Source organism: Pimephales promelas, chromosome 11 (assembly GCF_988280905.1).
Source record: "Pimephales promelas chromosome 11, fPimPro1.hap1.1, whole genome shotgun sequence".
NCBI classification, from domain to species: domain Eukaryota; kingdom Metazoa; phylum Chordata; class Actinopteri; order Cypriniformes; family Leuciscidae; genus Pimephales; species Pimephales promelas.
The window spans coordinates 9,512,394-9,800,751 of NC_142779.1; the positions used below are offsets into that span (position 1 = coordinate 9,512,394).

The following is a 288,358-nucleotide window of genomic DNA, read 5'->3' on the forward strand; positions in this document are numbered from 1 at the left end:
CATGGTAAATAGATTATTGAGCATGTGAGGCACTGACAGACATTCCAAATTAGATGTTGACTCCTCTCTTCCCTATCGTCTCCTCTTTCAGTGTTTCCTTTTTCTGAAAACCGTTTAAAAACGTTATGCCTCTGTCTTTCCTGTTCACTTGTATCAGCGTAAAGCAAGATGAGAATGAGAAGCAGCAAAAACAATGGCCCTACATACAGTACATCTGGTTTTAACATCTGTCTCAGATTTACAGCTGAAGTGGTCAGCACTAAATACAGGTGGGTCCACAAAGTCTTGTGATCCATTTGATGGTATGTACTGTAATACATTCGTAGGGTAAACTCTAATCCTTTTTGATGCATCCAGTATGGCAGCAAAGGCCCAAATACTCACCTTTTGTTTTATGGAAAATAACCATCTGATCAAAAGAACCACATACCATTTGGCAGCACTGAAAAGTCGGCAGCTTCGGCCTGCTCTGTTTCAGGCAGATCCCCCTAAGGTTTCTGGGAATTTGTTTTGTTTTTGAGAAAGGGCTATGTAACATTTCTGTTGTTCTCTACTCTTATAGCCTTTTCACACACCAAGATGAATGCATTTTTGGTGCAATGAAAGGCTGTTTCGACACGAACATTCACATGTTGTCAATGTAACATTTATTTTATTACCAGAGAGGTGTTCTAATCTCTTTTCCATCACGCTGCAAAGAAAACTGTAAAGTGACGACTTGGTGGTGCTCGCAAACAGACTAGTGTCTATTTTACACTGTTGCTACATGAAAAAAACATCTCAAATGTCTTGTGTATTTGACAAATATTGCAGCTAATCCACTTCATCTGTGACACAACGTATGCAAACCGTGCAAATAACACTACGGGAAGCAGCAAGTGTCCATTTTCAACCCCTCCCCTGCCTGCAATCAGCAAATCTTGTCAATCGGTTAAATCCAGCCACAGTTGAAGTCAAACACACCTACTATTTTGTTAAGCAACAGTTAATAGCACCACATGACCAAAAGCATGGATCGAAATCATCGAACGTTTGGCCAGTTTTCTTCGCAGTGCGATGGAAATGAGAATAACTCCCTGTAAAAATGAACACAAACCGAGAGCATTTGTTCAAATAAAACTGTTTGAATCCGGAACAGACAAATCATACAAAAATTAGATGGAATTTTCCCACTGAACATTTGTGTTAGTGTGAACAGGCTTTCAGTCTGGAAAACACGTGTCCGCTCTCTAATCTGCAAGTTCACGAACAAGTTCAAAACACGGAGCAATACAAATCTGAAAAGTGCTAACGTGATCCCCACCAGCAAAGCCTTCATCGTGGAACATCGTTCCCAATAATAACAGAGGGCAGGTTTTAATAATTGATGGAAAAGGAAGAGTAAGCAAATGTGACTGTAGCAGAAAAACAAGAGGCTTTAGACTACAGCTGGTCTGTGCTGGGCTAAAAGAGTACAGAAGACCTTGAAGCCTTTGTACAAACATGTCCACACTCTAACATTTTCACACCAACTCCTTTACATGAAAAATGCGCATGTTTGCTTTGCTTTTTATTTCCCTTTTCACTTCAGGCCTCACATACATCCGTATGCGATCACATGTACAGAGGAGCTAAGCCGGGCAGCCTCTGTTGTGTTTTGCAATCGATCCTTCCGGCAGGCTTCAGTCCTCCCACGGGCTGCAATGAGCCAGTGATTAGCATCATGGGACGGCAGAGCTCAGAAAAACAAACCCATTGTAGAGCTCTCGGAGCATATGGCGTATCCACCCACAGCAAACAGGGGGGGAAAAAAAGGGTAGAGTATAGTCAGATTTGTAATTGGTCACAAAATGTTGACTGTGTTGGTTTGAGGGCACATGAATCTATGGGGTTTGTGGGAGGAGAGGGGCTGGAACGTTACACTTTATAAATAAATGATGAGCTGTTCTTCAAGCCTGATTACTTCCCCCATCCCCTTTATACCTCAGCCGGCCCTGCGCCCCCATCCCACCATGCCTTAATGGAAAAATGTGACTGATTGCCCCATTGACCCATGAGGAAGAGCTGGAAATTCTGGCATCAGTCCTTAGGCTGCTATATTTAAATGATTTAAAAGTAGTCTTGGCTTTTTTTTTTTTTTGGAAGCCACATATTTCGCTCAAGTTTTCGCTTCGGACTTGCCCATAAGGCTGTTACTATCTTATAAACAATGATTAACTTTACTTCAAATATAACCTCCAAACCTGTTTTAATAATCAACAACAAGGTCTAGGCAAACGATCCAAGTCAAAGACGAATAGGGTCGTGCTTGATTTATGGGATTTTAGTTGGGTCTGCAACACAATAAAATATTTTTAGAGCTTGGCATACGTTTATAAAAAAAAAAAATAACATTTTTAATAGTAAAATAAATAAAAATGTCCACTGTTATAAAATATGGTTAATTAAGATGATGTTTCCAGGTCTAGAAATCACATTTTTTTTTAAATTAGGCTACCTCAAATATCTACGTTTTTCAAGAAAGTGGTAACTGGTTCCTCAAAAAAAAAAAACGTTTAGACGTTTTCTGAGGCTCACTGGTTGAGAACCACTCCATAGTTTAAAGCCATGACTTCTGCCACCAAAAAGAAAACTACATTGAAAAATTACAAAAGATTTTTCACACACATTTGTTTAAACCAGCATTTAATACTCTTTTGAAGCACATTTATTTTGATTTCCAAATGTATGCATCCAGTTTTCTTGTATAAAATATGTGGAAAAAAAGTCAACTGTTCTCTAGTCTCACTCAGTTGAGTCTTTTCTGAGTTCTGAGTGCACATAAAGGCCTTCCTGCATGCCTACAAACACAAACAGGAAGTTTGTCCAGCATGTTCTCAACAATCAGTGTTCACGGTGACTACAGACCCCTTCGGGCTTCAGCGTCACCGATTACAACAGAAGTATATCTACACCGTTATAAGACTCAGAGGTGTGTGTAGGCACCAATCATCCTGAACATGCTTCACATTTGCTTAAATGCAGGAAATAACATTATCTGACAGGAAGCAGAATCCAGAAGTGCTTCAGATGCAATAGCTCATGACATGCTTGGTGGAACCTCTTTGAGTGAAGCCGCCAAAGAACCTGGATTGAGTTTTTGTACTGATCTTTTCCAACCTACTGAAAATTATTAATACATAATTGTAAACATAACAGAAAAAAAAAGAACCTCTGGCCTCTAAGGAATGTAAGTAACACGTCAAACCATAATCGTGGTTACCTGTGGAGCGGTTCAGCAGAAACAAAAGCCCAAAATCTGAAGGTGTGGTAGAGGTGAAATATGATAAATAATAAACAGACTCTATCCCTCTTTTTTAATAACAATATTCCCCATCTACTGATAATAAAACTGTAGAAGATTAATAGCAATGTTAAAAGGAATCTTTAGCACATAATAAAAACCAACCAGATTCCAGATGCCCTAAAGGCAAGAAGAGGGGAGGTGAAAGGAGTTAAAACTAACTCTGTTTACAAGTGATCATTATCTGCTCCGGGTCAAAACCCTCTGCAATTATCCAAAATCTGTTTGTAATTTTAAAAACTCAGCTGGGTCCCGCCTCCACATTTCTCAAAGAAAGATTCCCTTATTATTTTCACACAGGGACAGACAGGGTTTTAATGCTTAAGTTGGAAGAGATCTGAGTTTAAGCCGAGAGGCTTACATTGCATGATAAAAGTGCTGTTTTCCTTGTAATTGTTAAGTTAACAAGCCTGATTTTGAAAAACAGGCGGGAAAAAGGTCTAGGAAGGAAATGAGCGAGATATCGGAGATAAACCGGAGATGCCGTGGAAGGTTAACTGGTGACGTATGGTTTAGTGGAAGATTGCCCATACAATCCATAGAAATCAGGGTGCCTGTGGCTCTGTGAGGCGTCGATCCAGTCGTGCATGGAGAGCCCTTGGAGGGGCTGGGACATTGAGGCCGTGGAGGGCAGGGGGTGCGAGTAATCCTGTGTCCAAGGGAAAGATCCCGAGCGAGGGTAGGGAGGATGGCCACGGTGGTTCGATATGGAGGGGACGCTAGAGCAATAGCAGTTGTCCATCGTGCACATGAGAATCTTACGGCCACCGTACTGGGGCAGCATGGCCTGCTGGGAGGAGCTGGGATTGGGGTAGTCAGCCGGAGTAAAAACTGAGCTGGAATGATGGACCGACTGGGCGCTGCTGCTACTGCTGAGGCCTACAATGTGCTGGGTGGAGCTACAGGGAGCCAAGGGCGGCTGTGACGTCGGCCCGTCTGTGGAGCTGGAACCTTGACCCAGGAACTGCTGTTTGCTCATGGGGCCTGACGAGGAATCCAGCAGGCTTGTGCTGCTTTCAGGGAAGGCTGTGGAGTGTTTGCGTTTCTCACCCCCGGAGGTATTCACACTGGAGGGGTGGACAGATATGCTCTGGAGGAAGTGTGCGGGAGTACTGAATGGTGCTGGAAACAAGGGGATAAGGACAATGAGTTGTGGAAAAAAACAATGTGTTGAACAGAAATGTTTTCACAAGCCAAGAAAGTGGTTCTCAATTGGTTGTGCTTCAAAATTGTTTATCATATAAAAGTTTAAAAAAAGTCCCCAAAACCAAGATTTATTTTTTCTTAGGCTAATACGCATGTGCATGACATCACCATTTTCACAAATTAACGTTTTTGTAGTTTAAGCCTGATCACACGGCAGGATTATTAGGCCGATTTTAGCGCCGATTCACCCCTTCAGACAATCTTAAGGATGCTCCGATTATCGTAAAATAATCTGATCAGATATTCCTGCCATGTGTGGTGTGTTAAGACTGCTCTCGTCTGCTCGGAAGGATGCCGGGACTGCTCCGATCTCAAATCGGGGATATCAATCATGTTGGATTTTTTTGGCCCGATTGCTCCTCGTGTGTGGTGCCCCCCGGGGACAAACGAGCACGTAGCCTGTTAACTGTGGAGTGTAGCCAATCAGAAAGCGAGGTGACGAGGCGCAGAGGAAGCAACGGCGGGAAACGAAATCAGAACAGCCGACGCCCGGCGGTATGGTGCACCAGAAAGTTTGGTGGACGTTTTTTTCCGTTAAAAATAAACTACACACTATCGCCATTGCATCCCTCTTCGTCCGCCATGATTGTTTACTCTGAAGTCACATTTGATCGAGGGATTTTGCGAGATTTTCCGTCTGACCTGGGAATGCTCGGGAGTCAAATCAGTTCGTGTGTGATGTGTTGATTTTGCTGTGTGGCTGCGCACCACACACCGTACGACCAAAACTGTTAGACCCATGATTTTTTTTAAATCGCCGTGTGTGGGGTCTCTCAGGTTTGGAAAATCGGCCGACAATTTGAAAATCGTCCCATGTGAACCAGCCTTTACATGGAGATTATAACATAATAAGTGATAATGTGATGTTTTCAAAAACTTTCACTTTGAAACCAGTTTTCAAAAGTTTGGGTTTTGTCCAAAATGCATAAAAAGTTTTCAGTTTTTAGTTGAAAAAGGTGTTGTGTAAACAGCGCCTTTTTTCGTCAATGTTTTATTGGTTTTGATCTTTTTATTCACGTTGGTTTCATATGAGCAAACCTTTTACACCAGAACTCATGAACCAATTAGAGACCAAGTAAGTTGAGCAAGTTTACTAACCTTCCAGTATTTTTCTCAAGTTCTTTTCCTTTTTTGAGACTTCAGACAGGAATATTTTGGAATTAAGATGACCCACTTTATAAGGAGGCAGAACACTGCCTGTACATGATGCTGATCTGTAAAAAGTCAATTTGATTAGTAGATTCAAAAATATTCAATAAAAGTATTCAAATTCAATCAATTTCTGCACTTTGGTTCATAAATGACATACCTGTCCATGAGTATTTTCACTGGTTTTGTGTTCTACAAAGCAAAACAGAACAGAGCACAATATTAATCTTTCTCTACAAGCTCCTGCTTGACTGCCCCATTGTCTGTAAACATGGAAAAATCTGGAAGTGCAGATCTACTGATAACCACCACACACAGACAGGGGAGCATTTCTCGCAGGTATGGGCACATTCACACGGTGCGTTTATGACAGTCTGAAGCCCGAGACAGCTGCCTTACTGCCCAGTCAGACAGACAGCGCTTTTATATGAAGGAAAGTTTCAGACAGACTTCCAAGAAACCGTGACATCACTTTTAATAATCAAAACGTGAGGAAAAATTTAAAGATTTCCCCATTTTATTCTTGGTAGGCATTTATTAATCCTCCTGCAACATTCAAATTGTGCACACGGGGCTAGGATATCATGGGCAGTTAAGGATGACCAGATGAAGCCATCTGTGAAGGGTGAAAGAGAGAATCGACCTCACCTTCATGATGTTAATATTCTCCGCCTTGTCAAACACAACTTGGACAGAGCTGAGCAGTTTCTTGGCCTCCTGACGGCGTGCATTGAGCTGCAGGGTTTGGGTTGAGTTGTCCTGGCAGTATTTGGAGTGTGCTTTATCCAGCACCTCCAGAGTTCTCCCCAGGTCGTCTTCTAAGAGCTGGTGCATTTTGTGATACTGCACACGCACCTCCTCTTTCAGCTGTTGTACCTTATCCTGCACAACAAACACAAGGTGCACACTGAATTTCTAGTTTCCCTAAATGTGAAAACTTTAACAAATATCACCCTGTAGGATTTAATCACAGATTTTATAGTTTTAATGACTAAGTTATTTTGCTCAGACATCAGTGAAATTAAATGGGGGGGAAAAAAGGACATGAGCTCAAGTTAATACTGTAAAACCAACGCCATCGTAACTGTTCGTATCACCGTGTGTACAAGTGCTGAGGAATCCTGCGGAGCTAAAATTCAGCTATAGTAATGAACGTTTTGTTTCCAACATGGCCTGTAAGTGGTATACCAATCAAAACAAACTGGCCCATCTGACCAATGAGATCAGAGTAGGCTCTCAGAAAGGCGGGGTTTTTGGAGACCGTGTTTGTAGTGCAGCTCTCTGAGGTTTAATAGCCTGTGAGATGCACAAAAGAGTGAAATGTGTACCTGTGCTACTAAATTATTATTAAAAATCTTCATATACTTTCACAAGATCACCTGCAACCACGCGCCACGTTTTGACTTTAGAAAAGCTTATATACAGTCCAAAATTAACTTTTTACTTTCCAAATATGGGATCCAAATATGAGAACAGGGGAATTTGACCAGACCTCCTCCTTGACAGTACTATTTTGTAGTATTAACACTTGTCTAATAGATTTTTCTTGAACACAAACATAAAACTGCAGACAGGGAGAAAAGGTCTACATACAGACAAAACCAGCCTCTTCCATATTCATTAGCTGCAGTAGAGGGTGATAGACAGAGTAAGACAGAAGCATGTGTGCATGTCGTATCGTATGCATTCGTCTTTACCTCCACCAGTACTTTGTCAGACTCCAACTTATACAGCTGCTCCTCGATGTCTTTCACCCGATCGTCAATGCGATCCTGCTGCTTCATTAACATATGCTGAAGGGAAGAACAAAGACAACACAAATCAAACCTCGATCTGCCTTACTTAACAAAATAGAATGACTCCAGGTTCAAGGAACATCTGAACTGCAAACTATTTTTAGCAATATTGGTAACACAATAAAGTCCCATTTACATGAATAAAATAACACTTTATTTTATGGTGTCCTCATTACACTTTAACTACTTACTTTAGAAAACCACTGTAAATTATGCACAGTTATGTTGTTAATTAATATTACTCAGTTCTTTACTACTTTAGTACAGATAAAGTACTAAGGAGAGGTGCAAAATGAACCTTTGAAGATATTATAAAATATCTATTAAACTGTATGTACACTTACAAAGTTCTCAATGCTTCGTTTTGCATGTAGGGACCCTCATTATGTTACTGTGTCAGTGTGGGGCTATTTTGAGCCTTGTTAGTTTTTAGAGATAAAACTCTTTACATTCGATTATCATGAAAACAAATCACAGAGAACGGTTGACTAGGTACCAATGTTTAATTAAACCAAAGGTTCATTTTGTGCCAGAGGTTCTCCTTTAATTACTCTGTAATTAATATACACCATAACAAGGACACCTTAAAATAAAGTGTAACCAAATTATTCTTGTAAAGTACATATTAACCTTAGTTCATGGTAATTTCAACATTTACTAATACTATGGATGAACGATCTATCGGCCACCATATCATTATTGACCGATAGATGATTATTTTTTATTATGTTATCTTTATCAGCCTGATAAGAAAATTTGTCAGATAATATTAAACCCTATAAATAATGGATTATATCCTTCAGCTGAGACACTTCAGATGCGGAATGTTTGTCATGATGGTTTTAACTGGCTGGAAATATGATTGAAATCACTTCATAAAAGGAAAATACAGTTACCAACATATGCAGCACAAGGCAGTCATTTAGGATACATGAAACATTATAATTGTGTGCTTGGGACATGGCTTTTAATGGTGAGTTTGTTTTGTGTAATCAGGCCCTCAATTTCTATAAAAATTTGGATTTGCATTCATCAGCCAATATTTCGGTTATAGGCTTTCAAATATAAAGAATTACAGGTTATCAGTATCGGCAAAAATGTTCATATTGGTGCATCCCTGAGTAATGCATTATTAAAATCAAAACTTGTATCTGTAAATATTATTTAATAGACCTGGCATGAACTAACAATGAACAGTTGCATTTGTATTAACTAACATTAACAAAGATCAATAAATACTGTAACAAATGTATTGCTCATTGTTAGCTACATTTTAGTTAATGCATTTTCTAAAGTAATTTAATTGGACGTTATTGTAAAGTGTTACCAAAATATTTTTAATCAAATAGTCTTAAGGTCAAATTCAAGCTAACAAAAGCAATGCATTCTCCATCCACTACAAAATACAACCCAGAACAAACAGACATCCTTGTAGGCCATCTCAATGAAAAAAAAATGAAAAAAAGAATTTGCTTATTACAGCAAATGAAAGAAACAAAACATTTCGGCAATGAGACTAATTCATCAGAATCACGTTTGCTGTGTGATTGTGCCTTCTATTAGGTGTCTGGACAGGTTTTAAATTGGATTCAGAGGAAGCCACTAACCCCAAAGCTCCCCCATCCCCCAGCCAAATCAAAGCCTGACAGTGTGCTGAAGCTTTTATAATCCCCTTTATACTCAGTTTCACATGCCCACAAGAAGAACTGTACCTCACCACACCAAAGTCCATAGGATGCTGAATAACTAGCCAATTTAGTTGTTTAATCAGACAAACGTCCATGCAACATTCAAAGGGCCGATTGCAAAGGGAAAATGCAGCTGTCATGACAACAATAACGCACATTGTGCATGCACGAGTGTGCGCATTAATAAGTGTGGAAATTTGAAGCAGAGCGAGAGGGGGCAAGGCCGTCTTAGGCTCTCATTTTGCTCGCTATCTCTCCCTTTGTTTGCATGGGCTTCTTTCAGTGTCAGTGACAGATTGTCACGTTATCCCTGCATAGTGAGATGTGTACGAGACCGCTGCAGGATCTATAGGTCACATGAGAAGAGGCACATTCTTGGGGCCTACAGCAACCGGACTCCTGTAAACCCTTGCATGGATGCCAAACAAACAGCATCTCTACAGTTAACAGCTTTAGTGCAATAGTCCAGAAGTAAAAAATATCATTCATTTTCTCTGTACAGATATACCCTGAGTTCACAAGTCAGTGTTAATTTACCTTAAAGGGATACTTCAGGATTTAGCATTAAGCTTTGCTTTGTATTAGTAGAAAACCTGTAGTATTTTTGAATTACCATGCTTTCCACCCTCATGTCCCCCTGAGACGAGAGATTTATCTATTTTTTGTCTGGAAAATATCCTCTGATGATGCAAAAAAATCATCATTTTGCGTCATCGGAGGCTAAAGACTACAGTCAGTAGTAGGAGCTGTCCCACATGTTTTCAACCTGCCCATAGAGGGTGGGATCTCACTCACAGAATGTACACATACACATAGTGTCGGCCATCTTTTTTTTTGCAAGCTAAGCTAGCAGGCTCTTGTTCTGTGGAGAAAGCCGAGTAGTAGGGGTTACCATCCTCTTTTTTCCGGACATGTCCGGCCGTCGATGTCTGCGATTTAGCTTTAGCTTACTGCAGACGTCATTCATTGTTTACATGGACACCTTTAGCTTCAATCTAACTGAATTCATTCCGATTGGTGAATCTGAATGTAGTGTTTACATGAACGCTAAACAAAATAATCGGTTGATGTGCGTTTGCTAAGAAAATTCCGTCATCAGTAATCGCGCAACCGGCCTTGCGCCGTTCTCCCGCGGCCCTCAGTCTCGTCCTGCTCTCCACAGTAAACATAATTAACGCCGACTGTAGAACAAAAGCTGAATCCCGGACAATTTGGGCGATCTCGAAACACATTTTCAGGCAGACTCATCATGGAGACTCACTTGTAGCCTAGACTGTTGTTTAACTGCTGCGCCTGTTACCGGCAGGCGTGGCCTCCTAGGACAGCGAAGCAAGTGCATTCTGGGAGTTGTTGTCTTTCATCCACATAAACCAAAAAATTAATTTTCTAGCTTTTCTCAGTCTAGAAAGCTCCAAATTCAAAACAAATTTCGCATTTCTTCTACATAAATGACCCATGTTAAATACACATTCATCTTTCCAGAGGTGAAGTATCCCTTTAATAATAAAAAAAAGTTTAAATGCCAAATTGACAATGAAATACTACATTACCCACAATTATGAAGTGAGATCCATCAATCAGAGAACTTGCTGTATCAAATTGTTATACTATAAGCTCGGGACACACCAAGCTGACGTCAAAGAACTAGTGGCGAAGAAAGCCGAACATGTTGTCGTCTATCATCGACCGTGGACTATTTTAACAATTTTTTTACTAACTTTTGAGCCGGCGAGTTTCAATTACAATAGAAGCCGGAGGAGTGAGACGGCTCTCAGATTTAATCAAAAATATCTTAATGTGTTTTCCCGAAGATGAATCATGTAGGCTATGCTGTAAATAAATAATTTAAAAATAACAAAATATATATATTTTATTTATTTACCTGCATGTCATGACCATAAACTGACATCAGAGAACTGTTAACATGTGAGAATCTCTGGTCTAGGAGCTGATTAAAGGCTTTATTATTATTATTTTAGAAGTTTTATTAAAGCATTTATGAATTCTATGAAATATCAATGGCACTAAAATATCACTGTTCACTAAAAATGTTACTTTTGCACATGACAATGAAAACTCATTACCTTCTCTGCAAATAAACCATTGTGAACTTTCACAGTGAACCAATCCAAGATGGTGGACAAAGCATGAAACATGTTTGTTTAAGTTTGTCTATTTAATCAAGTACTGATAAAATGTTATGTATTTCTGTGCTCATTATTGCAATCACTTTATTCGCTTAGAAGTATGTTAGTTAACGCCAAATTCATGTCAATTGTAACTTGATCTCTCTTGTGCTTTATGATAGGAGTTCTCTCTGTTTGTTTGTTGAGCAGAGCTGCTGCCCATGTAAAGCATTTCGTTTCAGTTAGTAGGCTGCCATTAAAAGCAGTAGTCTATACGCAGACAGAAAAACAGCTCACTACATTCTGGAACTAATCAATAGTTTTCAACAGATGAGTGTACCACTGTTTTGGTCTTACAGACTGGCATTTTGAGCAGTGGTATCAGACTTAGTCACCGATTACACACACAGTTACATGCACAGGAAACTGTACATCTTCAGCTCAACAATGGCCAAAGCTTCATGCAAGCTAGCAGGAAGTTACAGAAAATTACTGCACTCTTGGTGCATTTAGCTTATCAGCAATTAAAACACATTTAAGGTTTTTAATTTGTTACAACTGTGGGTGTATAGATAAATGTATCCATGTGCTATACATCTGTGGGAGCGCTTCTCGCTTCTAAACGTGCAGATGTGCAGATACGATCTGTCAATCTCTTTTGATTCTGAGCATGGAAGGTAGCATCTAAAGAACCTACAGACAATTAACTCTGTGATAAATGCAAGCCATTAGATTGCAGAGATGCAAAGCCTGATGATAGGCTTGTTGAGGGCTTTTTTAAGATTTTAAGGTGAAGAAGATGCAAGCTCAGACCAAAATAAGCTAGTTTTGTGGGGTAGTGTGAGGGGCGTGTGTGAATTTCACAGCTAAATGCTGGATGGGAGTTGATTTATTTCTGCAGTTTGTAAGTGACTCAAAACAACCTACATACATTCACAGCAAAGACAAAAGGTCAGGCAATCCTGGCAGTTAAATGTGAAATGTGCGAACCGCACTGCTCTGAATGCACTGTGAAGATAACTTATTCACGGTATTTCTGACAATTTTTTAATGAATGGTGCATGATTAGATTTTGTAAAATGGATGAGTACAGATCCGTTCAAAGAAGGGACAGCATACATGTTCAGATCTGGCACGTTCCTTTAATATAGTACCCTTTGTGCTATAACAAATATAGTATTTAGAAATAATTCATAAACTATTATCTAACATAAAACTAACCTATCTTGAAAAGTAGCTGGAAAATGAGAATTTTAGTGGTCTATCCAACATATAAATATCTAAATAAGTTGATGAGAAGAGGCTTGGTCGATTAAATTTTAATCAGTTGGTTAGTCGGAGAAGAAAAAAATAACTCCACAGGAACTGACAAAGCGATGCATTGACATATCACGGACACAGCTGGTCCATGCGTTAATATGAAATCAAGCAGAAAGTCCAATGACCACAGGTAAAGAATGACCACAAAAAGGAGATGTGTGACCTTAAACATGACTTAACATTTAAAACACGCAAGTAGTAGCCTGACATTATCCACTTTATGGCTACTAACTCTATTGTTTACGCAAACCTACATAGGCCTAAATGTGCACTAATTTAATATATCCAAGCGTTTGCACACAGTTTGGAAGCTAAATTTGCTCCGCGCTTACTGCAAAACATCATAGCACATCTTCTCAAATGCCAGTTTCATTGTTAGCAAGACACGGAGACCACTTCTCCCCGGCAACATGGACAAACTCGTGCTCCTGAACACATTGCTTTACTTCAGAAGGCCTTTATTAACCCCCAGAGCCGCGTGGAGCACTTTAATCATGAATAGGCCTAGATGCGCTTTGATGGACTTCCAAAGACAAAGCCATTCACTGCCATTATAAAGCTTGGAAGAGCCAGGACATTTTTAATATAATACCTTGGTTGGCTTCAGGGTGAGTATATCATGGGCTAATTTTAATTTTTGGGTGAACTATCCCTTTAAGGCCACTCAGAAGACATTAATGAATAGCTATATGGTTGGTTCTTGGTTGGTGACTTGGTGTGTATAGTTACATTTCACTTTCAAGAGGTCAATCTAAATATGAAACTATCCCTTTAATGTATAAGGCCTAAATTACCTCAGTGGAGAGGCTCTTGTAAATGAGGATGGATTTAAACTGGATATGTTTCTAAAAGCTTATTTTTAATTGCTGACGGAACTGTATCTTTCACCTAAATGTTCATCCGGAGATTGATTGGTGTATGTATAGAGCATTTTGGATGTGATCAGTATGACTACACCAGAGTTTGTACTGTTTTTCAGAACCACCACAAAATAAATCAAAATAAGTTAATTTGAATAAATATTAAAAAAAAAGAAAAGAACCGCACATCCAATATCCAACTAAAAAATGTGTTCATTTCACTTTTTGTGTGAAATATTTATCAAAAGTGTGTTTTCACTTTAATTGAGCGTGAACAGTGCAGCAAAAATAGACTCTGTGCCGAAACCCTGCGAAACTCCTGCTCGACGCTCAAGCGCTGCTCCTGCTCCCGGTGTGAATGCACTCATTGATTAATATGCATGTCGGAAATAAAACACGCTTGCAGTGTGAAACGGGCATAATTCACGAGGTTTTCTACATGTGCGTTGTTGCGCAATGTTAATCATGTGGCGCCAGAGTGTATTTGACCAGCATAAAATCGGATTGTTAGAATGACCGATCATGGCCGATCACGTAAAAATCGGCCAATTCCAGTCACCAGCCGATCAATAGGGGCATCTCACACATAACATAACACAAATTGATACAGGAAATAACATCAAATCACGCATGAGACTGGATTTCATCCTGTTGCATTTTGCACACAAGAAGCCAATGATCCAAGACGCCTTTAGACAGATCCAGATATTTAGCATGCAAAATATTTAATGCATCAGCGCTTCTCTCAGATTTGTATCTATGATCATACACACTACGCAATTGACACTCACGTGAACATGCACCGATTTGCCTCCAATTTCAACCATTTGTCTGCGAGTTCCACAAAACTGAGTCAGTGAGTGCGGTGTGTACCAGTCATTACTAAATTAAAATCTAAATTTACTAACTGATGTGCCTTTTTGCAAGATTCATTTCAAATTAAGTAGTTGTGTACCACCTCAGTATCATCACCATTACCATTTCCTGGTTGTAGTTACAACAACACAACAAAATGTAGTTAAAAGATAGTAAAAGATGTCTGTTACACTGTTTGTTAAATCTGAGCAGGTTATCTAATATGAAAAAAACAAAACAAAGAAAAATCTGTCCATCTTGGCAGAGGCATGATGACAATCGGAAATGGTATGGCACACAGCATGAAGAAGCAAAGCACCATATTACAGTACAAACTGCTTCCATATAATCACAGTGCACTCATCTACAGCAGCTTTGTCCAGATGAATTGCCATCACAAAGGACATTGCCAGCAACGTGATTAGCTGATAAAACAAGCTTGCTTACTACTTCCTTATTTTCATACTAGCATTTCTCCATTTGCTTTTGCAGTTCACTCCAGAACACCTTCCTGTTAAGCTCTAAGGCTGTATCTGAAAACGCATGAGGTAGGTCAAAATCAGTTTGAATATGCGTGTCCGAATTCACAATACTCATAAAAGAGTAGGCAAAAAGTACCTGGATGACGTACTAGTCATACAAGTGTGGATTCGATGGACATTTTACAATCCCATGAAGCCACAGGAGAGGATTTGAGAATAGCAGTGATGCGACATAATTGACGCTGGTAGGTAAAAGAAAATGACAACATGGCGAATGCATTACGTCCGTATTACACTCATACTATATAGAAGTGAATGTACTTTTTTATTGGTGGTGAATTAATTCTTTATTAAAAATAAGTACTTACTCAAAGAGTATGAGATTTCGGACGCAGCCCAAATGATTAAGCAGTTATGAGATCCTTTGCAGAACCTGCATGTAATGGGTGCAAACAGTGAATCACATTCACAATAATATGGCTGTGATTCCAAACTTCTGAAGTCATCCGACTGTACTGAACGTTTCTCAAGGCCGACTGTGAGAGTCATATAACGCTGTCCGGACTTGCCTGCGTGCTACGGTGTGATAAGAACGGCCTCTCAAATTATTCAGTGACACCACCACAATCAATTTTCAAGTCTTTCTAGAGCAAAATCTGTAGGGCATTTACATTTCGAATTATCCGGCCCAACTGAAAGCATGACTAATTTGCAGAAAACGGTCAAATGTTGGCTGAGCCACATTTATATAATTCCTCTCTGCTTGGGTCCTATATTTAAAAAACGCAGTTCATTTGTGGAAGTTATTCTATGAAGCGTGAATGTCAGCGGGCCATCCAAAAGAGTAAAAGCCTGTCATATTAACCAGTAGAAAAAGGAGCAAAAGAGATAGTAAGGTGATCCTCCATTGGATCTCCCATGATGTCATCCTTGCAAACAGGAGGTGGATTATTGGGAACGGAGCAGAGAGGGAACTGAGGTCACCGTCACTCCCTTCCTGTGTCTGCCGAGAACCCATGTCCTATTCCTGAACAAGAGGCGAGGGAGCAAAGAAGGCCAGGCAGTTTTATTGTGGGACCACTTGAGTCACACTCTCTAAATTTATGCACTTGCGAAAGAAAGAACAGAGGGATGTGTGTGTCTTTCAACAGCAGCTGTGGGTAGAGCAGGCCTTGCGTCCATTTCCTCCCTCTCTTTCCCCCTCCTTTTACAGACACTTGGCTGCTTTAGGAGCCATGACACATTGGCCATCTAAAAAGCATTCCTCCACGCATCCAGAAGTCACCCCTGCCAAGTCCAGCAGCAGCAGCCCAACTCACAACAGTTCATTATTCTTTGGGAGGCAGCTGAAGGAACTGCGTGGTTTTTTTCACTCCTACACTGCAGAATGTCCCGGCTAATTTTCTTATTGGCGTATCCATCAGTTTAACTGATAGCTAAGAGAGCTTTTAATAAGTAGCTTTGAGGATCAAGAGAAATAAATGCAGGAAATAAAAATGGATTTAAGCCTTTACATTACAAATATCACATTATCAGCAGCATCATTTCAGTTAAAAGTTTAACTTTCAATGGAGTAAGATAAATAAATATCACATAATAAATGCCACAAGCTTACTTATTTGATTAGTGACCTAGAAATCTGAAATATTTCTCCATTTACATCAATTTAAGAACACGCTGATATTCAGTGTGGACTTTTGGACCCCACTTTAAGTCTTTGCTAGTATATGATTATCAGACATTTGGTTTTCCAATAGTCAAGAGCTTAATGTTAACATATAAGATGACTTGCATCTATAATATTCCTTGGTGAAGTGCTACCCTGTAAAACTTTTTTTTAATGGATAGGCTCATTATTTCTGCTATTTGGCAATGAATCTGAAAGGAAAGAAGAAAATATGTGTAGATGGAATTTATTATGCAGTGAACATTTCAAATAACTGAGAATAAACCTATTTGGAGCCATTACAAACCCTTTAATAGGATTTACCTTTAAAATAAGAAGATACCAAAGTGTTTATTTTAGGTTGATAAACTGAAACTGATGGAAGATTTTTAGTTGCCCTGCTACTGAACATTACAGATGGCACTAAAGCTAGTTTTTGCACGCGTATCCTGCCTGGCTTTGGGGCAATTATTCACTAATAACTTAATAAAGCAGAAGATCCGATATTTCTTGCTCTAAAGAGTGTTGACAGTCTCATTATACAGGTGTTAACATTCAGCTGGCAGGGTACAGAGATTTAGGATATGACAGAACTATCTAGGTATATATTCATGTTCCAACACAGAACTAGGCCTAATGTTTCAAGAGGAAGTGACTGCTTCAGCCTTTGAAAGGAAGTTTACTCTTTTTCACCCATCCAATAGGTTCATTCATAATGAAGAATTAAAAACAGTAAACCTGAATAGGAAAACAAAGTTCAGTCTTTTCAAGTCCTCAGAAATCTGAATGTTAAATTGCAACATGGCAAGTCAAGTGGCGAGTTTTCTATACGCATTTTGAGCTATCCGCGTGTAGGCCTATGTCCACGCCGAAACGAACAGTCATCTTCTGCGTGTATGTCTACGCCATTAAATGTCCGAGTGATTCTGGGTGTATGTACATGCCGTTAAATGTCTGAGCGAAATGAAGCAAAATGTAGATCTACATCTGGGGAGCGATATTTTTTTTCCTAGGATGGTAGGGGAAGACTAATACATGGTATTAACACAGTGACGGGGTTGGGGTAGGTCATATATTTATATATACAGTAAACGTTAGTCAGCGGCGTTGATGAACACGCTGAAAAGCAATTATAGCACGGCAAAAATGGAATTACGAATTGGCGTGTCATTCATACGCCATTTCATGAGATCAGTCTCTAAATTGAGGCTTTTGGTAGGCTACATTTTGTTCCTCAGAGCGAAGCCATTACATTAGAGTAAAGCTAAATGTTACAGTGTTAGTTAGTATGTACCATGTCAGTGTAGTACTATGCAATACTAACAAAAAGTACTTTGTATTTATCTGTTTATGTAAAGTATGGGCAATAAAACATTTATATACATTACAAATAAAAGTTCCTATAATATAATCATAGTAAATAAATAGTTCTTCAAACAAGCTTTCTGAAGCGTTCCGACATTTTGTTTAAATTAACTAAAATATTCAGCTGAATTGAAATAAAAATTGCGAGCCTTTTTCCCTAAGAACTTTACTTAAACTGGTTGACACAGGTCACATTTTATTCTATGATATAGGAGAGGCACTCCACTAAAGACATTGTACAAAGAGATTGTAACCTAGGCATTGAGAAAGGTCACATGTGACTGAAACGTTTGCCACTTTTTCAGTAAAATTATTGGATTTTTGGTGGAGTGTGCGGACTCTTGAAGTGCCTCTCTAATGAATTCAATGGAATTCTTTGTGTACGCACCTCATATGCACTAATTTTAAGGCACGGTGAGTCCCTAGCTACTCTTCTATTCTATGATATAAAACACACCACTAATACCCTCTTGTGATTTTTTTAAAGCTTTTACTTGTCTTGTAAAAGGCGGTTGCTAACAAGTGTCTAAATGGACTATAGAGGTTGTCGGGGACATTAAATGTCATCGAACTCATCTACTCACTAGTCTGCTTTCACTGCCTCATTGTGTTTCTAGTCCTGCTCCTGCAAGCTATTATATCTAAAAATGCTTTTAAACAAAGACCGAAAGAGTTGACGGAAAATTTGTAATGGTGACATCGAAGTCACAAGACCATGGTGTAGCCGACGTTTAGCTTTTGACCTTTGCCCATTTTATTTATGCTTCGAAATTCTTAAGTTGTGTTCATTTGTGAAGATTATCATGATAAACAAAATGTAAGAATCATAAGCTTTTGTTACTCACAGAACTGGTTTTCTGCTATGATCCAAAAGCCAATGGAAAATACTATTGTGTTTTTGTCAGGGGAACCAGGGTTATGCTAAAATATTTCATCCCAACACCACACTATTGTGCAGCTTCTTTCAGCATGCCTGGTTTTACATTGGGCAACTGCCTTAAAGGGCCACTGATGTGCCCTGGAATGCGCTGCTTTGTATATGTTGACTTCCACTGAAACAGGAAGCTAAGGCAGGGCATGTTGAATTGCTCCTCCCCATTTTCAAATAGCCAACAGCGTTTAGTGTACCTCACAGACTGCAAGTCGTACTTGACAGCACCATGGAAGCGAATCCGAGCGCTGATGATATGTTGGATTCAATTGTAGAGGAGTGAATACATTTTAGCCATTTCATTCTTAACCATCGCACTGTTGGAAAATGGAATAAAACTTGAGCGTTTGAGCAACCGAACACATAGATATCTCCTACCCAAATTGCAACGTGATGTGTTAACAGTCGCTTTGGCCAGGTGGTATTTATATCATAGGGAGCGGGACTTTAGATTCTAGAGAGCATTTGATTGGACAGAAGATGTGATGAGAAGCTGAAGTTCACGGTGATGTCATAAAATTCAATGATCTATTTTAGGGCAAGTGAGAGACTAAGTTTTAGTTAAATTCTTATCCCTCCTAAATGCGAATTTTGTGATTGTTTTGCAACACACCAGCTTATTCATAACCTTAAAGGTATAGCGGAGGATTTTCTTTTTCCGGGTGGGTAGTCTATACTATTGGTCCACCTAAGTGTCAATCATTCTGGTGATATGTTTACGTAAGGCCGTCGTAGGCTACATGCTCATCCCTATGTAGTTTTCACTTTCAGGTGTATTATGTCGGAGTTACGGTTTCAGCCATTCCTTTGAAAATGGCTGAGGGTCGAAAGAGAAAAAATGTTTACGAAGTGTATGATAAGAAGAGAAAGGCCACAGAATATAGAAACAAGACCAGAGAGATTTTGGGTTAATATCACATGCTGGCGTGCGCTAAAAGCACAGGTTGGGCTTCTCACTGATGCCGCAGTCGCGAAGATTCTACCAGACAGGTAAAGTTTGTCACGCTATTTGGAGAAATCCATTTAAAGTCACTAGTAAAAGTTAATGCAAGCTACAATGCTAGCCCTGGCACGAGTCATGCACCGCATAGACACGGTAAACATCTCATTTTGTCTAAAGTAGTCTTTTGACCAAAATGGTAAATGGTATCACGCTGAAATATTCTAAAATCTTGTGTGTTCATATTCTAAAACCTTGTGTGTTTATTATTACACAAATGCATCAAGCTACTTCTCCATATGCAACTATGTATAAAAATAACGTATTAACAATGAGAGATATTAGGACCAACGTAATAGCACTGCTTATATGTTGCCATGTAACGTAATTGCGATTTGCAAAATAGTTTCCTCAGAACGTATTTCGTGTGATACAGGGTTGCACATATCATGTCTTGAGTCATCGGTCACTCAATCGATCAGTATAATAAGTAAATAAAACACGGAAGGGCATTTGACTTTTGTCTTTTTTATGAATATTTTTGAGTTAGTTTAGAATTTGCAACATAATTGTGCAAGGCGTAATAGACGTTCCCTCTCGGGAGCAAGAGTGTTGTGTTTGTGCATGTGCATTTTTTTTTTAAATTGGAGAGGGCGGGTCTTCTCTAAAATTCGGAAAGATCCTCTGCTATACCTTTAAGGCTAACATATTCATCCTAACCGCTAAAAAAAACCCTACATTTTGATTTCAGGGGGGCTTTAAAGTTGGCTGGAAATAAATTTATTTATTTTCTAAATTCATCTCGATAAGCTGTTGTGAAAAATTCATCCATGCATGTTTTTTTTTTAATTTATGTTTTGACCTCGTCATTTTTAATCAAAATGTCATAATTCGATCCTTGGGTGAAAGGACAGATTTCTCAAATCTGCATATTAATCATCCGCCTCCATCCAATCAATATTTATGAACAGAGCCAAGTCCTGTCCTATACATTCTTTCTCTTTTTTAAATAATTTGTTGCCATTTGTTTTTAAACCAGACAGTTGACAGTAGCCATTGACTTCCATAGTATTTTGTTTTCTATATTATGGAAGTCAATTGCATTGCAACCGTCAACTGTTTGGTTAGCAACATTCAAAATATATTCTTTTGTGCTCAGCAGAAGAAAGAAACTCATACATGTGTAGAACAACTTAAGGGTGTGTAAATGATGACAAAATTCTCATTTTAGGTGAACTATCCCTTTAAAGAACCATCATGTTAGCAAAGTTCATTAAGGGTAATATGCCAATTCATTAGGGGTCTTCATGCATTTACCAGGGCTAAACCAGTTCAGGGCCTGGGTTACCAGGTTAATCCATAGTATATCTATCTAATGTAATGTCTAAAATGGACTGGCCTCAATCAGTCCCTGATACAGGCGGAGTCCCTACGTCCCTACAGTAAAGTTCGGACCAAAGCACTTACCCTGATGTCATTGCGTCGTACTTCCACGTCGCGCACCGCATGGCCATGGTTTGGCGCACATCTGGAGAAGCAGCAGTACTGGCAGACCGCCACCTGTTCCACATCGCAGTGATAGAGTCTGTATTCGTCATGGTGCGGGCAGCTCCAGGCCCGGACCTCCTCAGTCGCCACCAGTAGATGTCCAGGAGCAGGACAGGGCTGCTGGAGATGCGTCTGGATGTGAGACTGGCAACACGGTGCATTACAACGTAGACACACTTTCTGCGCTTGAAGAGGAGGCCCTCGCCTGCACAGAATGCAATGCAGAACGGCCGGCGCTTTTTCGACGTTCAGCGCATTGAATTTTTCCACAATATTATTGAGTTTGATGTTTTTCTCCAGGTTTGGTTTCTGGTTGTAAGCGTGGTTGCACTCCGGGCAGCGCACATTGGCCGTGTCTTTGGCCCAGGCCTCGCTGATGCAGTCCCGGCAGAAGTTGTGTTTGCACGGCAGCTGTACGGGCTCCACGAACACATGCAAACAAATGGGGCAAATGAGTTCCTCCTCAAAGCAGTTCCGCCAGCTCTCGGCCATCTCAGCCATTTGATCAGACATCCCGTCTTGACTTGATCCGCTCGTGGAAAGCAAACATCAAGTTCTAGCACCGTCCTAACAACGTTTCGCTCATTCTCGGGACTCCTTCATTTATATCCAGATGTTAGGTCAGTTGATGAAGACCATGCGATTACAGAAGCCCCAGAAAAACAGCTGTTGATCAGACCCTAATATGCCAAGGGAGCGTTTCTGCTCCTGGCAAAGTTAGTCAGCAATCAAATACCACAACCGGGCGTGAGTAAATGACGTTTTTGGAATGAGAGAAACTTGCCCTTCTTTATCGACAAATGTTTATTTGTCAAACAAACTATAACTCGGGTATTATTTTAGAAAGTGCGAAAAAGGACTTCATTTAAAATGAGCCCAAATAGGAAAAATTAATGACTGGTGCTATGTTTAAAAACTTTATAAGTGATTACTTTTTTTGACAGACGAATAACTAATAACTAAGTGAAAGTATGAATAGTTTATTACCACAAACGTAATTATTTAATCTATGCAAAGTTGGTTTGTGGTCCAGATACTGGCACATTTATTTTCATCTTTATTTTGAGCCTTCTCTAATTTTTTAAGCTACATAAATGAACGACGTTTTCAGATACCCCGTAAATGGTATAATTTATCGTTAAAAACGATAACGATGGACGGGCAAAAGTGTTAAAAAAAGAAAGAAAAAGATCAGTCTCTCTTTAATTATGGCAAACGCATGAAACACCAGACGGCTCACTGACAGATGCCTGACTATACGTTGAAGGTTAATAAACTACTAGGTTCAAGGCTTCAACATTGTCTAAAGTCCTATGCCATTTCAAATCCAAGTTAAAATGTCTAATCATCGGACGCATATAGTCTTTAGGTTTAAAACAGGAAAAGGGTGACGCCACAAGTTCTTGAAGCACTGAAAACGTCCTTTCGCACGCATTTACTGAAGCAGTCGATCACGCATTTGATTTGTGCTCGGGGCACATGACATTTGCCCTGCTGGAATTATATTAAAAAAGTAGACCTGAGCCTTTGTGCTGCGCGTGTAATACTATATCGATAGGATTTCTCTCCTCTACAACTATAAGGTAAAGCCAGAAACACCATCTATCTAATGGCGTGACGCGATTTTGAATGAACAAACAATTGACGCGTAACGTAATACTTGCATGCCAACATGCTCTCGTAGCATTAAACCCCAACGAGCAGCGATTTTATCTTTGTCAAATCTATTCTCTCGCTATCTGTGTTGGTTGAGCATTATAGAATGATCCATAACGCGATCCCTGTCCATGTTTCGCCTTATGTTTACCTGCTCGCACTTACCAGAGACGGATTGCATTAATTTCTAGAGCCTAATGTCATGTATTTTATTTTGAAGAAGCTAACTCGCCTAAAATATTCATGTATCAAAGCCTACATCAATACCTTTGTTGCTCTTAAAGGAGACGATATCGTTTGGCCCTTGTTATCGCTTATCAGCCATCTTGTTTTTCTGTTTAACGCGAATTAAAAACGACGTATCTATTTACTTTTCCTCTCATTTGTATGCCCTTTATATAGACGCTTCACGTAAAGCGAAAAGATCCAGTTCAGCGATCATCCAGGGATATCACGTCCTTTAAAATGTTAATCCTGGTGGAAATCAGATGCTTTACCGCCGTATTCCAATCTGCGTCTGTTATTATTTATGATTTTTTTTTCCTTTCAAGCAAATCCTAGATGAGAGGAATGCAGGCACAGGACTGCAACTCAGGATACAGTTCACATACTCCCCCTTCCCCCGGTCACGTGACCAGCGCGGACTTGACACATAAAAATGGGAGGGGTTAATATACGGAGGCGGGGCTTGATTTAAAGGGGCATTCTTCTATTAATCTATTTGATTTATTTATTTTTGTTCATTTTTTGTGATCTGTCCGAAATTCTGTTTCTCTGCGGTAAATTAATCACTTTTTTTATTTAGCAGTTTACCCTTAAAAAAAACCAATGTTTTTGTTAGACATAATAACATAATCAATCCTTAATGTTAGTTAATGTTAACCACAGGCCTTGAGTGCTATCTGTCAGGTATCTATAATTTTAAGCAGCAATAAACCACACGAGGCAGGAATAACGAACTTCATCCATCTTATTTACTCTTTCACTTCTGTCATTACATCATTATACAACACTTCAAAATAGTAGTCACAACATAATTCACTCATAACACCCTATGTTCACCATGAAAATAACACCTTATTTTACTCGAATAATGAAAATAAAATAAACATTTAAACTGGAACCCATGACTTCAACGTATTAATTCTGGGTTTTATGACTGAACAGCTCATAAAACAGGTCATCCAACCAGAGATTGCAGAGTATCCTGAAGTCAAAGATGAAATGTAGGGGTGACCTCGTCTTTTTGGTTGCTGCCCATAGACTCTCGAATGCCCAACGCATTTCTATTAAATCCGCTTCATCTTCGGCCATTTTTAAATCCAAGCTAAAAAAGTATCTTTGATTTGGCATATAATCAGTGATACAATTTCATTGCACTGTATTTTATTGATGTTGTTGTTCTGTTAAGCCTGTTATGTAATGCTTTCTTCTTATTGTGCAGCACATTGGTCAACATTGGTTGTGTTCAGTAGTGCTATACAAATAAAATTGACATTGACATCTCAACAGCCCACTAGAGTGCTGTTTATTATATCACATGCAAAAAGGGCATTTACATGTGCATCTTGAAGGGACAGCATCAAAATACAGGGCATACAATTCTAAAGGTCAGAGACAGGCTTGCCTCTCCATGAGGAATTTTGGTGCCTTGGTCACAAAATGTTTTTACTTAGATGTGAATCATGAGTTGTCATCATAAAAAAGTATATAATTACCGGTAAATGGGAAATAGGTATTCTTTGCACAAACAGTCAGACTTGTGTAATAAAAATGAACGCAAACAGCCCGATTTTCTGTAAGTTTAATGCACTTAAGGGTAACAAAACCACAGGCAGTGTAGTGATTCTCCAGAATATAAAAAACACCAGTACACTCTAATTAAATTCCTCTTTTAAAAAGCACAAATAAAGGTTCTTTTTTTACACCTTTGACCTATATTATTGAGCACATTTCCCAAAATTTAAAAATCACAAAAGCACATTCTAGAAAATTGATTGCCATTCAGGAACCAGTTTGTTTGCTTCCCTATAAAGACATGGAATGCAATCATATAGTCAAAGGAAAAGTAAAATAGTTAAAAATAACAATAAAATAAAACCAAGATCAGGGAACTAATTTATGATTCTCAACTTTACATAAGACAGTTTAAAAACACCCATATTGTGCAGGCTTTGGTATTGTGTAGGTGAACTGACTAACCACTTATGACTACAACTTAATTAAGACCTTAAGATCATCAACCTTAAATAGACACTACTGTATCTTATATATTTAAATTGAGTAAAACCAGATACTCAGACATAACAGAATGTTTTAGATAAACATGGTAAAAAAAGGCCTTTTCCTTAATATGCTTTCCTTCACATTACAAACAGGATTTAGAAGAGCGGACTTTCTCAAAATGACACTTCAGTCCATTCAAAGGTGAATAAAGGCACCAGTGCTTGCACATTGTCTAGTGCTGCAGAATAAGAAATGTAATGTGTCTTTTGAAACAAACCAGAAAAACAATCGCTATTTTTTTTAAGCTTCCTTATGAGTAAATAGGTAGACCAATACAAAGACAAGTGGTATAACGGACAAAATGTACAAAATGTTGTACATTTACAATGCTCTCTGGGAAGGGGGGAAGCATCTGAAAGTCTGTTTCCTTCAGCCGTCTATAGGCACATGCGTCTGGCAAAAGAGTTGGTCTCCTTTCTGGAGATGTGGGTTTGTAATCGGGGACAGTGAGCTCCCAGTCTTATTGCAGTGGGCTGTCAAACGCCGTGTCAGGCAGGACGGAGATCTTTAACTTCTTATCGGGCCAGCTGTACTCCTTCGGCAGCTTAGACTGGGTAAGGGGTAAAGAGATAGACAGCGTGTTAAAATAATCTAAAGTTTACAAAATCACTTAACGTGAGGTGTATGTAGAACCTTACCATTTCACGGGTGCACAAATCCTGAATGTCAGCTAGCATCTGATCTGCAAACTCCTCAGTAAGTAATATCTAAATGAAGGAGATCAGAACAAGGTCACACATAAGGAACAACATTACATTTTGAAGGGGACCTCTTTTTAAGGGTCGACCGATTATCCGCATCGTCATTAAAAACGGAATGTCATAGGATTTGTCAACTTTTTGTAATAATAAAAAGCAGGTCAGTACAAATCAAATCGAACACCAAACCGCAAAAAGACTAACGTTATTTAAATATGAATCCTGCATGTCTCTAAATGAATGGCGCAGACGGGTTTTCAGCCTCAGCTGCATCATTATATGAGGACATGATTAAAACATAAACATCATCTCCAGAGCCGATTAGTCACTTCATGAGCTTTTTAATGCTTCAACTGAGAAAAGTTATCGTCATATCCTAAACACACAGAAACTCAAAGATCTCCAAGGCAATCCGTCAAAATAAAAGTTTGTTTTTTCGTAGGGCCCTAAATATTTTTTTGTTAAACTGTAAATAAATTGAATAGGTTTGATGATTTCAATTAATTAGAAATACTTTTTGATTACTAAAATTTAATATAACCATTAAAAAAGATTCTGTAAGTTTTATAAAATGTGCTCCCTACACATTTTTTTCGGTTATTATTATTAACAGTTCTCAGATTTAAAGATATGTTTAAAATCATTTAAAGAAAGTATTTGTCAAAAACCCTTTGTTATTTTTAATTTTGACACTAACATTTTTACACCAGACATAGGCTATATATCAGTTCAAAATATTGGTTATCGGTCTACTCGATCTGTAATAATCGGTATCGGCCCTGAAAATCACATATCGGTCGACCCCTACCTATTATGCCCTTGATTTTGTTTGTGGAAAATGTGTACACATTTTTCACATATTTTACATTATTGCAGCAACTCTCCTCCCAGTCTGTCAGTAAAGCTCTGTTTAATTCTGCCCCTTTTTCCTGATTGGTCGGCTGGACCACTTCGAGCACATTTTGGAAATGTCACTCCCCTTACCATAAACACAAGTTTTAACACACTACTAACACAACTCAACCAGGCCTCGCCTCTTTTTTCTTTGCGAATACCTTAAATAAGGGATATTGTGACATGTATGTTCCCAAGAAGAAAGACTACAACCAGGGCATTTCAGAATCAGTTCTTACTCCATTTGGAATGGACTTTGTGCTCTGTAACTTTGCAGAACTTTTCTCATTCTCAAACCGCAACATTGCACACTAAAGAATGTTGAAATTGTTAAAGGGATACTCCACTTTTTTTGGAAATAGGCTCATTTTAGAACTCCCCCAGAGTTAAACTGTTGAGTTTTACCTTTTTTGAATCCATTCAGTCGATCTCCGGTTCTGGCATTAGCACTTTTAGCATAGCTTAGCATACATCATTGAAGTGCACTAGACCATTAGCATTTCTCCCAAAAAAATTACCAAAATGTTTCGATATTTTTCCTATTTAAAACTGAACTCTTCTGTAGTTACATCGTGCGGTAAGACAGACGGAAAATATAAAATTGCGATTTTCTAGGCTGATATGACTAGGAACTATACTCTCATTCCTGCGTAATAATCAGGAAACTTCACTGCCGTACCATGAGTGCAGCAGGCGCAATGAATACACAAACTTAGTCCCGGTCACGTTAGAAGCTGGGGACTATTTTCAGGCGCTGCGTCATAACATTACGCCTTTTGCACTCATGCTACGACAGTGAAGTTTCCTGATTATTACGCAGGAATGAGAGTATAGTTCCTAGTCATATCAGCCTAGAAAATCGCAACTTTACATTTTCCGTCGGTTTTAATGCATGATGTAACAACAGAAGAGTCAAGTTTTAAATAGGAAAAATATCGAAACACTTTGGTAATTTTTTTTCTGAGAAATGCTAATGGTCTAGTGCACTTCAATGATGTATGCTAAGCTATGCTAAAAGTGCTACTGCCAGAACCGGAGATCGGCTGAATGGATTCAAAAAAAGGTAAAACTCAACAGTTTAACTCTGGGGGAGTTGTAAAATGAGCATATTTCAAAAAAAAAAGTGGAGTATCCCTTTAAAAAGCATAACAGGGCCCCTTTAAGGGATTTAACAGTAATGTGTGTCTGTTACCTGTAGCCATGGTCCATGTGCCGCATACGGATGCTCTTCTGTGGCAAAAGCCCCTTCCACCCCAGTGGATACAAAGGTGATTGCTGTATCTCCATTAATGCTTTTATATGTGAAATGTCGGCCATGAAGCAGCCGACCTCTACAAGAAAAGGTTATAAAGAAAAAAGCTGAATGAATCATTTACATAACCATTGATAAGCGTTGTATCTCTTAAAGCAAGCGCAAAATATCAAAGGCTAAAACTATAATCAACCTGATGTTCATTTTCTCCCTGCTCTCATTTGGACTTTAAACAAAGGCTTCTCTGTGAGCCTCGTCTCTGTTTCTGTCCAAACAAGGAGATTACATAAAACTCATATCCCACTCTTTTAGAGCCAGCAAAATCAAAGCTGTTATCTTTTCAGCGAGTTTAGTTTGTTCATATTACCAATGTATTAGTTTTACAAACAAAGTGCACATCGGCACACCAGTACATGTGTACTTTTGTTTTTTACTTCGGAGTAAAACCCCTGGCCCCTCTTTAAGTTAAGGCCTCAGCAAATGGATTTTGAGAAAATAAAATGTGGCAAATGGAGCTTCCTACAGTGTATGTCCTACCTGAGGCACAGTGGGAGAAGTGTCCCAGACTCCTGGTTGAACTTCAGGTGCACACTTTCCAGCTGACGTGTTCGCACCAGCTCGTGAGGGACGATAGCAGCCGAACTCTCGCTCTCCAGACTGTCCTTACGACTCCTGGGATATAGATGGGAAAATGTAAATAAAGAAAAAAACGAATTAAGTGTTTAACAAATCAATTCGAAATGTGATGTCGAATTTGTATGTTTGGACACTTAAAGCACAATCAAACGGTCAACGCATTAGTATCATGAAATATCAAACCTCAAATGGCAACTACAAAGATAATTTTTCAATTTCATACAGGTGTCCTAAAAGAATACGTTCATCGCATTAACTATGAACATGATCCACTTATGTTTAACATCCAGAAACTGTACAAATACTGATACTGCAACGATTCATACATTTGTAGATTGTGTGACCAAACACATTTTGAGGCCGCTGTAAAGGAGTGAAAAAAACAGAAATATTGCAGTGCAGAGCTTTGATTTTCCTCATTGTTCTAACAAAAACTAACTTGTAGACACTCTACTGAACACCCATTTTCAAAGTGGAATAAAGAAGAACTGTCCCATTTGCTGAAGAAATTGTTTCAGTTTCACTCGTAGTTGGCTCTTACCTTGATATCTGCTGGGTCTGGAAATGTCCAACTGATTGTCTATGGAGAAATTAGGGGCAGATTTGTACCACAGCGAAGAAAATAAATGCATTTACCACTACTTAATGGCAAATCAATTTTATTGATAATTTTAGCTACTTAGAACAGAAAAAAAGTAAACTCTTCCCTCTTTTAAGAGAATTGAAGAGCTCCTTTAAATAAATCTACATATTTAAAATTTGGTAATTCAGTTGCTACTCTAAAGCAAGTTGATCAACTGATTACATAAGTCACATTAAAGATACAATTAAGGCAGGGTAGGCTATTTTGTAGAGGCTAGCAATAGCAAGCTAGCTTTGAAAGCATAACATCCCACCCTCCATTCAGAGCATCTCCAAAGCCACTCTTCATTAAAATATATGAACGGAACGTACACAGAAGCGTCTGCAAGAGTGAAATTACCTCATTTCTCAAAGCACATAAAAACAATAAAATAATAATGAGGGTAAACATCTTGTAGAGCGCTGACTTGTACCACCTGACTGCTGCAGGTTTATTTCATAAATCCAAGTCTGAGGACGTGAACAGCAAAACTTCACAGGTTGCCATTTCTTAATAACAGTAGTTATGGTGTGAAAGCTTGTTGTTTTGGTTCAGGAAGAACTGTAAAAGGTGGCTGCTGTTTGTGTTGCTCTGCGATAGTCGGTCTAATAACTGATGACGTGTGATGTCTGCAAAGCAGGGTGAGCGGAGGTATGGAAACACATTGGTTGACAGGCAGGAAGGACATCCAATCACTGCATTCAGAAAGCTTATTGAGTGCTATCAGGATGTGAAGAGAGTTTCAACCAGTATAACCAAGAGTTTATGAAAAGTATTGCCTACCCTTGCTGGGCCAGGAGTGGCATAAAGTTGCCCAACAGTGTGTGACCGAATGATAATTAGTCAAGATACATGAAAGCTGTGAGTGGAGATCAGGGTTATTCCACCAAATATTTCTGAACTATAATGTATAACATTAGTGTTTTGTAAAATTTTTAAAATTAATATAAACTTTTTCGCTTTTCTTTGCATTATTCAAGGTCTGAACACATCTTTTTCCGTTATTTTGACCAGTTGTCATTTTCTGCAAATAAATGCTATAAATGACAATTTTTTTTTTAATTTGGTAGAAATGTTTTCAGTAGATAAAGTAGTTATCTAGTTAAAGTGCTAGTTAAAGTAGCATATATATATAAATCCAGAGAAACTGCTAATTATGCAGTGGTCACTTAATATTTTCCAGAACTGTATATAAAATACAGGAATCAAATAATTTACATTTTTCCAGCAGTGTGAACAGAACCTCATTCTAAAATGCTCAATAATACTACAGGGAACATTCATTATTTCATATTCACCACAACACCAATACTGAATCAATTGCATAGAACACATAGCGACATACTGTAATAAAATTCTTTTTAAAGACTACATTATTGGTTTAAAGGACTACAATCAGAGATCTAATTTTTTGAAGAATATCTTTCAAATTCTAAAAAAGGTAAATAGACTAATAAAACAAAATGGTACAAACTGTGCAGCACATGCAATGACTGTGGCAACTTTAACCACTGAAGGGATCCTATGAGAAAGATTTTTCTTTATTAATTTATAAATCAACTGATTTTTTTTAAATCAGAACACTTTCATATACATAGATATTTATGATCACGATCACGCTCATAGGCATGCAAAATGGCTGCAGTGTTAATTTTGTATTCAAAGATCAATAAAATTAAGCAAAAATTTCACATATATTGTCTTTTAATAATCCAAGGACTTTTCAACTACCTTTTCATCAATATGGCTTTTTAAAGGGCTTTCCAGTATTTAAATTTCATAAAGTCAAATTCAAGTATTTCAAGCACTTTAAACACTATGAACCCTGCTTTAAGCTTTATAACTTATTGACAAATACTGCTCAAGGCAGACAAGCAGACAGAATTACTACCACATACTGTATATGGGTGAAAGAATTTCAACAGAATCAATGTTTGCAAAAATTCTTATATTCTTAAAATTCAAAATATTCTTGAATTTAGCATTATGTTTTTCATTCATTATGATTATTTGGATCAGGCAACTGCAGAGGACACTCCAGGATGTATGTTTGAATCTGGCTGGGCTACAACTAGCAGGGGTCCTTGAGCAAAACAAGAGGGTGTAGACAACAGGATAGTGAGATTAACCCAGAAAAAGATGATCTGGATTGCACAGCATTTAATGAGATAAGGATGGAGTGCTTTAAACAGTCACCCCAGGTAATTGCAGTGCTACCATCATGGCCTTAAAAATAAAGTAGCATGCGCTCAATTGCTGATTTGTCGCAAAATTGAAATTATTAGGAGTACAGTAAAATACAGACCTGATTCAGAAGCATATTTATACTGGCAGACTATCGGCACTTGAAGCTAATTTCCTGAGCAAGTAATAGTATGCTGTACAACAGCAGGTCAGCTGGCCAGAGTCAGCACTCGTGAGCACAAAGATCGAAGGGACAGGCTGTGTCTGAATAGTACCTGCAGGTAATTATCCACATCCAAATGGTATATCATATTCAGCTGTTATGCTGGACCAACCAAAGCTCATGAAACTCATTCCTTTAACTCCTTTAAAATTGCATGCCTGCTTAAAAGCCATTTTTAACTGCAGTGTACACCAAATAGGAGTGGGCGGCATGACTAAAATCTTATATAACAGTCCTGTACCACATAATATCATGATCAGTTAACTTTGTAGAGTTCTGTCACACTTCTCTCTCTTGCCGTTTATATTGGCTGTTGAGATGTATCTTTGTTGTATCTTTTTAATGTCAGGTAATTTATGGATTTATTTAATTTTTCCGTGGTAAAACACTGATTAAGCCATTACATGAGACATGATACCTTTCAGTAAGTTTCTTTGACTATACCTTCTAATGTTCATTCATGTTTATTACATGGTATAACTAACAGTACAGTTGAAGATATGATTGGTTCACTTGAGTTCCACTTGTAATTACTGGATAGCAGGCTTGTTACAAATAAAGTTTAGTGCAGTTTTGTTCAAGCATCAACTAAAAAGAACATCGACTAAAAGACTAATCTTGGGATTTAAGAATCAATATTAGTTCATCAAAATGACGCTTGACTTAAATCAAGAAATCAATTGCCCAGTATTGCCCAGCCCTACTAATAATTTACATGTCTGTGATTGGTTACAATGCTCAACGACTGCACTATAATGCAATAGCAGTAGACGTATACGAACTTAAACACTTTTCATGATTCGCAGCACCTATAATCATAATCTCCAAGCCCTGTGTGCTATAAACTATAAACGATATAGCAAAATATTTATCTGGTGACACTTTTCACACCACGTACATAGAGTCACATCACCTAACCCTGGCGCCAAACATCTTTTTTCTCTTATCCACAAACCATAAGGATGCTACCCAGTCCCGAACAGGTGGCATAGCAAACCAGACAGTTTGGTGTCCTGAAACAAACGCCTCAACCTGCTACTTCCAGAATTAAGGTCACAGCTCTGGGTAAACCATACATCTGCTCGACCAGTATAATCACACAGTCCTGAAGCTCTGATTGTCATGAAAGGGCAGGACTTACTGTGGCCGGTCGTGACTGTGCCTCTGACTGCTGATGGGAGGAAGGACTGACTTGCTGTTAATCTCCAGTCCTTTCCTCAGGGCTTCTCTAATCTGTTCAGTGTCTGTATGAACAATACACAAATACTTGACACAACGACAAAGTAATTTGAGCAAATACAACAATCTCTGAAGAATACTGGGTTCGGTGTCTTGTTTTTGAATTGGTCTGAGTCTGTCCTTAGAACTCCTCACCTTTGTCGGACAGCCTGCGTGGCTGTGACCCGATGCAAATGCTCCTGCTGTCGTCCTCGTCCTCGGGAGGTCGGCTCAAGTCATCCCAGGCACACTTGGCACTGACACCGCTCAGGTTCGAGCCGTCCGTCTCTATGCCCTTATCCACTCGTTCCTGCTTGGAATGAGCAATCAACACACGCACAAATCAGCAGGGGCGCAGCATGGCTGGACATGTGTCCGTCTCGGAACAGAGAGCGAAAGGGGCGAAGGACTAACAGCAGGTGGAGGTGTTGAGTTTAACAGCCAAAGACTTAATTACACTCCAGACTCCACCTTTCCCATGCTGCATCACTCCTGAAACATCACAGTGTGCGCTTTTTAAGATGACCTTAATCACCAGGAATGATAATCATTCATTACTTGAGAGAGTTAAAATTAATATATTGCACCTCTGCCCTCTTTTTTTTTTTTTTTACACAATAGGAAATTACAATTTTAGTTTGGGTAAACTTCACAAAGTCAAGTATCTAAAAAGGCTACATTGTTAACAAAACCCTTTGTTTTAAAGAATAATTCACAGAAAAAAACAGTTCCACCAATATTAAAGGTGCAGTCTGTAATTGTGCTTGCTTTTCCACTGCTGGTACGGCTCAATACGGTTCGGCACGGCACAGTTCGGCTCACTACGCTTTTCCACTGCGCGGTTCGCTTTAGCGCGGTTTGCTTTTCCACTGCAGTTAGTACCGCTTCAAAGTGGGTGGGATTTTAATCCGTTTATAGATTATAGCCAAGACTGGAGTAATGGCTGCTGAAAACTCAGCTTTGGAATAAATTACATTTTGAAATATATATATATTTATTTATTATCATATAAATGCAGCTATTGTGACTCCAAAACAGTGTAAAATGAGCATAAACAAATATATATCCTGGAGCACTAAGCAGAATCGTGGGTGAACAAGCACACAACAGAAAACCTTACTTGCAAGTGTGGATCAATTTCAAATATGGTTTCCCCTCTTCTCATATCAGTGATTAACCATGGACCCCCAGCACTGCAAACAAAACAGCAAAAATGACAAAAATCATTTCAGAATTAATAAAAAACAAGAACAGCACAAAGCATCTCAGAACAAACGAAAGTTCCTCACTCACTTACTAGAGTTACAGCATTCAAAGTACAGTACTCTTATCTACAATGCCCAAAATGCCTCAGCAAGAGTAGAAAAGAAACAGCATTAAAGGGTTGAAAATTCTATCATCATTTACTCACCCTCATGTTGTTCCAAACCTCTATGTGTTTATCTGTTCTGCTGAACACAAAGGAAGATATTTGGAAGAATGTTTTAATCAAACAGATCTCAATCCCCATTGACTTTCATAGTATGTATTTTTTCCTACTATGGAAGTCAATGGGGATTGAGATCTGTTTGATTAAAACATTCTTCCAAATATCTTCCTTTGTGTTCAGCAGAACAAATAAACACATAGAGGGTTGGAACAACTTGAGGGTGAGAAAATGATGAAAGAATTTTCATTTTTGGGTGAACTATCCCTTTAAGTAACACAACAAACATATTTTCACATTTGCTTGTAGGAAAATATCCAGACACCCATCTATATTTTCAGCAAGAAAAAAGAGACAAAGTAATACATCAAAAAAAATAATTTAGCTTCTCAGCTGGTTAAATCCATCATGCAGATTCTTTAACAGTTTCCCCATCAATGAAGCAGGAGTGTGTCCTTGGGCTGTCTCGTGGCTGGCTGTGGGATTACTCACATGTGCACTCCTCTCAGCAGGTCCAGAATGCCTTGACCGTTCCACTGCTGTGCTGCCTGCAGTTCCTCTGTGCAAACACCCACAATCTGATGAGCACAGAAGGAAAAACTTAATTTACACCAATCACAAGGAGATATATGCAAAGGAGGACAAGGTTAATGAATGTGGCATACAAAACTGAATTTAGAAGACTTTATGAACATATCATGAACCAATCACAAGGGCTAAAGAAAAAAAGAAAGAAAATAAATTACTGTAGAAATTATGTTAGCCTACAGTCAACAATCTTGTTGAAACTGCTAGCATGTTGTGCCTGACCTGAAGGAAGCTGACGAGACCAAAGGGGGTCTGAACTGGCAACATCTGCGGGTCCTCCGTCAGAAGCATATGCTGGATTCTAGACTCACTGTTGTCCAACGGACTGTGCCACGAAATGTGATCACCGCTGCAGAATGTGTTTTCTGTTACAGAGAAAACAACTTGTATGAAGACTATTTTAATTTCTGGTAAACTAAAACTTTTAAATCTGTTAAAGCTGGAAACGACATGAAAACTACAGCTTTTAAATTGTTTTGCTGTTATAAAGGAAAGGCTTCCATGAATTGCAAAACTTCATACTCCAACCCCTTCAGATGGGGTTCAGGTACAGTACCTGATTGAAACACATATCGAGCCAGGCCTTGCATGAGCTCAGCTGGCCAGGTAGGGGGTGCTGTCTCTCCTGCTTCTCGTCTCAGGCGAAAGGTGAGCTCAAAACCAAAACCACTTGGGCCCTCTAGACCTGTGAATCTATAAAGAAGCAGAATACAGCTGTAAACCTACGTCTACACAACTCTTCACGTATAACTAAACATCAGACTCTTCAGTTTCAAATCAACCGAATATCAGAAGCTTGCCAGACTCTAATTTTCTATTTTGTTCATATTTTTTTTTCTGAAGAAAGACAAATATAAATACAAATAGTGATGAAACCCCAAATATTAAATGCCATGTGGGAATATTTAGAGAGTAATCCACTATTTTGTGGAGCAGCAGGGTTACAAATGATTCTGTAATTTGGCTCTTGAGATTTGGAGCCAAATTACAGAGTGGTAAAAATGACTTTAGAAAGACGGCACCATCATTATTTTATTTTTACACAGAGATTGGTTGGTCTATTAGTAAAATCTATTGACTTTACCAATCTTTGTTGACTAATATGCCAACGGTGATGGTTCAAAAACGACAAAGCCACTTTTGCCCAAAGTTAGAATACTTGTAACTCAAAAAAGTTAACATAAAATCCTTTTAGATTCTGGGGCCATATTCAATAAATATTCTTAACCGCTATTTAAAAAAAAAACTTAACTAAAATGATATTAAGCAAGATATCTTTGATACTTCTTGAGTTACAGACATGCAAACTTTGGTAATGTTTTTTTTTTGGTACTCAGAGAGATGTGTTGTATGAAAATGTTTCGATAGAGATACATAAGACATAACAAGATGCATTTCTAGTTTCAGTATTACTTGTTTTTCAGACATTCTTCTTCAAACACATTAAGTATCAGCTGTCAACCCACATTTGGTTTCCGACTATTGTAAATGGGTAAAAAAAAAAATTTGGACATGGAGCAGCATTGAGACCCCCATGTCTGTGGGGTTAAACCATATAGGGCTTTAAATATTACGAAAGAAAAGTCTGAGAATTAAAATTTAGAATGATATTAATACATCTTTAATACTTTGAGTTACAGGCATGCAAACAAGCAAAACACAAGTGCTTTTTTTTTTTTTTGAATGGTCACATAGGCAAATAATACAACATAGATTGCTAAGTCAAAAGATTTTACTAATAAACCTACCAATTAAAAAAAATGTAAATGATTCTGTCATCTTTCTAAAGCCATTTTTACCTCCCTGAAATTTGGTTCCAAATCTCAGGTAAAAATTATAATTTTAACCCCTTCCTAAAAATTAGTGGATTACTCATAAATCATCCATGACATCTAATATTTTGGCTTTCTTCTTTATACATTTCCTTAACCACATTTTTTTAAATCAAAAATCACAATTTAGCCGAGGACCCCCTGCTTGAGTTGATGTGGAAAACCACGAAACTTTATGACCATAATAAGTTTCTGGTCTGCTGTAATATTATCATGTCATGAAACAGTTGTAAACATCTCATAATCTGTCATTCTTACTCATGAACTCTGTTGTCCCCATACAAGTCACTGAGACCCAGGCTGACATAGTGCCAATGCTCCGGTACATCTTGTCCAGGGCATCCCATGTTTCTGTACATACTAATGTAGTCCAGAGGATCTGGACCCCCTAACCTGAAAAGAGGATTATGAGAGGAAAGTGTGAAACACTAAGATGAAGAAGTCCACTTGAAAGTTTGTTATTTGCCTAATAGTAATGCTTCTGCTTACTAAAACTTAGTTATTACTGAAACTTGTGTATCCTAGTATCATTCAGTATAAAGTTAAAACTATTCGTCAAGCAAAATTCTGTTTTGTTTTATTGTTTTAATGTTTGCGTATCAAGCAACAACATAAAACTGTAATGCTTCAGACGTCTCACCAATACTTCACAATGGCTGTGACTTGCAGCGGGTTCGCCTGATCGGGATACAGGCGCCTGCATTCCCCATAAATGGCCTGCAATCCCGGGGGAAAGAGCGAGGCGAGGCCGAGGTGCGCTGCTGCTCCGCTGCTAGGCCGCATCTCATCCATCCCCACACGGCCGCACCAAACAGTGGGAAAAAGTTGTCGAAAGTCAAGAAAATTAGGTGTTCTTTTTAACTTCCGATTCAAAAAGGCGATTCGATCACTAATATTGGAAATATGATTTCTATCACTTTTCACCCTCTGTTTTGCCCCTGTTGCAGTTTTCCTCTGTGGTTTGATGTCCAGAAAGGGGACGTGGCCAACACCTTGACTGACCCTTGATCGAGCCAATCAGAACAGCTGTTAGAAAGACGAGATATGAGAGCCGTGATGCGTTTGGACGAATCTATTGTGATCCATTAAGAGGTGGGGCTCAGAGGCATCCATAAGAAACATGCCATTAGATCACAACTGTTTCTTTTATTCTTATTTCTGTATTAGCTTTGCGACATTTAAAGACAAATTTGTCTATTTTTATAATGTAGGCCTATTATGAACTGTATAAATATGAATAATTATAAATATATTATGTCTTCCAATTCAATACATTTTATCACAGTCTGTTAACTTTCCAATAAACATAAACAAATAATATAATGCATTTATAAATTATAAATTTATAATTTTGATTTCATTTATACTTGGATTTTGTTTCTCTGTCATTTAGTTTACTGTTTCAGTCATTTACTGCTAGTGGCTACTTATTTGTGTTTCGCGAATTAGTATTTTTTCACATGACAATGATTTAAGCATTTTACTTTCCATAAATATTTTTAATTTAGTTTATGTATGCTACTATTAATTTCTAATGCCTAAATATGTTTGTTAATCATATATGTTCCAAAGTGGGAACCGACCACTTGCTGGACAAACTATTGACATGATGCTGGAAGTTGGCTTATTATCTGAATCACCTAAGTCATTTTTTCAGACGAGATATGTATTGACTATTAAGACTTTTAGTAGGCTAGGCTATCGTTTGAAAATGCACATCACAATTAACAATGAGCTTATCAAAATCAAAGGATGAATTGTAACTCATTCTTTTATGAATGCTCTGTTTTTTTAGATTTAGATCTTGTCCTTTGTTTGATCTACGATAAGCTCAAGATGTCATAAGTTCTGGAAAGTGATGTAATGACATACTAAAACTTCCACAAATGCAACAACTACAGCCGCCTGACTGCCTCATGTCGTAAATGAGTAATTTCTGATGTTACACACATTTTATCCTTATAATATAATGCATATTGTTAAAAAATATGATCTCTCTGTTTGTTAGTGAACATATTATCATATTTTGTAACTAAATAAGTTATCATGGCAGTATCCGTCTGTGTGGATAAAGGGCATATACTTCTCTATTATATGCTTATAAAGGGAATTTAGAATGCATTTGAAGATTACCAATATATCCAGAAAATCACTTACACTCCAGCTTGTAAAAACTGATTATTTATGCTCATACCAGTCCTGTTTATGGCATGTCTGATAAGACGACGGCTACAACATCTTGTCGATGTTATGTGGTGCTTGGCTACCAAAACTCTTTGTTATACCATTTGTGCAGGTAATGTGTTGTAGTTCTCCACAGAAAAGCAATGGCTTTATTTTCCATTTTCATGGCGAGTAATTAACATTGCATTGCTTAATCAGATGCAGTAGCTAGTACTTGGTTTTCAATGTGTCACTTTGACTTAAATTCTTGTATGGATATTAATTAATTTCATGCAGGTATTCTTTTTAATATGTACAATGTAAAAAACATGTCTGTACAAAATGGGTGCATTATCAAATGATTTATTTAAACTTAAGTAGTAATTAATATGAAGTGGAACCCATTTTTCGGTAACACTTTACAATAAGGTTCATTAGTGATATGTTAATATGTTAATGTACATGAACTAAAAATCAGCAATACATTTGTTACAGTGTTTATTAATCTTTGTTAATGTTAATAAAATACAAATACGGCTGTTCGTTGTTTGTTCATATTAGTTCGCAGTGGGTTAACTAATGTTACCAAATAAAACTTTTGATTTTAATAATGATTAGTAAATGTTAACTAATATTAACTAAGATTAATAAATGCTGTAGAAGAAATGGTAATGTATGTTAATTGAGGTAGATAACTGTTAACTAATTAACCTTATTGTAAAGTGTTACCAATTTAGCCGTTTTAATGAAATTTCCGTTTCAATGAGTCTTCCAAAATTATATAATCAGAACTATAACACTGCTTTCTTACCAATTATGTGTGTTTTTCAATGTTTACTTTGTTTGTTTATTTTGTAAGATTGTATGTTCGACATATCCTGAATTTATTTATTTTTTTCATCCAAACAAGCTTCCATGTTGACGGTGGCTCCTCATTGGATGACCCATGGCCAGTGCCTCTTTACACACAAAGCATCAGGAGCTATAAGGATACAGCTGAACATAGAGTACCACCTTCTATATGAACCAAACCAAACAATTTCTTTTAGTCCTATTTGGTATTACCAGCAATCATGGGCTTTCTCTGCCAAATGTCCTTGGATTCAGTCACCATGATGTCCAGTGAAGCATGGTCAGGAGGGTTCACCAGCCTGAAGGGTAAGCTGCACTGGGGGAAACTCCAAGAGTGTTCGCTGTGTACTGAGAGCTACCATACTTTGTGAAAAAGGATCTAAGGCAGGCGTAGGGCACTCACCCCAGCACAGCTGTGAGGATCAGCTCAGAACGGGAAGATTTTAGTGCGAGGGAACCCTCAGGAATAATGTATATATCATCTATAATCACTCAGAATGTTTTTAATTCTCACCCTTAAATATGTGGTTACATTTATAGATGATGTAAGTGTAGTATGTAAACAGGAACATTCACAGCTAAGTCCCAGACTAAAATGCATGTTTGAGCTGTTTTAACGGAAAGCAACTGAAAGCGTGTTATTGTTTTTTCCCCCCGCATGTTTATAAAAGCTACTTGTCCTAATTGAACAAAGGCCTAATCCAGGTTAAACTAAGCCCTGAAACCAGGCCTTAAAGTTTGGGAAATGAAACTAGATGTATAGAATGTGATATTTGCAATTACTTGTACAAAATCCACTCTAAGAATAACAAAAATGTCATTATACAATATCAATATAATTTATATATATATATTTGTATTGGATCTGTTCTGGATCTGATTCTTTATTTAACCACAATTTAATTTGACACTCTACAGTTTTTCTTATTTACACACCACTGTATAAAAAATGAAGTTTTTTTCAAAGATTATTGGAGTTTTACTTAAAAAAAATACTAGTTATTGTACTTCAAAATTTCACATTTAATTCAATCCGAGTGAAAAAAAAAATCCCAGTGAAACATATACCGTACATACTGTATACTGTTATCATATTCCCATCTTCAAAGTGTCCATGAGACTGTACTTTGTGATACAAATATAATGTATTTGTTTTCGATATGTAAAAAAACAAACTTCTTTACACTTTTACACATAAACTTTTTATAACAATGTTTGTTATTGCTAACAAGGAAAACATAACATAACTAAATAAATACATTTGCAAATAACCCTTCAATAACACAATTTTGAAACGACAATGAGCTATTATCATAAAGATTCTAGGAGAAGCCACTAATACCACTCCAAGACTGGGTCATTGATATTTGAACAGGTTTTAGTTGTTTTGGGAAAGTCTACATTACTCCAGATTTCCAAGGAATTGATCCTGAGTCATTTGCTAGGAATAAGAGATAAGGCATGCCTTTGGTTAAAGCGTGGGAGTCAGTGCATCGTTTGCATATGATACGTCAGCTCACTGGCTTTTTTTGAAAAAATCTGACCATGTATAACCAAACCTAGAGATATAAGATGAAAACATATAATGAACCATCTAAAAGGCACTGCTGAACATTTGACCTATATGTTATTGTTAACTAGTTCACCAGAACTTGAAAAAGGACATCCATGGATCCCGGAAGCAGTGGACAGACTTTGTTCATTTGATAAGCACACCCAGAGTGTCTGTATATACTAAAACTTAAAAATTATGAATAAACAAATATATAAAAAGCAAAGAACACAGGAAGGTGCTTTGAATGATTTGTAAACATTTATTGGAGCACAACATCTAAACAATTTATCTCACTAAATATATCAAAATCATTGTAACTTAGTGTACGGTAAGAAGTAACTTGTGACAAACAAGGTTTTATTTACCTTTTCTTGTTTATACACAAGAAATATATACGCAAAAAAGAAAAGAACAAGTAAAGAATTAAACTAATTTTTCACAAGTTACTTCTTACAGTAATAGAATGAAATGGAAATTTGGTAACACTTTACAATAAGGTTCATTAGTTAACATTAGTAACCACATTAGTTAACATGAACTAAGAATGAACAATACTTCTTCAGCATTTATTAATCTTAGTTAATATTAATTCCAACATTTACTAATACGTTATAAAATCAAAGGTTGTATTAGTTAACATTAGTAAATGCACTGTGAACTAACATGAACACACAATGAACAGCTGTATTTGTATTAACTAACAGTAACAAAGATTAACAAACACTGTAACTAATGCATTGCTCATCGTTAGTTCATGTTAGTTAATGCATTTACTAATGTTAACTAATGAACCTTATTGTAAAGTGTTAGCTTAAATTTAAAGTTTACGTATTTAATGTTTTCTTGGTGTATTTTTAATACTTTTGTTGTTGTTGTTGCAGATATTAAACACAATGCCAGAAGAACTGAGCCCATAGATGAACTCTTTATGAACATCATCTATGGAATTCAGTTCTCAGGGCTAAGTGCTCAAAACATACTTTGTCAGCATTTACTAAACTTTTTTTTTTTAAATAAGATAAATAAATGCTGTTGCCCATCAAGTGTACTAAAATGGTTAAATTCCTCTCAGAAACCCAAACCGAAAGCTTCTAAAAACTTTTTTTTTTTAAACACACATACAAAAAAAAATATATATGAATACACAAACAAGAAGCTCTGATCTTTTGACCATTTCAGAGCTCAAGACTTTTGGGTTGTTGCAGCTTCATCCATCTCTAGGGTTAGTGATGTAATCCAACTCAGGTTTTTGTCTCAATGTTATCTCCATCACATATTTGTTTAATGTTTGATCATTACTAAACTGCTGCGAAAAAGCACTGAACTTTATGTCCTTAACTGAGTACCTGCCACACCTGAGGACTTTCAGGAAACTGTCTCTTCCCAATAAACGGCACTGAACCAGTCGAACTGCCCTGGTGGGTGCACAGTTGGAAACCCCCTCTGAAGAACCAAAAATATCTATTATTTTTTCCTGTTCTCTCATGAAAGATGCATTTAAAGTTGAAAAAAAAACTACATGCGTGTAAGTGTACAACTCATAATGACAACATTATTAGAAATCACATAACACAATAATCTTTTTGTATTTTATATAGCCAGTAAAAAAAGTGTACACACCACACATCTCTCATATACATGTCAAACTAAACATCAAATACTTATCTGATAAAGAAAGACACGCTTATCCCAGTTTGTCAGGAGCAACATCATAGCTATCTCTCATTCTGGTTCTATCATGGATCAAACTGTTGCTTTAAAATCCACAATCCTTATTTGCCATTGGAGTCTCCAGTAACTCACATGTAAAGCCAGAGATGAGTGCTGGTCTTGTGACTTCTGAATATATGACTTCTGATGAGTTCTCTCAGCTTAAATATCTCTCCCTCTCACACTCACTCACTCACTCACTCCCTCATGCTCTTTCAGTACCGTAAGCCTGCAATCACTTCCCAGTAAGAAGGAAGCAGTGGGAGGGAATCTCCCACCCCCTCATAATGAATCAACACAAAGCGCTTCTGAGGAAAAACATCTCACTGGTTCAGCCCTCGGTTCCCATAAAACAAAAAAAGGGAAAAAGGGAGACGGAGAGAGAGAGAGAGAGAGAGAGAGAGAGAGAAAAAGGCTTGTCAGCGAAGGAACTAGGAATTCCCCTTATTGCAAAAGAGCAGTTTCATGACAAGAGCCGTGACTGGCAGAGACTGAGTGCGATGTGTTTCCATAAAGGAAATGGAAATGGCACATGTTGAACCTATTTGCAAAGTCATGTTTACATATACTGAAATCTCTGACAAAAATAGTTTAAAAATGGTCAAATGGAATTTTCTGCTGATTGATACATGTATATTGCATCATAATGAGGTGTGGTGTCAAAACCATGAATACAGTTGTTCCACTCCCCACACTACTTCCATCTATCGCTTACTGTAAAATGAAGTCATTGAGCATTTCACACCCTCCTTCCTGAAACAGATAGTTTCATTGATGGCTCGCTATTTAAACTACCTGCTTGTGCGGATATGATGGTTGTTTTTCATTAGCCCTCATTTTGTATCTGAAGGAAACATCAGCTCAGTTACTAATATTATGATGGAAATAGTTTATTTGTGATGGAATGAGAACAATTGGCACACAGCGGTAACCTGCAATTGTTACCTTAAATGGTTAGTTTAATTTGTCATTTGCTCACCCTCATGTTCTTCCAACGCTGTATGACTTTCTTTTTTTCTGTGGAACATTAAAGAAGATATATATTTTTTTCTGCTTCATATACACTGTAAAACATTTCAAGTCTGTTAAACTTAGAAACGAAAGTTCACCTGCTGCCTTATAAACGCGAGTTAACTCAACTTAGAAATATTCTTTGTTTCAACTCACAATGTTGTGTTTTACAAGTTATCTAGCTAGTGAACATTCGTTGTTTCAACTTGACTCTCTGAGTTTAAACAACTTTGTCAACTGTTGTTTCAACTTGATTCTCCAAGTTAAGACAACTTACTAGGTTACATTATTGAAAACTCATAATCAACTTAAATTGTCTGCTCAAAAATATTTTTATTGTAAAAATGTTCAATGCTGCATAAACTTAACATTGGTTTTATGATAGTACATGATAATACATGTTAGGAAAACAGATTCTACAGTAAGGGATTATTATTAAAAAGTTTCACTATGTTACCTATTTGACAACCATTTCATCTTTCACATACTTTCTTATAGGAACAAAATAGTCTTTACAGTTGTAAATGACAACACCAGCAGTTGTTTTACAGTTTAAAACACTTTTAAAATCAGCTAAACTTAGCTAAAAAATTCCATGTTGTTTCTACCCTTGCAGAGCAACTGTGTTGATGACAATTTAAAGAACAGAATGCAAAGTAACAATAAGTGTCCCCTCAGCAAAAGCTTCAAAATTCTCAAAATTAATAACTTTGTATTAAAGAACTCCAGTCAATTTTAACATTGAGCTATTTTTTTGTACATTTGGAGTGCTGTCAGTACAGACAAAAACGACAAAAATTGTTGTCGCCTACACAGTGTTATCCTCTTTTTAAAATTCGTACCCTGTTGACTTCAATAGGACACGTTCTAAACCTGCTTTTAGTCTCTTAACATCCTTTATTTGTCATTACGAGTGCACAGCCATGTGAGTGGTTTTATTAAGAGTGACCACGGTCAATCTGACTGGAGTAGATGTGAAAGATATTAATATAAATTATGTTAATTCAGCCAGCGCACATACCTGTATTTACTTCCTGTTTTCGGTCGAAGTCCACATTAGTCGATTGTCGAGTTTGTGCGCATGATCATTGGTATCCAAGCAATAACGTGCGAACTCGACAATCAACTACTTTGGACTTCGACCAAAAACAGGAAGTAAATACAGGTATGTGCGCTGGCTGAATTAACATCATTTATATTAATATCTTTCACATCTACTGCAGCCAGATTGACCGTGGTCACTCTTAATAACACTACTCACATGGCTGTGAACTTGTCAAGAGGCTAAAAGCAGGTTTAGGACATGTCCCACTGAAGTCAACAGAGTACGAATTTTAAAAGGAGGATAACACTGTGTAGGCAACAACAATTTTTGTCATTTTTGTCTGTACTGACAGCACTCCAAATGTACAAAAAAATTAGCTCAATGTTTAAATTGACCAGAGTTCTCCTTTAAAAACACATCTAAACATTTATGCTTCTGTTAATTTTCAGCAGTACTTGGGTTTTACTTGAAATAGTCTGTAATATCAATTTTGAACAGTGTCAAATAACTCAAGTGTCAAGTGTCCTCCAAAGACTGCAAACATAACATGTTACCTCCGATATATGGTTTGAGACCAGTCTATAAATTATATCTCAGCAGTTTGTTTCGAAGTCCATGTATATTGGCAGAACAGTGGTCAGTTTTAATCTTCATGATCACTTTCTGCAGGAATTCGAAGGAGTACCTCATACTACAGGGATATTCAAGGTTAAGGCAGTAGATTGTCCCCATTAACAGAGCAAAGCCAGTGGGTATGTCTCTGAGATTATGGAGAACAATTGTCTCTTCTACCACCACAGCCACATTGGAGACATCAAGAGGAAATGCATCATTCAGGACACCTTCGTGTCCAATCAGTAGACCAACACGCATTCCCTTCATAATGACATCCAGGGTTTCACCATGAACCTAAAACAAATGGACAATATCAATCCTTATTTAAAAGTCGTGTGATAGATTTGGTCTATAAAATTATAGAAATGGTCCAATAAAAGTATGACAATTGCCATATCATGATTTTACTTCATTTCAATATATGCTCTACAGGGCTGGGATGACAGTCAAAACAAGCCACTGGAGAAGCACTAATTAGGCTAAAAGCCACTGTATGGTCAATCATTTATTATAAACAAAGACTAAAATGAAGCTAATTAATTAATTAATTATTATTGACTCTGGAATGCAAAGAAATGTTAAAATCACAAAAACTAAATCATGACAGTAAAGAGAATACATTTTTCTTCATCCCTACTGCTCTGAATTCAGTATCATTAGTATGTTAACAACAATGTGTAAATATATTTTCTTACATCACACATCTTGGTTATATCCGAAGTATCCTCTGAAAAGAAGTGTGGAAGACCAAGTAAGGCAGCTGTTCTTCTGTTCTGATTTGTGTCCTACGAACAATTATAAACAAGACTAAGTGACTGGCATTATACAAATTAGAATCCCAATGTTAGTAAATATTGAGTATGGTATCAATTTAGATGTCTCGATTCAATTTCGATTCACAAGATCTCAATTACCACAACAAAGTAATAAATTAATAAAATAGTTATTGTTTTTGATCCATGTATCCTTATAAATGTTGAAACCCCAAATTTTAGATACCACTGAAATTTAAAGTGATAGTTCACTTTGAAATTAAATTTTGGTGTGTTTTATCTTACCTCAAGGGCATCCAAGATGTAGGTGTCTTTGTTTCCACAATATTTTCAATTTTGATATTTTTCGGTCAAACTGTTCTTGTCTGTCTGTCATATAATGGAGGTCTATGGTCACCACCTCAAAGAGCATGCACAGAGAAGTCCAAATTAAACATGCTTGAATGACTCGTAAATGTAAGTACTCATTGATGGCCTATGACACGAAACGAGCGGTTTGTGTGAGAAAACGAACAGTATTTATATCGTTTTTAGGAAGTTTTACCTTTCACTAAACATATTTAGATATATTGAAATCGTCTTCCATTGTGATTTCCTGTATATCTAAATATGTTTAGTGAAAGGTAAAACTTCCGAAATCTCTGTATAAACAATGAGTGACGTAGACGCGCAAGCGATCGCTTCCGGGGCTTTTGCAGACCGAAGCGACCGTGCCGTCAGATCAGTTGGACGTGGCTGTGGTTACAAGAGGTAAAAACGATACCGTAAATACTGTTCGTTTTCTCACACAAACCGCTCGTTTCGTGTCTTAGGCCATCAATATGTACTTACCTTTACGAGTCATTAAATCATGTTGAATTTGGACTTCTCTGTGAATGCTCTTTGAGGTGGTGACCATAGACCTGCATTATATGACTGATAGACAACAACGGTTTGACCTAAAAAATATCAAAATTGAAAATACTGTGGAAACAAAGACGCCTACATCTTGGATGCCCTTGAGGTAAGCTAAAACATACCAAAAATTAATTTCAAAGTGAACTCCCTTTAACAATTCTCTATTCCATATGATACCACAGCTAAAACTATTAACATCAATTTCAAAGATCATTAAACAAGTAAACAGTTATAAAAAACAACAACAACAAATAATTACATAATAATAATAATAATAATAATGAAGTAATCAGTGCTTTTCAGGTGGGCCTATCTGTATTTTTTAGAAACCAAAATTGAATTAAGTAATCAAATGTAAAATAATTAGTTCATTGTTATTCATACCTCCTTATCAAGGCACTGCATAACTCTGCTAATGCTCAACCTCCTGCTTGACGATACTTTGTACAGCTCTAAAAGAATTGGCACCAAGGCATCTAGTCCATTTATCACTTATCTGAAACAAACACATAAGACAGCAAAGACTGAGAGAGGGAAAATATGAAAATGATTTCACAGGCATATGTGAACCTCAAATTCATTTAAATCAGCCACGTCACTACTATCCATTTAAGCAAATACATAATTTCCTTGAAATTTAACTTGCTGTGAATGTCTGGGTTGGCACTAGTTACCTGTCTCTCATTGAAGAGTGCAGCAATGATTTCCTTTCTTCGCTGTGAGAATGTTGCAGTCATCAGTTCATCAAGAAGCTGCAGGTCTGGATCACACTTTTGGACCTCTAAAAGCATGCTCTTCCGATACTCCTCTGGTTTAAAGCATTTGCGTAAAAAAAAAAAGAGCATGATCATATAACCTTAGATGATGACAGAAAAACGGATGCATTAAATATTTTACCTAGCTAAAGATAGACAAAAATTACCGCATGCATTAACGTTGACACGGACAAGCACTGCTTGTCATCATACATTGCTGACAGAAAATGCTGCGTTACAAACTCGTTTTGATGGTAACGTTAGGCCTACACAACTTACCTAGCAGCAGTTAACGCACCCTGTCCGTATAGGAAATTATGCCCGTGGGATAATCATCCTCGGGTTTCTTGAATTTGCGCTTCACGCTTTCACAGACGACGCAACGCGTTGGATCTCAATCACACTGTGACAGGACCCGCCCTGTTCTACTTCTGATAACGTTAGTCTTGCAACGAGAGCTGCATTCATCTCACACTGTATGATCGGTAAAGTTAGGTGAAAATCCATTGACTCGAAAATATTAGATCGCATTCAAGTCCACAATTTTTTTCCTCACGGCCGCACGCCGGAGATCACTTATAAGCCCTGACCCAGTTTTATTATATCACGTTAGATGGAGGGTGATATTTTAAGCGCCTTTCAATGCATTACTAATCTCTACAAACTAAAACCAGTAGCTAACATTTTCAAAATCAAGCGAGAGAGAGCAAAGACAGTTTGAAGACGGTGAAACGGTGCGCGGCCGGGGCTCTCTCTCTCTCTCGCGCTCGTTCTTCAGAAGCAGCGACAGGCCTAAGTTAATCTTGGGAGTTTTGTCGACAGTCGGAGGCAACACGAAATGTGACGGAGGCGACCACCTCGTAATTTTCCAGGCAGGAAAAACCCTGCAGTATTTTCGGATTAATGAATTAATATTAATTTAGCTGTCCTACACTACACAGAACACCTCAAACACGATCGATTTCCACTTAACGTTAATGAGCTGTGTAATGTTGGCTAATTCTATGGCAACAGACATTTGTTCATGCTTTTCCGCTCCAGTAAGTAACGTTATGAGTTACGCGTTTACTACACACCCACCAACTAACAAAAAAACGGTATAAGCTATGAACCAAAGTGATATATTAAATTATTTTACCATTTGTGTTCTGGTAAAAGGTGAACTGGTGGGAGAAAACACCATGGCGTCGTTAAATTCGCAAAGCACGGTCAATGTGCTACTTATAACAATTAAAACGTAATGTCCTTATTCATTTAACGTTATAATTAGAAATTAAAAAGAAAAACTCACCTTCCAGGGATATTTTGTGTTTTTCAGCATGAATTCCCGTATGACTCCTGCTTGCAGCTGCGCTGGCACAAAATGGCGACAACTCCTCTCTGTATTTCGCGGTATTTGCTCTGTATCACCCCTCCCCCAACGTTAACTTACAGCCACGAGTTAAATGAACATTTACAAGCCAGACAAAAATCACAATTAGTCAACATAACGCATACCTTTAAGTTTAATTTTCTAAAACTTGTACACTTAAGTTCAATTTCCACAACTTAGCATTGCAATTGGAGTTAAAGACAAGAAGTAAGTTTATTTAACTTAATGGGGCTATAATGTTTTACAGTGTATGTTGTTTTGGACATTCTTCTTTTGCGTTCCGCAGAGGAAAAAACAGTGTTTCATCACCTCAAATGATGAATAATGAAATTATTCAGTAAGCCTATTTTTAAATAAATAAATAAATAAATAAAATGTATAAAAATGCGATACGTCGGGTCAGAGGTTACTCTTCAGCTGGACCTCGACTTGTGTACGGGCGCTATACCGAAAGTCAACGATTGATAAAATTATAAATATGGATATTGGTATATGCCCTTTATTAACCCCTTGGAGCCACATATGGATTAGGCTACTTTTATTATGGATGGATGCGCTTTTTTGGGCTTCGAAATCTCAGGTGACTCTCTATATATTATTATTATAAAGATTAGAAGAGCCAGGATTATTTTTAATATCACTCCGATTGTGTTTGGCAGAAAGAAGGAAGCCACATAGGATGGCTTGAGGGGGCAGTATAGTGTAGTAGTAGTAGTAGTATTTTTGGGTGATCTAACCCTTTAATGATTTTTATGGCTGGCCTAATTGAAGACTCTGATGTATGCTATGGATGAAATCAGTTACGGCTCATTATATGAAGGATATATCGACCAACAGATAAAGTTAGGATGGGGGATGTTGCAAAGTGTTTTTATCTGATTTATTTTTAAATCATTTTAAAAATCTGTAAATCGTTTGTATGTCCTTTCTATAAGGAGTGAGGATAGGGTCAAACCATCCATGTGCAATGACTTGAAAGCTGACGGCCACAATAAGGGAATCTACTTTCAGAGCAAATTCTTTCTGCTGGTGGGATAAGTTGCAATTGACATTTTGCACCGACTTCAGAAACAGACCTGGCTTTCATGCTGCTGTTTGAACACAGGGGAAATTGGCTGCAAAGGTCACTGAGCCCATTTCCTCTCCCCCTTGCTCACAGAGACTCAGACCTTTACAGCACCCACTGCTTTTCACCTGCACTGTATTTTAATAGTTACCATTCTAAAACGCTCAATGTGTGTGTTCTCCTTATAGGACAAGGTTAGTGGTGTGATGATGCCTTCCCAAAAACTGATGTCACAGTTGAGACGCATGACTAAGAAGAAAGCGAAGACAAAGAGTACTGAAATTAGCAGAAGTGGACCTTGGCTTTATTTCCTGTAAACTGCTTGTGCAAAATCAGCTAGGTTAATGCGGTAGCGTAAATTCTGGTTATTGCTCTCCTTTTTAATCTTATACATGGTCAGCCAATAAATTATATTAGCATCCTCTTTTAAAATTCTTTCATGAATTCTTACAATTTCTAATGTCATTTACAACCAGAATGATGGATGATGTTCAATAGTTCAGTTTACTTTATTGGCCCATTCAATATTTTATTCTAATTCTTAATTTTATATATGAAGAGTTCAGATGCAATATAGCCTCTAAATGCCATTTGAAATTTTCTTCTAAAATGAGCATTTTTATCAAGCTTGTATATTTAAGTTCAGTAATTTCACTTAAATGACAATTAATAGGTACTCTTCATTGCCATTTAAGTGAAATTACTGAACTTAAATATACAAACTTGATAAAAATGCTCATTTTAGAAGAAAATTTCAAATGGCATTTAGAGGCTTTTGCATCTGAACTCTTCATATATTTTCACTATACTTATTTTAGACAAATTTCCAATTACACAGCATGCTTTTAAAATGCCAGTGTGCTGTCTTAATTAAAAAAAAAAAAACAACTGAGATTCAATGTTTAGGTGACAATAAGGACAACTTGAGCAAATTATTAGATATAAATTAAATGCTGTCTTCAGTTGTTACTTGAAAGAAGAATAAAAGTGATGTGTAAATAGGTGACTGAATGCTCTTTTAAGACTTTAAATATTTGCTTGGTTATGAATATAGCTCTCATGAATTTGTTCTAGAATCTAGACCATTACACATGGCGCTATAGTGCCTTGGAAGTCTGACTTAAACTTGTTCTAGTTTCTTTCAGGCTATTAAAAAATGCAGGCCATGCCGTCAATGTTACAGCAGTCGTACACGCAGACTCCAGTTCTACCAGACAGTCAGAAACAAATGAGGATATGCTGTTGAAAATTCTTAAATAGGCCAAATTATATTTAAATATAGCCTGTATTACATCAAGGAAATGTAGAGGTGTGGATGTTTTTTGTGCTTTACATTTCATGTGAGTGGAGGGGAATGAGGAAGCAAACATTGTTGCAAAACAAGTATAGTTGACATTTCATATTTGATATTTAAATATCACATAGCAGATCAGATATTACATCAATAATGAAAAAAAAAACATTAGAATCAGAGCATTATTGGAACAAAGAAAAAAAGGTATATTTATATTCAATAAACAATCAAAAGTTAATAAATAAAGGTTTTGTGATGGGAGCAGGAGAGATTAAATGAAATATTACACTTAACATATTCGGATTCTTCTGCTTTTAACAGTTGCAGAACCCTTTTCACGCCAAATAGAACCCTTAGAAAGTTCTAAAGTGCTTTATAGAATAGTGTTATATTTATGTTCATTAATATTGTTATTTATGCACTGTCTTGTATAGGGCTTTTATTTGAACTGTAGCAAAATTCACAGTGTGAATAAATTATATAACATTGAACTTTAATAACTGCATAAAATAACACACACAAAACATGTAAAGTATATTCACAATCCTGATGTATACTTTCATTGTTATGTGTGTATTTTGATGTAATTACTGTAAGTAGCAATTTCTCTCTGCGGATTAGGAGCATTTTCAAACAGTAATTTAAAAGTAGCCTAATTGTATGAAGGCTAAAATGGAGAGCAATTCACAATGCTAAAAAGAAAAAGTGAAAAAGTCACGGGACTTTAATGTTTTGTGGCTGGCTTAATAGGCTAATTAAAGACTGATATAATATGATTTGGATCATTATGAAATCAGTTACAATTTGAAAGTTAAATTTATAGGCATTTTAAGAAGGATATTGTAGGCCTATTGTGAGTGTGACGGTCTGTGGAGTTAGATGGCCTCAGAAAATAGGCTAAATAGGATGAGGTGGCTTTGGATTTTTTGACAGTTAAAAAAAAAGATATGAGTATGAGAATATGACATATATGGAGAATGAAGCATATATAAATGTAGATTTTGTAGTTAATAAATGTAGATTTTGTAGTTATTTAGCTAGCTCACTAGCCTGGGCTGTGACGGACTCAAAGTGGATGCTAGCGAAGCTGAAGCTAAAGACAGGGACAGTCTCATGGTCGCCGGTCTTGTAAACAGTAGATGGCGGTAACGGACTAGTGTAGTTTTTCATCTACTGTTAAAAAATAAAGAAGAAGGGAAAGGAGGAAAGGAAGTCGTTTATTTGCAGAATATATTTGCAGTTGACGGTACAACCAGAGTGTGGTCGTGACAGGTGTGAGAACTGTTTATTTTTCGAGGATGAATTGTGTCGAAGCTCTTTTGTTTTGAGACGAAAGACCGCGAGCTGCCATGCTGCTACAACCCTACAACACACACACTGGAGGTGGGAGGCAACCGTCTTTAAAATACATTGAAATATTAAAAAAAGTGACAGTTTAAGTTATTTTCCCATCAGGTAACTTTAAAGCAGTATTGAATTACATCACGTATTAAGAAGTTTTGCTAGTTTAAGATGGTGTCCTGGCTGCTAGTGCTGTTCTAGTCTCCTTGCCTGGCTGTTAGCTGTAAAGTTCCCAATACCCATTTAAACCCGTCCAAGTAGGCCGGGAGAGCAGCTAAAGCTGGTTTAAGATGTGTTCATAGCAGCACTTTGCATGAAGTCTATGCTAAACGTCTGAAAATAACCCGGAAGGATTGTTTTGGCTTGCATTTAAAGACGCATGTTGATATCTTGAAAAACTAAGCTATGTCATCGTTTTCTTCCCACAGTTTTCACATTGGATCTACTGATTAACCACACTGAGAAATGACTAACGAATTCAAGAGTTCAGCCAAACTGGAGCAGAACACAAGATCTGGACCTTATGAAAATGTCATAATGTGACAGTCTTCCTACATTGTGCAGGTAGTTATTTTGTCGGTGTCAAGATGCCACGACTAGAAGAGGTAGCTAACGTTGTCCTTAGGGTGCCCAGTATCTTGGTGTTGGACATGCTGTATAAATGTGACATTGACAGCTTCACGGATCATCTCAAAGCAAGGACTGAAGACATGCTCTTCAAGTACAAATATGTCATCTGGAACATATATTACTTGGGTAAATATTATATGATCATTATGAGTCGATGTTATATTGCAGTATTAGCTCAGTATGCAATGCAATACATTACATTGTTGTTGGGTCTGTCTTGCAGGTCACATAGTAAGTGCTGTGGTGCTGCTGTTGCCACTTGGACATATTATCCAGCTTTACCTGCATGTTCTCTGTGCCCTGCTGCTTTACATGGGTCATCAGATTGTCAGGTAAAAATATAAACAGGATTTTGGTCATTGCACATTTATGAAGGGTGGAACTAAATATGGTAGATTTATTTGTTTGACGATTTTTAAAGGGTTTTTATTTTGTTGACAGAGATTATGTTAGAGGTGAAGCTCAGTATGGGTATGATGGGGCAATCTTTCTGGACTCTCCAGCATTGAACCGGTTCGTGACTGCACTCACCAGTAAGTTACGAGTATTACAACCCTTACGGTGATGCCTTAAAGCAATTGGACCTTTAAACTACTCTTAAATATGTATTAGTTCAATTGCATTAGATTACACAATGTAATACAATGGGCCCCAATAAAGTTTGAATTATTATGCTTGATACCCACTCGAAAAAAATTTTTCATGGCTGTGTAAAGTCAGTTAATAAACATATTCAACAAAGTTTGACAACCAGAAATCGTCTTTCTGTTTTAGTCTTCATTTTGAACAGTTTTTCTATTTCTTAATATGGAACCTTGAAACATGCCAAACATTATTTTTTGAAATATTTTGTTGCAAAAGTGTGTGCTGCCTATATATAATAAATGCCCTTGATTTTCTAACATTCTTAATTGTGGCTTAAAAGTGTCCAAAAACAATTTTGTGTATAGCCACTACATATAACCATTTTTCAAATGACTTGCTGTAGTAACCAACCAGACCACAAATCGACCATGACATCTAACATAAACGTTTGTGTGTGTGTGTGTGTATATATATATATATATATAGATTAATGTTAGATGCGATTAATTGTGATTAATCAATTTGACTGCACTAATATGTATTTAATTGTATTTCAATATGGTTTGTGCAATGGCCCAGTTATCTTTGAAATTTTTGTGGATATCATATTTTTGTCTTTTACTGTATGCATCTTTGTGTGATCATCTGCAGGTCAGATAATTATCAGTACTCTGTGCGCGTTCCTTATGCGGACTCGACGTGTGTGGCTGTTCTCAGCACACTTGCTCCCTCTTCTGGCACGTGTGGTTTCTGTCCCTCTGTACTGGCTCCTCTCGCTCTCCTCTGTGTCCATGATGATCACTGGGGGCGAGGTTGCCGTCTTTCTCCTCGCCAACATCTTCGTGCCATACAGACTGGCCAGAGCCACTTACAGAGAAATAATGGAAATAGAGGTAGAACACTAACACACCTGCATCTCTGCACATACATTGTCTCGGCTTTTCTTTTCTCAAACTCTGTTGTTTCTGTAGGTGACTGAGTTATACAGACTGATGGCAGTCGGAGTGTCTCTCTGGCATGGATTTGCTGTGCCAGTATTGTTTAGCGTCTTTTGGTTTGTGCTGTTCGGAGTGCAACTTATCACCAATTTTGGCACTCTCGCTACTGTCCAACAGGGGCCGCTCCTCTACCTCCTGACCAGGTAAACTGCAGGGTGCTCAATCTGCCATATGAAATATGAATTAAATCTGACGTGTATGTGTGTGTGTTTTACAGTGTATCTGAATGCTGTGCTAGCCCATACTCCCTGCTTGGCCTAACATTTGTGGTGTCTTATGCGGCTCTGGGACTCCTGAGTCTCTGTAAGTTCTACCTCGGAGGATTCAACGCTCTCCAGAACCATAATGTCATGCACAGGTAAGAGAAGATAGTGTATTTTTATTGTGTGTATGTGTTTGCTCAGTTCAAATGTTTATGTTTCTATATATTGTAGGGGTGTGACGGAGGGGGTGACTCTGCTGCTGCTGGCCTTGCAGACTGGGTTGTTGGACATGGCGGCTCTACAGCGCTGCTTTCTGCTCTTCATCATCCTCTTCATCGTTCTCACATCTACTCTACAAAGCATGAGTGAGATCACAGAGCCTGTTGTGTTGGGGCTTGGAGCCAGTAGAAACAGGTGTGTAATTAGGGTGGTAAAAAAAAAAATCTACCTTTCGGACACCCAAAAATAAAAATTCTGTCAGTAATTACTCGCCCTCATGTTGTTCCAACCCCGTAAGACTTTTGGATCTTCCGAACACAAATTAAGATATTTTTGATTAAATCTGAGAGCTGTCTCACTCCTCCATATGCTTCTATGTAATTTAACAGCGCATATGTAACAGCGCAGTGCTATGTCAGAACGTGAGCCTACGTTCAGATGTAGAGCTGCGCAGTTATCATACGTGAACTCACTGTGAGGCCCACATAGAAGAAAACGAATAGTTGAATAAAGTCGTTATTTTTGTTTTATTTGCGCACAAAAAGTATTCTCGTCACTTGATAAACATAAAGCAACACCTATTCACGATACAGCACAGCCTCTTGTACCTTATTGCTTATGCATATTATTTATGTATGGTTTCATTTAGTTATTTTAATACTATTCTGTGTTTATTTTGAGTGTATGTTTAATTTGAGAATTTAACATTGTTTTTTGTGATTTCAATTTTTCAATGCTTGATCAAATTTAAATCATTTAATATGATTTTTCTCTCTTCACAGGAGTGTGTGGAAGCACTTGCGTGGTTTATCTATGTGTGGGTTTCTGCTGCTGTTTCCAGGATTCATGGCCTATAAGATCTCCCAGTTTTTCAACATGGATTTCTGGCTGCTGATTTTGGTCTCTAGCTGTATGCTCACATCACTGCAGGTATGCTCTGTTTGAATTTGTGTTCAATTTGTATTTTAATTTTTAATTAATTTTATTTTAGTGAGATCCCAGCATACTTTTCTGGATAGTGATTTTTTTTTTTTTGTATGTCTCTTAGGTGACAGGCACTCTGCTGATCTACAGCCTGTTCATGGTGGAAGTGTGGCGCGGTTCAGCCCTGCCTGGTTTGGATGAGATTGTTTATTATGTGAACGGAGTGTGTCGAGTGCTGGAGTTTGTGGTGGCTGTGTGTGTGGTGGCTTATGGGGCGTGGGAGTCACTGTGGGGAGAATGGAGCTGGATGGGAGCGTCGGTCATTATCATCCACTCCTACTGCAATGTGTGGCTACGTGCCCAGGCTGGCTGGAAAAGCTTCTTGCTTAGACAGGAAGCCGCTCGCAAAATCAATGTATTGCCAAGGGCCAGCGCAGAGCAGCTACGGGACCACAATGATGTCTGTGCCATCTGCTTCCAGGTCAGAACAAGCATAAGGCAGGCTTTCTGCATGCATCCAGTTTTGTCCTCATGGTTGACTTGGAACATATTCAAATATACTTGTAGAAGTGCGAATGTTTTTGTTAGGGGTGTAACAATATATCGCAATACAAAAATCCAACATTGTGTATTGTGGATAGCGACAATATGTATCATTTAGACAATTTATTTAGCATCAGATGCAATACAATGCAAACCATATTCTGGTGTCACCATTGCCCTTTGCTTGGTGTTGAAGGACCAAATCTAAGCTTAAGTCCATTTCTGATGTGATGCCTTCCTGATGAAATACCAAATTTAGCGTTTTAATAAACAGTACTTTTTAAGTGCCCCTATTTTTCTATTTTAAAGTTCTTTATGTTGTTATGTAGGTCACCTATAATAGGTTTACATTCATCCAAGGTCAAGAAACACTTTAATTTTCTTCATAATATACATGACATCACCTTATTTCTCACAGTGTCTAAAACGAATCGATCAAGTATTCGGTCTCTCTAAACCCCTTCTTTCAAAAGATCTGTTTACACCTGGTATTAAGATGTATCTTAGTCGATCGGATCACAAGTGGACAAGGCTTCCAGAGGTAGTCAAAAACCAAATGCTTTCGAATAACCACAAAAGGCGCCTACTCACCACCTTCTGACCTAAAGCATAAACATTATTGGAAGCACTGAAGACCTAAGTTAGAAAATTATGTGAGCTTTTTTTGGCCATTGGATCGCTAGATCTGAAAAAGCATGCGCATTTTCCTGCCCATAGATCCTCCCCTTGAAGAAATCAGGACAGAAGTGGTTGAAAGTGGACAAAAGAGACTGATTAAAACACCAGGTGTAATTGGAATGCGTCTCCCTCGTCTACTTGTGATCCCATTGACCAAAACACATTTTAATACCAGGTTTAAACGGCCTAAGAGCCTACTTTGCTCTAATTGGTCAGATGGCCCAGTTTGTTGTGATTGGTCTACCATTTACAGTGCATGTCTGAAACGAAACACCCATTTACCATATCTGAATTTCAGCTCTGGAGGCTTCCTCCACGCTTGTAAACACAGTGATATGAACAGTAAACATGGCATCGAACAGTGAAGACCATAGGCTGTCATTATTCAAATTTGTCACAAACTTAAGTAGGTTCGAGCAGAAAGTAAGACTGGAATTACTGACGACTCGTTTCAGGCAGTTAAGAATCGCTTCTTTCTTTTGGGAGTCACTAACTCCATTTGTCTTACATTGATATTTAAACCTATCAGAACTTTAACACTGAAATAGCCAAATAACACTCTACATGAAAGGTAACATCCGAAAAAGCATAATAGGGGCTCTTTAATGGCTTACCATATGTGTTAGAAGTAATCATTTTAAAAACCAACCATTTTAACTTTATTTTGGGTCTGTTTAAAGTACTGTGAGAGTGTTGGACTGTGAGAACTGTAGCGTGTATGAAACTGAATCGTGACATGAGTGTATTGTTGCATACTTAGTTTCTATACTCTAAAGGTGGCATAACATAAATGATGACAAAATGGGATCCTAGGGAAGATCTGAGTAAATTTTGCATCACAATGATGATAAAATCCGTTTTAACCTTATTTTCCCTAACCTGCAGGACATGACATCAGCCGTGATAACATACTGTGGTCATTTCTTCCATGGCAACTGTTTGAGAAAATGGCTTTATGTGCAAGAGACATGCCCCATGTGCCATGCCTCCATCAAACCCTCCTCGGCCAAACCAACGGCTATGGCAGGTGAAGCTCAGCCGACACCCCAAAACCCACCTTCATCAGAGCAACACCCTCGTCCTGAGTCCCATGAGGAGGAGGAGGAGGAGGAGGAGGAGCAGGGATCACAGGGTAATGATGGTTGCTCTCCAGAGAGGAACTGTGACGAGTCTGACAGAAAAAACCCAAACTTTGAGAGGAATTATAGCACAGAGAGTCTCCAACACTTGCACTGTGGTGCTAATGGTGATTCCCAAAGTGTGGAAAATCCTGTACCAAGCTGCTCATCAGATGGGGATCCCAAAGTGGCTTCGCAGGAGCTTAGGGAAGGTGACTGAAACATAAGCTCAGCCGGAGAAGCATAACACAGAAAAACTGCCTTTGCAACAAGACAGACTGACTGACAGTGGCAGAAAACATCTTTGGATGGAAAGCTCAGAGAAAGTGGGACATAGCAAAAGGAAGCCATAACAGCAGAGGGTTACAAATAACTGACAGAAATGGAGGGAAACACTGCAGGTATATGATTTACTCAGAAGATGTCCTGCTGATTGTGTGCTTGGACTGATCTGATCACTGCACCTCAGCAGTGTTAGTTTCATAGATACCAAATGATATTCATTTTGAAAAATCTTTTCTTGACAGTTGTTAAGATGTGTAATGTTCGAATATTCAATGATGATTGTCCAATCAGGGGAAGACATGAAAGATGTTACACACACAAACAAATCCAAGTTGGCAGTTAACCAAGTCTATGGCTTGTATGTGTTGTTTGGGCATCTAAGGGACATTTCTGTTTGAGTTATTTCAGATACTGATTATGGTATGTGAGTGAATAGCATTAAGTAATGCAGAACTGTTCATATCTGTGCCTCTGACTTTTCTGAATCACTCAATGGTGTGCTTTTAATTAAACTGAAATGATGTGGTTGTGATGGTGTCCAAGTCATGGTGACTATTCTCAATTACAATATTGTTTGTGGATGAGTTCTGCCAGAATGAAGGGAGACAGTAGTAGACGAAAATATAAGACTGTCAATAAAGTTGTGTTCAGTCCACAAAGCGAAGGTCAGGAGATTCCAGTTGAGACTACATTTCACAGAGAAGAGAATAAAGTTGAAATGCTTATACAATCACACTCATTAAAAAAATATTCTTGTCAGTGTGATTTGGAGACTGTTCGATGTCCAGTTTAGTGTTTCTTCAATTGCCTTAATGGTTATGATGATTAAACAGCTGAAGTTATTGCTACAGTAGATGTTTTCTTTGTGGATTTTATTGCAGACTCCTGAAAGCTCATATATTGCATTGCCTTCTTTTATGGAAGCTCGTTTCTGCTGCAGAATAAAAAATAAATAAAAAAATCCTCACAATTCAAGCTTTAAAACACAATTGCGTGTTTATATCTCACATTTTTGAGAAGTAATCTCAGAATTGCGAGTTGTGAGAATTAAAGTCAGAAGTGTAAGATTATTTTTAATTCTGTGGAGTAAACGAGCATCAGTATGCTTTACACTTCACAATATTGGGAATAATTGATCAATCTGGCAAACATGGTGTTTAAAATCAGGTAATCTGTCAATATTTTGCGTAAATTCATCATTGTAATACTATACTTTTTTGTACCTTGAGGTAGCATCATGTGAGTACCATGAATTTGGTGTTCGTTGAATACCACTATATCAACAAGAAATCCCATAGAGCAGTGGTTCTCAGCCAAAGGGCCCCAAGATGATTTAAAACCAGCACTAAAAAGCCAAAACAACTATAAATTAAGACTTCTTATTGTAATTTTAAATTCCTTAATCTAAATTATTTTAATAATAAAGGCTGAGCCTAATTCGGTTGTAAATTAATCATAAAATCATAAAACTACATGGACATTTTTAGGTGCTAAAATAGGGTAGAAATTGTAAATATTGTTTTTTTTTTTTTTATCCTCATCCTTAATCCTTATCCAGTTAATCAAGAACAACTAGAAAATGTGTTTAAAATGCCATGGAGAACCTTAGTGATCTCAAATGACCACAGCAGGCATTCCATGACATCACAAGTAAAATGTAATTATCATTTAATATCACACCACAGTTGTAATTTAGTGTTTTTTCTTCAAAACTAAGTATTTTTTTCTTCAAAACTCAATGGTGAAGTTACCTCCCTTTCACAAATTTCCTCTCAGTGTGTTGAAACCATAGGCTATACTGTAAAAAAAAAAAAAAAAAAAAAAAAAGAAGAAGAGGGTTTAAACCTATAATTGCATGTCTGTATACATCTTTAATTTCCAAGGAATAACATACACATGATTCACGATAATCCCTTTACAATTCTCCTTGACAATAACAATTTGACAGCGTTAAAAACTGTATGCCAAGTTTTTCATCCAGCACTCACGGTGGCGCTCGGCTCATAATTGCGCCTTGATTCGCCATTTAAATCGCACGATTAGAAGAAGCAGCTAGAAGTGCTAACAACAAGCTCACGGACATCTTGTGTCAGCACTGACAAACTGAAAGAGAAGTGTACACACATCAGCATTACAGTCACCGACAGGGATCAGGGCCTGTCTGTATTCACACGTTTGATAGCCACATGATTTTTAGACACTGAATGTAAGCTAGATTTTGACGTCCTGATAAATATTAATGTTAGTTTTTATCTAGTTAGCTGGCTAGCTCTCGGGTTAGCTCACATATTGAGAAAGAGAGCGAGATTTAGGGCGCTAATTATTAAGGAGCCACTAACTTACACCCAGTTGGAAGATGGCGCTTAAACGAATCCAAAAGGTAAGTGATAAATGATATATGCCAGATATATCATAAACCTGTGTATCTTTATTTATTTTAGTCATCTAGCAGCGTGCTGGCGTACTGCTTATAAAGCGAGTGTGTGCTTATTCTTAGTACACTACAAACGACGAACGATACTTGTAACGTTATGTGTATTTATAAGGATATCAAACCTGTCGTTATCTATTATCCCCCCGTAACGTTACATATTTTGTATGTTCTGTACATATACAATTATTACATGCCACTATCAGGGAGTGTGAATACAGGGCTTGACAGCTAATTTACTGAAGACAAGTCTCGAAGTCGTACGTCCTATTATAAAATATTTAATTAATAGAACAGATGACAAATCTCACACATTATTGATATTGAAACAAATAATAATTATTCAAATTATTACTGGATTTTTCGCGCTTTTCTAGTAATGTGGATATTAAATTCTTACCATAGCTTGTCTAACGTTATACGAAACAAAAATTAAACGTCAGGTCTCCTTAAAACTGCGCCTTTTTATTTGACCTTTAGGGACTGCAAGCTTTCATTTGGGATCCTAAACAGTTTTTTTTAATCCATATTATGAAATAAACCTATCAAACCATATATTTTTTTTTATGTTTCAGTGTATTGGGAAATTCAAACCTGTTTGTGGTTGTGCAATTGAAAAGCTGTTGATGCATTTGATGACCGTTAGATACCCCCCTGTAACTACTCTTATAAGGGGGACATGTCCAACTCTTAGGTGTCTTCCCACCCAACAGACACGTTGAAATAAAAATAAACGTAGTGCTCTTAAAGTGGAGGGCGCAGACGGACATGCCTGTGGGCTCGTTCAGGTTGTGTTCCAGCTCTTCTCCCTCATGACCCCTCTCTAGAACTATAAATACTCTGTGCTGCTAAACATTCTATCTGCTGGTTTCATCTTGCTGTCACTATAGTGATAAAAGAGGCCAGCGCCATTATTAACCCTTCATTATGGAGAGTCTGCTGCTTTTCAGCAGTTCTGCATGCTTGTGTTTCATAAAACTCATTCCGACTATTTCCTTTAGGAATTGACTGATTTGGCACGTGATCCTCCCGCACAGTGTTCAGCAGGTCCAGTGGGCGATGATGGTGAGATCCTGGACTTTACACATATTGTGGTGTTTATGGTTGTATGCATTTACTGTAAACTGATGTTGTACACGTGATCTCTTCTGTAGTGTTCCACTGGCAGGCAACAATCATGGGACCGGTGAGTACAATAAAAAGCATTGCTATAAAAGCATTTTACTAAATAGCAGAACACTGGCAGAAAAATGTACACTACCATTCAAAGGTTTGGGGTTTGTAAGAATTTTTTTAATGTTTTTTAGAGTCTTTCATGCTCGCCAATCTTACCAGTTAGTTGATCAAGAATACAGGGGAAATAAAAATAATAAATAATTTTCTGTTTTTAATATATTTTAAAATGTAATTTATTTGCAGTGTCGCATGATCCTTCAGAAATCATTCTAATATGATGATTTGGTGCTCAAGAAACTTTGTTGAAAACAGTTGTTCTGTTTAATATTTTCTGAGTAAACCATGATACATTTTTATTCAGGATTCTATAATGGCTAGAAAGTTCAAGAGTTCAGCATTCATTTTAAAAATTGAATCTTTTATAACATTTAAATATGTTCACTGTCAATTTTTTGTTATCAATTTAATGTGTCCTTTGTCATTTATGTGGGAAAAAAACTCACCCCAAACTTTAACAGAATTGTAATTTTTTCCCCCTTTTTTCTATAAATACAGAATGAAAGTCCATATCAGGGTGGCGTTTTTTTCCTAACCATACACTTCCCAACAGATTACCCCTTTAAACCACCTAAGGTGAGGACTTTGATTAGAAATGTTTTTTACACCTTTGTGTGTTTGTTTGTAGGAGTGTATAACCTTGTTTTCTCTGTGTTAGGTTGCTTTTACTACAAGAATCTACCATCCTAACATAAACAGTAATGGCAGCATCTGTCTGGATATCCTCAGGTCCCAGTGGTCACCTGCACTTACTATTTCTAAAGGTACATGCACCATAATAGATGTTTCTTTTTTAGAAAAATGGTCAGACTGCGGTGTGTGTGTATATATGCATACATACAAAAACATATATTGTTAGTGCAGTTCATTTGATTAAGTGTGGACGTTGCCATCTGTACCCTGGTGCGCTCCAAACAAGTGGACCGAGACCCCTGAAAAGAGATCTTAGTCTGCTTCCAAATTAACTCTAGTGCGGTTAGAATGAAATATTAATGCAACACGGACTAAAGGCATGTAAACGAACCAAAAACAGGACATGATTTCACATGATCCGACCCTAAAAAGGATATGCTTCGTCCAAGCATACCTGTTTTATCTCATCATAGTTGCGATGTTGCCGATCACAGTTCGCTACAGACATCAGAACCGTCTCCTTGCTGGAGATCCTCGTTTGTGTGTGTGACGGAGGGATTCCTGCCACCGTTTTGCTTACTTTACACATTTTATAAGTTGAGTTGACAGTTGCATCATTTATCTGTCCAACAGCATTTTTCTACTTTACCACAGTAAAGGATGCAATTAAAGTAATTAAAAGTGAACAAAAGGAAGAAACTTTATAATCTCCTGCTAAAGTCACTTGAGTGAAGATTTGGGAAAAGAAACAAGATTCCATGTCAAGTGGAGTAACTCATGAAATATTGTGTTGTATGTGTCCTCTCTGTAGTTCTCCTGTCCATCTGCTCACTCTTATGTGACCCCAATCCAGACGACCCTCTTGTGCCAGAGATTGCCAGAATCTATAAAACAGACACAGAGAAGTACGTACAGACTGAAGCACACAAGTATTTTTTACACTCATGCATGTATGCGCATATCGGATATGTTGTTTTTAAATTGTACAGTATTTTCTATTTTTAACATTTTGTTCTTAAATATTTTGAATAATTTTTCTTAACTTTTTAAAATTGTTTTTATCATTTTTTTACTGTTTATTTTTCTCCCATCTCCCATTATTTCATTTCATTTCAACTGAAAACTGATTTTACTGTCAGAAAAACAAATGTTGTAGTCAGCACCAAATAGAATCAGATGAGCTTGCTACACAGATTACAGCAGTTTATCACATTTAATATCAGCATCAAACCTTCATTTAACAACATGTTGCAGTTGTAAAAAATATGTAAAAGGAAAAAAGGGCACCTTATGTTAGTCTTTTCTTCTGAAGTGACATCACTGTGGGTATCATTTTAAAATAAAAGGCTGTAGAACAATAAGGACTACAGTCATTCGTAAATATAATAGAAGTGAATAGACATCCTTCTCTAACACACCATGCTCTATCAGGTATAATAGAATGGCAAAGGAATGGACAGAGAAATATGCCATGCTGTAGGTGAAGGGCAACTCTGCACTGTGAACATTAGAGGTACTGTAGAGAGAGTGAAGCACTCCGCTTCCGGTGTGGTGCAGCATGAGCGTGTGGCTACAGCAGGTGTGCATCACTAATACATGCTATCACGTCTCTTCTGAAATGACTGAAAAATGCACAGGAAAGTCAGATTTGCTTGTATCTTTCTCAAATGCAGCAGTGTCTGCTGATTTGTTAGGATTTATTCAGTCCTGCATTAAACCTTACTGTAAGCATGGCTTTTTTATCAGCCATAAAGTCTTACAGTAGCATGATGGTTGTGTTAGGTATGTAAAAAAAATTTAGCTGTAAATTTTAGTGGCTGAGCATTTTTGTTTTGTGTAAGCCAGTTGTACTGCATGCGAAGCATTAGAATATACATTTAAACTATAAGCATCTGAAAAATAAGATTTTGTTGTTAATGAATTTGGGCAAGTAAAAAAGTGATCAATTGAAATACATAATTATTAAAGGTACAGTAAGCAATTTCTGAGAAATGCTGTTGAAAATGTCAATCAACGCCTAAACAAACATTTTTGCCAATATTTTCTAGATGTCTGTTCTGTGTGTACTGAAAAAAATATTGTTTTTTTTTTACAATTTTTTTTTCTTCCTTACAATTTAACGCACTAAAAATATTTAGCGCAGTTAGCACAACCATTTTTTTCTGTCATCCTTTGGCTGCACTAGATTCAAGTGCTATTAAAACATTGAAGTACGATGAACAAACACCGGAAATGCATGCACAGAATTTCTGCTGCTGTTTGATATTAAAGGTGTAGTTCACTTTAAAAAAAACGTTTACTGATAATTTACTCACCCCCATGTCATCCAAGATGTCCATGTCTTACCTTTCTTCAGTCGAAAAGAAATTAAGGTTTTTGATGAAAACATTCCAGGATTTTCTCCATATAATGGACTTCAATGGGAACCAAACGTTTCAAGGTCCAAATGAGAGTTTCAGTGCAGCTTTAAAGGGCTTTAAACGACACCAGACAATGAATAAGGGTCTTATCTAGCGAAATGATCACACATTTAAAAAATAAATAACAAAGTTTAAGTTTTATAAGAACAAATGCTCGCCTTGCTCTAGTCTGTTCTGTGATGGGCGTTCGTGACTCTCCTCTTCAAACCCGTTCATCAAAATGAACAAATCTTTTTTTCGAGTCATGACTCGAAGGGTCCTAGATAAGAACCTTATTCAACGTTTGGTGTCGTTAAAGCACTGTTTACAAGGTCGCATGGGTCAAAAAGAGCAAAAACCCATCCATTTATCCATTATATAGAATCCTTAGTATCAGTACTGATATCAAAGATTCTGGCCTTCATTCATAGTGCATAGTAAAAGATGGCATTAAACGAGCATTTAAAATATACCCTCTTTAATATATTGTTTCTTCATTATTTTCCAGGTTCAATATGCAAGTATTACAAAACTTTAATGTTAGTTGGGATTAATCACGATTAATTGCAGAAAAAAATTAGATTAATTAATTTTTATGTTGATTAACAACATTTAGTTTGTACATACCTGTGGTCCTGTCTGTAAATAGGAGGAAAAAGTGGATTGCACTGATTCATCTATACTTGCATGAGCAGTGTGATGTGCCAGTTGTTAGTGATTGCCTTTGTTGTGTAGCGTGTTCGTTATTTTGTGTCGACAGTCTTTCTAAAGAAATCGCTTATTGCACCTTTAAAGGAGCAATTACACGCTTACCACAGTCATCAGAAAACTGCTTTTTGGAAGCAATGGCTGCATGAAGGATCACTGGATTTCAAATCCTTAAAGTTGTTATTTTTTCCTCTTTGCAGATACAACAGAATAGCACGGGAATGGACTCAGAAATATGCCATGTGATGTTGGCTGGACACATTAACAAACTGTTTGTTCTCTCATGTTTTGGACACTGTTGCAAGACCATATTTCTCCATCTGTCTCTTATGGAGGCATAACCCCAGTTTTATGCTCAAACAGGAATGCAGGTCTGCTTTTGGCCTTTCCACACTACAAAGTCTCGATGGACCTCGTCAATCTGACGGAAACTCATCCACTCTCAGCTCTGCCTATCTTTGGTCTCTACCAATCAACCCGTCACTTCACAACACGTCATGCCTGTATGACCACGGTGTGCTTTCTCTGAGCCGCTCGGGGAGAGAATGTCTTTAGGTTGTTCTGCTTTTTTTGGGGCCTTACTCCTGGAGTGCATGCAATCACAGGAGAAAAGGTCAGATGTTGTACATCAGTGGGAGATTGGGACCGATTCCTGTATTGTGCTTAATTGTAAAGATTTGCAACATTTGGATCAGCTCTTGGCCCAACTTTACACAGCTGTGACACTGAAATACAACTCACTCGATTGGCTTAAATATCTATTTAAAGTCCCGCTACTTTTTCCCTTCAATAAAGATTAATAACTCGTTATACTGTGTGGTTCTGTTTTTCTGTTAGAATTTTTACTTTTCACTATTTGTATATAAATTAATGTAGATGAATGTGTTTTTCCACATAAAATTGGTTTATCACTTGAAGGATCATGAATCATTCAGAATTAAAAGCAACCCCTGATTTAGTGTTATTGATAAGGTTTGGTATGGACAAAAATAATTTCTATATTTATCTTGGATGCCAAGAAATTTAATATTGTAAGATATAAAAAGTGATTTAATCCTTTCACTTTCTCTGACTGACTTGTAAAGCGTTTTGTGAATGCTTTCCCACCTTTAAATACATAAAAAAGCCACTTACTGGTGTAATGATGTAAGCAGCAACAAGAACACCAGAACCAATCATTGAATTAATCTTGTGAAAAGATTTAAGGTTCTTGTTATATAAAGAGAAACCAAAATCCAAACCACGTAGCAGTGCAGGCATAATAAAAGCCCTCATTTCATTTCGAAGATGTATAATATGTGTATGTATTTTTGTAAACACTTTACCTTTAACTTAAATGTATAGTTCACCAAAAAAAAGAAAAATTCTGTCATTAATTAATTACTCGCCTTTATGTCTTTCGAGACCCGCAAAACTTTCGTTCATCATCGGAACACAAAAAATATTTTTGATTAAACATGATAACTTTGTCCATTCATTGGAGAGATGCAAACTACCACTTTGATGTAGGCCTAAGTATGATGATGACCACTGCACACCAAACCAACCATTTTGGCTTGGTATGCGAGAACCAATGAGGTTCATTCTCATGTTACGCAGCACGTTTGAGCTTCCGCGAGAACCAATGAGGTTTGTTGAGCCAATTGAGCTTCTGTTTATGTTCGCTGGTCAATGTTTAAATGTGAATTCATATCACATCTTATAAATGATGTGATCCAAAATCAAATAAAGCGATCGTGTGTCCTCAGAAAGTTTGGACTAAACCACTCAAGTCATATGGATTAGTTTTACAAACACTTTATGAACTTTTTGAAGCGTCAAATTGGTAGTTGCGGAGCTGCCAATAGAGGGAAAGAAAGCTCTCAGATTTCACGAAAAAGATCTTCATTTGTGTTAAGATGATAAACGAATATGGGTTTGAAACGACATGAGGGTGAGTACTTAATTACGGAATGTTCACTTTTGGGTGAACTATCCCTTTAAGCGCTACCGGATGTTTTTGCCTCCACGTGAGAGAGCAGCTGATCTTCCTTGTGCTTTTGATTTCAACCGGGAAGTGCAGCAGAAAGTACCAAGAGGGTGGTGTGTTTATGACTTTACGTCCCGTGGTTCAACAACGTAATATAGAGATGACTTTGGTAGTGTACCTTTTGCCATGAGCAATAGACATGAATCATGCGGTATGGTCTTTTGCGTGCTTTTACCTTTTAGAGGCCCCTTTTCTTGACAGCGTATTTGCGTCTGAAGTGAAAAGTCCCAGTCTGGGAGCTAGCATCTCTCTGAACGGGAAATGGCAGCTGCTGAACTCAAACTCATCTGTTTCTCTCAGTGCCGAGGTACCAGGATGTGTTCATACTGCTTTGCTGCGTCATGGATTCATCTCGGTACATTCAGACACATTTACATTGTTTCATTCAAAGTCAATATTACGATTCCAAACACTTTGACATTAATCTTCATAAAACCTTTATTCTGTCAACAGGATCCATATTATAGGTTTAATGACCTGGCCTACAGATGGATTTCACTTGACAACTGGACTTACATTACATCATTCTCAGTACCTACTCATGTGAGGTAAACCTGCCCTCTGATATGTACCATACACCTAGAGCTAGAATGCCAAGAATACTATAATTATAGTTCTATGTATACAAGACCACAGACAGATCAAATACTACATGCTCTTCACAGAGAGAAAGAGAAAGCCATCCTGGTGTTTGAAGGAGTCGACACAATCTCTACCATTTCACTCAATGGAGTCACCATCGGAAAGACAGACAACATGTTTCGCAGATATGTAAATGAATAACTATTTTGTGTTGCAAGCACTATTGTTCTTTGTATGTATGTTTATAGACTCTAATAATAATGGTTCACCTTAAAAAAGGCTTTATAATAAATAAATCAATCATATTTTGTCTTCAGGATTTTGAAGTTACTGGATTGCTCAAGGATCAAGAGAATATTCTTCAAGTGTGGATTATGTCAGCTGTGACATATGCATCTCAGAAGAGTCATGCCCACACTGAATACAGGGTACCACCTGATTGTCCTCCTCCTGTACAGAAAGGAGAGTGTCATGTTAACTTTATCCGAAAGGTATGTCACATTCACAAACACAAATGGATCATTAGAGTAGGCCATGATTCTTTTTTGTTCTTGTTTGTTTTATTTCACCGCAAAGAAAAAACATTAAATGGAGTAATTGAGGAATCAAAAATGTATTTAAAAAATGGTATCAAAAATGGTTAAAATGTATTCTTCACATTATTCACACAACCTTTTGTTGAGTTATTACCATTTTTTCTAATGACAGCTTCATGAATTGTGCTGTTTTATGCAGGTCAGGTATATGGACATATAGTTTTTGCCGTGATGTAGAGAAATGACACAGCAGTTATAACATCGCATCTGAAATGTGAGATTTGTTATAACTTTTTTTGTCATTGATTTCCTGGTTGTGATTAAGTTTTTGGTCTCTTGGTGTTTTGAGGCTCAAAGCTCATTTAGCTGGGACTGGGGTCCATCTTTCCCCACTCTGGGCATCTGGAAGGGAGTTCTGCTGGAAGTCTTCAACACTTTAAGGGTTCTAAGTTTTACCACAGTTCCAAAATATGGTACACACATATTTGCATATAAATGAGAAGGGGTTCATATTAATATAATAGCAAAACAAATCAACATAGAAAATAAATTCCCTATTTTCCCTATATTCTTCTCCATATGTCTTTCTGTCTTTCCCTGTATCCAGACTCTACACATTCAAGCTGGAATATTGAAGTGGAATTGTTCCTCGATGTTGTTGTTGCATCTAAGGGTCGTGTCCTTTTTTCCATACCGTTATTACATTCAGAGGAATTTCAACTGTCTCTTACACCTGGACAGAGTAGAAAGTCCTTTGTCCTCCAGGTCAACCAGGTAAAATCAGCTCTAGTTTGCTATGTGTCATATCATCCCTTATTCTTCAATTCAGAGGTAATATCACACTATAATACTGTATATATGATGATGATAAACAATGTTCACTTCAAGAGTGTCAGTTTGTGGTGGCCATTTGGACATGGAGAGCAGCCTCTCTATGACCTGAAGATGGAAATCAACTTGGAGGGTGGAGAGACATTTAATGCACAGAGAAAGGTAACATATTTCACTGTTCTTCTTATTTTATAAGTCTTGCTTTAGTCTGCATCTTTTCACTCTTATGTTGTGGTGTTCTGTTTCAGATTGCTTTCCGCACAGTGGAGTTGATCCAGGAGCCCATACCCTCCTCCCCTGGCCTCAGCTTCTACTTCCGGATTAATGGGAAACCGATTTTCCTGAAAGGTTCAAACTGGATTCCTGTACATGCATTTCAGGACCAGGTTACCACTGACATGTGAGACGATTAAAAGGCCACCTACAGTAAAACAAACTGGTTCAGTGACCAGATTAATTCTATTTAATGTGAAATCACTTTCAAACTTTAACCGTCTTGTCATGGCATTTCAGGATCACAGTCCTGCTCCAGTCTGCACAGAAGGCAAATATGAATACTTTAAGAGTCTGGGGTGGTGGAGTTTATGAGCAAGACATCTTCTATAGCCTGTGTGATATGTATGGAATCATGGTAAGCTTGTCATATGATATCCTCCACCTGTGACATGATTTAAATTTTGCAATTGATTTGGTTATTTGTTCGCTCTTATGTTAGATTTGGCAGGACTTCATGTTTGCCTGTGCGCTGTACCCTACAGAGAAGGAATTTATACAGACAGTGAGGGAGGAGGTCACGCAGCAGGTTTGTATACACAGTACTCTCATAAATTCTGTGTTCATCTCAAATAAATGACAAGTAAAAGGGTCAATGACCTATAAGAGTGTTTGGAAAATCTTTAATTACATTTTTTTTTTAAAGAAAAGTTCAAATGGAATGATTCTCAAATATCATAATACAATATATTTTCCGGACATTTGAGTGCACACACCTTAATATTTCTTTTTTTATTATTAATATGTATTATTACTTTATAAATATCATGCCGTTTCTGCTGTGTCGCACCACATGACATTTTACAACCTGAGGTGACCTTGCATTGTCAAAAAGTTTTGACATAGTCATGAAGGTCTGAACTAAAACTAAAGTAATTAAAAATTGTTTATTAACATTTAAAAATGTCAAATAAAAATAAATCTGAAACTATATAAAATATGAACATTTATTTATTATATAACTTAAAAATAAAATTTGAATTAGAAATTAAAGTTACTGAAATAAAATAACTTATAATGTAATAATTTGAAGTGTTAAAATGACTGACTAAAACTGAAATAAATATAAATTAAAGGTAAATAGAAATATCTATTCATTATGATAGCATGTCAGTTTGATTGTTATTACCTTCAAAAAATTACAAAAATGAAATTTAGTTCAGAGTTTAAAAGAAGCTCATTGTAGAAGAGGTTTATCATAGAAGTTATTGGCAATTTTATGTATTCCCACAAAAATTTGCCTTATGTCACTGACTATAACATTTATTTTTGTTCAGGTGCGACGGTTGAAATCTCACCCCTCTGTGGTCATCTGGAGTGGGAACAATGAGAATGAAGCTGCCATAGCAACTGACTGGTTCAACATACCTGTTGCTGAGCGCCCACTGTACGTGAAAGACTATGTCAAACTGTATGTTGAGAACATCAGAGACATTGTGCTGCAGGTGAGACACAGCGAGAGATACATGCACACAGACTTACATCAAAGTACTGCCTGAAGTCTTATCAATAGATGATGTGCTTTAATTCAGGAGGACAGCACTCGTCCTTTTCTAGTGTCCAGCCCAACCAATGGGGTTGAGTCTGAGAAGGAAGGCTGGGTGGCTCAGGACCCCTATGACCCCCACTATGGAGACACTCACTATTATAGCTATTACAACGATTGCTGGGACTGGACTGCTTTCCCTCGCACACGCTTTGCTTCAGAGTATGGCTTCCAGTCCTGGCCTTCATTGTCCACGCTTAGTAAGGTACTACACTTAATACAAGTCTGCTTTTGAGATTTTTACAAATTTTAGTTTGCCAAATTTAACAATTCACCAGAGCACATTCATAAGTGCAGTAAAAAATGTCCTTCGTAATCTTTCATTGAAACCTTTGTGAAAAAGTAGTACACTTTAGAATATTTTTTAAAAAGTATACTTATGGAAATAATATACTTTGCAAGTGTACCTTACAGTGCAAACTGAATATAATGTTCTCAGATAATTGCTTGTTAATTGGAATTAAATGTAAATATAACTTAAATTTATATCAAATGACAGTAGCTGAACTTTAGAGTGTTTCCCCCCAGTTAAGTAGGATGTAATGACATCTTTATATGTCATTTCAGTAATTACTTGTAATTACAATTAATTACAATTGCCTTTTGTAATTCTATTGTCTTTGAAATATGATTATATAATTATAATCTAATTATACATTAATGCAATTTCTATTGACACTTGTGTCATGTATTTAACATGTATTTGTATGTGTATGTGAATTGAAGTTGCAATGTAGTAAATTTAAAATATGTTAACTTTTAAATGTCATATTTCCCAATATGGTTAAAATTATAATGAAGTTATTGTACATGTGTTTTAGTATGTTAGTCAACACGTTTCTTTGACACACAACAAAAGGTTACTAAACATGATGGTTTAAAATGTACTGTACAGTAAAACTTTTAATTTGACATTATTACAAAGTGCACTTTTTAAAAGTGTAATTGTGTTAAGAAACACAGTCAGACAAATATACTCTTTAAGTACACGTAAATTGCCCTTTATTTCATTAATATATTATCTGCAAGTACAGGTTTTTTTTAATTTTTTATGTTTACTTATTTGATTACACTAGAAGTGCCATTCAATACAATTAAGCACACTTAATTTTTACAAAGAGGCATTTATAAGCCCTCTTATTTTTCAACCTCTCCTCTCCAACCAGGTTTCAGTGTCTTCAGATTGGGATTTCAGCAGCAATTTCTCATCTCATCGGCAGCATCATGAAGATGGAAACCAGCAAATGCTAAAGCAAGCAGAACTACATTACATTCTCCCCAACAGCACAGACTCAGTGCAGAAATACAGAGACACTATTTACATCACTCAGGTGAACATTCTGTAAATGCACTACAAGTTTTGCCATCTAGGCAATAAATGACATTTTAAAATTCAATAAAATAGCAAACGGTTATTTAAAATTGTAATAACATTTCACAATATTACTGTTTCACTGTATTTTTGATCAAATGGTGAGAGACATTTAAAAAAATTTTTTTTTTTTTTAATTTTTTTGTATTTTCGTATTTTTTTGGACATGTGCCTGATATCACACTCTTTGGTTTGAACAGGTAATGCAGGCACAGTGTGTGAAGATTCAAACCGAATTCTACCGCCGCAGCCGCGGTGACATTATCGAGGGCAAAGGTCATACGATGGGCACTCTTTACTGGCAGCTCAATGATATCTGGCAGGGGCCATCCTGGTCCTCTGTAGGTAAATGAATAATGAATAACGACTATTGCTGTTCATCACTATATAGAGGAAAGCCTTCTTGTTTATTAAATGTAATTTATTTGTTAATGTGAGCGTATGAAGTTAAAGTATGCTTCTTAACTGGGAAATCTCACACATTCAGAGTTTGGTGGTAAATGGAAAATGCTGCACTACTGGGCTACAAATTTTTATGCTCCTATACTGTCAATGGGGGTTGAGGATAAGGGAGAGCTCCTGATGTATGCCGTCTCTGACAGTCACTCTGAGCAGCACAATGTCAAAGCCAAGGTAGGAGGACAGTGCTTAGTAACACCTTTTTTGTGATTATTTTACAATATAATTGAAAAAAAATTGTGACATATTAAATTATACTTGTAATATAGAAGCTGGGTTAGCACCACTGTTTACCCGGACTTATGAAACCCTGCTCTGGAGCAGAGTTGGCACTGCTTTTTTTTTTATATATAAATGATCCAGTTTTAAGGGGCATTCACACTACACTTTTCTTTCTATTGACTTCCATTTATACGCATGTGAATGCGTCAGACCAGCTGCAATATATAATATAAGGTTGTGCAATGCCCTTATGTAAACATATTGCATTCAGATTTCATCCAGTCAATGACTTTGACAAGATATCAATGAATAAGAATGTTAACCCAGGATGTAGGAATGTACATTATAACATTAATACATTATTAAATGTATGAATTTTGATTAGTATGTGCACTGTATGTTTATGTTTACACAGGTGAAATTATACAGCTGGAGCAGTTTTGATGCTGTGTGTTCTTTAGAGTCTAATGTGACTACAATAAAAGCAGGAGGGAGCACCCTTGTGTTTCAGCATCCTATATCTGCTCTCCTGACGCAATGTGGGAACTGCACACGGCGCTCCTGCATAGTCACCTTTCATCTCAGTAGCCCGGAAGGTCAAATGATCAGCCCTCACAATCACATCTTCCTTAGCTCTCCACGACACGCAGAAGGTTTGCAGAAACCCAACATCACGGTGAGAGAGACACATTCTCAACACGCACCGTTTACTAATGCACTCACTTCGGCTAATTCACTTCTGCCAATTTGCTTAAATGGGCTTTTTCACAAACAGAGGCGTTACTGAATGTAAATGACATCTGGGGCTTTTTTTCGTAGGGAATGAATCCCTGAAATGACTGACAGGTTGTTGTTTTTGTGTGTGTGTTTGTGTATTGCAGTTTACTGTAAAGGATGCTGGAATTATGCAGAACTTTGCCGTGACTTTGTACTGCTCCTTTCCTGCTGTGTATGTTTGGCTGGATGTAGATGACATTCCTGGTAACTTTAATATTAATGGTTTCCTGATGCTGTCTAAAAACTCCACAGTTACTTTTGAAGCATGGAGACCCACCACTGCCAAAGAAATCACTGCAAATCTTCATATCACGTCTCTCAGAGATGTCTACTGATTTTATGATGCATAGTTGTCTGACTGATAGCTTATTTACAATCTTTTAAACAAATATTAATTCCTAAAATATTGCGGGGCCCTTTGTTCTCTACTCAGGATGGGCATGTTAATTACTACTTACATTTTTTTGGTAACAATTTACAAGAAGATTCTATTTGTTGACATTAATGATTAATTGTAGTTAATGTGAATTTCAACATTTACATTATTAAAATCAAAAGTTGTATCTGTTATAAATATTATTTCATTGATTTGAGCTTACATGAATAGTTAATGAATGAATGCAGCATACAATGAATAGTTATTGTTATTAACTAAGTTTTAAAAGGGATTAGTGAATACTATAACAAATGTATTACGCATTAGTTAATTCATTAACATTAATTAACAATGTTAACTAATGGAACCTTATTATAATTGTTTCCTTCTTTACTTTTAACATCATATTGTTTCTATAAAACCAAAGTGCATAGTTCATTTTTGTGGCCAATACTTGAATCAATTGAATAAAAGGGTTGCAGTAATATAAAGTGTGAAAAAATGTTTGAACTTTTTTTTAATTTTTACTTAATGTGACTATTTTTGAAAACACAAAGTCATGGTTGATCAGCTTCATTGGGAAATATGTGCAAATATTGGGATTCTTTTTAATGGATGTAACTTCCTTCTACCATGAGATTGCAGACCTGAACACGTTGCAAGAGAGTCTGGAAAATGGTAAACAAAGACTTCATTGACTTAGCGAGCGAGTGAGGGCCGCTCGCAGGCTGGTATACCAGTGTTTCGGGAGCAGTTGCTGTTCTTTGACCCTCCGTCGGTGCAGAAGAGCTCGGACGAGGAATGAAAGAAGGCGCGTCAGATGTGTATTCCACTATCACTGACAGCCTCTGATTAGTAAATTGTTACTCCCACGTCCACGAAATTGCAAATCATTTCTGAAAAGGAAATGAAAGAATTGGGTTTCTCATTTATTAACCTGCTGCTTCTGTTATTAGCTATTGTCTTGTTTTCCTCCGTCTTGACCGTCGACTGCATTAAACTTGCTCTCGGTAATATTATTCATATCGAAAGGACAGAAATATGAAGGAAAGTTTTCTTCGAAATGTTTTGCGCTTCTACAGTGAAGAAGACTCCCTGTCCACGGGGAACCTGGAGAACTTGCTGCACCTCATTACCAGCCGCCGCGCGGCATCTGTCGATGATGACGCCAATCCGCTGAAGAACACAGAGGTGAGAATGTGTCATATCTCAGACATTTATCTCTTAATTTCACTGTTTCTGCTACGTTTCCCCCCATTATAATATAGCCTAATAAGACGACCGCAATTAGCGCCATACAACAACACAAGTGAAAAGGAGTAAATGGAATACTTTAGATGAATCAAAACGCGTTTAGTTGTCAACTGTTTGATCTTCTTCTTCCATTGTAATTTAGTACCTGAAAGTTGGGGTTCACTGTTTTTATAGAGGCTGAAAACCCTCAATAAATGATCTGAAACTCCATGATTGTTTTTTCTAATGATTTTCAGAAAAGGAATTGTCACCAAATAATTTATTAAACTTTGCATTTCAGACTTTATATTTGTTTATCTAGTGTTGCTATAGCTATATAATACCCTGATAGCACACGTATATCACAGAGACGTCTATTTGACGTGTGTGTTTACATCTGGAAGAGTGTTTGCTCATCCGCAATAGATTTATTGGACGTTTCCTGTCAAATATTTAGAGGATGTCTTTAAGATGTAATGATTTAGAATGTCATCATGAAGATGTCTATCAGATGTTAGTAAACAGCAGATGCTTTCCAGATTAAGTGATCTTTAAAAGATATCTTGCAGACGTAGCCTAGGCCTACGTGTAGGAGATACTTAGAATGAGACCTGTTTTGTTTTATGTCCTTTTGCTCTTTTCTTTGTAGTGCTCATCTTTGTCAGAGCTGTTGTCTGTCTTTGGATTGGGTAATGCTTCTGTGGTCAGTCTCAATGATCTGAAGATGATGTGTCCAGCTATTCTCAATCAGGTCCTGATCCCTGCCTGTCCTTATACCTTCCCCTCAAACCTTAATGAATCTGCTTCTTTACCTGATCATAAAGGTGAGTCTGGTTACCACAAAGCCCTTCAGTTTAGTGACAGTGGCAAACATATTGTATGGAGCCTGGAAAATATGTTTTGAGGAATGAGGAAATATGTCTGATATCATCAGTTGGGAGTTATTGTGTGTGTGTGATGTTTATTGTGGGATTAAAGTGTATTTATAGTACAGTATGTTTTCTTGTCTGTGGTTTGAAACTACAGTACCAAGTATTACACACTTGTGTTATCTTGGTCTTTAACTTTTTTGTTTATGAATCATGATGTTAAATTTAATATTCTTATCGCATGCAGAGATTCTTTTAGATAATTTACTCAATGTGAATCAGACCTTATTTTGTTAAAGGATCTGAACTTTACAGCATCAGTTTCACATTTCACGTTCAGGGAAAAAAAAAAACCTTTGTCTAATCCCATTTCATATGGTAATGATGTCTTACTAGATTGTAAAAGAGATAGTATTTTACCAACAGAGAAATAATTCACTTCCCATGTTAGGTTTCTGTATTGGAATGCAGTAAATTAGAACAAGTTTAATCTTAAACTAAATACTACTATTGTTTTGTTTTTTTCTCACTTCTTGAATTGACCTGATGAAAATGTTTCCAGTATGCCTTTAATATGTTAATAAATTCATTCCTCAATTTTTTTCCTCCTTCCTGTAGTTTGGGGTTATGGGTTCCTGGCTGTGACTGTGATAAACTTGGCAGCTCTGATGGGTTTATTTCTGGTGCCTTTGACGAAAAAAACATATTTTCCAAAAGTCTTGACGTACTTCATTGGACTGGCCATTGGGACACTGTTTTCAAATGCTGTACTGCAACTTATCCCAGAGGTAAGTATGAGTTACAGAGAGATTATTAGATGATGTATAACCTATAAAATGGCTTACAAAGGTTACAAAAACAGTCATAAAACAATTACTCATAATCTTCATGCATGCTGTCCTAATTCACTACTTTTTTTTGCCAGGCCCTTGGCTTAGATCCCAGAGATGATAACTATGTGCTCGACGTAGTTGGTATTTTTGGCGGATTTTACATTTTGTTCTTCACTGAACGAGTTTTAAAGATAGTACTGAAAGCAGATACAGAGGTAAGAGCTTAGATGTGTTTGGACGTTGTTCACTGGAACAGATTGAGCTGGTTTCTGACCTAACCCAATGGTTCCACCCTGCAGATCGGACACAGTCATTTCACTCCTCTGCAGTCATCTGATGTCACCATCTCCACCTTCAGCAATGACATAGTCATAAGCAACATCAGCGGTGACATCATTACAAACAACACTAATCTTGAAATGAACTCTATCAATGAAAAGTCCAACAATCCATGTGAGAGTCCAGCTGTTGAACAGGTAACACAAAATTAATTCATTTATAACTATAATACATAATTAATTTGTGCTGTGCTGAAAATCTTTTACCTAATTGTGGGTTTCTGGCCAGAATTATCAGCCTTTCTAATTGCTTGTAAATCATCATGCTATATTATCACCAAATATTGGATTCAATCTTTTGTTAGCTTGTTTAATTTCAGGTGTTGCATTTTCAGTTTTTGTATTTCTTTTTTGGTTGGTCATTTCATTTAGTCCAATGCGATAACATTAACTAGCATTTTCAGGAAAAAGAAAATCCTCTCCAGGTCAAAATTACTGGAACACAACATGAGGGTTAAACTAAAATAAACATGCAGACTTATAAATCATTATTGCTACACGAGTATTTCCCTGTTAGTACATGTTTACCAGATTCTCCAGATAAAAAAGTACAATAAATATTAGACTATAAAGATTATTGATTTACAGAAGCACATTATTGATCTGACATGCAGGCATGCTCACTTAGAGATTTTGCTTTTAAAAAAAGAGGACAGTGGAATGAAAAACCAACACTGGCCAAATATGCCCGTATAGCGCATGTTTACATAGAAAAACTATGAAAAAGCAGCTCTCACGTCTCACGCATGACACTGCGTTCCAAAATGCGTATAAGAACGTATTTTGTGTGAACGGCCTCTAACAAAGTCTATTTTGTGTTCAATTTGTTCAGAATGCTTGCGCTTTACTAGCTTGTCGCTGGCTTAAAGGCGATGGAATGTCTAATATAAAGACTGTGGCGTGGATGATCACTGTCAGTGACGCCGTACATAACTTCATCGACGGTCTGGCCATCGGAGCGTCCTTCACGGTCTCTCTACTCACCGGCTTCAGCACCTCTATTGCCATCTTCTGTGAAGAGTTCCCTCATGAACTGGGTAAAACACAGGATCAACCAAAAGATCATTTCAAATTGAATTTTTAAGTCTCTCTTATTTTTCTTTCTGTCTCTCTGTAGGTGATTTCGTGATTCTGTTGAACTCGGGCATGAGTGTTGGCCAGGCTCTGTGTTTTAACTTGCTGTCATCGATGAGCTGTTATCTGGGTCTTGCATTAGGGATCCTGCTGGGCAGCAGTTTTGCTCCAAATGCTATCTTTGCCATTGCTGGAGGAATGTTCCTCTACATCTCCCTTGCAGACATGGTGAGACATCTTACGTCTAACTGTGGAAAAATGAATTACAATAATGACTGCCTGACTGTACATCATCCCACTTATTAAAACTCAGCATAAAACATGAGCATGAAATATGATTTGAATTTAAATAATTTTGATAATCTTAACCACAACTACAATGTACAAAACAGCTCGGCTGCATCTGAAATAGCATCTGACAAAATAAGTAGGTACTTACTTTGAAACCTTGATTACTTCACATTAACCACTAAAAGAAAGTATGTTGTATATAGTATACATGTGTGTATTCTGGACGTAATTTGGACGTACTATATTCGTCATGTGCCTTACACTTGATGTTCACTGCCATTCACAAATCCTCTCCCCGTGGCCTCATGGAATAGTAAAGTGTTCATCAAGCGCACACTTCAGAATCTTGCTGGAAGTAGTAGGTCATCCGGGTACTTTTTGCTTCCTGTTTGATGAGTACTGTGAATTCAGACACGCACTGCTTTTTTTACTATATAGGGAAGTATATACGATTTCGGAAGCAGCCCTGGAGTCAGGACAAATTGGGTCCTCCCTTAAAATCAAGGGCACATTCAAGTTCAAAACATTTTGCTACGGTTTCCAGGTTGAACATGACGTTCAACCTGGTGTTTGAGATACATTTTCTCTTGTTAGGTGGGTGTGTCAGACCTGCAGTCCAATCAGCAGCAATATGTATATAAAGTACGCGGTGTTAAAGTGAACTCGCACAATGGCTTCAAAGAAAGTATTTTATCAATGTGTTCGATGCAGCTCGGTATAGGCAACAACTGAGGATATTATAGACATTTTTGTTGTAAAAATATAGGATATCAACATAATGACGTAGTTTTTTTTATATTTTTTAGCTTATGACATTTGGTATAGAAATAAACAATGGTAATTAAGTGCTTTTCCTAAAAATGAGAAAGAAAATACAGGGTATTAAAACTGTAATTTTTCTCAGGTGCCAAAGTTGCAACTCTTGCATCATCAGAACAGTGCATTCAACGCATCACTGTTTCTGTTGTGCAACGTTTTGTTGGGGCTGAACGCAGCCCAGGTTTCCACCAATGGTTTCCACTAGGGTTCCCACTGACTCAAAGAACTTTTAATGGGTACACTCTTTAGTGGCTGATTACAATTCTTACAAAAATCCTGTTATGATATATTGTTTGAACTATTTATAATGACCATTAAATGTCAGCTTAGCTTATATACCACGCAGTTGCATCTATTTGCATTATTTGACATCAGCCTAGAAATATAACAAATACTGCAACAATATTATGGTGATATCTTATTAATGCTGAAGTATTTTGAGATAATTTCCACTAGAAACAATAAGTGAAATGCATGGTGCCAAGAGTGGGCAAGTCTGTGTTGTGAAACAAGAGACATGCAAGTTACCCAGATGAACAGTATTCTTGTGGATGACAGTAAAATTTGCCCCAAAATGCCATGATTGATCAGAATCAAGTATTCCAGAAAGTCTAATCACAGTGTGGTTTTTCCAGTTCCCAGAGATGAACAGTATCATGGCAGCACATACCAAAGGCTATCGAGGAAGGGTCGTGTTCTTCCTGATCCAAAATGCTGGGCTGCTCACCGGATTCACTATAATTCTGCTTATTACCCTGTTTGCTGGTGATATCAATCTGGGGTAGAAAGAAAGAATCGAATGAAAACGAAGCAAAACAAAGAACAATTGTTTTGAGCGCCAGAAACCAAAAACTTGAGACAGACACTGTTGGTTGTTTTGTTTGTATATTAGACTTATATGCTGTTGGGATAAATATAACACAATCGTTTTTTGTAATATGGTTTAGAGATGTTTTTGTCGATGTGAGTGTTAGTGTCTGATGTGAGCTGGCAACAATAACCGCTGTGTGTGGAGGAATTCCTCAGTGGCAGTGGTAGCCTAGCACAGGGAATCTGAGCAGCTTTGTAGTCCAAATGCCAATGCTGCAGCACCTTTTGAGTGAGATCATGTTCATCACAGTCCTTAACCAAAGGATATGTTTCAGTATGGGAAAAAAAAGTGTTTATCTGTGTATTTAAACCTTGTTTCCATCTACTGTATGAGTTACAATAGGGGCTTTCAAACTAGGTTATGCATTTTGCAAAACATATTTCAACTATAAAAGTTAAAAGCCACATTTTTTTTGAAAAAAGTATTTACTTATAAAAATATTTCTCTTAAATTGTAATATTTTGTCAAAAAAAAAAATTTAGCTGTTATCACAAAGGGCATGTTTTTCTAGATAATTTTTTAACCCTCTGGGGTTGTTCGTTTCAGAGTCACACTCGGGGTGTTCGTGTCCAAATGGACCCAAAGGGCGAGATTCATATTTAAAAAAAAAAAATCATATTTTTTTATATAGTCATATAATACTGGTTATATAATATGTGAGTACACACACACAAATATGTATATGTATATATGCTGTATAAGTGTGTGTCTATCAAAGGGTTTGGGAATCATTTAAACAGAACATTAGTGTGCTGTAAGTAAAACTAAATGATACAGATCACATTATCAATAATTAATTCGCCACTCACGACTAAAGACCAAATGTGATGGGGCTTTTTCTGTTTATGCCCCCGCATTGTGGAATGACTTTCCATTATATATGAGATATTACTATTTTTAATCTATTCTGAGACCCATTCTCATTATTTGGCTTTTGGTATTATTTGAGAGATAAAGTGATATTGTATATTACTATTATATTTTCTTAATATTGTACAGTATGTATGTATATCAACAGTTTACATCAATCAGTTATGACAACTTTGAAAGAAATAGTTCAACCAATTAATTATATTGAGTTAGAGGAACTTAGTTAAGGAACTTAGAGTTAATTGCTTTAAAGAAAGCCCTGGAACTAATTAATCTCATCTATTTCAGTTGTAATCCACAACTATCATAGCACACTTATTTAGCATGTATGTTCAATGGAGAAATAAGTTAACTGCAGCTGTCACTGTTATATCGTTGCTTATTGAAAGCAGTGTTTAAATTATCTTCATGAAGTATCCTCAGCACAATGGTAAAAAAAAAATTGGATACTTTTTTTTAATCTAATCTATTACATCATATCTCTCATATTTCTTTGTGTCCAATAATGGCGCTAGAATTAATATCAGAGATTGGAGACTTTCGACACTGCCATCTAGTGAATTTGTGACTGTATGAAGACATTTAGAAAATGGATAAGGTGTTTTATTTGACAGGCTTACACAATCGGGTTTTGATTACAAAACGAATTAAGATGTGCTATATCACACTGACTGAGCACTGACTCGAAAACTTTTAATTAATTGGACTTTAAATAAAAACCTATCGGCTATAAGAAAGAAAAAAGAGAGTAATTAATTATTGGAAGGGTAATTACAGGGATAGTTCACCCACAAAGTAAAAATTCAGTCAAAAAGATATTCTGAAGAATATGGGTAACCAAACAAAAGATGGACCCTAATGATTGTATGGGAGAAAGGAAAAAAAATATCCTTCTCTCCAAAAGATGGCGGTAGTGTTCCCTCTCAAGTTGCCAGGTTGTCATCCAAAGAGAAGAAGAACCGTTAGGACAAAGTAAAGCATTAATTTCAGTAGGATCATTTACAGCACAGGTAACGTTTGGTCTATGTTACTTATTTTTATAAAAAGTACAAAAATCCAGAAGGAACGTCATTTTCGAATTGCATGTTGTAACAGTTAACATTCAGTGCAACTGACTATGTAAATCTCTCTGAACATTTCCGTAAACACACACACGCCTTATATATTTCTTCGCTCGCTGCCGACAGTCATCGAGTAAAGGTCAATAACCTGGAAATCTCATCTTATCAGGATCAAGGCATTCTTGTGATCGAGTATTTTGTGAGTATCAGTGACACTATATTATGCTGTGTCTTATGATTTTGATACATATACAAACACTAAAGGCTGGAAAAGTGAGATGTAATGCTGTTTTTTTTTATTAAGTTTTTCAATAAAAAAATCTTGAATTATTGATCAATTATCGATATCTAGATGACATGTAGATGTGAAATGTTGTTCACTTACAAGACAAGATTATAATAAGACAGGTGTAATAGGATTTGATATACTGGCACACTCTTAAGCTTTCTGTGTTATTATTTCTGGCGTCATGCTTGATTTGAAGGTCATGGCTGAGGTGCAGTTTCGTCACTACCGAGAAGAAGATCTTGAAGAAGTAAAGGAGGTTTTTACTGTTGGTATGAGTGAACACATCCCATCTTCCTGCATGCACGTTCTCAAACAGCCCCTAGCGCAGATGATTCTGGGATGTGTGTTTTGCGCTTTACTGACCAGCTCAAAGTCCATTCTTTTGCCTGTACTAGCAGTCACGCTGCTTTTGGCCGGAGGCCGTCAGGCTGTAAGTTTCATGTTCACCAAGTACATTCAGACTTCCCTTGATCAAGATCTCAACCACATTCAGCAGACCTACATGGATCCACCTAAAGCCTGCTTCTGGGTAGCTGAGAGCCAAGGTCGTGTTGTGGGTACAGTTGGGTGTTTACCTTCAGAGAAAGATGAGAACTTCCTAGAACTGAAGCGGATGTCGGTTAAAAAGAGTCACCGTGGACAAGGCATTGCCAAGACGCTGTGCCGTATGGTGGCAGAGTTCGCTCGTGAACGAGGTTATCTCGGAGTGATGCTCCACACCTCGGTGGTCCAGACAGATGCACAGAAGCTCTATGAGCACATGGGCTTCCAGAAGGTCAGCGAATTTAATGCTCCAGATGTGATTGCCAAGCTGATTAATTTCACATTGATTGAGTACCATCTCATCGTAAAACACCATCACAACTGAGACTGAATTTGGAATTTCTCTAAGACCAGGATGTTATTGATGAACAGGCTTTTTAACACTGATTCAGACCACTAAAAGAAGCACACCACAATCATCATTGGTCTATTTCTTAATCATTAAAAGGGGAACTCTTCTTTTATAAGAAACTGTTGTTCATATAGGGGAAAATCTTCAAGAGTTCAAATTATTGTTTTAAAAATCAGATTTTTTTTTACCTTAAAAACCCTGAATAGAAGCAAAACACGGTGTCCAGATCTTGTCTAAGCATCATTAATGTACCTTTTTCAATGAATGAGAATGAATATTTGAACATTCGGATGTGTACTTGAGTCCTTGAGATAGCATGTGTTGCTTAAGATCATTTCAATTTATACTGTACATTAGCCTGTTCTCTTCTATGTAATAAGAAAACAGTGCCGTTTTCTGTATTCGGTCAGTGAGAGGCATGAAATGTGAGTGCCTTGAACTGAAAGATGCTGTTCAACAGAAATTGTGTGCGATGCGAATGATGTCACATTTCCACCTCCGTAGCATTGATGTTGATTATGGCAGCAAGAATGTGACAATTACACACCTGTATTCAGAGTTAATGCTTATTAACAAAATAACATAATCATCTCTCCAATATTATCAGATGACCTATTTATCTTTTACTGTTTTGTATTTTTAATTTACGAAGGAATGAAAAAACTGTGATTGTCCTGTGACTGAATGATTAAATGACTCTAAACATGCAATGCAACATTCGTGTGGATAAAGTGGTTTGTTCTAATGAGACCAAATGTAATTTGTTATAACAACATAAATCAATAAAAACTTTTTGAAATGTACTGTGTTTTAACATTTTAATTTGAAATGTCAGTAATAAATAGAATAGCTATTTTGAGTAGAATTTATCATCCTGACCTGATTTCTATCTAGGTTTGATTAGCTCTGTGAGCAACATCAGTGGTCTGAAGTTGCAAAGATCATGTGATTTCTTAGAGGAAGTTTTACTCCCGATCGTCTGAAATAAAATAAAAAATGCACAGAGCTCAAATGTTTAATTGTACAACTTATGTAATACTAAAATAACTGTTTTAATCCAATCAGCAGCATGTTTGGAGAGTATTTTGCTTAGATGCCATCTATTTGTAATTAGACCAGTAATAAAGCACGTTTGGTCTCTTTTATGTCTGATAGGTCAGATCTGAATGGAGAAGCCTGTGTAATGCCATGTTTAACTACTCATGACATGTACACACTATTGGACAAAATGTTGAACTTTGTCATGCATTTAGGGTGATTTAAAGAAAACTAATATCTTTTTAAAACCTTCACAGGCCGAGAAGGCGCATGCTTTTATTGTAATATTTTGTCTTCCCTTTTTTCACTCTGATCTCAGTCCTAAAGTTTAGATGTTGTGGAATCAGATCCGTGAGTTTTGGGAGGTGAGGAACTTCTACTCCATGGGTTCAGAGAGCATGTTGGAACTGTGTATCTTCTGTCCCGGAAGCAGCCATGGACTCAAGCTTCCGTCTCATCTATATCAAAGTCCTTTTTAGTGGCATATTCTATATCCTCTCCAACTCATTTCTGACCTGCATCATGGGTGTCTGTTTTGCTTGCTGGTCAGTACAGTATATTTTTGTGCAGGTTATTCTTCTTGGGCTCAGTGAGGATCTGTTGGACATCACATCAGGAACTCCTACATGCAGACTGGGGGTGGCTGAACTAAAAGGGTCTATTGTCGGGACTGTGGGCATTTTGCCCTGTGTGGAGGAGACAGGTGCTTGGGAATTGAAAAGGATCTCTTTAAAAAGGGGGTTTTGGGGTTGTGGCCTTGCGAAAGCTCTTTGTAAAACAGCTCTGGAATATATTGCCAGACATGAGGTGAAGTGGGTGGTGCTTTTCACCTCTATGGTCCAAACTGATGCACATAAGCTGTATGACAGCATTGGGTTTAACAATGAGGAGTTTGTGTGGCCATCACTTCCTGCCAGGTTAATCAAATTCATGGTGTTTAAATGCACACAGCAGGACTGGTGGTTTCATGTCATGCTAAAATAAGAAAAGTTGTATTTATATCTGTCAAAATCTATTGGGTGGAAAAAAATGCTTAATTTGATATTAAATAAGCATTTTGAAATAAAAGATTCACAAAACAGCAGAATTTGTTTAATTATAAAGATACATTTCATTGCACATTAGTATCCCATTATTTATCTAATTTAAGAATTAGAGGCACAAATCCCTCGTGTCTGATAAATGTAACATAAACAAAGGCTCATTTAACCCTGTTACACATGATATCAATAACTAGCTTTATACTCCCAGATTTATTTAGACTAAATTAATTTAAAACCAATATTAACTTAATATATACGGTAAATTTAATAAATTGAAACCCTGTTATTACCCTCCCTGTTCTAGCGTTTTTATATATGTTTATTTAATCAGGATTTTAAACTGTATTTACATATGTCCTCGCGTCCAAGCCTGTCATTAGAATGGATTTTGACCATTTGAATGAGCTTCAGACTCTGTTTTGTATCTTTTGTCGAGGTAAGGTCCGTGGAGCTCCTCTCTCCCGCTGTGTGTGACGTAGCGCTCCTCAGGAAGTAGCTGTCACATCCACATTGTATGGGAATAGACAGAACACGCTGAGTAAGAACAGCACCAAAAAACATCACGGTAAGTTCAAATGCATGGTTTGAAATAAAGAACATGAAAGAACCGTTGAACGGCCACACGTCCTCCATCTGTTTCTGCGATTGTAACTAATAATCATTCTCCGTTGAGGGATGTAGTGGCTGTGTATAAATAGGCGGTGGCTGATCAATGGAAGAATTGATGGTGCTGGTGGCGATATAACCTACCATCCAATTTACTGTTGCTACTTTTCACTGCAGCTTTTATGTAAATTGCAATTAAGATTGTAGTATTCTGTAGTAGGCCTATTTGTTTGTTTGTTTATTCATGAGGGAGGGAATCAGACTAACCAGGCAGGTTCTTGATCTGTTTATCATCACTGCACAGCACATACGCAAGTGTACGCAAACACACTGTTTTTATGCTTATTTTATACAATAGTTTCATTTTTCTTTCATTCATGCTCCAAATAGTCATTAGCCTATTATATCTTCAGAGAATGGAAATTTATCTACCTTTATTTAAGTAATGATATAATAATCTCTCTCTCTCTCTCTCTCTCTCTCTCTCTCTCTCTCTCTCTCTCTCTCTCTCTCTCTCTCTCTCTCTCTCTCTCTCTCTCTCTCTCTCATTACATGACATTTATGTTCTTATCAGACACATTCTTAAAATAAAGTTTGTTAGCATTAAAGCATTATAAGCAATGAACCAACCAGCTACGTTGTGAATCACAACATTACAAACTTTTAGGCTCTTTGAAGGAAAAATATTTGAAAACTGGACAAAAAAGAAAAGGTACGAGACTGTGTACTTAACGGGAGGGGAAGAACTACAATCCCATAAAGCATTGCAAATGGCATACTCAGATTAAAAACGCTGATGGAATATAATTTTTTTGATCATATATATATAATTAGAACTTATGATTAACTCGAGTATCTAATTTAGAGTTTTTACTTCATGAGAGTGCAGCATTTTTAGTGCGATTTGTTTCCCACGATTTTCTGTACAGCATCATGGGTAGTTTTTCATCACTGTTAAACCATTTTTTTAAACAATTTGAAATAATGAGAACAGATGGCTTTAACAAAAGCATATACCATTGGCTGACTCACAGACAGTAGTCTTTAAGTTACGTTTTTGTTATCCCGGTAATCAATTTCCTATTGAGAAACAAATCATTTTTACGTGTTTTTACTTCCAGAACTTGACTGTTGAACTCAATTCCTATAGCCTGATAGAGCACTGTCTGTCAGTGATAGAGATGAGAGGCACTGTTTCATAGAGTGGTCAGAGAAGAGAAGCTCTCATTGTGTGATTTATGCATTGCTTGCATGTTTGCTCAGATTGACTCACAATTGCTTACTGGTTTTTGTGAGCACAATGTTTTCAGCATGTGCACCTGTCCTGTCCCTTCTAACAGTATAACATGTTGCAAACATCAGCATTTGCTTTCATTGCAGAATCTGTAATAGAGATATAAGCCCTCAGGGATTCAGTCGTTTATAAAGAGCATTAATCCTGTCAGTGTGTTTGTGTTTGTGTGTCAGTCTGCTGAGGTTGTGCACACCTCTCCTGACTGAACTCACTCTTCTGTGTTTGGCTTTATATCGGATGCTGCCTGCGTCACATTTGAATAGGGCTGGAGAGGAAAAGAGAGGCTGAATAGAGAGAGCCAGTCTTAAAGAGACCTGCTGCCTTAAACAGTCTTATTTACTAAGTGTGTGAACAGTTGTGTGTCAATGGATTCTATATAGGGAACCATAGTAGATAAGAGTGCCGTTAAAGCCACTGATCACCTCCGTACAAAGTCGTACATGACCTTTAGTAATCCAGTGATTAATATGTAAAGGATAATGTACCGTCAGCTAGTCATTATCACAAAATAAATCCCAATAGAGTCATTAGGACTCTTGTATCACCCTAATGGAGCTTATTTTGCATGAATGATGTACATTATCCTAGGTTTTACATTGTTACTTACCAAATAAATAAACTGACAAATATTTATTTAAGTTTAAATTATTCAGTCTGTCGTATTGCTCACGATGTGACTCTGATATGGCGGCCATGATGACTTGAGACTCTGGCATGGCGGCCATGATGGCCGGGTCCCAATCGAGCAAGTGGCTGAGTGAAGGAGGAACCACCATGATGAATCTCCCTCGAGGATCATAAAAGGAAAAGGGAATCTTGGTTTTAAAGGGTTATATTCTGACATTAATTACTCCCACTCGTGTCGTTCCAAACCCGTAAGACTTTCGTTCGATGAAATCTGGGAGCTTTATGTACCTCTATTGAAAGCCGACGCAACTTCCGCTTTCAAGGCTCAGAAAAGTAGTTAAGACATCAGAAAAGTAATCCATGTGACTCATTTACATTTTATATTTACATTTGGCAGAATCTTTTATCCAAAGCTTCATAGAATTGGGGTTAAACCACTGGAATCACACGAGTTACTTTCATGATTGGGGCTTAGAAGTGGTAGTTGCATAGGTTGTCGATAGAGCGACAGGAAATTCTCCGATTTCATTAAAATATCTTCATTTAAGTTCCAAAGATGTACAATTATCTTACGGGTTTGGAACGACATGAGGGTAGGTAATTAATGACAGAATTTGAAAATTTAGGTGAACTATCCCTTTAACTGGCCATTTAGTGTAGCATAATAAAAAGAAATCAAAGCACTGTCATAGTGAGTCTGATGAGAAAGGTCCAAAACCTCGCTAGTATGGTCCTCGAGGGAACAATCATCCTGAGTAAGGAGGAGGAGGTATTTTGCTGCTAGATCGATACTAATGGTTGGTTGGTCATTCTGTTACGGGTGGAGCAGGGACAAGGAGAGGTGAGGATATTTAGCAAGCAGTATTTTTTCAATGAACGCATAACACAAAGAAAATCCAACAAGGAGCCGATGGCAATAATCTGAACAAGATGACATAGTCAACACAGGAGAATCATCAGCTTTACATTGAGGTAGCCTATAAAGACAACAACCGACAACTACATACTGAAACACAAGGGTAGCCTATATTACAAGATAATGAGGAACAGGTGTGTGTTATGAGTAACCATAGAGACTGACTAGGCCCAGGGTAACTATAGAAACAAGGTAGGCTACTACAGAAATTAAACACAGGATATTAAAACCAGACTCAGTACGACACTGTTCTTTTTAGTTTGCATTTTACAACACTTTTTAAGTAACTGTGTTATTTTATCATTTTTTCAGTGTTATTTTAGTTAAATATTATAGTATTTAATAATATTTTGAATTAGCATTTATTCAGTTGTCATTTTAATTTTAGTTTGTCTTTTTAAAAATATTTTACTTGTATTTTTTATTTCAGATTTAGTTTTAGTTATCAATAATAACATTACTCTGTAAATCATATATTATAAATAATAACATTTGCTCTTTTATTAGGCCTTATTGTAAAGAATGTTAATGTGAGAAGACAGGGGGAATGGGTTATCTGTCTTTTAATCACTCAAAGGGAGTAAATTTACATATTAAAAATGCAAGTTTGATCATTATTGGGTGAGGAGGGCTTTAGGACCCAGTTCTGCCTCTTTTGCTCTCCTGCAGAAGGCAGCACAGACATTAGCGCAGTTGCACTGCTCTCACACACTCACCTAGCAGCACAGATCAGTCAGCCAGACTTACACACACACACCTCACATTCTAACTCAATTTAATGCTAGGATCATTCTGACAATTCACATGCTAGCTGGTTCATCTGAGCTCAGGCATCCAGCAGGACCTCCACTGGTGTCTCTCCTGTGTTCTCTCTGGGGTTCAGTCTGTGCCTCTGCTGGAGATGAGGATGAGGTGGAGATAGAAAGGCAGACAGGGAGACAGTGGGTTTGGGGATTGAATAGACTGCGCTGGTTGCTGAAGCAAGGCAAGGAACCGTTGTCAACAGCGACGCAGGAGCAGCATGTCTCAGATGAAAAGATATACTTACAGCAGGGTGAGTGACATACAGTGGACACTCTTTTTGTCAAACACACGTACTGTCTGTCTACCACCCTCAAAAACCTACAGTGAACACATGCTTGTTTTTTTATTGTATTAAAGTAGAATTAGTATGTGCTGGGCAGTGATGAGCAGGTGTACAGTATACTGTATGCTCTCAATGTAGACATGCAGGTGTTGTAGCATGTGTCAGACAAGAGCATGCGTGGGCTCAGTCAGTCTTCTGGAATTTGTAAGGCTCAGCTTTTTCGCTAAAATGCATTTGCTTGTGTACAAAATGCTATACAATCAATTGCATTTAATGTATGAGGCAGTTTTTACTGCAGGCCAGTAAAGGAGCAGTGCAATTTGTGGCACAGTTTCTGAGTAACACGGCAACAATAACAAAATGACTATCTTTGAATAAATCATATTTAATTTAGCCCAAATCCTAATATTAAAACTGAACCAAAGCCTTTACTGTTGCTCAACTTCATTCTCACAAGCTGAGATGGTTAAATGTAGTAATAACTTCCTGTCTATATCTCCAGACATAAATCGTATGCCCCTTTCCGGTATAAAATATTAGACTGCAGCACTATGAACATAAAACCCCGGTTTAAATGGACTGTTAGGGAATAGTAATGCATCCCCACAAAGGTAGTAAAACCTGAAATCATTTACATTATAGGAAACAGTGAGTGAACACATTAATAAACTTACCAGACATGCCTTGATTACAACCTAAAAATGCTAAAAGGTTTGTGTGAGGATTGGTTTAGGGTTAGAAGATAGAAAATCTTATTAGTTATCGATAAGTCCCCACCATGATAGAAATGCAAATGTGTGTATTTATTTTTTCCTGTAACTTACTCTCTAAAAACCTTGTTGTGGATTATTAGAGGTTCTATAATAGAAGATGTTAGTTACTCAAATATAGGCTTATATTTAATATTTACACACTTTCACATTTTAATAAATGCATGTGGAGAAAGATTTGATGGACAACATATTACTGATTCAGAAACAGAAAAAATGACACTTATCTTAAACACTTATATGGAAAAGCTCCACTCCTTAAGCTTCATAAGGAACTAAAAAATTCAATTATTTGGCTTTTACGTAAACAAGCTTCACAAGATTTATCCCAAAAAATACATTCCTTTACCCATAGTTTTCAACCCTTACTGACACAGTTGACTTATTTCTGCTGAGTCATAAGTCAGTTTTCCGTGCTCACAACAGTATTATTCTGCTTAATCTTTCAACGTTAGTCAGCAACATCATTACAGTATATTGCATCTGTCTGTGTAATGAATGAATAAGTCACCTTGCAGTGAGTTGCAGTCTTTGCAGAGGTCTGAGTTTTCGAGTTGCGAAGAGGTCACATCTATCATTTGTGTTCTCTTTCTATTGTTACATTGTAACCTAATGTTCCCACCTCTTTAGAGTTCACAATTAGAGTCAGCAAGAATAACAAAACACTGCAAGTATTGTGCCTGCTTGTTACCTTTATGTGTCTGGTGCTTATTTTTAGTTTCTGAAATAAAACTCATTTTGGACCCCAGCCTCTGTGATTAGAGAGTTTAAATGACTTAATAGAAGTGAAATGGAGCAGGTCTCTTAGGATCAGCTGGTGTGTGTGTCTCTGCACACTGTGACTGCAGGTAACAATGCTTCTGCTTGATCTTGAGTCTTCTGCAGTAATGATAAAGGCTGCGTCACAAACTTTTTTAGCCATGAGCTCGGGTATGAGTGTTCCTATAACCCCCAATTGTCCTCTCAGACATGCAATCTGAAGGGCATGAGAGACTAGTTCAGATGCATAATGAGGAGTCTGCAAATGGTCTCAACTCCCCAGATCATCAATTCAGTTTGAATCTGATTGGCTGAGCTGCCAATCTAGAAATCTGATTGGCTGGAGGAGTGCCAATATACGTTCCAACAGCACTGAGACTTTTCACTGTGTGTGTCACTCCACTTTTCAGTGTTTGTGTATTCCAGAATCCAGACAGACTGTCAAGAGTTTTAGTGATGGAGATTTTTTTTTTTGACTGCATGTTACATTGTAACGCCAGTAATTAATTCGTTCATTCAAATAATTCATTCAAAAATGCTTATTCATTCTAAAACGAAACGTATAAAATGCCTTTATTAGTCATTAAATGATTAATTCAACTAATACGTATAAACACTATCAAACACAATCAGGATTCGTTTGGAACTATTTTCATTGGCACAGCAAAAAGAGTCAAATAAACTGAACTGACAGTGTTGTGTATTAAAGATATTGTAGGCAATGTTTTACTTTAACACTTTATGTTATACTGGTTGAAACTCTCTTCACATCCTGATAGCAATCAATAATAGAATTGGTCTAAATGTTATTAAAATTACATATCTTCTATGGAAGTCTCAGGACCAAAAATGTTTTTCCAATCAATGCATTCGGTCCAAATGCAGTAATAGGATGTCCTATACGTATATATGTATTTCCAACGCATTCTCATCCCAAGGCGTCATATATGACACTTTTGCCAAAGCATAGCCATCCAACATAGGTATGGGGTAGGGTTAGGGTTAGACCACTAGGAGGCGCCTTCTGCCCCATATATATCTGCGTAGGGTGCCATGTGCGTTGGATAACGTTGTAACGTTCCTATAAAGTTCTTGTTTGGTTCCCAAAAAATTAACCTCATGGGACCATTCGGGAACGTTCTGTGTTTGCTGGGATGTTTCCTTCTACTCTAACAACTTCGCAGAAATTTTGTGACGTTTAGTAACAGAATTAGTAATGGAAGCTTGGATACATCTTATCAACAATATGACGTCACAAAATTTCTGCGAAGTTGTTAGATTTAGATTTAGGTATGATTTAATATTACACTAAAATCATACAAAGTGACAAAAATTATGTAAGAGATATTCTAATGTCCTTTTCCCTAGCCATTTTTTTGCACTGGTTTTTAACTGGGTGGTCTCAAATGGGATTTTTTTGTGGATGTACAGAGTGAACATGATAGTCCGACTAACATTTGACAACCAGAAAGAGTCCAAGTTCTTATAAATCAAATAGGTTTAATTGACTAAAGTGTTCAAATATTGGGTAACACTTTATTTCAGTAGTCCAGTTTAGACATTTTAGCTATAACTTACTTTGTAACTATATGTCAGCTAGCGGTCATTAGAGTATTAGTAAATTGCTTACTTAATATCTGTTAACACTTTTGATGCTTCCCCAACAGACATAAAACTACAAGTGACTTTGTGAGTATGTCAACTTATTCTTAACCCTAACCCCCTAACCTAACAGTCCAGTATTACTCTACTGAGAGTTAGTTGACATGAAGTTGCAAATAAATGAGAGTTAGGTGACATGTAGCCACAAAGTTATGTAGCCACAAAGTTATGTAAGAATGTAAGAAAATGCAAATGTATAGAACATTAAATGTCTTCCACATTTGCATAGCATAATGGGTCTATCAAAATAAAGTATAACCAAATATTTTAGGGGCACTGTAAGCAAGATCATCTGGTCTACCAATTTTTTTTTATTTAATCAAAAGCTATTTTTTTAATTGAAGGTTTTTTCTCTCTCATCCTCAGACCACCAGCAGCGGCAGCAGCAGAATGAGTTCAGATGGAGGTGGGCGGCCTGTTAAGGTGGGCTCTTTAGTTGAGGTCATCGGTAAAGGTCATCGAGGTACCGTGGCATATATTGGAAACACCCTCTTTGCCTCTGGAAAATGGGTGGGAGTCATTCTAGAAGAACCTAAAGGGAAGAATGATGGGACTGTGCAGGGCAAACGATATTTCACCTGTCAGGAGAACCATGGTATATTTGTACGCCAATCACAGGTACTCCCACGCATGCTTGCTGCTTATAAACACTAACGGATGTGACGGGTGCAAACATATACAGTAAATCTTCTTGGAAACTGCTGTGACCTCTTTCAGATTCAGTTAGTTGAAGATTTGGCTGACACATCTCCTGACACGCCAGAAGCTGCCACCTCCAAAATGCTGAAACGAGGTAGGAAATCAGTTTCATGCACATCTGCTTGCAACCTTTTTTTTACAATGAAATTTTAATCATCTCATTTTATCTTTTCTTCTCAGAGATAATTGATGGTCCAAGGTCAAACAAAGTGGTGAGTGAGGAAAGGGATCTAATTATGTTCGTAAATTGTTTCTCTCGCAAACTCCAGTGGTCTTTTGAACAGGTGTTTAGTCTTGCTTAGCCAGACTTTCAGTTTATTCTGGCCAAGAACTGCCCACTCAGACAGGAAAGGACTATCGGACCCATCTCAAAAATTATAGTCTGACTTTTTAAATGCTAGGCGAGTTCATCTGAAATTGTTGATTCCACAATAATATTATGGTATGTCACTGGCTCTACCAAAAATAAATCAGCAGAAATGTGTGTAGACCCACCGCTGATGACCTTGAAAGTTGAATATAGTGCAAACCAACCAATCAGATTAAAGCTCACCATTTCAGGTAGCTCTTGCCATGTTTATGTCTAATATGCATTAGATGGTCTGTGAATAGCCTGTGGTGTGTCATCTGAGGCGGACTACTTTACGTTAAAAGCATTGTGAATTACCTCTTCTTTCCAGCAGAGGGAGATATAATAACACTCTCTAGCTACAAACTACTGCTCATCCTGTATTTGTCTGTAGAAGTGAACCATGTTTCTGAATCCCTTCTTATTTTCACTAGCCACGGCTAACATTTATTCAACGAGCATGCCTTTGCACAAGTAATTATTCCCAGTCCCAACCAAAAAGTACACAAACACACATATAGTCCTTCTCTTTATCTCGTCTCTTGTGAAAAAGAAGTATGCTTATAATTCGACTGAATGTAGTTTATTTCAAATCTTGCTAAGACATACTACAGCACAAGTGTTGTACTTGATTTCATTTTATTTTAACTGTGGTATTCGATATTGCATTTAAAATGAAAATATTTAAAATGTAACAAACTGCAACTTAATCGCTACAAATTTGTGATTGCGAATATATCTAAATACATGACATGCAAGTTTCAACAGAAATTACATAAAGTACATTTTAGTTTACCATAAATTTTTGTCACTACATTCGGCAGTACACTAATAATAGTTCATTACTAAATACTTCTTTTTCACAAAGGTTCCTAAACCTGCCCTCACTAATACAAACACGCATGAACCTGTCTGTTTTTTTTCATAGACTTTTTATAAGGTTTCTGTCTAAGATACAAAAAGATGATTGCACTGTTTGTGTTGAATTCTTGGTGTGTTTGTATGTGAGAGACATTCATCCTCATTACAAACACACTGACTAATCAAACTTTAATCTGTCACCTCTTCCTCCTCCATCTGAGTGTGCAGAGAGGAACCAAACCAAAAAAGGTGCTGCATGTTTCTCTAACCTCTGTTTTAACAATAATAATAATACAGCTCATCAGTGTGTGTGTATGCGTATGTGTATATGTATATGTACGCGTGAATGCGTGTTTGTTTCTACATTGTTTATATTCAATTTATGTACATTTATTCATGTGTGCAAGTGCTTTGCTAGATGGATGGCAGTGTTCTTTGGCAAATGGATGCTTTAAATGGGTTATATGAATGCATGCTGAGTACAATGTGTTTATGTGTGTGAGACAGATCTAGTGACCATGTCAGTGAACTAATTTAAAAAATAGTCTAAGACCTCATGGAAAATCTGAGATTCAAAATGTAGTTTACACCTAGAAATAAACAGAAATTTTGAGGATTTTGAATAATTTAAGCAAACTACAACTGCAGGTTTTATTTTACTATGCAAATAAAATGCATAAAAAACAAAAAGCACACAGGAAAAGGCATATATTTACTACAACATAGTCATTTGTTCTTTCTCGTTTATTGCATTGAATTTATTTCTATGGCCAAAACTTGTGTCCACACAATTTGGCATGTTTCATTGCGTCATCATAAATGAAATAATTGACTTCAAGCACAACTACGCAATATGCTTACTAAATAAAAAATAATAAAAAATAAAAAATGAATAAAGGGTGAATATTTCAATTGTTTTAGGCTTTATACCACCTCTGGCCACTACTGTATTTCTACATCACTTAGAAATTATGCTAAAATATATATAATTTTAATCTATTTTTATTTTATTTGTTTATTTTTTTTACTGTATTTTTTAAGGATTGTGTTCTTTGTAGAAGAATCATTTTGATTCATTCATTTAGATTCTTCATGGAACCATCAATTCCAAAAAGAAGCTTTATTTTTTAAGAGTGTAGATATAAACTATGTTTGTTTAAAGACCGAGAGATTGATTCCCCCTGAGCCAAATCCTGTACGGCATCCTGACTTGGCATTACCTGTCTTGTCATTAGGCCACCAATGAAACATTGAACTTGAAAGTGCGCATCCCTGCATTTTCTTCTAAATGTCAGTGTTTGAGGGTAATGATATTTAGAAGGGATATCTGGTTCAGGCTGTCAGGATTGTTTGGAGCTATTGCTATGAGGACATTAATAGAGAAAAGGGCCTATTTAACTGGCTTACAGTGGTAACATCAATGAATTCAGCATAACTTTGGTAATAGAAACAGCGCTTGTTCAATATGCATGAGGTTTATTTGTTTATTTTCTTAATTAAAGCTAAACCAAAGTGTTAACCTTTTACTAGTAATTTTCTTTACCAATTTTACCACAACAACCAAAGTTACTTGATCTTAAGGAGTCAGTGATAGTGAAATGGTCATCTTGGTAGAATTATGAATGAATGACTAAAGAAACTTTTCGACTGAAAGAAGCTCTGTAAGTGTTTTGAAACCCTATATCCAAAAGCATACAACCGTGCAGAAGTTGGCATCGTAATTTTAAAACAGTTACATTATATTGTCTTAACATTATATTTAAAATTATTATATCATATTATTATATTGTTATATCATTATAATATATTATTATCATTATTTTTAAATATATTGTAGTTATGTAAAATTATAAATAAATGTATAATTTTATATATACAAGAATATCTTGAGTACGGTGAATAAACATATGAACTACACACTGTAAGCAACAATTGCATTGTTAGAGGAAATCTGGAATGTAGTTATGTGTTTTTAGTTTTAGTTAGTACTAACTTACAACTGTATCTTGTAAGTAAAGCCCTTAGATATGACGTGGCAAATTAATGGAATAGGATGCAGAGAGGAGAGAGTGAAAGGCCTATTATTCAATTTTGTTCATCACCATCTCTGTTTTCTACTACACATCACTTTTCTCTCTTGCAGAGCTGTAATGTGATACATCAATCTGTCTCCATCCTTCTCTACTCTGCTCTTTAACGGGTCTGCAAATCATGCTCTAGCAAACCACAGTAATGCATTTTTAAACATACATACCACATTTCAAATCTTAGAATGTTTTATATTGAATTAGGGGTAACACTTTGGTAAGACTTTACAATAAGGTTTCATTTTTTAACAGTTAACTACGGTATATTAGTTAACATGAACTAACAATGAACAATATTTTTACTGCATTTATTAAACTTAGTAAAATGTAAACAAATAGAGCTTTGGATTTTAAAAATGTATAGTAAATGTTGAAATTGCCATTTACTAAATATACAAAACAATGTAGAAGTGTTTCATTAGTTCATGCTATGTAACCAAAACCAACACAGACCTCAGCTGACGATTTTTCTTTTTCTGGCTAACCAAACTCAAGCTGGGAACAAAAAGATGCCTTTTAGATTTTTGTTTCTTTTTGTTGGCCAGACAAAACCTAGAGCTCAGACTAATTCTGTTGTACACAAGACACTAATTCTGTTTGACACTAGAATCAAGCCAGAAGTGCAGAATGTAAGCCAGATTTGGCACAGATTCTGTTGCTATACAGGTACCTGGTTACCTGTAGTTAACTAATGGGTGGCTGGGGACTTGTATTAAACAAATGGTTACCTGTAGTTAACTAACGGGTGGCTGGTCACTTGTTGTAAACTAATGGGTACCTGTAGTTAACTTATGGGTGGCTGGGTACCTGTATTAAACTAATGGTTTCCTGTAGTCAACTAATGGGTGGCTGGGTAACTGTAGTAAACCTATGGTTACCCAACGCATTCTCACCCCAAGGCGTCACCTTTGACCATGCTTTAATATTTGACGTTTTAGGCGCCCTTTAGCGTCACTTACATGACGCGATCCTACGGCGTCATCTAACTGACGCTAAAGGAAAGCGTCAGTTAGAGGACGCGGTTAGGTTTAGGTGTGGGGTGGGGGTAGGGTACACGCGATCCTAGGTTGTCATCTAACTGACGCTAAAGGGCGCCTAAAGCGTCAGATATTGAAGCATGTCCAAATGCTTCCCAAGGCGTCAGTTAAGTGACACCTTGGGGGTGAGAATGGGCTGGGTTACCTGTAGTTAACTAATGGGTGGCTGGTCACTTGTAGGAAACTAATGGGTATCTGTAGTTAACTAGTGATTGGCTGGGTACCTGTAGTAAACTAATGATTACCTGTAGTTAACTAATAGGTGGATGGGCACTTGTAGTAAACTAATGGGTACCTATAGTTAACTAATGGATGGCTAGATACATGTAGTTAACTAATGGGTGAATGAGTACCTGTAGTTAACTAATGGGTGAATGAGTACCTGTAGTTAACTAATGGGTACCTGTAGTAGTTAACTAATGGGTGGCTGGGTACCTGTAGTTAACTAATGGATGGCTAGATACATGTAGTTAACTAATGGGTGAATGAGTACCTGTAGTTAACTAATGGGTACCTGTAGTAGTTAACTAATGGGTGGCTGGGTACCTGTAGTTAATTAATGGATGGATGTGTTCCTGTAGTTAACTAATGGGTGGCTGGTTACCTGTATTTAACTAATGGAGGCTGGGTATCTGTAGTTAGTAATGGGTGTCTGGGTACCTGTAGTTAACTAATAGGGATCTGTATTTAAATAATGGAGGTTGGGTACCTGTAGTTAAATAATTGAGGTCTGGGTACCTGTAGTTAACCAATAGGTATCTGTATTTAACTAATGTAGGCTGGGTACCTGTAGTTAAATAATGGGTGTCTGGGTACCTGTAGTTAACTAATAGGTGGCTCAGTACCTGTTAACAAATAGATCCTTATTGTACAGTGTTACTGAATTAGGATTAGACAATGTTTTTGGGTGTGCTTAACTTTGGAACTTGTGTAGATATATCATCAATTTAAACCACAAACTGGTAAAACAGGTAGAGTAAAACATGGTCAGCCTGCACTCATACTCAGACGTATTCCTGCCGCTACACTGGCCTGAAGAGCCCATAGAGATACTAATGGAGCGTTGCTAGGATACAGGCTAGACTCCCATCAGTCCCTTCCTTTCTCCCTCTTTCCCCTTTTGTTACAGCCTGTCTCTCTCTCTCTGTCTGTCTGGAGGGAGGGGTGTATGTGTAGTGATGTAATGTACTTGCTAAGCAGCCATTGGCACAGCAGAGCGGCACTGAGAGCTTATGAGTGGAAAGAGCAGGAGAGCGAGAGATGGATGCAGACAGAGAGAGGCGGCTACTGTTTAGCAGAACCTCAAGGACAGCATTATAATCAGAGAAGTGTTTAGAAAAGGGCTCGGTTCTGTTCTTGTTGGAGAAAAAGGATTAAAATTGCTGCAGTGCAAGAGAGGAGAGTCATTTCAGCTGCAGCAGAGACAACCTGCAACACCGTCGCTGTGTGTGTGTGTGTGTGTGTCTAGCACTTGCCAACTGCTGTATGAGTGTTTGTGGCTTTGCTGTGGGCTTGGCCTGCTCTCATCTCGATCTTCTGCTAATGTGACTCAATCCCTTTTCCTGCTCTTTTTCTGCACCTGGTGTGTGTGTGTGTGTGTGTGTGTGTGTGCACCTGTTTGTTCCTTTTTTCCCTTCAATCATCAATATGAGACAGGCACCTACGACTCGTAAGGTACAGATTGTTTACTACTTCTGTGGCATGCAAAACTCTCAGTGGTTTATTGCGTTAGGGTGTTTGTGATTCTGGAGACAATTTTCCTTTTGTTTTTCTCTGATCGTTGGTATGTCAGTGCAGGTTCTTATTCTAATCGTTGCTAAAAAGTTTATTTTAATTAATTTGTTTGATTAGTACATTTTGTTCTCTTAATAGACAACCATAACTAAAAAGATCTGATGAAATACAGTGGCCACTAAAAGTATTTAACTTGAAAATGTATGAATGTTTTTTGCATTTTAATACAAAACAACAAAATTTGTGGTATTCATTTAAATGAATAAAGCACTTTACTAGCAAAACAATTCTTTAAAATAAGTTTGTTCTGGTTTCAGGATAAAACAATAAATATATTGTATATAAATTATTCTGGTTAGTGGATCACATTCATAGTTGTTTCAAGTATGACGTTTGGGGCTACTGTTTATACATTACAGTTTGGGGTCAGTAAGATGTTTTTTTAAGAAATTAATCTTTTTTTCAAGAATGCATTGAATTGATTAAAATTGACAGTCGACATGCATAATGTTGAAACAAACAAATTATTTCTATTTCAAATAGATGTGGCTATATTGATCTTTTCATTAATCAAAGAATGCTAAAAAGTATCAGTTTCCAGAAAAATATTAAGCAGCACAACTGATACTAAAAAGAAATGTTTCTTCAGCATCAAATCAGCATATTGGAATGATTTCTAAAGGATCATGTGACACTGGATGTGACACTGGACACAAGGATGCTGAAAATTCAGCTTTGCCATGAATAAATTACATTTTTAAATAAAATGTTAAAAGTAGTAAACAGGTATTTTAAATTGTAATAATACTTCATAATATTAACATCTTCACTTTGTATTTGATCAAATAAATGTAGCCTTGGTGAGCATAAGCGACCCCAAATATGTGTACGGTAGTGTAAACCCATGTAACTGGCATATAGATTTAGAATATTTCACTATTATGCCATTATGTGTATGTACAAAAGGTGTATCTGATTTGTAACTAGCAGATGATCTGTGTAACAATACAAACATGTGCTGACCGTCTGTGTGTGCATGCTTGTATGTAAACGAGTGTACTTGTTTGACGCAGTTGGTGCCAGGCACTTTGTGGGCAGACAGACAGCCTCATAGAGTGGGTCAGTGTTTGACTCTTTAAGTGCTAAAAGAGTGTTTTTGATGTTAGGGACATGAGACAGACAGCAGAGCTTGTCAACATGTGATGAGATAAACGTGTGAAGGTTACTGAGGCTCATACAGACACTTTTAGAGCTCTTGTTTAATGCATGTGCCTTACTAATCTTTACTATATGTGTGTTTTCTCCTGTTATTTTCTGTTTTCCACTAACCCGTGGTGGTCATAAATCTGTGTCCGTTTGTCCTCTCCTCAGACCACGGCCAGAAGGCCCAAGGTGAGCTCAGTCCTGCAGGTCACATGCATAATTTGAGAGTTATTGTTAGAAGTTGAGCGTCAGTGATCTCCGCGTCTCTTTTTCAGCAAACGCGGGCTGGAGTGGGTGTGAAGGTGGGCTCTGGATCAGCGTCTGCTGGAGAGATGAGCAGCAGTGAACCCAGCACACCTGCCCAAACACCACTGGCTGCTCCAGTTATACCTTCACCTGTGGGAAAACTGCCCTCTCCTGGGGCTCCTCTCTTCCCAGGCCCCAGCAAGGTCAGATGCTTTTAGTCACACATGGTTACAGACACAAATGAACCACTGTTTTTTTTTTTTTTTTTACTAGAATTTGCCAGTGTGTCATGTATTGTATAATGTAAAATGTTGTCATGTATTCACTTTTGCATCATTTGCAATGTTAAAATGTCTGTAAAGGTTTTCATTTGTCAAGGTCACAGATGTTGTGAAAGATGTTGCGTCACACAAAGGCTACTGATCGGTTGTCACACTTTGCTGCAATGAAGAGCACGACTCAGGAGAATATGACAAAAACATAGACAGTCTTTAATCCAATAAACCAAAACAAGAATACTCAGATGATGAATAATGAACAGAGAGAAATCAAAGCTTAAATGCCGGGATGTAATCAACTCAACAGAAATAGGTGCATGAAACTATTTAACAATAAATTAAACTAACTAAGGAACACAGACAGGCAAAACAGGGTCAGAAGAAGGGTTTCATTTTCAATGTGTTCTGTCTCTTTTTTGCCTGCCTGTGAGACATGTGATGTGTGAGAAACAAATGAGGGGGAAATACTTGTAAAACAAAATATGACATGTTAGCAAAATACTTTTATTGTGTGATTTCCAATCAAGCTGTAATTTTACATTTTTAAAACGTTGGGTAACACTTTACTTGAAGGGGTGTGCATAAGACTGATATTACACCTTCATAATCATGACATGACATATGTCTTGAATATGAAGTAGGGTTTATGCATAGTAGTGTCATTAAGTGTCTTTCGCTCAATTATGACATTTTGAATGCAAATATGACATTGTTTGAGATGTCTTTGTTATAATATCTTGACATAAACCATAACATCATAACCTGTCAGTGTCTTTATCATGACAACTTGACATATGGTTCGCTTTGACATTGGCTGTCATGAGGCCATTATAACTGTGTCATGAATATTTTTCGTGACCTCAACTACAGTGATACAAATTGAATTGGTCATTAAAAAGTAATAATGGCTTCATGACAGCCAATGTCAAAACCAACCACCTAAAAGTTTAATGTAATGTTAACCAATAAAGTTAGGTGGTTTCTTAAGTTTGATAATTAATCTGCTATGTCATGTTTATGACAGGTTGTGTTGTCTTAGTAATGTCAAGTTGTCATGATAAAGACACTGACAGGTTATGATGTTATGGTTTATTTCAAGGTGTCATAACAATGACATCTCAAACGATGTCATATTTGCATTCAAAATGTCATAACATGCATACAACTTCCTTCATATTCATAACACATGTCTTGATTATGAAGGTGTCATGTTAGTCTTATGCACACCCCTTCAAGTGAAGTGTTACCAAACATTGGCTATATATGGAATTTTCCAAATGCTATTAAACATAATACATATTTTGAGATGTGATGGAAATTAATTAATTCTCCTGTGATGTATCGGTAACACTTTACAATAAGGTTCATTAGTTAACATTAGTAAACGCATTAACTAACATGAACTAACGATGAGCAATGCATTAGTTACAGTGTTTGTTAATCTTTGTTAATGTTAGTTAATACAAATACAGATGTTCATTGTGTGTTCATGTTAGTTCACAATGTTAACTAATACAACCTTTGATTTTAATAACGTATTAGTAAATGTTGGAATTAATATAAACTAAGATTAATAAATGCTGAAGAAGTATTGTTCATTCTTAGTACATGTTAAGTAATGTAGTTAACTAATGAACCTTATTGTAAAGTGTTACCGATGTATCATGTATGTACTGTGTGTACAAATCAAGTGAAAAAAGTGTGTTGTAGGAGATTTATTTTCTAAAAGCCCACAGTGCCAGTAGTTGAAGAAACATCTAAATCATTTAGCTATTGCACAACAAAATACAGAACATAACATTTCTCTGCCATTCATGTAAATGCGACAGTTCGTCTTATTTCTCTCACAATCTCTGCACTCTGCTTGCAGGAAGAGGAGTCACTGCGTGCCCAGGTGAAGGATCTGGAGGAGAAGTTGGAGACACTGAAGATGAAGAGGATGGAGGACAAGATTAAGCTGAAGGAGCTCGAGAAGCACAAGATTCAGCTGGAGCAGCTGCAGGAGTGGAAGAGTAAGATGCAGGAACAACAAAGCGAATTGCAGAAACAACTCAAAGAGGCCAAGAAGGTATTGACACAGTAACAGTCCTGTATATCGTGATAAGTGTCATTGTGTGGATAATGAAGCTGACTCATATTAATGTAGGAAGCTAAGGAAGCTCTTGAAGCTAAAGAGCACTACATGGAAGAGATGGCAGATACAGCAGATGCCATTGAGATGGCCACCCTGGATAAGGAAATGGCTGAAGAACGGGCCGAATCACTGCAACTGGAGGCTGACGCTCTAAAAGAGAGAGTTGAAGAGCTGACCATGGACTTGGAGATACTCAAACATGAGATAGAGGAAAAAGGTACAAATAAATTGTGAAATAGGATTACAATTTAAAATAACGGTTTATCATCTTAATATATTTTAAAGTGCAATTTATTCCTCTGATCCAGAGTTGAATTTTCAGCATCATTACTTCAGTCTTCAATCTTTCTTGAATGCTGATTTGGTGCTTTAAGAAACTATTTTAATAACAAAATGGTGCGATTTCATATTTTTATAGAAACGGTTTCATATTTGAGAATTTATTTTCATAATTCTTTGATGAATAAATAGGAAGTTCAAAAGAACAGCATCTATTTAGAATAGAAATCATGTAAATAATACATGTCTGTACTTTCTGTATTGCTCAATACTGTATTGATCAAGTATTAATTTCATTCCCCCAAAAAAACCATCTTACATTTTAATGGTAGTGCCCATTTCAGTACATAAATAACCAGAATTTTTAATTCAGGTTCGGATGGAGCAGCGTCTAGTTACCATGTGAAGCAGTTAGAGGAGCAGAATGCTCGACTGAAGGAGGCTTTGGTGAGGTGAGTCTGTGTTCAGTCCCATTGTTCAATCGATGTTGCTTGATTTAATGATGCTCTGTGAAGATTATAATATCAATTTCTCTGTGCATTAGGATGCGTGACTTGTCGGCATCAGAGAAACAAGAGTATGGAAAGCAACAGAAACAAATGGAGAAGAAAAATGTTGAGCTGGATACACTTAGATGCCATAAAGAAAAACAACAGGAGGAAATGAAGATGGCTGAGAAAACTATCGATGAGCTCAAAGAGCAAGTGAGTTGTGCCAAAGATCTTCAACGTTGACCTCCCAACTTTGCTATATTTACCATCTTACTTAATTAATATCATATTACCTTATAAACCTTGGTACCATCTCCAAATATGTATGGCAATACCATAAGGTATTTCAAGTTTAACCTGTCCTATTCTGAGTGGGATTCGAAGCATAGTGTTCGGCGCGGGGGGCAGGCGCTAACAAGGATACTGAAGCGCAACTCTTAAGGCCAGGGGATTGAGGTTTACACGCACAGCTCTTACTGGCCTGTATTACACTCATCCCCCTAAACCTCACTCACACCTGGGTCACGGCACCAAATTAAACCAGTCCTATTTGACCGGCTCCGAACAGGGATTTCAAACCGTGGCCTCTGACGTGAGAGGTGTCCGCGCTAACAAGAACACTAAAGCTAACGCTAAACCACGGCTGTGGTTGCTAGCGTGCCTCTTGAGCCCAGGGGAGTGAGGTTTACACACAAATTTCTTACTTCAAATACTATGGTACATGTCCAAAAATGATGCTAATTTACTTAACTTTATATTGTTTTTGCCATATCCAAAAATCAACTTTGCTTTATTTACCGTGGTACAGAATGAATATCATATTAATGTACCACCATGGTACCATATACAATAAAATGTGGTAATATCATATGGTACTTCATGCCATTTCAAAGAATACTATGGGACAAGTTTTTTTTTCATTGCATGTTCAAAGGAAAATAATAAAATGTAATTATTATTATTTAATTATTATTGAAATCTAATATATTTATATTTAATATAAAAAAGTGTATAAAGTTATTGTCAGCGTAGTACCATAGTATATTTTTGGTGCTTTTCCTTATTGTTGGAATATGGTAATGGTCACTATAATATGTACGTTCTCGTGTGTGTGAGGTGGATGCGGCTCTCGGGGCAGAGGAGATGGTGGAGATGTTGACGGAGCGTAATCTGGACCTGGAGGAGAAAGTACGGGAGCTCAAAGAAACTGTCGCAGATCTGGTGGGTGATCGAAGAGAGTGTGATGTACAGTATTTTGAGGATGGGATGTGCGTGTGGTTCAGTTGAGTATGTTGAGCGGTATTTGTGTGTATGTTCTAATGTAGGAAGCCATAAATGAGATGAATGACGAGCTGCAGGAGAACGCCAGAGAGACGGAGCTGGAGTTGAGAGAGCAGCTGGATCTGGGTGCTGCCAGTGTCCGGGAGGCGGAGAAGCGTGTGGAAGCGGCACAAGAAACAGTGGCAGACTACCAGCAGACCATCCAGAAATACAGAGAACTCACTGCACACCTACAGGTTCTGCTCTACTTCACAATATACAAACCAGACCACATTAATGCTGCTCAAAATGCCCACCTTAATGTATGTCACATAATTGGTGTGTGTGTGTGTGGAGCAGGACGTGAACAGGGAGCTGATGAGCCAACAGGAAGCCAACGCTGAGCAGCAGCAACAGCCTGCGGAGATCTTCGATTTCAAGATAAAATTTGCTGAAACCAAAGCCTATGCCAAGGTCAATCCAGAGAACACATATGCAGTATTTTTAACCCTGCTATTCAGAGTCCAATTCACGAATTAATGAATTAGTCAAACTGATTGGTGAATCAGAATCAGAATTGAACACTGAAGTCATTGGTTTGAATTATGAACTGAATTGTCAGATGATTCATTTCTTCACTGAACTTCAAAAATGAGCCATGCGTTTTCTCATATAAAAAATGTATGTCTATTTGTATTTGTAGACCATAGAAATGGAGCTACGTAAAATGGAGGTCACTCAGGCTAACAGACAGGTGTCACTGTTGATTTCCTTCATGCCCGACTCCTTCCTGAAACACGGAGGAGACCATGACTGCATCCTGGCTCTGCTGCTCATCCCACGACTCATCTGCAAGGTGAATGTTCTGAATGTATGTGTGTGTTTTCGATTTCCAGGAAGCGTACAAAGCATTAGCAAATGACTAATGTGTGTCATATCAATAGCTTTTTATATTTTCATAACATGTTATTGCATTGCTGTTGGCGAATAGTAGAGGGGAGTAAGGGGTCAATGGTAGATGTCATAACTGCACCATTCTGCTGTCAAAACACGCATATCGTTTTCATTGTTTTGTTCAAGTTGTCACGTTTATGGCTCAGGTGAGTGACTCAAATGTTAACACCAAAGCTTAACCCAGGTTTTTTCAGACTCCCAAATATGATGTGTGAGGAACACATATATAACTCAATTTAAACTGTACAGATAATATTTTAGACATTTATAATAATAATTTTTCAGTTACATTATTAAATTTGGTACTCATTATAGTACTGTACTGCTATTTATTTAAGGATTTAAAAAAAATCTTTATTTTAGATTTATGTATTTATTTACTCATTTACTTATATATTTTAATTTTTTTAATTAATAATTAATTTTTTTAATATATTTTTTAAAATTTTAATATTATTTTTATTTATTGTTTATTTTTATATATGTAAACATATATAAATATTTATTTTATATATATATTTACATATTTACACATGTTTTGTTTTTTTAACTGAAAAAATATGGCTTAACTTGTTTTCAACATGTGCACTGACCACTAAGCCACAATTCCCATCCAAGATCACTTTTTGCGAGTTTTGGTTGAATGTGTTTGTATGTGTATACGTCGCAGGCAGAGCTGATCAGTAAGCAGGCTCAGGAGAAGTTTGAGTTGACTGAGTCGTGCTCTCAGAGGGCCGGGATGAGAGGAGCCGTCGGAGAACAGCTGAGCTTTGCTGCTGGACTCGTCTATTCTCTCACACTGCTACAGGCAGCACTGCACAAATATGAACAGTAGGTCTACCTGAACTTACACTTTCTGAAGCGTTAACATCCTCAAGACCACATGAAATATGTCAAAAAGTCCCATTATTTTTTTATGGTGCCATTATTTCCTGTTGAAGCAGGAAGTTAGGGTACAGCACCTCAAAAGGCTTGTTGTTTTTTCAAAATGTCTCCCTCTATCTCTCTCATGCAGTGCTCTGAGTCAGTGCAATGTGGACGTGTACAAGCGTGTGGGTTCACTTTACTCTGAGATGAGCGTCCATGAGCGTTCTCTGGATTTCCTCATAGACCTCTTGTACAAAGACCTGCTGGATGAAACTGTCAATGTGGAACCCCTAACCAAAGCTATTAAATACTATCAGGTAGCAAAGCATAATGTCATTTTTTAACATGTGAATAACACACACACACATTTATATATATATATATATATATATATATATATATATACAGTATATATATATGTGTTTGTTTGTTTGATTTTGTGTGTGTGTGTGTGTATATTCGCATATTATATTGCAGTTGATCTCTTTTTTCTGCGTTATTTCGTACATGAATGTTCTAGCTGTTATGTTATGTTATGTGTTGATTTTCATTTCCAACTGAAGCATATCATGATAGCAGCAAAGCATCTCCAATGCCACATTTACAAACCTAAACCTGAAGCCTAAACTTACCTAAGACACTACTATTGTTCACCTGGTGTTTTCTCCAGGAAGTGCTAGTCTATTATCTATTGACATGCATTCTTTTTATTGCAGCAACTTTACAGTATTCATCTCACTGAACAGCCTGAGGACTGTACCGTGCAGCTAGCGGACCACATCAAAGTAAGAACATCACTTATACACACACGCCGGGTCTGTTGCACACATCTATATAACACATCTTCATGTGTGTCTGTAGTTTACCCAGAGTGCCCTGGACTGTATGGCAGTGGAGGTGGGGCGTCTGAGGGCCTTCATGCAAACGGGACAGGATGAGGAAGGGTTTTGTGTGCTGCTGAAGGATCTGGACACTTCCTGTAGTGACATACGACAGTTCTGCAAGAAGATCCGCCGTCGTATGCCAGGCACAGATGCACCGGGCATCCCAGCTGCCCTCAGCTTCGGGCCACAGGTGATCTTACTCATGTACACGATACATTCATTTCTATACATATCTCCGATATCTCAGCCTTCCATTGATGGGGTTTATGTGTGTGTGTGTGTAGGTGTGTGAGACGCTGGCAGAGAGCAGAAGGCAGCTGGCCTGGGTGAATGCTGTGCTCCAGGAAGTGGCAGCAGCAGCCGCTCAGCTCATCGCCCCTCTCAGCGAACACGAGGGACTTCCAGCCCTCAAACTGGAAGACATGGCCTTTAAAGCCGCTGAACAGGTATGTTTGGGTGAATCCTGACATGTCTGGGTCATGTGGGAATGTTATTTAATCTCTTTGGATCTTTTTTTCAGATCTATGGGTCACAGGGCATAAACGCCCAAGAGTGTCTGCGGCAGTCATGCAGTGTTGTCATAGCAACCATGAACAAGATGGCTACCGCTATGCAGGAGGGAGAATATGACTCTGACAGACCACAGAATGGAGTGAGTCCGGGCCCTCGTTTAGTGTGTCCTTCTGCCTGTATGACAATGGCTATGAATGTTTGTTGTGTATCTATCGTGTAGATATCTCCTGCTGAAGTCCGAGCAGCGGCTCTAAGGGCAGAAATCACTGATGCTGAAGGACTCGGCCTCAAACTTGAGGACAGAGAAACTGTCATTAAAGAGCTTAAGAAATCCCTTAAAATAAAGGTAGAAACACTCACACTCAACAAGACATACTATTATTTGCACAAGATAACAAAAATGATGTGAAAATGTTGAGTGAAAACTGGTCTCGTTCATAGGGAGAGGAACTGAGTGAGGCCAGTGTGCGTCTCAGTTTGCTGGAGAAAAAGCTGGACAGTTCGTCTAAAGATGCGGATGAGCGAGTGGAAAAGATTCAGACCATCCTAGACGAGACTCATTCACTGCTGAAAAAGAAAGAGAAGTAAGAGAGGATGGGGGTTCTTGCACATATTTAGGCTGCAGCTTGTCACCCTAACTCCTAATGTGGGTCTCAATGTCCCAGGATAGTGGTAGGGATACTATATTGTAAAAAAGGCAATTAATATGGCTATTATAATCCGTAGGGAGTTTGAGGAGACCATGGATGCTCTCCAGGCTGACATAGACCAACTAGAGGCAGAGAAAGCAGAGCTTAAGCAGAGAATCAACAGCCAATCAAAGATGACCATCGAAGGCCTGAGAGGAAGTCAAGCTTCTGGCATCGCCTCCATTGTGACTTGTGGCATCACTGCTGGTAAGATAAGGGAATCAGTTTAGCTTAAACTAGTTCAAATGTCTTTCTCAAATCTTATTTTTAAACTGTCTAATATGTCTTCCATTGTTTGTATACCTTGTAGAAGAACAAAAAGGTAAATTTGTTGTCAGTATGACATTTAAATATCTCCATTTCTCCACTCATGGTCTTTCTGTTCACTGCATGTGTGCATGCAAGTTAATGTTACTAGATATAATATGTAGTTTTACAAATATTTCATCATGCTTCTATTTCATAATTTGCATGTGCTGTAATTTAGGCGTACTTAGTGCACGTCTCTTGATTACTGTCCTTTATTGCACAGAATGCTTGATTCTGATTGGTCAATTGTGACATTCTGCTCAAATAGTTTTAAAAATGCTAAACTGTTTGATTGACTGATTTCCCACACAGCAGTTTAGTTTCCTTCCTTATAGCTTTCTGTATGGTATTTCATGTCTCCCATAAACTCTGGTCTCTTTCTTCTCATCTAATATTTTTAGTCAATGAAACATTATGACAAAAATAAACTTTTTAGGTAAAGAAAAATCATAATGACTTAATTTGAGTTTATTTTTGTGCTAATGTGCATTATCACTTACATATATGCTTTGTAAGCCTATCTAATATTTAAATTATAATATTTGAAATCTCAAATATTATAATCTTCAATGTGGATTTTATAAAATCCACCTTGAAGATCCTCCCTTTGAGATGTCACTGTTTTATTATAATAGTTTAATAAACACTGGTAATAAACTGTAATATTGTGTAATAGAATTCAAATTTAAAATAACTATTTATTATTTTAGAATATATTTTTAAATATTTTATATTTGAAAATTTATTTTAAAAAGATTTCTTAATAAACGTAATAAACATTTATTCTCTTTATTAGTGTTGAAAACAGTTGTGCTGCTTAATATATTTTTGTGTGATACATTTTTTGAGGATGCTTTGATGAACAGAAAGTTCAAAAGATTTATTTGTAATATAATCTTTTGTAACATTAGACATGTCTTTACTTTCACTTTTTAATTGTAATGAATCACAATGTAATGAGTCCTTGCATTCATTTCTCATAAAAAAATCGTACTGACCCAAATGTTTTAATAGTAGTCTATATAATTTTTTATGTATATTTTAGAGGAATATATCAGTTGTCTCTGTCTTTGTTAAAGTGATAGTTCACCCAAAAATTCTGTCATTATTTACCCACCCTCAAGTTGATGAGTTTCATTGTTCTGTTGAACACAAAAGAAGATATTTTGAAGAATGTTTTGGTGGTAGCCATTGACTTCCATAGTATTTTTCCTACTGTCTTGTAGAACAACATAAGGGTGAGTAAATGATGGCAGAATTTAAATTTTTTTGGGTGAACTAAGCCTTTAACGTGTAATTCAATAGGTGTGTGTGCAGCTGCAGGAGTGCAAGTGATGGATTCTCCCCTGCTGACTCAGCAGATTGAAGCTCAGCGACTCAGCATAAAGCACTTGAAGAACGAGAACAACAGACTGAAGGTCTCTCCTACTTCCCCACAAGCACATTTCCCCAAATGAAGGCATTTAGTCTCACATTTGTTTTTGTGCCTGTGTATGTGTGTGTGGACTGCAGGCAGAAAAGATGCGTGCTCAGCTGGCGTCTCTCACTCCTCTGAACGTGCCAAAGCTGGGCTGGAGAGAGGGCTGCAGGCCGGAGGTGTTGTCTAGCGCCCTCTACCGAAAAACAGACCAACTACTGGACACCCTGCTCCAGATGAGTGCCAATGTGAAAGTGGTGGACATCACAGGGAAATCTCCAGGTTTGTCATAAATAGACTTAACTACACAGATTTCTGTTGTTTTTTACATTAATTATTTAAGCGCGTATGTGTTTTGGTTAACAGTGAGTCCCAGTGCGCAGCTTCTAGAGCAAACTGCAAGACTGCAGTCGCTCAGTGACACCCTCGATAGGCTTAAGGTAAAACAAAAATGCTTCAAAACCATAGACATCATTTGCATGTCTCTTGTATTTACTTAAGCAATGTATTTCTTTGAAGGATGAGGTTGCTGAACATGTAGTGACTCATAGGCCTGGTGCCCAAGCCTCGTCCGATTTTGCCACTTTTCCCTGCACTTCCTTTGTGAAGGTAAGACAGATGCATAAAATGACACTGATCCACATCGTTTTGGTCTGTATAAATCTCTCATTCTTTCTCTTTCCGCTGTCAGGCAAAGGAGGAGAAGAAAGGAGATGCTGTGTTAGTCGGCCGTGTGATGATGCCTTGCGCCCAAGGGCAGGAACAGGTGCATCGTCTGGTACTTTCACAGACACAGTTACAGAGAGTTCATCGCCTTCTCCAGACTTAAAATGAACCGTCGCTTCTTTACAAAATATGAAACTTATTCAGTCAAACTCCCAAACCCCCAAATTTTAAACAACAGATATCCCAGCTAACATGGAACATTCTCAGAACTTTGGTTAATGTTTTTGTCTGAAACGTTTTAGCTGGATGTTTGTCTAAAATTATTAATAGAATGTTTATTCAAAGTTATCTGGTCTTTAAAAATGATCGCACAAAATCGTTATTCAAACATTGTTCATGGAACTTTTTTTTCCTGAAATGTTTTATTTGAACATTTGTATTATGTTTGTAAATGTTATTCTTGTTTCAGAACATTCAGAGAAGATTTAATATTTATTAACTTTCGCATAATGTTTGCAAAATTATAAAGTGGAAACATTCCAGACGTTTTGAATATTCAGGGAATGATCAGAAATAACGCTTTCACAACTTAAAGGGGACGTTAGCAAAATGTTCTTAGAATATTTTGTTTGTTAGCTGGGATTATGGAGAATGCATATATGGCCACAAACCAGTGCTTCATTTGGTGAAGCACACACAAGTCAAGCATCTGCAAAGCTTTGAGTGTGTTTATATCTACCGCACCAAAATTTGTGAAAATGTTACAAAAAGGTTACAGATTTTAAACATGAGACATGCTGAGGATGTTTTATTAACAAGGCATGAAATAGATGATTCAGCATGACCCCCCCAGCATGAATACCTTTCCTGATTTGGATTTCCAATGACCCATGTTTACAAGTATTTAGCTAACAGGATTTCAATTTCAACCATGTATGTGTTTAATTAGTGGTGTTTTCCAAGTGATTAGACTTATGATTTTCAACTGACGTACGATAAAACGGGGAAAAATCCAATAATATAGGGGGAGAGACCAGAGCCACGTGATTCGACCAGTAAACAACCACCAAAACCCCGGTAACCACCTAGCAATTGCATTAACCAATGAAAAGCAACACTCTGGCAACTACCTAAAACAAGCACTGCTTACATTTTCTTCGGAAAAATTAAAAATAGGATAAAAATCTAGTTGACCAATGAATGGTCTGGTCTCATTTGTTTTGTTTGGTGAATTTTCATAGTCGATTTCAATTGGGAAAGCCCATGCAAATTTGCCGGATTCTCCACATTGATCGAGAGAAAGCTGCTTGATTGAAAGTGATTCTGTGTTCACTAATTAATTCAAATTTCACTAATGAAAAGTAGGGTTGGCATTTCTTTTTTTCATAAACAATTTTTTTTGTTATTCTGGTCAAAACACTCTTCACATCGTGATAGCAATCAATAAAAGAAGTGGTCTAAATATAAAAAATGTACATCTTCCGTGGAAGTCTCAGGACCGAAAATGTTCATCCAATCATTGCATTCGGTCAGCGTATGTGTTTCCATACCTTCGTACATTCTGCTCGCGCAGACATCGCACGTAATCAGCGTGTTTCGTAAGGATAAAGACAGTCACAGAGCGCCGCAAACGAACAGCATCCACCTTTTGCCCTTCCTCCTGACCCAAAACAACAAGCTTATGCTGCATTCATGCCATGTCGTAACTGTAATTACAAGATGGCAACCCATTATGACCCAACACTATCAATGCCAAAATTAATCTGCAGCAGTCAGGTGGTAAAAGTCAGAGCTCCTTCGATGCTAATGTTCATTATTATTGTAATGTTATGTGCTTTAAGACATGAGCTAATTTAATGCCATCTAAGGCATGGCTTTGGAGATGCTCTGAAGGGAGGGTGGGATCTAATGCTTTCAAAGCTAGCTTGCTTTTATTAGCCGCTCTGAAATTGCCTACCCTACCTTTAATAATTAGGTTTTTCAGATATAAAGGTGAGTATCAAACATTTCAGATATGTAGTGTATTCAGAACATTCTGAATCGGGAGGCCAAAGATGGACAAATTCCCAGTTTTAGGGCTCTATTTATTCAGCACGTCAAATAATGCAACTTAGAACCGGTACGTTAATCTCTTTATAACACATCAGATGCAGTGATCGCCTGACACAGCCCTCTTAATACTCAGTTATCTAGGTGTCAGAAAGACAGGAAAGAGAGTATGCTTTTTCAAATAAATATTAAGTCAAAGATTTAACAGCTCTGTGTGCTCGACTGTGATGCCTGAATGTGCCATGCCAATGTGCTTCTGTAAAGAAAATACTATTGTCCTTTTGAGTGAATGATCCGATTTAGTGCCAAGCAAGGGCGAGATAAAAACATCAAGTGAATGAAGCTGTGGGCTCAAATAAAAGAGGACATTAGACAACAATATTTATTAACTGTTGTATATTTGCTCCAAGAGCTTGTCAGTATTCAAGTGGTCTTAAGTTAGCAATGGTTTGCTTTGTTACTATTAATTTATTAACCTATTAACTGTATAAAATGAATACTGTTGCTTACAGTATTGTTGAATGTGTTTGCATCTTGTGAATTAATTTAAATAAATTATTATGCCATTAATCACATGTCGTTTGGCTTTATCTTTTTATACAAATATTGCCTCATTAGTATAGCATTAGTCGTGTTCATTGGAAGGGTTCGCTTCATCAGAATTATTCACACACACATTGGATTTGGCCCCTCCTGACACATCATAGCTTTCATAGATAAAGCTAATGTGAATACATAAGACATACAGTATTTGCATTGACGCAATGAAAGAGCTTATTAAAAACTGTTTGCATAAGAACCATAAAAAGGGTGATAGCTAAAACTTTTGAACAAACTGATCTGTTTAACACAGTAAAGAGCAGCACACAACTCTGCATCACTTGGAACTGAAGAATATGTTCTTAACATGGCATCAGATGGGATATATTAATCACAACTAAATTACAAACTACCAGAGTGATTTTGCAACGTATGGATCCCACCACAATATTGGACGGTAATAACACGGCTCCTCACAGCAATGGCACCAGCAGAGAATACCAGATCCAAGAGATCATCAGATGGATCACATTTGCTGTTGGGCTTCCAGGAATCGGCGTCTCTATCTACCTCATGGGCATGCTGGCAAAAACTGGAAAGGCTGCTCCTGTCTACCTCATCAGCCTGCTCGCATCCGACATCTTTAACATCCTTGGACGGCCGAAGGCATCTGCGGATGACACCAAGAATACCAGTTTGCAGAATATGGATATATCCTCCTTGATTTTCTACTTCGGCATTATTTCCAACATTGTGTTCATGGTCTGCGTTGCTCAGGAGCGATATCTGTTGGTAACCTGTCCACAATATAATGCATTCTGCATGAAAATCAAGCAGTCGAGCATGATTTCATTGGCTGTGTGGGCAGCTCCAGCTGCAATACTCTTCCTTGCTTACCAAGGATATTTCGTCTTGTTTTCCATAGCACTTCTTCTCCCACTACCACTCCTAGTGTTTTTCTTTCTGGATTCTTTCAGAGTCATATGGTGTACAAAATGGCGAGCACCTGTGACTGACAGAAACAAGATTCTGGGTATGCAGGTGGCCATCTTGAGTAATTACAGCATGATTTACCTCCCCTTTGTCCTAAATACACTGTTCAAGGCATTGTCTCTAAGCTCCTATGTTTACTACTTGGGACTTGTAGCTGATCTTCTTCTCCATTTTGGCCCACTTGTGGACCCATTCCTCTCAATCCTTCTTACCAATGGAATTGGTGACATTTTGAAAGCCTTTCCCTGCTGTGCGAGGATGAAGACACAGGAGGATGTGGAGATCGTGAATACAGACACTGTAGAAACAGTTTCTGGTACGTTAACTATGCTCTGAGAATAATGTTGGTAAAATTGATAATCCAAATATTTTACTAATAATTTTGATTACATTTTTTATAGCTTAATTAGTTTAAAGGGATTGTTCACTTTGAAATTAATTTTGATAAGTTTTAGATTACCTCAAGGACATCCAAGATGTAGGTGTCTTTGTTTCCACAGCATTTTTAATTTTGATATTTTTTGGTCAAACCGTTGTTGTCTGAACCGAACTGAAGTCTCCAACGTGACGCCGGAAGTGATCGCGTGCGTATGAATGTCACGCATTGTTTACACGGAGATTTCGGAAGTTTTACCTTTTAGATATATCCATTGCGATTTCCCGCATATCTAAATATGTTTAGTGAAAGGTAAAACTTCCGAAATACATACGACGTACATACGCACGTGATCACTTCCGGCGTCACGTTGGGAGACGTTCAGTTCGGTTCAGTTGGACATCTGATTCAGTTCGACGGCTGTTAACAAGAGGTAAAAACTATATAAATACTGTTCGTTTTCTCACACAAACCGCTCTTTTCGTGTCTTAGTCCATCAGTGTGTACTTACATTCACGAGTCATTAAATCATGTTTAATTTGGACTTCTCTGTGCATGCTCTTTGAGGTGGGCTCCATAGACCTGCATTATATGACTGACAGACAACGACGGTTTGACCAAAAAATGTCAAAATTGAAAATGCTGTGGAAACAAAGACACCTACATCTTGGGTGCCCTTGAGGTAAGCTAAAACATATCAAAAATTAATTTCAAAGTGAACCATCCCTTAAAAGGGTTGTCACCCAAAAATGTATATTTTGTCACATTTACTTACTCTAATGTTTCAAACCTTACAAAAGGAGATATTTTGAGAAATGTCTCAATGTTTTTTGTCCATGCAATGATAGTCAATGGTCATACAGAAAGTTATACAGGTTTGAAACAACATGAGGGTGAGTAAATTTTCATTTTTGTTTGATCTATCCTTTTACGATGATTCAATGCCAGAAATATGTTCAATGTTATGCCAAAAATACTGCATAAGAAGACAAGCAAACAGCTAAAATTGTTCAAATTTGCCATTATAATAAACTTCATTGATATTGGTAAGTCTTGAGTTTTGGTAACAGGTTCTCTCATTTGAAAAAATATTCGGCTTGACACAAAGGTTGAAATAATGTTTTATGACACAGATGTGCTACTGAATGCCCTTTAGCTGTAATGTGTAAAATATTGATGATATACAGTAATTTAGTGCACTGTAATCACCTGTTTTGATATTTAAAGAACAGTTCACCCCCAAAAAAGATTGTCCTATATCCTATATACATTTAACAGCATTCTTGTATGTTATCGAGTTGTCAAAATTAACTCTTGTTCGAGAACTTGTATACTTTCTTTAATATTCATAAAATGGAATACAAATGTTGTCCCAAGTACATAGAAGACTCTAAAAACTAAAAAGGTGTAAAACATCGGAGGAAGGAAGGACTCATTAGATATTAAGTCTGCCACTAAAACCGAACCGGTAGAGAAAGAGTGCAGAGCTCTCGGAGCATGTAACGGTAAAAATCTTCAGGCACAGTCACCATAGTGTGGGAGTCATTACAAAAGTGAGGAGATTTGGCTTTTGTAATCCGCACACAACAACACAATCATATACGGATTGGAACACAAGAAATCTGTAAACAAATGTTCTCCATAAAAAAGGTCTCTGACTAGGCGCTTTCTTTCGGAATAAGGGGGAAAAGGCTTGCGAGCATCTCCAGCGTAAGAAAAGCATTAAAAAAAATAAAAACGGTGATTGAACAGAGCCATTGTATTCAAGTCCTGAGTTTTTTTAAAACAAAACATAAAAGGCCAAAAAAATGGAAAATTTTAAAACACTGACGAACCCAAGGAAAGTTTAACAGTAAACAAGATTGATAGTTTCCAGGCCCGTGACGGTCACTTGAGTGAGCTGAAATAAATCAGTGAAATCAGAAGGTGGGCTTCATCCAGTCCGCTGGTGGATTGCTAGTCTCTCAGGAGAAGGGGAGAGGGGTCTATTGGCAGCAGAAGCTGTGGTCCAGCTCTAACCAGAGGTGGCCTGTCAGTCAAGGCAGCGGGGTTCATCGGCGCGGTTGGTGTCGGGTAGGTCTGGGAGCGGGTGCCACGGCACAGGAAGGCGTTGAGGCAGAAGCCGCAGCATCCTCGGCCTCCTCCAGCTCTCCCTGGAGCTCCTGACTAACACTGGACTGCAGTGCCGCCGGCGTCAACCACTCCTTTGGCAGACAGCTCTGAAGGAAGGGCACACAAGAGCTGAAGTAGGCCAGTCGGTTCACCCAGCGTGGGATTTCTCGACCACAGAGGATCTGGGGCAGATGTGAGGAGGATATGGTGAGATTTTTGGCTCTTTATGGCACTAGATTAATGTACATACTTCCCTCGGCTTACCTCTGATAGTGCTGAGGAAAAGTGATTGCAATTCTTGTGCATGAGGTGGTAGGCGTTCCCCTTATATTCCTTCCCCATTTCCTCCACAATTCTCTCCACATCCTCTTCTGCGAAGTCTGTGCTCCCTAAAACAATGGCCTCTCTGAGAAAGCAAGTAGAAAGTTAAGAGAGAGGCTGAGAGAGGAAGAAGTTCTCACAAATATATCCTTTCAGTCTGATCGCTGTGGAGGTAAATATTCTGACTCACTTGAATTTGAATGTATCTCCGAGCTCTGTGGCTTCACCAGGTGTTATCTCAAATATACCTGAAAAAGGATAAGGATGTCCTCCATAGGCAAACTCTGCAACACAAGAGAAAGTACGAGTTAGAACCATTAAAATGTCTTCATAATCTGCCTTTACAGAGAGATCATTTGTATTGTGCTACAGTGCACATTTTTATGATTTGCAAGCATTTTAACGGCTTGCCACTTTCAAATCATTTTACACGCACACTGTTCTGATATACAGTTTTCAGAGCGCACACACCCGAAGTGTGTAAACAGGAAGCCAGCTGTCACAGCACATGAGTACTGGACCAAGTTCTTTTTTTCTGTCTTGTTGTCTCTGTCAAATACATGCAAGGTTATGTCAAAACACACAAGGTTCACATAAAAGTAGTCAGTTATACTGTATCTTAAGTGAATGTAATTTGTTTGAGATTACATTAGATCTTTAGATTCGATCTTAAAGTGACAGCAGCCCAATACACCTGCTGCTGTCAGTGTCAATGTTAATCAAACAAAGGAAAAAACCATTAACTCACTGCTCTTGACTTAAGAAATTTCATTTCATTCGCTTTAATAAGAATCAGTGAATATTTAAGTCATACAGTGAAGACTATGCAGTGTGGTTTATTTTGATTATTAAATTACTTGAATGCTGCTATAAAATAGACCTATTGTTCATGAAAATGTTTAAGCACTGTTTATTTCATTTGTATTTATCGTATAATGTATATCTTTTAGTAGTTTGTATCCTTGTACTTATTTTAACTTAACTATTTTAACTTATTTTAAAAAACTTAAATAAAGATTAAAATAAATTAAATAAAGTGAAATAACCACCCCTAGTTTGGCCTAAATGGTCCAATAGGTTCTGTTTTTTTCTTTTATGTTTTGTTTCCTTGTAGGGCTTATTTATATATTTAATTATTTTAATTTGTTTTATATATGTTTTAGTTTTATTACTTAGTAATTTAGTAACTTATTTTATTTCAGTGAATTGCCAAGGAAACATTTTAATTTTAATTCAGTTTAAGATTTTATGATTTAATCACTCGTGAATGTAAGTACACACTGATAGCTTAAGACATGAAACAAGGGGTTTGTGTGAGAAAACAAACAGTATTTATATAGTTTTTACCTCTTGTTAACAGCCGTCAAACTGATCTGAATCAGATGTCCAATTGAACCGAACTGAACCGTCTCCAGACGTAACACCGAAAGTGATCTCTCGCGCGTCTACGTCACGCATTGTTTACACAGGGATTTCGGAAGTTTTACCTTTCAATAAACATATTTATATATATCGAAATCGTCTTCCATTGCGATTTGCCGTATATCTAAATATGTTTGCAAAATAAATGCCAAACAAAACAACTTTTCTTCTTATTGAACTGGAAGCCTTTGGAGGCAGAAACCATACAAAATGTCAAGGTCTTTTCCTGTTGCATCAACAGATCATCTATGATGCGAGGTTTAGTCATGCTTAGACATCTTTCTTTGAAGCAGTCATGATGCAAGTTAACTGGCGTTCTGAGTAGCTTGACTCATTTGTGTCTGAGTCATAATATGAACCTTACCTCTGCCATAGATCTCAATTCCTGAGTGAAAGACTCCAATTCCCAGAGAGGTAGTGAACTCATTGATCCAGTACTATAAGGAAACATAACAAGTCTGAGCGACATACTGCCACATGGTAAACGTTTTTCAAGGACAACTAGAATGATTTGCAATCTTAAATCCAAAAAGCACAATACAAATGTGTCTTTATACTCAATACAATAGATTCTCAATTTCCATAATAAACCATTCTAAATTATGGAATACTACGGAGATTTGTGGAACTAAATGAGCTTTATGATTTTGTGGAATTTTGTGGGTGGCCTAAATATATGAAATGTTTATTCAAGAGCTAGCTATAAACATCAAAAATATATTCAAAATATTGAATAAACACACAGGGGATGGGGGATGCGTAGAACTGAATGAGCGTTACAATTCTGTGGAAACCTCTTCATCTTTTTGAAATTTTCTGTGGGTGGCCCAAATATTTGAAGTGAATATTCATAAGACAGCTATAAACATATCAAAAAAAGATTAACAATATATATTTGGACAAGGTTTTAAATGAATTGTTTTCTTATGCACATTACAGTATCTCTACAACTACTCTACTAATCCATAATGAACTGCTGTGCAAACATTAAAGTATGCATGGATATGTACAGACAGGCAAAGTGACTGAGCACTTGACAAACCCTTACATCCAAATCCATCCCATTAACAAGTCTGTCAAGTTGTAAATTGCAAGGAAGTACCTGACAGCTGCTCTCAATTGATTACGTGTCACCAGAAAATAAGATGAACAATGCTTTTCAGCATTAAGTGTGCAGCAGTAAATTATCTAGCCTAATACATTCATACCTAAAAGTAGCCAAGATGCATATTGCTCCAAAATATAAACTTAAGGATTTTGGCACAGTGTAAATGTATTTGTTTTGTTGAAACAATTTAAAATAATAATAAGAAAAATAAGAGTAAGGGATGAGAGAAGTTACACTTCTAACTACACATTCAGTGTTGTGAATTAAGATACTTATCCTCATGGCCTCAATTATGTCAAAGCCTATTATATATATCCTTCATCACAAAACTGGGGATTAGTCTTTCTGTGATCAGCAACTAGCTTCTAAGTGTGATTTTCAGCAAGAGTACTCCCATGGCAATAGAGAAAATCAAATCTACAAGTTCAAACTTGGACTATGTGGGAGATCTCACCCTGATAAGTTTCTATGGGAACTGCTGTAGGCTAGGCGGACCTTTAATTTCAATTAAAAAAACCTTATAGTCATGCAATGTTCAAAAGGGATACTCCACCCAAAGATGCAAGTTGTTTGGCACCATTGACTTCCATAGTAAAAAGAAAAAAAACTATGGAAGTAAATGATGCCCCACAACTGTTTGGTTCCAATCGTTCTTCAAAATATCTTCCTTTGTGTTCAGCAGAAGATAGAAACTCATACTGGTTTGCAACAATTTGAGGGTGAGTAAATGATGACAGAATTTTCATTTTTGGGTGGAGTTTCCCTTTAAGGGATCATGGGTTTATGATACTTTAACATTTACAGTTATTCACCCCCGAAATTACAAACTACACATTAGAAATCACAGCCCACTAGTCTGCCAAAAACATTAGCACTGACAATTTTCCCATCTCTAGCTAAATGGACTGTGTAATGTGTAAATCTCCTATATTGTTTATATGCTTAAGTTAACAGCTTGTAAAGCGATTCCCATCCAAATTACAATTACTTGACAATTTCTAAAAAACCCTGGGACAGCTCAAATTTCTAGTCTTAATCTTTATGTGAGAACATAAGCTTAAAATAGCCCAACATAAGTGAGGAGGCCTAAGGAAAGTATACATTTCCATGACCCTGTTTCAAGGGGTCAATGAGACACATGAGACAGACTAAATCTTTAAATGGACACTATTCACGTTACTTAGAGATCAATGACACTGTAGAAGGTACTGTCAATATTACCAGTCAATTTTCTGTAGTCTCCTTTCAGCCCACAATGCATTTGGTGTAAAATGAATGTGTTATTATGATGTATATGAATAATACGCCTTCCACAACACAAAGTGACTACCGCTATTTTAATTGCTACATATAATATTTGACATAATGTAAAGTAAACCACTATTAGATAAATAGATTTTAAAAACATGTAAATCAATAAAAACCTCTTTCAATATAGATAGATAGATAGAATTCCACTGCTGAATATGGTTTTAAAAAGTTATTGAAATAATGTGGACTGATGGGTTTAACAAAAACGTATCGGTTATGTACCGGTGCCATTCTCTATATTCCCTATGAGCGCTTATGTACAGTGCTGGCCCGCGTTGCTGGCCACCTATTTACCCACTTATCTGGGTACCCCGGGAAACCCTGGGTGGTGTTGAAAAAGGGTTCCTGTAGCGTAAGCTAATTTACGCAATACTAGAGAATCTCTCGTAATAAGAGATGTCAGTTACCAAACAAAAACCTTGGTTCTCTAGAAGAGGGAACGAGTATTGAGTAACCAGCCGTGCTCGCGCCAAGAGCGATATTCGCTTCAATATATGCTACACCACGCCCATTCTGGCGGGCTATGACGCTGTGAAGGCGCCAGCGCCCTTAATTGGACGTGATGTCACATCTGGCTCACGGTCGGCTGTGCAGTTCCAGCAGGGCAGCCTATGAGCATGCTAGACAGCCTGCTCTATGTCTGCTAGCTGCTGCACTGTGTTCACAATGAATGACAAATGTATATACCAGGATAATTTTTTGGCTTCAATATCTCGAAAAGATTAATCTTTCCCCGTAGCGTAAGCTAACTTACGCAATACGAGAGAACGTCTCGTAAGAGAACATATACCATATCATTTAACAACCTCGTAACTCGCACTCACAGCAAGTCTGTCTTTAATAGTTTATAATTGTAACAGACTGTTTGATTATTTCCGCTGACTCGCTCTGAAACTCGGGCTTGGCTGAGAATGGAAAACTTGAAGCGGAGTTGTACGCGAGTGATTACATTATCTGTCGCTCTTCTCCACTTGTATCCGATATTACAGTCCGGAATTTATTATTTTCCGTGCTCGTTGACACCATAGATTGACACACGCAAAGCTTGACGCTTGCAAGATATTTTAAAACGTTCTGAAACACAAGTTACTTGATATGAATTATTTATTATTGGACTATAAAATAAATGTTACTCGCAATTTTTATTTTGCTGAAGTATTTTTTAGAGACCAGAAGCTCTCTTATTCGCGTGATACTGATTAATTAAGCATTTTTCGAAAGCAGGGAGAATACAGAGTTTAGCATGACTTTTTAACAGCAGTCTCAGATCACACAGGTGGATTCGAATGACAGTTGAATTAACTGGGTCACAGCTTTCAGATAGATTGTCGTATACAGCTGATACACTTGATGAACTTTTAATGCAGATATTTGCATATAATGTTAGACTTAAATGTTGTTAAATGAAATAAAGGATGAATCCTCGGATATGCTGCCAATGAAATGTTCTCAGCTTAGACCAGGGCCGGCACTAGCCATTTGGGTGCCCTAAGCACAAATGCTTGGTGGTGCCCCCATACCCCCCACCCCACCCCACCCCCCAACCACCCATACCCATGTATTTTAGCATTGACCCTGCATTCAGAAATACAAGACAAAATATTCATGGATTCTACTGAATCATTAACCATCATACAAAAATATTGCACACATTAGTCTTTTATATAATATAGGCCTATGTGTCACTGGAACATTTAAAACTCAAAACTCTATTCTACCTTTAAAAGAGGTCTGATGAGGCACAATATAATAATTCTGTACAAAATTTGTAGGGCTGGGAAAAGATTAATCGTGATTAATCGCATCCAAAATAATGTTTGTGTCTACATTAATGATATAGGCCTATGTGTGTGTGTACTGTGTATAGTTATTTTGTATATATATATAAATGCACATTTGCATGTATGTATTTAAGAAATATTTGTTATTTATATATAAAATATTTTAATTTATATATAATATAAATTATCTATAAATATATACAGTATATACATGCAAATATTTCTTAAATATATATGTGCATATGTGTGTATATTACAAAATAATTATATACAGTACACTCACAGATCATGTAGAAACTTTTATTTTGGATGTGATTAAGCTTTTCCCAGCACTAATAATCTAATCTAATAATAATTCTAATTGCAGTTTCACCAACAGATGTCGCCCTTGGGCCTTTGACCGCATTATCCGCATAGAACAACAACGAAAAAACGTATCTAAGCGGTCTTCCTTTTCTTCTCAAACAAACTAACTGCATCTTAAACAGCCCAAGTTTAAAAATTTCCCGGAGAAACCCCCGGACCCCCGTTAAAATAAAAGATTCTACATGCTGAGCAAAGCCCGGGATCATTTGCACAACTACTAGCGACGCCCCCCTGGACATGCATACACGAAGCAAGGGCGCCTACAAAACTAACACTTTTATTTAAAACATTGTCTTAACTGCAAGCGAGTATTATCCCGCTGTCTCTTCTTTTCCCCTTTTTCCGCCCCCGACTCTTTGTGCCTTTTCGAGGCCATGTCTGATGTCGATCAGGTGTCTGCCAAATTTGACACTGATTGAGGAACAGACCACTGCAAGGTGGGGAAGGGGGGGCACCAGAGGGAGACTGGCACAGGAGATTCACCTTTTTCTCCAATTTGGTCTAGCCTAGGCATATTACTTTTGTATTGCTTTTGTATATTAACATGCTTTAGACATATTTTATTTGTTATTTATACTAGTAGCCTATTGTGATGATTTTTCACGACCCAGATTTTTTGGTGCCCCCCCAAGCACTTGGTGCCCTACGCGCAGTGCGTGATGTGCGTGTGCGGAGCGCCGGCCCTGGCTTAGACTAATATAAAGCATTATCTCTATCTCAAAGCATGCTGACATGGCTGTGCCTCAAACCCTAGTAAACTGACCTACGCGTTCAAACGTGTCCAAAATGCTCCCTAAGTAGGCATCATCTCGTTTTTTAGGACACAGCCATTGGATGTGTTGGACTAATGCCAACACTAGACACCTCGTCCCAGGGGTGAGTTATAAGTATTTGTTTAAAGGCACCTACCATATCATAAACGTTCAGAATAACCGGCTCGTTTGCCATCACAGGTTGGTATCGTAATGTGTTTTTCTTTCACTTTAGCTACTGCTGCTGCGGTTCTCCTCCTCCGTTTTTCTTTCAACTCTATTTCTTAGCACCCGGAATTATGTTTTCCCCCTTGTAAGCACCGCTGCTGCGTCCTCTTGACTTTTGCTGGATTAAAACAGTTTAGAGACATCTATGAGCTGGTCCTGAAAGGGGTTTTCATTGATTGAATTTTTAGGCCACTTCTATTTAGTCCAGCTACAGGGAGTAGCGACGCTGCTAGGCTAACTGCCATTTAGCTTCTTGACCAGCGGAGGCAAAAATGAACGGCACACAAAAGATAAAAATATCCGTAAAGTCTCAGCCATTCAGACGACGAAGTGATATTTACAGTGAACGGAAATGAAAGCAGATCTACTTAAGATAAAAAGGAAGACGTTAGCACCAGCGATGTGAGCAGCCTCCCCCGTTTTATGTCTGATGATAGTGCGGGTGAACTGAGTGCGCGTGCCTGATGATGCTGCCCAGCCTCACAGCAGTGCATTACTGCCACTCTGATGCTTTTATAGAACAAAACACCCTCCACACCATTACATTAATGTATCCTATCGATATACACCCTTACAGTGTTAAAACCAAATATGTCAACATTTTACTAATACATATTTATTGATAACGTTTTTTTGTGGAATAGAGAAAAACTGTATGTGCTTTGCTTTGTGTTTGGGGAAGGAATGAGAATGACAATTAACACTTGATTATAAAATAAATGTATGAGAGTTTCAGATTACTTGCAAACCAGATTGTATCAGAAGAGTGTAGGCTGTAGACGAAAAAAAATGTTTCCATTTCAGAATTGCTTAACTGATATCTTGATGACACTTTCTGATGTAAGAGTTATTACAATTCATATCCAAAATATTAACACCTCCAATAACAAGTTTAGGAGTCTGCCACAACACTGACTTGTAACTGAGATATGCTTTCACAAGCTGAAGCAATTTAATGGTAATGTTTTTAACAATCATATGGTAATCTCTACATGTAGATTCAATCCCTGAGAGAGCAAAAAATTGTTGATAATTATAAATCTCAGCATTACAATTTAAGTCGGAAATAAAAATAATTCCCTTATCAAACCATTATTTTTTTACATAATACTTTTGCTTTTAGATAATACATATTTATATTACATGTGTGAGGGGAGAAATTGTTTAAAGGCTATTTCCCATACATCTAGTGATTGCTTGTGAAAATTAGATAATTTTACGGGAAGTTTACTAAATTTAAAGTCACATGATAATAAAAAGTTTAACCACATGCACTTTTCAAAAAAACAAATTGGGCCAGGCAATGTTTTATTCAGTTGGTTTTAAAAATGGTGTTAAGAGTACTGAAATCAAGAACATTGAGCCTGCCATTTTATTGATTATTAAATATCTGTTATTTTCAGGAATAAAATAGCATGAAATAGAAATGAATAGCTTACCTTTGGATTCCATTTGGGCTGCAAATACAGCATGAAGATCACAAAAGCTGAGTGAAAAAAAACACACAAAAAAACACAAACAGCATGTTAAGTTTCTGCCATCAAGTGGTCAAGATCATCAACTACAAATAATAAACTGTAAACTATCTACGAATTATTAGCATCCAAAAATAAGCTTCAGTACGACAGACCTATTATTAATGAGTAACATAATTCTTGGAACTCCTATTCATAATTTCGTAGGCTTGGTCAAGGTTACCCAGTTTTTAAGAGTTGTGAACAAAACAGGTCCTGTAATTCTAATATAAATGTTATGAATATAAATACATTCCATTTTCTTTCATTGCTAATAAACCACATGACTACTCATATCGCCTGAATTAATGATCTGAAAAGATAAAATTGCACTGAGATCCCCAGGCCTCTTCATGATGCTTCTCATCAACTATTTCCATGTTTGGGCCTCATGAAGGCAAGCTACAGACCCAAAGGAAGGTTTTGTTTCAACAACACACTTCCAAAAATCTGATGCATGGTTGCATTGAAGTAGTCTTTTCGATGAAAGTTCTCTTACACTATAAGTTTGCATCAACACTGCGCACATATTTGTCTCCATCAAAGAAAATAAAAATATCAAAACAGTTGGACAGTACATCCACTGTACACTGTAAAAAATGTTTTAGATATTTGTTATCACAACATTTTTTTCTTTTGTCAAATCAAATAATTGATTTAGTTCAGATAACTTATTATTTTGAGTTTCTGATGATTCAATAAATCTCCTTCATTGAATTAACTCACTTTTTTCTAGTTCAATCAACATAAAATTTGAAGGCAACCAAGGTTACTTAATTTTTTAAGTTAAACCCACAATATTTTTTTTTCCAGTGTATAACAATCTTCTTCCTCAAAACAGTATGTGTGGCTCATATTGCTAATTGTTTCTTGTGAGCTGTGAGACTTTAAGAGAACTCATGACTATCATCAGTTACCTCACATGTATTTCACTGGGAGAAAAACTGACCTGTCATGGCATGCAGTCCTCATAACTGCCTTGTAGTTGTTGTTTTCAAAAATATGTTAATAACTCCATGACAAAAACAACACAGTGCTTCTCATTTATCTCAATTGCTGATCAAAATTACAGCATCCATATCTAAAAAATACACAGGCCTATGACAGATTCTCACCAGATCCTTTGATGAATTTCTAAGCACAAACCTGCAAACGACATATTGAGAAAATGATTAAGCAATGCGTGGTTATGTGGTTGAATTTGTCTGTACAAGAATCTTTAAATGGTATGCCATTTAAAGTACTCACAACAGATCAGTGTTGTTTGTCCTTTCTCTGTAGTCTGCATCCTCATAAATGCTAAAGGTCTGAAAGAAAAGATGCTCTCAATAAATATGACACTGCATTTTATATATATATATATATATATATATATATATGTATGTGTAAATACATGGCTTATGATGAGCAAATGTAAGAGAATATTTAATTATGTGAAAATAGCATTACTGTATATACGGAAAAAGCTGCTACACATTTAAATAGAGACTAAATTATATTTATTTAATATGTCAAATGTTTGTAAAGTCGTGTAGCCTACAGCCATGAACCTTTTATGCTGAAAGATTTAACTGAATGATTTTTTTTTCTTTTTTTTTGTCCGTGGGATACCATGGAAATGAGTATTAGTTCAATAACTTACCTTTCTGTCAGTTTTAACCTGCTAATAACAGTGATGAGGAATGATACAGTCTATATATGGTATTTTGTTTTTTTACAGTGCTTGAAACCAATACGGAAGTAAATTAAACTGTAATTCATCGACTGGCCGTTTGAGGCTGGGTGCAAAAGTAAATCAAATCTGTATCTCCCCCATGTTAAGGTTAAAATGTTAAAGGTGATTTTAGTCTATATAGCTTTTGCCCTTCATGACAACTGTGAGGGGGGTGATTTTTTTTACAACTGTAAACATACGTTTAAATTATATTAAGCTTTAAAGTTCTGCACAATTAATTAAGGGCGTTTGCCTCATTTCAGGGTTAACATTAACATACTCGGAGTTTTCACTTAACTTCTTTTCTGAAACAGGCCCCAGAGCAAGTGGTTTTGCCATAACTCTATCCCTCCACCCATTAGATCCATAGAGGTGGAGCTAGATTAGATCGTGAACGTCTAGAGAGGGGGAACTGGACGTCATTTGGCTCTGCAGTGAGAGAACCGTGGAGACGCTGGTACGCAAGCGGTGCTCCGCCCTTGGTGTCTCACTCAGGTGCGCGGCTGTACTTGTGTCGGAGAAGCATTGCGGAGCTGCAGGGAGAGCAGAGGGGATACAGTCATGTCAGACAGCGGGAATGCTCAGTCACAGGACGAAGTATCCCACGGCGAGGATAGTACGAGCCGGGTGACGAGCCCAAGTGTGGGCAACAGAGTGACCGTGGTGCTCGGAGCGCAGTGGGGCGATGAAGGGAAAGGAAAGGTGGTGGACCTGCTGGCTCAGGACGCTGACATGGTCTGCAGATGTCAGGTTAGTTTATGATCAATATAATTCAGTAACTTACTTAACGTTACTCAGAATATGCGAATATATCTCCGGTGGGTTGTGTAGTTGTGATGCGCTGTGTAACTTACATCATCAACAAGCTTGTACGGAAATATGCATGGCATCAGTGAGCAGCCTATGTAGTATGGAAATGAATGTTCAGTGCTGTGAGTGTTCGTGTAGCATGTGATTACAGAACTTGTTTGATGGCCAATTCTTGGGAAGCAGTTAGCTGCTGTTTTATTATAGCGGAAATGGAAATTACAGCGCGCTTCCATTATTATCGACTACGCTAGTCATGTGCACGCGAGCGACGTAAAATAAAATGCAGCGCTTCCTGCGTACTGTTTTAGCTACGCTAGCAGTGCACTATGTAGGGTGTTTGCTAATGTCACCTTGACTGAATTATGTGATATCGAAGCGTTGTTTGCCCATTGGAGGCCTGAAATTAGATGTTATTTTCTTGTAGGGTTAATATTGGATTATCTGGGGTGTTCTGGACAGATGTAAACACAGACTCAATTGTCAATGACGTTCGAATGTGTGGTATTTATGAGTATTACAGTCAAACCATATGTTGTTTATATGCTAATTGTTAATAATTAAAGTAATGGTTACTCAACATTAACCTCCAGCTATTTGATTTTCTCCCGTTGTCTCGTGTTATGTTTACACATCCTGCGGCTCACTAATTGTTCAGACATGATGTTCTACAACTTTGGTCTGCCTTTAGTAACATTTAGCTATACTTTCAATCATTAGAATAGATTTGTGTTTAAAAATAACAATTAAATTGGGTTTATATTTTATACAAAATGTAACATCAAACAACCACCTGTAAAACCTCCTGTTCTCATAAGTCAATAGCCTACTTCATATAGCCTAGCCTACATTAAACAGAATTATTAATAGCATGTACACACTTGAAGGAAACATTTATTTGTCTTTAGAGAGGGAAGAGGTAAAAAATGTAACAGTAGACTTTTGATTTCATCACTGTAGAAACACTTGACAGTTGTTTTTGGCCATCTGATGGTGTTGTTGACCCATATCATGACTACTCAAGAATCAGTGACCTCTTAATACAAGGTTTCCATGCTCATGAAAAACATGGTAATATAATTTTAAAATGGTTGTTTCCATCAATTAAAAATATCTATTGTTAAACAGCTCAGGTAATAAATTATAGTTTACATAGCATATTGCTCCATAATGTGTCAACAGATCTCCTATTGCACATCAGAAAGTAACAGCCGGTGTCACTATAATAGCCTTATGAAATTTGGACTGCTGTGCTCTCACTTAACCAAGAAACACACACGTATGCATCTGTTCTATTATTTGATTATTATTTTTTATTATTTGCATACAGTTTTTGATAAAAAATAGATTTGTGAAGAAAGGACTTTTAGGGACAACTGGGCAAATTGTTGTGGTATTCTTGCCCCATTGGTTGTGTCGTGTTATGTGTTATGCTTGAGAGCACACATTGGTAGCAGGCCGATTAACGCCACTCCCGTCGCTATGCTTGGAATTGATAACAGGCTCACATTGCAAGGATTCTCTCCTAAGAAGTTAGTATTCAGACACTCAATGGCACACTATGCAAACTGTCATGTGTGTGCTGTGCAAACGGATGGAACAGAAATCAGATAGTGTTCGTCTTTTTATAAAAACACTGCACTCAGCAGTATGACTGGTTTTCCTTACGGGCAGATGCAATGGAAGAAAGGCCGTCATGCTGTTCCGTGTCACACCAATTTTGTATGTCGGTCCAGAAACTAGAGGATCAAATATGAAGCAGTGTCAACAGCCATTGCAGGCTGTACCTCTTTTTGTGATATCCAATTTATTTGCAGATTAAACTCTTTTTTTATGTAAACCTAATTTGTGTGGTTAAATCTGTTTTACTAGAACAATATTGGGAAAAACAAATCAAGTTGGTTTTTGTGGCTCTCTTCTTTATGGTTTTCCGGGCATGTGGGCTTGTTAAATGTTTTAGATTAGGTTCTAGCTGCTATCTTTAGCCGAGCCAGGTATACAGGAATGTACTGAAATCTTTGTGAGCTTGGCCTGCTGTATAACCGTCTATAGAAGTGTTTATGAATATCTTTTAGTCAAGCTACACTTTTGGTATCACATTTCTTTCTTGATCAGCCACTGTAAGACCAAGTCTGACGAGAATGAACGCTCTGACAGATAAGATATATCGATACAATTTGCTGTATTGACTCTGTAATTGACACAATTTGTTTCAGACAATATATCGCTCACTTATTATTTTAACTTCAAAGTCTTAACTTATTTTAAACATAAATCACAGGCATGTCTGAATTATCTGCTTGATAATTCAGTCTCTGTGGAGATCTCTTGACTGCAGTGAGTGTTGTGGTGGTCAAGCATGCTAACTGTGTAATGTGCAGCTGTTTTTATCAGTGAGTTCAAGTATGCTGGCCTGCTGATAATTATGCTGCCGATTTAAACCTAGTGTTAATCAATTAGACCTTAATGGAGAACTCCGGCGCAAAATGAACCTTTGGTCTAATAAAACATTGGTACCTAGTCATCCGTGCTCTGAGATTTGTTTTCATGATAATCGAATGTAAAGAGTTTCATCTCTAAAAACTGTTTAGCGTATAATGCTATACTGGGGGTATTACTCTTACTAAGTAAAAGAAATCGCTAGTTTATACCACTAACAAGGCTCAAAATAGCCCCACACTAACACAGTAACATAATGAGGGTCCATACATGCAAAACGAAGCATTGAGAACTTTGTAACTGTACAGACCGTTTTATAAGAAGATATTTTATAAAGACAGTCCACTTCGTGTATACAGACAGGAGCTATCTTTGGAAAACAGCCTCGACAAGTCAAACCACGAACATCGTGCTGAGTGAGCTGAACTGTATGAAGTTCGGCGAACTTCTGAACTGTATGAACGGCGTTTGGGGATCGACTTATCAAGACTATTTTCTAAGATGATAAAAATGTAATCATACATACTCTCTGACTCTGTATACTCCCACACAAAACAAACCAAGCCAGATAGAGCGCAATATTATAATCTCACCAGAGTCAACATACAAGACTATATTCAATCAAACTAGTTTTTGGTTCCGTACTTTTAATGCTGATGGAATGCCTGGTGCACTGTGTCATTGTGCGTGATAAAGTGATAACTCTGCTAGTAATCCCTGTCAGTTTACTCAACCTCTTGTTCCTCTTTAAACAGACATTGGAGCAGATCACTCACTGTTAGTCTGCTAGGTTTGGAACACTGGATGTCATCCAACACAGCCTAAAAGAGTGTCATGAGAACAAATGTGACAAACATCATATGAAAGTAATTTTCTCTGAAACAAACTATACTGGAAGTAATTTCCCTAGAAGCCACATCTAATAATATGGTGTAGTGTGGTTACAAATTTGCATTAAAGTCAAGATGAAATCAGAATTGATCCTATTTATTTACTTTATACAATGTGTCGTGCACTGTTTTTTGGTGCTGAACATTCCAAAGGAAAAAATAAAAATATATTTGCTGAAGTAACTCTATTGGGATCAGTTTTCACAATTCCTTCTCTTCCCAATGGAGTCAATATAGAACAGATGAATACTTTAGTACTATGCTGTGAGTATTTTGCTCACAGAAACATCACATTCCTTACATGAATCCAATGCTTCTCAAGTTTCTAAAGTGTCAGCATGCTGCTATTAACAATATGATGGATCGGGTCAATCTGTGCTTAAATCTCCTTGATTTAAAAGCAACCTTGTAATAGGAGTCCATAATAGTAATGCTAAAGCAAGCAACGCTTTTGGTCACCATGGGTATGAGAACATCGTAAATGGATCTAAAAAAGGAGAGGCATCCACACGCATGCACTACTAAACTGGTCAAACGAGACCTGCCTGGAAATAGCTCTGCACTTTTCCTTGTTGGATTTATTGAGCACACTTTATGGGAACTCCCTCAGACTTGGCATGAGGTCAGAGCTGATCGACACCATGTTGAAAACCGACACATGTGATGATTCTTAAGGATGTGAACAGCAGTTGACGTACCAAGTGTGCGTTGTAATCTATGGTTTCCCTGCTCTTTAGTCATGTGTCAAGTTCAACAAGTATGGAATCTTGTAATGGCTGTTCAATTGAAAGTGAAATAATTGAAACCTTGCAGATCTGGAATGTGTCTGAAGTCCTTCCTTATGTTGTCTAATGGAGCAGTAGAGCTATTCTCACATTAAATCCACACCTAACAACCAAAATCAGTGTTTTCATGCTTCAAATTTCCATTTCACAACTGCTTGTCTAAGCATGTCTGTACCATACCATAGGAATGCTTGATGTTAGGTATGAACAAAATAACTTCCATTGTATGGAAAAAAAATTGAGGCATTTCTTAAAATATATTTTATGTTCCACAGAAGAAATAAAGTCACAATATTCTGGAATGACATGAGGGTACTACATGATGACAGAACTTCCCAAATTTGTATTATTTCTTCTCAAGGATTGAAAAGTCGTTGTGTTCTTCTCTCCTGTAGGGGGGCAACAATGCAGGACACACGGTTGTGGTTGATTCAGTGGAATATGATTTCCACCTTCTACCCAGCGGGATTATCAACCCTAAGGTCACTGCCTTCATTGGTGAGTATGTTAAATTACCCCACTCTTTTTGAGTAGTGTGGCTTGTATGCAACCAGTACAGCATAAAGGTCTGCATTGGTGGTCCCTACTTTGAGGATGCCACCCTCTCCTGTTAGAGTGTCTGGATGCGGGCCAGCTTATCCAGACTAATATAGCTGAGTGCATTCAATGCAGTTTATTTGCAAAAATCCAATTTTGCTAATGGCCACCATTGTGTTCTGGCCTTCTGATTCATATGTCAGCGCTGTATATTAGTATGATCTATAGGAAATGCTTGATGTTGGTAGTACAAAGCACTTTACCACTTAATGTAAGCATACTCAGCTTGTACAGGTTTAATATTTCTTACCTCTTGTTCCATGTTTTAAGATTTCACACTGTACAATTTTAAAGCCTGCTAATGTTTTATTAAATTCATTTTCTATATTATACAGTGTAATAACAAAACCAAGAGAGCAACATTACAACAGGTAACATTTGTACTAGTGGCTAAAGGCTGAACATTCAATTTTTAAAACACTAATTCGACACAGCCAGGAGACAGGTAAACTGTTTCACCTTTTTTTAAGGGTGAAATTTTTTTTTGCATATATGCAAAGTTAATAATGTTCATTGGACAATAATTGCATGTCCATCTGTGGAAGTTTTGCCACTGAAACTGAACACAGCATGACACAAGAAACAAGTTTCTGTGCATGAATATTAATGAGGTAAGTTGTCTGTTGCTAAACGACTCATTGTAACGTTCTAGCGCCGCATTATTTAACACTCCAGGGTTAAAATTGGCCTTTTTCCCAGGGAAAAAGATGCTGTTAAACTCATGGTTAAAGGAGTAAAACTTTAAAAAAAACTTTTGCTGATAATTTACTCACCCCCATGTCATCCAAGATGTCCACGTCTTTCTTTCTTCAGTCGAAAAGAAATTAAGGTTTTTGATGAAAACATTCCAGGATTTTCTCCATATAATGGACTTCAATGGGAACCAAACGGTTCAAGGTCCAAATGAGAGTTTCAGTGCAGATTCAAAGGGCTTCAAACGACACCAGACGATGAATAAGGGTTTTATCTAGGATCCTTCGAGTCATGACTCGAAAAAAGATTTGTTCATTTTGATGAATGAGTTTTAACAAGAGAGTCACGAACGCTCATCACAGAACTGAGCAAGGCGAGCATTTGAGCTTATAAAACTTAAACTTTTTTATTTATGTTTGAAATGATTGATGGTTTCGCTAGATAAGACCCTTATTCATCATCTGGTGTCGTTTAAAGCCCTTTGAAGCTGCACTGAAACTCTCATTTGGACCTTGAACTGTTTGGTTCCCATTGAAGTCCATTATATGGAGAAAATCCTGGAATGTTTTCATCAAAAACCTTAATTTCTTTTCGACTGAAGAAAGAAAGACATGGACATCTTGGATGACATGGGAGTGAGTAAATTATCAGCAAAAGTTTTTTTTTTTTTAAAGTGAGCTACTCCTTTAAGTGTAGTTTGAAAGCCCTGATATTGGACCGTGTGACTGACAGCTGCTCATTTAATTACAGGTAATGGTGTAGTCATTCACCTGCCGGGTCTATTCGAGGAGGCTGAGAAGAATTTGCGGAAAGGAAAAGGTTTGTGTTTATCTGTTTGTGCCCTTGTGCTTTATATTTGAGTTTCAATGAGTATTGACTAACAGTGATTTTGCTTGCAGGTCTGGAAGGCTGGGAGAAAAGGCTCATCATCTCTGATCGTGCACACATCGGTAGGCTGATGGCTCTCATGATATATAAACACTATCAGATCCCTGAATTACATTCAGAGCTACAGGCAAAATGTGGCTTTGTAGGGTTGTAAACAATTTGATTTGATTACAGTGTCATTGCTAAATAATGTGATCTGGTCAAAATATGATTTGATTATTTTGTATTTGTAGTTATTTTTAAAAATGTGCTGAATACACTTGCACTATCATTCAAAAGTTTGTTTTTGAAAGAATTATCTTGTGTACAGAGCCCTTAAAGGGACATGGTGATGGAAACTATGAGATGGGAGGGGAAAAAATTACAATGCTCTTGCATTCCCCCAACAAACTTTGGGTTCCCTCAAACCCAAAATGTTTTGCTTTTCTTTGGGAAGCGCAAACATTTGCGAGAAAACACAAAAGCATTGACTTATCTGATTTCCCCGCTCCACCACCATGTTCCTTTAGGGGCTCCATATTTATGTTCATTGGCTGCCTTTATTTGCTCAAAAAACAGTGAAAACTGTAATATTGTGAAATTGATTGCAATTTAAAATAACGGCTTTCTATTTCAAATGTTTCTGAGTCTACTTTGATGAACAGATCAATCTGAATGGTAGTGTTTCTGTAGTTTGTAAGTATATGAAGTACATTGGGGATTTTGGATTTTGACATTTTTCTTACAACAAATACTTGATTGTGAAATTTAAGACTACATTTTGAAAGCCACCGTTTATCTACACATCCAACGTGTATAAATGATGTCCATGAGATTGTCATAATATTTGTCTTCTTTACATATACAACCATTTATAGCACACTTTGCATTGTGGAATATTTCTGATGTAATGAAAGCCTAAAGCTAAGCCCAAACTTTAACACTGTTCTTTTGATGCCTTGCAAACACGGGCATTTCCTTCTGGAACAGCAAATCTAGCTAGCTAGCTAAAATTCTCCAATTAATGCGTTGAAATTGTATTTGATTCTTCAATACTTTTTTATGTTTGTTATTTTGTTTTTAGTTTTTGGGTTTGAAGTGGGCAGATACCGCTCTCAAATGTCACATAATCAAAGAGTCCTTAACAACTTAATGGAATAGCATATCCAGTGAAATGAATGGTGTTTGAATTGCTATGCCTTTAGTGTATTGTTCTGAGACTCTTAGCAGGAGCTGTTGTAATGAAAGGACACTGGGATCCATTGTAGTCAACACAAGTGTTGTTATGGTGACCTGCTTTGGCATGTTGGGTTCAGAGCTCCGAGAGATGAGTTCCAGCACAGTAGTGCTCTGTCTCACTGTAATGTATACACTCTCCTGCCTCTAGTGTTTGATTTCCATCAAGCTGTGGATGGAGTCCAGGAACAGGAGAGGCAACAGCAAGCTGGCAAAAAGTAAAAACCCTGCTTTATGCACACGCATACAACACATGTTATGACAAGAGATCATAACAAAAGAAAAACTGCTTTGAGACGTAGTAGAGGCTTTTCTAACTTCTCTGCTTGATCTTAGTAGCTGACTGGTTTATCTGTATTTTTGCATTTTTTTTATAATGGACAAATGAGATGATGTTCTAGACTTGGATAAAACAAGCACGTTCCTATCTTCGAGGTGTTTTTTTTAAATGTGAAATAAATGATATATAGTTATAAATAATTATGTCTTGCAAAGTTAAAAGAAAATATTTTTTAATCTTAATACCTAATATTTATAATATTTAATACCTAATTTTTATCTAATATTAAATATAATATTGGCTAATGTGGATTTTCCCTGACAAAGTAACACAAGTTAACTTTAATCAAAGCTAAGTAAAGAAGCTGAATATTTCATAGTCCCTCTTATATTAAAACAATGTAATGTACAAATAAATGATACATCAATAATAATTCACTCAGTGTGTTCTAATGTAAGAATCATAAGAAGAAAATAGTCTATTATTCTTACATTCAATTTGTTAACATAAAGAGAACCCTTTAGAAAAGCTGTTACCTTTTGAAATAAAAATAGTAATATTGTGAAATTTTATGACATTAGTAATGTATTTCTGTGATGCAAAGCTGGATTTTCAGCATCAGTACTCCTGTTTTCAGTGTCACATGATCCTTCATAAATCATTCTAATATACTGATTTTCTGCTCAAGAAACATTTCTTCTTATCAATGTTGAAAACTTTATCATTAATATATTAAAGTTGTAAAAATTGTGCTTAATATTTTTCTGGAGAAAGTTCAAAAGAACATTTATCAGTCATAGAAACGTAAGAAAATGATTTTGAAAACTGTCACTTTTTTATCAATTTAATGCATTCTTGTTCAATAAGAATACATTTCTACCCCAAATATTTGAATTGTAATGTATGTAATTAAAATATAGTCACTTTTGTAAATATCAGTGTTTCTGTGGGTCCTAAAAAGTCTTAATTTGCCCTTACACAAAGTAAGACCTTAAAAAGATCTTGAATGAGAGCAGAAAGTCTTAAATTCATAAATTATGGCATTAAATGCTGTATGCATTGCAAAAAATGTATATCTTTTCCTGTTTTCCCATATAAATATTTTAACGTCCTTAAATTAAAATGCATTCACTTGAGATGCAAATGAAAAAGTCTTAAAAAAAATTGAAAAAGTCTTAAAAAATTTAACAAAATTAAGTCATGCTTAAAACAAGAACAAATATCTTTCATTTTGTTGAAAACGAATGAATTAGAATTAAGTTGATTTTTTTTTTCTCAGCGCAATGGCAGATATTTGTTCTTGTTTTAATCTCAATTTAAAATTAACATTAATTAAACTCAAAATTAAAATGATTTAAGACTTTTTTTTTGTCAAATGAATTAAAAAGAAATCGATATCTGATGGAAGTCGTATTTTCAAACTCTGAAGTTTTGCTAATACCTCTCATTGTGTTTCTCCCTAGACATTTACTCTTAGAGAACATATGTACGTATTGTGTACCCTTCAATTTAGCCTTTCTTTTTATTTGGTCTTAAATTTACCTTCATAAAACCTGCAGAAACTCTGAATGTCACAGAGTGTCCCTGCTCTGTGTATCTATCTACTTAGGGGTCCCTGAAAAGGTCACAGACCCCTGTTTTAAAGCATTCACATACACCCAACATGGAAAGAGTCTTATCTGTTTAATGCACATGAATATCACTCATGAGTCTCACCTTGTTTTTGTTTCACCATCTAGTTTGGGAACAACTAAGAAGGGAATCGGCCCCGTGTATTCAGCAAAAGCAGCTCGCAGTGGCCTGAGGATATGTGACCTTCTGGCTGACTTTAAGGATTTCTCAGAGAGGTAAGGGTGTGCTTGTTACCTGTCAACTGAATTTAACTCAACTATTTTACCCATTCATGTCACATTCTATAGATGGTGTAACCTCACCCTCTGTAAAAACACTTAATCCAGTTCTTAATCCATAGAAACAATGGAAGAGCAATTGATCATGCTACCAGCCTATCACAGTGTAAACTGAGCAGTCTCATGTCTCTTTGCACAGATTTAAAAATTTGGCCTCGCAGTATAAGTCTATGTACCCTTCACTGGAGATCGATGTGGATGGGGAACTTGCGAAACTCAAGGTGAGAAGCTTGGATGTTCAGGTTATTGTAAAGGAGGTAGAGATGCACAACATATGAGTATCATATCGGTTATTATGGCACTCTTTCTGACATTGATTTTTTTCCAGACATATGTAGATAGGATAAAGCACATGGTGAGAGATGGAGTCTTCTTCATGTATGAGGCACTACATGGACCTCCAAAAAAGATCCTGGTGGAAGGCGCCAATGCTGCCTTGCTGGACATTGACTTTGGTGAGTAATGGATACACCGAAACACACAGCCATGTGTAACGTAAGATTATGCAATTTGCTAACCAGCGGATTTCCTGTTGTAAGCTTCACTCCTAGTATTATTGTAATAATTTATTTTAATACATTTAACTTATATTTGCTTATATTTATTCTTCACCTTATCAAAAAAAAATTGTATTATAGTTCTTAATGTTTTTATTTTTATGGTTACTTTATTGCACCTAATTAAAAAAAAATAATTTAGACATTGACAGAATGTTAGATGCCTGTTTCTGTACAGTACATACAGTAATGAAGATAATTGTCTAAAGCTTTACAAACACATTTTATTTAAATTTGTTTTTAATTTAATTGTTTAGTTTTTATTTTATCAAAATAGATTATACTTAGCTTGTATTTATTCTTCACTATATACAATATAATCAATATAATTGATTATTATATTGTCCCTTCACAATATAATTGTCCCTTCACGTTTACACTTTATTTCTATGGTCCACTTTAGGCATTCTGCTAACTATGAGTAACTTTGCAACTATTGTTAACTAGGTCTCATTAGAGTATTAGTAGACTGTTAGGGTTAGGGTTCAGGTTTGTAGATATATTTGACAAGTAGTTGCAAAGTTACTTATCGTCAGTTGAATGTATGTTGGCGGAGCATCAAAATAAAGTTTTACCGGATATTAAGCAGACAGTCTACAATCACTCTGAGATCTAGTTGACATGTAGTTGTACAGTTACTTATAGTTAGTAGAATGTTTAAATAAAGTGTTACCCATTTCACTGACACACAGCATTGATGTGATGCTCTTTTTTTAGGGACATATCCTTTCGTGACTTCCTCAAACTGCACTGTGGGAGGGGTGTGTACGGGTCTGGGCATGCCACCCCAGAACGTTGGTGAAGTCTATGGAGTAGTCAAAGCCTACACCACGAGAGTTGGGATTGGGGCTTTCCCTACTGAACAGAGCAACGTAAGCAGCTCTTTTATTTCTTGCAGTGTTTGGATACGTAATGAGCTCTCACTACTGTTCATATCCCCTTGCATTCAAATGTTTTTCTGACTTTCTGACTTTTTTCTGAGTCCGGAGGAACAGCAGTCAGTAATCTATAATGCTACATGACAATGAATATATTATGTATGAGAAATTTAGGCAACACCTTAGTTTGTTACACATTGTTTACACATTGGCTGTTTATTAGTACTTATAAAGGACCTATTAATGCATTATTCTGCATGACCATATTCTACATCTCTTCATTCTACTTCATATCTAAACTTAACCATTACAATAACTAAATAAGGAGTTGGGGGAAAACTCGTACAGTAGTTAATAATGAATGTGTTCCCCAAACTAAAGTGTGACTGACATTTATGATATCCTGTTCCTTATTACATTTCATTGCAATGGTTTAATATGTGCTTATAAATAATAGCAGGGTTCATGAGGTCATTGAAAACCCAGAAATATTAGGATTCTACAATGGAAATTAAGAAAATCATAAAGCCATGGGATAGACTTGGAAAAGTCTAAAATTGTCTTGTTTTTAGTTACTCTCTAATGAAATATACGAGGAAAATAAAAGGAAAATTAACTGTTGGGTACAATGCACTTATTTTGCATTGCAAATCACTTTAGCTGCCATTGAGGTGGATTATAGGTGAGGTTAGGGACATGACTGGTTGTATGGTTAGGCTTAAGCGTGGGTTAAGGGGTAAGAGAAGGGTCAACAGTTTTGTAGACTTCATAATTCAAACTGTCAAATATTTCTGTCAATACAGTAGATCAATTTAGCATTTTAAAATTTTTTAGCTGAGACAGTGCACATTGATAAATATGACTTTAAATACATTTTTCTTCTGTAGTCACTGAAAAGAATGTTACAGGGTCACCCTAACAACAAAATATGAAATTGAAATGACAAAATTATTAAAATAACACCTTAAAATAAGGTTCCATTTGTTAACATAATTTAACATTGAAAGAAAACTTCTATAACATTTACTTAATCTCAGTTATTTTTAATTTCAACATTTACTAATACATTATTAAAATCAAATTGTATCTTTTAACATTATTTAATGCACCTAAGCTAACACAAACTAACAATGAACAGTTGTATTTTTATTTATTAATGCTAACAAAGATAAATAAATACTGTAAAAAAAAATTTATTGCTCGTTATTTGTTAGTATTAGTTAATACAAATATTAGCGTAAACTAATGGAACCCATAAAAAGCTTGACTGTTTTCAGATATCTGTACAGACAAATACACAAAAAAATGAAATGTTGCACTTTATTCATACTATGCTTGTTCGTAGGAAACCGGAGAGCTCTTGCAGACGAGAGGCAAGGAAGTGGGCGTGACCACAGGTCGCAAAAGGAGATGTGGTTGGCTGGATCTGGTGCTTGTTAAATATGCCCACATGATTAATGGCTTCACTGCGTGAGTGTTCACTGATGGTGTTGTTTTTTATTTGTGTTCTATAAAATATAGTTTTCTTATATGCATCCCTTTATGTGCCCTTCTAGCATAGCCCTCACCAAACTAGACATCTTAGATATTCTTCCTGAGATCAAAGTGTGTGTGGCATACAAATTAGATGGTGAAACCATCCCACATTTCCCAGGTAAGCAGCACATTTTTCACGTCACATATAGATTTGATCATATCTAGTGTAGTTAAATATCATACATTTTCCCCAGCAAACCAAGAAGTGCTGCAGAAGGTCGAAGTGCAGTATGAGACTCTGCCAGGCTGGAATACAGATACGTCTGCTGTCCGGACCTTTGATGAGCTTCCAGAAAATGCAAAAAAATACGTCAGCTACATCGAAGATCAGTTGGGTGTGCCTGGTAAGACTTACCATCACTAGCACACATTTCTCAGGACTTGAGACATTCACACATTCTCCTTAATGAGTTAATTTCACATTCAAAATGCACTAAAACTACCAAAACACTTGATATACAGTGCCTCAAATCAAGTAATTTTTCCATAACTCTAGCAAAGATTGTCACCCAACGAACACACTCACTGATCTAAGGGGGTTTTCACACCTGGCTCATTCGAAGCATTTGTTTTGGAACATGATGCGTTTTTCGGTTCGTTCAGGCATACAGTATTTGAACATGGCAATCGCGCTCTCAGCATTATTGCAAACGAACTCTGGAGCGGTTCACTTGTGGTGAGAAAGCAATCCGACCCAACGGACCAACAAACCAGGCTGTATCACAATACATGATTGGATATATGTCGCATGAAAAGCAGCAATGTTTGTTTTTCTAATGCCTCTCAAAATGAATCGTGGGTTAACCTGGAGCAAAGACGATGTGAAATGCCTTATTGAAATTTGGTCGACGAACATATTTCAGAACAACAGTCCAAAACATATAAAAAAAAACCAGATGAAGCCTTGATTCTTGCTAAAAATGATAAAGTAATATAATGACCGCTAAAAAGAAAGCCAGTCAACTGTTGTCTATCCATCCTGACTCATGACCACTATGAGCCGAATCCTGGACCATAAGTGGGTCAAAGCTGACCAATGAGACGACTCATACTTGACTCGTGTTAACTTATGCCATGTTGCCTTGTGAAAGCAAACCAAACCAAGAAGAAATGAACAATTTTAATCCTTGTTTCAGAACAAAGTAAATGATGTGAAAACACCCTAAAACACTATCAACAAGTTGATTCACCATTATATATAGTTATGAGCACAAAACAGATTGATCAATAAAACCGATATAAAAAATAAAACTAATAATGATCACTGATGCAAATTTGGAATATACTGGTTTTCAGTATGGTATTACTATAGAAATGTTGCACATTTTTGTCTTATTCAGTTTTGCATTATGTTAGGTTTTGATCTTTGGTTTAACTATTTTGAAAAGAGAATGTAAACGTGTAAATTGGACTGTAGTTTTGCTGATGGTTCAATGTAATTGCAAAACAGTTCATTTCATTTGAAAGATGTGGTCACTTAAAGCATTTTGTGCCAAAGCAATGATAAATAATCTACAGTTTAGCTCACATAGACTGCTGTTATGCTCTCTGTGTGAAGAATTTCAAAAAAGTGACCAATTTATGAAAAAAAAAGGTTTCTAGAAAAGTTTGTACAACAGTTTTCAACTATAAACCACTTTTTTGTGTGCTTTTTGGCCATTATATGTGGGGCATGTTTTTGAAAACTATACCGATATCGTGTTCGTGTTAACTACAAAAATGCGAATTTGTGAAAACGATGCGGATTACGCGTTCAGGCTATAGGTATGTGTGAGTACTTGACAACCAAAACAACAAAATGGCCTGGCTTGCATAATACAGCGTTTTAGAAGTTTTTGCAATCCGTGTCAAGCTTTTTTGACAGCTTTGTGGTCTGTATGTGAAACTTTTCAAAAAAGGAAAGGAACTTTTTTTTTTCCATTTTTGGCACAGTGTCGTCATGTAAAATTACTGTAAAGTGTGAATGTGTACAATGCAATGGGCTTGTTTTACTGCAGTAATCCATATGACTTCCTCCATGTTTTCTTCAGTGAAGTGGATTGGTGTTGGGAAGTCAAGGGAATCAATGATCCAGCTCTTTTAAGAGGCTGCTTGGCCTGCATGTAGCACTGGCTGGATTATGCCCTGGACTCGGTGCCGGAGACGGGAAGTTGCCTTACAGCCCGTTTAAATAGAGTATTTCTCTATATTTTGGCATCATGTAACTGTTTCTCATCTGTTCTCTGGTATTTCAAGCTCTCGTAAGCTCAGTATCTCCATATTAAGTTCATACGCTGTACATGTGCTACTACTTCAAAGTCAGGCATCAGACGTTGTTATATATACATTTTTCACACAGCTAAAAGAAGTACTTTAACATTTTTAATGTTTTTGTTTCTTTTATCATACAAAAATGGTTCTGCGGTGTGTGTTGCCACATTTTGTCTTCGTTTTAAATGAACTGTATGGTAGACTTGTTCTAGTCGACTTTATTTAAACGTACAGTTTTTAAAAGACAGTTTAAATGTTTCTTTACCAGAATGATTACAATTCACAATTCAGAAATAAGTAGAAAAGCAGTAGAAGTGAAACGTTTTATTGGGACGTTTTCAAATTTGAATCTGTTTTAATCTGCTCCAAAAATAGTATAGAACAAAAAAATAATTATAATTTGCCTCAAGATACAGAAACATGCAAGAGTTTAAGAATACTATTATGCAGGCTAGGGTCTCGATTCTATTGAATGTATGTAAATGTTTGCACAGTCCTCAGATGTTTATTGTTCAACTGTACAACTTTATGCCACAAGCATATTAAAGCCACTTTAATTATCAGTACTGAGATATCGGGATACTGATGCCTTTCATTATAGATTGTCAAATTATAGACATTTATGTGCGTTGAGACGCCACCTCAGGACGTATAATTCTGTTTAGCCAGTAAAACGCACTGATGATTAAACTTCTTCTATGGTTGCTAGCTGCTGCAGGAGGTCATCTGGTGTTCTGACCTCCAGTAGTACATTTATAGAACCTTGTTAAATGTTACAGGTGTTCCAAACAGTCGAATGTAAGAGTCACTAGAGCTTGTCTGTTTAAATATGACTGGGTTGTTTCATAAACCCAGATTTGCTTCTTTATTCTGTTTCGTCTCACCTTCAGTACTGCACCTTCCAATAAACAAGTAATATAGGAAAAAGTGTGCCTTGTTAATACAGATGAACAATGAAACTTGAAAACTACTTCGATTGAGCTTTTATGGATTTTAATTAACTTCAATATTTCAGCTTTTCGATGGCATTAGTGTTATTGCCATTTGCCAAAAGTGTACATGCATCCAAAGAAGTATCTGGATAAATGAATGCTGTGATATAAAGAGCCTTTGTAAATAACCCAGAATGATAACGCTTTTTTTTTCAGATTGATGATGGTTTGATCCTTTGCGTTTTCTGTTGCTGAATAAATGATATAACCGGTTTATTGTTCACTAGCGTCACATTTCACATCTTGTATTATCACAACATTTCCTCTGAATCAACCAAATCTAGTCGGTGCGAGGATAGGACAGCTGAAACATTCAACAACTGCATGTTTGCACATAAACATGTTTTTCTGTGTTTGAAACCCTTGAATTCTGTGTTGTATTGCTGCTGATTGGATTTTCGTGTATGTATATAACTTACAGAACACAAAGCCATATTTTCTTGAATTTACTGTTACTGTACACTTTGCTGGTGATGGATACTGATGGACGTGCATGTTCATAGTGGGATTTGCTCAAAAACTCACTCACTTTGTAATTTATCAGACAATTGATGACACTTCAGTTAATAAAGTAATCTAGTCAGAAACATTTTCCCGTTTTGTGTTTGCTTATTTTTAGCGGTATTTTGTCGAGTCGAGTCACCTTTAAATAGCATTTTATACAACATACAGATTGTTTCAAAGCAGCTTACATTGATTACAGGAAAAGTATGCCTTTTAGCCGAGGAAGATTTGTTGAACTTGAGGTAGATTTGTAGGTGTTGCCATTTCCAGTGCCATGGAAATTTACGGCTCAAAATCTCGCCACTAGAGGGAGACATTTACCTTGAAATAGGCGTTGAAAGGTGACAATTTCAGTCCAATCATCTGTTTTAACGAAAAACAGCTCCGTAATTACGTTTGACAGACAATAACGTGTGATTTATAAAGAAGAAGTAGAAGAAGACTGTTCTTAGACTTTATTGAAGATAATTGAAGGTGATCATATGCAAGGCCTAGCTGAGATTAAATTTAGCTGTAAGCTGTTTGTTGATTAAAACTTTAATTTAAACGTTTTTATTAGCACAAAAAATTAGGTTGCACTGCACATTAGACATGGGAAAGTACATTTTTAGGTGCTCGTTTTTAGGCCATTTTATTTTCGTCACCACTTTTCGCTTTTCAACTTTTTTTTTAAAGCAATTTGTTTTCATATATCTCTTCATGTTAGTGCTCTTTATTGGCTATCCCAGGTGAAAAAGACGTACAATTAAGTGTATTAAAAATGCATTACATTATATTTGTATTGTACTAAAAACATATTTAGCAAGTACATTTTTAATACACTTAATTGTACGTCTTTTTTACCTGAGAAAGGCCTGCACGAAAAATAAAGCGTGCTGTATGGATGATTAAAGTAGGTTATCTTCAAGTAGCTACTGAAGATATTGGAACAGAAATGTTTTGTTTTCACATCCAGATCTATATGTTAGAGGTAGCCTATGTGTGTTGGCTTGTTTGGCTGGTGAAGGTGTCTGGATATAAATGTACACATATGTGCGATGTAGTAGGAGGTGACGACTATGGTGAGAATGATGAGATCTCGTACTGTACACTCTGGAGATCCTGCACTCATTAGATATTCACTGCACTCATTTCTATTAACCATATCAGCCTAACCGGATTATCGTTTAGATCTTATTATTGATGCTGATTATATATTAAGGCTGTTGACTTTTCATACAATAATTTAAAAAACATTTCGATTTAGTGTTTAGTGTCTTTTAATTTGATTTATTTAATCACAACGGTGTCGCAAAAATCCAGTAAAGTATTAAGTTAAAATATGCATTATACTTTTTTCGTATTTTATTTCCAAATTTTTGGAAATATGACAAATTTGATGTTCAAAGAATGCTCGTTTTTATTTTTTATTTGATTTGACTGATTTATTAAGTCAACAACAAGTCTTTCACACAAAACAATCTTTAAAAACTATTGTTAATTGCATTAAAAGCTAGGCCTATTTTGTGTACAGAAAAACACTGCATTTCTTATAGTTTGCAGGGTCTTCACGTTAACACTAGTTTATGTATTAACTAAAATAACAATGAGCGATACATTTGTTGCTGTTTGTTCATCATTGTAAACGATAGTTAATAGAAAATACAGCATTTCATTGTTTATATGTATAAATATAACAAATATCAAAAATACAAATAAAAATATTTTATTTTTATTTATATTGATTTAATTATAGGCATATATATATATATATATATATATATATATATATATATATAAATTAATCAATGGATATGTGCTATATTTTTTCTGTTATCATAAAAGAAAGAAAGAAAGTAAGAAAGAAATGTATTTGTGGTTCTTCCTCTTGTCACAGCTGACTCATTACACAACTCATCTCTGAACCTTGCACACAAACACACCGTCACACAAAGGGTTCCATTCTGGTCTGATGGTGTGTTGAGTGTGTAAAGAGAAGGTCAGGGGAGGGCCAGATCTGTGTGTGTGTCTGTGTGTCAGTGCATTAGTGGCTTTGACACACTCATTAGAGCAGATGTGCTGCTGCTGCAGTGGCGGCTGCCACTTCCTCCTCCTGGCTTGTGAAGACGGGCAGCTGTTGAGCAAAGGGCCAACGTCTGCCTGATCCCTGACCCCAGCTCCACCCCGGCGGGGGCAGGGCCAGGGGACCGCCAGATGGGGGCTGCCTGGCTGTGTGTGCAGGGGGGTGTTTATGAGTTTAGAGTACTGGCTTTTGCTTTTTGGGGGGAAACTTGTGGAGTTTGTGTTTGTATGTGGGGCATAAGGGCTGGGGGTTGGGTTATGGAGGGAGGTTATAGACGCAACACATGGCTCAGAAAAACAGTAGCCCGAGAGAGGGGTGTCAGAACAGTGCTTCGAAAAAGTGGCGTGCAGCCGTTTGTTGACTTCGCTTTAGCCAGGAAGTACTTTGTCTAATAAAATTATAGTGCTGTGCGGTTCAATAGAAGTGAACACTTTCATTGACAGCACTTGTGGCATAATGGTGATTGCTACAAAAATGATAACATCCTTTTCTTAAAAAAGCAAACAAAAAGACACTTATTGGAAGTGAATGGGGCCAATTACATTAAAATACTCACGTTTTCAATAGTTCTGTCAGGTGACCTAAACAAAATTTGCATTAACGTGATTTTAACGTGAAAAAATAAATCGCAGTAACGCTTTACAATAAGGTTTCATTTGTTAACATTAATGTATTATCTAACATGAACTAAAACATTTGTTACTGTATTTGTTCATCTTTGTTAATGTTAGATTATAAAAATCCAGCTGTTCAATGTTTGTTCATGTTAGTTCACAGTGCATTAAGTAATGTTAACAAACACAACTTTTTTTTAAATAATGTATTAGTAAATGTTGAAATTAACATGAACTACGATTAATACATGCTGTAGAAGTGCAGTTCATTATTAGTTCATGGTAAGTAGTAAGTAATGTGCAGTGGTTAATAAGTTTTACCAATATTCCTTAAATGACACAATAATGCACAAGTTTTAATAGAAGAACTAATTTTACAAAATGATTTGCTTCACATTTCAGCATTCAAATGTTCAAAAAAAAAAATTTGGCCCAATTTATGTGCCTCACCGTAACCTCATTATTTGGTAACACTTTATTTTACAGTGTCCTCATTACATGTTACATGTACTTATCATAGTAATAACTGTAAATGATGCATAATTACATGCAACTAACCCTCAAACAAATCCTAATCCTACCCTAACCCTATAGTAAGTACATGTAGTTGTTTAATATTACTCTTTACTTTAATATATAATTACAGTGGAACAACATCACTTTAAAATAAAGTGTTACACTTTATTTTTAGGGTGCCATTATGACAGTGTAATTACACAAATAAGTATCAGGTAATATTAATTACCTACATGCACTTAGTGTACGGTTAACGATTGGGTTAGAGCTTGGATTTATGGTTAGTTACTTGTAATTATGTATAATTTGCTGTTACTGCTATAGTAACTACATGTGTAACTACTTGACATTAAAATAAAGTGTTACAGTCAAAGCTTTTTTGTAACACTTTCTAAAAGTCATATTGAACTGTGAATATTCCTTTAAATTGTATCCATTGTTAAAGTAAAAATGACTGTAACTTAATATTTGTTGGCAGACGAGCCGCACATATGCACAATGGTGATCATTGCTGTAAAAGGCATCACTTTGAAGCCTCTTTAAGTTCATCCTACACCCTGTGGTTGGACAGCAGTGGGAGTCAGCGGCCAGCTCTGCCCGGACATTTGCTTCTCCATGTCTCCAGAGCGGACAGGTGTTGGCGTCAGCAGCGTCCAGACTCGTTTCAGCAGCTGCTGCGCTTGTCCACACACACGCACGCCCTCTCGTACACACCTCCCCCAAATGACAGATGTAGACACACCACCCATCTAGCTTTATGGAGCCAGTGCTGTTTTGACTTTAAATATTTGCCCAGGAGGGATTGCCCTGTTTGGGTAAGGCTGCACGGCTGGGTGTAATAGGACGAGAACAACACGGACTGGCCAACAAAGAGCCTGTACAAACACATAAACCTGCTGACAGAACTGGAAGTCTGGAGGAGTGTGAAGTCTTTAAGTTGCGTTCAGATGTTCACCGATTGTTATACAGTGGCTCCGAAATGGATTTGGACACTGTTGGAGACATAAGTATAGCGCTTGAAAATGCCGGATGTTATTGCATTAGAAACACAATTATAAAGCAAGTTGCAACTGCAAACAAGTTATTCACTTTAAGATAATCTCTAAACCATAATGTAAGTAATGTTAACCAACTGTTGTCATGGTGATTTTAGAAGTTGTATAAAGTCAGTTCACACAGGTGTCCTATGAATGTGTCCCACTAACATTTGATAACCACAATATCTATCTATCTGAAAACCATAGATCTTACAGTATACATGTCTGTCTGTCCGTCCATCAATCCATCCATCCATCCCTCCATCTGTCCGTCCGTCCATCCATCGCTCAATCCATCCATCCGTCCGTCCATCTATCCCTCAATCCATCCGTCTGTCCATCCATCCGTCCGTCCATCCATCCCTCACTCCATCCATCCATCCATCCCTCCATCTGTCCATCCGTCCGTCCGTCCATCCATCCATCCCTCAATCCATCCATCCGTCCGTCCGTCCATCCATCCCTCAATCCATCCATCTGTCCGTCCAATCATCCGTCTGTCCATCCATCCGTCCGTCCATCCATCCCTCACTCCATCCATCCATCCATCCCTCCATCTGTCCATCCGTCCGTCCGTCCATCCCTCAATCCATCCATCTGTCCGTCCAATCATCCGTCCGTCCATCCATCCGTCCGTCCATCCATCCCTCAATCCATCCATCCGTCTGTCCATCCATCCATCCCTCAATCCATCCATCCGTCCGTCCGTCCATCCATCCGTCCGTCCGTCCAACCATCCGTCTGTCCATCCGTCCGTCCATCCATCCATCCATCCATTCATCCATCCTTCCATCCGTCCAACATCGGTCCATCCATCCATCCATCTGTTTTTAATATTTCACATATTATATTAAATATAGCACATATCTATTGATTTTGTATATATATATATATATATATATATATACAGTATATATATATATATATATATATATATATATATATATAAATTCACAATATATAGTTTTATATTATGTATTTATATTTATATTTTTTATATTTTCTATATTTATACATATAACATTATATATGTATGTGTGAATATAATTTTTTATTCATGGAAATTTATGTATATAATATTTGTATGTTTTTCTTTATATCAAATGTTTTGCCTGTTTGTTTGCATTTGATTTTATGCAAATATTCGATTTTTAAGTGTGATTAAACTGTTCAGACACTGAATATGAAAAAGTCCCTCTATCAGTAACGGTACTCACTTTTTGCAACTTTTAACAAGCTGGAGAAAATTTGATATCTAAAAAATGTTAAGCATGCTAAAGGAATGCTGTTCGATTTATTTGATTTGATAAAATCCAAGTGTGAGAAATTTCAAAGCTTGTGCCGAAAGAGAAAGGTAATCCAGCAAGATGCACCGCCTCATAAGCCTGGAAGAAAAGCACTTTGTCTCACCATCTGGGTTTGCACTCGCCCATCCCATTAGGACGCCACATTAAAGAGCAGGTACAGTAATTGCAAGAGCCGGCCGACAGGAGGGCAACCTGCAATACTTTCCCTTGTCCAAAGAGAGAGGTAGGCAGAGGGAAAAAACTTTCCTCACACAGCAGATTCATCTTGAAACAGCTTCTAAGGACTGCCAAACAGATGCCAGTACAATTGCTTGTCTTTTTTCCTCTTCCCCTGCAATCTAAGTATGGCGCCCATATGGCTGCAGCTGAAGGGAGTGATTGTTGGTATTGTTCATTTTGTCAGTGATCCTGGGAGATGCGGGAGAACTAATGATAATGCTGTGTGCAGATGTGCGCTGGGCGACTCTTTTACTCGTTCACTGTCTGCGGCCCGCTGGATCTCAGGCTGGGACGGGGATGTACGCCACACAGATGAAGCTAATAATGTCGAGAAGAACAAAACTAGTCACTAGTAATTCAGAAAGAGGAAGTCAAATGCAGACATGAAGCTGAAATCAGAACCTTCTGGATTTGATTTTTATTAACTTTTAGTCAGTTCTGGGCCCCAGATTTCTAACCAAGTGGATTTTAATTGCAACTTCCAAAAAAAGTGTCTTTATTAATTAAGTTGAATGATTATCACAAGGGTAAAACGTATATAAAACACTGTGGAAGTTTTTTATCGCATGCAACTCAACAAATAATTTGCTTTAAACAGAATATTCTGTCATTGTCATCTCAGTAATGATTGCTTATGTCACCTAACATATGCTAGCAAGCAGAATAATGTTTGCCATATGAGGTTAACATATTATGTGCAATTTTGCCAAGTAAGACATGTTCCTGAATCACTTTTGTTGATCCTGGAACAACAATGTAATCCTAACCCTATACTGCCCTACAAAGGTAAAAAACCTTAACTCACCAGTGTGTGAAACTGAGAAAAATGACTTTAAAGTTTTTTTTTGTTGTCCAGACAAATGTATGATAGGTAGGACTCTGAAAATTTGCCAAGTTGTTGTCATAATGAATATATTTATCTATATACATTTTTTTAGCTCAAACTTGACCTTTGACCTTTATTCGGAAGTTAATGTATTCTGCATTTGCATTATCTGCAAAACAATAATGGGTCATACAAAGGCAAAATACCATAACTTCTAATTTATTGACCATTTCGACTTTTATCACTCTATACAAACATTTCTATGATAACAATGAAAGGATTAAAATAATATTTAGTGAGTTCTGTCTAGTAAGGGTTAATTTTACATCAATAGAATATTTAATAAAATAACGAGAAGGCTATTATCTGTATTGGATCATAAAACTTTATTGTTGTACTTTAAGTAAAATAACACTTTAAGAGGTAGGAAAGTAACCTTCCAAAAATATTTCTTATGTGATTTGGCTATGCCAGTAATATGTATGCCCTTTCTCAAATACCATTTACCTTTTCTGACAAAACGTATTGGAATATGCTTAAATCTGATGACGTGTGTATGTTTTCTCTTAATAAAAACTGTTTTAATAATTTTTTTCTGGACAGAATGGAAATTTATTTAGTACCATGTGCATGTACAGACTACAGTTTTCACTCACAAATTTTATGTGATTCGGATTGATTGTCTTCATATCAGTTTATGACAGTTTACAAAGAAGGGAGTCTAACAACAAACTGATTTTAAGAAATGTATTAAATTAACGTTTGTTAACTAGTTAATGCATTGTGAACTAACATGAACTAACAATAAAGAGATGGATTTTTTTAACAACATTAACAAAGATTAATAAATACTGTAATGTTTTGTTCATTGTTAGTTCATGTTAGTTAATACATTAACTAATGAACCTTATTGTAAAGTGTTAGTGTAGGCTTAATAATAAAAAACAATTTGTACCCCCTGTTCATAGTCTTTCTTTTTAGTAAAATGTAATACTGGTGAAATTTGTACATTAAATGTAAGTTTGACTTATAAATCATTTATTTAAAATAATTTATATGAAATAATTCTCACTATTTTTTTTAAAGCTATGAATATATATTTAACGACAAATACAGATGAGATATTTTACAACAACTATGAATGCACCACGAGTTTTAACAGCTTTAAGTAAACGTAACCTTTAATTCACGTCTGTTGTTTTTCCGACAACAGCAGTGAGTGACCAAGTGCTAGCTAGTTTGTGTGTTTATCTCATAGTTTTTAGCTTTACTGTTTAGCCGGGACAATTTCATAGTGGTTGGTATAAACGGGACTTCGGGTCATTAGCTACCCACAGCGACACTTAAAATTGAATGTCAACTTGAACTTCCGGACAACTTTGCACTTTGATAGATTAGCTGCTAGGCTAATTAACGTTAGCCAACCGGCACACGACACGATGGATTTAAACAATGGATGTGTCTTCTCAGTGGATGTTGTTTTCCATGGATTTTGACCATGTTTTAAAAAAAAAAAGGTAAGCTGCAATCTTTTATATTTGCTGGGTTGGTTTGTGTGTGTGGTAATGTTTTCTCCTCGCCAGGGGAGGTCTGTCGTGATGCGTGTTGTGAGCATAGTAGTTGTGAGGCGTCCCCAACCTACTCGCGTTGTTTTCTGTCAGTGTCAGTGAGTGGACTGTCAGATTGGAGATTGCCACCCTGTATGGCACGAGAAAACTTGTAGGCCTACTAGTACTAGTTAATAGTATCACTGCAACAGCGGTACAATTTTGTTTTCACTTTATTTGATACATGTGGCAAAAGTGCTTCAATTACATATAGGCATAACACCGTAACTTCAGCGCTGGAACGCGTTGCTGGTGGGTAAAACCAAGGCAGAGTGCCTTAACTTCACCGTAACGTAATATAATAATGGCGTTCTAGATCGAGTGCAGCGGTACAAAGCCAAAAGACCGTAACTGGTGTTAAGGGCTTCTGCCTTTAATCTCCCGTCTGCTTTTGGAATTTATGGCAAAAACATGCAGCATCTTATTTTTTAGCAAAAAACAACAAAATTGACGCAAGAGATTTGTCCACATGATAAAACTAATGTCCATTGTTCCATTGGTCCATTGAAGTTAAGGTCTTTTGCCTTTGCACGGCAGTATATCCATATAACTTATCCCTAAAATTAGAGGGAAATAATTGAATAAAACACTGATGTAGAAGCACCTAACCCTGGTTGTAAGCATAAACTTGACATAAACTGTAAACATAAACTCAAATCTGATTGGTTGATTGGAATGTTGTTCCAGGATCAACAAAGATGTTGTACTTGATGAAATCGCATTCACTGTGGTGACTCGAACTCGTTCATCAAAATGAACAAATCTTTTTCCCGAGTCAATTCGTTCATTTCGTTCGTTGAATGAACCAAACGACGTGAAAAAAGATTAATTCATTTTGATGAACGAGTTCGAACAGGAGAGTCACGGTTGTGCGCATCACAGAACAGAGCAAGGCGAGCATTTGTGCTTATAAAACTTACACTTTTTTTTTTTAATGACTGATCATTTCGCTTGATAAGACCCTTATTCATCGTCTGAAATCGTTTAAAGCCCTTTCAACAGTTTGCACTGAAACTGTCTTTTGGAACTTGAACCGTTTGGTTACCAGTAAAGTCCATTATATGGAGAAAAATCCTGGAATGTTTTCACCAAAAACTTTAATTTCTTTTTGACTAAAGAAAGAAAGACATGGATATCTTGGATGACATGGGGGTCAGTACATTATCAGCAAAAGTTTTTTTTTAAAAAGTGAACTACTCCTTTAAGTACAAACTAAGTGAGCCAAAACCGCCACTTATGCCCCCTGCCAAGTGCCTGTAGTGTTTACTTGGTTGTACATTACATCTAGCTTGTCAAAGTTTACATACAGTGTCATCAGCAAGAGATCAGACACTCAGAAGCCATGTCTCATGTCTCACGTCACAAACGCATAACCTGTGAACACAGAAGCAGCTACTGCAAAAACCCATGGATACAAAATGCAACAAATAGGCCTTTTTGGAGGACGCATCAATGTCAAAAGTACCAGTATCGCATCCGTCCTCCTTCAGGTTTTCTTTTCAGCTCCCTGCCAAGGTTGCTGTGCGGTGGTGGATAATGCAGCATTGTGAGAGGGAATGTGGCACGTTGGCTGTGCCAGGTCCCACAGGCTGAGCCCACGTTCCCTCTCCCTAACCCAGTTCAGGATGTGCGCATTAATCCTGCGAGTCGGCCTCGGGCCACTCTGGGTTGCTGCAGGTTGGTGGAGGCGACAGATGGGACCCGCGCTGCCGGACCTCGCAGTGAGTGGAGAGGATGGCATCTCCGGATGAAACGACAATTCTTCTCTGTGTACGCAAACTAGCTTATGATTGGAAATGATGAGGCATAAGAGGTTTCTGCACTCTTGATTCGTAATGTTTTATGTTGAACTGTGAGCAAAAGGTATTTCATATAATTTATGTTGATTTACGCACACAATATGCGTCAGTATTTCGCTGTAAGTTAACGTCAAAAATGTATTGATGCTAACATATACAACTTTATTGTAAGGTGCTACTCAGTGATTATGTCTATGAATGCGAGGTCTGTATTGGCATGCATGGCCATTTCTGTAAGGTGTTGGAGTGTGATATTCTGCTCTAACAGCGTGTGTGATCTTCACGTGGAGTTCCTGCCACATGTGTAAAGAGTGTGTGAGCCCTGCTGAGTCACACGTTCGGGGTGGACAGGTGTTGGGTCTCTTTAGTGATGACTATTGCAGGCTCTGTGCTGCAGACAACACACACACACCACTGAAAGTGTCTTTTGTAGAGCATTCATTGACCTTATTAAGGCAACCACACACTACAAGATAATCAGGCCGATTTTGGACCCAATTCTCCCCTTCCGACAAATAAAGTCCTGATTATCTTGATGGTTCTACAGATTATTTTATCAGATTTTCCTGTGGTGTGATGTGTGTTGAGACTAACTGAATCTGCTCGGAAGAACATCAGGTTCGCAGTGATCTCAAAATATTTATGATCAGAAATCTTGTTGTGTGGGGGGAACCCTGGCCATGTTTGTTTACTCTAAAGTCACGTTTGACCGCAAGAGATTTTGCAAGATTTCACGTGTTCACAGTCGGGACTCTGGTTGTTCGTGAATTGATTTTGTTAGTGTGTGGTGTGCTGTCTTGGTCATATCATGACACTTCACTCATTATAGGAACAAACTATTAAGTCTATGATTTTTTTTATCGTCATGTTTGTGATCTTTCAATATTTAAAATCTTTTGGCCTGGGCCAGATAAATAGTTCAGCCAAGAAACCCATGTTCAGGGGTGTGTTTCCCCAAAGGATTGTTAGCCAATATAGTCCCAAGTTCCATTGAACTCTATTGGTAGTGACAGAACTTGCGATCATAGTTAATTTTCGGGAAACGCACCCCTGATTTGGTTGTTTTAATGTAACATCTACATCCAATCGATTTCATATATCCATTACTACTTCCCTTTATAACCATGATGCATCCAAACGAACACACTAACTCATGCTCAAAATGCAAATTCTTATTCTAGCCCTCTATCTCCGGTAATGACAGAATGACAGTAATGACAGAACTTGCAACCATAGTTCATTTTTGGGAAATGTTGTTTTAATGTAACATCTACAGCCAATCGATTTCACATATCTATTGCTACTTCCCTTTTATAATATGGTCCCAAGTTCCATTGAACTCTATTGGTAATGACAGGACTTGAGACCACATTGTAAAACAAATATTTTCAAGATTTGTTATCACAACATTTTTTCTTTTGTCAAATCAACTTAAATTATTAATTTAGTTCAGATAACTTATTAGTTTCTGGTGATTAAATCAATCTCCTTGATTGTATTAACTCACTTTTTCCAGTTCAATTAACTTAAAATTTTAAGGCAACCAGGTTACTTCATTTTTTTAAGTTAAACCAACAATATTTTTTTACAGTGTAGTTCATTTTCGGGAAACACACCCGTGATTGTGTTGTTTTAATGTAACTTCAGCCAATCGATTTCATATATCCATAACTACTTCCCTTGAAAACCATGACGGGTCCAAACGAACACACTAACTCATGCTCACAATGCAAATTCTTATTCTAGCCCTCTACCTCCCCAGCACCACCTGCCTAGATCTGCTATGGGACATTTCCTGAATTTTCAGCATCATTACTCCATTTTTTAGTGTCACATGATCCTTCAGAAATCATATTGTATTTTGATTTGGTTCTCAAGAAACATTTCTGATTATTATCAATGTTGAAAACAGTTGAAACCATGATACATTTCTTTCATGATTTTTAAATGTCAACACAATGTCAATACTTTCACTTTTGCTAAATTTAATGCAACCTTGCTCAATACAAGTATTCATTTCTTTAAAAAAAAAAAATCTTACTGACCCCACACTTTTGAACAGCAGTGTATGTTTATATATACTTTTTTCCCCCCTGCGAGATATGGACACCTTTGTTATAAACAGATGCATATATGCAGTGCCTACCTGACCCCCATAAGGTCACAGCACTGCACCCAGGAAAAGTGCTGACTTGCTGCTGACTAAATCCTGCCAAGAAGCCCTATCAACATCCCACACCCTGCTGCCCACTTATCTACAGTGGGCAGAAGTGTGACCAACAGCTGGTTCAGAGAGAAAGAAACAGCCGACCAAACAAGTCGCATTAAAAGGTTTTGCTATTCCTTCAACATAAATCGCATAAGACAGGGAAATGTAGGAGTCCTGACTTATTTTAATATCATTTCTGATTTAAGTGCTAAATAGTATGGGCTAGGAATAATGTAAAGTCAACTGTAATTATTGCACAATAAGTCTCAGATGTATGGTGCTGTACATTATAGCACCAATTAAATAGACACGAAATATTGATTTGAGTAGAAATTATTTTTTTTTATTTGAGTAGAAAAAGCGAAAAGTGATAGTAGAGACACATGACAGAAACCCAACTATGTAGAAATCTGTGGTTTGGGATAGTGATCAGTTACACAATGTCATTAGTGGTCACTAATCACAATACTATACCGTTTAAAAATTTATTTGTTTAATGATAAAAACAAATGAATCTGCAAAGTGGGATTAAATTGACCAAAAGTTACAGTAAAGAAATGTATAATGATACAAAAAATATCTATTTTAAATAAATGCTGTTCTTTTGAACATTCTTGAACTTTTATCAAAGGATCCTGATTTTTTTTTACCATGGTTACCACAAAAATATTAAGCTTTCAAAATTGATGATAATAGGAAAGATTTCCTGAGCAGCAAACCAGAATGATTCTTGAAGGATCAGGAATCCTGAATCTGACAATGAAGACTGAAGTAAAACATTGCCTTCACTGGAATAAAAAAATACATTTTAAAACTGTGTATAATTATTTTGTATATATATATATATATATATATATATATATATACACATACACACACATGCATGTATATTTAAGATAAAATATTATTTATAATATAAAATATTCATATTTATATATAATATATAAATTATATATAAATCTATATGCAGTATATACACGAAAATATTTCTTGTGTGATGGTCAATAAGTGTGTGTGTATTTATATATATAAAATAATTATACACAGTGCACCCACATATATTATGTAAACACAAACTTTTATTTTGGATGCAATTAATCGCGATTAATCATTTGACAGCCTTAAATATGATATAATATTTTAGAATAAAGTTTTCAAAAACAATTGCAATTAATTGGACTTCTTCCATATATTAAGCAGTGAAAGCGTTGTAGTGTTTTACCAGGAAATGAACATGTCTCCTTCAAACTTTTCAGTGTCAGTTAAATTCTAGATTTGCAAATGTTCATATAACAACTGCCACCCTCTAAGCTCTAAAAGTTTTGTGCACTCAATTCAGACATCCACTCCCTTTTCTATGGAAAAATCACACACAAAAGAGATGTTGTGTTTTATCAGTGCTCAAGAGAGCTCCACAGACCCCCCGAGTGGGCTTGTGTGGATGGAGTGGAGAACCTGGTCTGCGCCGCTCACTCCTCAGCAGACAGTACCACAACTGACACACACTGGCATTTAAGTTGGGGTTGCGTCTTCTTTTGTTGGGGGACGCAGGGTGCATGGCGCACCCCTCCCTAAAGCAAAAATATGCCCCCACGCAGACACCTCTCCCCCACCCCTGACAGGCTGTAGCACCACTGCATTGTCTGAAGGGCCAAGACAGGCCGCTTGTTGCTTGCCTTCTGTCTGTGCACAGGACGCTTGACAATGGCTGCCTTTTAAATGAGGCAGACAACTGAAAGAAAGAAGACGTCGTCCCTACTGCCTGCTTTTCTCACCTTTTATCTGCTGAGCCCTTGTACTTTTTTTCCTCTTTTCCTTCCTCTTTCATGTAGGACTTAATGCTTCTTTCATTCGCTCAAATTCTTTACATCTTAACTGCTGGCCGCCACTGAATTTTAAGCACATTTTGACTTATTGAGTGGAAATGTACTGAATTTTTGGTTATAAAATGATGGTGTCTTAAAGCCTAAATGAAATGAAATATGATCTTATACTATTATAGATGAAATATTAGTGCTGGGCAGCCTCCAAAATCAAAGTTTTTGTTTACATGATATGTGTGTGTAGTGTGTATAATTATTTTGTATATATAAAAACACAAATATGCATGTATATATTTAGGAAAAAATGTGTAAAAATAAGTAAAATATTTATATTTATTGTATATATAATATAAAGTTTGTATAAATATATATGCAGTTTATACACTGTAAAAAATATTGTTGGTTTAAATTAAAATTTAAAATGTAAAAAACAGTTGCCTTAAAATTTTAAGTTCTTTGAAATTGAAAAAAAATAGTTAATACAATGAAGGAGATTTATTTAATCATCAGAAACTCAAAATATTATGTTATCTGAACTACATAAATTATTTAAGTTGATTTGAAAAATAAAAATGTTGTGATTACAAATCATGAAAATATGCAAATATTTCTTAATATTATACATGCATATGTGTGTATTTATATATACAAAATAATTATACTTCCATATTATGTACAGATGTTTTTCAAAATTTGCCAGCAAATTATTTCAATATTTTCCTCCGGCTAAATCAAAACACTCTTAAAAATAATGGCTCCATTGTAAATTTGACATGAGCACAAAACGCATTGTAGGGAAAAAAAGTTTGAGAGAAATCAAAATAACTGGCATCTGTAGAGTATCATAGCATACGATTTTTTTTTTTTTTTTTTGAGGGTCTAAACATAATGTAACATGTAGTGCAAAAGTGAAAAGTCATAAAGAATCAATCTGGATACTTCACTGCTATATATGTTTTTAATAAGCCATTAAAATGGCCAAACTGAATAACTTTCGATAACTTCAATAACTTGTCGCATGCGAACAAACAGAAAGGCCTCTTCCTGTCTGCGCCGCTCTACATTATATTTGGAGCTGGTCACAGAGAGTGGTGAAGCTCTGAACAGCTACAGTATCTGTGTGGGCAGAACCAGTCATACCTCAGTGCAACGGCTGCCCTATCGATGCCATGCATGTGCGCCGCTCTCCCCCAGTACACTGGCACGCAGCTCCCTCCAACTTCTGTGGTGGAGCTACATGTAGAAGACCCAAGCTGGTAATACACTCGTCACGTCGAGCCCACTACCCTTCGGCACAGCCAAATGTTTCCACAGCTGCCCCTTTGTCTCTGCTCCTTGAGTAAACAAAGGACAGATACAAATTAATGACCTAAATTCATAGTAAAAAAGCAAAGAGAGAAAACCATTATGCCTCGGCGAAGCATCAACTGTCCGTTCCAACCAGATGTTGTGTGTGAATGTAGCCACAAATCAAATTTCATCTCTCAGAAAAAACTAGTGAACGTGTGAGCAATATTGTCTAGAAATAACCTTTATACACTGGAAAGATTTAAAAAATGTACATAAAATTTACATAAAACTATTCGGTTTTGTACTTTTATAATACACTGACAACCACCAGTATAGTGAAAAATCCACATGATGAATCAAACTCTCTAGTAGCTTTTAATATTTTGAATTTGCACAATATCACATAAAACACCGTCATGGTAATGCATGACCCTAAAATGTGATTTTAATAAAAATTCATTTTAACAACATTAGATGTGAAATAAAAAACCCAAGGAGCATAGTTATTTTAGTGAACAACCATCAAATGTGAAGTGTCACAGTGAACCCTGGGAATGTCAATTTACAGTTTTTCACTGTAAATTATAAGATAACTTGTTCTTTATCACTTCCAAAAACTATAACTTTAATAAAGGTGCAAATGGATCTTAAATCCAAAACGTGATCAAAAACTAAATCACGTACCAATAAGGTGGAAGTATGTAAGAGGAAGGGGGTGGGCAGAGGCTTACAGCACGGGACCATCTGTGGCAGTGGCCTGTTGAGTAACGCTCGCTGACTTAAAAGTGGTCAGCCTTAAGTGCATCTGTAGGCCAGGTTTGCCGAACAGCGAGACATTAGATAAAGCTGATTTGTTTTCTGGAAAACTGTACTTGAGGAGCTTTGGAAGCAGCCTGTGACTGACTGACTGAGTGTGTGTGTGTGTGTGTGTGTGTGTGTGTGTGTGTGTGTGTGTGTGGCAGGGGGAGGGGATGGTCTTCGTACAAGCTGCTGCACATTTTCCCAGGTCCAACCCACGCCTTTACTGGAGCACCAACCAGACATTAAATACACAGGAGCCATGTAAGACCACATACACTCACACACACTCGGACAGTATACTCAATCCACAGACCTCACGCACTGGAAAACATGTTTCCGCCCACACTAGCATCTACAGTAAATAAGATTATTGAACTGAATGCAAAAACACAAACACCATCACACCAATCTGCACATCGTTTTTGCACTGGTAATCCCGCCAGAAGTTTCTGACAGAAAAATGGCACGGAGAGGTTAAGGTTCTTATAATTTATTGCAGTTTGCACACAATTTAAAAATTTCACCAACAGCACACCAAAAGTACAAAACTAAACAGCCTCATAATTTACTTCCCTTGAGAAAATGAAACATACTATGATTGTCAAAGCTAAATGTCTAAATCCATAAAAAGAACAATGTCAACATAGCAAAAAATCTCAGAAGGGAAGCAATTACATGTGAAGTCGAATCTTCTTCTTTTTTTTTTGTTAACCAGACAGCGATTGTCTTTTCAACAGATATTTATTTTTCTTTCCCATTCTCATTAGCCACCAAGTTTGAAATTTGACATAGTTGTTCTTCACACTGGGTTTCCGGGTTTCAAGTAAACTAAAGGGGTGTCCAATTTATGGATATGCTTCATAGGCCATTTCACAGCTTCATTTCCATTGAACAAAAGTCAAAGAAAGACATCCAGTATTCCAGCAACAGTTTCCAGTTTTCAACCTCTGAGTATAAGCTGATAACAGTAGTTTAAGGCGGTCAAGTACAATAGAAGCAAACAAAAAACGTAAAGAAAAAGAAAGCATAGAAAAATCAACCCCACAGTTGATATTTTTTTTTTCGGTCACATTTTAGAGTGCAAAAGGTAAAAGTACCACCGTGCAAAACGCTATGAGGAGCGTGCGCTGTTGGCAAAGCTCAACCTTTTCACTAGCCGTTACACCAGCCAAATATATGGAAGGACCGTTCGTTCCTAAGGCCTGCAAAGGCCCGAGTGACCCGCTCGAAACATGTGCCCTGGCCCTCTCTAACTAAAGTAGTTCAAGCATTTCAGCCCTGTGTGAGTGACTGATCTATGTCTACAGCGCTAAGCAATATGTTTCTCATTTTTCTTTGCTTTGTATTTCTCTGGATTTGACAATGAAAGTTTTTTTTTGTTAAACAAACCAACCAACAAACAAACAAACAAAAAATTACAGAATTTTCACAATCAAAAAACAAAAAGAAACCTTAATATAATTTTGCAAATTAAAATAAACCTTTTTAGAATAAACATTTTTCCAAAAAAAAAAAAAAATCACAAATGCTGTAAAAGTTAACAATTTTTTTGAAAATTACAAATTTATAGATCTTTTCTTCAGTGTAACAAAGTCAATTCAATTAGGTTAATAATTAGGTGTATACATTTCATAAAGACCTCTTTTGCACATTCTAATTTCATTAAGCTTCAAAAGGTGCAGCCAACCTTGCCAAACATCTTCAAGTGGCGAAAAAAAAAAAGACTTACGAATTGAACACAAACACACGCACACAAACCACTCAGATCAGAGTGTGCCGAGCTTTACGCTGATTAAAGATCCTTCAGCTTTCTCCAAATAGATGTGCGCTGCTGAGGACACCCATAAAGAAGAGCTGTACCATCAGCCACGCAAATGTGTCTTCATGGCAATCGAATCTGAAGCAAGTGCCAATTGAAAAGATAAATAAATAAATTACAAACAGATCTGACATGATTCAAATGACAACAGCCAGTAAACAGGACACTGAGACAAACAGCAGTTGAGGACCCAGCACTGGGAAGAGCAGCGCATGAGGAGACGCTAGCAGGAGCAACGCTAGCCTTCTGAACAATAAACGTAGCGATTCAGCTTCTGCTGACACCTGGCCCCTCGTTAACCTCCGAATTCTACAGCGAGCCCAGACCGAATCGCTTCCCATGTGTAGATACTGCAGCCTAACGTCAGTGCATTTCCACAATCTTCACAGCCCAGAATAAACATCTCACCAAAAACCCCCGATTCATTCTCTAATGAGAGGGGAAAAAAAAACTCAATCTACCAAGGAATCAATGAGTTAATTAAAAAATACACTCTCTGATGCAAAACAACAACAAAACAAACAAAAAAAAGTTAAATAAAATTCATGCAATTTCTACAGCGGTAATATTAAAGGTACTTTTTTTTTCTCAACAGACAGGTGCCCTGACTGTAATCAATCAGTCAATTACAGTGTACAGCAATACAGCAAGTCACATCTTTTTCAATATACAGGTCAGACATCATGCAACAACAGATTCCGTTTTAAAAACGAAAAATCTTAATAAAACACTACAGAAATCTCTAGAAATGCAGCCGATGTAAAAACCAACTTCAGTAGCAAACGAGTGATGTAGAGAGACTGCAACTAAAATGTGAAAATGACTTCAAATCATATTAAGAAAGGATAGAGGAAATGCAGCAACTGATATGAAAAAGGAAACTGTACATTGCATGAGTGCCTTGTTTGTCTTCCATCAGTCAAGTTTCCTATAACGAGTCAAAAATGTACAAGAGCTTAAGTAACGCGAGCTTAGAGCTTCCTTGTGGGATTTAAAGGACTGACCTGCTCACACACTACGTGTGTAAATGTGCGTGCATGAATACACATGCACCGTAGTAACCACAGTCAAACATCAGGTATGCTATCTGCAAATTTTAGTAGTGCACTCTATATATATATATATATATACATATATATATAGAGGCAAGTGTGTGAAAAGGTAAATATGACCATTGTACCCGTTTAGTGTCCTTAGTTTTAAAATCCTCCGTCTATTACCTGAAATCTTCATATGCTTTTCATGGCAGATGTTCCTTGAAATTTAGGAGCGTATACAAATACTGTAAATTATATACAGTTGAAAATCCCAATGAATATATTTTCTGTCAAAGTTGGTTACTGAGACCAGCACCCATGTTTTATAAAAACCCAAGGAGAACAGGAAAAAAAGACCCTAAACAAACCAGAAAATATAATAAAAGAAAAAAAAAATCAGTAGTAACATTTTCATGTGCTAGTAAAGTGCAATTCAACAAGATTTGCAATGTACATACAAGAAAAATGACTGATTCGGACCCTTCGGCCGTCACTCTGCCCCACTCTTACCTTCACCACTCTGCCCCAAAAAATGTCACTCAGATCTCTCTCATCAATTTAACAAGCAGTTCAAACAGTCTGCTATCATTTTAGCATTCATTTCCACAGTTCTTGAGAACTATCTTCCAGTGCCCAGTCTCTGACCGTGGGTAGATTGAGCGCCTCGCTCTTGACCGAGAGCGAGTTGACCAGTTCGCAGTGGAACTTGCGGATGTGTCGGTACAGGTCCCCTGACTGCGTGAAGCGCCGCTCGCACCACTTACAAGCGTGTGGCTTCTCGCGCGTGTGCACGACGGCATGTCGACTCAGGTTGTGCGAGTATTGGAAGCTCTTGCCGCAAGTAGTGCATGTGTAGGGCTTCTCGCCCGAGTGTGTCCGCTCGTGGCGCTTTAACGTGTACATGCAGGAGAAGGTTTTGCCGCAGATGGAGCAGGTGGGGACATTAACGTCACTGGCCGGCTTGGCCCGTACGCCTTCCTGCTCTCGAAAATGCGTGCTGAGATGGATCTGCAGGATGTGGGGGCTGGGGAAGACCTTGTTGCATAAGGGGCACATGAAGATCTGAGTATGTGGGGCCCCCAGCATGCTGGAGACGTAAGGCAACAGGGCGCTTTCGACCCCTGCCACCTCCTGAGCTCGCTCACTGTCCCCTCCTAGGACGTCCGTGTCATCTCCTTTGTCGTCCCGCTCCAGCTCGCTGGCCAGTGAGGCCTCACGCAAGGCCGAAAGGTGTGCCTCCAGGCCCAGCCTCCGTTGCGCAACGAGGCTGATGTGAGTCCCGTTGGTGCTGGGCGGCTCCTTCACACCGCTGTGCTCCATCTCGTAGTCGCCGCTCACCAGCTCATCGTCGTCTGAGCCCGTGTCCTTCTCCACCTTGACTTGAACCAGGGCACTCTGAAGGCTGTCTGGGGTGACAGAGCTGCAGAAGTAATGGTTGCCTGCCAGGGTCTCCCCAGGTCCTCCGCCCAGGCTGGACTTCACCGAGAGATCGAGCACGCAATCTGTGTCTGCGGAGACCCTCCGAGACGCTGCAGAGCGACGGGACCGGGAGCCGGTGGAGCTGCTGGGGCTGCCGGCAGGGGATTTGCCAGTGTCGGGGCCGTGCGTTTCTGCTTCCCTGGGGCTGGTGGTGGGAGACGTGGTCCGGTCAGAAGGCAGTCTCATCCACATGCTCCCCGGCTCCTGAGGGCTGTCCCGTTTGTTCTCCATGTCCTCGTCGTCACTCTGCAGCAGGTCAGCGGTGGCCGGCCGGCCCGTGCTTCCACCTTCCGAGAAGCTCTCCACCTTATCCGAGCAGCTGGACGCATCCTCCTCCCGCTTGGTGCTGTCGGCCTCAGTCGTGGCCTTCTGCTTGAGCTTCTTCTTGCACACCTTGACAATGTCGTACATGTGGAGGTAACTGGCAGCAGCCAGCACATCCTCCACTGGAAGCGATTTAAACTGGAGCTTTCCCTCGTACATGAACTCAAGCAGGAGAGCGAAGGCCGGAGCCGTGACAATGTCGCTGTTCAGATGAACAATGTCCCTTTTGTCTAGCTGGTCCTTGTAAAAGAGGTGGAAGTACATGCTGCATGAAGCCAGCACTGCACGATGGGCTCGGAACTGGGCATCACCGACCAGCACAGTGGAGTCACAAAGGAATCCCTGATGTCTCTGCTCGCTCAGACACTGTAGCAAATGTCTGCTGTGGTCTGGAAACTCCATGCTGTCTTCATAACCTGCAAAAGACCACAGATGTTAGTGAGGCTCTCTAGAACAACAATTGTTTTGTCTGTGCTCTGTGTGGAACTTCTCTTTCCCACCCGCTCCGTCCCTCTCTCTCGCTCCATGCACACAGACATACTCTCACACTCTAATTCTCTCTCCCTCCCTCCTCCCCTGTGGGAACACTGGAAAAATGTTCACCACAGTCTTGGCATAAAAGGATTACAAAAAAGCACATGCAAAAAGTATAACATCACATTAACCTAACTGTATTTTTCTCACTTTTGCACTTTAAAGTAAGCAGCGACGTGTTCATGTGTTCAAACTAACCCCTTTAATTAAATGTTTAAAAGCACAACCTGGGAAATTAACACTTAAATGTAAATAATAAAAAATATTTACTGCAAGTTACATTAAAAGGAATATATCCGTGAGCATCCCATCAAAATCATTTGAGGTTAATCAGAAGCCGTGATGCAAGAAGCTGAAGTCCTGATTCTACAGATGCCTGCGCGAGAGAATCTTTCCTGTTTTTACTCTCTGCGCTCCTGGAGCAGTTATTTATAATAACCCACTTTGGCCAGGATGCCAAGTATAGGTAACAGGCTTACAGGTACACAAACAGCTCACCATCATAGGCATTCTGCAAGTATACTAAGTACCATGATCTCAAAGGTTGCAACAACTGAGGTAGCAGAACATCAGTATGACGTGCGTAATCAAAAACGGATATTGTGCAAATAAAATACGAAATATAAACGGTATTAAAAAATATTACACAAACTATTTACTAATTAAAAAGGGCTAATTAGAAAAACTCCATAAAAATATGAAATCACACCTGTTACCCGCGGAGATCGTTCCCGTCTAAAAAAATGCACCAGCGTCATGTTCAACCAGCGGACTTAAATGAACTCATTTGAATCTTCATTTAAATCTGATTGGGATAGCAAGCCAAAGCCCCCCACCCCAAACAGCGTTCAGACCTTCATTAATGAGGGGCTTATAGGGGGACAGGGGGATAACAAACCTCTCGCCAACCCTCTCCTCCCCTTTTCCCCCTCCCCAAATCTTTGGAGAAATGGAACATCCTCCCCAAAGAGGCGGTCCACAGCAGATTTACAATACAATCACTTTAAGTGCCCCGTAGTCCACATCAATCCTAATCCTTAAGATGGCTAAAAATAAAGATTGCAGGACAGCTCACAAGGTAGCAGCGATCAAATTAGGAGACTGGGAGGACAGAGAGGGACGGAGAAGGAGGCTTATGAACATCTGATCCAGCTGACTGAGACCATATGGCAGCTGCTGCCCAGATAAAGAGATTAAGACTAGGAGGAGTGCGATTACAGCTGTCTAGCCAATTCAGGCAGCTCAAATCTGCAAGTTCTAAATTAGTCCTTACAAACAGAAAAAAAAAAAAAAGATAGAAAGAGATGAGCAAAAGCCTAAAGACGGGACATTTTGATTATTTAAAGTTGCAGATTTAGCTCCCTAAAAGCATTTGTGTCTTTTCGGCCGCTTTAGCAGATTAGGAATTTTGTTCAACTGGACTGAAAATCTCGTTATTTAAAAGAAACACAGATTTTGACAGCTTAACGGCATATAAACACATAAGAGTTTCTTGTTTTAATTCAATAATACTATAATAAACTAACCTACCAACCACACCACTGTATGCCGTCACAACAGAGCAACAATTTGCCATTGAGAACAAAGTGGCTGAACAGAAGACTTGTAAACAAACAGAATAATGAAACGCTTGCCTGGAAACCGCTTCATGGCAACAAAAAGTGTCACTTGTCCCCAGCCTGGTTACGCTACACCAGCTCAAAATCCTTCACTTCCCATTTCCCACACACTGATAGCTGATGGCAGACGAGCAAAAAAAAAGACTTAACGGGAGCTCCCTATTCAAAGCACATCCCTGTTGCCCGGACCCCCCGGTACAGTACCTGCAGTACGCATCAACTTGATTAAGTCCACTGTTGTGGTAGCGCCGGCTGTAACTCCCTCCGCTGAATCAATGAAAGGGTAGAGACGCGAGAGAAAGAGAGAGAAAATCAAACTGTGAGGGACAGATGCAAAGTGGAGGAGATGTTGGAGGGGAATGCGATGCCTCCTCCTGCACACAGATCCGCACACACACTAACTCCCAGTCTGTGCGTTAGAAGAAAAGACTGGGGGATGGCAGCCTGTCAGCTGCTCTGACATCATGTTCAGATGGAAATGCTACCTCCAGCTGTGCTCCTTTTAGTGCCATATGCTACTCCTCTACACTCTTGCCACCAGCCTCTCCTTTATACAACTTTGTTTCTCTTTCCCCCCTTTAAAAACGGGAGGAAGGGAAGTGTTGTGAGGTGATTCTGTAGAAAACTAGCCAATTCCCCCCTTTAGTTGTAATCTCTCAGCAAAGAAGAACTTGGAACTGGGTCCGTCTGAAAGCCGACACTTTTTTCTAACCTAGTTTCCTGCACTGAGAATTTAAATACCCTCAAGTTTTTTTTCCCCCTCTCCTCCCAGTAACCATAAACAAAGGCCAGCACAGCACATTTGCAACTGACAGATCCACGCAGCTGATATTGTTTTCGACTTCTTTATGGTTCACTGGCTGCGCCATTACCGTCATTCATTTTACTAACCCTTTGGACAACTGACAGAGAAGGAGGGGGGGAAGAAATAAGAAACAATGGGAACAATCGTACAGGCTTTATAAGTACGGTTCAAACAAAAGACACTGTATTCTGCATTAGGTTGTACATACCTCCTTTCTTCTGAAGTATCTCCCTTATAATTGTGTTCATTTTCAGAAACTTCTTTGGTACAAGCCAAACAACAGTTTCCTGTTTACCACTAAAATCATCAAAACAAAGATACCTAACTGTAATCTGAAGGTCTCTTCTGAAGGATGTCATGAATATGAACAGAATAGTTAGTTTTTATTTTTAAAACTCATTGACATAAAACAATATTTTTAAATGCACAAAAAAGCGCAAGAATGAAGAGTTTGAGCTGCATCTGTCACATTACACTTGATCTCAGGGGCGTTTAAACAACTAATAGGGGCTTTTAATGCGTACGAATAGCCTTGCTTATGAATAATGTTATTTTGGTTTACAAAGCAACTGGTCAGCATGAAGATAAAAGAAAAAAAAAACTAAGCCAACACAATGTTTTATACTGTGACATTTCAAAGTAAACTTGTTTTCAAACCTGGCAAGTTCTTCAGAACGACGGAATTGTGCCAAGTTAGCCCTTGTTGAACTTAAAAGCTACGCTACAAAATAAATATACAGTGAAATAAAATAAACTACGAGTCCACCTAGGTAGGAAATGGTATTATAGCAGGCTACTCCTACACAAACACACACACAGCACTGCCGACGGTCTTTCTCTGGATCCTGACCCCGTACGTTCAGGAAAAGCTAGCTAGTGTGGCTAACAAATAAAAAGTAAGCATTCAACCTGCAGTGTTACAGTTTAGCGACAGGCCCCGATGCCACGCGCTCGAGCAACTCGTTCTGCGCGTAAAGACCAACAGTCGCGTGAAAAAGATCGTTACTTTTCCCCATAACAATCCAGCCCGTGCCTCCAACCCCCCTTTCATCTCCTTAAAGAGCACCTAGTATCACAGGCACTTACAGACAACCAGGTCCAACGTCTTCCTGCTTCCTCCGTCTAATCCTCTCAGCGAGAAAAACAACTCGATTGACTTTCAACAGCTTTCCATAACAACCTGCAGTGGCAGGAAAGACAGAGCAGGCGAGCGGAGCGACGAGAGCTGCGGCAGCCAGATGTTTCCGAGCTGTTGCTACTCAACTCTCCTGTAAAGAGGAAGCGCTTGACTGGCAGCGCGCAAGCCAATGGAAGAGGCGAAAAGAAAAGCGAAGGCAAATTGGAAGCTGCCGCTGAGGGGGGAAGAGGGAGGGATGTTTCTTTCTCGGCGTAGGTTGACACCAGGCAACAGTGAGAAAGCAGAAAAAAAAGGCCGAGCGAGCGAGCGAACGGACGGACTGGTTCCTCGAGCAGACTGGCGCAGCGCGCGGATCGAGGGACATTGCGCAATGTTACGTGGGAACTGTAGTCACTGGTCGAGCAGCGGTGAAGAACAGGTGCACTGCAACTTCCTCCAACGCTGCGGAGAGACTGCGAGAGAGAGAGAGAGAGAGAGAGAGAGAGAGAGAGTCACAGGGTTAGTGGACATTAATATGGCCACTTAAAAATAGTGAGCTGAGAGTCTGATGAAACGCTAAAATTATTATATTATACAATAAAATGAAAAGTAACATGGTGCAAAATGTAACCATTACATTTGAGAAAGGCTTCTAATTTCCAAATATTTAGTGTACAACATTTCTTTCTGTTATTATTGGTCAATGGTCATTATTATTATTATTGGTGTTGTCATCGTCATCATCATCTGAAATACTACCAAAGGGTTTCCTTTGGTGGCAGCTTCAATTCCGAGATTAGGTTTTATAATAAATGTATTTATATTTCATCCGGAATTAGCTATTGAAGTTACGAGAGCAATGGGACCATTCTAAAATCTTATTGATTTATTCAATTACATGTTAAATTCATGCAATATGCAGTGTACAGAAATTGTGCTGTCGTTATGACGATAACATTTTGTCCACAAACTGCAATTTCTTTCCTTGGTTGAATGAATGGGAACTGTTTAAATGGATTAGTTGATAAGTAATTATACTAAATAAAAACAAAGTTAGCAGTATGAAATTGTATAAAATGTGAAGAAAAGATCATTATGTTCAGCAATTAACTGAAAGGGATAGTTCACCAAAAAAAAAATTAGAATTATGTCATTAATTAGGCTACTCACCTCAAGATGTTCCAAACCTGTATGAGTTTCTTTCTTCTGTTGAACACAAAAGAAGATATTTTAAATAATGTCGGTAACCAGACAATTGATGGAACCCGTTGACTTCCATAGTATGGAAGTTAATTGTCTGAATATCAACATTTTTTAAAATATCTTCTTTTGTGTGCAACAGAAGAAAGAAACTCATACAGGTTTGGAACAACATGATGATGAGTAGCCTAAATGATGACACAATTTTCCCTTTTTGGATGAACCATCCCTTGAAAGGCTAGAGATACCTGTGCTTCCACTCCATACATGTAAGCCACAGTTTATGAGTGAGATCGTCAACAGGTAAACGGTTGCAGTGCTAAGTACCGCATGTGCAATGGTCCAGAGATGCGCTAAGTTCACTCAGGACCTTGTGAACACAGTCACGTGTTTGTCATATTTGGCTGCTGAACGCACCCGCCCATAATCATCCACGCTCCCACACTCATGCGTCCCAGTAAACTAATTGGCGTTACTAATGCATTTCAAAACAAACCACTGTCCTACTGGTACTGGAATCTTGACATAATAACATTATAATTTAATGCAAATAATGGCCTCATTAAGCTGATGTGGCAAATGAGTCCAGGCATGTGATGTGTTGGTGTTTTCCATGCCGTCACCCAACAAGCTATTCCTTGTTCTGTACAAGAGTTATCCAGGATTATTATCGTTCACAGCAGATCACATCAATAATATGAAATTAAATGAAATGTTTCGCTTCCAAGTTTTCATTTCACTGAGCTTTTCATTCATTTAAGGTTCGGTCACTAAAAACACAAGTGTAATTTAGTTTTAGATTTTAGTCAATATACTAATGTTTCAGTTTAGAACAAAAGATAACTTTTGTCCAAACAATCTCCACACCCCCCAAAAAAGTGTGCTTCACGTATAGTTCCAACTATTAGCATAACTGCTGTTAGTTCTCTCTGCTCCAGTATGATAATCAACAAGCCTTTTTGATCCCAAATGTTTTTTGGAGATGACAGTCCCTTGAATACGGCTGTGCCATCAGCAAAGCACGGCTGATGTTTGAAATGATATTTACTGGAGTTCTCTCCATCTGTTCAGACTGAAGTCAAAGATGTGAGGCCTCGCTTCTGTGCAACTAAGAGCAATGTTCACAAGAGCGATAGAGGACTAGTAAAAGTCATTTTATTTTACTATTACTATGAGAGTTATAGTTTAACCAATGAGTATTGTTACATGGATCTTTTACAGTAGTTGATTATTGAAATTTGGCATATTATAGCTGCTCCCTCCAGTCCAGATAAAGGTTTATTTGCCATACAACAGTTCTATGAAAACACAAAAGCAGAATTTGCAAGAGGTCTTTCCTGTTTTTGTGTATTCTTATGCTTGAAAATTCAATGTTTGCATAAACAAAATAACACTATGTTCTGTAATCCTGTGTATATATAGAGAGGCTATAATGCTGGTAGAACCACTGAATAGACATTTGACAGTTTAGGGGCCGTTCACATATCGCGCCTAAAAACGCGTAGAAAACGCTAGGCGCACGCGTTCTCCTTTTTCCAAAGAAGCGCTAGGGCGGTTGCACTCCGGAGGCGTCTGTCGTTGCTAAGCAACCATCAGCTGCGCTTTCCATTACATTAAGGGAATTTCAGCAATGGATTTCCACCACCGAAAAACCCTTGCTGTAACTCTGTTACAAGATTTATTTACTCAGAAAAGTAAAAAAAAAAAACTCTGCAGTGTTTGGGTGCACCCCATACTACAAAAACGCAAGAACCATGGGGAATTTCACCAGCTGATTCAGGAACTCCGCCTGGACAATGGGAGGTTCAAAGCCTATTTCAGAGTGGACAAGGACCAGTTTGATTATATTATAACAAAAATGGCGAGGAAGCTGATTGGTTGGTTCGTGTCACGTGACCTACGGTGCGCTTGCGGCATTCTGAAAAGTTGAGATGTTTTTATCTCGATGCGGCGCGGACGCGCCTGGAAAAAACGAGCGCGTCGCACCGCGACCGCGTCGCTTCCATTATGAGCGCGCATACCGCGCGCCTACATTTGAAATAACGAACTTGAGCGCGCAAAAGACGCGATATGTGAACCGGCCCTAATTCTAATCAGGTACTTCTGCATTCCCACCTCTTGAGGTCACTGTGGAATCCATGTTTGTGGATGGCTAATGGATTCACTCAACTTGCACCAACATAACTAGCTAACGTTTCTTATACACTCGTACATGCACAAGATTATACATACAGTACTTTACACATTAAGAGTATATGATATGTGTTAATTATAAGTAAAATTGGAATACAAATAAGTCACATGCTCATTCAAATTGTGAGGAATTTCATGTTGACATGAGCTATTAGACAGACATAAGCAGATGTTTATAGACCATTTTACAAGATGTAAACAACACTGGTCCAGAAACACTTCCTGTTTCAGTTTGCAACTGTTTTCTTTATTTCACATGTAAAGAAAACATCTTAAAGATATTTGTTGAACTTCTTGATTCAGTTTTATATGTTCTGTTGGTTTATCCCAGCTTTTATGTAGTGTTAAAAAACTGAAACAGGAAGTGCTTCTGGACCAGTGTTGTTTACATCTTGCAAAATGGTCTATACAGTACTCTGACCTTTTTGATAGGATTAAACATGCAACACAGCGAGTTAAATCACCTCTCACAGCAGTTAAATTATCCGATGATGGGACACAGTAATGTCATCCAAACCGTGAACCCTGTATGAATTAAATTAAATGTAGAAGACAACGAAGTAATGAATGATAGACAACTTCATAATGTCACACAGTTTTAAAAAGTCCTAGATCACATAATTTTCACAACTCTTCAATTTTAAAACTCTTTTTAAAAACTCTTTTGTCAAGACATTTCATCAGCTGAACTATATCAGTATGTTTGAACAGACTGTATTCTATCCCTCGCAGCCTCGTTTTTATTCCTGTCAACAAATCAAATATGTCCCTGCCCCCTGACTAAGCCCCTGGCTTCTGGTACTTAACATCTGGACTGGAGTGCTTTCTCTGTTTTAAAGTACTTTATTGGGATGATTATTGAAATATAATATTGCAAAGCATCAACTCATTGGCAAAACTAACACTGATGCCATGCTAAAATAATTATTAACAATTTACAATTAAATATTTAACAAAATATTTGTAGTTTAACATTGCAATATTTTATTGTTTTTACATTAAATGTTCCATTTTCCATAATATAACATTATCTTTTAAGAATAACAATCTATTTTCCATTTTGTGCATTATAATGTTGTGATGCCTAAATTTGTGTCACTTAAAATAACTGCATGTTTTATTTTTATTTAGACTTTTTCTATTCAAGATATAATATAAAAAGTCTAAATAAAAATAAAACATGCAGTTACTTTAAGTGAAAAAAATTATTCCCAAAAAATTAAGCCCATGACTATGATCATTCACAACAGATTGCATCAATATAATATGAAATAAGAATGAAATGTTTTGCTTCCAAGCCAAGTGTTCATTTGAACTTTTCTTTAAAGTATTTTGTTGTTACAGCACTGTAAAAAAGTTGTTACAGAACTGTAAATAAACCATGCATAATTGAAAAAAATAAGTTATGTGAACTTGACAATCCACATATTTCCTTATTTTTTAAATTATGCTTGAACTAAGTTCTTAGTTCTAAGTTAAGCCAACAGATCACTTTTTGTTGTGCATTCAGAATGAGTTTTTCTCATGCAGTTACCAATTTCCCATGGAAATAGCAGATGTTTGAGAGAGGCTTACGATGATCAAGAGCTGGACAGCAACAACATCATTTGATCCACCTATTCAGTACTATTCACAACAACACTTCCTACATGTAGGTGTCCGACCTAGACTGGTAGAAGGCCTGCCCAACTACAGTATATATCAACTGAGGACTTCTTTGATTACCTTCATCAAACTCAACCAAGAGAGGCCAACTTTAAAATAACTGCGTAATAATCTTGTATCACAGTAAACCAAGCTCTCAGCACCAGATTCATAGAAACAAGTATGTACAAAATCAGAAAAGACCCAATGTGGCCAACAAGAAACCCACTGAATCAACACACCAAATAACAGTAAGCATAATACAGGCAAGAACAGCATATATTATCTGAGGCAGTACAGAGACTATAAGAAAATGTTTCTTACAAATCGAGGTTTGGGAGTATAAATAAACACATACAAATATAAATATGAAATCTGCTGTGCTGACACAATGAAACATCAGCAGGGCAATGTCACCCTTACTTCACACCTCAGCACAGACAGGCAACAGAGAGACAGGCTCCCAGGAGAGAGGACGAGCTGGAGAGATGCGGCCATATCATCAGATGGGCGATCACACAGTCTCGGGAGAACAGTAGGATTGTTTATCTGGATCTCAGTCTATTTCCTCCTCTTGGGACACTGCAGCAGCACGTCACCCAGTGCACACAGCAGCCTCACAATTATTATACCTCATAATAATTAGCATTTAATGAAGCACCCAGCCATATGGAGGAATCTGACTTTAACTGGTGAAGGCATGCTGATAAATGAAGGTTAATGCTGGGTGATAAATAACACAGCTGGAAAAATGACTAAATGGATTTGTGCGGAAATATGTATGTGGGGCAAAATGTATTATTATATGCATTTAGATATCAATTTCCATTTAAAACAACACTTGTAAAGCAACATGACACAAGGAAGGAAAGAAATTCATAAATACACAAAAATGTTTTAAGGACAAGCAATATACTGTACTCGTACATCCAAGAATGATGTTGTATAAAAAGGTTTTTTATATTAATGATTGTATTATTTATTTAACAAAAGCTTTATATCATATAAGCTTTGAAGTAAAAAAAATTAGCAAATGGCAAAATTAGCAAAAAAAGTTAAAAGTTTAGCAGATTATGTACAGTCTTTCAATCTTTTCTCAACCGTAGACTTAATTTTTGAACCAAACTGATATCTGCACTGTAAAAAAAAATGTGTTCAATTTACGGTAAAATACCGGTTGCCAGAAATTTACCGTAAAATACGGTAGCAGGACTTTACGGTACAGACTTAACTTAAAATTTACATAAATAAACCATATTTATTATATAATATGATGTTAAATTATACACCAGTAGAGCGCCGAAGTTATGACGTCAATCTGTAGGCCAAAACGCGGAAGTGAGTTAGCATTTTAGCACTACCGGTTCCCTCGCTCTAAAGTCTATGAGATTTTTTAATGGGTTTTTACTAAATCGCCTGAAATAAAGTCTGTGGTGAACAAAGCCTCTAAATATTTTCACGTTTTGATCTATGACATAGAACACACAGCTATAACCTGTTTATGGTTTTTTAAACTTACTGTGTCTTCTTGTGTTTTTAAAAAACTTTATATAGGCTTCAAAATGTATACATTTTGGATTAACTGGTAAAGATTATCTTGTTAACAAAACATGTAAGGGTCACAACTCTTTGTTAAATACAGATCTTATTTTTTGCGATTTTCCAAAAGTCTATGCTTTTCGAGGGAACCCATGCACCGCTAGCTTCCGAGTTGAACAAAGCGACATCATCACTTCACATCACACATCACATCATCGGCACATATTGAAGTATTAATGTCTGTTTTGTACTGTTTTGTTCACGCAGGGAATTGTGGGAATTTGTGCGGTTTTTCACTGTAAATTATACAATCAGTTGTTCATTTTCACTTTAAAAACTGTAAATTTAACGGTATTTTACAATAAAATTACATTTACCATTAGATCTATCACAGTTATTTACCGTATATAGTAAGGAAACTTTCTGTTAACCAATTAACAGTTTTTCACTGTAGCATTGTGACGGTAGTCTTTTACCGTTAAAATCACGACAATCACGTTCATGGTTGTGTCATACTAAGGCTCACTGGCTATTTCAAAAATATATATATTATGAATTAAAAAGAGAAGAGAACATGGTGAGATGAACCCGTTGAAATGTCCTGGCCTAACTTCACATTGCGTTTATGCATTTGCCAATGGCTTATATTCAAAGTAATTCACATTACAGCAAAGATATATCAAGAGAATGTATGTCTTGACAGTGTATGATTAAGTCTAGTGAACACACCCTAAAAATCACTTCCTGTGGTTCAGAGGACATGGTGACATTTTTAACAGAAGCTAAAAACAATAACATTTCAAGTAAATAATTCATGACCTACCTGTCTCACTTGCAGACCTCTTATTAGGCAAGATAACAGATGTTCCTTCCCTGAGCACACCCAAAGCCTCTGGAGGTGCTGCATCTGTTTGGGGGTAGGGCACATCCTCTAGGGTTCAGGCGTCAGGGGAAACTGCTGTGTGTTTAACTTGTTTATCCACAGATGGTGGAGATCAGGCCAAAAAAGAGAGGAAGCTTTAGTTTAATTTCACAATGCTTCTTCTTTTGTCTGTCAAGCAATTACGTGAACATACAAGTTGTGATTGTAATGCTCTTTGAATGGATCATTTGTGAAATCAGTGCTGCAAATATCACTGTAGGTCCAGGATATTAATGTGTTGTGTTATGATTTCAAGGTCTAATACACATTCACATCTGCTTGCCTAATCACATCTGCCTATAATTGAATCTGGAGCAGTGTGGGGTGCGATGTGCCATCGGTACTCCAGCACTTCCAGCAACCCTGAAAAACTGTTAAAATTCTAATGTTCAGTATAGCTGACTATTGTTATATTATAATGGTGACAAGGATTCATTTGCATAAGGTAACTTGGTCAATATGTTTTTACCTGTTACTGTAATAAATACAAATCTTTGAACTTCTAAACTTGAAATTCTAAAAATGTATTAATAGTTGTATAAATGAACAATTTCATGTAGAAATTATCAATTCAAATTTATGTTAACTAATGTACTTATGTGATAATAAATAATGATTACAACCGAAACCTTACAGTGTTAATATGATGATTTATTGTTCTGATATTCAGAACAATAGCATGATTGCGAGTTTTATGTTACTTTTATTCAACATTTAAATAAATTAGAAGTTGATATTGAGTTACTTACATTTTTAGCCACCAAAAATTATTATTATTTTTTTTTTGGTCCTTAATAAGAAATTAGGACTTTTGAATAAATCACTACCTACTGGTGTAACAATGTAACAGAAGTCACTGCAATATATATATATTGCATATAATATAAATATAGACTATATTATATTTTAGGCTAATATATATATATATATATTTGCAGTGACTATACAGTATATACAGTATATATACAAAACAAATGCTGCAATTCTTTTAACTTTATAGCATACACAGTGGTCTCAAAACCCACATCATGACATGTTTCCCTCCAGACAGAGACCTGGTTTGGACTAAGCACTACTCCTCTCTTCTTTTCCAGTCTTTCCTCAGGCCAGTAGGGGGATGTTTTCCTGGGGTAGGTGGAACACAGATGCGCGGCAGTCCTTGCATCGCTGGGAGAGGAGATGGCTGACTACCTTTTGGCTTGGAGGCACCATTAACCAATTTGCTATCCAGATGTCCATCAGTGAGCAGTGGCCAGCTTTGTGCCAGTATGAGCAGTCCAGACACCTACATCTGGGCAAGACCATTCTATTCACAGTCTCAGACTCAACCCCCACACACAATCTGTTATTTTCCGTCTGTAAATCCAAAAGCATGCCTGGGTATGACTGAGGGATTTTTTTTTTTGTGCATGTGTATAAGTGTTACCTATAGTGTGAAATTTGTTTTTTTTTTTTTTTAATTTCTTTGCTTTAGAAGTGTAGAAATCTTCATAGAATGGAGAATCTTTCCCAACCATCATACTGTATATGTTTTCATATAAACTTTTTTGTTTTTCGATTCTGATTGGCTGAGCAGCACTCCAGGAGCTCTCAAGGGGCAGTACACTGCATCTTTCGTTTCATTCAAGTTTCATATAGTGCTTTTCACAATATAGATTGCTATTGCATTGGTACAAATGCAGTCGGGCAAGGCTGTCTCAATCACAAAATCCTTCCGGTGCCCTGGACATTGCTCCCTACAACAAAAAAGAAAATTCACCGCAAAAAAGGAAGCATTGATAATATGTCACATTTGCTATTGCAGCTTTGCTGTTGTTGATAACCGTTTGTGACGTGAGTATGCGGTCATGGTGCCAGAAATGGAGTCATCAGTGTGTAGTGAGCCAGGGTTCTTACCAGTGCCCGAATTCGTCATGATATACAGGTTAAATTGTAGGATGCCAACTTTCTTAATGATGGGAATCACTGAATCATTCACTCAACCAATTTGTTCAAAAAAGTGACCACATTTATTCAGTCAATGAATCATGTATTTACCGAATTGTTAAAAAACTTCATTCAGGAACATAACCTCAGTGGTTTATTCAGCTTTGGCTTTATTTGAAACTATTTTCATTGCCGGAGCAAAAAATTGACAGTATCGTGTTTGTAAAGCAGTAAAGTCTCTCAATATCACATTCTTGTTTGTTAAACTGTAAGCTAAGGCTTTTAGCTTCTTTAAATACAACAATGATTATACATTATTTACCCTGTTGATTGGTTTACTATAAATAGATTGGATGAAATAAATCACATCAACAGAAGCAAAGATGAACAATTTTCACATTGTCATTCAGTCCCACAGTCCGCCTGATTGATGATACCTGTACGAACACTGTGTGCATGTCCCACAACCACAACCTCTGCCAGTGCGAACATTTGCCTTGTGGCACCAATTCCCAGGAATGCCTAACCTGTGCCAGCTGTTGGAGACAAGCTACCTGTGCCAACGGTGGCGGGAGCTGCCCACCACATCATCTGTTCCAGTGTTTCCATCTGTAGCATTTGTACGGATCCTCCTCTCTCTGCATCTGGACCCTCTAAAGAAAGCTTTCCAATAGTGCTGGCCTTGACTATGACTGCCAACCAGGCCAGATGTTCGAGCTGTAAGCCCCGGGCTAAATCAATGTAGCTCTCCGCTCATTATTCCGGGCCTGATGAATTGCAAGTGGCTGATTTTTTTTCAGCATACACTACAACAAACCATCCATCAGAGAGTGCGAGATGTGAAGAGATGCAGTGGCGAGGCTGTCTAAGGAGGGGCTTGCAGATGTGTCTTTCAAGACATTTGGCAGATTATGGGAAAGCTTTTTGAAAAGATAGCCTCTTTAAACAGTCAAATAGACCACAAAACAGTTGACATGGATGTCTATTTTTTTACTTGAATAAAAAAATATGTATTTGATTCTGAATCAGTTTCATTCAGAATCAAATCATCAAGGGCATCCAAGATGTAGGTGTCTTTGTTTCCACAGTATTTTTAATTTGGATATTTAAACATATTTACATATATCGAAATTGTCTTCCATTGCAATTTCCTGTGTGTCTAAATATGTTTAGATCTTCACAGTGAAAGGTAAAACTTCCGAAACTGCTCGTTTCGTGTCTTAGGCCATCAATGTGTACTTACATTTACGAGTCCTTATATCATGTTTAATTTGGACTGTGTGTATGTTTTTTTCAGGTGGACCCCATATACCTCCATTGTATGACTGATACAACGGTTTGACCTAAAAATATCAAAATTGAAAATACTGTGGAAACAAAGACACCTACATCTTGGATTCCCTTGAGGTAAGCTAAAACATATCAAAAATTAATTTCAAAGTGAACTATCCCTTTAATGTTTTAAACATAAAAGCTCATTTGTAGCATTCATATAGGTTACATAAGGGGTGTCAACCCAGACTGTTTTCGGGTGATTTCGGGTGTAAGTGACAACCATACAAACACTCATTGAGAAATGTGTTAGACTGTGTTTTTTAGGTGTTTTAAAATTCGATCTGATTTGACTTTGATTAATCCTTGGTTTTAGGCACTCATGTTGTTGTTGTAAAGAGCAGCTATCACAAAGGATTAATCCATCCATAATGTCTAAAATATTATATGAATACATTATAAAAAGTATAACCATGCAGTTTAAAAGTACAATTTTTATTATTTAAAGGGGGAATCGTGCAGTGATAAATATATATTCAGACTGAGTTCCCTTAATCATGGCTAATCAATATGAAAACATACAGTATATTCATACTGGATACGTATAATTAGTAAAATGAGCAAAACACACACACACACACACACACACACACACATACTCTTTAATGACATACTCTGACTGTAAATACAGACATAAACAAATATGTTTGAATGAAGATCTGGAGAGACACTTGATCATGTAACATTATTAACATTTTAATTGCGCTATACACTCTAGTCAACAGTTTACGCACTGGTGACTATTATCATTAAAATAAAAATAAAAACATTAACTATGTAGTGCATCAAAGAGTTAAAGATCTTACTGAAACTAATGATGCTAACTGATGCTAATTTGCACATTTTTCTCTGTAAAAAATGCATTGCATTACAGTTGGCTGAGTTATGGAACATTTGCAACAATCCCAATGCTGAACAAATATTTAAATATTTCATTATACTGCGAGAAAGCACCTGTGATTAACTTCCTGTGTGAAAATGCACTTGATATCTCACCAAGATTCAGCTGAAGAATCTTTGCAGAGAAGATTCTCTGCATCCTGGGAGGCTCCATGCGATTATCCCTGCCTTGAAGGTGAGCCAAAACAAACATTCTTCAAGATGTGGAGAAAAGAAAAGAGGGAAGCTATGTCATCCAGTTGTTGTTATGCAAATACAGTCTGCGCTTCCAGATGTGTATTTTTCAGCCCCTTGTCCCCTGTGAAGGCATATTGGGCCCTCAGGGAATGTAAACCAATATAATCGTGAAACTTATTTGAGTCCAGCTGTTCCCAGTTGTGCTCATCCTGAGGAAGAACTTAGCACAGTGAGTAAAACAAATTTAATATGACAAACAGTCCATGCAAGAGAGATAGCATCGCTATTTAAACAGATACTCTTTTGAATCACTATATTAAATACTTGTATTAAAATTAAAAGTCTTCATTTTCATTTTGCAGAGTACACCTTTAAAATGGTCTATGCAGAATCTTGAAGAACTTCCATTAACAATTGATTAAGTACCATTAAACAATACATATTTGAAAGTCAGTAATATAACAAAGAAATACAAGTGCCAAATTCTGAGAGACTTTTGATAAATACATTTTAAACAACAAATAGTAACCAGTGTTGGCTAAGTTACTCTAAAAAAGTAATTGGATCTTGAGGAGCTATAGTCTCAGCCTCAGTCGACAGACCGTTGGCTGAATGTCTTTCTGATACATATGGCTCACAAATTTGGAATCACTTCAGGAGTTTCGAAGTCATAATCTGATGGGTGAATTCAGGATTTCCCAGAGAGAACGTACAATATAGTTCTCTCTCATACAGATATGACCTTGACATATGGCTTGGCTGCCAGTCTGAGAGCCTTGGCTGTGAGGCGGTGAGGTTGGATGGCACACTGTGGTACCCTAGCATGCATCTGGAAAAGTAGGATGTGCGGGGGGTGTGGCATGGATGTAGTGTGTGGCACCTAGGGGTGTTTAGGGCACCGCTGGCATCATGACTATTTATCAAGCCCAGATGTCACACCCAAGTAACAGCTGCACTGGCTGGGGGCAGTGAGAGACTGCCTTCCTCATCCAGCAGACCTGCCAGAGGCCACCACATCCAACACAGAGCACAGCAGAAGAGCCACTGCTTAACAAAATCAACACATTTAAAGCTCTGTTAGAAAAATGAATGAGTCTTCCAGGCGTGGATATGTGCAGACATGGCTCTGTCATACACAGGAAACCGGCTCACATAAAAAAATCAATCAACACAAAAATATCAATCAACCAATCAATCAATCAATCAATCAATCAATCAATCAATCAATCAATCAATCAATCAATCAATCAATCAATCAATGACAGAAGGAAAAGCTCAGTAGCACCTCAGTGCAGTACATGAGATCCACGGGGAGGAGATGGATAGGATTCGGGTTGGGTTTACGGATCAGGGGGCGGAGTTGGGTAGGTTTAGGTGTATGTAAGGTGGGAGGGGTTGGATCTGGATCTGACTCCTCCCAGTGGATTTCATGTTCCGCAGTGAGAACCATCTCGAAAAGCCAGATGATTATAAGCTAAATTTTATTAAAGCCAAAATGATATTCATCATCTCATTCATGCTTGGGATTTTGCATCCCATTCCCATCCCATTGGGATTTATCAACCCATTCATTCATTCATTCATAGTCTGCCTTGTCTTGTCTTTAAAGTGGTGTCCATTTAAGCATTTGAAGCGTATTGAATGCTTTGTACACAGTGAAAATAGCCTGTATTTGACTGAAATTCAAGCAAGCTGACTATCTAGATAGTGTGGTGAATGATTGATTGTCAATGAATTTGATGCTACATATAATTTCGGCTTTAATAAGATTTTCTTAATAAATAGGCAAGAATAAACCTCATTCACAACAACTTTTTTATTCACTATGGCATATACACTGGAATTTGTCTTGGGCACATTTGAAATCTGCTCAGTGTACATAAATTATATTCAATTATAAAGCCTATCACATACAATAGCCTTCACCTTCACAATATACAGCCTCTATTTAAAATTGATTAATTGCTATTTTCCCATCACTATAAGACTCAATAATAACATTTCTCATCTAGATGCTTTAATTTAAATGTTTGTGGACTGTAATGAAAATACTGTATGTAAAGGACAATTGACCTCAAGATAGGGGACGATTGACCCTATTTTACATAAAGATGCTGTGTTTGTCAGAAGTTAAGTGACTTGACCTGATTGATCCTGAGATTCAACGGCCTTTCTTTTTAATTGTTTCCTAAGAAATAATTGTTCCTCCCAGTCCCCACAGACTCTCAAAGATGCTCCGGGATAAGGGCTAAGACTGACCATTAATCATTCTTTCACAAAATTAACATCTGAGAACATAATAAATGTTTTAACACATACATAAACACAATTGTCCCATACGGCTCCACCTGATCAGGGGAAGGTAATATGGGGATTTCATATGCAATCCTCTTTTCTCACATGCACATATACACATTCGCATTCACCCCTTTCCCGACGGGCAGCACAGACGTACATCCCCCTCCCCCGTCCTGAGGTATAAGACCTCCGCCTGCACTTTTACCTCACCTAATCGCTCCCCCTTCCCAGGCCCACTCAGTCCCCACCTCACACTGACCCTTCCCAATGGACGAAAGGGCACTTTGCCAGCTGAACCCTGAGAAGGTTCTAGGACGACAGGGAAGCTCAGGAGATTTGTCCATAGCCACTTTCATGTGTGTCCACGTCAGTGGTCGCTGGAGCCTCCCGTATGTGGGCCTGGATGGAGTGAGAGGCAGCTGTAGGCAGAGATGACACATGAGATCAGGCAGAGCAGCTGTAGCCACAGTCAAAGGTGTGCAGGACAGCTTTATCTGTTTCCGATGGGGAAACATACGGCCAGAAATGTCCATTCTGGTTCACCTAACAGCATTCAAGTGACTAATGTGGTCCCAGATTGATGGATGACAAGAAAAGCAAGATACACCTACATTAAAGTGTTGACCTACAAACGGCTATCTATCTATCTATCTATCTATCTATCTATCTATCTATCTATCTATCTATCTATCTATCTATCTATCTATCTATCTATCTATCTATCTATCTATCTATCTATCTATCTATCTATCTATCTATCTATCTATCTATCTATCTATCTATCATCAGAATGTGAAATAATAATACGACAAGAATTAAATATGACAAAAAGGAATGTTTATGAGCATTTCCAGGCATGCTGACACAGTGACACGAAATGTTTATCATCATTAAATATCAGCTTTTCTCTGTAACTTCACAAGTTTCTCACCTAGTTTCTTGGTGTAACAGACTTTTTCAAGCAAACCCATGTGTATGCAGTGTCCCAAGTGTATAGTGTGGAAACTATGGTCTCCCTCTGTAAGTATGGACAGCTGATGGAGGTATGGGGAGGGGGTGACTGCCAGGCCTGCTTTCCTGTGGGTTTAAACAGGCCTTTCCCCACCTGTGTCACAGCACAGGACTGTGGCCTTACCTCCGTCCACCATCTGGAACAGTCATCGTGGGCATGGGGCTGAACTGAGGCCAGAGCCTAGGGCCGACGACTCACAAAACAGCTTTATACGGAAATGCTGTGCACTTTGTCCAGTGGGATCAAGAAATAATCCATTTCAGCGATGCCCAGGTGATACCTGGCCAAACACTGTGGGCCACAGCAGCTGTGGTTAACATGTTATGCTTTGAAAAGTGCAGAGTTCTAATGTGAGAATTACCCTGGGTCCTTATGTATTTAATGAAGAGAAAAGTAAATGAGACGGAAAACCAAAAAATAAGATTTTTTCCCCCCACAAGTTAGGTGTACACTTTCAAAAATCTTTGTGGTTATATCACAACAGATCATCAAAAGCACCTTTTTCAAACATTTGAGATATTTTCAATAGTGACAGTACAGTACATAAAATCACAAAGTATCCCTTTCACAGCACAAAATATCCCAGCACAAAATAAAAGTGTTTTATATCTTATGAATCATTCACAGTAACATACCTTTCATAAAGCTCTCACTATCAAACTTTTGACTTCTTGTTCAGTTTAATACATTTGTCTATTATTTAGTCCAACTTATCTGAATGGAATAATTTAGTACACCCATATATTTCTAATATTGATTCTATAGATAGTTTCTATAGAACTTGTTTGTAAATTTCCGATATGTATAACCAAATTTAATAAAAAAATGACAAGTGATTTATAGATAATAACCACTATGTTCAAAGTGTGTGCACATATACTGTATGTGTGTGTGTGTGTGTGTGTGTGTGTGTGTGTGTGTGTGTGTGTGTGTGTGTGTGTGTGTGTGTGTGTGTGTGTGTGTGTGTGTGTGTGTGTGTGTGTGTGTGTGTGTGTGTGTGTGTGTGTGTGTGTGTGTGTGTGTGTGTGTGTGTGTGTGTGTGTGTGTGTGTGAGAGAGAAAGTAATTTGTGAACGTAAAAGCAGGATAGTGTACAAAGGAAAGGAAACAGTCAATGACTTTATAACTTCAGATTGATCAGAGATGCATCAGAAGGGAGACAGATGGCATCAAACACAGCATTTTGCATTACAGTATGTATGCCATGTGATACCGTAAACAGATTACCATGGTTAGAGAATGCTAATTTACCCTTCAACTGTAAAGGTCAATTTACATTATAGATTCAGTCATATGGTATACAGTGAGAACATTTACTGTATTGCCAGCAAACTCTGTTCTAGCACAAAACCTCATGGCATAACACACAAGATAGATACAAGATTGGATTTTTGTACTAAGAGTTTTGAAAATGTACCTTTCTTGTGAAAACAGTACCAAAGCGAATAATGTTTTATTTTTTTTTAATAAGAAAGTCATGCATTTGCTATTTGACAGATATTTACATGATTTGCACTCACTTTATCCTTGAGGGCAGTACTAAATAATACTACTACTAATAAAATATATTAAATATACTATACACAGTATTGGGGTTAATCACCTTTAAAATCTTGAATTGTCATTTAGTGTTATGAATTATTTTCTACATACATACAAACATATAAGGAAAATAACTAAATAGATAAGAAACTTATCTTCATAGCAACAAATAATTTCAATATTCAGAGTTTATGTGTTGCAGTTCCAACTCTGACCACAAGGCCGTAGTGGGAAGTGTTTTATGGAAAAGGGACATTTGTTTCAGCAGGTCCAGAGTCTAGACAAATGCAACTGTATGTATCAGATTATAGCTCTAATTGTTTCAGCACAATAATAAAAGGCAGTTTATAGTTCTTATTGAAATAACTGATATCATTTTCCTTGGTATCAGATTTATGGCTCAACCTGTTCACAAAAAAATAGCATAAAATACAAAAACAAGTATTACCTGATTTGTCAATACAATTCATATAGTCATAACAAGGATCTTTTTTGTGCACCATAGAAATCTTAAGAACTATATTATTTTATCTTAACATTAGGCCTACGTTTCCTTGCACATGGACCTCATGGACCAATGATATTTTAGTATTATTTATATAGCCTATAGCCTACTATTATATTATTTGTCATGTAACATTTAGAATGTTCAGTTTTTATTTTAAATTTCAGTTTACGTTTTAGCAATTTAGCTTTACATTTATGTTTAGAGGCCTATTTTACTTTTGGTAAATTATTTTATTTCAGGTAGCTGCCAAGGCAACATTTATCATTTTATTTTTCATTTGATTCAGCTTTATTTCAATAAACTAAACGATTTTTATTAGTTTTAGTTTCCTTAACAATAACATCGATAATATATCTGCACAAGTTCAGTATAGCACATTAATTAAATAGGCTATTTGACATATTATATCGAGAAATGTATATTCAGAAAAGCCCTTTCTTTTATAATCTGATTGCTTGTATTAATTCTCACGATTTTTACCAAATAAATTCCTGTTATTTACTGGTTTCCCCTGACTGGGAATCTTGTTAATTCCAAAAGAATTCCCCTCCACGCAGAGCGCTACAGAAGAGGCGCATCTCCTGTAAACACAGCGGCTCTCGCGAGATTTCCTGGCGCCGCGCATCACACGCAGGAGCGTCTATGGAGCAGAGAGAGCGGGCGGGAGACGAACCAAACGAACCTGGCGCGGACTGTAGCAGGAGACACGGGGTGAGAGAGGGTAACCTGCATGTGTCGTCTTTGCGGTGTGTCTGAGCGCGGTTCCCGGGGTAAGGAACTATCGCAGCCTGTCCATCATACAACTCCTCTTTTCGAGACAACTCTAGTAGTGACCACTTGAGTCTGTGCTCTCTCTGTAGGCGTGCTTCTCCGATTATCCCATCCATCCATGCTCCATTCGAGCATTTAAGGAGGACGCGCACGTACTCAGGGAGGGGAGGGAAGCCCACTGGTCTCCCTACAGACTCCAGCGCCAGGTAAAAACCCCGCTATGACTGTAATACGAATGTTAAATGCCACATTTGACGGGGCGCGTGGCTGCCTGTGACGCAGCGTCGGTTCATTACAGCCTGGGAACATTCAGTTCATAAACAGTTGATGCTGCGGTGTGGAGGCTGTGAAGCAGGGGAATAAGCTCTGCTCTTGGCCTAGTGTGTTTTACGCAAAATTCCCACTTTTATCTATCGAGACAGTCCCACATGCCATGGGCAAATTAATTTTAGTAACTGAAAATAACAGAATCTCTTTATGAGTCACGATTGACGAGCACTGCTATTCTTTTTAGCCAGCTTATTCATTGCTTTTGAGGTAACAGATTCTCAACTGACAGATCAAGCCACTGACAAGCAACTGGCCAGAAGGTTGTAGCTGAGGTCGTGGGTATTACACGAAATCCAATTTCCCTCATTGGCTTTAATGTTGATGTTTGTAGGCTAGACGTCACGCCCTCTTGTTTACATTATATTGACACCTCCCTCAGACTCCAGCATATCTGTGAAGGACCATCTGAATGTGGGATTGTGCTGCTGATGCTGTTCATTACTGATTATTCCAAACACATTGGAGCACTGCATCATGCTGCTAATTTACTCATTAAGATGACCTGTCTTTTAGTGTTCGTTTTGTGTCTGTCTCTGTTAAATTTGTGGTCAGTTGTCACATCAGCAGTGTTATTTGGCCTTATTTATCCTATTTAGGTGTACATGAATGCACCATCATATGCCATTTAGATCTGAAACGTTCATGAACAGATGAAATCTCTGTTGGTGCAAGTTGAGATGAAATTACTGGTTTACAAACACAGCTTAGCGGCAACACTTCCGGATTCTTCAAACACCCTGAAAAGAGCTGTTTTAGATTAGTGCTTTACTCAGATTGAGTTTAAAATGAACAAGAGTGCTGTGTGTGGTGTTGCACATTGCACATCTGCTGGCTGTTTTTATCTTCCACTTTTATATGAAACATTTTTCAGGTTTTAAAAGAGTTGTGTTACACATTTAAGGGTGTGTATTCAACAACCTGTTACATATCCGACAGATTCAAATGCTGAATAAAGTGAAAACTGATCATATTTCCTTACTTTAACCTCAAGTATTGTTTTATAATTTAATTCCGAAAAGGTATTTAGAAAATCTGCTTGTCTGAAGAACCCAAAAGCATTGCTTGTTGTGCGGCATGACATTTCCATTTATACGTGCTTTGACTGAATCTTTGAATGTCCTGTAAGCCTTATTAATGGAAGAATTATATTTAAGAAAGTCTTTAAGTAGATTATATAAAACAAGAGCAAAAGACATTATTAAATTGACCTCGCATTAAGTGCTCTCCAGCTCTATAGAGAGAACGAGTAAAAGCACTCCTGAATAATGGCTGCACTAGATTAGCAAAGGTCCTCAGAGTCCTCAGACATCCACATCCGCCAGTGTTCATTCACAAATGTCTCGTTTCCTCTTCTTAGGTTTTAGATAGACCACAGCGTCTTCTCAGTTTCTGTTACAGTGTTTGCGGCTGCAGCATTGGTGTGTGTGACTGGAGAGAAATCTTTCATTATTCATGTCTCTCTCGTGGCAACATACAACGTTTTCATTTTACACACACAGAATCCTTAACAGCGGTGATATACAGTACTGAGTGTCCACATCGATGTGATAATATTCCTGTGAATGGGGTGGCATGCTGCTAGTTTTAAATACATGTTCAGATTAGCATATTTGACGTGCTTGCTAATTCTTGTGGTCCATCACAATCTTTGCACGTTAAAGTGCAGATGGTGCAAACCAAAGCCACGTTAAGAATTTGCTCTTTACTTGCAGCCAAAAGAAGATTCATGAAAAATAATATTAGAAGGGCTTGTAAACAACTTATTTTGAACAACACTTTTGTTGGGGACTTGTGATGGGAGCTCACAGATTTCCTTTGCTTCAGGGTAACATTAGCACCGATTACTGAAATTGAAAGTGTCGCTTGGAAAGAGCTGGATTTCACCTTCAGCGGTTCTTCTCTGATTACTTGAAGAGACAATATCCATCAGTTGCAAACTCTTTCAGGGGACGTTAGAAACTTTGGAGGGTGTCACTTTGTGTTCCTAGTAGATATCTATCATTTCATCAGAATAATTTATAGACACAGTGCCTGGAGTTTTCATGCACATTTTCATAACATCATGAAATGTAGTTTGTCATCTGTAAGATTTTTAAAACGTTTTTGAAAGAGAGTTCTTCTCACCAAGGCTGAATTTATTTGATCAAAAATACTGTAAAACAGTAGTATTGTGAAATATTAGTACAATTTTAAATAGCTCTTCTGTTTTATTATAATTTTTACTTTTGATGGCAAAAAGTAATTTTCAGTTTCATTATTTATTATATATATAGGGCGGTGTAACGATGTGCCACTGCCACGTTACGTAGGCAGTTACGTTCTAACAGTTTAGGATGGTTTTACCATGAAAATGTGGGATTACTTTCCTTTTCCTTCATTTAAGCAATGGGTATTGTGACAATGCACTCGAGAATAGTTGCATGTATGTAAATGTAGATTCTGCATTGAAAGCGGATGTTTAGATGTTGCTCCGTGCCGTGGCACGCTGAGAATGATTGATGCTCCATGTCATGAGTTTGTCTGGGCTCACCAGGAGAGCCCCTCCTTCCCAGGCCTGCTCAGGAATTAAATGATTATCTCAAGGGTGCTCCCCTCATTTGTATGGAAAAATTGTATTTGGTGTGGCAGCTTCGGGACATCCCCAGATATTGCTGCGGCGATAGGCTTGCAGATGCTTGGCTGCGACAGTGACGCAGTGGAATTGTGTGTCCTGTCACTCAAAGGGAGCAAAAGGAAAAGAGAGTTTGTGCTGCTGCCAGAATAAACGATGTTGAGGATTGGTTTGTAAAGTAGAATATCCCAACAGACCCATTGAAAATGACTATGGTCCTCACGCTTAGTGTCTTTTTCTGTATATCTGGACATTTTATAGTCCATTTTGAGTTTGTGGATGGTTCTGGATTTCCCAGATGCATTGTATTTTTTAGGTTAAAGGGTTAGTTCACCCTAAAATGAAAATGCTGTCATTAATTACCCTCATGTCGTTCCAAACCCGTAAGACTTTAGTTCATCTTCGGACATACATGTCGATATTTTTAATAAAACCTGAGCCAGTTCTTTACTCTCCATTGACAGCAACACAACTTCCACTTTGACGCTTCAAAGTTCATAAAGAGTTTGTATAACTAATCCATATGAATTGAGTGGTTTAGTCCAGATTTTCTAAAGAGACATGAGCGTATAATGAACAGATTGACTTTAGCCTTTTATTCACATATAAACTCAGTGAAAGTCGTGAACAGAAGCTCAACCCAACTTGAGTGTGTGTGTTTTGAGTGTGTGTGTTTATAAATAACAAATATGGGAAATGAAACTAGACTAAGTCTAAACGCGTTGTCAACATAACTCGGAAATCCAACGTCCACATCTGCCACTTCAATGAAAGAGGAGGGGGTTCAAGTTCTGTCGATGGGTCTCCACATCTGCAGTGGCTATGCTATCTTTTGAATGGCTGTAGCTAAGTTAGAGGAGGTTGACCATAGACTCGCAGCACTTCAACACGCATGTTTTTTTTTTTTTCCGGCACACTGACCACATGACATGGGGCGTGGCAGGATCGATGATTCCATTTTTTTTTAATTCGAAGTTCTGTGAATCTGAGGTTGTGAATTAATTTCGGTCGATTTCGATTTAAAATAGAAAACGTGACACCCTTATTTTCAGGTGTCAATCTAAGTCAGGTGCGAAGGGGAAAAATCTACCACAACGCGCAAGAACAAACCACTTGTGAAAGCTCAAACGTTCTGTTAAACACGAGAATGAACCTCATTGGCTCTCGCATGTCAAGCGAATATGCTTGAGTTTCCATTCATTATAACTGATGTGTGCACACTGTGTTGATGAATGATTATATGTGAATAAAAGCCTAAATTAAATTGTTCAGCGTATTAAGCGACTATGTCTTTTCATAAAATTTGAACTAAACCGCTCAATTCATATGTAGGCACTCTTTATTTAAGCGTTAAAGTGGTTTGCGTAGCTGTCAATGGGGGGGGGGGGATTGTTCATATTTTATCACAAATATCTTCATTTTTGTTCTGAAGATGAATGAAAGTCTTACGGGTTGGGAATTGATTGCTGATATGTATGAGTGAGGATGCTCGACGTGTGAGTTTAATCATTTTTAGTGAAGGTTTTTAAATCGAGAAACAATTGTCAAATAATTGAGAGACGTGTGTTGTACTTTAACAACACACTCCATTATCTCATTTAGTCTCTTAATTAGTTTGATTTATAGCACCACCACTACAATCATCAAGGATGTGCTTGCTTGTGTACATATTCACCGGCACCGCCTTCAAAAGTGTATTCTAAAACATTTGCTGTCTCACTTCAGGTTAACTGCTGTTAGCTTTGTTATGCATAACCCACAGGTTTATTGGTAAGCTATGAGGTGAGATTAAAGCACAGTATTTTCTGAAGTCAGTGACAGGTTCTTTATGGATTGGTTTCTTTCTCGAGTGTCTTGTAGGAAAACTAATCAGACAGATGATTGCAAAATAGTTGCCGTAGAAAAAGACTCAAACTGCAGAACACCATGAACTAAATATTGCGATTGTTATTAAAGTTGTAGTCGTAAGGACAATGACTCAGGGCTTCTTCTATACAGTAGTATATCATTGCTTAATCTTCTCAGTTCTCAAGGTAGGTTTGATGGAAAGGTTTAAACATTAACGTTAAAAAAATCTATTTCTCTAAAGAGAAAATGAATGGGATTTGTACTTACGAAATTGCAATGTTGTGGCAAGTGGTGTCTGCCAGGGTTGTTTGACTCAAGTACAGGGTTTCTCTGACATATCTTTGGACCTTGAATCACGTACTCTCCTTTCAATGGTAACAGCAGATTAAGGTTGCAGCTAAATGCACGCAACCAGAATTATCAGTTGGTACTGTCAGTTGGCCGCAATAAGCCAAATATTCCTAAATATTCTAGAATAAAAATGCTAAATATTCCTTGCCTGGCCCACATTTCTTTTGCTGTAAAGTATATTATAAGTTAGCCCTGCAGGCGTTGTTTTTCGTTGGCCCTGTGACATTAAGGACACTGTCATGGTCTCCATATCTTTAGGGGCTGCAGTGTTTCTAGTAGCTGTGATGCCCTCTGTCATTATATCCAAAAGTCTGGAAAACATGATTTGTTAATTATATCCAAAGGGAATATAAGAACCTTTCTGTCATTTGTCTTTCTGTTATAGACTACTCAATACTGCATCCCAATTGTGTATTCAGATGTCTGTTTATCAGTATCACGCTTCACACTCAGTGGTGACAAACGTGTTCAGTGATTTCTTACATTCTGTTTTCTTAGTTAGTGTCATGTGTTTCCCTGAGTTCAGTTGAAGGCTCATGGTTGGTTTTCCTCTTTAAATTCACTCTGTCTGAGCTTATCTGTTTAGCTGTTGGAGGTTTACTCTGTTTGTTCTCCTAAAAGGCTGACTTACCTTTTCTCTACTCGCACATATTTGAATACTTGGATTTGACACGTATGATTGCTTCTGAAAAATCAAAAAAAAATTGATTAACTAATGTACCTTTACCATTTTAAAGGAATGGAAATATGGACATATCCACTCAGAAATCCCATATCTCATGTGTTAGATTTATGAACTTCTATCAGAGGGACATATTTAGCTTGGTTGTACTTGTATTTTTGTAAAACGCACATGTGCATAAAACTATTGAATGTGTTTGAGACTGTGTTTGGACATTTAAGACTAATTTGTGGTTTTCACATAATTGTAGTTTTCTGTTTTAAGCATAAAATGCATCTATGGATGTGTCCTTATCTTGGATGATAGTAATCTCGTATTTTGAATCTTTGTATCTCCTCATTCTAAAAATTAAGCTATCACGTTTTTTTTTTCAATCTGATATCAGATCTGATAAAAATTTCAGTTGTAACTCATTTACACTTATTTAGTTGCAACTTTCTAACACTTTCCCTGCCAGTATATTTTTATAATATTTTCGCCAAATTTCATGGTCCCCAGAATATGGGGCCCATGCAATACATCAAAATTATTTCATATTATTTATATATTCTTTTAACCAATTTACTTGGCAAGGCAAATAAAAATAAGCACCACTGGCCCGACCGAGCCAGTTAAAGAAGTCCTCAGTGTTGAGCCCTGTATTTGATAAATGAATCCGCACCCTTGTTTTTCATAGTGCTTAATTCACTCCTTGGCAGCAACTGCGTTTACCATGGGACTTCCTGTTTGCTTATTTATTCACACAGTTCAGTTGTCCTCATCAGACTTTGTTGCAAGTGACTGTGTTGCTCGTAAGTGTTAAACAGTTGTGCATGTTGAGAGTAAGAATGAGAGAGAAAAAAACAGACAGACAGACAGACAGGGAAATCAGAGAGGCAACAGGGGGCTTGTACGTCTGCTTTTACAATGACTGTCTGTCAGATTGTGTAAGAAGAGGGGAGTTAGGAGGAAAAATGAGTGAAAAATCCACACGCTTCTTTTTTTATGTTTCTTCCAGGCTGAGTCACTATCTAGGAGTGGGAAGATCTAGAGAGACAGAGGGAGACGGCATCACCGAGAGCACAAGAGAGAAAAGCAACGGGAGGAGGGGAAAACCGCTACACAACGCCTTTGAGAGCGAAGCGAGAGAGAGAGGCAGCCAACGAGAACAACGTAAAGAGAGAGAGACAGAGCGCAGCAGTGAGGGAGGGAGAGAGACGCTGAGGCTGGGAGAGCTGACCCCCCTCCCTTCTCCTCTCCTCTCCTCCTTCCCCCCCCTCCTCACTCCTTCAGGAGCTGGTGTGTAGGAGCGGCGAGTACAGTGTGACTGAGGCAACATGAGCGATGTCACCATCGTTAAGGAAGGCTGGGTCCAGAAGAGAGGTAAGTAGCTTGTCTCTGCCTGCGTCTTGGTCAACTAGCCGGGTCAAGAAAGACCTTGCGTACGCGCGTGCCTCAGTAGACGGCATGGGCGGGCCGCGGCGTGGCTTTAGTCTGTGTCTGTGGAAGCCGGTGTGTGGGTGTGCCTCTTTGCACGCGTGTCCGAGAGCTGTGTTTAGTGCTAGTGTGGTGCTTCAGGGAACGTGCATTTGTGTTTTAGTATGTCTGCCGGAGGAGCAACTGCATTCAGACTGGTATCCATCATTTCTCACTGCACTGCTCTGACGTGTCAGGCTGCTACCTTTGATGGGTTTTCTACAAATGCTCTCATTCTGATGCATAATTCTCTGTTTTGAATAGATTATGGTTTGATGATTTTATTTGATCATTTATGTCTGGAAAGCAAGCGATATTTTAGTCTTTTTTTGGTTACTATGGACTGCAAGGGCTGTTGTGTACAATTAAGCACACTCAAAGTTATTATAAGTCAAAGTTATTTGACATCCATATGGGAAGCCGCTCTAGGTGTCCTTATGAGACGTCGTGATTAGGGTACTTCATTCAGGTTGTCTTGCTTTTCCTTTCTGTGTCATTGTCACTTGTTGAGGCATTCAAGTGCCTCTATGCTTGTACCTTCCCTATATGTGCATCCATAAGTGTGCATACTTAGTAAAGAGGCTTTAATGCTGACAGAAATGTGCACCGACCAAAAGTCACTCGTTTTCAAGGAAAGTTTGTAATTTGGCGAAACAAGTGATTGTGAAAATGTAACTTTATGCAATGGGAGTGTAGTTTGTTTACATGCACTTTAAAAGTTTTATTTCAGTCAGACTAAAGTGAAAATTCTCCATATGACAATGTCATGTAAATGCTTTAAGTCTAAGCATTCAAGTGGAAAGAAGTTGCATATGCGCAGGTGAGATTGTCTGATCCCCCCCAATACTGTAGAAAATGTGCATGATATGATAATGATAACGATATGATGTCCATACGTATGGGATATATCGTCATATCGGTATACTTTTACAAGTTCAAATTTTTGATTACTAATTTATTACGTCATGATAGCAGGCTATATCACACAAAATTGACTACACAAAATCGCTCTTGATTATAACTAAATAAATGCAAAGTTCATGGGATCCAACACTTGATACAGCAGGAGAGCCTACTAGTACAACAATTTAACCAATGTCATTGTTAAATGCCCTTAACTCTGAATGTGTATACTACAGTGGACCTGAATTCCCGCGCCCCTGATTGGTTGAGTGGCCATTGGTCTGACATGCTTGAGCTTATTAGGATGTGTTAATGTATGGGCGGACTCAGTTACTTTAGTCACCAATTTAGTGAATAGGTTATTATTAGGGCTGTGAATAATTAATCGCACCCTTTGGACCGATTAATCGCACACTCATCGTGAAATTATCAAGAAAGCCACCAGATTGAAAGACTACTCTCACAAAAGAATAGTAAATGTAGCTATCTTTCCAAAAAAGGACACTTGGAGACTCCAAAAGAACACCAAATAACCCAATGTTATAAGTAGTCCATATTATTGATAAATACATGCATGAAAAAACAACAAACAATGATAAAAAAAAAAAACATTACAGAACTTTTCAGAATTCACAGTGTATACTAGTATGTGTACAATGCAACAATGCAAGAGCTTGTTTACATTTTAGACAATTCAAGTTGTAACAGGACACACATGGAAATGTCAAAAAAAACCTTAACCAACTGCCTCGACCTGCATATACTTCTTACAGTTCTTGCACGGATCCAATCAGAATGATTAAACACAGCAAATACACATGACAAATCAAAACATTATCCTGAATGTGTGTGGAAACAATGCGAATGTACTGAAATGGGTCTGTGCATAAATAAAATGTATAATCAGTGCGTTCAGAGCACACATACATGGTCTGTTTGCGAATCAATTATAACATGCTTACTCTACGACTCCTGTACATCGTCACATCATCTTTACCTTATTGCAATCTTCATCTATCAAAACGTCACTAGCAAGTCGCTGGTTTGCTTAATCAAGCCGAGAACCGTATCTTGCCTATCATCTGGCCATACAGCACTGAGATGTTGTGACGTTGCGTTCAGTCTGTATTTCTCACAGCGATGCGTAAGGGCTCACGCTTTTCAGAAGCAATCACAGAATATGACAGCTCTTGTTTTAAAAGATAAACGCACAGTGGAATGAATAATTCACTGAAAATGCAACATGAGTCTCTATCCTCTCTGCCATCTCTGATGTGATCAGGCTGGTTGGTTTTCTTTACATTAGCGCTGGTTTGGACTGATTGTTTGATTGAATTCGCTTACTGGATCATTGCACTGAAACTTTTCTGGAGTGTAACGGCTTTGTAGAAGCTCTCGACTAAAGTGATCTAACTCAGTCATTTATTTTTGTTGAATTAATTTAACAAAATCCTCAACAAGTTAAAATAATTTCATACATTATATATATTAAAAAATTGCCCCCAAACCAACAGCAAAACAGTGACCTGTTTTGTTGAGGATATTATTGAGGACATTTGTAAGATAAAAAGTATGACTTTTGACTTCAGCACTACCCTGTTTACAGTCAGCCATGGATCATTTATTTTGTGAACTAAGTGTCTAATGACCCATATCTATCTCAGTTACATGTAATTGTTAATTTCAATCTCATTTCAAATTAGCTATTATTTTTATATTTTCAGTTTTTATTTTAATGTTAGTTTTAGTAATATTGTAATGTGCTGTCATTTGTATTAGTTTTTATTTAAATAAAAGTATTTACCTTTAATGGAATTTATGGGATTTTAGTTCATCAACTTATTTTATTTCAGTTAGTTATCTAGGCAACAGTTTCTAATTTTCATTTAAAGGGAATATGACATGAACAATTACATTTTCCTTCATCTTTAATCATGTAAGAGGACATTAAAAACGTTTAAAACGCTGTACCATTAAAAACGCCCTGCAAGTTTAATAGCCTAATTATGTACAAAGCTTCTATTTAAGTTTCAAAAAATGTGTAGTTTTTTCATATTGTGGGATCTGTGATGTCACACGGGCAAATATATTTGACCAATAATTGCACCATAGGCCCCGCCTACTGACTTAGTCACTTAACGTCTGACATAAGCACTGTTTAATAGAACCTATTATAATCACTGACGCTGTCTACACTGGATGAAGATGCGCGTTCAGTTTCTGACATACTCCACACAGAACAAGCGGATCATATTGGAGCATTTTGTTTTATAAACAAGGCACAGTATTATGTAGAGTTTGCAAAGACACTTTTGTTGAAAGATAAAGCAGACAACTGTTTTGAATGAACCAGCATCACAAACATGTAAGTAAATTATTTCACATGCTTTTTCTGTAAATTATGGGTTTATATGGATAATGGTTTCAAAACAGTAATTCAAATGCAATGGCGATTGTTGATACTTTTATGACGTTAGCCAATCATAACAGTGGCTGTTCACTGACAAGCCTATGTATGTATATATATGTGTGTATGTTTGTTTGTGTACAAAAAAATATTAACATTAGAAGTGAACCTCAAGGAATATAGTAAAATAATTTAAAAAAAAATCATGTCATGGCCCCTTTAAGATTTTTAAGCTTACATTTTTTATTTAAGATTTTAGCTTTATTATAATTAATGTAAGGGTTTTTAAAAGTTTTTTGTTTTAGGTAACATTAACAACACTGAATTCAAAAGGCCGTTACCTGGCATTTATTTGGAAATTCATCCCAACAGTTTCTTTTCTTTTCCACTTTAAAGGTCAATGGTCAAAAATGAACCAGTCAAAAACTGTGGGAACCCTTTTAATTGATATTGTGTGTTTTTGTAGTCATGTGCTGTAGCCACGTTGAGTCAGATTTGAAATTCCCTCTAGTGTGTGCAGCCTGGGCTGGGCTTGAGGATGGAGAGGTTAGTGTTTATTAGCAATTGTGTGTGTGAAGTGCATGGGAGAGTTCGGTGTAGCCCTGGGCTGGGAAACTGGCTTCATTCTGTTTGTCTTGGCTGGCGACCAGGATGACCCCAATCACCCTCCTCTCTTCCTCTCCTTTTTACACTTTGTCTCTGCCACTTTCTGTTTCCATAATAGCTTTTACTGTCTTCCCCCCTCTGTCTGTGTCCTGTTGTACTTTTACTTTTCCATTTTGCTGCTGTCTCTCTCAGTCTCATCATCTCTCTCTCTCTCTCTTTCCCCCTCTAGAGAACCGTGTCGCAGTAAAAGTTTTGCATCCCCCCGCACCAGTCTTCCGAGCTGTGACTTCTTAAAAAAAAAAGGGCTGTGTGTGAGGCGAGGATAACTAAAAGGGTGACATCATATCCTGTTTACTCCACTAATGAATGGATCACAAAGAAAAGGGCCAGCTTCTGACATCGCCCCCCTCTCAAAGCACATTGTCTAAACATTCCCCTCATCACTGACCACAGCCTGTTTAATGCGTCTGCCAAAGTTTGCTTGTTCTGAGGTTACTAGCAAAATCAAGCAAAACGCAACATGCTGGAATGTCGTGGAACTAAATAGCATGAAGTTTTATTTCCGTGTATTTAATTTGATGCAGTTTTGTTTTCCAGATCGCTGGTCTGCGGTAAATTAGCACTGATTGCAAGCAGACCTGTTGATAAAAATGCTTTGGCTGTCTGCACAGTGTGTGTATGTGTCTGTGTGTTTGTGGTGGAGGTTAGCTGTCAGGCTCCATAGCCGAAGAGCAGCGCAGAGGAGTCACATGGTGCGCTGCTCTGTCCCGCAGGATCGCTGGAACACTCTGTTCTGAGGAAAGGATACAGGCGGCACATGAATGAAGCTCGTTCGCTCTCTCTCCGGCATGCTCACATGACCAGTGATGCACTCGTTCATTCACTCTCTCATACAAGCATGTGCATTATACAAACACGAAAACTCTGACCTTGCTGACTGCTATATCCTTCACTTCCAGCAATCTCCTGCTCTCATATGACCACTGCGGCCATTCCTCATTATCTCCTTCCTGTCCCATCTCTCTCTCTCTCTCTTTCTCTCAGTATGTAAAGTGCATCTCAGTGCACCCCAGATCATCTCAGACTGCAGTGGAAGTACATATCAGCTGGTACAGGAGCATCCTCATTCAGGTCAACATGAACAAACAGAACAATTACATACTGTATATTTCATATTAAACATTACATATAAACATGACATATATTCTGCTGTACTTGTTTCATTACTCAGAATCCCCAATTTTAAAGGTAATTGTGCAACTCGACCCTCCCTTTTGAATGGTGTGTAATCATTGCTTTAATCAGTGTGATTAGATTAGCCAATCATAATAAGGATAATTTGATATATTATAGACTTACTACAGTATAGTACAGTAGAAAACATGTCCTGTTTCATTCACAGGGTCAGTAATTTGTAAGTAGTTTGGAAAATGGCCATGTAAACAAAATCATGATTTGTGAGATGACTAATGTTGCAGTTGGAGATCAGGAAAAATAAATGTTTTAGATAGTGAGTTTGTTGCTACTTCAGTAAGAAAGGTGCATCAACGAATTGGTAAATTCAGCAACACTTGTTAAAGGGAGTATTAATTTAATATCAAAACTATTTCGGCACTCAGGCTTTTCATCAGGGATAAAGTCACTATGAAATAAAAAAACTCTTATTGCAATATATGGAAATTATATGGCAATTTTTTTTATATATTATTGAATGATTTATCTATTATCAATTATAATGTCATTGTTATTTATTTTTTAAATGTGTGCCCTCAAAATTGTTAATAGTAAGCATTAACCCTCCCCCTGGTTAAGACGATTCTGATGTCTAGACCGGTTCAAGGTGGTTCAATGTCAATGAGTTCCAACCAATCAATCATTTCCTGATAGACAGAATCAAGTCTCTGCTATCATTTTTTTTTCTCATTCTAGAAGTCTTTTCACTTGTGTATATATAGTATTTTACATTAGGGAAAAGAAGTTGCAATTTTCACTTCATGACCAGAAAGTTTGAGAGCAAGTTCAAGAGCAACTATTTAAAACGACAACAACAAAAAACAATCATAAAATTCAGCAAATAAAATAGAGAAGATTATATAACACCCACCAATTGCGATCCAACCAATTACAAAGCATAGAGAACAGGTCCGTCAGTTTTAGTCAATGAATTAGTCTTGCTGAACCCAAAAAGAGAACAGAAAATATTTCAATTCAATTCCAAACAATCCAAAAATTGGGAGATCAACCATAACAATAAAAAGTTGGTGGTTGGATGAGTTTACTCTGTAATCTATTCAGCTTTAAATGGTAAATGGAATTTATATAGCGCTTTCATTGACACAATGGCCACCAAAGCGCTTTACATATTGCCTCACATTCACCCATTGACGGTGGTGTCAGCCATGCAAGGCGCCATCCAGTTTATCGGGAGCAGCTGGGGTTAGGTGTCTTGCTCATGGACACCTCGACACTTGGTCAGGTGGAACTGGGGATTGAACCACCAACCTTCTGGTTTGTAGACAACCCACATGAACCACTGAGCTAGTTGCACAGTTGAGGGTTATTTTGATTAAATGTGCCTCCCTTCAAGCGTTGTTTTCTAACAAGTGCCGTTTTCAAATGAGCAGCTCCTGTATCATCTTGATGCTTTTTAATTTCACATTAGCTTTTCACAGTCATCCGTCTTAAGTCCTCCCACTTCCCTCTTAGCGGTGAGGGGAAAAGCCTCCTCATACCCAAACAGATCCTCCTTCTCCTTTAAATGAGGCGCACCTGCACAGTCTCCAACATACACTCTCACATCTGCCTTTTCCACTCTCCTGCCAGTGTGCCTTTCAGACTATGAAGAAAATACTGCAGCCCCCTCAGTCACGACTCAGTGGCTTTTGTATGTGGTTGTTTTTCTGGTTATAATTGTGTGTGTGTGTGTTTGAGAACAAGGACAGGGTGACGTGCTCAGAGAGGGGATGATGACTCTGGGGGGTCAGGCGGTGTTGTAGCAGCAGGCTGGGGGTCACAGGCTGACTCACTGCTTGCCTTCAACTGACTGTCTGACTGCAGAGTTAGTCATCTTTCTGAATCGTGTAGAGACCCAGCCTAGAGAGAGAGAATGAGACCTTGAGGTAAGGAACAAACAAAAAAAAAAATACGAGAAAAGGATGAAGTGGTCTAGGCTGTCAGTGCTATGTTTTCTTTAAAAAAGTTAGAGGTTTAAAGAGATGATTCACCCAAAAGTTTTTACTCTGTTCCTTCCATACAATGAAAGTGAATGGTGATCAAGGGCCGTCAGAAAATGAGTTTTTTGTCAACTCAGAAAATGACAAAAAAAAAACAAAACAATAAAAGTATTCTTCAGGGCTATATTTTCCAAGTCTTCTAAGTTTATAACTTTTTGTGAGGAAAAAAAGATTTTTAAAAAAATTGTATTTATATGGATGACTAAGTCTTCTCACCAAGGTTGCACTTTTTTGATACTTTTATTTACTTTTCACTTTTTTTTGTGGTACTCTTACAATCTTCTTTTTATTATTATTATTTATATTTATTTACCTTTATTTTCCCAGGAATTCTCATTGAGATTAAAATCTCTTTTACAGGAGAGACCTGGTCAAAGTATCAACAGTTGAGTTAACTGTTTTTGAATCCATTCAGCCGATTTTCTGATATTTTTCGAAGAATATCAGGAACCAGACAGTTTCTGGTCTCATTGACTTCCATAGTAGGAAAAAAATAAAGACTATGGAAGTCAATGAGACCAGAAACGGTCTTGTTACTGATATTCTTCTAAATATCAGAAAATCGGCTGAATGGATTCGAAAACGGTAAAACTCAACTGTTTAACTCTAGGGGAGTGCTAAAATGAGCCTATTTCCCCCAAAAAATTGGAGTATCCCTTTAAGAGCTTTAGCAGAGGGGAAGATTTTCAGTGAGTAATGAATTAAAATTTGTGTTTGTTTTCTGATGCCATTGTCAGTCTTCAGGAAACATAGAATGTTTAAATCATATGAACTACTTTTATGTTTTTGTCCTTTCTGGAGCTTGACAGTCCCTTGTAGTCATTCACGTTCATTCTATGGAGAAGAGCATGCATAAAGATCCTGCCTTCAGTTTTCCACATCACACTTTGTTCTCTACGAAGGAACGAAAGTCAGGTTTGGAACAACATGAAGGCAGAATTTTTATTTTTTAGGTAAACCGTGGCTTTGAAGCACTAACTGAGGGTGCTAGAGGACTCTATTTCTGGTCCAGATATGGTTGTTCTAAAGCAAAGAGAGAAGGAGAGGGGAGATAAAATTGCGAACTGTGTTTGGTAACGTTTTTCCAAGCCCCACGGTGATCTATCTGACTGTATCACATCTCGCATGTTTTAGTGATGAGGCAGCGATGCACGGGGCGTGTGAACGTGTGCATGCCTCCGAGAATTTAGGAGTGCCTGTGGTGCATGCGTATGTTTAGGCTGGAGGAATCCGGACCGATCACAGATATTCCAGGGGCACATCTGCATTCCAAGAATGTGTGATGGATGGAGTTATTACTTGACTGTCTCTAAACCTTGGATCCAAGTGTTGTTGTGTCATAATGGAAATTAGCTGGATTGAGATTTAGACCTGGGGCCAGATTTATTAACAGCTTGCACCATGCAAACCTTCTTTTGGCATAAAAAACTACTGTCAGGATTTACCAACGGCAAGCAGTGAAAATGTGCACTGAAAAGACAGTTATTTTCGCGGCTGACCATATTGCATATGTATTTGTAGGAGTTTCCCTTTTAGTTTTTAAATGAATCATGCGAGGTGATTTACCAAGGTTGGCGCTTGGCACTACCTGGTAGATTGCGTTGTGGCAACACCTTATCCATTAAAACTAAAACTTTATCTACTCTATTCTATATCTATTATCTAAAAAAAATAATTTAAAAATTACATGCTTTAGATTAAACTGGGGAGGGTCATAGCACTAGTTTCACTGCTTCTATTGTTTTCATTTGTTAGTCGCACTCGCTTAGGATAAAAGCTTTAATTTGCGTGTCGTCAGTAAATCACGCGCAGAACTTTTATTGTTGAATTTCTGCGATTAAGTTCTTTAGTAAATCTGGACAGTTCATTCGATGACTATAAACACTATTTATATTTTCAGTTAATTCCACTTAGTTATTTATTGCTTATTGTTAAGTTTTCATCAAGATCAAACCTGTACATTTATGTCTACGCTTTGGATTAAGTACTGATGCTAATGCCCCTGTCCAAGGTGGGCTCAATTAGCCTGTGACTTCTCCCAGAAAACATGTGGAGCGACAGCTCCTCCTCAGGGGCAGGACATTTCTGTCAGGGTGATGTTCGGTGATGATGTCAACCAAAGGCCAAGAGGCGTTGAACTTCTTCATTGGAGATTTGGTCATGAATGTACATTTCTAAGATTTGCATCATTGTTGGAACACGTTCATCCGTTTAGTGATCACTGTGGATGACTTCCACGACTCAGTAGCGTAGATGGCCATCAGGGTGAAAATCAAGTTTAGGAGGCATATCTTTGCTTGCAAAGCGATGGTTGCTGACTTTCAGATAGGTATTAGCTGTCCCTTGGTTGCAGATTTCAGACATCAATAGTATTCAACAACGATTCTCAGAAATTGCTAACTGCGTTTTAAACTTAAAACAAACAAAAATGAGAACCTGTTGCCTTGGCAACTAAGTGAAATAAGTTGAATTACTAAAACTGAAATAGAAAACAAATATAAAAGCTTTATAGAAATATAAATAAAAAACAAAAGCTTCAATTAAAATGAAATTTTAAATGTAAAATATAAAACTAAATGCAAAATATACAAAATATTAATTTATGCTATAATAGTATTTAAATAATACTAAAATAAGACCAATTTACATGAGATGCACAACTGAGGGTTAAAACAAGTTAAAATCGAGTTTTAAGGATATTTTTAATGGAAACCGGGAGAAATTCAGATAAAAAAAAATCTTTTGCAGAGCATAATTTCCTGTCATCTTTGTACTCTGATCTCAAAAGTGACAGAAGAAACTGAAAATAACAAGACGAAGAATCTTTGAAGTAAGACGAGCAGATGCATGACTGTCAAATAAACATTGATTGTTGGATGCATTGGCATCCATCTCAAGTTTGATGCAATGAATGTTTGCAGGGATCAGGAAATGTGTATTTGTGTGCACTGTTCACGTAAGTGGGTGTTTGTCTTAAATTTCCTCTGTCCACTTGTGTGGGGCTTTCTCCTGTGCTTTTAATCGGAGGGTTGTGTTTCTCCTAACTCCGTAATGAGCCCAAGCCCATTAGGAAAATTGGGAAAGCATGACAGAGCTGCTCATTGGTGATGCCAGTCGCATACACTCACACACATCCCTCTGACTGCTAGTGATCATCTTACCCCCTGCAACGGATCCCCAGCCAGACGGCCAGTGACCTCAGTGTTGACGCTCTGGAGCATCTTCCTAGCTTCCCTTTTCTTTATTTAGAGTCGGATTAATCTTTTATGTGAAACTGCACCACGAGTCAGACTGAGGCGGTTTTGAGGGTTGACAAGATCATATTTGGGATTCAGATTTGACTCAAGGTTTCCTCAAGTGCATCAACATGAATTGGGAATTTAACTATTAAGGTCCTTAAACCTGTTTCTCATTCATAAAAAATTGTTCTGTTACGACAGGCAATAATCTGGACTTAATAAATAATGCATTTATAGTGGAGGCCTGTGTGCCAAGAAATCTGTCTGATTCTGCTTTGTATTGAATTGATTTATATTAAAAGGTATGTCATTTGAGCAGTAAAATTTTAAAGTCTTGTGGCCATTCACATTAGCCTGGCTCCGTGCCTACATAGTACATACTTCCGCTCAATTTTCATTTTCCTTCAGTACTACATCTGGGTTTGCTGTATATTCTTGGGTTTTCTCCGATCAATTTTTTACCGGTCCAATCAGCAAACGGAGGGAGTGGCTGGGAACGATGACGTTGAGGTGTGCTAGTTTGAGTTGTAGACATGCGTCACGACCAAAGATTAGCGATTTGGTAATGGCAGATCCAGAGTGACTCTGGGCAGATCCAATAGTTTTAAACTTAAACAGAGTACCCACCTTCAAGGAAGTTAACGATTGTCAATGTAGCGTGGCCAGACTCTCTGTACAAATGAAAGTGTATGAGACTTTGGCAGGATCAGGCTATATTTACAGTGTGTCTAGTTTGTATTTTAAAACTTACCCCCAAAAAACCAGCCTTGCTGGTATGGATGCTGTTATCATGGAAATGGAAATTCGAATTTCGAATGGAAATTCGAAAAATGGAAATTCTGTTATCATTTACTCACCCTCATGTCGTTTTGAAACCGTAAGACTTTTGTTCATCTTCAAAAGAACACATTAATCCATATGAATCGAGCGGTTTAATCTAAGTCTTCAAGAGACTTGATCACTTTATATGATAAAAAGATGTAATTTAGGCTTTTAATCACACATTGATAACCTAGAGCTCATTGAATAGGATAAATGGAATATCAAATGTGGTTGCTTGACGAGAACCAGTGAGTTCTCGGGCACCAAGAGGAAGTTTCAGCCTCTGAATGAACTATTTAGGTTTGTTCTCGCGCATCAAGCAAGTGCATATACAGTAAGTGTGTTGGTCAATGTTTAAATAACATTGTAATGAAAGAAAATTAATTTCACAAATGCTTTAAAGAACATGCATGTCAGATTTCACCTCAACATAACAAAAAAAAATATATATAAAAAATAAGAGTTTTGATGTTATTTTCATTATAAGTAAGCACATTTCCTCATAAAATTCTTATAAATGTATTGTAAAAATAAAATAAAAAATAAAATAATTATTACAATTTTAAAATTTTACTTTTAAAATTGCATTTTGCACTTTAAACATCTGCATTTACTGTATTATGCAATTGAGAATTAAAAATTTGAAATTATTTTTAATTGTCACAAAAAAATCTTCATTTATATTCATAATTACTTAATTTTCTTTATGCTAACTACTATAATTTCTTATTTTTTGGTTAAAATGCGATCTGGACAGGTTCTTGACAGGTATGATGACATTAAGCATTCCTGTTATCATCAAGAGTGTATCATATCTCCACATGATTTATAAAAACATGCAAAAGATATTTGGCAAGCGTTTTTTACACTGCCTCAATATAAACAGACAAACCCCCTAAAACTGGAGGTTGGGACTTTTTTTGCGCATAATTACACGTATCAGTGGTTGCTTGTGAATGGTGCTCTGTGTGTGTTTGTGTGTGTGTTTCAGAGTGAAGGGGAGTGAGTGCAGGCAGCCACTGACTCCAGTCTGGGCCGCAGAGAGTTCAATGGGTTCAGTTCTGCTGCCGGAGCCGGCGCCGAACACTGCGATATCAATCACCCCTCCACTGTCTCCGTGTCACTCTCTCCTCTCAGCAGCATCACCTGTCAAAGCACATCTTCTTTCTTCTTTCCTCTTTGCATTCCCCCCCCCCCCTCCCCCCCTCCGCATTATCATTGCTATTCCTCCTCATGTGTGGCTGCTGCTAGCTTGCAATCACATTGATACATGAAGTCTTGCTTGCACATACGCGGAGACATGTGAGCCCACCGGCCACCGCACACACACAGCTTGTGCCAAGGCTGCAGACACTGGGGGTTTTGTAGTCAATAGCACACACACATAGTATAGCTATACACACTCACATCCGGAGGAAAGGATTCAGTGCAGTGTTTTACTAACTACAGCCATTGTTGAAAGGGTGACTCATTTTCAACTGTGGAGACAGTCACCACTTCTTCAATACTTTTCTTTTCTTTCTTTTGTGAATGATACAGTGAAAAGCATGGCCTAAAGATTACAGCTGGTTACCTTTACATTTAAAAGACCTTGATTTAACTGTTTGGATGCTGATCTGTGCTCAGTCGTCACATGTTAACAGGATTTGGGTGTGCCTTGCAGATCCAGCGTGTTGTGGAAAAACAGCAGTGATGTCAATCATAAGACATTTTTACATAGCTAAGTTATCGCTTCTCTGCTACATTCTGCATGGATGCGCAGGGAGTTCAGAACCACACAGCCAATCCTAACTATGCAATTGCAAATCGTATTTGACAATAGTGGTCCTGACAGAATTATTGGTTAACAAAATTCTCATATCATCCCGTAAATCCACATGTGGCTTAAAACTTTATTACGTGTGGACGAGCAAATGGTTTTGGACATACAGTAGTATATGGATAAATGTGTAAATAGTAGTGCATCTGACACTTGTGTGTTTGCATTAAGATGCAGATATACCAGACATTGACCCCACTGTCTGAACAGATCCGATTTCTTGCACAATGACAGTGTGGGCTGATTGCAGTTAGGAATAGTGAAAACACATATCCTTTCCATTGCGAAGCATTCACTGGCTGAACTGGCCCTTCAGAAGCAGCAGGCAAGCCTCTTAGCCTGATCCCTTTGTTTTTTTACACACCTCTCCAAGGGTTCGTGCTCCGCTTGTGATGATGTCTGTGTCCTGAAAGAGGAGGAATCCCTCATTACCTTGTAAGAACCGCAGAGGTCTCAGAGAGCAAAAGGCTAATGGTGTTAGGAGCTCACGACTAGTAAGCAGATGACAGATTCTCAGAGCTCTTGACCACTGTTTGTCTTACTGAATACTTCAGTCTTCATATGCTCATCATGACTGTCCAGGTGTGCTAAGATGGCTGCTGACTCTTTTCTCCACATAACAATTCTTCACACGTTTTTATTATTAGTCATCCAGCACACATATGATTGAGTTTGAATTTTTTACTGTGCTCTTCTGATAGATGGTCAGAGTAGCTGTCACATGTAAAGAATAGATGCAGTGTTGAATTTCCAGTGGTATTATTTGGCCTCTAAATAGGAAAGTCTAGCTTTAATCTGGACTGAACCATTGTTGATAAATCAGCTTTTTTTGTGTGTCCGGTCTGGTAGGGGCCGCAGACAATATCTGCATACTCGTGGTTTGCGTTAATTTTTGGTTAATAACTCATCATTCACTCTTTGTACTATATTTATTTGGTAACACTTTATTTCGATAGTTCACTTTAGAAATTCTACTAACTATAAGTAACTTTTCAACTACATGTCAACTAACTGTCATTAGAGTATTAATAGGCTGTCAGCTTAATATCGGCTAACACTTTATTTTGTTGGTCCCCCAGCAGACATTCAACTGACTATAAGTAACTTGGCGACTACAAGTCAACTTATTCTCCTAACCCGAACCCTATCATCTAACCATAATCTAACAGTCTACTGACTGTCTACTATAATATACTAATACTCTAATGACAGTTAGTTGACATGTAGTTGAAAAGTTACTTATAATTAGTAGAATGTCTAAAGTGACTATCGAAAAAAAGTGTAACCCTTTATTTTTTTAACAATTATAAATAAAGGAATTAATACATGCATGCATGCACAAATATTGTTGGTTAGCAGTCATAATATAAAAAAAACTATTAGCTATCAATATTGGCAATATATGAAGAGTTCAGATGCAAAAGCCTCTAAATGCCATTTGAAATTTTCTTCTTTAATGATGATTTTTATCAAACTTGTATATTTAAGTTCAGTAATTTCACTTAAATAACAATTAATAGGTAATTATCATTGCCATTTAAGTGAAATTACTGAACGTAAATATACAAGTTTGATAAAAATCATCATTGAAGAAGAAAATTTCAAATGGCATTTAGAGGCTTTTGCATCTGAACTCTTCATATATTTCTATATCATGAAATGTTTATAAAAGATTTTTTTTTTAATATTTTTAGTATATCAATGTGTTAACTGACCCTTTGACATATGAGACATTAAAATATATATATATATATATATATATATATATATATATATACCTCATCTCAGCCGCAGCCTTCAGTTGCCTGGGTGGCTGCTGTGACCATCACCATTACCCTCACATTACATTACCTTCACATTAAATTACCTTCATCTCCTCTCACCCACAGTGCAATTTCTATTCCAGTCCTGGCCAGCAAATAGAATTTAGATAGCACAAGAAGAGCTGGAAGCATCTGGTATAAAATTTGCAGGGGAGGACGATCTGCTCTCCATCCCTCCTTACTTTGCCGACTCTCGCCCTTATGAAAGAATACGCTTTAAAATTAAATCGCCAGAGCACTAAAAGTTTTCTGGCCCATTTCTGTGGCTGGAAGATTTCCTCTGTAAAGAGCGACGCAGGGACATGCCGGTCCTCATATCAGCATGCAGACAACATGGAGCTCATCTATCGATGGGGCTGATGCTGCCATCCGGAAGGACGGAATCAGCTGCTGTTCATGTTTGTGTGTTTCAGCAGGCCATGGGTGTCCAGCCAGGCCCACTGGCCATGCCTGTCAACTTGTTTACGCACCAGCTAAAGTGATGACTAGAGGTACAAGGACAGGCCCTGCTAGCAGGCTTTAGCCACTGCAGGCAGCCCGACTGAAAACAAGAGCTCAGGCCGCACACACATCCATCACGGCGTTGGCCTGGTGGCTGCTGTTCGGGAGCACTCATACAGGGTCATTAGAGATTGAGGGACCTGTCATATTTACGACACTTGCTGGTCTGCAGATACATGTTACAAGTTGATAACCTTAGCACTGATCTAGAGGGACATGTTTGGCCAGGTGGCCAGGTTTCTCTCTGTCTCTTGGAGGCTGTTGCACATTGCAATTGGCTTGATTGGTCTTCTTTAAGATGCAGGAAGAAAACATCTGAGGCATTTTATGTATGTATTCCTGGCCTTTTTGGCATTTTATTGACAGAAATAGGGGAAAGAGTAGGAAGTGGGATCTTGAAATGAGGGTGAATTGTGGCAGCATGCACACTACTCGTCTGGCTAGTCAGAGCCAGACATCAGACATCTCTGACAACATTTTGGTTGTTAAATATACTTTATATTCAAATTTAAACCTATTTTGTTTGAATACATTTTATTATTTTTGTTATTATTAGTATTAGTAGTATAGTAGTAGTATTTAACTAATTATTTATTTATTTGCGGAATTTCAGTGAATTTTAGTAAGTCGCGGTTTGCAATTTTACAAACATTCCCACAGTAAAGGATGAATTAGATTTAAAAAGAAAGCAAAATGAATTAAAATGGTGAACTTTACAAGTCAGTCTGTCAAAGTAGCATTTATAGATTATTTATCTATAGGCCCTATGAAATCCGTTTGATTTTTTTTTTTTTTCCAAATTCCATTTTTTCCCGTTTAAATATTTATGGAATTGTTTTTCAGTTTTAATTTCTCTTGGACTCCATTTTAAAGATTAAAATAAATTTTAGTAATCAAAAAGCATGTTTAATTAATTTAAATCATGAAAATTATACAATTTTAATACCAATTTGTTAAAAGTTTGACAAAAAAAAAATATGAAATGCATTTGATTTTTTTCCTCAAATTTACCAAATACTGTATTTTCTGTTTTAAGTTTTCTGGATTCCATTCTAACGTTTTAATTCTATTTTAATAACCAAAGAAATATCTAATTAATCAAATTCCTAAAAACAACATTTATTTATAGATTTTAATTAAATGTTTTATTTTTGTTTGTTTTTTTTCCCCAAAAAAATTCTATGATGTGTATTTAAAATTTTCTGGCAATCAAATGAAAGCATAAAACATGAATTTAATTTATCTTTTAATCATATGAAATTGAACTTTTTTGTCAAACAAACGGCTGCACAACAGCGCTTTACTGTTAAAATTAAAACATGGAAGAAAGACTGATTGTTTTGAACACTCAACTTATTAAAATTAAAAGGCTATTTGGCCTATTTATGGAGGATGTCAACTGTATATTTTATTTAAAAAAAAATCTGTTACGGTTGATATCTACCGTGGTAACAATATATCGTCATAGCACCCTGCCCTAATATATATATATATATATATATATATATATATATATATATACTTTCTCTCCCATCCCCACCGCAACTATACAAACATAAATAAGCCTGTAGGTTTCTGAATAACCAAAGTGTGCCATATATTATTCAGCTTTGTATTAAGTCAGGGGGCTCCAGTGTTATCTGGTTAATGAGCAGTGGAGTTCTGTAGTGTCTGGTCTTACACAAACACTCAACTACATGCTATTGTCTTAACGCTGCAGTCACTGAAAAGCCTTGTTTCGGTACTATGAACTCAAGCTAATGCTGAATTCCCTGTGCCCAACCATTTACGTCAGTAGCTGTCCTGCGCTGATTTAGAAGGCAGCGAATGTTCAGCCTGTTCCTTATTGACCCCTGGCAACCGTGGCTCCACACGCTCAATATAGAGCATTGGGACTCTACTCTTACTAAGCTAGCACTTCCACAGATTTTCTTTTCCATGTAGTCACTAATATTTTACCGCTATACAACATAAATATTAGTGTCCGACTTTAATGTACAATTGTTTGTCCACTATCGTTAAAAAGTTTGGGGTCAATAATATTTTTAAATGTTTTTGACTGAAGTCCCTTATGTTTACCTAGTATTGTGAAATATTATAACTGTTTTCTATTTTAATGTAATTTATTACAGTGATGACAAAACTGAATGGCAGATGGGAAGCTCTTAGCACAGCTCATGTTGTGGTATTTGAGAGTGGTTGAAGGCAATCCTTCACTTGGATAAATTCTCATGTGAGTGAGTGTTGAGGCATGTGATGGAGGAGAAGTGTTGACCCGGGCTAACCTGCGGCCCAGGATCTGCTTACCTGCTCCACTCACCTTACCTGCTTGAGCTCTTGAGTGTTTCCCAACCTGAACTCACAGCTATCATCTGCCAGCTTCATTTGTGCAGCTCTAAGTCTTCAGTAAGACGATAGACTATCAAAACAGTACACACTTCATTTACTCATTGGCTACAGTTCCACAGTAAGTGACAGCTGTACATACTGACGTATGATGTTCAAATTGTAGTAACTTAATGTCATTTTATAACCAAACACACTGCTGTGTGAAACATAGCCTCACCATGCTTTGAACATCTGAAATAATGACCACTTATTTGCATTCATCCTTAAGCAAGTTTCTTGAATGATGATTTAAACACCTGGCACATTGTGATTCGAAGTTCTGAACATCCCTCAACCTTTTTCACACCGTTTTTTTTTTTTTTTTGCATTTAGGAAGATTAAAACTGCTGACAGGTTGCAAGACATCTCGTGTCCTTTCGTCCTGTCTTCACATTCTCAATGATCCAGCAGACGTAGTCTCTCTTGGAAAGCTTTCCTGGGAAATCCCTCTTTCCAGAAATGTGCAGTCATTTGAGGTTAGGCTGGAGGAAGAGACTCCATTAAGCTGTGAAACCTCAGAGTCCCATGGGGCAATGCCTGAGGGAGCCACGCCACGCCTCCTTCGCTGATCTAATTGCTTGGCAGGAAGGAAAACGCGCAAGAGAGAGTGAGATGATGAAGAGAGAGGGCAGAGGAAATGCACTCATTGTGAAAGCCATCAGGAAGCTGTTTTCCTCCTGTACCGGAGATGAAACAGAAATGCTTTCAAGCTGAATTTTGTTACTATTTTATTTTAATTTCTCCTTTTCCCCTGGTAAGTAATATGGTAAGTGTGTCTGGTTAACGTTTAAAAACACGTCAATTATATTCTTCTGAGTACTAACCCTTCATACAGAGTACTAGCCCTAACTAGAGTGCCTAGAGTAATCTAATGATCAATAAGTTGACTTATATTATCAAAATAATTTTTTACTTTTTTATAAGTCATACAAGATTCAACTCTTTTTTCTTAAAGTCAGTTTAAGTTGAAATGTACTTAAAAATTTAAGACAGCAACGTTTTTTACTGTGAACTCCACTAGGGTTATCCTTGTTTGGCATGCTTCTGTTGCGAGCAACGATGCTGGTGACAATAGAATATAGAGTTAAAGTGACTAGCATAGTTTATGTCTAGACGCTGGAGGTTGTTGGCATGATCTTGAGCTTTTCCTCTGTATAGATCAGCCCTCCATTTAGCTTGGTTTTGCGCACCTGGGTCCAAGAGTTACATGGTATGCTAAAAAATCTATCGGATCTCTTTTCAGGACATCTTTATACCTCAGTTTGGGTCTACCAGCAGTGTGTGCACCCTCCTTGAGCACACTGTGCAGAATTGCATGGACTTCAGAAATGAATTCCTGTTAATGGAACAAGAAAAGCTGCTGGAGGGGGTCATTCTGGTGACACGTCCAGCCCATCTGTGGTGAATGAATTTTAGGTGCGAGAAAAGTGGTTCACTTTTGGTCACTTTAAACAGATCCTAATTCAACGTTTATTTTCCCTCCATGTTTTAACATTTGTAAACCTGAGGCATCTATGAAAGGCACTTAGCTGACTCTCTTGATGCCTGTAGGTAGTCCAGTATTCAGCATCAACAGGATGAGGATCACTCTTACTTTAGTGCAGACAAAGTAACACAGTAAATTAAATAATAAAATAGTATTAAAACATTTATGATTGATGTTTTTAATGCATTGATCCTCTGAAAGCCATTGATATTTTCTATGTAAGCCTTTTTAAAGTGTTTGATTTCTACTTTTACTTTTTTCTCGTGGCAGTTTTAATGGTATGTGATAAATAATTTTGTATGTATGTGTTGCTTTATTGTACTGCTGAATGAGTATATTAACTCAAAATAAACATATTTATCTCATAATAAATAAGATACCATTTTGATTTATGGGCAGATTGTAACAGTAAAACTATATTTCCCTGATTTGCTGATTAAAAAACTGTGTATCTCAGTATTTTCCCATAGAATTTTCTGCTAATGCTTGAAGTATTAGCTGTTGGGGCTTTTAGGTCACTTGACCCTACAACACGTGTCCATCCCAGCGGGCTGCAGGGGCCGTGCTCGGTGATGTGTCACTCCTCTCACAGTCACAGCGTGGTACTATCCACTGTCACTTTCTATCACGCGTCTTGTGCCGCTGAAGGTTATTCACCAGATGTGCCTTTATTCTGACTTTGTTTCAGCCATGTTCATTACTTCCCTGCTAGCATCACACTGTCATCAAGGTTATTATTACCGGTATTTAAACCAAAAAGTAAGGCCACGTTCACACAGCAACGGCATACAGTTGTCAGTCCTGTATTTACAGTACGTTCTTACATTCATACTTGACTGGACAACTAGTTTTTTGTCATCATATACAGTGTAAGAGAGCCACTCTGTAGTGCACAGATGCGTATCACCATGTGTTGCTGGTTTTCGTGTGTGGTTTTATCTGAGGTTTTTAGATCCATACGCCATGTTGATGCACACGTCATTATGCGACTGGAAGCTTGTGCTCCAGACTCTCAAAGTGACGGTAGCTATTAACTTGCATTATATGAATCATCAAGGACCACGGTTTCAGCTAATAATAATAATAATAATAATATTTCATTACATTTATATAGTGCTTTTTCTCTGCACTCAACGCGCTTTACATAGAAGGGGGGAATTGCCTTAATTACTACCAATGTGCAGCATCCACCTGGATGATGTGACGGCGGCCATATTGCACCAGAATTCTTGGACCACCACAAACCAGCTTATTGGTGGAGGGGAGACAGAGTGATGAAGCGAATGAGGGGAGGCCATGATGGACCGATGCCACTTGGCAAATTTGGCCAGACTGCCGGGGTTACACCCCTATTCTTTCGAAGGACTGAAGGGATTTTTAATGTCCACAGAGAGTCAGGACTTCAGTCCTGGACCTCGGCCCTTTTAGAAGCTAAAAATCTTATTTACTGTACAAGTGAAGAAAAAAAGACTTTGTGGATTGCCTGAGAGTAAGTAAATTAACAGCAAATACAAATTTGGGGGTGAACTATCTCTTTAATGAACTCGTGACACGATTGGACTCTTGTCGTATCAATAGGGTTAGTTCACCCAAAAATGAAATTTCTGTCATTAATTAAATTACTCACCCTTATGTCATTCCAAACCCATAAGACCTTTCGAAGATTTTTTTTATGAAATCTGAGCTTTCTGACCCCCCATAGAATTCATTATTAGCACTTTCTAGGCCTAGAAAGGCAGTAAAGACATTGTTAAAATAGTCCATGTGACTACAGTGCATCAACCTGAATGTGCAAGCCACGAGAATCCCTTTTGTGTGCAATAAGAACAAAAATAACGGCTTTCTTCTGCGTGTGATGCTGACGCAGGAGCCGGCAAATACTGTGCCGGTGTTCTGAAGTAAATCCTGGAAGCGCTGCACTGGGGTGAAGCTCTTGGATTTCATCCTAAATATCTTCATTTGTGTTCCGAAGATGAGTTTGGAATGACATGAGGGCGTGACATTCTTTTTATGGACGTCACCAACTTTGATATTGCTATGGTTACTGGTAAAATAATATAGGCTTGACTCCTGTTGCACTTTCATGCAGACAGATTTAGATGCTACTTTAAATTGCTGTTTGAACGTGACATTTTGAGACTCGAACCTGCAGGTAAATTCGGTTGTCAGTCCCAAAAACTGGCAGTGTGAACATAGCCTAGATGGTTCTAGTAAATAGGTCATGCCACATATTAATTGTCATGTTCTTTGACTGCTTTTCTTTTCTTAAGCAGACTCATTATTTTGTCCCAGCATTTTCAGACTTATTCCTGTCGTTTCCATTGGCCGGGAGGCTTTCTGAATACTTCAGGCTCTGCTGTAGACTTAAAAGTCTAGAGTGCTCCGAGAGAGGCCCGCAGGGTCCCTTAAGGGTTTGTGTATATTTGAGATGCATCACAGTATATCGGAACATCGAGCTCAGCGTTCTTAGACATCAGGTAGTATTTTGAGGAGCGCTCATGAAATATTAACCAATATAGGGCATTGCTGTTCTTCTAGATGGGCTTGAATGGCAAAATAAAGTTACAGCCTGTCTCTTCAGAAAAGTGTTTTTTTTTTTTTCATTGTGTTTTCAGAATTCCACTTTAAGATGAGGCACACTTGCAACCACGAATTAAGGTAAAAGTCATGATGAAATTTAAGTTGCGAAAGATCTTTTCTTGTATTGTGAAGTACATTCACGTGAAAAGGTTTGGTGAAAAAGGAAGAAAAGTTGTGTGGGATCTCTCTATCAGTTAATGATTGGATGGAGGCAGATCTAAACACGAGCTTGGCTGTTTATTGTAAAAGGGGGGTTTTAAGCAGACAAAATAATTGGAGAAATCCAGTATACGTCATCAGAGAAGACAGAATTGTGACATTTTGATTAAACATTACGGTAAGGTAATGTTACACTTTCATGGATTTATTGTTCACATCACAATAAGATATATAGCATGAACATGGAACAATTTAGAACATATAGGGTGAATTTTTGTTTGATGCTGATTTATGAAAATTAAGAACAATAAAACATACAGTACCCAGTTGTACAACGTTACTAAATCCAGTTTGTATACTTAATCATATTCGTATTAAGTTTTAAGATAAAATTTTGGGACATTGCATTTTTTTGCAATTTTTAACTCTATAATATATTCTATAATTTCTATTTTCCATGCTCACTCCCTCCCTCCATATTTAGATTGATATTACCGTTGCTGTTATTAAACTCTTTAAGTTAGTCTTCAAAAACAATATCAGTAAATATAATATTTTTTATATATTATAAATTAGTTTAATATTCAGATGCCAAAATTTACTTGGAACTTAAACTATTGTTTATCATTTTTAGTGTTTTATTTAGACAAAATAATATATAATACTGGCCATTTATTGGTTATCAGCTGTGACATGAAAATAATTATTACCTTATCAGTATTGAACTGAATTTGAACAATTTTCTATAACAGCAACTTTACATTCAGTGCATTTAAGGTATACATTTTTATCGGTGGCCCTTGGAGTAATCCCAGCAACTTTGCATATTGTTGTACTAGTTGGGATACAGGAACTCACCTTAAGAGTGGAGGAAAAACTGAAGTTAGCATGTATGTGTGGGGGTTTCCCACATTGTACACCAGTGTTCACTTTGCACTAGGTGATGCTTTCGAAGAAACCAGATTACACACGGTGTGCTGTCAGTCTGTAGTCATAGAGAAGGGCTCACTCTCATTTTTAAATTTTTTTTTTACCCTTGCAGCCTGAACTGACAGAATTAAACTACAGAGCACTATGTAGTGAATTGAACATAATAGAGTAGCAAAGGATTTTAACATGATGTGTTCATCAAGCGCTCTAGGCTAGCTCTTTTGATATGAGCCTCTGTCTGTGGGGGGCTATTTTTAGCCCAGATTATTATTGCTGTATACACTACTTCAGTGCTCACTCCGCACTGGAAGATTGAAGTCTTCCCATACGATTCGCTCCAAAAGTTTGGTGTCTTGAATCAGGAGATCGTGACAGGAATATGCTGAACTTCAGCTGACGACTTTTGAGTCGTTTTGTTCCTTTTAAAATACTTCCTTGGTCGCTCTTCCACAATACCATATTCATTTTTTGCAATGCAAATCAGATTTGGGCTGTTCCCTGGGGATAAGGAATCAGCATTAACTGCACAGGATGCTCAGTTTAACCCTGCTGTTCTATTCAGTAGCGCAACTTCATTTACACAGTTGTTTATTCAACTGCTCCATCGCAAATCCTATTGCATGGATAAACAGGCACAGGCTCTAACATCCACTACCCCATGAGGAGCACCATGCCTCTAATGGCTGACCCAGCTGCATCATTTAGGCAGGTTGGGCCCCCCTGTCACATCACCTTGTCCTGGGCCTGGCTTTGGAGCAGCGTGGCAGCTGCCGGGCTGTTGTGGCCTCGCGACGAGGTCTTGAGAGGGTGGGTAGGCCCCCAGAGAGACGAGATGGGACAGCTCCCCTTAGCGCCGAAGGGGCCGACCTGTTTCTTGCACACGGACCCCTTTTGAATAACAGCTCCTCCAGGAACAAAGCGGGCAGCCGGATGTATAAAGCCCACAGATGGCACTAAGCGAAGGGGCCATATCAATAATAATGGACAGCAGACAAAAAGCTGGGCCTCTGTAAGGATTAAGCCCACTTGGGCCTCCTTCACTCCTGTACAGTGTGTCTGGGATGGGGTTAACCCCTTTCCAAGGGCGCTGCGACGCATCTGCTCTCAGCCAACTCATGTGCCAAAAGTGTGCGTTAAGTGCCCGGAATTCTGCTGCATTATGCGCCACATGACGTTGCCAAGGAGATGCTTAGTCTTCCAGAGTTCAACTCTATTGTTCCCTTCAAGTGTCTGAATTCACAACACAAACAGTTTCACTTGTGCATTGTTTGGTGTTGCTTGACGTACCACGTTTCTCTCAAGATCCCGAGAGGGTTTGACATTGATGTCTAAATATTCCTTCATTTTTGTAAATACGAATTCTTCGGCCTCGCTTTTCTGAACTTTTGTTGTTGTAGACTTGACCAAGTCCTCTAAAGGTCCTGTGGGCTTTAAATCACCAGAGCTATTAGCTAAAGTGAGTGTTGCCGCTGAAAAAACAGATGCATTGAAATGAGCAGTCTTTGTCGTTTCCTAGTGTCCCTTGTAGGGGTGCCAGACGCCTCTTTCGCCAGCACACTACAGAGGAAAGCACAAAAGCAGTTTTAAGGGAGGAATGCTGGCCAGGTGGCAGCTGGGGATCTCTGGAGAAATAAAGTTGGTGTACTTTATTTTTTTAAACTTATTTTTAACTGTGGTCATTAAAGGTGTCATGGTTATAACGCAAAGAGTGAGCATGTTTACGGTATTGTTTGTTTTTACAACTGCTAATAACCCTTTAGACTAGTATGTTTCCTGGAAGTCACAATTCCCACTTCAATCCAGGTGCTAGAAGATTATCATTTACAATGCACATGCAATGCACATCCTCACCTATTGTTTCCATGCAGCATCAAGGAAACGTAATGTGTTTGAGGTACACTGGCTTCCACTGATTAACCTGTATCTCACAAGTGTCCTAATATCACATGACTCGCTTGAATACAATGATGTTTGGAGTGTTTTCCAGGTCGTCTATTAGGTTCCTGAAAAGCTGTTCAACAAACTATAGCATGTTTAAATCCATTGTGTCAGTGTTGCTTCATAAACAGTCTCTTCACCTCTTTGTTTCTCACTTCCTGTTTGTCGGGCTGCTCTGTTTTGGACTAGCTGTTGTCCTACTCTCAGAAACCACAAGAACTCACTGTTTCAGTGTCAGGAAGTGTAACTGACATCAGACAGCTTTCAGGATTTCAATGAAAGAAGTCTGCCCTGTCTCTCCTTAGCATGATGTGCCTAATACCATAAACATATTTTTACAAAAAAAGTTTACTAAAATATTGATCTTAGCTTAAAAATAAATATAATTGCAATTTTTTGGTTAATTTAGTCTAAAGGTGCTATCAAACCAATGGTTTATTGTTCTGTATCATTGTATCTTTGGCTCGACCAAAGCCATGAGTTTGGGGTGGATCTGTTTAGCTGACCAATGGAAGACAAGAGGTGTGCTCTTGAAATAGTTAAAAAAGAAAAATATTTTTGCTTATTTTGTTAATGTTAGTTCCCCAGAAATTGTAAACTTTTAAGTAGCCTACTTGGGAAACTGACTTGCCACTTGATACTAGTTTTATTAACTACACTATCTTTCAAAGGTTTGGGGTTGATGAGACTTTTAATATATATATATATATATATATATATATAGGGATGCACCGAAATGAAAATTCTTGACCGAAACCGAAAAAGAGAAAACCAAGGCCGAAAACCGAAACACCGAGAGAAATTATGCCAATTATTAGTATCATTGCATTGGGGTTGATGAGACTTTTAATATATATATATATAGAAGTTAAGCTCACCAAGGCTGCTTTTATTTAATCCAAAAATTGTAAAAACAATATGTTGCATGCACAAAGACAGCGCAGACATCTCGATATACACAGAATTACAGTATTATATATATACACTGTACCGTATACTCATATTATAGTGTAATATCTTAAATGAACATTTGATTAACTTAACTTGGTGATGTGTAAAACATATGTGTAACATTAACCTTCAGAAAACCTTCACCTGAATTTTCTCAAAATTTACTTTGCTGACTCTATTGACTCTGTGTATATTTAAATATTTTAAAATGTAATTTGTTCCTGTGATAGCATACATTATTACAGAATTTTAGTGTCAGTAGTACTACATTAAACTACTATATGTTGGATATAATGTATAATAATGCAATGGGGGATTATTTATGGGTCCTGATAATGCCAAATGTCTTATGCTACCAGTAAAAAGTATTATTTTTAATATATCTAGTGACAGAGTGCAAGCATATTTGTCTAAAATAATTATATTTTCAGCTTCAGAATTATGAATATTTTTATTCTGGTGTCACTTTTGTTCTGTGCTTTGGGTTACCAGCACCAAGTTTTAGCCTTAATTAATTTTCACCCACAAAGTAATACCAAATTAAGCATTTTAATCAGCAGTACATTGTTAACCTTTTACCATATGTCTTGGAGTATCACAATAATATTGTATCGTCATAAGCTCAGTATTGTGATATGTGTCGAATCGTGACACCCCTAATAGATATTATGCCTATGTTCAGCTCAGTGCATTCAGATATAGCGGTTTTGAAAACTCTACACCATACAATTAGTTTTTTGTTGTTACAAGTTTATCTCAGGTAAAGAAACCTGTTTTCAGAAATATGATAATGCCATCTAAATATAGATTGCACCTGCGCTGACAAGATTCTCCTAAGACTCTGTCTATACTAAAATGTCCTATATGGAGAGTTGCATAAGCTACGCCAGGGAGTGTAATGCCATATAACAACAATTATCAAAACTATCAACAAAACAGACTCAGACTCCGTAACCTTACTATATATTTTGATGATTTCTAGGTAAGGACCAATTTTATGATTCTTGTGTAAAGCTGAGTAAAATATTGTGGTTATGCTGCTGATTATTCTGAATGACATGCAGCGAGCAGCAAAGAGGAAACAGGCATTTCAGTGCTGAAGCATCTGAATGAGAAGTGGTTATTTTGGACATTGCTCAGTTGAAAGTTTCAGTCTGAAAAGTGGATGTTTGGGCTCGAATATGTTGTTCCCTGATACATCGCAGAGCGATCGATAAGGATGAAGCAGAGTAGACAAAGAGTTAGTTTGTTAGTTCATTCTTGCAGGAAGCCCCCCACTTCCTCCCATTTCAAATATACATTTAAACCACACCCCCATAAAAAATACAACTGTCTTTGTGTTCACAAGGTTTTTTTATTTTGATGCAAATGAGGAAGTCTATGGTGCCAGTCTAAACAAACATTTCTTTTATACACTTCTATCACAATTTCCCTTTTCAATGGGATTCCACTAACTTACTATAATGAAGGGGACAACAGAGAAACACCAAGAACAATAAACCAGTGTTTCATTGTTGTGGTCACTGGGTACTCCACACTTTTTATGTCTCAGTTCAGTATGGCCCCCAAAAGCAGGCTGAACAGGCTCCTTGGCTATGAAGAGATCCTTCTTATCTGCATCTCATATTACAAGAGTGAGGATTGATGTGTGTAAGTTGCTCAAACAGAAGGTTCTTGTTTGCTCGTGACCTTGAGTGAGCACCAACTTCAAACCTCAGTCTCAAACTTAAAGAGGACACTGCAATTTGCTTCAATGGATAGTTATTAAATCAGCCCCCATTGAGTGTCAAAGAAATAAAAAAAATGTTTATTTACTACACATAATGAGACACACATACACACACACACCTTTCAAAATTCTACAAAAACAAATTTCTAAACATCTTTTATGTTCTACAGAAGAAAGTCATACAAGTTTGAAACGTCTGAGGGTGAGTAAATGATGATTGAGATTTACATTATTACATGAATTATCCCTTAACGTTCTTAACATTCAGTATCATATGAATACATGCATGTACAATATCTGGTCCTAATCATTTAGCAAAAGATGACAGTTTATGACACAATACTCTTATCATAAGTAACCCTATATTATTAATTTGTTTGCTGGTATAACAGTCCTGTATGTAAATTCCATAAAAAGAGGTTGACCTCTGTGTGACCGCACATCCACAAGTAAAAAGAGTTTGAGTCATCATGATAGCCAACCAAGTAAGAGTAATATACGGCGCCACCGTCAGCCCAAGAAGGGAAACAGATGCCCACTTTGAGTGTGCAAGAGTAACTACAGCAATAAGTGATCTTTAATAAGGCAAACATCACTATCATTGCTCACTCCATTTCAATATAAATAAATTCATATCAAATATACTATACCTTTAGTCAGTTCGCATCAAATATGTGTAATTTGTCCCACATGTTTTTGCCCGAAGACACAAATGTTTGCTCAAATTGATTGGATTTGCACCTTTTTCAATTGAAGAATTAGTTAACTCTCTGTAATCTTTTACTCACCATCATGCCATTCCAAAACTGTAGGACTAAATGGAAAACCAACATTTTTGGTTCCATTAAGTTCAGGGCTTAGATATAATAGATATACAGTAGTATATAGTCTGACTTCAGATAGACATCTAAATCAGACCGTTGCACAAAGCACTTAAGACTCTGATATCTTAAGTAGGACTACACTGTAATGCATTCTGGGTAAGACACCTTTCAAAACAAAAAACATGGTGGATCGAGTAAGCGCATTCAACTGCTGCAGTTTAACCCAGCAGAAAATATGTGTTTGTTGAAGGAGTAGAACTGTCACAAGGGCATTTTACTTGGGAAATTTAGCAGAAAATGTAACAAAGAAATGTTTCATTTGGAAAAAGATTGCTACGACCGTTCACAGTGTAAATCCGTCCATTGAGCGGAGCTTAAAGACGTACAGAAAAGATACAAAAACATGGTAGAAGTAGGTTACTGCGATCCCTAAAAACGCTTTCCCTTCTTCTCAAAGCTCTCTCCATAACTGATTGTTACTGCTGGTTGCCAAGGCTCATTGTCAAGAGTCTTAGACCTAAGTTAGCCTATGTCTAGGTGTCAGTTTTTTTTGGTCTAAATTAAGTTAGTCTTTATCTTTGTGAAACAGTCTAACTTGCATTAGACTAGTCAATGAGCAAATTTTAGACTTGCCTAACACTATAAACTGGTCTTAAATAGCTTTGTGAAACCAGCCCCAGTACTCTTGCGTTTTTACTGCTCATTTCTTTTGACTTTTCACCATAACCAACTGAATCACTTGGACTATTTTTGCTGACACTCTTGGATGCTTTTTATTGTATTGTATTGTATTGTATTGAATTGAATTGAACTGTATGTTCATTAAATTATCTTCTTTATTTGTTCAGCAGAACAATGAAAATCATGCAGATTTGGAATGACTTAATGACTTAAAAGAAAATTACAAAAATATAAATTGAAAGGGTTACTTGAGCTACACATAGAGACCATTGACTTGTTTGTTGACAGTTTGCAAACATCTAGTGACACAGTAAAACAATATTTAGAAGACCTTAGTAACCCAGCAATGTATTGGCCAGCACCCAGAACACCTTAGCATTGTGACTTTTCTGTAGATAAAACAGAAGTTTTTATGAATCAATCAGAAGACATCAAGAGAAAGAATGGGAACTATACTGACAAACATAATTTTGCCATAATGCTAGTCATGTAGATTAGCATTTCCGTAGGATTTTTGTAAAATATTGGTGGCGCTGTTTGTAGTCAGGAGTATATTTTCAGCTTGATTTACAACATATTTCAAGGTCTGTTTGACAGCTTGTGGAGGAATGTTGAGGCCTTTTCATTGAGTGGTGGTGTGGGTAAACACCCTTCCTGGCTTCAGCCCTGGCCCACGCCTGCTCGGGCAGCCATTGATGCTGCACGCGTGCCTCCGTCCACACACAGGGGTCAATGTGATTTTAATGGCGGTTAAGTGTGCAGAGACAAGCAAGCTTTTGTAGAGGGGGGTGAAACAACAGACCTCTTTTATCACCCTTGCTTTGTCCAAGCTGTTGAAAGAACAGTGAGTGGGACACGGCGTGTTTCGCTTTACTACTGAGAATCAAGTGTGCAAGCTTGTCGGATGCTTGGAGAAATTTCTTGCCAGTTGTTTATATTGTTCAAATATTCTGTCATGGTTCTTATACCAACTTGAGCTCTACACTTTGAATAATGCAAAATGTTCTTGTTCTTCTCTCATACGTATGTCATTAAAACTGACTTTATTAATAAATGCACTATAATAATAATTATTATTGATAGTTATTGATGTATACTATTGATAGTATAAAATTATTATTAATATCATGTTTATATATTTTTATATTAATATTATATATTTTTCTTTTAATATCATTTATGTTTTATATTAATAATTACTTAAATTTAAATATTTAAATAAAAACTATGTGAAATACAATTTCATGGTTGGTTGGTAAATTTTTTGTTCTGTAAATGTACTGAAATGACTTATGCTACAAAAGTCATTTTAGCAGACTTGCACTTTTACATGCAGATGCCTCTTTTCCCATCCAGGGGGGTGTAAAATAGTCTGTAGGAACGTCAGATCTATGCTTTGATGGGTAATTCTGTATCTAAAGGCCTTTTAAGTCCTGAACCGTATTCACTTGTACAGTATATATAGGGCATCTGATTCATGTCATGCTGTAAACCAGCTGTCCTGTTTTAGCAGCGTTAAGATGATGGGGTACAAGAACTGGAACAGAAGGTGCTGTTCCTGCAAAGTTAGTGCCTGGACAAGGTGGCCGTGACAAGTTTGACATTAAAATGAGAAAGAATTCTGACTAAAGGGATTTTCTCTGCACATGGTTACTATCCATCCTGAGCAAATTTATGGATGCACTGTAGCAGGACTGTTGGAGTAGACCTTTTCTTCACGCCTTGCACATCTGTAGCCAGGCCAGTCACAAATAAGAGTGTTTGATGACTATATATTTGTTATATGCATTATAAATAACTTTTCGTAATTATGAAATCATACAGTTGTGCTGTGTATGAGACACGTTCATTCTGTTCCCAAGACTGCTGTTCTTCCTTTCACAAGCAAGTCGTACAACTCTTTGTGGATGTACTTTTCCTTCTATCAATAATTCACGTCCCCTTTTTCTTGAAAAATTTTAACCCAACTTTTACACAAAGACTCCAGCAGCCACTGCTCTCCTGGTAATTATAGCAGCAGCTGCTTACAGAGTGGCCTCCCTAACAGCTTTCTCTATGGGTTATGAGTGTGTGTGTGTGTGTGTGTGTGTGAAATGGAACACCTGTTTGTTGTGGGGTCTCCAGATGACTGTTGTTGTCAAAGCCCACAGATGGGGGAAAGCGAAGGGGACTCTGTTCCCACCCCTTCGCTATTCTAGCGCAGGTTCCCTGCTGATCCGTCTCGCGACCGCTTGCAGAAAGAATGGGATGGTCAGCTGGCTCAACCCAAAAATACCGCAGCAGACTCTGCTTTTGTCGTCTATTCCCTCCTCCCTCACGTTCTCTGGCTACATCCCATACTGTAAATCCCCAAAAAACAATGATTATACCCATGAGATTGTTCTAACAGCTTTTTCGTATTGCACCTTTTTTTTTAACTGAATCAGGTAACGATGTGGAAAAGTTACCCACATGAGGGCCACTATTCAGTTGGCGTCATTGGCAAGCTAGTAGACTAGCGGAGCTCTGTCTGCCAGAGGTTATGCTACTAATAATCATTATCCGTCACTTTGACAAACTTGCTTGTACATTTTCTGCCATGCTCTACTTTTATCCGTAAAATTTTGTACCACTTGCTGTTTTGTGAAATGCGAAATATTTAGGATATCTAGAATATCTAGGGCTGTCAAACGATTAATCGTGATTAATCGCATCCAAAATAAAAGTTTGTGTTTACATAATATATGTGGGTGCACTGTGTATAATTATTTTATATATATAAATATACACACATGCTTGTATATATTTAAGAAATATTTTCTTAAATATACATGCATGTGTGTATAATATATATATATATATATATATATATATATATATATATATATATATACATATATATATACAAAGTAAATATGAAGCTGGTAAGTCCCGCCCCTTACGCTAATCCCGCTGGACCTCTAGGTTGAAAAAGCGTCAATGCAAGTGAATGAAAGAAAATCATTATTTTCTAATCCCGTTTGAATTTGAATGTGAATGTTCACATTCATGGCACATTTCAAACGGGATCAGAAAATAATTATTTTCTCTCATTCACTTGCATTGACGCTTTTTCAACCTAGAGGTCCACTTGGAGTTTTACGGATGGGCGGGACTTACCAGCTCTATAGCAGCCTATCTTTCAGTTTTCCAGCGGCCTTCGGACGGCTGGCCAATCAATGAACAGAGGACGCCTGAGAGCTGTGACGTAGACGCTAAGCGTCGAGTTTTATATTGTAAGTTAGAGAAATCGAATGGGAAACGAGACATGGGATGCAATTCGCAAAACATTCCAGGGTTTTTCAAACTGAAGCCAGAACAAGAAGAGTGTTTGATAAACCTTTTAAATGGAGGTGATGTTGTGGCCCTACTCCCGACTGGTTTTGGGAAAAGTTTAATTTATCAATTGTTACCGTTAGTTACGTCTGTCTACGAAGCAAAGTGAAGTAGCAGAGTCTGGTATTACCAGGCTAGAGGAACAAAGAGCTGTGTCTAAAAGATCTAATCCTAGTTGGCTACAAATATTTTCTTGTTTCACTCTAGCAAAAATAAATTTAGAGGCCGTACCGTGGATGCGTAGATTAACTTCGCATAATCTGCAAAAGTGGTTTACATCCATGGTATTTCGCTCGCATCATCAAGTGTTTGCGGCAGGTTTACAGTGGAAGTTCGATCATAGATTTGCGTTCGATGCATGATGTCTGTGGTTCAATGCGGCTGTGTCGGCGCATAACATGCGTCATAAACTTATCTGATTGGCTTGCAGGTAACCAATCATTTTAAACTTCAGACAAGCGCCCCCTAGTGAGAGAGAAAACACTTCTTTATTATGCCATTCCAGACTCTGTCTACGAAGCAAAGTAAAGTAGCAGAGTATGCTATTACCAGGCTATCATGTACAGTATGTACAATATGTATAACAGTATCTATGTATGTACAGTATGTATTTATTTATTCATCAATTATTGTAAATGATCATTTTTGGATTGACAGTCCTTATATAGCCTACTGGTTCGCATCCACATTGATAGGAAATATTCCTTATTGTTTGTCCTGACAGTGCAGCTCAGCTGGCAGCCAGATTAATTCTTTAATATATTACAGTTTTCAAACTGATTCCCTGCTTTACTTTTGTGCTTTTTTCTTTTGCTTACAGCAAGGATAATGTTGATAACCTACACTCAGCGTTTGTATATGCTTTTACGTCCCTCTTCGTCACTATAGGTTGATGTCTTCAGCGAGCTGCGAGTAGAGCATGTCTGAAGAGGAAAAAACTAGACTAATCCTGGGATTAAAAGGCTACAGTTTGTGTGGGCTAGATTAGGAGAGTGGAATCTGTTTTTAACCTTCGAAAAAGTGGCCACTGCAAAGAACACAGAGAGTCTGGTAATCCAGGATGTTTGAGCCTGCTAATTTCAGCAGCAGAATAAAGGGCAGCGGCCAATCCTGCGGGCTGGGGGTGGGCAGGTGTGTGGGTGGGATTAGCATCAAGCAGGGGCTTCAGAGAGGCTTTACTTTAGCGCGCGCTGTACTGTCTGCACGTCGAGCTCAGGTTCATTGCTGCTCGTCTGCCTTACGTTGGACTCAAAGGCAAAGCTTGTTTACGCATCGAGGATGATGGAAATTTCTCATCAATACAAGCGCCAGACTTTTCAGTTGTGTGTGTTCAGGGTGCAAATGTAATTACATTTAACATACGCCCCCTCAGTGCAGCACAGCAGAGCTTTAGTGATAGATTAGCTCTCCTGGTCCTGACCTTAATTCTGTCAAAATTTGACCCTGTCACTCATGGGTGTTGATGGTAATTTGATTTGAGGTGTAGTGGTCCATGCAAGTAATTAGGCCAAAGGGAAATGATTTTAGTAGCTGGTAACCAGGTAAAATAGGGTACGCATGGGGTATGTTTCTATATTTCACTTTCTGTTATGTCGCACGCATAGAAAAGCATTCTAGCCTTTCACCCATAAATGAAAATTCGATGCACAAAGAAGCGACTTTAAACATTAGAGCCCGACCGATAAAAGATTTTGAAGGCCGATACCGATACAAATATTTGTTGGTTTTAAAATCCGATATTCCGATATATCGGTCGATATTTTTTTAGTTTATTTTTTTTATTTCAGAAACGCGCAACAAAACATTAACAGATTTCCCTAACATTAGTTATTTGTAGTTATTTATGAGTTTTAACTAAAATAATATGAAAATGCATTTTAAAAAAAAAACTTGTTTCTTTTATTGTCACAACAGAACAGACTGATGATGATAGTGGCATTAGCTTGCTTTGTGGTTAGCTAGTCTATGATGAGCCATAATTTAGCAATGGATAACGTCATACTGCAAATTGTAAAACATACATTTTCAATATAACAGACCAAGGAGAGATGATGTGTCTCATTGCAATAACTGTCACGCGCTATTAAAGATATATTCAGTCACATTGTCAAAAGTTAAAAGGACAGTCAGTCAACTACACTGTAACAACGTAACGTGACTGTTACTAGCTAATTCCGCTTCACTCTCGGCTTATTTAAAAAGCCGGAAAAGTTTGGAAAATGCCTAATATCGGCCGATTATATCGGCCTGCCGATATATCGGTCTGGCTCTAATAAACATCCTTTAGTCACCCCTCATTTTGGTCACCCCCAAAACTATGACTTCCTTTCTTCCCTGGAACGTTAAAAAATGTTTAGAGAAATATCTTTTTATTTTTTATTATTTGTCTATACAGTGAAAGTCAATAGTCACCCGTACTGTTTGGTTACCGACATTCTTTTATGTTTTGCAGAACAAAGAAAGTCGTACAGGTTTTGTAAATGATGACAGAATTGTAATTCTTTGGTGAAAAATCTTTTTAAAATCCCCCCTTTTTTGACCATGAGTCATACACGTATATGAGTATAAGCATTGAAACGTCTTTTTTGATGCTCCATGTTAAAGTTCTTAACTATTTTGTCTAAATACATTAAAAATAAAACAGTATAAACTTAAATCAGTCTTTTTAAATGCTATAAGTGAATTTAGAAAACACCGCCAGAAGGTTTGGTCCCATTAGCAAAATCTTGACAATTTTGCAGAAAAAAAAAGAATCTGTGCGAGGAAATCTTTTTCAGAAGTTTTTAAACAAAGAGTTAGATGACAGAGAAAGAGTTAATGTTCTCTTCCTCTCCTTCCTCTACTTCTTTACCTTTCTAATACCTTTCTTTTCCTGTAAGGTCACTCTGATCATCACAATACAGCAGCGATGGTCACAGTGACACTGACTCTCATATAGTACCATTCATCATTACCTGACCAAGGCCTCACTTTTTGTTTCTCTTCCTTTTCTACTATAGATGTTCTTGAGGGAGCATTTCATTTCTGCAGTGAAGTGTCTCTTTGGTGGGTCTCGGTGACTGTGCTCTTTTCAATGACGGAATTGCTCTGCCAGAGGCTTTTCCAATGGTCGTATCCATGAGCTGAACTTTCTTCCTAGACTTTTGCTGCATTTACCAACTCTTATTGTACATTACAACATGATATTATGTCCAAATTGATCGTCTTGTGTTAAAAAAGCTCTGCTTTACTCGTTCACTTGCTTGGGTGGCTTAGTGAGGCAGCAAATGAATCTTGTATGAGAGGAATTCACTGACCTGAAGCCCATTTAGAAATGATTGCGATTCAAATTGCACAGTTCAGTTTTAGAAGCAGATGAGCAGAGAATGAAACCTTTAGATTTGACTTGTATGTTTGCGCTCAGAGAAGCTTGAACGCTGGCCAAATTGAGTGCTGTGTGTCTTACATTTACAGGAAATGCTTTGCTCTCCATATACTGTACAGTATCACTGTCCCTCTATATATATATATATATATATATATATATACATACACATACACACACACTCAACTAAAGCTATAAACTATACAGATAACCCTGTCAGTTGGTACCCTAATAATAATGGTTAATATTTACAATGGTTAAAATGTCTATATATATATATAAATGTGTGATTCATATATACACACACACACATATATATATGTATATGTGTATATATATATATATATATATATATATATATACACACACACACACACACATATATATATGTATATATGTGTGTTTTTGTGTTTAAGGGAGAGGTGGTGTTATGAGGAGCAGTGAAATAAGGAATATAGAAGTTCCTTAACAATTATTTCCTTGCATCACTTGCCAATTATGTAGTTATTAGTTTGGCTCCTAGTAATGAGTAGAGATGGGAAAGAGGAATAGTAGAATCCCCCCTAACCATGTAAATGACGGTTAGCATGGCTTTCAGGAGGGATAAATGCTTGCCATATGGTCTTCTGGCCATGTCCAAGTTTTCAAATTAGCGGCTCTCATCCCTCTCATTACTGCTGTTCCTAATGGAGGGGTGGGGGGTGGACTGACGTTCCCTGAGAGTGTGAATGATTAGACTTTGTACTTCCGCTCAATTTCAGTTTGCTTCTGTGCTCAGTCTGAGACATCGACATGTCTTTCAGTTCTCCTCCGGCCTGAAAACAGCCGGCCAATCAACGAACAGAGGGCGGGCTGAAAGCCGTGACGATAAGCGGCAAGTTTAAGATTGTATTTTACGTTAGGGAAATCGAAAACGACTGCGGATATGGAGATACGGGATGCAGTTTGCTCTTTTGTGGAGAATATTTCCAGCATTTGCAAACTGAAGCTAGAACAAGAAGAGTGTTTGTTAAACATTTTGAATGGAGGTGATGTTGTGGCCCTACTCCCGACAGGTTTTGGAAAAAATGTTTAATTTATCAACTGTTACTGATTGTTAGCGAGAAACTGGGCAGTCCAAAGGCCGGCAAGGCGATAGTTGTGATTGTGTTCCCCTTGGTTGCACTAATGGAGGATCAGGTAAAGGAGGCTGCAAAACTCGGTCAGCCATGTTCACTACAGTATTTCGCTCGATGGTTTCGTTTTCGCATGTGTTTACAGTGGAAGTTCAATGCGGCTGAGCTACCAGATGTTATGTGATTGGCTAGTGGGTAACCAACGATGTTATACTTCAGACACATATGGGCAAAAACAGTGGGCAAAAAAGATTGCTTAACCTCTAAACAGGATTAGTAAAAACTATTTTAACTCTGAATAAATGCCACTATTCAGGATATGGTTCTGAAATAGGACTTTGATAGGATTTGTTTAACCAGTATCCTTGTTAGTGACCTTTACCACATATGTGAGCTGCCCCCCCCCCTCCCTTACAGACCACAGAACATCCAGATTACATCAGATTATTTGCAGAAAGAGGATTTTAAAAGAAGGAAACATCTTTAAATCAGATTGTTGGCTTTTCTCATGCATTTATAATACATACTAAATAAGAAGATGAGACAATCAGTGTCATTAATATGTACTGCAAGTATCACAATATGATGATTGGATTATGAGCACATGGAGCTTTTGAATCAGCGAGTGTCATTTCAGAGTCTTCCTTCTGAATCCTTTAGATGGATCCTCTGGACGCTTTATCATGAGGATTGTGAGGCAGGTTGTGGTCTGTTCAGCAGGGAACAGCGGGTCATTTGAGACGAGGCCCATACTGCAGTGGGGTTGGACTCTGTGCAATGCAGCTGTGTCTTGGTGAACTCGGCCTGGGGTCAAACACCTCCGCTCTTCACCTTCCTGCCACATCCATCAATGTCTTGGCACACCCCCTGCACGGCATGCCGGGAACGCTCCGCTCCTGACGGCTCTTGTGCTTGGACAAGAAGAGAAACGGGGAGTGTGACACTGTAAAGGACAAGGGACTCGCATTTGATTTTACTTGCGAAGTTGTTACAGACTCACCTGATCCCCTCTAACTAATGCCCTCCGCTACATTAATAACACAGTCTCCCACTAGGACTTTCAAGCATTGTGGGTTTGTCTCTTTCTTTCACACTCATTAATTGCCTCTCTTTCACGCCCAGACCCTCTCTGAGAATCTCTGCCCAGCTGTGCAATGATCCCGGCCTGTGCAACACACACCAGAGCTGACAGAAGGTGTGTGTGTGTGTGAGAGAGAGGACGTTCAGGGCACATGTGTTTCAGCAGAGGGCCTCTTCCGCAGCTGTATTGTGGGAAACAAACAAAGAGTTATTATTGTGTGTGTGGTGAGATAGTGTTATGAGGGGTGAGACAGGGGCTTTGTGTGTGTGTGTGTGTTTCTTGGGGACGCTTCTGATTGGGTGATGAGCCACCGCTGCTGTTGGAACTGATTGTTGACTTGCCATCTGTCATCAAGAAAAGTGTGTATGGTTGCTTAGCTGGGTATTGAGTAGTCTGCGTCGCGGAGAGAAGATGGTGGGAGGGAAGGAGTGAATGAGAAAGAGAGAGACGCATAAACATGCAGATGTCGCACGGCATAATGGCTGGAACTCAAGACTCGATATCGGGCCGCTGTTTACATGACTAGTGTGGGAGGAGACTGGGATATTTGGTGTGTGTGAGATACTAGAGTCGTATTTGCAGTGTACTTATTATCTCACTGTATTTGAAAATTATATAGATGCTGTTAGTATATAGATGCTGATGTCATTTACATCAGAAAATTCTCACATGTGTTCCTGTGTTTGGTGTTCTTTACCCCCTCTGTAGTGAGAGTGGGGTAAGCTGTGTCACCTCTTTAATTCTGCATATTTTTTGTCATATGATTACTTGGAAAAGGCAATCATATCTGTAATTGAGAGATGCACGTAATACATTTTTATTTTTTATTTATTTTTTTTAAAGTAAATTTTCTACCTGGCAAGTAAAAATAATTAAATTAATGTGTTTTATTTGTTTAATATTAGTTTTGTCTATTTATTTTAATATATTTGTGTATATATTATGTTTGTGTATTTATAATTTAATATATACATAATATATTGTATAGACCATTTCGCAAGATGTAAACAACACTGGTCCAGAAGCACTTCCTGTTTCAGTTTGTTTTCTTTATTTTACATGTAAAGAAAACATCTTAAAGATGTTTGTTTAACTTTTTGATTCAGTTTTATATGTTGTTGGTTGTATTTTATGCCAGCTTTTATGTAGTGTTAAAAAACTGAAACAGGAAGTGCTTCTGGACCAGTGTTGTTTACATCTTGTGAAATGGTCTATATTATTTTTTTCTGGCTGAAGACTACTTATTTTTTTTAAATAAATTTAAAGTCATGTTAATTCATTTTATTTTTTTTTTTATTTTTTTTATTTGTTGCATTGTTTTCTTTTTCTGTGTGTTAAAGACTATGGAATTTTAAATGAAGCATTTTCCCCAAAACGTTAGCTGTTGGGTCAAGTCTATTAGATGATTCGGGGTAAGCTGTGCCAGTGGCTCAACTAAAAGTTCTAAATGGAAAAAAATACTATTGCTGATTACTATAATTATTAATAATGAATAATAATATTACTATTAGAACTTGTTGGAAATTGTTGTACACTATTCATATATCATATATTAAACTTTTCCTGACTGTTTTATGAAATGCAAATTGGATGTCTTAGTAAATTGTGTTTTTTTATTTTCTTATCTATTTTCATATTTTATTTGAAATGTGAATCATACTGACATTCCTCCATGATTTACATATCTGACAGTACCTTAATTAAGTCACTGGCCAGTTTTCTTTTAGGAAGTCATAATTCTGTGCCAGTATGTTATAGATTTGTCAGACATTCTTACAAATAATTATGAGTAATAGTTTTACTTCCAACTCATCTGAATACATCTGAAGTTACACAGCTTACCTCACCCACACACACTGTGTCATCTACAGAAGACATTACAGAGCAACACAGATGTGCACACACACTTTTCTTCAAAACGTGAGTTTAGGCTTAGGCGAGGGGTCTCACGCTTGGGTGTTGTTCCCAAACTGTGCTTATAAAGGTCAGACAAAGACACGCCAGCAGCTCCAGGCTTTTAATAACTTATTTATCAACGGCTGTAAGATTGATCACATAGTCGTAATTGATGACTCAGGCTTTTTTTTCTTTATTGAGTTTGTCTGCACATTCAATTTCCTCCTTAATACCCACTTTAGCAGACAGAAGGAACTTAAAAAGAAGCATCTGTAACTTTCCATTTTCATTATGTGCCAGCCAGCTGAATGGTTAAATATGTTTTTTTGTAGCATTGTTCATAATTGTTTGTGTGCTAAAACAGGATTGTTTTGACAGCATTGAGCACTTTATTCAGTTCTGCTGATTTTCCCGACTCTAGTCGACAAGCTTGCCAGCTGCAATTAAGTGAAAGGCATTGACGTTGCAGTCTACACCAAATGTGCAAATCATTGTATTTCATATTACCATTTCAGTGACATTTTAGAGACCAATAAAAGCAACATTGAACATTTTCACTCTGTTCAATAAATGTAAATGAAATGCTATTCTCAAGAGTTTATTTTAAGTCATGTGATGCAGCCAACTAGCAGAAACATGGAAATAAAACAACAACATAAAACAAGAATTGTTTCCAGGACCCCTGCAGACCCTATGCGTTATTACAGTGTGTCAAGGCCAATAAATCTCAGAAAATCTCACATAATTTAACCATTTTGAAAAAGTAAGCTTGGTTCATGTTGTAAATTGTGATGTGGTGCAACTCCCCCAAAATATACTGATATTTATGCATTTTCTCATCACCCAAGTGGGGTCAGTTATCACTTATAATCTCTAAATCATCAAATATCAGTCGATGATCCGTCTGTCTGCAGTTGCCAGTGCTATGATGTACTTTATTAACAGGATTTCATTCAGCACTTACAACTGAAGGAAAGTCAAACACATCAAGAACATCAGCTCAGAGTAAAACAGCAGTTTGTGAACTCAAGTGTCATATCTGTCCAGCCTCCATTCAGCATCTCAATGGGTCCACTCTGAATGAAAGCTGGTGGTTGTGTTCGTCTTAATCTGAAGTGTTGGGATGTGTTTGGCGTTGTGTGTGTGGTAACGTCTGGTGGGTTTGAGGGGGGGTGAGGGTGGGATGGCCGAGTACAGGCAGAATTACATGGCTATAGTTGTTTACTTCAGCTGTGGTGTGTGTCTCTGGGGGAGATGGGTGGTGATGTTGGTTTCTGGAAGAATAGGATCGGGGATGCTTTACAAAGATGTGTGTGTGTTTGTACGTGTGGGAGCAGAGGCTGAGACAGGGGCTGGTCGGACAAAAGGGCCGAGGGGTTCTTGTATTGTCCCCCCATTGCCAGCTGTCTCTCCGCACAGTGGCTTGCTCTGGTGGATGCGCTGCTGAATAAATAATAGCAGCAAGCCCACCACTCGCCTGTAATGGCCATTCAAGAAGCCTTTGCACCTGTTCACCGCTGTCCTGATGGTGTGACTCGCTGCTGCAGCATTCTAAGGCCTGGGCTGTTGTTCATGTCTGTTTGTGTGTGGCCCCTGTGTTAGGGCCCTTTGTAGCCCTCTGATGGAGACCCTTCTAATGAACTCACCACCATTTGCTTTTAAAGAGGTCACGAACTGGCTTTTTAAATTTTATTATATTGTTGTCTGAGGTCAACTTATGACGTTCGCTTGGTTTTTGCATTCAAAAACATCATAATGAATAAGTAATAGGCTAGTTTCGCACTGAAGACTTGGAAGTAAACGCCCACTGCTGTGAGTGGATAACAGTTTTGCATGTTATAATGAGTTTCAAATCACCCGTCGGTGCACTTGGAGGAAATTGTTTTGAAAACGTCCAATGTTGTAAAATGGCAACCGCGAATGAGTCCGTGTGTTGCACAATTCCTGTCAGATCCAGTATAGACGGCACAGCACCGTTCTTTACTCTTAATCGGTCTGCAAATCTAGTCTTCTTTACAAAACAATCCTCAGTGAAATGAAGCGAACAGACGGACAATGTTTTACCTCATTAGTTGGAACGTCATTAAAAATAAAGTTAATCCATGCAGTCCTATTGGAATCCAGTGGAAGCTTATGCAGCGACTGTCTTCTTCCACAACCAGGCACTGCACAATATTTTGTATTGCTCGGTAGCTCGATCCGGTTTGTCATCACGAGGTAGGCATCTATGTTATTTAGCTATGTGTGTAATGCGCGAATCGGTGGACGGCCGTGTTGAAGTAGGCGTTGATCTTCTTCTGCTGAGAAGAAGATTCTGTTTTATCCTCTCTGATGTCATAGTTCCCCACTTTGAAAAACGAGTTGTTTGCTGAGGCTTGTGTCAATAAAAGGACGTTTTGAGTTCTGAAACTTACAGGATATTCTTATAATATGATGACCTCTTAGATATCAAAAGCTCAATGAAAAATTGATTTCTCAGTTCATCACCCCTTTAATATACATCACACCTTCGTTCAAAGTTTGGTCTCAGTACGATTTCTTTTAATGAATTCTTTGGTGGGCCTATGCATTAAATAATATTACAAAAGAGTTTTTGAACTTTCAATTCATCACACACTCTTAGATAAAAGGGTTCTATATATGTAGCATAGGGTTCTTTACTCAACTCCAAAGGACATTTTATGCTAAAAAAGGTTCAATAATGACAAGAAAGAACACTTTTGGCACAATGGTTCTTTAAAGGCTATTATTATTCATATATTACATTATTCTGCAACATTTTGTAGTTGTTATTAAATTATTGTTTATTGAACTGTTGTAGTAACTTAATATCACATTTTAATCATGCAGATTTTTGGAGGATAAAAACTGAAATGTCACTCTTTGTGTGATATTGATTAATTACATTTTTAACCACCATATCTTAAATTTTGTGATCATTCGCATGCATTGCATTTTAGGGGTTCCAAATACGTAGCGCTTTAGAACCTTTTAAGGTTCTATTTAGAACCTTTTAAGTTTCTATATAGAACCTTTTCTTCTAAGAGTGGCAGAGTCCTGAAACAAAAAATGATTTCCACATAATATAAAGCGGCACAACTGTTGGGATGAGATCCGCTCATAAGAACAATTTCTGAAGGATCATGTGACAGTGAAGACTGGACTGAAAATTCAGCTTTGCCAGCACAGGAATAAATTACATTTTACAATATCGAAACAGAAAGCAGTTATTTTAAACTGTAATAATATTTCACAATATCACTGTTTTTACTGTATTTTTATCAAATAAATGCAGCCTTTAATGAGTTTAAAACGGTAGTGTAAGTAGATATCATGCAACAAAGACCAGTTTAATACTGGAAAGAATATTTCATTCTTCATTTAGTTATTGTTTGTTGCCCCTTAGACTTCTAAGGCAAAACTGTCAACCCATTTTGTGGATTTCTTTACTGAGAAACTATTATTTTCTATGGTAACTGACAGCATGCCACAGTCGATAGAAATTAACTTATATTTAACTCGGACTTTATTATCAGCCTTGCTGTAGTTCAGCCCAATAGGACAGTTTTGATTTATGATGCTGGCAATGTTGACTGTGTGTTTTGAATACGGACTACATTTCAAATGCTCCCTGAGTTTCAGATGTTTGGAGCCAGTATGTATTATGCATGCTCCAGAGGCTACGGTAACATGTGTAAGTCACCCTGCGAGACCGTCCTGACTCTATGAATTAATTATGGCTATGATGACAGTCCTATCAGGACGTGTGTGTGTGTTAGGGGGATTAGGGAACTTGTTGATATTCGGCGTGGGCCGGTTCATGAATTGAATCAACCATTAAAATGGGACCAGTAAAATAGACAAAAAAGCTCCTCATGCCTTTGATCTTGTCTCTGCTTCAAAGGGTTGACGGAGAGCAGTGTTACTCTCGCTGGAGAGTTCTGTAATCCATAGCACGCTCACACACACACGCACACACACACACGGACAGACGTATTGTCAGTGCGGCCCCTCACAATGGCACAGTGTAAAATAAACCAGCCTGCTCCTGGGGGACACGCCTTTCACCAAAGATCGTTCCCTGACCTCTGGCTGCTACGGCAACAGTTGGGAAGTTCTTCATTGTTGCGCTCGTCTTTTATTCTGAATGATTCATGGGTCAGGCTTTTCACAGCAAACTCTATCTCGTGTGACCTGTACGCTTACCTTCACTCACGCATTATGAACTGTGTCTAATTGGCATGAAATGTGCATTAAGTTCATTTATAACTCTTAATGAGCTATGATTAACTTTTTATATGTGTATTTACTTTATGACATGCAAAGGTAGGCTTGTGTCTCCCATTATATTGAATTCAGTTGACCTTTCCTGTGCTTTTAGCAGGACTGCAGCCGCTGAGCGTGACTGCAGGACTGCACATAACGCAGCAAATTCTGCAGCCCATTTAACGTGAACAACAGACAAATTAGATTGCAAAACAGATTGCTTGATTGGGCTCAATTGCTGATATTTGATTAACCGATCAAAGTTGCTGCCAGTTCGTCCAATAATCTCATTAATTAGCCTTGTGTTATGTAGAAATACAATCAGAGGTGAAGGGCAGGTACATGCGATTCATCTCAGTACTGACACAAGACCATTATCCTTGACATTGTGATTTGGTTTATATTCCATAACACTGTTTAAAACATTAAGATCGTTATGAATTTTTTTTTCGTTATGAAAAGTGTCTTATGCTTATGAAGGCTGAATTTGTTTGATCAAAAATATAGAAAACATTAATATTGTTACATTATATTACAATTTAAAGAAACTGTTTTCAATTTGAATATTTTAAAATGTATTTTTTTTTTAACTGTGATGGCAAATCATAAAATTTTTTTGATGAAAAAAAGTTCAATGAACAGCATTCATTTAAAATCGAAATCTTCTGTAATTATCAAAAAATATACTTTATTTTAAGTTTGCCATCATGGTTGAAGGGTGTAGTTTTTTCAGCATAGTGGCACCGATCAGAATTGCTGTTTGTTTGAGTCTGGCTTCAGTTTTTGAGTTTTTTGAGAGGGGTCTGATTTTCCAAGCAATAGATGTTGGGGAAGTGTTTGAAACTTTCTTTCATAAATTGCAGTTGTCTTTGTAGTGCACAACTACCCACTTTTACTATTTCAGAATAATATTACAGTAGCTGCTCATGTTCATTTTTTGCTGTTCAGTGGATTCCTGTTCATATGCAACGCGTATGATTTGCCTCTGTGTTTGTTAGTTGAATGACACACACACACACACTGCACACAGGGTGCCATCTAGTGGCTGAAGTTGTTAACAGAGTTTACTTTACTTTATGGCCAGATACGTACGTTGATGTGTCAAGAAAGTTTCCTTTTAATGAGCTGTTTGTTTTCTTTCTTTTCAGAAACTGATATGATGTATTATTATTTTCATTTTTTATGCATTGTAATTTGTATTAATTATTTTTTATTAATGGTTACATTATTTTACTATTAAAAATGATTGTATATATATATGGCAATCCAATGTATTTACAATTATTTTGTAGTGTATTAAATAACAACAAGCAGTTGAATTTCAGTAAAGATAATTGAGCAGGTTCTGAATGAAAACACCCTGTAGTCAGTGTGTTTAAACCTTTGACACAGCATCATGTATTTGCAGTGCTGTCACATATAGATTGCTGATGCTTAAACTATCCCGTTACACATTGGAGTGTGTGTGTGATGTGCACGTGTGTGTTGGCGGGATGGCCTCTCCGTACGAGCCCAGTGCGGCAGCTCTCTGCACCAGCTGGGGGGCTGGAGGAGCACCAGGAGGGCAAGCTGTGTGCAGCTGGCGGACTGAAATCTGTGCAGGCCTCATGGGAGCCTCCTGTCCCTGGGCACCCTTGTCTCCCTCCCTCTTCCCCCATCCAGCCGGCCTGACATCTCCCTGCCCTGTTGCCGCCCATTGTCTGATGCCTCCATCAAGCAAGGGTCTCTGCGGAAGGCACCTGCACTCACTTAAATGGTTAGTTCACCCAAAAATGAAAATTCTGTCAGTGTTTACTCACCCTCATGTTGTTCCAACCCCGTAAGACTTTCGTTCATCTTCGGAACACAAATTAAGATATTTAAGATATTAAGATCGCTCCTGCATACTAGTCCATAGGCTTCTTGAGGAATTGAAACTTGTCTTGCCGTCCTCGAAAAGTTATTAAATACATCGCTATAGTAGTCCAAGTGACTTCAGTGGCTCAATCTTAACTTTATCAAGCGACGAGAACACCTTTTGTGCGTAAAAACAAATAAAAATAATGACTTTACTTCAACTATTCACTTCCTTCTCTATGAGCCTCTAATCAGTTAACGTAGTGTGATAGCGTAGAGCTACGTCACACATACGCTCACTATTGGCCGACGCTGGTCGTGTGTGATGCGTGTGACGTACAATAACAGAAGCTTACGTTATTAAATTAGTAACCTGACTCGAGGCAGAGAGAGAAGTAAATAAATAGTTGAAATAAAGTCGTTATTTTTGTTGTTTTTGCGCACAAAAGTTTTCTCATCATTTGATAAAGTTAAGATTGAGCCACTTTAATCACTTGGACTATTTTAACGATGTCTTTAATAACTTTTCGAGGCCAGCAAGTTTCAATTCCTCAAGAAGCCTATGGACTAGTATGGAGGAGTGATCCAGCTCTCAGATTTCATCAAAAATATCTTAATTTGGGTTCCGAAGATGAACGAAGGTCTTACGGGGTTGGAACAACATGAGGGTGAGTAAATAATGACATAATTTTCATTTTTGGGTGAACTAACCCTTTAAACAGACTAAACGGACTTGAAGTTTGGCTGCGGTACATGCCGTTTCATCCCCGTCTCTACTTTATGGGTAGCTAACTAAAAAGGTGAATTCAGTCATTTGAGGAGAAAACAACATAAATATTTTAAATATTCTGCAAACAAGATTTCCGAAACACACCTATCGGCCCTTCTAGCCTGACCTTCGTCTGCCACTGTTGAGTCTCAAGTTGACATGTTGCTCAAACAAACAGAACACAGTTTTGAAAAGTTTGTTTACAGTGGGATCTCAGCTTATGAAAGCCAGACCAGAAGTTCATTTACCATTGGTAATGAATGTTCTAGGACTCAAAGCTTTTATTAAATGGTAGCAATAGCTAAATGATACGATACCAATATTTAATAAATTATTACATTTATATAATAATAAAAAAAAAATGTAATGGCTTATGTTGAATAAATTCCCCCGAATAAATATTTAAAAACGTATAAAAAATACTAACCTTTATAATAAAAAGGAAATATGTATTCTGCTAAATAAATCCCCCACAATAATATTTTAAAACGTATTGCTATAAAATGATATTAAGTTTAACTGACGGTTGTTTGCAGTTGTCTGAATATTTAAATTTGCGCTCAAATGTGTGCTTTGTTCACAGCTTTAAAATGCAGCTCTTTCAATCCGAACCAGAGTGACTGTTCTTATTTTGTTTTATAATTTAAATTTTATTATCGAATGAGATTACATGGTTTTTAGATTTAATATTAACATGTATTTTAAGGACAGATGTTGAACAGTTGCTGGTCCCCATGATGTATGGTATCCAGCAAGTCATATATTACACTCAAACACTCAACCTCCTTATTTCATCAGACCCTGAACCCCTGGTGTTCACAACCGTACATTTACATAGCCTCTGTTACACACATGCTCTTAATAGTATCATGCAGCAGGGGTTTGTCGGGGTTATTCCATGTGCACATCCACACAGACACTCCTTCCTGCTGCGGTCTAATGACACTAATTCAGGTTAAGTGGATTGGCTTGAGCCAGCCCTGGATTGCATCTAAGTTGTCTGAGAGCCTCGTGTCGAGTCCACGGCTGCAGTGCCACTGGCTCACCCTGATGCCCTGAGGACACACAGAGGACACACACACACTAATGCCTGCATGCGATGGAAGCCATACTGAAACATTTCATTGAATTAATTGCATATGTTACATATTGATTATATAATAATAATCCTTCCTTGCTGAAAACCTTTTAATTAAGCAGTTCGGAGCTGTTGAAAACTGTTGTGCTCCTTCATATTTTTGTGCAAACTTTGAAACATTTTGTTTCTGGATCCATTAATGAATAGAAAGTTCTAAAGAACAGCCTTTATTTGGAATATAAATCTTTTGTACCAGTATAAATGTCTTTTACTGTCACCTTTGATACATGTAATGCATCTTTGGTGAATAAAACCCCTGCAGTCAATAATGTTATCCCTCAAAACTCATCTTTGATCACCAAAATTATATATTTAAATGTTTTTTTTAACATTTAATGATTTAAAATATCTTGAATGTAACTATACCCTTGCTTCATTTATTATACGTGGAAGCATGAATGGGTAAATTAGTCTCCACCTAGAATACCTGATCCACTCGGTCAACTTGTTGTAAACGTTAAACAATGGCAAGTGGAAATACTGGTTTAATTCAGGCATACATGTTTGAACCAGAAACTGATTCAGAAGATTAAGTGGAAGAGCGAACCATGCATGCTCGTCCACAAGTTGAGTACAATCAGAATGGTAATGCGTTTTATGTATCACTCTCTATATCGGACACATAATGGTAATTGATCTGATTAGCTTTTTGATTTACTACGCTATCAAACAGCGGTACGGCTTACTTTCGGGGGTTCCCTGGTACTTTTTCTAAATTGCAGTAGAAAAGCAAAGCCGAGCCGTGCCGAGTCGTAGCACACAAGCGCCAAAAGTAGGGCTGTCAAACGATTAATCGCGATTAATCGCATCCAAAATAAAAGTTTGTGTTTATATAATATATGTGGGTGCACTGTGTATAATTATTTTATATATACTGTATATATAAATACACACACATACTTGTATATATTTAAGAAATATTTTCATATAGATTTATATAATTTATATTATATATAAATATAAATATTTTATATATAAATATTTTTTTCTTAAATATACACGCATGTGTGTGTATTTATATATATACAAAATAATTATACACAGTGCACCCACATATATTATATAAACACAACCTTTTAGTTTGGGTGCGATTAATCACGATTAATCATTTGACGGCCCTATAGCCAAAAGTGTTGCTAATGTTACACAAACCATGTTCCGCTCGCCATCTCAGAGTCAGACAGCTGCCTTCTCTGTGTCTTTAGAAATGCTTTAAACGATTTAGTACATCGGTGGAGAAAGGCATATAGTTACATCATAACATCGTAATATACATATTCATCATTTATCCACATATTGTTAAATGTACTTTATTTTATTTTTAATATAAATAGAAAAATATACTGGGGTAACCTGGCTTCTCTTGAGCTCCCCTGCTTCGTGACAGTTAATGATATGCTAAATCCTGCCCGCACTTTGACGTGATTGGTTACAAAATATTTGTGAGAAAGCGCGTTTTTGAGACTTTGTTTTTCTGCAAAGGTGTTGACTGATGAATTTGCACATGGTTTGTCTCAAAGCATATTAAAAACACCACAGATATATAAACAACATTAAATTTCATCAAAGGAGGTCTTTCTTTACCCCCCCCCCCCAAAAAAAAAAAACTATATATAAATAAAAAAATAATAATGATTAACAATGATCTACTGATCCACACATTTAAACAGTAGTGTAATTGTCTTTAAAAGTCTTAAATAAACTTTTTATTTCCATATCATTGAACATAAGCCTATATCAGACCTGCAGTCCACAGCAATATATTTTATATATATTATCCATGTTATTTTAAGCCTCATTTTGTTGTTTTTCAACATCTTAAAGTAGTAAAGTACTACATGTACACGTTTTCTTTTAGCATTTACACTGACTTTGACATTGACAAGAACAGCATGCTACTCTAAGCAAGAAGTGAAATGGTATGTCAAGTCTGTATATTCCTTGAAAATATTGAGGGTTGTGGCCTCGTCATCTTAACCATCATGTCTTTAAGGGACTTTGGTGTCACTGCGGGGTAGTTTACGTGTTTTCTTGGTCGGCGTGACGGTGTTTGTTGTGTCTGGCTGTCTTAACAGGTGATATGACCTTCGTCTCTGTAAGGGGATCAGTGTTTAAGTCTTTGTCGACAATTCAGGCGAAAATACAGCAAATCCCCAGAGCTTTGCTAAGTATTGTCACTTTTACTCCACTCCTGCCCACCTTGGCTAAGCCCCGAAATTGCATTTGACAACTTCGCAGCTGCATCGCCTTCCAGTGGAGCTGATTAGCATGTCTAAGTCTGTCTTGGGGTTGGTCACGTTTGACCAAGTACAGTTACATAAAGGAAAGGTTAAGTCATTTAAAAGTCACTGACATTATCCAGATTGGTCTCTGTAAGTCTCTTGTTTATTTTGGTTATTACTGTTCTTTTTCACCCTCAGACTGATGCTGAGACCAGTCTATGTGCAATTTGGTTCCAAACAGAAAAAAGTTTTTCACTTATCCCAGGGCTTGATGTTGTTGTGTTCATTTCTTATTGTTGTTATATATATATATTTTTAAATGTAATTATGCAATTAATTCTATTATAAAAGAATTATATAATTTTATATATTTTTTTCAAATGATTGGAATCTTAACAAGTAAAATGATCATAATCCATTTGAATGTTTATTTTTTGAACAAAAATTATGACATTAACTCCACTACTAAAGTTTTTGCCATTTTATAGTCCGTGTACCAAGGAAACAAAGACCATGCTTAATATGATATGTAACATGTATGAATTCAATAAAGAAAGATCAGCATAAACAACACATTAGTTTTATATTTTGGTTGTCCAACACAGTGAACAGAGGAAATGATGTGCCAGAAAAATGACTTAATTCTCCAGTGATGTGTTTGTCTACTTTTGTAAGTTGTTTGTGGACAAAATGAGTTTATTTCTTGAAAGTCCGTCTTGAATCATCAGTCTACCAAAGTGCTCACTGAATTCATCTGAGTCATATCAACGAATGAACATCTGCAGCATTAAAGCGCTGCCATGCTAACCATCAGACCATGGGTCAGACTAAGAAGCAATACTTCTGACAATAGTTTCTCAGAGCAACTGTTTGCTGCGTGTGTGTGAGAATGAGTCAGAGTGTGAGTGTGTCCATGCCGCGTCCGTCTCTGCCAAACTGACAAAGTGACTCCAGCCGCTCTCCTCCGGCAAGCTGCTGCGGTACATGGTGAACAAAACACACCAATCTCCACAAGCGGCCAGCTCTCCCTCCCGCGCATTCTCCATCCGTACCGCACCACCTAATGCTGCCCACGTCTCGGACCACGTGCCGGGGCCCAGGCTGCGCTGTAGCGGCTGTGGGCGCTCGTGCCCAGGCGAGCTGGTGCCGCTTGGAGTGCCCGGCGTGTGCTGGAACGCGACAGCCCGCTGGTCCCAGGGCACCCATCACATGCCCATCTTTAAGCCATCTGCAAAGTAGAGCAGTTCCCGCCAAAGCATTAAATTAAATCCTTGTTTGGGCTGATTAACAAATGGCCTTGTTTTTTTGTGTTCCGTGGGCTTGTTTTTTCCTCCTGTCCTGCTGAAGCTCCATCACGTCGGAACGAGCGTGGCAGAGGCAGCGAGCCTTCGGGAAGTCTCAGGAGTGGCTCGGATGTTTTGGGGGGAAGTTTGCTCAGGATCGCGTCTGTCTCGAAAGTGGCCCGTCCAATTCTCCGTCCCACAGCCATCAGGCTGTCGCAGACCACAGACAAATGAACAATTAATCTGGGCTTGTAATTGAATGGCACCCAGTATGATATTTTAATTGTTCAATTGGAGCTGTTTGGATTCAGAACTTAATTGGAATGGGGCGGGAGGGACTGGATGTCCTGTTGCATATTTGCCGGCGATCGCTCAGGTGTTACCTGCAAGATTTTTAGTCTGAGGAAGTGTATCGTTATGCAGATTCCTACGCTCTAACCAAGAGTATTCTTTGAACAGTCAACCGAAGTGGTTATCTGAAGGTCTAAGGTGTTCATGACCCTGGTGCTTGGTAATAATGGTAACCAATAAGACTGCTCACTTTGACCAAACGCTCTTGAAACTTGAGGGTAGAAGCATCACCAGCGCCTGCCAGACCAACTGTCCGCCTACTGTTTTGGATCTAAAGAAACAAATTTCACGATTGAGAAGCCAGTAAAAATGGCTTGATGAAACGGCACTGGCTGGGTTCGAGCGACATTTGCTTTTAGTCACGCAGCCCCTTCTGTTCAACCCCTGGCTCTGTCATCGGCACACTGATTCTGCTCTACGCTGGTTAACAAGACACCATGGCTGATCCAGAATCAGATTGTTGATTAATCTCTTTGCTTTGTGTTTGTCCATGACTGATCCACCAGTGTTGGGGAAAGTTACTGAAAAGTAATGCATTACAATATTGCGTAACTCCCTTAAAACGTAACTAATTTACTTAGTTACTTTTTTTTAGAAAAGTAATGAGTTACTTTTTTTCACCTGGGCTGGGCTTGTTTTTTTTAACAACAAAAAAGTTATATATTTGGGCAAATGTAAAGACTCTTTCTCACCAAAAGTGAAATAATAAGCCTCAGGATTAAGGAAATGCAAAAACACGCATGTACAAACAAACTTCCGTCTGTGCTGCCATTCTGGATAACGGAAGAATAAGATGCAAGGGGAAAAAAGTTCAACACTTACTTTACCAATAAAAACAAAAAAGTCTAAAGTCATTTTTGCTAATGGTTTAACTGAATCATCGAAGGTCAGAAGCAAGTACATTGGTCAATAAAGTGAGATTAAATGCATAATTTTTTTTATTTAGCCTATCGTACTGAGTTATTGGAGTTTTGCATTGGAGTACTCTTTAAATGAAATTAACTCTTACATTTTTTAAATAATGCGTTTCTTTACTAGTTACTTGAAAAAGTAATCTGAAGTTACTTGTAATGAGTTACCCCCAACACTAGGTATAATATTGTGTATGACAGTTTAGACAAGATGAAAGTTTTTTTTAGTATATTACTAAGTAGTAATTAGTATATATATATATATATATATATATATTGTATTATTTTTTAAATATTATTATATTTTATATTGCTATACATTTTTAGGTTGTATTATTAAAGAAAAAAAACGTTTTGCTACTTTTTATTTTTCAGAAAAAGAAAATGAAAAGGGGGGAAATAGAATCAGGACATGACACGGGCTGGATTTGAACCTGCGTTTCCCATATGAGTATCACACAACATGCCTTTCCAATCGATAAATCTTAAAAAAATGATCAAGCCCTCTTACTAAAGTTTTATCTATAAAAAAAATAATATGGTCAGTGACAGATAAATGTATGTAGGATCACTCTGATGACCATCACAGCCCACTTTTATGCTTCATCCCTTTTCCCTTGTTCATTTGTACCTCTTGATTGGAAGGCGGATGCCTCTGTTCAGCTGTTCCCTCCTACCCAGTGATTTCTCTTCCTCGTCGAGGCATACCGGCAAAGACCTCCGTCTCCTCAAATTAACATGAGCAGGTGTTTTTCTCTGATGTGTTAATTAGGAGAAGCTGGTGTCATTATGCTTTAAGTGGATGTTACAAATAGAACATGTTGTTTATTTTCTCTTCTGCTGAAAAAAGTGATCAGAGCTGTCACGAGGCTCATGTGTCACTTAGAGAAGATCGTGGCTAATTACCAGGAGTTCAGAATCTGAAAGTACATGTCTGCGGATTCTCCTGCGTCTGCGCTTGAACGAATACCAGATTGTCGATCTTAATAAATACTATCAGCAAGAACAGATTTAAACAGAGTCCTGAGGTTAGACTTAGCATATTTTTCTGTCTGAGGATTGCATTGCTTTATGGCTTAGATAATAACAAAAGTAGGATGTGTTTTCGGTTTTCTATTTTGATGTCCACTCCACCAATTTACATCATTTTAAAACTTGTGCCTGATTTGTAAGGACAATGGCGAAGACACATGCAGAGGAAAAATGTAACAGATTGTCTAGAACAAAAACAGATATGATCATTATATTAATTATTTAATAATTGTTTGTTAATAATGACTAATGACTCTTTTTCTGTGAACAAGTTCAACTACTGTAATGTTTGGAATATGGAGTAGATGTGATATGGACTACTTTTATAGTGGACATTTTGAACAACACAATGAAGAAAATTAAATATTTTTTGTTTAAATGCACTATATATATATACAGTAAATGTGCTGTAACACTTAACTTCAGTGGTTCACTTTAGACATTTTACTAGCTTTAAGTAACTTTGCAACTACATGTTAACTAACGGTCATTGGAGTATTAGTAGACTGTCTGCTTAATATTTGCTAACACTTTATTTTGATGCTTCCCCAACAGACATTCAACTGACTACTGTATAAGTGACTTTGCAACGTGTCAACTTACTTTATTCTACTAACACCTAACTGGCTACTAATGCTTTGATCAGAGTTACTTGACATTTAGTTGCAAAGTTAGTTATAGTTAGTAGAATATCTAAGGAAAAGACCATAGAAATACAGAAATAGAAATTCTTGTTTCCTTTTGTGTTTACCCCACGGTGCGATTATGACCACATAACAGACGAAATTGCGTTTATTTCTATCCCAGAAATATAACTTTTCAAAAAATATCAATTGAACATGAACTTTCCATTGTTAAATGCACGAAATTGTAAATGAACAAGTCAGATTGGTTCCAGCATCCAGCATGCATCACTCAGCAGGCAGATGTTATGTGCATTATCACTCTTGAAGCCTGTTATTGGACCGTGTGTGCGTGCGGCTTTGCCCCCTGCGTGGTGATGCTGACACCCTTGTAATCCTGCTGTTTATTATTAGATGGCACAGGCTGTTGCACCAGAAGTTTTGCATGATAATATGGCATGACCAGCTGCACAACAGATGTTGTTTTTTGCGGCTTTAGCATAGGAAGGTTAAAGGTGTCTCTGCTGCCCCTTGTGAGGATTCTCTGACCCCCTGCATAGTGCGTTTCCGCTCACGTTTTGCTGTAAGCCGACCTGGTGACACTGGCCTTAGTTTGGGCTGTTCTTACACCTGCCCTTGGATTTAGGCAGATAATGCAGTAGCTGACAGCTGGACTAGCAGTGGTAAACATGTTAACATTTTAATCCTGTGATTAGTCAAATGCAGTCAAAATTAAGTCAATTCGAGCGCCGTCTAATCGTGCTCATTCTGTGTGTTTGGGATGTTAATCTTGAATAAATGCATGTAATTTGCCACTACCCAAAACAACGTGTTTTTACGGGACATTTTTGTCTCTCCATTTCTATGTACAGAGTAAAGAAAGCAAGGCACGTTTATTTGTTTTAATATGGCAATTCAAAGTGCTTTATAGAAAATAATAAAAATAATGACAAAATTAAAGCAAGGAAATTAGCTGTTATAAAATAAATTAAAAGAGTAAAAAGATCATACATAGGTTTTACTCCTGGTTTTACTCTGATATTTTCCCATGGTGATTACACTGTGCCTGTAGCATGAAAAAGAAAAGAAAGTGTAAATGTGAGGCTGAGTTTTTTGTGTGCATGTATATGCATAAGTAGTTTGAGGTCATGTGTTTTACTCTTTGCATTTAAATGTACATTTATTTTTTCCCTCAGGTGAATATATTAAGAATTGGAGACCTCGCTACTTCCTGCTAAAAACCGATGGGTCCTTTATTGGATACAAGGAGAAGCCACAGGATGCAGATCTTCCCTACCCTCTCAATAACTTCTCTGTTGCAAGTAAGTGATGCCTTCAAGGCAAAACGAGTACGATTTTGTTCATTCTTTATCTTTTGTGAGGCAACAGAGAGGTAAATCTCCATGAATTACCAGAAGAGTGGATTCATTTATCTGTATTGCATTTAGAATTATATCCATATACTAATGTGACAGTCTAGAAATTCAGATTCACACAATGTGTTTTTAAATGTTCAATGGTTGGGGTAAATTTCTCACTTTATTTGTCATGAAGTCAAATTATAGTTAGTCCTAATTCTCTCATCGAAATTTAAAATAAAACAGGCTGTTTTTTTTGTTATGAGGCAAAGCCTTTTGTACATTTTAGGAGGCTCACAAAACAAGTGCAGAAACCACTCAAACTGTTGAGGCAGGTCTGGAATGATCAGGGACTCTTCAGCTTGTTTCTAATGTTGGACTTGAGGATGTACAAAGAATGTGTTTAATATGAGACATAATGCGTTGTGTCATTCACTGTTCAATTTCACCTCATTCTTCTTAAGTTTGAGTTTTTAAAATAATTTTTTCAGGGCACTGGAGTAAAAGCATCTAATGCAGTGACTTATTTTCTCTGAAACGCAACTCGAACTCAAGCTTTCCAGCTTTCGGCGCTGGTTTCTGGACACGTGCTACGAGCGGCTCCCAAACCCTTCATCCGTCAAAAGGCCCAGCCAGGTTTTAATCTAAAGGCTGGAGGAGCTAGAGGTGGCCATACATCCGGCCTGGGCCTGTTGGCAGTGGGAGAGGATTGCCACATCTGTTGCAGAAAGCTGGGAGGCCAGGTGGTGCTGGGAGGCTGATAGCCTAATGCTCTCTCTGAAATGGCATCGCTCTCACCCCCTGTGCAATGAGCTGCCACCAGACTGCCTTCCTCCGTCCCGCTCTCACCGAGTCCTGTACACAGCCTGACCAGCCCTGCATCTGCTGCCTAGTACACCACACTCCATATTGACCAATTTGTCTTTTTTAACAATGATTGCAGCACATGACACATTGCTTTGCACAGTGAAATCCCCCAATTTGGAAACAAAACCCTATGAGTACAGGTGGATTTTTTGAAGGAAGAAAAGGACATTTTTTTCTTCTACATAAACATTAAAAGATTAATGACATTACATTTTTTGTTAATTTGTTCCAAAAAAACCCCCAGTAATATTGAGAAATATTATTACAATTTAAAATAACTATTATCATCAAAAAAAATGTTTTTTTCAGGATTCTTTGATGAAAGGAAAGTTCTATTTTAAAGCATCCTTACTGAATAAAAGTATTGATTTCTTTAATCTGAATCTTACTGACCCCAAACTTTTGAACGGTAGTGTATAATGTTACAAAAGCTTTCTATTTCAGATGGATTATGTTCTTTTGAACTTTCTATTCATCAAAGAATCCTGAATTTTTTTTTTACATAACTGTTTTCAACATTGATAATAATGATAAAAGTTTTTTTGAGCAGCAAATCAATACTTTTTTCAGCAAGGATGCATTATAGTGACCAAAAGTTACAGTAAAAAGACATTTATGATGTTACAAAAGATTCTATTTAAAATAAATAAAAATGTAACTTTCTATTCATTAAAGAATCCTGGGAAAAATGGTACACAACTGTTTTCAAGAATGATAATAATAATGAAGGTTTTTAAGGATCAAATCAGCACATTAGAATAATTTCTGAAGGATCATGTGACACTGAAGACTGGAGTAATGATGCTGACAATATAGCTTTGGCATCACAGGAATAAATTAAATTATATATATATATATATATATATATATATATATATATATATATAAACAGTTATTTAAATTGTAATAGTTTTTCATAGCCTTGGTGAGCATAAAGGTTTTATTTCAAAAACGTTTTAGACTCCAAACTTTTGAACAGTAGTGTACAATATCTACATTCAAGTGTATAGATGGTTAAAAATGGTATTAAAGTTTTTGAAACTGAACTTAAAAACAGAGAGTACATTTTCTAAGAACACGTTTAAACTAGATTTTTTAGGTTTTTGGAAACTTTCAATTGTTCTTCACCCTGAATTCACTTCAAGAACTTCAAGCCAGTTCTCGCTCACAGCAAAAGGGCTGACTGCTATATTTTATCTCCTGATGTTTTTGTGCGTTGGCACCCTCTCAACCTTATTTTGGACTTGAGAAAACCTTTAAGAGATGTTGCATGGTGGGAGCAGCAGAAATCGCAGATTCTGGGCTGTTTAATTGGCATGCTAGCTTAGCTTTCCTTACCGACTGTTACTTGAAGCAGTATTTGTCATCTGTGATCTAATGTGGCAAAGCAAACAATACTGTCAGATCTGCCTCCTCTCCTCCCGAGGTGTCACATTCTGGCTGTCGTGACCTTGTTTTTATGCACTCAGCGTGGGACTCAATTTTCTCTCTACTGCCCAGGTAGACGTTCTGTACGGAGCGTGGCTTCGTGACCTTAGCAATGTCGTCATTAACCTTCCAGTCTAAATTTAGGCCCTGATGTCATTCAGAGGTGGCTGAAATTGGCCAGCTGAGGGCCCTCATTATGGGGCTGGCAGCCGAGGCTGCTGTTGCGTTTCACCTGTCGTCTGGGCATTGCCCCCAAATTCTGCAGCGGTGATGAGCCCGGTTTGGATGTCACATCTATTCCCTGCTACTTTCATAAAGTATCTGAGAAGTGCATTATTTCCCTCTGACTGAGCAGTGGCTGATGTGGCAGAGCTAAGCGTTGTATATCAAATGGTGCGTGGCATTCCAGAAAATGTACCTCTTGCTCATTCATCTCACCGTTGCACTCTCCCACCCGCTGCCTCCTCTCTGCTAATGGCCATTTGTTTTACATTGGACTCGCTGCTTCCCCTCTGTTTATCAAATAAAACACTGACAATGGCTAACAGTGTTAGGAAATGGGCTGAGCTTAGAATTCAGGTCAGCTTTCTCTCCCTGCCTGTGATTTAAGTCTATATTTATTTAGTGTGTATGTTTTGAATTTTGTATTGTATACATGAAATATAAAGTGGCTACAGTGTTTTTTTTTTCTTCTTTGGTCTGTCATTCCAGAATGCCAGCTGATGAAAACTGAACGACCAAAGCCCAACACTTTTATTATTAGATGTCTACAATGGACTACTGTCATAGAGAGGACCTTCCATGTGGACACGCCAGAAGAGAGGTGAGAACGGTCTCTAATGTACTGTAGAAAACACAACTACTGTATTAACACTGTGTCCAAATACATTCATTTAGTTCAGTTTATTTATAATGTGTATTCATTTTCACTAATTAATCATTGTCAGTAATCCTTAAATAAGTGGTTTTCATCTGATTTTGCCATGAGAACCACCTTTTTTCGTTGATCATTGAGCCACAACCCACTTTTTTAGAAATTTGAACAAAGCTAATTAATTTCTAAAAATGGTTAACAGTCCCACTTAACATAAACATAAATTGTGTATATATTGTGAATTTCACTAACACTGATGAATGAACAGTATTATAGGGAAAGGCTAAACTACTTAGTAAGTTGAGCCAGCACAGTCATCAAAAATATAAAATTGGTGGTAATTTGGTTTGATGGTATATTGGGTTACATAAACTACAGTTACCATGGTAAATACACATGAACTGTTAAAAACATATGGACACTAGTCCTGATGAATAAAATGAAAATCATACCTGAATGCAAATGATTCCTGGCTAACACATGATATACCTCTTATGTAATCTATTGGTAATTTTGTAATTTTGGAAATTGATATGATGAATATGATGTTGGATGCTCTTAAATTTGACTGAAAAATTCTCTGTGAACCGGACCCCACAAGTTACAAAAGACATCATCTCATCTGACAATAGGACAATGCGAGATGCAGGTCAGTGGAGTGGAACACCGAAATGTTTTGCAATGTTGATCAATGACTTTAAGCTGACAGTCCAGTCCTCTTTTAGTTTCTTTTATTCAGGTGGCTGACTTGCAAAAAAAACGACACAACTACACTTTAGGAGGGTTTACGCAAAAAAAAAAAAAATGAACAGACACTGAGCAATTTATTCTTGCTCTCCTACCTTCTCTATCTATCAGAGGGCATTGCAGTCCACTGCACACTTTGTTTACCCCCCCCCACACACACACACACAGCTCTGAACAGGAGTGGGACATGGCGTACTGGCAGAGGCCCAGAAACTGCAGGCCTACATGTGAGGAGGAGAGATGTGGCGGCAGCTGGCATAACGCCAGACTGTATTCAAAGCCTTTATCTCTCATTAGCAAAAACCGCTCATTATACACAAAACCACTCCACACCCATTTATCCACACGACCTTGAAAGGATGCGCAGGGCCCTTCCTATATGCTACTGTGTTAACCCAAAGTATCTTGAATTTACCTTGGCCTTTCAAATGCACCACGACTGGCATGTAAAATTCAACTTCCACTGGAAAAAAATGACCAGAGTTACTTACATTAGTGCAAATCCATACATTATGTTGATAATGAATATTTTAATCACTTATACATTTTTTTGAGGGTTTCTCACTTACCAATGGTACACAAGAGCGGAGGTTTTCAGACTCTGCCTAGTAGGATTAGATCAATATCAATATTTTTGCTTTGGTACAATACCAGTCTCTGATACCGCTGTATTCAATCCAATTCTCATTTATTTGTATTGCGCTTTTCACAATATTGTTTCAAAGCAGCTTTACCGAAAATGTATATATCAAGTTATGTATTTCAGAAATATACATATACAAATCTCACAGTTAGCTTATAATGTATTAATTTAAACAATGTATTACTTTGTTGATTTAGAGCTTGCTGTACAATATTAAATCATTACCTTATGCAACAAATGAAAAAAAAAAACTTGGCCTACTGATTAAATAAAACTGTTGCTGTCAACAGATTCAATAATTCTGTGTCAATAAAAGCATAAATATACTATATATGCATGTTTTATGTTATTTAGGTAATAATACCTGTATTTATGTATAGAAGTATCATAACTTTATTTTTGTTAAAACAATATAATGTTTATCAGTTCACTTTGGATGACACTACTGTTCAAAAGTTTAGGGTTGGTAAGATTCTATTAATCATTCTGTTATGCTGATTTGGGGCTCAAGAAACATTTCTTCTTCTTATTATTATTAACATTGACAATAGTCACTTTACTATTCACTCTACTGTCACTTTTGATCAATTTAATGCATTCTTGCGGCATAAAAAGTATTAATATTTCTCTTTTTTTAAAATCATAACTTTTAAACAGTTGTGTATGTGCATATGTTTTTATGTATCAGTGTTTCCTACAGTACAAAAGGCAATTCTTGTGACTGAGGAGTTCCTCTAAACTCCTCCAAATAGACCAGCAAAACTAGACTGGGCTGGAAGGAAAACAAGATAACTACTGTAACTTAAACTGGGTTAAGATGTTTTTTCCAGCTCGACAAACTGCCAAAATGTGCCGAATTGTGGCTTGTTGTTGTTCAATCCAAGCTCCAAAATGTGCTAAATTACAATATTATTATATACCACTGTACATTTGTAGAAATGCGGTACAGAATACCAGTAGACCAATCATCCGTACTCTTTGGTTCAGTCCAGTGCTGTAAAACAGTGAGAAACCGATAGTTTCGCTCAAATGAATCCATCATTATTAAAATAACACATGCTCAAAAACATGAATGCACCACTGATTCTTCACAACAGATGTTGTGCTGCACGACAAATGAAAACTCAATGGAGGGAGACACTCGTTCGCAGAGAGGAGCGACTTCCCCACTCAAATTAGATTACACTGTCAGCCAGTGAGGACGGCCTTGTGATTTACTCAGATTGTCTGGCCTAATGTCAAGGAAAAAAGTTTATGTTTCAGTTTACATTTATAACTGAACCACTTGTTTGTTTAGTGTGTCTCAAGAGTATTCTTGAAGTATGTGTTTTTTTTAAACACGGGCTTTGTGTGTGCTTCCAAAGGGATGAGTGGGCAGAGGCGATCCAGATGGTGGCAGATAAACTCCAAAGACAGGAAGAGGAACGTATTCAGTGTAGTCCCACCTCACAGATAGACAACTTGGGAGAGGAGGAGATGGACACGTCTATCAGCCACCATAAACGCAAGGTACAAATTCAAATACAGATTTTGATGTTTGGTGCGAGGGGACATCATTAACCTGAGACATTGGGAAGCTGAAGTTAAACTACGGCTTGTTTCTGTAGAGTTTTATAATTCTCACTAACCAATGGGAATGCACAAGAGCGGAAGTTTTCAGACTCTGCCTAGTAGGATTAGATCAATAGCAATATTTTTGCTTTGGTACAACACCAGCCTCTGGTACCACTGTATTCAATTGTGTTGAGCCTTTAATGTCACTTATCACACAATGAACTAAGCAGCAAATGTTGAAAATGCAATTCAAACTTATTTTTCAACATGATCTGTATAAAAGCAACATAAAAATAAATGAAACTGAGAAGATTCAGGATCCACTGTATGAAACAGACTTTACGACTCGGTTGCACAAAATTATGAAACTCTCTCTCTCTCAATAATGTGTTTTAAGGCAGTGTATTTCTGTGAGTTTCATCATTTTTAAACAACAAACTAACGTACAAGCGTATCAGTGTGTTGGTGGCAGTGGAGTCTCTGAGCAGCAGGATTACATCCCCACAGCAGATTTAGAGATGTGGACGTATTCTCATTGAGTTACATTAGCAAAATAGAAATGTAGACCCTAATTACATGTATTGGGTGTCAGTTTGCCCGACAATTTATTGCTTTTTCTTTGTTTGCAGACAATGAATGACTTTGACTATTTAAAGTTATTGGGAAAAGGCACTTTTGGAAAAGTCATTCTCGTAAGGGAGAAGGCCAGCGGAAAATATTATGCAATGAAAATTTTAAAGAAGGAGGTTATTATAGCAAAGGTAAGATTCGCCATGGACATTTTGTGAATGAATTTCATTTAAAAAATGTTTCATGTTTTTCATTCAGGCATTTTGTGTTTTGCGAGTTCGGTTAATGACATTTTTAACCGTTATAAAAGTGTACTTTCAATCTCATGATTTGTAATACGATCTCATTATATCCAGGAGTGTGTACATCACGTACTGTAAGCAAACACAGTTTATTTTACAAACACCTTCTTTCTCTTCCGTAGGACGAAGTGGCCCACACGCTCACAGAAAGCAGAGTACTAAAAAACACGAGACATCCTTTTTTAACCGTGAGTGCACATTTTGTAATGAACTATCATTCAGAGTGGATTTACAGAGACCTTAAAGCTTCACAATGCTTTTGTATATATGATTGCCTTTTCCCTGGAGCCTCATTATAACGTAGAGAATAAACTGTAATAAATTAACGGCCTAAATGTAGCTGTGCATCTGTTGAGAAGTCGCCAGTGAGAGGTAATTTTCTGACACTCCAGATGCTGTTGTATGCCACGCAACATACACAGCAGGTTTAGCAAAAACAATTTACTACTGTCAGTCAAGCTGGTGTTCCCTCGTAAACTTCACCTTCCCTCAAAGTTAGCATCAAGGCCTACGAGAAAGAGCAAAGATTTTCAAAACGCTCCTTTCATTTTCTCTCGAGACAAACACTTGTCTCACTGCATACATTTTGATGAGCATCTCTCACGTTGCGTGTGTTTTAGTTTTGTGAGATTTTTGCCTTTTGTTTTTCTTCTAATGGTGTATCCACCTGCTGTTTCAGTCTTTGAAGTACTCGTTCCAAACAAAAGACCGCCTATGCTTCGTGATGGAGTATGTCAATGGAGGAGAGGTACGTGTGTGTCTGCATTTGTTTTTTGTATATCTGTCTTGTCGTCTGTGTTGGCACTTGGCAGACGATCTATTTCTGTAGTAATGCTGTCACTAATATCTGCTTTCTGTGCGACTGTGGGGAGCTAAAAATGTTAATCTGTTATCAGAGAAAAGTTAAGTCCACGAGAGAAGTGCGTGAATCACGTCTTGTGATTCATCCACAGTTTGAAGAGTCTTTCTCTCATCCTTTGGGAAAATTTTAACTAATATCAAATTATCAGCTAATATTATTATTAACAACCGATAACACTTATAGTTTACTAATAATAGTAATATTTTTTTACGCAATATTGTTGTTATTATTATTTTAATTAATGTTGTATTTATGCACATTTGGTTTGAAATCTAAATGGTTTAAACATGAATTAAATATCAATATCAACAAATTATTATTATTATTCCATTATTATATGCAACGTTGTTTTGCAATCTAAATGGTTAGAAACATATTATTATTATTATTGTTTTATGCGCATTTGTTTTTCAACTTTAATGGATAAAAGCAAAATGCAAAAAAGCAACAATATTATTAGTTTAATTGATTATTTCTTCCATTATTTTATATTTAAAGACATTTAAAAAATATTTTTTACGTATTTATTTATTTAAATGGTTAAAAATATATTATTATTATTATTGTTGTTTTATGTACATTTGTTTTTTAACTTTAATGGATAAAAGCAAAATGCAAAAAAGCAACAATATTATTAGTTTAATTCATTATTTATTCCATTATTTTATATTTAAGGTATTTATTTATTTAAATGGTTAGAATGTTGTATTGTTGTTGTTGTTATTATTATTATTATTAGTAGTAGTAGTAGTACAGTAGTAGTATTTGTAGTTTTTAAACTTTTATCCTTGTTTTGCACTTCTTCAGGTTTCTTTTTTTTGTGAATGAATTGGTGTTAGGCCTACATAAAAAGTTTCGTAATTTTGCGAACAAAGGACAAATTGGTTTGACCCGTGAACACAGTTGTTTGCTGTTGATCATAGTGGTGCGATGCTGTTGTTGGGTTCTTTTCTTTAGAGATTACCAAATGGTACTATTTATCAGTAGACCTGATTACAATTACATGTATAAAAGTGTGAATATCAGTAAAAAATATAATAATAACTATTTCAGACTCAAAATGATTGTTGTTTTATGGTTGTACCTTTTGGTAAAAACTTGTAGTTGCTCAGGATGTACTTTGTTGAAGTTGTTGATATGGCAGAGCGCAAGATTCCATCTAGAGGGACAGGAGTTTTGATAAATGAAATTCCACCACCAAAGGTGCGGTTTAATCAGAAAAGCAGCAATCTCACTCTCATTCCCTCAGTCTGCAATGTCACCTGCTCCCCCTGCCTGGTCCAGCCAGAGCCCCTAACCTCCACATGCTGCGCAGAGCCCATCCGTCTCTCCCCTTTCAGCCTCGCCACATTCACAGCTGCCAGTGCTCTGATGAAGGCACACCTGTCCTCGGCCACCCCGGTCCCCTGCACAACACCCCCTCCTTCAGCTGATCAGCAGAGCCGTTAGCTCTCCCCGGACAGCCGTATTCAAACATCCCACAGCAATTAATAGACAGACTCTCCTCATTGGGCTTCTGGGTAATTTCTATAAGCCAGGTTCAAGTGGTGCTGAGGGCCAGATAGTTGACAGGAACCCTTGACATCGACTCGGGGAGGCAGAGGGAAGACACTCCATAAAAGCCACGGCAGGGATGATTGCAGGGGACGGGGTGCTCCTGCCACTTTAATGGAGCGTTAGCCCATGAGTACACAGCGCTGCCTTTAACAAGATTGGTGTATTGATTAAAATGCTGATTTAACAGGCCGCGCCGGCCTGTCTCTGGAAAGCCGGGGATGATGTGCCAGCTGCTGTCTGGGTTCGCTGGGCATCCTCCGAGGGCCTCGCCATCTATCATCTCAATATGGCGATGTGAGGCAGTTTGTGTTGTGTTAATTTCCTCCAATAAATCAGTAATTATTGCAATCCTGTCCCTGCTGTTTACCCTGCAGCTGTTTTTCCATTTGTCGAGAGAACGGGTGTTCTCCGAGGACCGCACGCGCTTCTACGGCGCCGAGATCGTTTCCGCCCTCGACTACCTGCACTCTGCCAAGATAGTGTACCGGGATCTCAAGGTAAACAGAAAAAGGGGAAAGAATTCATATATTTAGAGTGAAGGTTTTGTTCAGTCGTGATGCCTTTATCCGAATGTATGTCAAGGGACGTGGAAAATGTAATTAAAAGCTCTTGAGTTTGGAGCTTTTTTTTTCCTTTGGTTTTTGGAAACATCAAACTCTGGCGGCTGTGGATGATGACACAGTGTTTCGCTCGCAGCCTTGGACCAAGCCAGTTGTGAAAGTGCCAAGAAACTTGGACAAACAGCTTAGCCATTAAAATTGAAAGGTTAAATTAATGTGGCTTGAAGTTTCTTTCCACTTTCTGGGAATAAATACATTTTTTGTACTTGTCAACTTTTTTGCCATCATTAACAACATAAATTTTGTTAATTTTTCTCGTATTTTTATGTTATTTCACCCGTGAGTTCAATACATGTGTTAGCCATACGAGTTCATTGTATTATGAAGATTTTTTAATAAAACATGATACATACAGTTAATGACCTTTGCTGCGCATATTAATACAGGCAGTCTATAAATGAAAGTCATATTTGAAAAGAACTTTTTGTGTTGACTATGCTGTTTCAAAAAAGTCGACAAATTCACACTCTCTTCTTTTTGCCCAGCTGGAGAACTTAATGCTTGATAAAGATGGACACATCAAAATTACAGACTTTGGCCTCTGCAAGGAAGGAATCACCGATGCTGCTACCATGAAGACCTTCTGTGGGACGCCAGAGTATCTGGCACCAGAGGTAAAGAAACCCCGGATGATTTACAAAACCTGCAACTAGCCCTACAACTGTCAGCACTAATCAGTGGAGCATATGCAGTAGACCATCAACATGCTCAACAATTTTTATATGACAAATTTATGATTTCAGATAATATCACAATGAGTCAAGGTTGACTAGAATGATTGATTGGTCCTATTTAAACATTAGCTTTAGATGTCATGACATGGAGTGCCTTGTTGAATAAAATAATACTTAAAACTAGCAAATTTAACCATTTTGCTTTTTATATTATATTTAGAGCAAAATAATAATAATATCATGGAGTCTATTACTGGAGCCTCTTCAATAGGGAATGTGCATGCGCTCAATACCTCTGAAGTAAACTAACCCTGGAACATGAACTGCTCCGGGGCAGAGGGATAGCTGCAAGTTGGAGAAATGGGCAAGCCGAAAGGTTTCCTATTGGTGAAAAGAGCTTCTTGTCGACAACTTCGTTAGCCAATCAGCATTAACCATACATATTCCTCTAGACTGGAAGAAGATGGCAGTAAGACGCGCTGTGATGCTGTATATCATAGTAATGTGTATTAGTTAGGCCCGTCAATTCTACGTGTTAAATTGGTGCGATTAATTGTTGAAAATATAACTTGTTAAAATGATTAACACATTTAGCGCACCCTGACCTATCTGTTATCTTACATTGCATGCAGTTGCTTAGTGACGAACATAAACATCAGGGCAACGACTGATCGTGATGAAGCCTATTAGAACGCATTTATATGCCCCTAAAATTTAAGATATTAAAGCAAAAAGCCCTGTCTAGGTTTTTGTCTTATCATATATATATATATATATATATATATATATACAGTATATCTATATCATATGATATAGTTTAGCAATTACAGTAATATAACACGAGCAAGAGTGGTGTCTTTTTACCCGAATATCTGCACGCTTGCAAATATAAACAAGAAGTTAATGTTGTTACATTTTAGACACAATATTGTCTGTTTTCTCTCCATTGCCCCAATGCAAATGGTTCCAACTAAGCAAAATAATTGTTGTGGCTCTCTGAGCAACACATCAGTGTTTCTTTACTGAATGAATCTGTTTTTTAACAAATTCAGTGTGCCAATGATTCAGTGACCCTATTCAGAAAGACAATCTCACTCACTTCATTCCTAAATGAGTAAGCCGTTTGAATGAATTGGTTGCATGAATGACTGAATGAGGTAAACAGCCTGTGTAAATATACATATATTCAAACATCAAATATACAAATATTTCCTAAACATTTTTAGTGTAACATTTTTTTTTTTTTGAAAATGAATGACTCATTTTGAAAAAAAAAATGTTAGATTAAAAATGTTAATTGCTTGACAGCACTAATTACAATAGCTTGTTCAAATTCAATCATAATGTATTATTTAGTTTGCGTTATATCTTCCAGCTTTAGTTATTATTTTGTTTTTTGTTGACAGACACGTTACAGCAAGACAAAAACAATGACTATTTGCATCTAAGCCTTCGGAGTTGGCAATTTGTATAGTTTGGTATTAAAGTGAATATAAGGAACTTAGGATCCTCCTAATGTATTCATAATGGCTCAGTTGCAATAAAATCAGTTGCATGTTCTTAAAAATAATTGTAACCACTGTATTCTGTATTCTACATTGCAATATTTATCTTTTTATAATTGCTGCTTTAAACAATACAATGGTTTAAAACATCTGGCAAACAAATTAACGTTATGTCATTTGTTCTGAATTTTAGCTTTTAAATGTGCAAGGAGAAAAGTATTGTAATATAATGTATTATAACTAGTTACTATTATTTTTTAAAGATCGACCTGGTTAAAAAAAAGTGGATTACAAATATATATAAATTTTGTAATGCACTTTTTACCAGTTCGATCTTTAAAAAAAAAATAGTATTAAAAATATATATATATAAATACACTTTGTCTTCTGCTCAACAAGGCTGCATTTATTTGATCAAAATACAATAAATTATCTTTTATGAATAGAAAGTTTAAACATGTTTGTTTGAAAAACTCTTTTGTAACATTATAAATGTCTTTCAATCAATTTAATGCATCCATGTTGAATAAAAGTTTTTCTTACAAAAACATATTTGAAAGGTAGCTTAAATAAATAATATATTAATACAATTCCTCTTCATTATATGTCTATAGGGCTCATAGAAAGTGTTATAAGTGTTAGATATTTTTATTAGTTATATAGTGCCCACCCTGTTAAAAATAAATAATTAGCACAAATAAGTATCACATTTATTTCCTTTGAACAGTAGTTAGCTGTTCAACCTTCTGTCCAACCAGAGGTGTTCACGGTGCCCAGATTGCTGTGGCTAAATCCATATTTATAGACAGGAGGGGGGAGCGAGCAGGGGGCGGCAGCGGGAGTGAAGGGGGATATAGATTCCACTCGAAAAAGTACGGAAGACAATTTGGCGCAACATTTTGTTTTGCTCAGCCTGGCCGCTGTGCCAGGAGATGATTTGAGTGTTGGTTATTTTTCACAAGAGTATGTGATTGCACAAAAAAGTACATGCTAAACAGAGGCAGATGGTGGCAGATGGGGAAGGTTGGAAGAAGGTGGCTGGGAAACCTGGAAATCTATACTGCCGTACTGGTGTAAAAATAACAGAGCACAGCCTGAGCCAAGTTCTGGAGATGCAAAGTAGAGGGGGATTAAAGAGAGCGAGAGAGAGAGAAAGAAAGAAGAAAGAGAGAGAGAGAGTGTGAAAGATATTTTGAGGAAAAAAATATTTTCTTTTAGGGTTACAGGAGTGAAATTGGAATAGTTTCGCTTAAATTTGGCCCTCACCAAATGTTTTAAGTGTTAATGAGAATGAATGAAGCTACATTTACAGAAATACTTCTCTAATAGCGGTTTGTTTCTCACAAGCTCTATGTCATCTGTCATCGAGTGCTCATCTGTCACATCTTCAGCATTTAGTAATTACAGTGCTTCCGCAGCATGTTTGCAACCAATAAAACATATCGCTGGTTTCCAGGTGTGATTCAGAGCACATTAGTTTTGTCTAAATGAGCCTGCAGGACGTGCGTTTGTCAGCATGCAGGTGTGGCTAGCGTTCGTCGTTTTGTGGGATGCGTACAGGTGCGTAGCAGCAGGTAAGCGTGGATGCCGTGATCTGTGCGTGTTTACAGTATGTGTGCATACATTTGTATGCACTTTGCACACCCATCTCTGCGCATATGCGCAAGCGTCTTCGTATAGCCCGGCCAAAGTGGGATAAGCTCATGGAGGCTGTCTGTTCCACTGCCCTGCTGGGGAACTGGGCTGGTGGAGCCACAGGCTCTCTGTCCCATCCCTCCCCGTCCAGTCTTGCCAAGGGCCCAGTCCTGGGAGCAGCAGCCCTGCCACATGGCTGTCCGAGCAGGGGCCTGTTCCTCCCCTGCGGCCGCTCCTCCTCGCCTGTGGCTCTGGAACAGGGAGACCCCAACTGGCTCTGTGTGCATTAATCGCATCCCCGCCTGCAGCCGAGCTGCTCACGTACACTCCCAGGACAAACAGCACAATCCGGCCATACTTGCAGCACACACACACACACACACATGAACGGTGCTTGCGCTCCTGTTTTCTTCCAGAACACACAGTCCTGTCCTGTCTTCGCATAGACGTGCACAAACACACCCATTCTGTCTCTGTAATTCGAACACACTTTAACTCACTCTCACAAACTTTTTATGAAAAGCCTTCTTAAATGGGGAAAAAAATGAACTGTATTGTATGAAGCAAAGATACCCATAAATAGTTCAATTAATTATGAATAGTAAGTACAATAAATAATTGTTCCACTATGTAAAATAGCTGAACTTTTTTAGCACGTTTGATGACATTTATTTACATGTATTCCACTAAGTAATATATACACTACTTTTTTATGCTCACCAAGACTGCATTTATTTGATTAAACAACTGTAAAAGCAATAATATTGTGAAATATTGTCACAATTTAAAATAACTATTGCATTTGAATATAGATATTTAAAGTGTAATTAATTCCAGCTGAATTTTCAGCATCATTACTCCAGTTTTCAGTGTCACAATCATCAAATGCTGATTTGCTGTATAAGAAACATTTCTTATTATTAATAATGTTAAAAGTAAGTTGTGCTGCTTATGATTTTTTGCATTTATTTTTAATAGAAATCTTTTGTAACATCATAAATGCCTTTACCGTCACTTAAAAAAAAGATTATTTTCTTAACGGTTAAAGAAAAGTATTAATTTCTTACTGATCACAAACTTTTCAATGGTAGTGTAGTTTAAAACACTCAATGTGCAATGTACCGTTCATCACATTTGTTCTGACATTAATATGTGGCGTAGTAGTCATATACACACACCTCACTCTATGGAGGTTGTTAGCGTTGCTTCCACACGTTCGTATTGTGCTCCCTAATCAAACGGGGTAATGAAAGCTGCTGTTGACTCGTGCAGGTCTGCCTGTTTTTAAAGATCAGAAAGGAGACATCATTATAACACCACTTTGAGCATATGGTTAACTGGCTTAGTGCCAACCAGACTTGTCATTAGTCAGACGTATTAATCACGACTCTGCTCTGAAGAGACCTTCTCCATCGCACACTAACTCCAGCCCCCTTATTTCTGCCACCTAGACTTACTGGTAAAGGTATGTATGAGCATCCTCAGTAATTGGGGCCCGGGATGCTTGCCCAAAAGCACAGCTTTGATCCAACGATAGCAGGCTTTTAGGACTGTGCTTCCAGGTTCCAACTGTATCCTGCGCTGGACGTTTGACCCGATACACTGGTGCAGAATGAACGTTCAGTCGCTTTTATCAGTCTAGAGCTGATGGGCTAGAGAGAGAGAGCTGGCTTGCGCTGATATGATTTTGGTGATGAGAAGCACTACAATGACAGTGTGTGAAGTGCTGCCATTATCTGCTACTCATATTCATATATTAACAGTTGTTCATAACTGCCATTCATTTTGAAACTCTCAGTTGTAATGACTGTTATGGACATGAAATTGATTCAGTGTTATGTTACATGGACGGACGGATGGATGGTCTGACAAATTGATAGATAGATAGATAGATAGATAGATAGATAGATAGATAGATAGATAGATAGATAGATAGATAGATAGATAGATGGATAGATGGATAGATGGATGGATAGGTGGATAGGTGGTTGGATGGATTTTAGAATGCATTACCTGTGTTAAATTTATTCCAAATGCAAATCCCTCTTTCTGTCAATGAAATTCCAATTCAGCTTCTGTCGGTTGTGGCCAGTTCAATTCAAATTCACACTCAAGAGTTAAAAGGGAGACAGTTCTTAAGATATGAATCTTCCACAGCAATGGTCCATATTTTTAAAAGCTTATCCATGATTAAATGTGTGTATGTGTGTGTTTGTCTTCAGGTTCTGGAGGACAATGATTACGGCCGTGCGGTGGACTGGTGGGGTCTTGGTGTGGTCATGTACGAGATGATGTGTGGCCGACTGCCTTTCTACAATCAGGACCACGAGAAGCTCTTCGAGCTCATTCTAATGGAGGACATCAAGTTCCCCAGGACGCTTTCAGCTGATGCCAAGTCCCTGCTGTCAGGTCTGCTCATCAAAGATCCCAACAAGAGGTACAAACTGCACACCTGGTCTAACCCAGAAACCCAGATTCATCACAATGAATTCTTTATACATTTCAACTGTTTTTTTCTGTTTATTTCACTTATTTAGACAGGAACTGGTGTAAAATCATCAGTTGTCTTCTGGCTAAATACAAATCCTTTCCTTTATTTTTCCTGTCAGACTTGGTGGAGGTCCGGATGATGCTAAGGAAATTATGCGACATAGTTTCTTTACTGGAATTGACTGGCAGGATGTCTATGACAAAAAGGTAACTTAGAATCTATGCTGTCCTGCATTCTCCACTACACATAAAAATGCATTACAGTATAAAATATTAAGAAAATATTTTTTTCCTTATAATTGCAACATTTTTTGTAGTTGTAATTGTGACTTTATGGGCCCTATCATTCACCCGGTGCAATGCAGCGTCAGGCGCAACGCTAGTGCTTTTTGCTAGTTTCAGCCTGACGAAGTTATCATTTTCACGTCCTGGTCTGAAAATGAGATGTGTACAGGTGCATTGCGACCAACTGAAACCTGGTCTCATATTTTTTTTGTTATTTAAAGAGCACGTTAGTAAAACGTGGTAATAATCCGCCTATAGGTGGTTGAACAACGCTCTTTGTCCCGTAGATGGTCTGCTTTCGTGCTTTAACCTCACGCGCAAGCAGATCTGTTTTCTCGCTAGAGAAGCGTTCAGTTTTTACGCTTGCAAATAGTGAATCCCCCATGGTGCGAGCACAACTGGCTTTTAAAGGGAATGGGAGATGATTGTTGAACTGATTGTTTTATTGCATGTTACGCCCAAAACACACCGATTACTTATTAAGAGAATAGGTACAACCCTTTTACACCATATGCCAGGCATGCCGAGTCGACCGTGCACTTTAGACCATGCGCTTAGATAAAATAGGGCCTTATATCTCATAATTGGGTTTTATAAATGTCATAATTTGATTTTCTTTCTTATTTCATGCTTTGTTTTTATAAGCTTTTTTTTTAAATGTGTTATTCATTTCTTTGTGTAAAACGTTTTTATGGAGAAACATGAAATTGAATAGTTCATTGTTTATACACAGCAAAATACTTTTGATGATACATGTTAAAACAGAGGTTATGTGTGACTCAATGTTATAATAGGTCACTGTCACTTAAACTGCCTTCTCAAATAACACAATGGCTGGCAGAGGAGGTGCGGTTCAGAGGCGTTAGATTGAGCCCTCCAGCCCGCCACACTCTATGCAGTGTCAGATCTGCACAAACAGGTGCTTCATCCCCCTCTCTTCCTTCCTCAGCTGATACCTCCCTTCAAGCCTCAGGTGTCGTCAGAGACAGATACCAGATATTTCGATGAAGAGTTCACAGCTCAGACGATTACAATAACCCCACCTGAAAAATGTGAGTTTGTCTCTGCATACATTGGCAATTCTGTAATGATATAAAAGTGCATTCAGAAAACACACTGGCATCATGTTGCACTGTGCTGAATTAATTATCTTCTCAGTGGTGAGAGATATGCTGTGTGCTGGAAAATGATTTTTGGCACAAATCAAGATCGCCTGAAAACTACGGGTGTTACTTTTTGTTTGCACAAAATATTGTTTCAGAAGGTTTGTGAAGAAGTCATCTGGTTATATTCATGAGTCGTTCAAAACATTTCATCTGATCTTCATCTCACATACACACACTGAAAAAAATAATATGCTTTATCTAATCAATAAAATTGTGGCAACATATTACAAGCAATATTATTAATTAAATTGTACAAATTAGAATTAATTAGAATGTTAATTTGATTAACTATTACTCAATTCTAATTTGTTCAATTTATTAAATAATTTTATTGATTAGATAAAGCATATTCATTTTTACAGTGCAGACCCGGACTGAATCTGGAGAATAATAGATTTAAAGATGTTAACTCAGCTTGAAAAGCATTTTTAAATTTGCCACAATATTCTTTAGATTTATAGAATAAAATACATATTTTAGTCATTTTTAGATTTCTGCATTATGAGTGTGCTTGGAAATTGACACTTTTACTCAACAAGGTTGCATGAAATTGATCAAAAGTGACTAAGTAATGTCACAAAATATTTCTACTTCAAATAAATGCTGTTCTTTTGAACTTTTTATTTATCAAACAATCCTGAATAAAATGGATCACTTTCCACAAATATATTAAGCAGCACAACTGCTTGCAGCATATGTCAGCATATGAAAAATATTTCTGAAGGATCATGTGACACTGAAAACTGTATTAATGATGCTGAAAAATTCAGCATTTCCATCAAGGAATAAATTACATTTTATAATATATTGAAATAGAAAACTGCTATTTTAAATTGAAACAATTGTTTATTAAAAAAATTGGTGAGCAGAGGAGATAAACATTAAAAACATCTTTCTGACCCCAAACTTATACTGTACTGTACAACTGCAGTGTATACTTGACCTTTTGTCAGTTAATACGTAAACTTGTTCAAAATATTTGTTCAAAAAGTTTTGTAAACCAACATAAATGCTAAGCACTTATTACATGTGTTTTAAACTTGACACACCCGACCTCTCCCCCCTCCTTTCGTCATTTTGGACACCCTTATACAACAAGTATGTTAGTTGTGGGTCAATCCCTCCCTAATAGAATAGCAACCATTTTAAATTTCCCTCATTTTTTCATCATCGGCCTTGACTGTATAAACATTGATGAAATGAAATGCTAATCGAAAACGTTTTGAGCAGTTTTTGTACTTCAGCTGCAAATAATGGTTATGAATTCTTCTGAATGCTAAATTGAATGGGTTTAGAGAGTGTGAGGTAAAACTAAGGCAGTCATATTTTTTCAATATCAAAGCTTATAGAAGGTCTAGTAGATATTTAGGATGTGTGGGATGAATTACATTTTGTCCTCATCACCCTTTTTAATAAAAGTAACAACCTTGTTTTCGCCTGCAAACTTCCACTGACTCCATTTTCAACAGCTTGTTTCCAGTAAGTGTGTGGGTGCGTTATTTTTTTGGCATATTGCGGGCTTTTTTTGTGACCCGACGGAAAGTGTAAAAGTGGCTCCGATAAAGTTTTCCTCTCAGCTAACAGCATAAAATATTTCATTTTCATAAGCTTGGCTGAAAATGACCGGTGACATTAGCCTAGCCCCCCTCCTGACCGATTGTCCCTGTGCCCTTCTCCTCAGTCGATGAAGATGGGATGGATTGCATGGACAACGAGCGACGGCCACACTTCCCCCAGTTCTCCTACTCCGCCAGCGGGAGAGAGTGAGCGCCACGCTGCCGAAACTGCCTCATCCTCATCAAGGTCACCACTGGAACAAATTAGGTCTTCAGCTTCTAACAGCCCCGGCCCTGTTGACCCCTCCATCGTCCATCTTGGTTCTTTCATTTGTTTAGCTAGACCAATGGAAACTCCTGATTAAGGGTGATGGGAATTTGTACGTGGGGTCGGACCGAGGTCCAGCCCGCTCAAACGTCCTCACAGCTCCAGCCCAAAGGTTGGGTCGAGATGGGAGAACTTTAGCTGTTTGTTAGGAGTTTTGTATTTATTGTGTTTCTCTCTTTTGCTTTGAGATGTTGCTCCACTTTCCTTTTTCAATGGGAAAGTGGTATCAAGTTGTTTGACACATCCGTTCAGTTCAGATGAAAACATAAAACTGCATGGCTAGAGATTCACATGGCTTTTACGATATAAAGTTAAAACTGCCATAAATGGTTTACTCAGGCTTCACAGAGGATATCTGTGTTCACCAGGACTAGCTTTACCCCTCATCATTCCACAACACAGTATTCCTTCAGATATAGCCCTGTGAACCTGAGCTATGCAGTCTAAAACGAAAATGGTTCCTCAGATTATTTCCAGGCTTTATTTCTTGCATATCGCGCCCTAAGAAGAAGCGTCTCAGTGTTTTATGGAGAAGATGGCATGTTTGACTGATGTGGAATGTTTTATGCAGCGATGAGCAGAATGAATTCCCCAAAAGCCCAAACTTTTCACTCAATATCGCAATCAGAGTATAAGATAAAAAAACAGCATTAATGAAAAGAATGCAGGAAGCACTGTTTTATGTTCTATGAGAAAAAAAAAGTGATTAAAAAAAATATATATATATATATATTTAAGCAAATTTAACTTATTCTTTTCTTTTTGTTTGTTTGTCCTCTCGTTTAGTAAGAGTGCTTTTTAAGTCTCCTTTTTTGAATGAAACAAATGCACCTAAAAAGGCTTACGAATGTAGACGGGTCAATGCAAAGGCCTCGGTTTGTTTTGTAATTTTGTTTTCCCTGAACCGTCGTCTTTTCGCACCCGTGTAGTGTTGTTCTCTAAGGAGTTTGACCCTTCTCAATATTGTGAGTGTCCTCAATCTGACTGTGATGTTGAAATGTGTTGCTTGTCTTTCCACCAATGAAAGGGCTGTAAAAGACCACACCGATTCAATCCTCTGGCAGCAGGTTACTGTATGTGAAAGTCCGCAACGGAGCAGGACACGCGTCCCGTTGTGCTTTGCGTTCGGGCATTTAAACACAACTCTGCACGTGCTTGTTGTTGCTTCAAGGCAGGAGAGTGAAAATCAAGGAATCGTTTTGTTTAATTGTAGGTATAGACAAGTTAAATCAGGGTTTCTGTGGGTCGTAAAAAGTCTATTGTGGGTCTTTAAATTTATGAGTTATGACATTAAAAAAAATTATGTTTTCCGATACGCTTATCTAAACGTCTTTGATGCTTTTACTTGAAAAGCAAATGTAAAATGAAGTCTTAAAAACACAAGTTTATACTTATGAAAAAATCCTTTTAAATTAAGATGATTTCATTTTTTTTCTCAGCCCGTTGGCAGATATTTGTTCTTGTTTTACTTATTTAGTAGTTGTTATCTAGTAAATGAACTGGCTTTTTAAATTTTATTATATTGTTGTCTGACGTCAACTTATGATGTTCGCTTGGTTTTTGCATTCAAAAACATCAAAAGGAAGAAGTAATAGGCTATTTTGTACCCAAGTTTTGAGCCATATTAAGTATTGCTCGGTAGCTTGATCCGGTTTGTCATCACGAGGTAGGCTGCGGCATCTATGTTATTTAGCTATGCGTGTAATGCCCGAATCGGTGGGCGGGGCTAAACCGGCCATGTTGAAGTAGGGTGGTGTTTTATCCTCTTTGACGTCAAAGTTCCCCACTTTGAAAAACGAGTCGTTTGCTGAGGCTGGTGTCAATAAAAGCTTTTATTGGACTAACAAGGACGTTTTCAGTTCTGAAACTTACAGGATATTCTTATACTATGATGACCTCTTAGATGTCAAAAGCTCAATGAAAATATGATTTCTCAGTTCATCTCCCTTTTAAGAATCCTAATTGAGTTTCATTGGAAAACGAGACAAAAATACAGGAAGAACATCACTTTTGTGCATTGTGATCATCAGAAGATATAATAAAAAGTTATTTACGTTTTCTAGTGGTTTGGAACAGAGCTATTGAATCTAAAAGTAATGGCTATCTGTTGGAAGTTGCATTTTCAAACTCTGAAGTGTTGCTAATAGAACTGGTGCATTTCTTGGTCTTAAATTTACCTTCATAAAACCTGCAGAAACCCTGTAAATACTAAGCGTTATGTAATATCATGATCACAATCCTTCCTAGAATAATATAGTATACACAAATCGAATCCTTCCATCATGGACCCGTACGCCAATCAGATATTAGCTTACAAATTCTTCTCTGAACATTGAACATTTATGAGTGAAAATGTTTCTGATGGCAGACTGAGGATGTGATTGACTTAAGCTTGCTAGGATAGCGATGAATGAGTTCAGATGGACAGAATTCCTTAAATGAGATCAAAGGGAAATATCTAGATTATTGAGTAATAATTTGATATATGCAGCACATTTCTCCACGGTGTTTGGCAATAAAAGTCTGTCTGTGGTGTTTATTTTGGGAGTGTAAAGGTGGCTTAGGTGCATGTTGATGTTGCGTTTAATGTGTTCTTTTAATAGATGTGGCCCAGTGCAGCCCCTGTATGAGAATTTTCATACTAAGGTGGGACATTAATGAAGAGGGAAGTGATTTATGAAGAAGTAGTGAAGTGGAACCAGGTTTGATAGAGTGAGGCGTCTGAACTGGAGTTTCTTGCATGTGTGTTAAGGACTGATGAGGGTTTGATGACGATTCAGAACGTTTCTGTCCACATCCCTTTCCGGCAGAACGCCTGCATTGATCGATGAGCATTGTTGATTTTCCAGTCGTGTGATGTGAGATGCTGTAGCATGGTACTGTTGAGCTTGAGGATGCTCTTGCGTTTAAAACTGTGATGTCCAGGCTGTGGTACTGCGGGACGATTCGCTGTTTGTGTCGTTCTCTGTCTTCCGACTTTCCCTCCCATTCCTTTTTCTGATTTGATTTATTTATTGTTTGAGAGCGAGAGAAAGAGAGAGAAAAGATTATTAATGCCACTACGTCATATAATTGAATAGGCTTGTACTGCTGAATGTTTTTCGGGTTTTTTTTGGTGTTCAATTCTGTTCGTTTGCTTCTTTTATTGTCTTGTTTTACATTTTCTGATTAGGTAACATTTACGATTTTAATTTATATTGTATAGGGAGATGAAAGCACTCATTTTGTATTTCCTTTTATTTTTGCTTTTTAACTTTAGATAAACTGATTTGTGATTGTACGACTCATTAGGATAATTGAATCATACTGTGACACTGTTCATCCATTTCAATACGTTTAATATGCACTTGTGAGGGACTTTTCCTCAAGACATGGAGAGGCAGAGAATGTTGTTTATTGGGCCGGTACCTTGCATGTGAAATGCGTTCATTGGGAATACTTTATTTAAACGGCAGAAGGGCATTTGGCTTTGGCCAAATCAATCATACACTTTTGTAACTCCATATTTTAACACTTGGCTTTGTATCTGCCTGTAGTAGCACTTTCATACCCATTGCTCTTTTTATATAGCTCAGCATAAAGAAATAAGGTCCATGCTTTGGGGGAAAAAAAAAAGAACAGGAAAAAAAGAAGAAAATACTTGAAAGCACAGATTCGCGCCTCATTGACCTCATGCTACTTTACTTTTCTGAGTGATTGTGCTCTGTATATGTAACAGCGTGGATGCAGATAGACGTGAAACGCTGCCAGGAGACACAACCTTTGCCTGGTGACACAGACAGACTAACGTTTCCCGAGGTTTCCTAGCGCTCTAGTGTTGTAGAAAAGCTGATCTGTACCAGTGTCACCACTTCAAGAGTTTCAGAGGACAATAAAGACCCAAGCTAAAGTCATTCTTCCCTGAATCCTGAACTAGTGTGAGGAAGGGACCCATGGAGAGCCATCCCTCCGAAGCGCACCTCAGCGTGCCACTGCTGCTACTGTTTGTACTGTCTACAACAGATTTTCTCTATATCGCGCTCCTGGTAGTGTATTATGAATGAGCATGAATTGTAAAGTATTTATTTAAAAACAAAAGACAAATCTTTAAAAAAACAAAACAAAAAAAAAACACATTTTATGTCCATGTAGCTTTAGAGTTTGTGACATTTCTTGACCTTGCTAGCTCTGTCATTAGGTCCATGTTGAGAACTAGTCATGTGGGTAAGAATTTTACATGGAAGGGATTAACAGAAAAAAAAAAATATAAAAGTAAAGAAGAACTGTATTACCATCCATCATATTAAATAATAATTTAAAAAAAATATTTCCTTGAATATAGGTTCCATGCGGATGTGGAAAGCTTATCTGCAAGAAACTGTTTTTGTACACTGTACATCCTAGTATTTTTACACGTAAATGTATATGATAGGGATGCACATTATTTTCCTTCTTACAGACTGCTTAAATAAAGCACTGTCAATCTGCTTTGGGTTGAGTCGTGTCTGTTTGACTTAACATTCAGGATTCATTACACACCTCAGAATCGGCTGATTGATTTACAATCAGCATTCAGATCATTTATAGATATTTGAATTTATAGTTTACAAAAAGTATTTGAAAAACAACATTAAATCTGTCCCTGTCATAGTAAAACATATTGAATCAACTTTTTTATTTAAAAAAAAATATATATAACTTATCGTAGTACTTCAATCGTTGCTCTTTTATTATGTTGATATATGGAATGTGTCATAATGATTGAAGTCAATATGGGAACAGAAGTGATCACATGACCCCATGAAGATGCCCTCACGTGGTCAGTGTCCATTCTTTTCTCAACATGCACCTGGGGAGAAATGGAAATCAGCGAGGCAGCATGTACTGTAGGTGTTCTTTGACAAAGAGGGAGAGTCTGAATTACTAACTGGTTCTAATAACAAAACAACAGCATGGTAGTATTAACAGAGCCGAAAGCGCCGGCGCTTTGCGGACCATCACTCCATTTGCAATAATCTCCAACGAATGTCAGCATTCTGCGAGTCGCTGTCTGTTGCTGACGTGCCTCTAGCAGCAATCTGGATGAGCATCTGTGGGCGCCTAGTGTAGCGTGATGTGCAGCCATGACTACCAGCTGCTGTGGTGCTGCTGCTTGTGTGTGTGTGTGTGTTGCTCTCTCTTAAAAACACATCCAGGTCAGATTTCACTACAAAATCAAAAGATTCAAAAAATGCTATATCCAGCATAAATAAATTAAAGCCCATGGCCACTGTGTTTTTGAAAGCATTTTTAGCTTGGTAATGAAATAATGTACATCATCGTTACCACAATGTATCCAGATATTTAACATTTTAACATTTAACATTACTGTCATCACTGTCTGTAATACAGGTATTTTGCTCTATATGACATTTTAAGAAGTTTTTTTTACCTATTAAATCATAACTGTACAACAAATACTACCATCATGTATATCAAAATTCAAAATTTGTATGTATATATATATATATATATATATATATATATATATATTATGATATAGATATCAAAATTCAAAATTTCAACCCGAAAAAAAAACGACAGTGTTACCCCTTTCGTTTTTGGGTGAAAAATTAAGTTTCTCCAATCTTCTCAAAACTCTGGATTATGATAGAGGGCTGTAAGACTTTGACCTGAGTGCAAAAATGGAGGCTCTAGACCCTTCCAGAGCTGAGATATCAAAATTCAAAATTTCGACCCGAAAAAAAAACGACAGTGTTACCCCTTTCGTTTTTTTTTTTCATTTTTGGGCGAAAAATTAAGTTTCTCCAATCTTCTCAAAACTCTGGATTATGATAGAGGGCTGTGAAACTTTGACCTGAGTGCAAAAATGGAGGCTCTAGACCCTTCCAGAGCTGAGATATCAAAATTCAAAATTTCGACCCGAAAAAAAAAACGACAGTGTTACCCCTTTCGTTTTTTTTCATTTTTGGGCGAAAAATTACGTTTCTCCAATCTTCTCAAAACTCTGGATTATGATAGAGGGCCACGAGACTTTGACCTGAGTGCAAAAATGGAGGCTCTAGACCCTTCCAGAGCTGAGATATCAAAATTCAAAATTTCGACCCGAAAAAAAACCGACAGTGTTACCCCTTTCGTTTTTTTTCATTTTCGGGCGAAAAATTAAGTTTCTCCAATCTTCTCAAAGCTCTGGATTATGATAGAGGGCTGTGAAACTTTGACCTGAGTGCAAAAATGGAGGCTCTAGACCCTTCCAGAGCTGAGATATCAAAATTCAAAATTTCGACCCGAAAAAAAAACAACAGTGTTACCCCTTTTGTTTTTTTTCATTTTTGGGCGAAAAATTAAGTTTCTCCAATCTTCTCAAAACTCTGGATTATGATAGAGGGCTGTGAAACTTTGACCTGAGTGCAAAAATGGAGGCTCTAGACCCTTCCAGAGCTGAGATATCAAAATTCAAAATTTCGACCCGAAAAAAAAAACGACAGTGTTACCCCTTTTGTTTTTTTTTTCATTTTTGGGCGAAAAATTAAGTTTCTCCAATCTTCTCAAAACTCTGGATTATGATAGAGGGCTGTGAAACTTTGACCTGAGTGCAAAAATGGAGGCTCTAGACCCTTCCAGAGCTGAGATATCAAAATTCAAAATTTCGACCCGAAAAAAAAACGACAGTGTTACCCCTTTCGTTTTTTTTTCATTTTTGGGCGAAAAATTACGTTTCTCCAATCTTCTCAAAACTCTGGATTATGATAGAGGGCCACGAGACTTTGACCTGAGTGCAAAAATGGAGGCTCTAGACCCTTCCAGAGCTGAGATATCAAAATTCAAAATTTCGACCCGAAAAAAAAACGACAGTGTTACCCCTTTCATTTTTTTCATTTTCGGGCGAAAAATTAAGTTTCTCCAATCTTCTCAAAGCTCTGGATTATGATAGAGGGCTGTGAAACTTTGACCTGAGTGCAAAAATGGAGGCTCTAGACCCTTCCAGAGCTGAGATATCAAAATTCAAAATTTCGACCCGAAAAAAAAAACAACAGTGTTACCCCTTTTGTTTTTTTTCGTTTTTGGGTGAAAAATTAAGTTTCTCCAATCTTCTCAAAACTCTGGATTATGATAGAGGGCTGTGAAACTTTGACCTGAGTACAAAAATGGAGGCTCTAGACCCTTCCAGAGCTGAGATATCAAAATTCAAAATTTCGACCCGAAAAAAAAACGACAGTGTTACCCCTTTTGTTTTTTTTCATTTTTGGGCGAAAAATTAAGTTTCTCCAATCTTCTCAAAACTCTGGATTATGATAGAGGGCTGTGAAACTTTGACCTGAGTGCAAAAATGGAGGCTCTAGACCCTTCCAGAGCTGAGATATCAAAATTCAAAATTTTGACCCGAAAAAAAAAACGACAGTGTTACCCCTTTTGTTTTTTTTCATTTTTGGGCGAAAAATTAAGTTTCTCCAATCTTCTCAAAACTCTGGATTATGATAGAGGGCTGTGAAACTTTGACCTGAGTGCAAAAATGGAGGCTCTAGACCCTTCCAGAGCTGAGATATCAAAATTCAAAATTTCGACCCGAAAAAAAAAACGACAGTGTTACCCCTTTTGTTTTTTTTTTCATTTTTGGGCGAAAAATTAAGTTTCTCCAATCTTCTCAAAACTCTGGATTATGATAGAGGGCTGTGAAACTTTGACCTGAGTGCAAAAATGGAGGCTCTAGACCCTTCCAGAGCTGAGATATCAAAATTCAAAATTTCGACCCGAAAAAAAAACGACAGTGTTACCCCTTTCGTTTTTTTTTCATTTTTGGGCGAAAAATTACGTTTCTCCAATCTTCTCAAAACTCTGGATTATGATAGAGGGCCACGAGACTTTGACCTGAGTGCAAAAATGGAGGCTCTAGACCCTTCCAGAGCTGAGATATCAAAATTCAAAATTTCGACCCGAAAAAAAAACGACAGTGTTACCCCTTTCATTTTTTTCATTTTCGGGCGAAAAATTAAGTTTCTCCAATCTTCTCAAAGCTCTGGATTATGATAGAGGGCTGTGAAACTTTGACCTGAGTGCAAAAATGGAGGCTCTAGACCCTTCCAGAGCTGAGATATCAAAATTCAAAATTTCGACCCGAAAAAAAAAACAACAGTGTTACCCCTTTTGTTTTTTTTCGTTTTTGGGTGAAAAATTAAGTTTCTCCAATCTTCTCAAAACTCTGGATTATGATAGAGGGCTGTGAAACTTTGACCTGAGTACAAAAATGGAGGCTCTAGACCCTTCCAGAGCTGAGATATCAAAATTCAAAATTTCGACCCGAAAAAAAAACGACAGTGTTACCCCTTTTGTTTTTTTTCATTTTTGGGCGAAAAATTAAGTTTCTCCAATCTTCTCAAAACTCTGGATTATGATAGAGGGCTGTGAAACTTTGACCTGAGTGCAAAAATGGAGGCTCTAGACCCTTCCAGAGCTGAGATATCAAAATTCAAAATTTCGACCCGAAAAAAAAAACGACAGTGTTACCCCTTTTGTTTTTTTTCATTTTTGGGCGAAAAATTAAGTTTCTCCAATCTTCTCAAAACTCTGGATTATGATAGAGGGCTGTGAAACTTTGACCTGAGTGCAAAAATGGAGGCTCTAGACCCTTCCAGAGCTGAGATATCAAAATTCAAAATTTCGACCCGAAAAAAAAACGACAGTGTTACCCCTTTTGTTTTTTTTTGTTTTTGGGCGAAAAATTAAGTTTCTCCAATCTTCTCAAAACTCTGGATTATGATAGAGGGCTGTGAAACTTTGACCTGAGTGCAAAAATGGAGGCTCTAGACCCTTCCAGAGCTGAGATATCAAAATTCAAAATTTCGACCCGAAAAAAAAAACGACAGTGTTACCCCTTTTGTTTTTTTTTCATTTTTGGGCGAAAAATTAAGTTTCTCCAATCTTCTCAAAACTCTGGATTATGATAGAGGGCTGTGAAACTTTGACCTGAGTGCAAAAATGGAGGCTCTAGACCCTTCCAGAGCTGAGATATCAAAATTCAAAATTTCGACCCGAAAAAAAAACGACAGTGTTACCCCTTTCGTTTTTTTTTTCATTTTTGGGCGAAAAATTAAGTTTCTCCAATCTTCTCAAAACTCTGGATTATGATAGAGGGCTGTGAAACTTTGACCTGAGTGCAAAAATGGAGGCTCTAGACCCTTCCAGAGCTGAGATATCAAAATTCAAAATTTCGACCCGAAAAAAAAAACGACAGTGTTACCCCTTTTGTTTTTTTTCATTTTTGGGCGAAAAATTAAGTTTCTCCAATCTTCTCAAAACTCTGGATTATGATAGAGGGCTGTGAAACTTTGACCTGAGTGCAAAAATGGAGGCTCTAGACCCTTCCAGAGCTGAGATATCAAAATTCAAAATTTCGACCCGAAAAAAAAACGACAGTGTTACCCCTTTCGTTTTTTTTTTCATTTTTGGGCGAAAAATTAAGTTTCTCCAATCTTCTCAAAACTCTGGATTATGATAGAGGGCTGTGAAACTTTGACCTGAGTGCAAAAATGGAGGCTCTAGACCCTTCCAGAGCTGAGATATCAAAATTAAAAATTTCGACCCGAAAAAAAAACGACAGTGTTACCCCTTTTGTTTTATTTTTTTCATTTTTGGGCGAAAAATTAAGTTTCTCCAATCTTCTCAAAACTCTGGATTATGATAGAGGGCTGTGAAACTTTGACCTGAGTGCAAAAATGGAGGCTCTAGACCCTTCCAGAGCTGAGATATCAAAATTCAAAATTTCGACCCGAAAAAAAAACGACAGTGTTACCCCTTTCGTTTTTTTTTTTTCATTTTTGGGCGAAAAATTACGTTTCTCCAATCTTCTCAAAACTCTGGATTATGATAGAGGGCTGTGAAACTTTGACCTGAGTGCAAAAATGGAGGCTCTAGACCCTTCCAGAGCTGAGATATCAAAATTCAAAATTTCGACCCGAAAAAAAAACGACAGTGTTACCCCTTTCGTTTTTTTCATTTTTGGGCGAAAAATTAAGTTTCTCCAATCTTCTCAAAACTCTGGATTATGATAGAGGGCTGTGAAACTTTGACCTGAGTGCAAAAATGGAGGCTCTAGACCCTTCCAGAGCTGAGATATCAAAATTCAAAATTTCGACCCGAAAAAAAAACGACAGTGTTACCCCTTTCGTTTTTTTTTCATTTTTGGGCGAAAAATTACGTTTCTCCAATCTTCTCAAAACTCTGGATTATGATAGAGGGCCACGAGACTTTGACCTGAGTGCAAAAATGGAGGCTCTAGACCCTTCCAGAGCTGAGATATCAAAATTCAAAATTTCGACCCGAAAAAAAAACGACAGTGTTACCCCTTTCATTTTTTTCATTTTCGGGCGAAAAATTAAGTTTCTCCAATCTTCTCAAAGCTCTGGATTATGATAGAGGGCTGTGAAACTTTGACCTGAGTGCAAAAATGGAGGCTCTAGACCCTTCCAGAGCTGAGATATCAAAATTCAAAATTTCGACCCGAAAAAAAAAACAACAGTGTTACCCCTTTTGTTTTTTTTCGTTTTTGGGTGAAAAATTAAGTTTCTCCAATCTTCTCAAAACTCTGGATTATGATAGAGGGCTGTGAAACTTTGACCTGAGTACAAAAATGGAGGCTCTAGACCCTTCCAGAGCTGAGATATCAAAATTCAAAATTTCGACCCGAAAAAAAAACGACAGTGTTACCCCTTTTGTTTTTTTTCATTTTTGGGCGAAAAATTAAGTTTCTCCAATCTTCTCAAAACTCTGGATTATGATAGAGGGCTGTGAAACTTTGACCTGAGTGCAAAAATGGAGGCTCTAGACCCTTCCAGAGCTGAGATATCAAAATTCAAAATTTCGACCCGAAAAAAAAAACGACAGTGTTACCCCTTTTGTTTTTTTTCATTTTTGGGCGAAAAATTAAGTTTCTCCAATCTTCTCAAAACTCTGGATTATGATAGAGGGCTGTGAAACTTTGACCTGAGTGCAAAAATGGAGGCTCTAGACCCTTCCAGAGCTGAGATATCAAAATTCAAAATTTCGACCCGAAAAAAAAAACGACAGTGTTACCCCTTTTGTTTTTTTTTTCATTTTTGGGCGAAAAATTAAGTTTCTCCAATCTTCTCAAAACTCTGGATTATGATAGAGGGCTGTGAAACTTTGACCTGAGTGCAAAAATGGAGGCTCTAGACCCTTCCAGAGCTGAGATATCAAAATTCAAAATTTCGACCCGAAAAAAAAACGACAGTGTTACCCCTTTCGTTTTTTTTTCATTTTTGGGCGAAAAATTACGTTTCTCCAATCTTCTCAAAACTCTGGATTATGATAGAGGGCCACGAGACTTTGACCTGAGTGCAAAAATGGAGGCTCTAGACCCTTCCAGAGCTGAGATATCAAAATTCAAAATTTCGACCCGAAAAAAAAACGACAGTGTTACCCCTTTCATTTTTTTCATTTTCGGGCGAAAAATTAAGTTTCTCCAATCTTCTCAAAGCTCTGGATTATGATAGAGGGCTGTGAAACTTTGACCTGAGTGCAAAAATGGAGGCTCTAGACCCTTCCAGAGCTGAGATATCAAAATTCAAAATTTCGACCCGAAAAAAAAAACAACAGTGTTACCCCTTTTGTTTTTTTTTCGTTTTTGGGTGAAAAATTAAGTTTCTCCAATCTTCTCAAAACTCTGGATTATGATAGAGGGCTGTGAAACTTTGACCTGAGTACAAAAATGGAGGCTCTAGACCCTTCCAGAGCTGAGATATCAAAATTCAAAATTTCGACCCGAAAAAAAAACGACAGTGTTACCCCTTTTGTTTTTTTTCATTTTTGGGCGAAAAATTAAGTTTCTCCAATCTTCTCAAAACTCTGGATTATGATAGAGGGCTGTGAAACTTTGACCTGAGTGCAAAAATGGAGGCTCTAGACCCTTCCAGAGCTGAGATATCAAAATTCAAAATTTCGACCCGAAAAAAAAAACGACAGTGTTACCCCTTTTGTTTTTTTTCATTTTTGGGCGAAAAATTAAGTTTCTCCAATCTTCTCAAAACTCTGGATTATGATAGAGGGCTGTGAAACTTTGACCTGAGTGCAAAAATGGAGGCTCTAGACCCTTCCAGAGCTGAGATATCAAAATTCAAAATTTCGACCCGAAAAAAAAACGACAGTGTTACCCCTTTTGTTTTTTTTTGTTTTTGGGCGAAAAATTAAGTTTCTCCAATCTTCTCAAAACTCTGGATTATGATAGAGGGCTGTGAAACTTTGACCTGAGTGCAAAAATGGAGGCTCTAGACCCTTCCAGAGCTGAGATATCAAAATTCAAAATTTCGACCCGAAAAAAAAAACGACAGTGTTACCCCTTTTGTTTTTTTTTCATTTTTGGGCGAAAAATTAAGTTTCTCCAATCTTCTCAAAACTCTGGATTATGATAGAGGGCTGTGAAACTTTGACCTGAGTGCAAAAATGGAGGCTCTAGACCCTTCCAGAGCTGAGATATCAAAATTCAAAATTTCGACCCGAAAAAAAAACGACAGTGTTACCCCTTTCGTTTTTTTTTTCATTTTTGGGCGAAAAATTAAGTTTCTCCAATCTTCTCAAAACTCTGGATTATGATAGAGGGCTGTGAAACTTTGACCTGAGTGCAAAAATGGAGGCTCTAGACCCTTCCAGAGCTGAGATATCAAAATTCAAAATTTCGACCCGAAAAAAAAAACGACAGTGTTACCCCTTTTGTTTTTTTTCATTTTTGGGCGAAAAATTAAGTTTCTCCAATCTTCTCAAAACTCTGGATTATGATAGAGGGCTGTGAAACTTTGACCTGAGTGCAAAAATGGAGGCTCTAGACCCTTCCAGAGCTGAGATATCAAAATTCAAAATTTCGACCCGAAAAAAAAACGACAGTGTTACCCCTTTCGTTTTTTTTTTCATTTTTGGGCGAAAAATTAAGTTTCTCCAATCTTCTCAAAACTCTGGATTATGATAGAGGGCTGTGAAACTTTGACCTGAGTGCAAAAATGGAGGCTCTAGACCCTTCCAGAGCTGAGATATCAAAATTAAAAATTTCGACCCGAAAAAAAAACGACAGTGTTACCCCTTTTGTTTTTTTTTCATTTTTGGGCGAAAAATTAAGTTTCTCCAATCTTCTCAAAACTCTGGATTATGATAGAGGGCTGTGAAACTTTGACCTGAGTGCAAAAATGGAGGCTCTAGACCCTTCCAGAGCTGAGATATCAAAATTCAAAATTTCGACCCGAAAAAAAACCGACAGTGTTACCCCTTTTGTTTTTTTTTCATTTTTGGGCGAAAAATTAAGTTTCTCCAATCTTCTCAAAACTCTGGATTATGATAGAGGGCTGTGAAACTTTGACCTGAGTGCAAAAATGGAGGCTCTAGACCCTTCCAGAGCTGAGATATCAAAATTCAAAATTTCGACCCGAAAAAAAAACGACAGTGTTACCCCTTTTGTTTTTTTTTGTTTTTGGGCGAAAAATTAAGTTTCTCCAATCTTCTCAAAACTCTGGATTATGATAGAGGGCTGTGAAACTTTGACCTGAGTGCAAAAATGGAGGCTCTAGACCCTTCCAGAGCTGAGATATCAAAATTCAAAATTTCGACCCGAAAAAAAAAACGACAGTGTTACCCCTTTTGTTTTTTTTTCATTTTTGGGCGAAAAATTAAGTTTCTCCAATCTTCTCAAAACTCTGGATTATGATAGAGGGCTGTGAAACTTTGACCTGAGTGCAAAAATGGAGGCTCTAGACCCTTCCAGAGCTGAGATATCAAAATTCAAAATTTCGACCCGAAAAAAAAACGACAGTGTTACCCCTTTCGTTTTTTTTTTCATTTTTGGGCGAAAAATTAAGTTTCTCCAATCTTCTCAAAACTCTGGATTATGATAGAGGGCTGTGAAACTTTGACCTGAGTGCAAAAATGGAGGCTCTAGACCCTTCCAGAGCTGAGATATCAAAATTCAAAATTTCGACCCGAAAAAAAAAACGACAGTGTTACCCCTTTTGTTTTTTTTCATTTTTGGGCGAAAAATTAAGTTTCTCCAATCTTCTCAAAACTCTGGATTATGATAGAGGGCTGTGAAACTTTGACCTGAGTGCAAAAATGGAGGCTCTAGACCCTTCCAGAGCTGAGATATCAAAATTCAAAATTTCGACCCGAAAAAAAAACGACAGTGTTACCCCTTTCGTTTTTTTTTTCATTTTTGGGCGAAAAATTAAGTTTCTCCAATCTTCTCAAAACTCTGGATTATGATAGAGGGCTGTGAAACTTTGACCTGAGTGCAAAAATGGAGGCTCTAGACCCTTCCAGAGCTGAGATATCAAAATTAAAAATTTCGACCCGAAAAAAAAACGACAGTGTTACCCCTTTTGTTTTATTTTTTTCATTTTTGGGCGAAAAATTAAGTTTCTCCAATCTTCTCAAAACTCTGGATTATGATAGAGGGCTGTGAAACTTTGACCTGAGTGCAAAAATGGAGGCTCTAGACCCTTCCAGAGCTGAGATATCAAAATTCAAAATTTCGACCCGAAAAAAAAACGACAGTGTTACCCCTTTCGTTTTTTTTTTTTCATTTTTGGGCGAAAAATTACGTTTCTCCAATCTTCTCAAAACTCTGGATTATGATAGAGGGCTGTGAAACTTTGACCTGAGTGCAAAAATGGAGGCTCTAGACCCTTCCAGAGCTGAGATATCAAAATTCAAAATTTCGACCCGAAAAAAAAACGACAGTGTTACCCCTTTCGTTTTTTTCATTTTTGGGCGAAAAATTAAGTTTCTCCAATCTTCTCAAAACTCTGGATTATGATAGAGGGCTGTGAAACTTTGACCTGAGTGCAAAAATGGAGGCTCTAGACCCTTCCAGAGCTGAGATATCAAAATTCAAAATTTCGACCCGAAAAAAAAACGACAGTGTTACCCCTTTCGTTTTTTTTCATTTTTGGGCGAAAAATTAAGTTTCTCCAATCTTCTCAAAACTCTGGATTATGATAGAGGGCTGTGAAACTTTGACCTGAGTGCAAAAATGGAGGCTCTAGTCTAGACCCTTCCAGAGCTGAGATATCAAAATTCAAAAATTCGACCCGAAAAAAAAACGACAGTGTTACCCCTTTCGTTTTTTTTCATTTTTGGGCGAAAAATTAAGTTTCTCCAATCTTCTCAAAACTCTGGATTATGATAGAGGGCTGTGAAACTT

The 288,358-nt window shown here is 37.5% G+C and overlaps 14 protein-coding genes, 1 long non-coding RNA gene and 1 pseudogene across 27 annotated transcripts; 11 read left to right on the top strand and 5 right to left on the bottom strand.

Annotated features, from left to right (window-relative positions):
* Nucleotides 1-2,647: 2,647 nt before the first annotated feature.
* trim8a (tripartite motif containing 8a) lies at nt 2,648-23,539 on the bottom strand. The gene is made up of 6 exons (XM_039671869.2): nt 21,174-23,539; nt 7,375-7,470; nt 6,326-6,559; nt 5,838-5,869; nt 5,627-5,742; nt 2,648-4,444 (listed from the first exon to the last, which is right to left on the bottom strand). The coding sequence occupies exons 1-6, from the start codon at nt 21,765-21,767 to the stop codon at nt 3,816-3,818; spliced, it is 1,701 nt and encodes a 566-aa protein (XP_039527803.1). The 5' UTR covers nt 21,768-23,539; the 3' UTR covers nt 2,648-3,815.
* A 1,159-nt stretch (nt 23,540-24,698) lies between these two features.
* On the bottom strand, nt 24,699-37,736 carry sufu (suppressor of fused homolog (Drosophila)). Of its 3 annotated transcripts, none has more exons than XM_089116929.1 (13): nt 37,410-37,736; nt 37,028-37,162; nt 35,494-35,630; nt 35,160-35,302; nt 34,842-34,927; nt 34,044-34,116; nt 33,080-33,233; nt 32,847-32,949; nt 29,218-29,256; nt 28,578-28,712; nt 27,981-28,119; nt 25,835-25,903; nt 24,699-25,746 (listed from the first exon to the last, which is right to left on the bottom strand). In XM_089116929.1, exons 1-13 carry the CDS (start codon nt 37,559-37,561, stop codon nt 25,657-25,659), a joined length of 1,455 nt encoding a protein of 484 aa, XP_088973055.1. In that variant the 5' UTR covers nt 37,562-37,736; the 3' UTR covers nt 24,699-25,656. The 3 variants fall into 3 exon arrangements, with proteins under 3 accessions (XP_088973055.1, XP_088973054.1, XP_088973056.1); XM_089116928.1 differs by having other exon boundaries at nt 33,080-33,236; XM_089116930.1 differs by lacking the exon at nt 29,218-29,256 and having other exon boundaries at nt 33,080-33,236.
* On the top strand, nt 37,729-40,959 carry LOC120461832 (uncharacterized). Its single transcript, XR_005618252.2, has 2 exons — nt 37,729-37,861; nt 39,843-40,959. It is a non-coding gene; the product is annotated as an uncharacterized LOC120461832 (long non-coding RNA).
* A 4,518-nt stretch (nt 40,960-45,477) lies between these two features.
* LOC120464857 (uncharacterized) lies at nt 45,478-48,181 on the bottom strand. Its single transcript, XM_089117405.1, has 4 exons — nt 48,037-48,181; nt 47,775-47,881; nt 46,416-46,505; nt 45,478-46,014 (listed from the first exon to the last, which is right to left on the bottom strand). The coding sequence occupies exons 1-4, from the start codon at nt 48,179-48,181 to the stop codon at nt 45,685-45,687; spliced, it is 672 nt and encodes a 223-aa protein (XP_088973531.1). The 3' UTR covers nt 45,478-45,684.
* A 4,845-nt stretch (nt 48,182-53,026) lies between these two features.
* On the top strand, nt 53,027-60,254 carry LOC120461811 (RING finger protein 145). Its single transcript, XM_039650106.2, has 11 exons — nt 53,027-53,260; nt 53,647-53,974; nt 54,072-54,180; nt 54,290-54,381; nt 55,085-55,326; nt 55,405-55,574; nt 55,649-55,789; nt 55,866-56,048; nt 56,636-56,783; nt 56,902-57,258; nt 58,884-60,254. Exons 2-11 carry the CDS (start codon nt 53,806-53,808, stop codon nt 59,334-59,336), a joined length of 2,064 nt encoding a protein of 687 aa, XP_039506040.2. The 5' UTR covers nt 53,027-53,260; nt 53,647-53,805; the 3' UTR covers nt 59,337-60,254.
* A 1,219-nt stretch (nt 60,255-61,473) lies between these two features.
* Nucleotides 61,474-67,613, top strand: ube2d3 (ubiquitin-conjugating enzyme E2D 3). Its single transcript, XM_089116931.1, has 7 exons — nt 61,474-61,781; nt 62,834-62,897; nt 62,987-63,018; nt 63,564-63,641; nt 63,724-63,829; nt 64,510-64,603; nt 67,006-67,613. Exons 1-7 carry the CDS (start codon nt 61,758-61,760, stop codon nt 67,049-67,051), a joined length of 444 nt encoding a protein of 147 aa, XP_088973057.1. The 5' UTR covers nt 61,474-61,757; the 3' UTR covers nt 67,052-67,613.
* A 1,218-nt stretch (nt 67,614-68,831) lies between these two features.
* manba (mannosidase, beta A, lysosomal) lies at nt 68,832-76,083 on the top strand. Of its 2 annotated transcripts, none has more exons than XM_039671916.2 (17): nt 68,832-69,189; nt 69,288-69,382; nt 69,500-69,605; nt 69,734-69,907; nt 70,302-70,425; nt 70,560-70,726; nt 70,841-70,945; nt 71,032-71,183; nt 71,297-71,414; nt 71,499-71,585; nt 72,334-72,501; nt 72,589-72,807; nt 73,769-73,933; nt 74,175-74,319; nt 74,462-74,607; nt 75,071-75,331; nt 75,537-76,083. In XM_039671916.2, exons 1-17 carry the CDS (start codon nt 68,974-68,976, stop codon nt 75,765-75,767), a joined length of 2,679 nt encoding a protein of 892 aa, XP_039527850.2. In that variant the 5' UTR covers nt 68,832-68,973; the 3' UTR covers nt 75,768-76,083. The 2 variants fall into 2 exon arrangements, with proteins under 2 accessions (XP_039527850.2, XP_088973059.1); XM_089116933.1 differs by having other exon boundaries at nt 71,508-71,585.
* Nucleotides 76,084-76,217: 134 nt separating this feature from the next.
* On the top strand, nt 76,218-82,540 carry slc39a8 (solute carrier family 39 member 8). Its single transcript, XM_039671917.2, has 8 exons — nt 76,218-76,999; nt 77,691-77,865; nt 78,529-78,698; nt 78,836-78,958; nt 79,043-79,219; nt 79,914-80,118; nt 80,199-80,383; nt 81,901-82,540. The coding sequence occupies exons 1-8, from the start codon at nt 76,850-76,852 to the stop codon at nt 82,048-82,050; spliced, it is 1,335 nt and encodes a 444-aa protein (XP_039527851.2). The 5' UTR covers nt 76,218-76,849; the 3' UTR covers nt 82,051-82,540.
* A 1,366-nt stretch (nt 82,541-83,906) lies between these two features.
* On the top strand, nt 83,907-86,054 carry nat8 (N-acetyltransferase 8). Its single transcript, XM_039671920.2, has 3 exons — nt 83,907-84,016; nt 84,194-84,266; nt 84,553-86,054. Exon 3 carries the CDS (start codon nt 84,556-84,558, stop codon nt 85,222-85,224), a length of 669 nt encoding a protein of 222 aa, XP_039527854.2. The 5' UTR covers nt 83,907-84,016; nt 84,194-84,266; nt 84,553-84,555; the 3' UTR covers nt 85,225-86,054.
* An 85-nt stretch (nt 86,055-86,139) lies between these two features.
* On the top strand, nt 86,140-87,505 carry LOC148977133 (N-acetylaspartate synthetase-like; annotated as a pseudogene).
* A 245-nt stretch (nt 87,506-87,750) lies between these two features.
* On the top strand, nt 87,751-116,629 carry dctn1b (dynactin subunit 1b). 4 transcript variants are annotated; one of them, XM_039672407.2, is made up of 31 exons: nt 87,751-87,897; nt 95,420-95,671; nt 95,771-95,846; nt 95,933-95,964; nt 97,191-97,211; nt 101,743-101,760; nt 103,192-103,212; nt 103,299-103,472; nt 105,418-105,615; nt 105,694-105,898; nt 106,334-106,412; nt 106,505-106,664; nt 107,568-107,672; nt 107,777-107,968; nt 108,072-108,185; nt 108,415-108,567; nt 109,336-109,496; nt 109,681-109,849; nt 110,249-110,317; nt 110,394-110,606; nt 110,701-110,862; nt 110,937-111,068; nt 111,150-111,275; nt 111,371-111,513; nt 111,656-111,825; nt 111,929-111,940; nt 113,233-113,345; nt 113,440-113,626; nt 113,711-113,784; nt 113,864-113,953; nt 114,036-116,629. In XM_039672407.2, exons 2-31 carry the CDS (start codon nt 95,444-95,446, stop codon nt 114,171-114,173), a joined length of 3,735 nt encoding a protein of 1,244 aa, XP_039528341.2. In that variant the 5' UTR covers nt 87,751-87,897; nt 95,420-95,443; the 3' UTR covers nt 114,174-116,629. The 4 variants fall into 4 exon arrangements, with proteins under 4 accessions (XP_039528341.2, XP_039528338.2, XP_039528339.2 ...); XM_039672404.2 differs by lacking the exon at nt 87,751-87,897 and adding an exon at nt 91,470-91,829; XM_039672405.2 differs by lacking the exons at nt 87,751-87,897; nt 111,929-111,940 and adding an exon at nt 91,470-91,829.
* A 245-nt stretch (nt 116,630-116,874) lies between these two features.
* On the top strand, nt 116,875-117,975 carry LOC120479638 (proteinase-activated receptor 2). The gene has a single exon (XM_039672319.2). The coding sequence runs from the start codon at nt 117,032-117,034 to the stop codon at nt 117,926-117,928; it is 897 nt and encodes a 298-aa protein (XP_039528253.2). The 5' UTR covers nt 116,875-117,031; the 3' UTR covers nt 117,929-117,975.
* A 1,316-nt stretch (nt 117,976-119,291) lies between these two features.
* On the bottom strand, nt 119,292-128,855 carry desi2 (desumoylating isopeptidase 2). 2 transcript variants are annotated; one of them, XM_089116937.1, is made up of 5 exons: nt 128,809-128,855; nt 122,188-122,260; nt 120,592-120,685; nt 120,345-120,486; nt 119,292-120,262 (listed from the first exon to the last, which is right to left on the bottom strand). In XM_089116937.1, exons 1-5 carry the CDS (start codon nt 128,839-128,841, stop codon nt 120,020-120,022), a joined length of 585 nt encoding a protein of 194 aa, XP_088973063.1. In that variant the 5' UTR covers nt 128,842-128,855; the 3' UTR covers nt 119,292-120,019. The 2 variants fall into 2 exon arrangements, with proteins under 2 accessions (XP_088973063.1, XP_039528658.2); XM_039672724.2 differs by lacking the exon at nt 128,809-128,855 and adding an exon at nt 127,299-127,838.
* adss2 (adenylosuccinate synthase 2) lies at nt 127,209-147,905 on the top strand. Of its 2 annotated transcripts, none has more exons than XM_089116935.1 (13): nt 127,209-127,265; nt 135,914-136,016; nt 137,559-137,627; nt 137,708-137,758; nt 139,063-139,129; nt 140,931-141,038; nt 141,241-141,322; nt 141,430-141,556; nt 142,376-142,530; nt 143,882-144,006; nt 144,093-144,190; nt 144,267-144,416; nt 146,103-147,905. In XM_089116935.1, the coding sequence occupies exons 1-13, from the start codon at nt 127,224-127,226 to the stop codon at nt 146,153-146,155; spliced, it is 1,230 nt and encodes a 409-aa protein (XP_088973061.1). In that variant the 5' UTR covers nt 127,209-127,223; the 3' UTR covers nt 146,156-147,905. The 2 variants fall into 2 exon arrangements, with proteins under 2 accessions (XP_088973061.1, XP_039528285.2); XM_039672351.2 differs by lacking the exon at nt 127,209-127,265 and adding an exon at nt 130,997-131,347.
* Nucleotides 147,906-164,402: 16,497 nt separating this feature from the next.
* Nucleotides 164,403-173,071, bottom strand: zbtb18 (zinc finger and BTB domain containing 18). Of its 4 annotated transcripts, XM_089116934.1 has the most exons (3): nt 170,945-171,437; nt 170,756-170,857; nt 164,403-169,003 (listed from the first exon to the last, which is right to left on the bottom strand). In XM_089116934.1, exons 2-3 carry the CDS (start codon nt 170,769-170,771, stop codon nt 167,382-167,384), a joined length of 1,638 nt encoding a protein of 545 aa, XP_088973060.1. In that variant the 5' UTR covers nt 170,772-170,857; nt 170,945-171,437; the 3' UTR covers nt 164,403-167,381. The 4 variants fall into 4 exon arrangements, with proteins under 4 accessions (XP_088973060.1, XP_039528064.1, XP_039528063.1 ...); XM_039672130.2 differs by lacking the exons at nt 170,756-170,857; nt 170,945-171,437 and adding an exon at nt 172,632-173,071; XM_039672129.2 differs by lacking the exon at nt 170,756-170,857.
* A 17,369-nt stretch (nt 173,072-190,440) lies between these two features.
* akt3a (AKT serine/threonine kinase 3a) lies at nt 190,441-277,650 on the top strand. 2 transcript variants are annotated; one of them, XM_089116938.1, is made up of 17 exons: nt 190,441-190,624; nt 190,715-190,831; nt 197,445-197,809; nt 215,977-216,397; nt 216,887-217,059; nt 253,359-253,484; nt 256,527-256,638; nt 259,444-259,588; nt 260,263-260,394; nt 260,628-260,693; nt 261,185-261,253; nt 263,299-263,421; nt 264,030-264,158; nt 269,581-269,795; nt 269,968-270,055; nt 271,083-271,185; nt 272,981-277,650. In XM_089116938.1, the coding sequence occupies exons 7-17, from the start codon at nt 256,538-256,540 to the stop codon at nt 273,064-273,066; spliced, it is 1,257 nt and encodes a 418-aa protein (XP_088973064.1). In that variant the 5' UTR covers nt 190,441-190,624; nt 190,715-190,831; nt 197,445-197,809; nt 215,977-216,397; nt 216,887-217,059; nt 253,359-253,484; nt 256,527-256,537; the 3' UTR covers nt 273,067-277,650. The 2 variants fall into 2 exon arrangements, with proteins under 2 accessions (XP_088973064.1, XP_039528424.1); XM_039672490.2 differs by lacking the exons at nt 215,977-216,397; nt 216,887-217,059 and having other exon boundaries at nt 190,442-190,624.
* Nucleotides 277,651-288,358: the final 10,708 nt, after the last annotated feature.

What these genes read in the sequence shown, in the direction of transcription:
- slc39a8 (XM_039671917.2), top strand. Translation starts at nt 76,850, where the DNA reads ATGAAGGAAAGTTTTCTTCGAAATGTTTTGCGCTTCTACAGTGAAGAA. An exon ending in TTCTTTACCTGATCATAAAG is followed by an intron (nt 77,866 to 78,528) that starts GTGAGTCTGGTT and finishes TCCTTCCTGTAG; the next exon opens with TTTGGGGTTATGGGTTCCTG. An exon ending in AGAGTTCCCTCATGAACTGG is followed by an intron (nt 80,119 to 80,198) that starts GTAAAACACAGG and finishes GTCTCTCTGTAG; the next exon opens with GTGATTTCGTGATTCTGTTG.
- manba (XM_039671916.2), top strand. Translation starts at nt 68,974, where the DNA reads ATGAATCATGCGGTATGGTCTTTTGCGTGCTTTTACCTTTTAGAGGCC. An exon ending in GACCAGGTTACCACTGACAT is followed by an intron (nt 71,184 to 71,296) that starts GTGAGACGATTA and finishes ATGGCATTTCAG; the next exon opens with GATCACAGTCCTGCTCCAGT. An exon ending in TGCAGAAACCCAACATCACG is followed by an intron (nt 75,332 to 75,536) that starts GTGAGAGAGACA and finishes TGTGTATTGCAG; the next exon opens with TTTACTGTAAAGGATGCTGG.
- sufu (XM_089116928.1), bottom strand. Translation starts at nt 37,561, where the DNA reads ATGGATGAGATGCGGCCTAGCAGCGGAGCAGCAGCGCACCTCGGCCTC. An exon ending in GGGGACAACAGAGTTCATGA is followed by an intron (nt 35,631 to 37,027) that starts GTAAGAATGACA and finishes GCTTCTTTATAG; the next exon opens with ATTCACAGGTCTAGAGGGCC. An exon ending in TCGATATGTGTTTCAATCAG is followed by an intron (nt 35,303 to 35,493) that starts GTACTGTACCTG and finishes TCTCTGTAACAG; the next exon opens with AAAACACATTCTGCAGCGGT.
- dctn1b (XM_039672404.2), top strand. Translation starts at nt 91,797, where the DNA reads ATGTCTCAGATGAAAAGATATACTTACAGCAGG. An exon ending in AAAGATATACTTACAGCAGG is followed by an intron (nt 91,830 to 95,419) that starts GTGAGTGACATA and finishes TCTCATCCTCAG; the next exon opens with ACCACCAGCAGCGGCAGCAG. An exon ending in TCGATGAGCTCAAAGAGCAA is followed by an intron (nt 106,665 to 107,567) that starts GTGAGTTGTGCC and finishes CGTGTGTGTGAG; the next exon opens with GTGGATGCGGCTCTCGGGGC.
- desi2 (XM_039672724.2), bottom strand. Translation starts at nt 127,337, where the DNA reads ATGGCAAACGAGCCGGTTATTCTGAACGTTTATGATATG. An exon ending in TTCTGAACGTTTATGATATG is followed by an intron (nt 122,261 to 127,298) that starts GTAGGTGCCTTT and finishes GTTTCCTTATAG; the next exon opens with TACTGGATCAATGAGTTCAC. An exon ending in GGAGATACATTCAAATTCAA is followed by an intron (nt 120,487 to 120,591) that starts GTGAGTCAGAAT and finishes TTGCTTTCTCAG; the next exon opens with AGAGGCCATTGTTTTAGGGA.
- nat8 (XM_039671920.2), top strand. Translation starts at nt 84,556, where the DNA reads ATGGCTGAGGTGCAGTTTCGTCACTACCGAGAAGAAGATCTTGAAGAA.
- zbtb18 (XM_039672127.2), bottom strand. Translation starts at nt 169,879, where the DNA reads ATGACGCTGGTGCATTTTTTTAGACGGGAACGATCTCCGCGGGTAACA. An exon ending in ACGATCTCCGCGGGTAACAG is followed by an intron (nt 169,004 to 169,830) that starts GTGTGATTTCAT and finishes GGTCTTTTGCAG; the next exon opens with GTTATGAAGACAGCATGGAG.
- trim8a (XM_039671869.2), bottom strand. Translation starts at nt 21,767, where the DNA reads ATGTCTGATCAAATGGCTGAGATGGCCGAGAGCTGGCGGAACTGCTTT. An exon ending in TACGACGCAATGACATCAGG is followed by an intron (nt 7,471 to 21,173) that starts GTAAGTGCTTTG and finishes TCTTCCCTTCAG; the next exon opens with CATATGTTAATGAAGCAGCA. An exon ending in CTGACAAAGTACTGGTGGAG is followed by an intron (nt 6,560 to 7,374) that starts GTAAAGACGAAT and finishes TTTGTTGTGCAG; the next exon opens with GATAAGGTACAACAGCTGAA.
- ube2d3 (XM_089116931.1), top strand. Translation starts at nt 61,758, where the DNA reads ATGGCGCTTAAACGAATCCAAAAG. An exon ending in CGCTTAAACGAATCCAAAAG is followed by an intron (nt 61,782 to 62,833) that starts GTAAGTGATAAA and finishes TATTTCCTTTAG; the next exon opens with GAATTGACTGATTTGGCACG. An exon ending in AGGTCCAGTGGGCGATGATG is followed by an intron (nt 62,898 to 62,986) that starts GTGAGATCCTGG and finishes TCTCTTCTGTAG; the next exon opens with TGTTCCACTGGCAGGCAACA.
- LOC120461811 (XM_039650106.2), top strand. Translation starts at nt 53,806, where the DNA reads ATGCCACGACTAGAAGAGGTAGCTAACGTTGTCCTTAGGGTGCCCAGT. An exon ending in ATGGGTCATCAGATTGTCAG is followed by an intron (nt 54,181 to 54,289) that starts GTAAAAATATAA and finishes TTTTGTTGACAG; the next exon opens with AGATTATGTTAGAGGTGAAG. An exon ending in CTTGGAGCCAGTAGAAACAG is followed by an intron (nt 56,049 to 56,635) that starts GTGTGTAATTAG and finishes CTCTCTTCACAG; the next exon opens with GAGTGTGTGGAAGCACTTGC.
- akt3a (XM_039672490.2), top strand. Translation starts at nt 197,764, where the DNA reads ATGAGCGATGTCACCATCGTTAAGGAAGGCTGGGTCCAGAAGAGAG. An exon ending in TAGTGTACCGGGATCTCAAG is followed by an intron (nt 263,422 to 264,029) that starts GTAAACAGAAAA and finishes CTTTTTGCCCAG; the next exon opens with CTGGAGAACTTAATGCTTGA. An exon ending in AGGATGTCTATGACAAAAAG is followed by an intron (nt 270,056 to 271,082) that starts GTAACTTAGAAT and finishes TTCCTTCCTCAG; the next exon opens with CTGATACCTCCCTTCAAGCC.
- LOC120479638 (XM_039672319.2), top strand. Translation starts at nt 117,032, where the DNA reads ATGGATCCCACCACAATATTGGACGGTAATAACACGGCTCCTCACAGC.
- LOC120464857 (XM_089117405.1), bottom strand. Translation starts at nt 48,181, where the DNA reads ATGCTTTTAGAGGTCCAAAAGTGTGATCCAGACCTGCAGCTTCTTGAT. An exon ending in TGCAGTGCCTTGATAAGGAG is followed by an intron (nt 46,506 to 47,774) that starts GTATGAATAACA and finishes AATTGTTCGTAG; the next exon opens with GACACAAATCAGAACAGAAG. An exon ending in ATATAACCAAGATGTGTGAT is followed by an intron (nt 46,015 to 46,415) that starts GTAAGAAAATAT and finishes CATTTGTTTTAG; the next exon opens with GTTCATGGTGAAACCCTGGA.
- adss2 (XM_039672351.2), top strand. Translation starts at nt 131,159, where the DNA reads ATGTCAGACAGCGGGAATGCTCAGTCACAGGACGAAGTATCCCACGGC. An exon ending in CAACAGCAAGCTGGCAAAAA is followed by an intron (nt 139,130 to 140,930) that starts GTAAAAACCCTG and finishes TTCACCATCTAG; the next exon opens with TTTGGGAACAACTAAGAAGG. An exon ending in CTTGCTGGACATTGACTTTG is followed by an intron (nt 141,557 to 142,375) that starts GTGAGTAATGGA and finishes CTCTTTTTTTAG; the next exon opens with GGACATATCCTTTCGTGACT.